This window comes from Dromiciops gliroides, chromosome 2 (genome assembly GCF_019393635.1).
Source record: "Dromiciops gliroides isolate mDroGli1 chromosome 2, mDroGli1.pri, whole genome shotgun sequence".
In the NCBI taxonomy this organism is placed as follows: Eukaryota; Metazoa; Chordata; class Mammalia; order Microbiotheria; family Microbiotheriidae; genus Dromiciops; species Dromiciops gliroides.
Genome location: NC_057862.1, coordinates 24,232,036 through 24,519,345, shown reverse-complemented (window position 1 = coordinate 24,519,345; position 287,310 = coordinate 24,232,036). Strand labels below are relative to the sequence as shown.

Sequence of the window (287,310 nt, the reverse complement as noted above, 5' to 3'; positions counted from 1 at the left end):
TGAAACTTCTTTCCAAAGCTATTGTAATAGAACAGGGACTTTACTGTCTCATCGCTATACCATGACCTAATAAATGTCATCACTCTAGATGCTAAAGTGAAAAGATGTGCCCATAAAATAATATGCTGCGTAGAAACAACTTCTAGGAAATATTCTTGTAAAAGGATTGTGTGTAATATACAGAATATACAAATATTTTAAAAAATATCAAAAACCAGAATAGGAATACATTAGTGACTCCCAGAATCCTTCCTACTTTAAGAACCACTTATTTATCAATTGAGAGGTATTGGTCAGTCAACTAAAGCATTTGCTAATCCAAAGCAAGCCTTTTAATTTAATTAAGTCATTTCTTTATCTTCACAAATTTATAGTTATCATTGGCATATACCAGGAAGATTGCTATTTTTCCCCCTAGACAAACACATTGAATTCAATGTTTTCTCCCTTTTGCCTTCCACGGACACACCCTAGGGAAAGGCGTGCTTATCACACAAAAAGCTCCCAGTCCTCTATTATTCTCCCTTGAAGAGAGTGTTGGAAGGTATTGAGTTAAAACCCATGATGAAGTTCATCAAAGACCTGTTCGTTTTATCTCATTTCCCATAAATGGTGGTGGTTTATGATATAGAGTAATGTATGCTGAGTTGTAAAAAAAAAAAATGCTGGTGCAGCTTCAATGGGCTGTCCTTTCACATTCCTTGTTGCCCTTTTAAAGTGTTTCTTCCCGTAGACAGACGATAAACTTGAAACAAAGCCCTTTTTTACTAGAAACTTGCCCAGTCTTGGTAATGATAGTTTAATTGGTGAAACTTGATCAAGTTAATAGATGTATAGCAATTCTGGGATGATATTCTGATGCTCAGAAGATGACTCTGCTAGTAGATCTGCCTTTTGTGCCCTGCTATGTGAATTGTCCCTATAATAGCATTAATGTATTTTTTTAAGCATTGGCAGTCATCATGTGGTTAAATACAGAAATAATAGAATCACAGAGTGGGGACAGAGATGTCAATCTAGAAGGCATTTGGTTAGCGTATGATTTATACCTCCTAAGGTAAACAGCTTTTCAGAAAATAGCAGACATGCCAATTCTCTGAGTTTTGTGAAATCCATTTTAACTTTCTCAGGTAGCCCCTGACCTATGAGAGGGCCTTTTTAAATGGATTCAAATGTATGTGGAAAGTTAAATCCATTTATAAATGCCTTATCTTTGCCCTTTAGGGTTCTCCTAAATGTATTTTACCTGGTACTATTAAAAATGGAAATTGTCATGATTTAGAGACAACCGATGTAAGGTCAGTTAGACATGTTTGTATTGTATAAGCAGTCAAGTATTTCTTCAGGCATGGATTCAAGCCCCTCAGCCACCTGCTGAGAAGTTAATTAGTTCAGCCCCAAATGGAATTATAGGGCAGTTTGGTACAATTTATGTGAAATGCCATTTTAAAAAGCAATCACCTGTAATGCAGGGGGAGGAGAGGAGAAGAGAGACTGGCAGAGAAATGCCATTGCTCCAAGAATTTTTTTTTTTCCAATATGGTAGGAATTTAGCAAAACACAAATTGTGTTTTTAAGAGTGAAATATTAAAACACTAATTAAACTTTAACTGATGACAGTTTAATTTCCTGGTACGTCTTAAGTGTTCCATTAGTCTTAAACTGTAATGTAGATGGGATGTCTTTTTACACTTACATTTCAAAGGCATTGCCGTAGTTAAATGTTTACATATTTACTTTTAATTGCTTTATGGGTACTAATCATAGGCAAAGGTTTGTTCTGGATGGTCTAACTTTGCAGTTAATGCTTTTTAGCCATAACAACTAGGAAGGAAGCACCACTTTGTCTTTGATCTAAAAAAATAAAAATGTTTTCATCTGACCTGAAATTGTTTAGGGAATGTTATTTTTGCTGAGAAATGTGTATAATTTGTATTCTGTACGGTTCCCCACCCCCCCACACCCCCGCTTAAAATCTGGATGAAACTGAATTTCTAGATTAAAGGGATCTCTTATACCAAGTACTTATATTTCCTAAAGCAAGTAGAAGCCATGAATTCATGGCAAATATAAATTCAAAGAACCAATTCATGAAGGCTTTTTTGCCTCTTCTTCAAGTACTTTCCTCTGGGTTAATACTGACAACAATAAATAGTATAGTGGCCTGAGTTCAGTCAAAAGGACAAACAAACCAGGTGCTTGTGTTCATTGTAAGACTAACGTCCTCATAGCCCTGTCTGGTGTAGCTAACATTTGCCAAGTGCAGAATTGGATTTAGCATCCCACGCTCTTCGCGTATAACCTTTCCTTGAATACTAGGCTTCCTCTTTTCTTAGTCCATACTATCAACAATCCATGAAATGGAAACTCTAAGCTTACTCATAGCTTAATGAGGTGGAATTTCCCCAATGTCGAAGTAACTCTGATAGTAAATTAGGCACATGAGAGAAACTGTCTCCTTGACACTAAGAGACCACTTATTTTAATGTCGCCTCCCTTTGCACCTAATATATTCCCAGGGAACAACTTAAGAGATGGGCATGGGAAGAGAAAAGAGCAATGAAGTCGTCACTCACTCAATCGCTATGTTCGCTCTATGCTTGATTTTCCAAAGCTTGGCATAACAGATGCCAAAAAACCTCTTGCTTGTGGGAATGAACTTGCTTTCTCCATGGAGAAACGTTTATTAACTGAAGGAAAGATGCACTAGGACCGTTAAAGTAGACTGAAGTTCATCGTCTGCCATGCTCCAGGTACTGTGCCAAGGGTACATGTACAAAGAATGAAAAGACCCCTCTTTGCACTGAGCTTACGTTCTAATAGAGACAAGCACACATAAAATATATATAATTAACAGACATTTACAAAGTAGTTGGTGATCTTGGGAAAGGCTTCACGTAAGAGGTCTTACTAAAGCTGCATCTTGAAGTAAGGGCAAGTCCGTAAGCTGGCTGAATTCTCACCATCTTAAAAATAGGGTTTTTTAAGAAGTACCAAATAAATATTGCCAACGTAATATTACAGAAACTGCATTTTCAGAAGTAGTCATAAAGGGGATGTGGTCATGTGTACGTGTTCTCTTTATAATGAAAATTCATTGCTGGCTCCATGTATCATTGAGCGTTTTCAATCAAAATTTGTTCCATATGTTTCTTCATGTAATTTTTAAAAAGGGAAAAAAATAGAACCTACTGAATTACAAATGATCCAGTGGGCAACAGGGAGATAGATTATGGGTTTAAGCAGACCTTGGTATGTTACTAACAATACCTTGTAAATTAGACAGTGTGGAAAAGATACCGAGTGTAGTAAGGCCTCTAAGTGCCATGTTAAGGGAGAGAAAAGTCTGGAATGACCAAGGATGGAAGAAGAGTTGGACATAAGAATAAGAACATAGCAGGGTTCAGCAGGTGCTACATTTATCCATATCATTGTCTCTCCTAAGGGGTAGCCTGACAAAGTGGAAGGTGTGAGCCTCAGAGTCAAGAAGACTCTGCCATATGCTGGCCTTGTGCCCATGCAGTCACAGGCGGCATTCTCTCCATTTTCAGGCCGACTGGACAATCCCCACCCTCTCCAGTCTTGGCGCTGTTGAACTCCAGCCATCCCCATCGTGAACACACTGCATCTTCAATGATTGAAAGCCTTCTTTCTTTGCAAAATGCCTTACAGAAGGCAATACACATCTCATGCCTCAAGCATGGTCTGGTCTTTTCTTTCTTCCCATCTCTTGCAGCCTTCTGTCTGAATTTCTCCTTGGTTACCAGATTCTACCTAATATTGGTATATGTGGCTTCTTCCTCCATTTGATGGAAAATGCCTGAAAACAGGGACTATCTTATCTTATTTCCCATGTTTGTAACTACTCTAGTGAAAGGCCTCAAGACCCAGTGGATGGAAGGGTTGGCCTTAAGAGTGAAGAAGTTCAGGGCAGCTAGGCGGCGCAGTGGATAGAGCACCTCCTGGAGTCAGGAGGACCTGAGTTCAAATCTGGCCTCAGACACTTTGTGACCCTGGACAAGTCACTTAAACCCAACGGCTTCACCAAAAAAAAAAGAGTGGGTTCAAATTCTGCTTCTGACATTTAATAGCTTTATGACCCTGGCCAAGTCATTTAATCGTCTAGTTCCCTTGAACACTCTCTAAGACTAAGTGGTTAAGCAGATGCTGACCTACACTGATGGAGGAAGTTTCCCCACCAGTATTTCCCGACAAGGAAATCACAGGTCCATTTATATATGTATATGTCTATATATACATATATGTGTATATATGTGTGTATGTATATATTTATCAACCATGTGTCTCCCAATAAAAGGTAAGCTTTATAAGGGCTTCATCTTGGAACATAATAGGCAGTTAACATGTTCTAGTTGTACTGAATAAAGGATTATTAGAGATATGCAGGGATATTGGAAAGACCGGGTACTGTACTTTGCCACAAAGCATCTTGGGAGCCATTGGTCAGCTGGACACTGCTTATGTTTCTCATCCATTTATGATTCTTTGGAACACGAGTCTCCAAAGAATGGAAGTTGATCATCCAAAGGGCAGTGGAGAAGCAGCACATTGTGGGTGTGAACTAGCTGTAATTCATGCTGAATGAGGAATTAAAAAGAAAGAGATCAGGAAAAAAATGAAGGATTGGTCGTGTAGGTAGGGGAAGGACTAACCAATGGACAGCTCCGTTGGTATCTTCATGGTGTCACAAGAATATAAGGAAGGCCCCCAGAACACTGAGAGGTGAATTTATAGAGGACACAGAGGAGAGTTGAATGAGATGGGCGGGCAAGGATGGTGTTGTTCAGTCATATCTGACTCTCTGTGACCCCATTTGGGGTTTTCTTGGCAAAGATACTGGACTTGGTTTGCCATTTCCTTCTCCAGGTCATTTGACAGATGAGGAAACTGAGGCAAACAGGGTGAGGTGACTTGCCCAGGGTCACACGGTTAGTGTCTAAGGCCAGATTTAAACTCAAGAAGATGAGTCTTCTTGACTCCAGGCCCCACACTCTATGCACAACACCACTCAGCGGCCTCTTGAATCTGTACCTATATTGAGAACAAATTGATTGGGACATTTCTTGAGTGAGTGGTTTATTCTTCCATAAAAAACCAATATTTAGATCTCTAGCACAAGGCTTCCATTTTTCCAATGAGGAAGCATTAAATTTAAAAAAAAAACAAAACAAAGCACTCTCATTGCCTCCTAGAAGCTGCGTCTTTCTGAAAGTTAATTCCTAACTGTAAATTTGTGACACCCAATCAAGTCAGTCAGTAAGCATTTATTGTTTCCTGTGTGCCAGGCCCTGTGCTAGCTAGCTCTGAGGATACAAAGAAAGTGAAGGCAGGCCTTGCCCAGAGAACTCGGGACCACTGAGGAGAGATTTTTGCCTCTCACTGATGTTTGGTTTTTTCCGTCCAGTATTCAAAACCTGTCACATGCATGAACTTGTCTGTGTTGGTCCTCGAAGGGCAATGTAGCATTTTGCTTGTGTAATTTTCTTAGCCTTGTGGCCCTCCACAAATCAAGATACTGTTTACTTAATGGTCATAAAGCAAGGTAGCCTCCATTAAAGTCTTCCCAATGCTTCTTTATGGTGTTTAATTGACCAGGAGTTCTTGAATCTATGCCAGCAGAATATCAACTCTTGCTTATATTTTTCTTTTCTTGGCAAAGATACAGGAGTGGTTTGCCATTTCCTTCTTTAGCTCATTTGACAGATGAGGAAACTGAGGCAAACAGGGTTAAGTGACTTACCCAGGGTCACACAGCTAGTAAGTATCTGAGGCCAGATTTGAACTCAGGTAGATGAGTCATCCTGACTCCAGGCCCTGCACTATCTAGTTGCCCCAGCATCAGGTCCTACCAAACTGGAAAGACCTTAAAAATGAGCCTGGGAATGAAGTATATTTCTCTTGTCCAAGGACTAGCCACGTAGAGGGGGAAACGTTAGGGCCTGGAGCCAGGAGATTGAATTCAGATCCTACACCTGTCACTTGCTAGCTGTAGAGATGCCAGAGGAACGTAGATTTAGAGCTGGGTCTTGAAAATCCTCTAGGCCTTCCTTATTTTACAGATGGTTCAGGGACTTAGCCAATGCCACTCGGGTAGGAAGAGGCAGAGGCAGGATTCCAACTCAGGTCCTCGGCCGCCAAATCCTGTGTTCTTTCCCCCTGCATTGCAGGGCCACAGACCATTCGGGGCCTCCGTTTTCTCATGTGGACAATGGGGATAATTTCTATCGACCTTCTCCCAAGTCTAGTTGTGAGGGTCTACGGAAAGCTGTCTGCAAAGCCCCTACATCACCAGTTAATGTCAGCCATTTTCACTCTCCAAGGCTACTAAGACATGGAGGGGTCTGTGCTTTGGAGAGGGACCCCCTCTACCTTACAGCACTGGGGAGTCAACAAAGTCCCTTCCAGTTTCGAGAGCAAGCACCTAAGGTGGATTCAGGGATTCTCATTTTCTCTTGCTCCAGTGCTCTCCTCCCCTGCTTTTCCTGCCTCCTCTCTTTCTCCACCCACCACCGGAAACGAGAGGCTGGACACTAGAACGTGTTCAGACATTCTGAGAGGCCCAACGTCACGGCCGGGCTCAAGCTCTCCTGGGGTACTAAAAGGCTGTGTTTAAAAAAAAAAATGTCTCTGCCTTTTGATCGTAGGGCATTTCAAGATGCTTGAACTGTTATTATTCATTTAGTCTGTCAGGGAAGGAGTGTTTCTCCCCGAGCCGTGTGCACTTGGAGCGTTTCTGTTCGTGCCTTCTGTCAAACAAGATTTCTTCAGCCTTTGATTTTTATCAAGATTTACTTCACCGTGCTCTTCAAAGCAGTTAATTCAAAGTTCACTGTCTCTGTGGGTGGATTCGTTGAGTAACTGAAATACCAACGGTGAATGCCATGATAGTTTGTTATAATATTTCTCTTCACAAGATTCACTCTTACCAAAATAAGGGGTCTTGAATAATGGGACAATCGTCCATATATTGGAAATCTTCAAAGGAAAGGTATTGGGGAACACCAACTACAAATTAAAATATTTATGTGTGTGTATGTGTATGTATATATATATATATATAATTTTTTCCTCAATGCCATGTTAAAAATATTTAACATTCAGGTTGTTGGGTTTGTTTTTTTTTTAATTTTGAGTTCCCAATTCTCTCCCTCTTTCTCCTTTTCCCTTTTTGAGAAGGCAAGCAATTTGCTATAGATTATACCTGTGCAATCATGCAAAACCTATTTCTATATTAGCCATGTTGCAAAAGAATGAACTGTAAATTGACATGTTAGTGATAAATCGCCCAGAATGGGCTCTGTTAGATAGAAGATAGCTGCTCCAAGATGATGGGGGGCAGCAGCTAGGTGGTGCCATTGTGTACCAGGCCTAGAGTCCGGAAGATATCTTCCTGGGTTCAAATCTGACCACAGACACTTACTAGCTGTTTGACCTTGGGAAAGTCACTTAACACTGTTTGCCTCAGTTTCTTCATCTGCAAAATGAGCTAGAGAAGGAAATGGCAAACCACTCCAAGAAAATGGGGTCACAGTGCCAGACACAATTGAAATGATTGAACAACAACAAAGCTCCAAGATGATATTTAGAAAGTAAAGTTCTTCACTTGGAATCAAGCAGATGTTTGTTCACATCCTGCTTCTGACATTAGTTATATGATCTCGAACAATCCATTTAAGCTTTCTAAGCCTCAGTTTCCTTATGTGTACAAGTAAGGCATTAGAGTGGTTGACCTCTAGATCTGAACCTGTGATCCTAGTTGGAAAAAGAGATGAGCAATACCCAAAAGAAAGGCAGGACATGATTTTTCTTCCATCATCTCTTTCTGAGTTAGATGGAGCTGGGAGCACAGAGAAGATAGTTTTCCTTTTTAGACCTAGTAGAAATGGTCAAAACTTGAGACCCTTTTGTAAGAGCAATCAGAGGGGCAGCTAGGTGGCGCAGTGAATAAAGTACCGGCCCTGGATTCAGGAGGACCTGAGTTCAAATCCGGCTTCAGACACTTGACACTTGGCACTTACTAACTGTGTGACCCTGGGCAAGTCACTTAACCCCCATTGCCCTGCCAAAAAAAAAAAAAAAAGCAATCAGAAAGAGGAATGAACAACATGGAGGTCTCTCCTACCTTTAAGCTAGAGGCCATTTTTAGTGGAATCTTCAGAGGCAGGACCAGAGGGTCTTGAGCTGGTCAGCCTGCCTGCCTAGCTCTGCCCTGGAACTCCACATAGGAAGGGGAGCAAGAGAAGCTGCTTGCTAGACCTCCAGAGTGTCTAAAGAAGGGGAAAGACAGCTTTTGCCTGTGGGAAAAGCCTACACTTTTACAAGTGGACATTCCTCTTAAATGAAGTAAGGGTCTTAGAGGACAGCATTACAATAGCTAGCATTTATCTAGCCCTTTAAGGCTTGCAAAGCACTTTACAAATATTACCACTGGAAGGTATGTGCTATAATTATCCCCATTTTACATATAAGGAAACTGAGGCAGACAGCTTAAGTAACTCACCCAGGGCACACAGCTAGCTGGTAAATATTCAAGACTAGATTTGAACTCAGATCTTCCTGATTACGGGTCCAATGCTTTAACCACTTAGCCACCTAGCTGTCTCATTATAAGTGGCCCATTGGAAGGTACAAGCCAAGGTACCAAGGCTTTTGGAAACTATGCTACTTAATCTGGGTTCCTTCTTTCAATATTTTTTTATGTGCAATAATTGTTAGAAACAAAAATACCAAGGGGTTTGCATTTCTTTAAATCTTGCTCTAAATTGTACCTTAAGTCAGTTGTCCAGAGGTAGAATATAAAGAGTAAATAAATTACGTATTCCATTGTTTTAGTAAAAAGGTTTTCATATATGAAAGCATAATTGGCTCGATTCTGTGCAAAGTGCCTTTCGCCCCTGGGTCTCACATAGCATTTTTGTTTGCCCTACATTTCAGCACTTACTTAACAGATTATTCCATATTCACAGAATCATGGCCTCTCAGCATTAGTTATGACCTCAGAAGTTATCTAGTCAGGGATCCCTCTGCCACCGGTCTCACAAGCGGAGTCCCAGACCCCTAGTGAGGAATCCACAACTGCCCTGGCCAGAGTTCATTTTAATTTGGGTTCATTTTAATCATTAGGATGTTTTTCCTTCTATCAATCCAGTCTCTCCCTCTCTACAAATTCTACTTGCTGCATCTAGATCTTCCCTCTGGGAAGTCTAGTCCCTCCAGTATGAGAAAACTTGGTACACCCTCCAAATCTCTGACCTCTAAGTATTCTCTTAGTCACGCCTCAAATCTCCATTTCAAGCGGTTGTCATATAGCATGGTCTTAAGGCCCCTGAGATCATGTATAGTTCATGTATTTATGTCTGGAAGGGACTTCAGAGATTATGTCATTCAATTCCCTCAGTGGGGAAACTGAGAACCCAGGAGGGCCAAGCCACTTGCTATGTAAATGGTAGAACCAAGAATAGAGGCTAGGTCCAACAATATCAGATTCAGTGCTCCTTCCACTGGTGCCATTTGATTTTATTTCATAAGCATGCATTAGGCACCTACTATGCGCCAGCTCCCTTACTAGGAACAATAGATATAAAGACAAAAGAAAGTTCCTGCCCTCAAGGAGCTTACATTTTTCCAGGAGAGATAACAATAATATAATAATAGAGCCAGGTTCTGATTAGTACAAATAAGGAATCCCCTAAAGTGGCCACAAGTATTTGAATTTGTATTGTTTGCACTTATAATTAGGTAAAATGTAGTAACTAGCTCCAGACCAATGCAAATGGAAATATGCAGTGCAAATTCAAATAATGGGATTGCTTCAGGTGTATTTGTTTATTTATTTATTACTTCAATATTATTTGCACTAATCAGGTGCAAATATAGCCCTAGAAGGGGTTGGAGATGAAGGAGGAGAACTGGTTACTACCTCTTGGCTGACCCCTACCCTATTGTAGATGACACCACTTTTTCAGCTTAACCCTTCAGGCCTGACACCCCCGTCCTTTAGGTGTATGGGTTTTCTTTCAACCCTGCCTACAAGAAACAATGGAAAGGGAACTTACCTGAAGCAGTGGTCCCAGAAAATCTAACATCAGCCAACTTGTAGACATTATGACCCCTCCAGGACTGCTTCAGGTTTATTGCATCTAGGTATTCATCTAGATTTACATGTTCTCTCTGCTCTTAAGAAGTCATAAAAATGTGAATAACTCTGAGCCACCAAGAACCCATACACAAATGAGTGCAATAATAATGACCATACTCTTTAAACCAAGTAGCAAAATAAAGCCAACCCTTAAGGAATAAGGATTGATAAGATTTGTTTCTAGAGGGGGCAGCTAGGTAGCACAGTCGATAAAGCACTGGCCTTGGATTCAGGAAGACCTGCTAGCTGTGTGACCCTAGGCAAGTCACTTATCCCTCATTGCCCTGAAAAACAAAAACAAAAATATTTGTTTCTAGAGTGAGACACTGGGTGGGGGAAGAGGCAAAAATTAGGAGTGTAAAATGTATAGAATTCTATTTCTATCACATGCCATGTATCACCACTATCTAACCTTGAGAGGTATCATCCTATATCTCTTCTCCCTTTCTTGGCTAAATTCATTATGAAAACCATCTACACTAGGTTCCTCTACTTCTTCTGCTCTCATTCTCCTCTAAACCCTCTGCAGTTTGGATTCTGACCTTATCATTCAACTGAAACTATTCTCTCTAAATCACCAGTGATCTCTTAATTGCCAAATCTAATGGGCTTTTTCCAATCTTCTTTCTGCTTTTCAGCTTTCAATACTGTTGATGACCCTCTTCTGGCTACTTCCTTCCTAGAAAGTTGGACATGACTGAAATGACTCAATAACAACAAAGTCTGACATTGTCACCACCTTGCTCAATACATTCCATTGGTTCCCTGTAACTTTCAGGTTCAAATAGAAAAAAAAAGTTATTTTTAAATGATCTGGTCCCTTCCTACCTTTGCTGGCTTTTCACCCAACTTAGTCCTTCCCACAATTATACCACCACACTTGCTATTCCCAACTTTCATTTTATTTCCCAGCTCCATGTCTTTTCCTGGCTGTCTCCCCTATAATGCTCTGACTCACCTACACCTCACCCACCTGCAACAGAAAGCCTGTTCCCCTCTCCAGTCCAGTCCCAGTACCTTCTCTCTGAGATTGCCCTGTATGTACCTCATGCGGATGTGGTTGTTCATATATTGTCTCCCCCATTAGAGGGTAAGGACTGTGTTTATGCCTTTCTTTGTATCCTATGTACTGACACAGTGCTTGGTATCTAGTAAGTGTTTAATCATTGCTTGTTGACTGACTGAATGAGTGGTGTGATGGGTAAAAGCACTTGTGTTCAGAGGCTGGGTCGGGGCAGATAGTGTCCCTACTTCCCCCTTCCTGCCCCCATCATGACTGCTATCTCTGTTGTCACTCTGCCAGTGACGTACTGCTGGGGTTCCTCAGCTCCTCCCCAGGGACATGTGTTCAATTCTCTCCTCTCCTGAGATTCAGCTCTCTTCCTCCTTTACAAAGAGGGGAGAGACCACCCTTTTCAATGCTGTCACAGCTCCTAAGGACTTGCCTATACAGACACTGGGTAATTTATGACCACCAGTAGACACTGATGTCCAATGTCCTGCTACATAAAGCTTTAAGGTTTGCAAACCCCTTCTATAAAAATCATCTCATTTCTATACAGAGTAAAGTGTTGAGGAATGGGTAGGAACTGGAGACATTAGGAAGGCTTGGGCTAAGTGCTGGAGGGGGCTAGGAACTCCTCAAGGTTGAGGTAAACACGTGGGGACAGACTGAGCAAATCTCAGAGGAAGGACAAGAGAATACTCATTCCACCCAAGATTGTATGTTCTATGAAGGCAGAGTCTGTCTTGTCTTCCAGCCCCAGTCTCATGTTCTTTTTCAAAGCAGACTTTTTATAGAGGCTTGCTGAATTGAATTCAATTTCTGCTTTCTCCCCTGGGAGTTTGACCTTTGCTTGATGTAACCATACCTAGAACCCACTAGTCAGTCAGTCAATAAACATGTATTAAGTGTCTATTGTGTGGTAGGTACTGTGCTAGGTGCTAGAGATACAAATAAGAAAGATGCCCCCGGGGACAGCTAGATGGCGCAGTGGATAAAGCACTGGCCCTGGATTCAGGAGTACCTGAGTTCAAATCCAGCCTTGGACACTTGACACTTACTTAGCTGTGTGACCCTGGGCAAGTCACTTAACCCCCATTGCCCCAGGGAAAAAAAAAAGAAAGAAAGAAAGATGATCCCTGCCCTCAGGGAGCTTACAATCTGACAGGGGAAGATGACACAAAAGGAAGCTACAAAGAGGCAACAGAGGGTGCTCAGGAAGTGCTGAATGTCAAAACTGGACCCATCTCAGTGATGAGATTTCAGGGGATGAGCTTATCCTGGGGAAGGCAGGATGTTCTTGGAGTCAAATCCTAGCAGAGCGCACTGTTCATTTAGGAGGTGGGGGGGGGCATCCTATGTGAATTGAAGGCACAGTGCCTAGGAAGAGTACATCCATCTGTGGAAATTTATTTTGATTTGGGGACCCTACCTTTAGGCTGAGATTAGAAAGCCTTAGGCCCTCAGGGTCTCTCCCCCTCCGCTTCAGCTGAGTCAAAAAACCCCATGGGCTGTACAAGACGCCAGGTCAGACAGCTGGGGGGAAAAAAAGCCCCCAGCTCCCTCCGACCTGAGCGGAGGTATCTGAGAGATGCTGGGCTCTGGCGTAGCCTGTGCTGAGGCAGGTGAAGCTGGAGCGTCCCGTCCCCCCCCCCCCCCCCCCAGCCACAGCTCTGGCTGGTGGATTAGCTTGGTGTGTGGGCGCAGGAAGCCCTGAGATTTGAGTGGAGAGAAGAAAAGGTGTATATATAGACCGGGGAGTTAGCAAGGGGTTCGGTTCGGAAAAGGACAGTGGGGCTGAGAAGGAACGGGGGCAAGGACGCAGGAGAAGGACTAGGAGCAGGGAAAAGAGAGGCCGAAGGGCATACTGACCGAGTAGACAGACAGAAGGAAACAAAATTTACAAAGTGAAAGGGGCTTCGAGTTAGAATAAAGGACCTGAATGCCCTGAGGCGGGGCGCGGCTAAGGCCCTTATTGTATTAAAAAGGTTACAGGTTGGGGCAGCTAGATGGCACAGTGGATAGAGTACCGGCCCTGGAGTCAGGAGTACCTGAGTTCAAATCCGGCCTCAGACACTTAACACTTACTAGCTGTGTGACCCTAGGCAAGTCACTTAACCCCAATTGCCTCACTAAAAAAAAAAACAAAAAACAAAAACAAAAGGTTACAGGCCTTATTACAAACCAGGGAAAGTGTAATGTGCCCTGAGGCCGGAGGCTGCTAAGGCCCTTATTGTATTAAAAAAGTTCCAAGCTCAGCAGGTGGGAAAGAGAGGAGGGGAAAGAGACCGCAGGAAAGCAGTCAGGTTGTACATTTTATTTCCCTGTATTCTTAATTTTAAATAGTATCTCATAAATAAACTCTGTTTTGATTATTTAGTTAAGAGCCTTCTTAATCTTTAGTTTATCAATTTGGGAGTGGAGCAGTGTGGTGGAACTTTATAAATGGCCCACATTAAATTAAACGAAGTCAGATAGCCAGTTAGTCAAAGGTCCCCAGATTAGTTCTCCAGTCAGATTAGCCCCCCAAATTAGCCTAGTCATCAAAAATATTTCACACATCTCAATGGAACTAGCCTTACAAATTAACCTGTTAACATCAAAGCCTCTCCTATTCTATTGGTGAATGATGGAAATGCTAATTGTTGTTATTGTTGTTCAATTGTTTCAGTCATGATTCTTCTTGACCCCATTTGGGGTTTTCTTTTTTTTTTTTTCAGGGCAATGAGGGCTAAGTGACTTGCCCAGGGTCACACAGCTAGTGTCAAGTGTCTGAGGCTGGATTTGAATTCAGGTCCTCCTGAATCCAGGGCTGGTGCTTTTTCCACTGTACCACCTAGATGCCCCCACTTGGGGTTTTCTTGGCAAAGGTACTGGAGTGATTTACCATTTCTTTCTCCAGCTCATTTTACAAATGAGAAAACTGAGGCAAACAGGGTTAAATGACTTGACCAGGGTCACACAGCTAGTGTCTGTGGTCACATTTGATTAGTTTTGTTTTGTTTTGTTTAGTGAGGCAATTGGAGTTAAGTGGCTTGCCCAGGGTCACACAGCTAGTAAGGGTTAAGTGTCTGAGGCCGGATTTGAACACAGGTCTTCCTGACTCCAGTCCCAGAATTCTATCCACTGTGCCACCTAGCTGCCCTCTGGAAATGCTGGTTTACTTTCAGAACTGATGACTTCGTTAATAAGATAATGTTCTAAGTACAATGCTTACTTGGATTATTTGATTATTTACATACTGGCTGAATGATCCTATTTAACCCATTTAAACCCACAGTTCCCTTCAGGCAACTCTTAAAACTGCATCTACTGCAGAACATTTGTTGATCCACCTTGGTGGAGAGAATTTCCTCACTGGGCATTCTCTAAACCAGGGCATCTTAAATTTTTTCCACTCCTAACCCCTTTTTGCCCAAGAATTTTTTACATGACCCAAGGTATATAAGACAGGTATACATAACATTTGACTGTTGCCAAATTTTTCCGGACCGCCACATTCAGTTACATGATCCCACATGGGGTCACAACCTATAGTTTAAGAAGTTTTCCTCAAAACCAATTAAATCACAGATCTGGACCACTAAGTTCTCCCTCAAAACAAAACAAAACAAAAGTTCCAGGCACCATGCAAGATCCTGGACTGCAAATTAAAATAAAGAAAAAAAAAAGCAACTCCTATTCTCAAAGGGGTTATAGTCTATTGATGATGGTTACATGCTATTTCATATGTGCAAGTCACAATTTGTAATATACTTCCACCTACTTATGTTTCTTTCAATTTTGTTCTATTTCATATTCACACTGGAGACTTAAAAAACAAATAATAATTACACACATTTATATGGTCCCGTAAGGTTTACACAGAGCCTTTTTTTTGTCTTTTTGTGGGGGGGGGGGCAATGAGGGTTAAGTGACCTGCCCAGGGTCACACGGCTAGTAAGTGTCAAGTGTCTGAGGCTGGATTTGAACTCAGGTCCTCCTGAATCCAGGGCAGGTGCTTTATCCAGTGCGCCACCTAGCTGCCCCACAGAGCATTTTTTGTACACTCTGAGAATGGTCATATAGACGAGAAAGAAACTAAGCTAAAATGAGTTGCTTCATGATGGAAAATGTTCTCCACATCCAGAAAAAAGAACTGTGAATTCTGAATGGAGATTGAACCATTCTGTTTCTACTTTTGTTTTTGTGTTTTCTTTTTTGAGGTTTTCCCCTTTTGCTCTGATTCTTCTTTCACAACATGACTAATGCAGAAATACATTTAATGTGATTGTACGTATATAACCTATAGCAGATTGCCTTATGTCTTGGGGAAGGGAGAGGGAAGGGAGGGAGAGAGAAAAATTTGGAACTAAAAATCTTATGAAAACAAATGTTAAAAACTATCTTTACATGTAACTGGAAAATAATAAAATACTTTTATGATTTAATTAAAAAATTAAAATAAAATGAGTTGCTGGAGTCACAGCTAGAAAGTGTCAGAACCAAGATTTTAATGCAACATTCCCAATTCTCATTCCAACATTCTTTTTGTGAATCTCCATCATGCTTCAAACTAAGGGGAGCCTGAACTTGAAATTGCTCTAAGGTGATATTTCTACCATAAAGAATGGGCAAGATTTTCTTTCAGAAAAAAAATCTACATTATAACACATTTTAAGGGTACAATAAAGTCTCACGATTTTCTGTTGTTCCAACACTTGGAAGCATTTTATTGTCCTCACTAATTCTAGAGAGAAATGAAGCAAAACCAAAATTAACAAACAAACTCATTAGACACATTTTCATCAAAATAGATAGAATGTTTTGTCTTAAAGACTTGAAATAACTCCATGGCTACAATTCATACTTCTCTAATTGTTCATTCAGAGTGTCACTAAAATTGTATAAGGTTCACAAAATCAACCTTTAAAATGAAACTAAATCTTAAAGCTTTGAGTGGATAGGATGCTATTTAGTTAACAAATCTGTCTTCATTAAGTACTCATGCTCATTCAAGTCATTTTTCTGTTCACCATTGTGAAAGCCATCTATAGTATCTGCAATCTAGAGAGTCATGGCATGCTGGAGATGGAAGTGACCTTAGAGATCATACAGTTCAATTAGTTCAGAAACCAAGGCCAAGAGAGGGGAAATATCACTTGCCCAATATTACACTAATTAGTAAGAGATGTAGGGAGACAATCCAGATTTCTCAATACTGGTTTTGTAATTTCTCTACAATACCACTCTTGCAAGAGACCAAAGAGTTAGGAATAAAGGCTGGTAGGTCCCTGAATTCACCCTCTGCCAAGAGAGGATAGAGTACCCACAGAGACAAATGAGGTCACCCAAAAGTAGACTGTATGGTCCACCAAGGGCAGGGAATGTGTCTTATACGTCTTGGTATCCACCAACACTTGGCATTGGAGCCTCACTGTTGGTCCTGGGAACACAGAGATGAAAATGAAATAATCCCAGCCCTCAAAGACTTTACATTCTACTGAGAGGGAAGATGTCTAAAGATAAGTTTTTCTATGATATATATATATATAGGGCAAGGCAAAATTACCTGGGCAGTAATGTGGAAAACATGGGCCACTAAAGAAATCCTGTTGACTTCTTGTAGGAGGTGACACCTGAGTTGTACTTTTAATGAAATGATGTATCCCACGAGTCAGGGGCAAGGCAAAGATGGAGGCAAGAGATGGAGTATCATGGACAGAGAGCAACAAAAACACCAGTTTGGCTGAATAATAGAAGGTGTGGGGAGGGTGGCATGATATGAAATCAATCCTAGAAATATAGGTTGTTGTTATTGTTTTTGTTTGTCCTTCATTCTCGAAGAGGACCATGGCACTGGGTTAATGTCATGACTTGCACTGAATTGGATTTAAGTGAGGGAGGGCTGTGCAAGATCACCAATCTCACTCCCCCTTTCAGAGTCATCTGGGTCCAGTGGCAAAACATATATCAGGATGACTGGAGATGGCCCTGGATGGTTGGGATTTTTTGTTTGTTTGTTTGTTGTTAAAGGCAATTGCGGGGCGGGGGGGGGGGGGGAACAGCTAGGTGGTGCAGTGGATAAAGCACTGGCCCTAGATTCAGGAGAACCTGAGTTCAAATTCGGCCTCAGACACTTGACACACTTACTAGCTGTGTGACTCTGGGCAAGTCACTTAACCCTCATTGCCCTGCAAAATAAAATAAAAATAAAGGCAATTGGGGTTAAATAACTTGCCCATGGTCACATAGCTAGTAAGTGTCTGAGGTGAGATTCGAACTCAGGTTCTCTTGACTCCAGGACCAGCTCTCTATCCACTGTGCCACCTAACTGCCCTAAAATATAGGTTAGACACCCACTGTGAAGGGCTTAACTACTGAAAAGATCCAGCTAGCCAAATATCATAGCCATCTTCCCATCTGTCTTTCCACTATTTCACTCTTTCCCACCCAGATCAGCACCTCAAGCCAAAAACTAGAAGAAAATGCCTAAATACTTGGAGGTAGAAGGTGGGGAGGGGAGAGTTAATCAAGATTATGTGTTTGTGAATCTAGATAGGTAGAGGAATGACATTTCTCAGCAGAAATGGGGCAGTTTGGATTAGGAAAGGATTCTATTTTTGTGGGGGAATAATCAGTTTTGGTTTAGACCCATTTAAATAGAGAGGTCAATGGGACAGTCAGATGATGTCAGGAAGGTATTTGGCGGTGAGAGCCTGGAGTCATCTACATAAAGATGCTAACTGAATCCATGGGAGCCTATGAATCCCTAAAAGAAGAGAGAGGGAGAAAGGAAAGAGGTCCAGGACAGAGCCTTGGGGAACATCTAAGGCTAGAAGACAGAAGACAGACCATCGATGGTAATCTAGCACAGGTCAGTGAGGAAGTGGTCAGACAGACCAAGAGACAGGAGTGTTGTGAGAATTCAAGGGAGATAGGAATATCTAGGAAGATGGAATGGTCAATGGTGTAAAAGAAAAACTGCACAAAAGTTTAAAAAAAGGAGTCAAATGAGGGCAGAGAGTGTATGTGCAGGGCTGATTAGAGAAAGTTTGGAACAGAACTTGAGTTGGTCAATAAACATTGGTTAATCGTTTTGTTTTTCCAAACATAACATTCGACGCCTTCAAACTTCTGGATTCTGTTTCCTAAGGAGGAAGGCCAATGGGACATTGACCAGCACAACTCTGCTGACAAAATCATCGATCTAGCTCTTTCCTAGGTCTCTACCCATAGTAATCAATGATGATGATTGATGATTGATTTAGTTGAAATCAGTTGAACACTCAAGCGAAGCTGGGAAGTTTCATTGCATTGAATTGTTACTGCTATTTTGATGGCATGATTTCAAAATCTGTGAGCCTTCTTCTTCTCTTTTCCCCATTGTAAATGGAAAAGAGGCCTGGGTCTAGTCAGGAGATCTAGGTTCTCAACTTGGCCCTGCCACTAATTGCCTCTGGAATTATGGACATGTCTCTTCCCCTCTCCAGGCTTCAGCTACTTCATCTTTGAAATCATGGGGGTGGTCTAGATGACCCCTAAAACCCTTTTCAGTTCTAACATTCTCTGATTCTAGGTCAGAAAAATACTTTCCTTCCATCTGCAAGGTCAGCTTCTAAGTCTTCTCTTCACATGGGGGTAGAAGGCTGGGAGGAGATAGGAAGAGAATGGGGGGGGGGGGTTGTGTATTCTTTTCCTGCCCATCTGTCTCCTGCATCTTTGTGCCTGTTTTACTTCCCTCCCTCTCCCCTCTTATTCGAGTTCTCTCCTCAAATTGGATCTCCCTCTTCTCTGTCCCTCAACCTGTGCCTTCCTAGGGGAGCTCTCTGTGATTGTGTGTGTGTGTGTGTGTGTGTGTGTGTGTGTGTGTGTGTGTGTGTGTGTGAAAGACTCGGGTGCACAGAGGATCAGAGAGCAATAGAGTTAGCTACACAAAGAAAGGAAGAAAGTATTGTACAAAAAGGAGAGAGATCAGAGGCATTGAATCATCACTTAGTCCGAGCCCTGGGTGAATTACTAATTGCAAGGATGCTGTAGGGCATGTCCTAATACATCTGTCACGTCAAAGCCTTCACTTCCCAGGCATTAGCTAATAAACCTGTGCACCATTTTCAGGGGCAGCCTTCATGGAAACTTGTGTCACTCTACTCACAAAGTCTCCCTCTGATGCCTTCTCATACTACAGAGGTGACCCTGGGCTCTCAAAGGCTATACCAGAGGAAAGCAAGCTCTGACAGATTTTACCAGGCTGGAAAGACTTCCAATATGGTGCACACAGACTCTGTCTATTTTCTGAAGTATGGAGAAGCTAGCTCATCACTAGCACACCGACTGCTGTTTAATGATGAACTCTCTGGCCATGGCAACCCATGACAGAAAGAAGACTACTAAATTATCCTTGGTCCTGTGTGGCCCCATCTCCTTCTGAAATGACAACAGCAAAGTGACAAAAAAGGGGGCAGAGGGTGCTAAGCGTGACCAAACTTTTAGACAGTTTGGAAACATGAGTTTAGCTTTTGGGTTTCTAAATGTGAGCAAAATTCTTTCTATAAATGAAACTAGAAGAAAAAATGGCAGTTCAGGGGAAGGATGGCTTATAGGTTCTCCTTGGAGAAGTGAACAGATGGAGAAAATTGGTTTTAGCCTGCATCCAAAGGCAACAAGCAGCAACATCATTTCATGGGGCATTTGGACTCATGATGAACTTTTACAAAAGGACTGACATGAAAATAATTTCATCTTCTGCTCCAACATCTGTTGCAGAAGATGAAGAGGTAGTGAAATCCAATGAAAAATTCAATAAAACCATCCAAATTAAATCAATATATACTATGGTACTCAGTGACTTTAATGCAAAGGTTGGCATAGTGAAAATATGTTGGAAAATGTGGTTTACAATGAGAAAGGAATGTGAGAGGCCAAAGATCTGGACACCACATAAAAGCCTTATGCCTTTATATCATTAAAACTTTGAGAAAAGAATTGGGACCCTCCAGACGTGGTGAGCACAAATAGCATTAAAAAAGGAAATTGATTATGGTTGAACAAACAGGAAATGACTTGTTATTGAGGTAGGAGTTCATGATAGGCCACCACAAGTATGAGATTAATACGAAATTAAAAGAAAGAATAAAAATGAGAAAAGGATATGGTGTGCAATTAAAACAATCCACACCTGTCCTACTTAACAAATCATTGACTCTGAAAAATGGAAAATGGACAGAGGAAAAGCACATCAACACCTCATAACATTTGTGAACAGAGGCTTAACTGATATAAACCACTGCCAAAATGAGGAAACTAAAAGACCCTAGAAATTTCCTCAATCAACAAACACTTGTTCTGCTTGTCAAATAGAGATATGGCAGCCTAGGGTACTACCAGTTTAGAATATAAACTCATTTGTAAACTCTTATGAAGGAGTGTGGAAAACTGTAAACAGTATTGCCTCATAAAACAAAGCATTGGGAGGAAAAACCAATTTAAAGAAAGTTTGGCAAGAGATTCAGCCATGCTATGTTATCAGAAGTCTATCTAGGGATGAAACTAAAAGAAAGAAAACAAATAAACAAAAGATAGAAAAAATCTGTGAAGATTTTCATATCATTCTTTTCATCAATTATCACAGTGGAATCACATTTGAATTCTAACGTCTCAGACCAAGTTATAATTCTTGAATAAATGAAAATGGCACTGGAAAAAAGAAAGGCAGACGGACCACACTAAATATAAACAAAAAAGGTGCATGCTTGAGACAACACAATTTTGAGGGCATTAAGGGACTGATTTTCAAAACACCGGAAGGAGGGAAGGTTAGCAAGATGTGTGAAAAATCCCAGACTTTATTGTTACCCAAATGGATCACCTAGACAACATCAATGACTGTCAAAACGTAGGCCTACTTTCCATCTACACAACATTTTTGTTAACAGTCTAATTACAATTTGGGGACATCACTGACAGAAGAATTAGAAGAGAATAGGCAAGGTTTTGTAAGTGATATTCCCACAGACCACGTCTTTACTAGTTGCAAAATTGATTGAAAGATGTAGGTAATAGGAGATCCTGCCGTGCTCATTGTTTGTTTACTGTAGAAAAGCATTTGGTATAAACCAAAACACGGCCTTAACGGCTCTCCTCTGACAAGACATCTCCCGTGTATATGTCAATATCACATCAGTTTCCTTGACAAATGGAACCGCTGAAAAGTGTTCAACAATTCTGTGATTATTAATATCAAGCGAAGCATGAAACAGATAGACATATGCTTGCCAAAGGTATGTTCCTCACTGTCATAGAGGAAATCCAGGAGAGAGTCCAAGATGCAGAGGCCCCTTTTTATCGATGGTGACGTCCCCCAGATGCTCCTGTCCTTGAATGACCTTGTACTGCTGTGTCAAGCCCCAGAACACTGCAGAGTTAGCCCAAAGTATCCACAGGAGGAAAAAACACATAGATGTTAAATGTCTGTCACCATATTTGGACAACAGACAAACACCCCACAGATTTTGGACAGACATTGAAAGCAGACTGTGAACTGGGCCCAAAATTGAACAAAATTAAGAGAACAGGTCCAGTTGCCTTTGAAGAACTGCAGAGTTCTCTAATTTCCCGCTCTCCCGCCCCCCAATCTCTCCCTGAAACAAAGACTCATCTTTCTAACTAACAGCAACAGACTTCAGGTGATGTATGGCTGTGAGTCATGAAACATGACAGTCTCTAAAGAACTGAAGTTTATGATCACTCAAAGGGAAATGGAGAGGCCCACTGTGGGTGTGAGCAGGTAGGAACATACTACAAACAAGGAATGAAGCAAGAGAACTGGAGTAAAGGATGTTTTCTGAGAAATCTATGATTGAAAAAAGATGAGCTGGCCTCATCATTGGAGGGATGGAAGGATAATTAGTGGAGATCCCCTATGTGCTGTTGTTATCCTTATGGACTTCTTCAACGTAAGTCAGTCTGATACACACGAATTAAGCATCTACTATGTGCAAAGCATGGTGCTATGTGAAAGAGTTCTTCGGTCAAGGACCTTCCATTCTACTGAGGGAATACAATGTGTAAAAAGATAAACACGAGGTAATTTAAGAGGGGAGACTTCACTAACAAGGGTAGGGGGAGCAATCAAGGAAGCCTTCATGGAGGCAGAGGAATGGCTCCTTAGAGCTCTATATGCTCCCCAGTGCTTTCTATAATATCCCTGACAGTCATTCAGCCTCTGCTTGAATTCTCCTAGGGATGGGGAATTCACTACCTCATCATCACTCTTCCCATCCTCTCAGCAGTCCATTCCACATGGGGGCTACCCTAAGGTTAGAAAGTCTTATTTGTATTGATCCAAACCTCGACTCACCATAGCTTCCTTCCATTGTTCTTGGTTCTTGGTTCTTCCCTCTGGGGCAAAGCAAAGGAAGTTTCAGTCCTTTTCAACATGAAAATTCTATAAATACTTGAAGACAGTGGTTACAAGCTCCTTAAATCTTCTCTATGATAAATATTCCCAGTTTACTTTTTAATTTACTTTTTATTATTAACAACAATTATTCACAAACATGAACATTTCGATATCCAAAGAAGAGCAAAAAAAGGAACACCGCATGTGAAACTGACCTTTTGATATGGACATTTTTTTTTTAATTCACATGAAATTGACCATGGTAGTAACAAAGTTGCCATTCCTATCATCTTCTGAATAGCTTTTCATTTTCTTTAGTGTATTTTTTAAATGTTTTCTTTCTTTTTTTTTTTTCATCTCTAACCTTACCCACTAATTCACCCACCCCCCCCAAAACCGGAGATCCTCATTGTTACACACGTCCACATTCAAACAGAACAAATCGGCCTATGATCATGTCTAGAAAATGCATGTCTCATTCTTTACCTCAGGTCTATCACTTCTCTGTCAAGAGGGGAAAAACAGGTATCATCATGAATCTTTTGAAGTCACAATTGAGCACAGCACCAATTAGAATTCTGTAGCCTTTCAAAGTGGTCTTCTCCTACGTTCTTGAAGGTCTTCATGTGCATTGTGCTCCTGGCTCAGACCACTTCACTTTGCATCTATTTCTGAGCAGGTTGTTGTTTAGTCTTGCAAGCATTTTGGACGTTATACAACCCCATGTGCATGGGGTTTTCTTGGTAAAGATACTGGAGGGCTTTGCCATTTCCTTCCCTGTTTTACAGATGAGGAACTGAGGCAAATACAGGTTAAGTGACTTGCCCATGGTCACACAGTAAATGTTTAAGGCCAGATTTAAATTCAGCAAATTCACTGCACCATTTATGAGCAAGCGCTACGCTTAGAATGGTGGTTTTCCTGATTTCTTCAGGCATTCCCCCATTACATTGTATATTTTTGCATTCACTTACTTGTTTATTTACCTAAAAGTTTGTTTCATCCTGAATGATGGGAAGATGATTTTTCATTCCCAGATAATAATGAGACCAGGTGGAGTTTGAGGTTCTTACCAGGGTCAACACCATTAGAAAGAGCATTGCTCATAATCTTGAAAATCTCTCTTTTGGTAATACACATTTAGATGGTTTGGACATTTCCAGTTTAGCTGTTGGTTTGTTGATACAGTAGATGTATGTTGTGGGGCAAAGAGGGGCCATTACACATATGCTTTGGCATGGAAAACTCAGGTTTTATTCAGCAAGATAAATTTTTAAAAACTCAAAACTCAAAAACTCTTGTGGTCTCTTGTGTAAATAATATTTAAACTAGAGTGAGATTATTTTCAAGGTAGAAGAGACCTAGCAGGACATCCAGTCCACTTCATCTTATGAACAAGAAAACAAAGGCCCAAAGAGATGAAATTATCAGATGTTCAGGATCATAGATTAAGTTGAAAGGGACCTTAGGAATCATCCAGTTCAGCACCTTCATTTTACACAGGAGTCTAAGGCCCAAAGAGGTTAATTTATACTTAAAGTCACATGATAAGTAATAGAGCTACCATACAAACCCAAAGCTTTTCGGTCCAAATCCAGTGTTCTTACCCACTGAACTGCTGCCTAAAATCTGGACTTTCAGTCAAGCACAAAGCTCCCCTTACTTGCTGTTGGTTTGGTTTCAAATTTCAAAGTAGAGTTGGGAGGATTGGGAGAGGATAGTATTCCTTTCCCCCTCCCCCACCAGCCTCATTGATGAAATTACATAAGGGAACTGGTAACAAAGAGAAGTGTTAATGTACAAACTAGGAAGTGCAAAGGTGTGTCTGTGCCTTACTATCCTTTACAAAGTGTGATGATGTTTCCCATGTGGAATTATAGAAGTCATTTGCCATTGGTGGCCTGAAAATTGACATCCTATCTGATGTCTCTTAAAAAGCAAACTTACCAGCCCTAACAGACAATTTTGTAGAATTATCCCTGTGTCTCTACCAGAGGGGAATGTATGGGGAGAAAAAGATTTCTTTTTCTCTTCCCCTCTCCCCATTGGCCATGGTATTTTACAGTGAAGCTGTTCACCTACTTACTCCATCCTATAGGGACTACAGAGAGAAAGAGAATATGTATTTGCATACGTGCAGAGAGAAAGAGATCACAGACAGAGACAGACAGAGACAGAGATAGAGGAGGGGAAAGAGGGGGAGGGAGAAAAGGAGATGGAAAGATAGAGGGAGAGAAAGGGAGAGAGAGAGAGAAGTTGAGAGAAAGTAGAGAGCAGCATTAAGGATTTTGACTTTTAGCCTTTGGCAGCAGAGAAGACAGCTGACTATGGATTCAAGAGAAAATTAGCTCTGCCAGTCAAGAATCCAGCTGTGGAAAGAAATAAGCACACAGAGCCCTTCTGAGCAGCCCACCATTCTCAAGGGGAAATAGTTTCCTTCTATGAAAAGGGAAAGTCCATCAGGAATCTTTCATACTAGAGGAATAAGTCATCTTGGCCACATTTGCACCTTGTGTGTGCCTGACTCTCAGGGTACTCTACATATGTGCCCCTTCTTCCCATTATTACTATGTGTATTTGTGAGAGAGGTTTATGAAGGAAATATTTTGGAGCTTCTGTTCATATTATTTCATCTTAGAAAATGTCTTTGTTTTGAGCTAATTGTATCTGTTGGTTAGCTATTAAGGGTAAACACACTGATGGGGGCTTGTGAACTATAGTTTTAGGAACATGTACCCAAAGAATACCTTTGAATCTGAAGTAGAAGCCCCCCTTTGGGGAACACAATGTGTAAATATGAGAACAGGTTAAGGGGTAGCTTCTAGAAGGAGTGCTACAGTAGCTAAAGATGTCACAGTGTCCATAGCTTCTAAGGACAATCAGAAAATTCAGTTGAATATGTCATAAAAATCTTATGCTTTAATAACAAGTGTTAACACATGAAAGTATTGGCTCAGCCTAGTAAAAAAATGTAATAAAGCAAAATCAAACATACCAGTGGAAATTCAAACACACTCCTGGGTACTAAAGCCTTTAATTAAGGCAAAGTGTATGGTTTATTTTCCTTTTTAAATAACAGGTGCTTAGCCTGGACAATGAATATGCCATAAGCACTTGATTTATCAATTTTATGATTTTTCCTTCTGTCTTTAAGGCTTCAGGTTTGATTTAGATATAATTATATTTTGTTTTTCTAGAATGCAGGATAATCAATGATAAAAAGGTAGACCTCAAACTCATTTCCTTTCCTACCTCCATCCCACCTGTGTCCCACCTCATCCTTTTGTGTGAAGTGAGAGACAAAGTTGGTTAGATAGTGTGATGTAGCAATTCCAGTGAACCCAGGCCTGGAATCCTCAAAACCTGGGCTTTCACCCTATTTCTGCCTTTAACTCATTATATGACCTTAAGCTGATCACTTCCCCTTTATCTGTCTTGATTTCCTCCTCTATAAATGAGAGTTGAACTACATAACCTTTCCCTTTCCTTCCAGCTCCAATGGTCCATTCCTTTAATTTTTCTATAATAAGGATGCTAAAATTGGCTGCCCCCAGTGAGAACGTGATGCATTTCCCAGACCAACATGGCTTTTGCATTATCCACATCATTCCTCTTTTCTATCAGCATGGACAGACAAGAGTGGTTACTAAGAAGGAATCTTTATCGAACAGAGATCAGTTTGTACTAAGCCCAACTGAAAGTGTAATTCACAACACATGGGCTGTTCGATCAGAAAAGAGCACTTAATTATTCATATCAGATTAAAAAGCCTCTCAGGGCTGGTTTTGGACATTTTTAAGTCGCATACACTTCTAGGAAGAAGTGCAATTTTTAAACTTCTCACATTTTGTTTTTAAGTCTTAACATTACAGAGTAGAGTGGAAAATAATTCACCCTTTCACTAGTCCCAGCAATTCAGAGAAGGGGGTGTAGAGAATGGATGAGGCCACCTTCACCTCATTTCCTTGCTGGCTAGATTTAAGTCACATTCTTGAGCCGAAGTCTCATTTTCCAAAGAAAACATCTATCTCGGAGAACCAATATCTTAAGTGGGAATGTTCCAACTGTCCAAATGGAGATTACCAAAACAAACATTTGTTTCCCTAGCAAGTGTTTTCACACAAAAGCATTTGATTGGAGTGCCGCAGAAAACAAACATTTGCTTTAGGCAGTTAAGGCAGCCAAAAGTTCTTGCAGAAAAATTTTCACAAGCTGGCCGGCATCCCTCCTCTGCCGTGAGCTTTCCCATTGTCCAAGACCACTTGGGAAGCCAGTGGCCAGCTAGTAGAAGGAGCCATTTGCAAAACTCTGAGACTGTTAAGACAGCTCCAACATTTTCAAAATGTGTTCTCAGCAAAAAAATAAAAATAAAAAATAAAGGATGTATTGTGGTTAAGATGCTTCTCTGCTAGGAAATAAGTTCCCCTCTTTCCAAAGCTTTATTTACCAATATAAACTCGGCCTTGGTGTAATTATAAAACCAAAATTCTTATGAAAGTTCACAAAGGCAACTACACATAAATGCATATTTACACAGTTCTGAAGACATTATTTATGCAATGGACCATGAGAGTTCATTATATAAATAGAACTTGAGACTGTATTTAAGGCTGCTATTTACCCGGCCAAACAAAATCTGGCTTTTCTGTGTAAATACATATTTGTAAGGGTGTTATTCTTTCCAAACACTACTGGACAGACATGGCTCCCACACAGAAATCCAGTCATTTTCCATATTGTTTAAATGTCTTTGGAATGAATCGATATTTCTGAGGAAGTCATTTACTTAAATACTTGTTCTCTAAAGCACGAGGAGATTGACCCTGAACTGCCGCTTCAAAGATGGGGTTTCCTAGCAACTGGACCAAGACTGATTCTCTGGCTGGTTCTGAGATGAATGAATGACAACTATGACTGCCCTCACTTTAGAGGAGGCCACTGGAAGTTCTCCTGGTGAATAAACAAAGAGAGGACCTCGGACATATCAGTGGGGGTGCTTGAAAAATTATATTTCTGGATAAGCAACCAATGAGCTAGTCTAGGTGGTCAGGGGAGGGGAGGAAGAGATGCCCTGTCCTCAGAGCGCTTCCAGTCTAGTTGGGGAGAAATTCATCACATCCTAAGTCATTAGTATTTAGAATTAAGGCATAGTGGACCATTGGAGCTGAACTTGTGATAATAATGACATTGGAAATACACATGGGATCTGGAGAGACAAGATTCCAAGCCCAGCACCCTATCCATCACATTAGTGGAAGGGAGTTTAGATGAGGTCTAATGGAGTGAGCCTTAGCTCTGGAGTGAAGTGACTTGGGTTCAAGTCCTGGCTTGCCTCTTACCTGTGTGACCTTGGTAAGTCACTCAACCTCTTTGGGCCTCACTTTCCGCCTCTGTGAAATGGAGAAGCTGGACTAAATATTCCCTAAGATCTTGTCTAGCTTTGGAACTTTGCCTAATTGGCTCATTTTACACTGATGTGTGGTGAAGACTTTGTAAGAAGAGACAGGAAGGCTGCATACAGGAAATAGGATTGATGCTGGCTCCCTGCAGCATGAAGGTTTTGTTAAGTAGAGAGGAGAGAGGAAAGGGCATCAGAGGCAGGAGGAATGGCACAGGCAAAAGCAAGGAAGCAGGAGTGACCATGTTATATATAGGAGACATGTCTTAGAATGTTAGAGCTAGAAGGAATTTAGAGATTCTCCTGTTCAACCCTTTCCCTCATTTATCTAATTCATTTTATTCAGAAAGGCTGTGCAGTACAGTGTCCAAGACCACTCCTCCTAGAGCCAAGGGACCTAGGTTTGGGTCCCACTTCCAAATACTAGCTGTGTGATTTTGTACTGGGGTCTAGGAGGCCTAGATTCTAGTCTGAGTTATACACACACACACACACACACACATGTATGTGTAGGGTGAGCCAAAAGTCATGAATATTTAATAACTCCTTTATTTTTTGTTTTTAATTTAGAGTACCAAAGCATCGTATACAGTATATATAGGAAATGGATTTATATTACATGTGAAAAATCAAATGTCATAAATAGCAAAAATAAAGAAAAAATCATTTTCAAAAAGTTATTAAAACATCAGACTCCTTTGTAACTTTTGGCACTCTGTATATATATACACATACATACATACATATATACATATATATGTATATATAGTTAAATATATACTTATATTTATATTTTGTTAACTTGATGTGTGACTTTAACTAAGTCACTTATGCTGTCTAGTTCTGTTTCCTCATGTATAAAATGAAGGAATTGGACTGGATTTGTACCTTGGACCCCTTTGGCAATGTGGCGACATCTATCGACCCCTTCTCAGTCATGTTTTTAAATGTATAACATAGAACACATAGAATCACAAAGAAAATCAATTATTTTGAAATATAGTTTTCAAAATGCAGTCAGTGCTCAACTTTCATAGGGGTAATGATCCAAGAAAATGGTGCAAAAAGTAAAAAAAATGCAAATGCTGATACATTGAACCTATGAGAAATAGGGGGTTAGGTCCCACAACCACCCAAAACTGTCATATTTTGCTAGATGTTGTTGAAAATATATTTTTCTGCATACAATTCTGCATAATAAAACATTAATTCTGATATTATACACTTTCTGGAGAGGATTCACAAACACTTTTATAAATACTTTTCTCCCTTCTGCGGATGCAAGGAATCATAATTCGTTAACACCAAACTCGACACCAACAGCAGCTAGACATCCAGCACAAAGTTTATCTAGCACCTTCATTTTCTCACTAAGTCACATCACTGACTTTGCATGCTTGGGCTTGGAGCCCAAAGGACTTGCTCTATTCTTTGAGGACATAATTGCAGCATAAAATATGAGTTTTAAAGGAACCAACAAAAATAAGCCACCAATGCATGGGAAGCTCTTTACTCCAAAATGGTAGGGTGAACAAGACCAGGAAAGCACCTAGTAGGATACCACCCTCTCCATAAAACTGTGGGCATTGGGACACCTGCTTTTTTCTCTCTACTGTGCCTAGCCATTGCATGGTTGTCAACCCCAAAGTGAAAATGAGGCTACTAACAAAATCACCGAAAGATGGATGTGCTAAAGTTGAAGCTGTGAATGTTGAAAATTGACTGTATTTAAAAGCCAAGTTCACAGACTGTGGATTAAGAACCTATGGGCTGGGGCAGCTAGGTGGCACAGTGGATAAAGCCGGCCCTGATTAAGGAGGACCTGAGTTCAAATCCAGACTCAAGACACTTGACACTTACTAGCTGTGTGACCTTGGCCAAGTCACTTAACCCTCATTGCCCCACCCCCCCAAAAAAGAAAAAGAACCCATGGGCTAGATAACCTGTAAAGTATTTTCCAGTTCAAGTCTACAAAAGCAGCGGTGGAACTGTGGGAAAGCTCTAGATTTGAAATAACAAAGCCTGAGTTTAATCTCCCACCTCCAAGCCTTTGCAGATGTCATTCCCCACATCTTATCTGTACCCTCCCCAATCCCTTCAGTAGAATGTAGGGTCTTTGAGGACAGGGAGTGTCTTTGCCTCGCTTGCATAAGTACTTACTTAATCATTGATTGCTCTTTCCCATTCAGGAATGATGATGTGTCACCAAAGCCCAGACGAGGTCCAGGTCTAAAATGTCAGTCATCTATCTCATCTCCCTCAATCAATTTGATTCTGCAAACATTTATTTTGTATCAACTGTTTGTAAGACTATACTAATGCTGAAGATTCCAGGATTTAAAAAAATGTTACAATCCCAATCCTTGAGAAACTTATAATCTACCGAGGGGAGGGGAGAAATTTGTGCCCCCAAATGAGTTTAATACAAGGCAAGGAGTCAGACAAAATGCTCTAGTAAAATTTGAGGAAAGAGAGAACCTATTAGAGAGAGAGAATTGGAGAAGACCTTATAATGGGTAAGGGGATATAGGGGGACCCATTCTGGACTTGGGATCAGGAAGACGTGGGTTTACATCTCACCTGGTTCACTTACTATCTGCTCGAGATTGTTTAACCTACTAAGCCTTTCTGTGACTCAGTTTCCTGTCCTATAAAGTGGGGATTTCTATAATACTTCCCTTGATAAGCACAGGAACACTGGGACTACTGGTTCTACTTTCAGCCCAGCCAGTGTCGGGGGAAAGAGGGGCCAGCTATCGCCACCAACTGTGCTTAACACATGAAGGGGGAGAGGAAAATGCATTTATTAAGCACCTACTATGTGCCAGGCACTGTGTTGAGCATTTTGCAAATTTTATCTCATTATCCCTCTTTTACATTTGAGGAAACTGAGACAAGGAGCAAGTAAGTGACTAACCCAGGGTCACATAGCTAGTGGTGTCTGAGGCCAGATTTGAACTCAGGTCTTCCCGACTCCAGGCCAGTGCTCTTGACACTGTACTACCTAACTTCCTTTAAAGGAATGCTTATTGAATTTAATTAAATGTAGCTATGTCCCTCTTAGTGCAAACAAGGAATCCTATAGTATGGTTGCATTATTCAAAGTCACCTTTTCCATTGGGCTGGAACCAATGACCATATCTTTCATAATTATAACTGTGAATAGTGCAAATTCAAATACTTGTGGCCACCTCACAGGATTCATTATTCTCATAAATCAGGACCTAGCTGTGGACTTGTCAATGTTCTCACAGCTCATAAGTGTTAAAGTAGAGATATGAATTCAACTTTCCTGAGTCCCAAACCAATATTGTTTCCACTATACCAAGCTGTCCCTGTGGGTACCAAAATCTTTTGGGATTAACAACAACAACAACCACCATCATTTATAAGGCATTTAAAAGTTTGCAAAGCATTTTACAAACATTAGTTCATTTGAGCTTCCCATTTACCTTTTGAAACGTATGCCACAGGGATAATTTTCCCCACTTTGACACATTTAACCCCAAAGAGTTGCCTGTGCTCATCTAGCTAATAAGTATAAGAGCCTGGATTTACACCCAGATATTTGTAATTCCAGGTCACCCAGGTCTGAGGATTAACATCATCTGTTGTGGTTCAGTCATTTTCAATCATGTCTGACTCTTTGTGACCCTATTTGGGGTTTTCTTGGCAAAGATGCTAACGTGGTTTTCCATTTCCTCTTCTGGCTCATTTTATGATGTAGAAACTGAGGTAAACAGAGTTAAGTGACTTGTCCGGGGTCACACAGCTAGTAAGTATTTGAGGTTAGATTTGAATTCAAGAAGAGGAGTCTTCCTGACTCCAAGCCCAGCACTTTATCCACTGAACCACCTAGCCCAAACATCATCTACCAGACAATTTTTCCCTTCATGGTGATTCCCACCATGAATCTAGGCCCTTAGTCCCCAAATCAAATTGAACAATTAGAGAATCTCAATTTTTCCAAGAGAAATAGGCTTGGGAAGTGGCCAGTGGAAATTTTCGCTTTAATTAGCCCCATTGGGGAGTAGACGTCATTCCCTGATTGTCCCAGGATTCTATAAGGGGCAACACAATGGAAAATTAATAAAAGCTTAGGGTAGCCCTTCCCACTCAAAGAATTCCCAAATAAGGCTAAAATCCACTGCCCTTGGACCAAGGTAGTGGGATATTTATGTCAGTGATGGGGCAAAGCATTTGCTACCACTAACGAGTACTGAATTCTGGAGTCTGAGGACTGAAAGGGTCTTTCAGAGATGGTGCCCAAGATCTTAACATCCACTTAGGGAACCAGCTCCTTGGGTTAACTGGATTTTCTGGCTATCTCAGGCTTTAGCTGAAAATTCTTTTTTCCCCATTAGATAGCTATAGACCATGGGACTTCAAGGGCCGTCTAATCCAATCTCCTCATTTTACAGTTGAGGAAACCGAGGCCTGAGAGGCTACAGGGTATTGACTAAGCACACCCAGGTAGTCAGTGTCACAGGCAGAATATGAATTCAGGAACCCCATCAGGTTCTTCTCTTCTGTGCCTTCTTTTTCACCTTAGTTCTCAAGAGTTCATCAAAATGCCAACCCTCCTGCACTGTGAGCATTGATGTGACCTCGGGCAAGCCTGAACTTCCTGGGTTAGACCAGATAGGCTGGAGGTGAGGTGCTTATAGCTCCAGATCTATTACCCTCTAGTTCCATGGCTAATGATCTTTCCATGACTCTGTCTCTTTTGGTGAGTCTTAAATATGGCATAGAGATTTGTGTCAACATATGGGCCTAGATCAAATCTGAGCAAGTACTGTTCAGCAGAGTTGTAACTAGAGTATGGCAATCTGGGTTTTCCTATAGGGCGTGGAAATTTAGGGGGCACTAGAGTCACTTGAATTTCAGTAACCTAGAAACAACTGAGTTTAGGACCTAGTTGGTTAAAAAAAAAGTCCTGCTCTTCCACTCTATCCCATGGCAGTGGCTGCCCCAACAACAGACTCTCCATGTACTGGGGTCTCCACTCATGAGGACTGAGCTCTCTCCCTAATTGAATTTGTTGTAAAAGCTTGATATGAGTTTGTACTTCATGCCACTAGCCTTAGAAGATAAACATGGCTAGTTACAATTCTATTCCCCAGTTTTCAAATGGGTATGTGATAGCACCAAGTGAGAATTCTCATCGAAGATGTAGAACACAACCCATCAATGCCTGCCCGTTCTGTGTGACTCTTGTCCACGGCCTTCCAGAAGTTTGCCACAGAAGGTCTCTATGATGTCCTTGATTTCTCCTCCCACCTCCCATCTTTAAAAACAATCACCATGCTTTCCACAATCTCTCATGGATAATTTTTGAATCATTCTTCTTCTTAACCCTCTCTCTTCTGTTCCATCTTCCCTCACCACCATTGTCTCTATATGTATGTGTCTCATCACCCCAGCACCACCACCACCACTTCCCTTCCTTCTGTCTCATTTTATGCAGGGTAGGATCATGAATCTGGACAACTCACAACCCTGTTGGTCTCAGTTTCCTCATCTGTAAAATGAGCTGAAGAAGGAAATAGAAAACTACTCCAGTATCTTTGTCAAGAAAATCCCAAATGGGGTCACAAAGATTCATATGTGAATGAACAACAACAACGAAAAGGGTAGTGGTAGATCCAGGGCTGTCCTTGAAATTAGAAAAACATGGGTTCAAATTATGCCTCTGATTCATAAATCCCCTGATGTGACCAAGGGGCCAAGTTACTTGATTTGATTTGTCAATGCCAGAGGCAACTACAACTATGAATTATGAACGAATTGCAAGTTATAGAGACATCTATCTCAATAAAATTTCAGACCCAAACCTTCCCCATCCATACCATTATTGCAACACATGTCCATTTGACTGACACACAAAGAAGACCATTATTGATTTTTCTATTTTACAAATTAAAATATAGTGTGGACTCATAACATTCCTCTGTGGATAGAGTGGATTTCTCCCTCCAGCGTCACCGCCCCAAAATGGCTACTGCCATTTTCTTTCTCTTCTTGTCTGTGGCTGTTCCTGACTTCGGGTCTAGCAGATGTTTTTTTCCCCAGAATAGCAGAGCACAGCCTTCTCTGCCTTTTCTCCTTCCTTCCTCTACCACTTCTGGTGCCTCCCAGAAGATCCTGAGAGCTGACAGTTCTCTTCCTCTGCTTCCTGCTTCTTTGCAATTGCACCAAGGCTTCTCATATGATGGGCTTATCCACTCTACAGATGGACAATGGATAAGCCCTGGATGGGGCAATGATCAGTCACACAGAGGGAACGTGAGATGAGTCTCCAGGTGAATCCATTTGAATCAAGGAATCTTGGGGAGATCTCTTTTCTCACTCTGACAGCTATTAAGACCAAGGATTAAAATAAACTGAACTTTGAACCAGACTTTCAAATCACTGCATCAGGGGGCAGCTAGGTGGCACAGTGGATAAAGTACGGGTCCTAGATTCAGGAGGACCTGAGTTCAAATCCAGCCTCAGACACTTAACACTTACTAGCTATGTGACCCTGGGCATGTCACTTAACCCTCATTGCCCTGCAAAAAAACAAAAACAAAACAAAAACAAAAACAAAAACAAAACACTGCATGTTAAATGTTAAACCGAGACTTAAAAAAAAAATAATAAAGTACATTTAGTCCCATTGTTCAGTAAAACATCATTATTAAAATATCTAATTAACAAATTATTTAATTATAATTTATTATTTAGTTACTACAATTAATTATTAATAAGAATCTTGGCACAAGTAGGTGTGGACTGGGAGCCAGAAGGTCGGGGTTCAGCTCCACCCCTTACTAACCATGAGGCCTTAAGCAAGTCATTTTGTCTCCATTTACCTCAGTTTTCCCATTTATAAAACCAAGGGGGCTGGGGCTGGGCTTGGGGGGGGCTTCTGAGGGAGACTAAGGCTGGTGGATGACTTGAGGGAATTCTATGAGAACAACAAACCTACCAATTAACTTAAAGGGGATGCTAAAGGTCATCTAGCACTAATAATATGGACAGGCCTGCGGGACCATCCCCAAGAGGGGCCCTTCTCTCTGAAATACAGGAAGGTTTGGCCCTAACAACAGCCACTCTGTGTGGACTGTGTGAACCTTCCTGTTCAACTTAATAAATATGTATCGGGCCCCAGACTGTGGGTTAGTGGAAAGAGTTGGGTTTGGCATCACAAGATATGAATTTGGATCAGCCCTTCCCCTTACTGCTAGCTCTGTGACCCTAGACCACTTACTCAGCCTCTCAGTACGATAGGCGATTCTCTAAGACAACATATAAGCTGCATGGAAGGTGGGGCCTTTCTCAGGCCCCCTTCACCTTTCTGTTTTCCCTCTGAGATGATCTCCAATTTATCCTGTATTCATCTTGTTTGTGTGTAGTCTCACTATTGAGAACTAGCTTAGCACAGTGCCTGACGACACCTAGTAGGTTAATAATAATAAATAATAATAAATGCTAATTGACTTGACCTGCACCGGTGGTGGGAATTCATTCCCTCCTTTCCAAGTGCCCTAAGTCAGTGACAGCATAGATCCAGTCTCTACACTCATTCCCATGTTCAAATAGAACTCCAAACTCCTCATGGGTCAAACCCATGTTCTGTGTATCCACCACGACAATACAGAGCTGAGTGCACAATAGGTGCTAAATCTATGCTAAGGGGTTGGCTGCTCTGCTTCCCTCAGCCGGCCTTGCTTCCCCTTGATTAGGAACAACTCAAGGAGGAAATCCTCTTCCCTGATCTGCTGAAGCTCCCAGGGGCAGTCCCGGGCAGCCATAGATGGCCCATAGAGAGGTGAGGGCACCAAGTGCAGTACTGCAGGGATTCCTGATTGGAGACATGGCTCTCACCAATGGATCTCCCAGTGGGAGGTTGACCCAGATTAGTTGAAGTTCAGTGTCATTATCTTCTTCTTCTTCTTTTTTTTTTTTTGTCATTATCATCTAATGATGGGAAGGTGGCCTCAGTGTAAGGGGAGTGGAGGTGAATTTGGTTCCCAGAGGGAGAATCCCACGTTTCACAATTAAGCACTCATGCAGCAGTAAAAAGAGCATCCTTTGGCACTGTCTATGATTATATGTGTGCTACAGCTTGACTTGCAATGGATGTCAGGGCCTGAAATTCAGGCACAGGATGAGGCAATGGAGAGTGTGGGCTGGTAGTCAGATCAGGGTTCAAATCTACCCCTTCCGAGCCCTGAAGCCTTAGGCAAATCACTTCGGCTCCCTGAGCCTCTGTTTCCCCATCTATAAAAACAAGAGGGCTGGGGCTTGGTCATGCTACTGGGGGAGGCTAAAGCTGGTGGGATGGCTAAAGCTCAGATCAGGAGTCTGCTCTAAGTCTGGTGCAAATCTCATGAGCCCCCAGGAGGGGAAGGAAAGTGGGGAGGAATCAGCACACGCCAGCAACAAAGCTTCTGAGCCCATCAGTAATGGAGACTCCAAGGAGCAATGGATGGCCAAGCCTGGGCGAAGATATGGAGACCTGGTATTTGAAAAACAAACAACAACAAACCAAGGGGAGTTTGAGTCACGGTGTAAGGGGGTAGAGAGAGACAGAGAGAGGGAGAGAGAGAGATTTACTTTGGCCCACCCCACTTAAAGTAAGTGATCAGATGCTCGATTGCTCCATTCTTTCCTAAGCCTTAGACTAAATGTGGAAGAGGCGGTGAACTGGATGAGTTGTTGGATAAGCCAGACAATGTGGCCACGCCCGAGAGATCATCTTCCAATCATTAAGCAAGTGCAGAGGGAATTCCTGCCAGAAACTGGAGCCCGCAGCATGGTGGGCTAGTTCAGCCCTGAGGATAAGCAGGGGCAGAGACACTGTTATGCTTCTCAGGCTTTCTACCTGTGTGACCTTGAGCGGGCTGAGGTGACAGGGCAGTAGAGGCAACATTTGAACCCAGATCTGTTGATTCTAAAGCCAGTGCTATTTCAACTTGTCACATGATCAGCTTCTCCTATAGACGATCTCTGTGCTTCCTTGTGGCTCAGACCTTGGATGTGTATATGCCCCAGATCTACACCAATCCCAGGAAGCAGTTTGCTGCCTCTTGCATCAATGTGGACCCTGGCATCAGGGGCCAGATATTGGTTCTAAACTCTGTTCTGTTTGACTTTCTACAACATCTTTTGCATCTAGTCCCTCTTCTAAACTGTCACAGCCACTGTCTGGGTTTGGGTCCTCAATACTTGTCTATGCTTAGCATAGTGCCTGGCACATGGTTGGCTCTTAATACATCTTGTCGACTTAGAGTCCTGATTTCCCATCCTCTAATCTAGCCCCTCTCCAGTGAGACACAACTGAAACAACCGAACAGTGACAACAACTTTATTTGATCCTCATGATCACTCTGGGAGGTAGGTGTCATTATTGTCCCCATTTTACAGAGGAGGAAACTGAGGCTGAGACAAGTTAAGCGAGTTACTCAGGATCACACAGCTAGGAAGTGTCTGAATCAGGATTGAGATTCAGGTTTTCCTGACTCCAAGTGTAAAGTTGTATCCACTGAGCCCCCTAGCTGTGTCCATTCATGGATAATAATTCCCTAATGGACTTTGAGAGGAAATGACATTGGAAGGCTGTTGAGTCCTTCACATTAACCTCTGCTTCCTGTTCCTGATACTGCACTCTAGATTCGAGGGAGGAAATACTTCATTCATAAAGACACTTCTAGTTACACATATGACAGCAAAGCCTGAGGCCACGTAATATCAAGAACAATAGTTATGTCAACCTTAACTAGCCGAGGTCATTGTCTCAGCTCACTGTTACAACCAACCAACTGACAAGACCAGCTAACTCTTCTCTGAAAATTCTCTAACTCATAATATACAACTCCCTGTAGTTCTGCTCATGGGCAGACCCTAGAGAAAGGGGTACAAATCCACCCAAAAGGATAGGAAGGCACTGATACTCCATGGACATAAAAGTGACTCTGAGCCCTCAATTTGTTACCACCTCTTCCATCTAACTGGAGCATGGGTCCTTTCCTGATCCACTCCCACTCTGTGTGCTGATCAGAAGACAGAAGTCAAGGGATGTCTTCTCTGTTCTCATCTTACATCCTAGATATAAACACTTAGACAAGGACACAGAATCCGACATAGATCTAGCCATAGCCATAGTCATAGACAGAGACAGAGATACAGGCATAGACATGGACACAGACACAGACACACACATAGACATGGCCCTAGACACAGACACAGACACCTTAAGAGTTGAAAGGAATCTTCAAGACCATGCAGCTAATAAGTTGGGGACCTAGGACTCAAAACCATGTCTTCTGGTTCCAAATTGAGTGCTATAGCCTTGGTACCGTCAAGCCCTGGTGCCCAATGGGAGTGGCAGGGGCAGGGTGTAATGACAGAGAACCTCAGGAAGATGACTGCATGAAGGAGAAAAGGGGCATAATTAAGTATCTAATAAGGCACAGAGTCCTTCCGTGTACCCCTGCCTACACAGATGACAGTCCCTCTGTAACTTATTTACTAGTTTCTGCAGGAGAAAAAGTCCTCCCTCTGGGTCCAAGCTGCTGGGGAGCCTCGCTGGGCTCATCTTGGACCCCTTCCTAGCTTGGTAGGATCTGCTCGAGGTGATGTTCTACGAGCATAGACTTCAGGAATCCAGGTCTCTGTCACACTACATCGAAGGAGGATGTCTCTGGAGGAGAAAAATCAAAATCAGCAGAAAGACACAAGAAGGACTAGACTGGGGAAAGAGACTCCGGAAAGGTGGTGGGAAATCCAAAACTGGGTCAGGGAGAGAAGCACGGGCAGGCAGGAGGTCTTTCAGACTAACGGTCATAATGAGAATTCTAATCCCCTGAAGTCTCTTGAGAATGGGAAAAAACTGGACACCTCCCCACAGAAGGGTTACTGTGGTCAAACGTTACCTGGTTCTGGATCCAACGACAAAGAAAGGAAATTAGGTTAATGGACGTTTGTTCCGACTTCCTCCTTTGTCCAATGGCATGAAGAGCAGCTTGGCATCTTAGAAGAAACATGAGATTTAGACGCAGACCAACCCTGTCACTTGCTGCTTGTGTCACCTTGGACCAGTCTCTTTCCTTCTTTGAGTCTCAATTTCTTTATTTGGAAAGTGAGGGGGCTGGGCAAGATGATCTTTAAGGATCTCTCTGAGGCAGCTGGTGGCAAAGTGGGTAAGATAGCTGGACTTAGAGTCAGGGAGACCTGAGTTCAAATCCAGCTTCAGACACTTAAAAAAAATCTCTGCCTGCCTTGGTTTCCTTTTCTGTAAAATGGTAAAATAAATACAAAATAGTAGCACCTACCTCACAGGGTTCATGAGAGGAGCAAATAAAACATGTCTACTGTGTTTTGCAAACCCCAAAGGGCTATAGAAATATTAGCTTTTATTACTATTTTAAGGGGCCCTGCTAGCTCTGGATTCTAGGTTTTCTCGCTTTGCATTTTGGTGTGGAGCTCTGACTTGGCGTCCATCTGCTAGTCGCTCTGATATTACTCGCGTGATGTTGGACAGGTCACTTCTCTGAGCCTCAATTCCCTCACCTGTAAAAAGAAGGGGTTGGACTAGATGTCCCTTGATATCCCTTCTACCCCTAAATTTATGACCCAATGATCACATGCACCTGTGACATCAGGTAGACCTATCCTCCCAGCCTCTTCTGCTCCTTGTCCCCAATCCCACTTTATATTCTGGGTTCTGGAAAGAGAACACCCATCGAAGGGCAGCTAGGTAGCAGAGTGGATAAAGCACCACCCCTGGATTCAGTAGGACCTGAGTTCAAATCTGGCCTCAGACACTTGACACTAGCTGTGTGACCCTGGGCAAGTCACTTAACCCTCATTGCCCCCCCCCCCCAAAAAAAAGAACACCCATCCAAATAAGATCTTTACTCTGAAGAATAGGCAGAAATCACTACTGGGAAACTCAACATGGGCCTTGGTTCTGGGTGTAACATTTCCAAACTTGTTTGGACAAAAACCCATCTAATTCCATCTTTGGGATCCTTTCCTGCTAACTGTAAAGGTCCTGGAAGTTAGCATTCTGTCCAACATGGGAGGATTACTTTCATTCCATGCTTCGTTTTTAAAATAAGTGGTAGAGTCTGAAAATTTCTAAAGAACTTAAAAAGCCATTTTTTTCCTGTGATTTCATTTCATACACACATACAAAAATCATTTGTACTTTGGGTTCTAAAAGCTTTGTCTGTAGTGATCTGAATGTTCCAGCTAAACCAAATGGAATTGAGTTTATTTACAAAAGGCCTTCATTTCTCTGGCCCTGCCAAAGGATCAGATTCTCATTCTTTACAAAAAACACTAGATGGAGTACACAACATTTTCTTAAAATAAAAAAAATTCTTTCCATTAGCACAGTCTAAGCAGACAGCCCCAATGGCTTTTAAGAATACAAACATGAAGACTACGCAAGGGCTTCAGAAGGATCGACCTTGGAATTCATTGCTTGAATTAGATTGTTTGCAGTACTTACAAAGCACTGTGGGAAGTGGAACTCTGGGGTAGGGTTTACCCTACACCCTAGCCCTGCCTGGAGACTGGGAATTAGAGATTAACTTCTGTTGTGAGAGGGACACATGATTTAATTAGTCAATCCATTAATCAACCAAGGTCTCCCTGACACCTCTCATTTTTTTTTAATGATTAAATGAAAGCACCTTTAAACAGGTGCAATGTTCCAAATACAGCACCAAGCCCTGGTTCTAGGAATACAAAAAGACAGTCCCTGCCCTCAGGGAGCTTACTTTTTTTGTGTGTGAGACAATTGGGGTTAAGTGACTTGCCTAGGGTCACACAGCTAGTAAGTGTTAAGTGTCAGGCCAGATATGAACTCAGCTCCTCCTGATTCCAGGGCTGGTGCTCTATCCACTGGGCCACCTAGCTGCCCCAAAGAGCTTACTTTCTAATAAGAGATGATAAAATAAAATGTAGCATGGGGGGGGGTGATGGGAAGTGTAATTTTTCCTGAGGAGGAGGGAGTGAAGGAGCGGGCAGAAAGCTCCAGAGGAAACCTGGGATTTTTTGCTTTCCACAGAGAGGAGAGAGGGACGGAGTAGATGAACCCCAACTTTGAGTGGAAGACAAAGAACCCCGGAATGACTATGATAATGACACTTGGAGATCACCTACCCACCCAAGGGGTGTTTCACCTACACAGAATTTGCTATTATCTTCACCACCTGTTTGTCATGATGAAGACCATGCTATCCCATTTTAGATGGTATCCCAAGGAAAGAGTTATCCCATCATCACTCTCTCTCCCCTTCTTTACTGGGGAAAGGGGAAGGGAATAAACATTTACATAGCAGCATCCATGAGCTCCTAGGTGCACCTACACTGTGCTAAGTGCTTCACAAATGTTGTCTCATTTGGTTCTCACGAACAACTTCATGAAGCAGACATTAGTCTTTGTCTAAGTTACTGTTGAGGAAACTGAGACAAACAGAAGTTAAGTGATTTGCCTAGATAGTATCTGGGGTTGGATTTGAACTCTGGGCTTCCTGACTCCAGACCTGGAGCTCTGTCCACTGAGTCACTTGACTGCCCACCATCACTTCTATCAGGAGTTCCCCTCTGTTTCAACCTTGTTTATTTGTTGTCTATACTTTTAAAGAACTTCTGTCTTTGGCCAAAGATAAGCCAGCTTTTGTTACATTTGAGTATTTGTTATAAAGGAGCAGACCATCCAGGGGGCAGATGGTTAGAAGGGAATCTGAGACCCATTACACTAGTCTTGGCCATGAACTTGTATTAACCTCCCTTGCTGACTGCACAAATAGCTACATCTATAAGGCGATGGTGGCCAGGGAGAGATGCTTTGGACTGAGAATTCACAGAGATCCCGAGCAGAGCCATAGGCAATTGGTGAACGTGTTTCCAGGAATGGCAATGTTGCTAGAAATTTTGCTTCCAGAAATTGGGATGGAAAGTGTGTGGGGGCGGGGCCTGTCGTCGACCCAGTCTGAAGTTGCCCAGAGAGCAGTGGGGGGGAGGGGGGAGGGGGCTGATTCTGGCTGGCTACTGCGGAAGGAAGGCTCTCACCAGTCACAACGCAGAGGATGGAGCCTGACGCTGGCCTCTGCTTTTGACCTGATCCAATTAGTTTTTTAAAATATATCAGTCAGGGGGGCAGCTAGGTGGCACAGTGGATAGAGCACTGGCCCTGGAGTCAGGAGTACCTGAGTTCAAATCCGGCCTCAGACACTTAACACTTACTAGCTGTGTGACCCTGGGCAAGTCACTTAACCCCAATTGCCTCGGTGGGAATATATATATATATATATATATCAGTCAGAGTTCTCTTTCTCATACATAGGTCTGTCATGTTATTCCCCCATGAAGCTTTAGTGGTTCCCCTTTGCTTCCAGGCAGGGTTCAAATTCCATTGCCATGCATCCAAGGACACCATCTTAATCCCACATTTACAGCTTATCTCATGCTACCAAGCTCACACCATCCTCCAGACTCACTGAGCTACTCCTTCCCTCAAATAAGCCTATGCTCTTTGTCCTTTGTGCCCTTTCTGCCTGCTGAATTCCCGCCCCTCCTTTAAAGTCCATTTCACAGAACAGTCAAAGCAACTAGGGCCTGGGCGTGATAGCTGCTCTCAAGTATTTGAAGGGGCGTCCAATTGGACTTGTGCAACCTGGCCCCAGAGGAGAGAACCAGGAGCTAAGAGTCACAGTTAAGTCTGACGTCTTGTAGCAGCTTCCAGACCCCGTCCCCCAAGGTGGAACTGGCTGTCCTGGGAGGCTGTGGATTTCCTCTTACTAGAGGTCTTTGAGCAGAGGTGGGATGACGGTGGTATAACATGGCTGCCCAGGGCCCTTCCAATTGTCCAATTTTATGGATTCCATCATTACCTCTTGCAGGAAGCCTTCCCTGATCTGGTACAATAAAAAGAGAACTGTCTCCGGAGTCAAGAGAGAAGTTCATCCCAACTCTGACATTTAATACCTGCGCAATCTTGGGCATCCCCACCTGTAAAACAGGGGGGTTGGATTCGATGATCTCTGAGGCTCCTTCTAGGACTGGATCTACGGTCCTCTAATCTTCCTTCAATGATCTTCCTGAGACCTCCCCTATCATTTTGTTTCATATTACCCCTTTTACAGCAGAACCTTCTAATTAATCGTGTCTCTGTCTCATGCCCTTATTACACTGTAGGTTCCATGTTGTATCTCCCCATTGCCTAGCATAGTTCTTGGTTCGAAGGTTTGTTGAATGAATGAATGTTGAGCCCTACTATGTGTCCAACACTGTGCTATGTATTGTGAGGAACAGAAACAAATATAATTCAACAAATGTTTGTTAAGCATCTACTACATGCCAGGCACTGTTGGTAGGTGTTAGGGATACTCATCTGGCTGCAGACTCTATGTAAGATCCTTGAGGGCAGAGATGGTTTCACTCTTGCTTTTATCACAGTACCTGCTCCAATGATTTGGTTTTTCTTGTTGTTTTGTTTGTTTGTTTGTTTTGGGTTTTTTGCAGGGTAATGAGGGTTAAGTGACTTGCCCAGGATCACACAGCTAGTTAAGTGTCAAGTGTCTGAGGCCAGATTTAAACTCAGGTTCTCCTGAATCCAGGGTCAGTGCTTTATCTACTACACCACCCAGCTGCCCCTGTTCCAATGATTTGTAGAGAACAGGCACCCAATTTAATTGAAAAATAGGAAATGAGCAAGAATATCCATTGGCCCCAACTGTCAGAATTAGAGGCGTAAAACCGTAACCACAGTGGGGAGGTCAGAGAGCCCAGAAACTGTCTCAGCCAAAAAATATGATTTCCTTGCCAGATGCAAAGACATGGCAAATTTGGCACGTATCACTCCCCTGTTCTAGGACCTTGAGTGACTCCCTATTGTCTCTAGGGATAAAGCAAAACTCCTCTGTTGGGCATTGAATGCCCTGGCTGCAGCTTACTTTTCTGGGCTTCTTCCACATCTCCACCTTTGACAGGGGTTACATTCTAGCCAGCCTAGACTGTTTGTTGTTCCTCAAACATGATGTGACTGATTGGTCCCCACACTTGGACTGGACTTTTTCCTCCCCAACTCTCAGCATCCACAGTTTCCTGGAAACAACTCCAGTCTCTTCTCCTACATGAGCTGCTCATGTGTCCTCCCGGCTGCTGATGTCCCCCACCCCAAATGACTTCTCATAGACTTTTAGTAAGCTCCTTGAGGGCAAGGACCATTCTTGAAAAACAATTTGAAAGATTATAATGGAAATCTATGAGCAGTCTCCTCTAACAAAAGGATAGAAAGCAGAGGAAGGAGAAGTTAGTGTATAGAAAACTTGACTTGAGATCCTACTAAGACAAATCATCCTGAAAACATTTACATGAAACCTAAAGGAAAGTATATGGGAGATGGAGCAGATTTTCTGGTGTTTCTAGAATCATCTGTTTTCACTAATAATGGCAGGAAGGGACTGGTGGTGAGAGAGCTTTGGATTTGCACTCAGAGAACCTAAGTTAATGACAGAGTTGCTGGACAATATGATGTCAAAGGTCTCTTTCCCCTTCAGCTCTAAATCTAGGAGCCTGTGACAGGGGAATTACTGGTTGTCCTGATTCTGACTTGCCTTCCCATCTTTTTCTGAATTCTCTATACTTATCATTTCTTATGACGCACTGACATGCCATTGCTGTCATATATCAAAATGTGTTCAGCCGGATTTGAACCCAGACCTCTAATTCCAGATTTCATTCCACTGTACCATCAGTCAGTCAATAACCATTTAATTAAGAGCCTACTATGTACCAGGCACTGTGCTTGGGAAACAGAAAGAAGTAAAATACTGGCTCCACTCCCGAGGAGCTTCCAATCTACTGAGGGAGACAAAAAAGCAAACTAATATGTAGAAGCCAGTTGCGTCCCCAATATCAACTATGTGAAGCACTTTCTTTTCCTTAATGTACCACTTGAGACCAGCTGGTCTTGTTTTTGTCTTTGTTACTATTATGATATTTGGAGGCCTGTTCTAACCCTGGTCGGATCCTGCCTCCAACCAAGCCACAAGGAATGTGTGTGTGTGTGTGTGTGTGTGTGTGTGTGTGTGTGTGTGTGTGTGTGTGTGTAACTGCTGGCGTAGGCATGACATACTTTTCAATTTAATCGGCATTGTTAATATTTTCTCCACCACTATCTTATCTTAGGTCTAGACAATTAACAGAACAATAAATCGAGCCTTGATCTATTGATAGCATTTGCCCATTTCTGAGGTGGAAATGCTGGCTCCAGCACATCCTTGGTTCTATCTATTGATATTTACTGTAATAGAAAGGAAAACATCTTAGTATTGTGGTGAAAATAGTTCTGACCTTGAGGATCCCCTGGAAGGGTTTTGGTGACCCACAGGCTTCCCCAGACCATACTTTGAAAACTGATATCCTAGACCTTTCTGAGACTCGATTTCCTCCTCTGTAAAATAGGAATTAGGACACTTGCACTACCTACCTCAGAGCAAGGAGAGTTGCTCATAGAGGACAGAGTGCTGGGCTTGGAGCCAATAATACTCAGGTTCAAATCCCACCTGGGAGCAAGCCCCTACCCTCCCTGATTTATCAAATGGAGGTGATAATAATAGAGGCCGCCTCACCGGGTTATTGTGAGGATCAAATGAGATAATCTGTGTAAATGACCGCAAATTCTAAAGGGCTCTGTAAATGGGAGCTATTGCTCTTATTACCCATTTGGCTATGATTACGTTCTACACTGAATGGTTCTCCTCTGCACATTGTTGGCTGGCTAGCTAAGAGGATAGAGAGATAGATTGGAGGTGGGGATGGGGAGAGGGAGAAATAGCTATAGGGACAGGGAGATAAAGAGAATGATAGACAGATGTAGATGGGCAGATTGATGGATTGATTGATGGGTTGATTGATGGAGATAAATACATGGAATGATAGAGAGAATTAGATACATACGCAGGCAGAGAGGTAGATAGAATTAGATTGATAGAGGTAGATGGATGCATGGATGGATGGATGGATAGAAATAGACAGATAGACAGATGGACAATAGATGGATGGATGTTTGATTAGTGCTCACTCTGTGCCAGATACTGTCTCCTTGACTAGACCAGAAGTTCCTTAAGGTTTGGATCTATGTTTTATATTCCTGTTGTCTTCTCTCTACCTTTTCACCCCTGCACATACACACACACACACACACACACACACACACACACACACACACACACACACTTCCTCCTGCCAGACTTCATACTGTGCTAGGTCACAAACCATAGGACTTAGAGCTGGAAGGGACCAGAGAGCATCTAGAACTTGAGTCCTAGAGAAGTTAAGTGACCTGTCCAAGGTTATACGGGTAATATGAGGCAGGATTCAAACCCAGGTCCACTGACTTATAACACAGTTCTCTTTCCATTAGACCACAGTGCTTCCCTTGGCGCCCATTCAGTGAATACTAGCCAAACAGAATTGAATTCTCATTTCTTGGTCAGCCCCTTGATATGAGGGGCATCTGTCAGGTGAAGGGGTGGCCCAAGGAGGAAATAGGCAGAGAATACCCTTCAGAGTAACTTCCCAAACTGTGGTCCTGCCCCCCTAGTCACATGGTCACATGCTTGGAGTCTATAAAATGGGTATACTGATATACAGATTGGTTTAGAGGCTGAATTGACACGAAGTGGGTCTGAGTTAAGCCTCCATGCCCCAAGATTGGGTATACCTCAGTAAGGAGACAAAAGGTAAATGCCTGCCCTCAGTCTGTTTTTGTAATCTCTTTTATCTAGACAGAGGAAATGCTTTCAGAAAATAATAACTATGTTCCTGAAGCCCCATTTCCTTCTCTGCTTTTTTTTTTTTTTTTTTTTTTTTAGTGAGGCAATTGGGGTTAAGTGACTTGCCCAGGGTCACACAGCTAGCAAGTGTCAAGTGTCTGAGGCCGGATTTGAACTCTGGTACTCCTGAATTCAGGGCCGGTGCTTTATCCACTGTGCCACCTAGCTGCCCAACCTTCTCTGCTTTTTAACCCTTTAGCTCCTGAGGCCAAGCTTCCAGAAGGTTTATTCTTATTCAGGTCCAGGCTTGGGCCTAGGAAGAGCAACTCACCCATGTGCTAGCTGGGTAACTATATGTAGGTAAGACAGCTAGGCTCCTAGGTGGAGCAGTGAATAGAGCACTGGGCCTGGAGTCAGGAAGACCTGAGTTAAAATCTGACCTGAGACACTTACCATCCATCTGATCCTGGGCAGGTCTCTTAACCTCTGTATGCCCCTGTTCCCTTATCTGTAAAGTGAGGGTAATAATAGGGTCAATTTGAGGATCGAATGAGATAATATTTGTAAAGTTCTTAGCACAGTGCCTGGCATATAGTAGGTCCTTATAAAAAAAGCCTGTTTTCTTTCTTTTGTCTTTGAACCTCAGTTTCATCATCTGAAAAATGGGAATAATCCGACTTGTGATACCTATGTTACAGAAGTGCTATGAAGACAGTGGTTTGGAACCCTTCCAAAGCAGTATAAAAATGTGAGTTATTATGATTTCTTATTGTCCAGGGCTTCAGGGTGCAGTGATGGTACAGAAACCATACCCCTACAGAGCCAGACCCCAGGAAGGGCTGTAAAAGCACAGTTCACTCTCATTCTATTTCTGAGCCCTTTGTCCTTAAGCCTCATGCTTTTTCTCTCCGAAGTGCTTTATGGTGGTTTACTTCCAAGTGGGATTTGGGAGATGCTGGAAAAGTCTCCCCCCTCCCTAATATGGCTACAACAATAACAGTGGTCATAATAATAGGAATTTAAGGTTTGCAAAATATGTAACAACAATTATCTGGGGAAGGAAGTATGGTATAGTGGTAAGCTCATTGGCTCTGGAATCAGAGTCCTTGGGTTCAGATCCCATCTCTGACACTTACTATATGACCTTCAGCCATTCCCTTTTCCTCTGTGGGCCTGTTTCCTCATCTGTAAAATGAGGGGGGTTGCGCTTGATGGTCTCTGAGGTCCCTTCTGGCTGTAGGCTCATGATCCTGTAGAACTTTCTATTTATTACTCAAAGCAGCCCCAGGGGTGGGTCCATCAGATTCCCCACTGGCTAGGTGAGAAAAGTGAGGGGACTCGTGCAAGGACTCAAAATTCAACAATTTGGGGCCCTGGAATTCAGGCATCCGCACTTCCAGTCCCCAGCAGTACTTGTTATGTCATATCACCTCGATGAAAAACGATAATCCCCAATATTTTGAATCCTTCATACAGGGATTAAGTGGCCTGCCCAAGGTCACATCCTGAACTATAGTAGAATACATAAAAATACTACCTGACCTTTCTATAGTGCTTTATACCATTTGAGAATTCTAGCAATCCTGTGAGATGAGTGATAGAAGCATCATTATCCCCATTTTATAGAAAGGGAAACTGAGGTCCAGAAAAATGAACTGACTAGCCTATGGTCACACAGTGACAAGGCCTCAAAGGCAAGATTTGAACCTATCTATTGCTTCCTGACTTTAAGGCTGATAATCTTTATGGCCTCTTCCCAATGACATCTATCATAGTGAAACACTACCATTTGAAATCTTTTCTTCTGGCTAAGACATTGGCCCCTACTGGCATCCCTTTTTCCAATGGAGATTATTCTGTGAAGGGTAACATAATAGTTAGTCACATATTCACTTTACCATCTTAGAATTCTTAACCTCTTAATCAAAAGTCTCTTTTCTGTCAGTTTATTGTTGTTTTTCCTTCATTCTCAAAGAGGAGCAATGACATCCAGAAGGGTGATATCTTCACTTGCAAGTGAATTGAATTCAAGTGAGGAAGAGCTTTGAAAAGTCATCACTCTCTCCCCCAGAGTCATCAGAGTTCAGTGGCAAGACACAGATCAAGACGACTGGTGATGACACCTTTTCTGTCACAATTAGCTAGCAAAAGGACCCTGAGGTAGGGGTATCCTAAGAAGGGGGAGGAGGGACTATTTTTAAGTCGTTAGGGATGGCAAGATTTAATATGAAGCATACTTTAGAGCTTTCACATCTCACATAACAGAGAAGGGAACCAAGGGCCAGAGAGTTGAAGTGACTTCCAAGGGGACAGAATAAAGATTGGAACCCCAGTGCTCTCTTTCCCTTAGCATGTGCTATCCCTACTCTTTTTCATCCTTCTTTGTACTTGAATTGACTGCCTAAGGAAATAGATTCCCTCTCACTAAAAAGAACTCTGTTGGGTGTGTCATTGGGGGAAAATCTTATTCAAGTATGGGTTGAACAAGCTGGTTGAACGTCCTACCATGGGTGTACCTGTAAAAGGTTAGCAACCAGATCTCTGAGGAAATGAAATATATACACAAATACTTAATTTGCATTATTGACATTTCCTTCATCAATTTCTTAAGTCTGACCAACTGAGAAATAAATAAAGCAGGGGCAGGGCATGGGGAGCCCCCTCCAGTGCAAGCCAGCAGTTAGGCCCTGAAGTGCAGTTCAAGAAGCTTGAGACAGTGACTTCTCCACTTCAGGAATAGAGCCCAACTTTTATATAAAGTAAAAAGTCCTGGAATAAGCAGAAAAATGAACAGAAACAATTTTAAAAGAACCTGACTATAGAAAGTTACTACATTGACAGGATCAAGGCAAAAACTTAGAAGAGAACAACAATGCCAAAATGGCTACATGTGAAGCCTCAAAAAAAATGCAAATTGATCTCAGGCCTAAAAAATGAACTCCTGGAAGAGCTCAAAAAGGATTTTAAATATCAGAGGAAAAGAGGCAGAAGAAAATTTGGAAAAAAGAAATAGGAATAATGCAAGAGAAGAATGAAAAAAGTCAACAGCTTGGTAAAGGAAACACCAAAAATAGGGGAAGATGTGCAAAAATTCACCAAAGAACACAACTCCTTCAAAAATAGAATTGGTCAAATGGAAAAAGAGATACAAAAATTCATTAAAGATAACAATTCCATAAAAAGTAGAACATGCCAAATGGAAAAAGAGATACAAAAGCTCACTGAATCAATTCCTTAAAAAGTAGAATTGGTCAAATAAAAGCTAACGACTCCATATACCATCCAGAAACAATAAAATCAAATTAAAAGAACAAAAACATAGAAGAAAATATTAAATTCCCCATTGGAAAAACAACTAACTGGAAAATAGATTCAGGAGAGATAATTTAAGAATTATTGGACTTGGGGCAGCTAGGTGGCACAGTGGATAGAGCACTGGCCCTGGAGTCAGGAGTACCTGAGTTCAAATCTGGCCTCAGACACTTAACACTTACTAGCTGTGTGACCCTGGGCAAGTCACTTAACCCCAATTGCCTCACTAAAAAATAAAATAAAATAAAATAATTTTTAAAAAGAATTATTGGACTAACTGAAAGTTATGATAAAAAAAAATGCCCAAACATAATTTTCCAAGAAATTATCAAGGAAAACTGCCCTGATATCCCAGAACCAAAGAGTAGAATAGAAATTGAAAAGATCCACTGATCACCTTCTGAAAGAGTTTCCAAAATGCAATTCCCAGGAATATTATAGCCAAATTCCAGAGCTCCCAGGCCAAGGAGAAAATACTTTAAGCAGCCAGAAAAAATCTATTCAAATATAATGGAGCCACAGTCAGTATTACACAGGACTTAGCAACTTTTATATTAAAGAACCAGAGGGCTTGGGATATGATCTTTTGGAAGTTAAAGGAACTAGGATTACAACTTAGAATCACCTATCCAGCAAAACTGAACATAATCCTTAAGGGCAAATGAATGAAATAGAGGACTTTCAACCATTCATATTAAAAAGGCCAGAGCTGTACCAAAAAAAAAAAATTATCTTCAAATACAAGACTCAAGAGAAGCATAAAAAGGTAAACAGGAAAGAGAAAACACAAGAGATCCCATAAGGTTAAACTATTTATATTCCTGCATGGCAATATGTAACTCATAAGAACTTTATTACTATTAGGGAAATTAGGAGTATATATAGACAGATAGTGAGGGCATATTTACTATGATGGGATGATATCCAAAAAAAAAAAAAATTAAGAGGTGAAAGAGAATTGCATTTGGAGACGATGGAAGGGAGAGATAGAATGGGGTAAATTATCTTACATAAAATAAGGAAGAAAGAGCTATTACAGTGGAAGAGAAATGGAATGGGTGGGCAACATTTGAACCTTACTCTCATCAGACTTGGCTCAAAGAGCACATGTGCACTCAATTGGATATGGAAACCTACCTTACCCTATAGGGAAATAAGAAGGGATAGGGATAAGTGAAGGAAGGGTGCTGCTAAAATGGAGGATAGATTGGGGGAGGCAGAGATCAGAAGTAAAATACTTGTGAGGAGGGAGAGGGTAAAAGAGAGGATAAAGAGGGGGTTAGTTATCATAACTGTGAATAGGATAAACTCATCCATAAAATGAAAGCAGAGGGGGCAGCTAGGTGGTGCAGTGGATAAAGCACCAGCCCTGGATTCAGGAGGACCTGAGTTCAAATTTAGCCTCAGACACTTGACGCTTACTAGCTGTGTGACCCTGGGCAAGTCACTTAACCCTCATTGCCTGACCAAAAAAAAAAAAAAGAAAGCAGATAGCTAAATGGCTTAAAACTAGAATCCTACACTGTGCTATTTACAAGAAATACATTTAAAGCAGAGACACAGAATAAAAGTAAGGGGCAGGAGCAAAATCTATTTTCCGCCAAAAACAAACAAACAAACAAACAAAAAGAGATAAGGAAGGAAATCAAATCTTGCTAAAAGGTACCATAGATAATGAAGTAATATCAATATTAAACCTATATGCACCAAATGGTATAGCATCTAAATTTTTAAAGTTAAATGAGTTACAGAGCAAAGAGACAGTAAAACTACACTAGTGGGAGACCTCAGCTTTCCCCTCTCAAAACCAGATAAATCTAACTAAAAATTAAACAAGAAAGAAGTTAAGGAAGTAAATAGAATTTTAGAAAAGTTAGATATGATAGACCTCTGGAGAAAACTGAATAGGAATAAAAAGGAATATATCTTTTTTCAGTGGTACATTGCCTCTACACAAAAATTGATCATGCGCTAGGGAATAAAAACCTCACAACCCAATGCAGATAAGGAGAAATATTAGATGCATCCTTTTCATATCATGATGCAATAAAAATTACATCCAATAAAGGGCAATAGAAATATAGATGAAAAATTAATTGGAAATTAAATGATCTAATACTAAAGAATGGATGGGTCAAAGAAAAAATCATGGGAACAATAATTTTATTCAAGAGAATGACAAAAATGACACAACATACTAAAATTTATGGGATGCAGCCAATTCAGTACTAAGGAAAAATTTTATATCTCTAAGCACTTACATCAGTAAAATAGAGAAAGAGCAGATCAATGAATTGGACATGCAACTAAAAAAAAAACAACCCAATTAAACACCAAATTGGAAATTCTGAAAATCAAAGGAGAGATGAATAGAATTATAAGTAAGAAAACCATTGAACTAATAAAACTAGAAGCTGGTTTTATGGGGGGGGGGAACAATAAAATAGATAAACCATTGGTTGATTTATAAAGTGAGGCAATTGGGGTTAAGTGACTTGCCCAGGGTCACACAGCTAGTAAGTATTAAGTGTCTGAGGTCAGATTTGAACTCAGGTACTCCTGACCCCAGGGCTGGTGCTCTATCCATTGTGCCACCTAGCTGCTCCTGCTTGATTTGATTTTTAAAAGGAAAAAAGAAAACCAAATTATCGGTATCAAAAACAAAAGGGGTGAAGTCACTACCAATAGAGAGGAAATTAAAGCAATTATTAGGAGCTATTTTGCCCAAGTGTATGCCAATAAATCTGACAATCTAAGCAAAATGGATGAATATTTACAAAAATATAAATTGTCCAGATTAACAGAAAAGATAATAGAATATTTAAATAACCTCATCTTAGAAAAGGAAATTAAACAAGCCATTAATGAACTTCCTAAGAAAAGAATCTCCAGGGCCAGATGAATTCACAAGTGAATTCTACCAAATATTTAAGGAACAATTAATCCCAATATCATGAAAACTATTTGGAAAAGTAGATGCAGAATATATGGTGCTGATACCTAAACCAGGAAAAGCAGAAACACAGAAAGAAAACTATAGACCAATTTCCTTAATGAATATTGGTACAAAACTTTAAATAAAATACTAGTGAGAAAAGTACAGCAAAATATCACAAGGATCATGCAATAACACCAGCTAGGATTTATACCAAGAATGCAGAAATGGTTCAATAATAGGAAAACTATCAGCATAATCGGCTACATTAATAACAAACCCAGCAGAAATCATGTGATTACCTCAATAGATTAAAAAAAAAGTCTTTCACTAAATACAATACCCATTCCTATTAAAAACACTAAAGAGGGGGCAGCTAGGTGGCACAGTGGATAAAGCACTGGCCCTGGATTCAGGAGGACCTAAGTTCAAATCTGGCCTCAGACACTTGACACTTAGTAGCTGTGTGACCCTGGGCAAGTCACTTAACCCTTAATGCCCTGCAAAAACAAAAACAAAACACACTAAAGAGCATAGGAATAAATAGAGCTTGCCTTAAAATGATAAGTGATAGTTTCTTAAAACCATAGATAAGGTAGAAGCCTTTCCAACAATATCAGAGGTGAAGCAAGGATGCCTGTTATCACTACTATTATTCAATATTGTACTTGAAATGCTAGCTGTACCAATAAAAGAAGAAAAATAAATTGAAAGAATTAGAATAGGCAATGAAGAAACATAGTTACCATTTTTTGCAGATGATATAACAGTAAGCTTAGAGAATCCTAGAGAGTCAACTAAAAAAAAAAGCTGGTTGAAATAATTAACAGTTTTAGCAAAGTTTCAGGATATAAAATAAACACATCTAAATTATCAGCATTTTTATATTTTACCAACAAAGTCGAGCAGCAAGAGATAAAAATAGAAATTCCATTTAAAATAACTGCAGACAATATGAAATATTTGGGAGTCTACCGGCCAAGAGAAACCCAGGAACTATATGAACACAATTACAAAACATTTTCCACACAATTAAGGTCAGATCCAAACAATTGGAAAAATGTCATTTGCTCATGGGTAGGCTGAGCCAATATATATCAACCAATATCTCTCTCCAGAGCTCGAGTCCTTTTCTCCAACTGATTACATATCTTTACTTAGGTGACTGATAGGTCCATCAACTCCGACATGTTTCAAAATGGACTCTTCATCTTCTCCTGAAACCTCCTCTCCCAACTTTTTAATTTCTGTTGATAGCACCCAATCACCCAGGCATGGGCTCATCTTTGATGCGTTCTTCCATTTGACCACACAAATCTAAGCAATTGTCAAGTTCTGTCTCTTCTCCATCTCTAATATCTCTTACAGTCCCCCCCCTCCCCAGATATTTTCAATACAATATATCTTGATCAGATCCTGGTCTTTTTTTCACTTGGATTATTGTTAATAGTTTCCTGACCTCTCTTCATATTGCCAATCTTTTCCCTCTCCAATCATCTCTCACACTAATGATCTTCTTTTTCTCTTCCTCCTCCTCCTCCATCATCATCACCACCACTACCATCATCGGACTTCCACACTCTGACTCCAACCACTATGGTATTATCTTATGTTATTCTAATTCAGTCACCAAACATTTCATCCAAACTGGACCACTTCCTGTTCTGCATTCCTATCTTGACCTCTCCCACCACCATACCTTTGCTCAGACTCTTCCTCATGCTTCAAATGAAATCCTTTGCCATCATTAGGTATTGAGCAATATGATTTTTTTTTTTTTTAGTGAGGCAATTGGGGTTAAGTGACTTGCCCAGGATCACACAGCTAGTAAGTGTTAAGTGTCTGAGGTCAGCTTTGAACTCAGGTCCTCCTGACTCCAGGGCCGGTGCTCTATCCACTGCGCCACCTAGCTGCCCCGGTATTGAGCAATATGATCATAATAATAATATCAATTGATAATAACAACCACCATACCTACTTCTACTTATAACCTCCCAACTACATGGAACAAAGAGTTTTTAAACTATAGAGAGTGCTCAGGTGAGAGGAAAATCATGCAGGGAGATTAGGAAGTGTATTTCTGAACCCTGGTGTCATGTCCACTACTGGATTTGTACCATGGCTGCTTCCAAACAGCCTCTAACACATGAGCTGACATGCTAATGCTTTTTTTTTTCCTGATAAAAGGATTTTATTATTTTCCAGTTACATGTAGAGATCGTTTTCAACATTTGTTTATATAAGATTTCCAATGTCCAATTTTTCTCCCTCCCTTCCCTCCTCCCCTAGACAGCAGGTGATCTGATATAGGTTATATATAATGACATTAAACATATTTCTGCATTATGCTAATGCTTTTTCTTTATTACCCCCCCCCCAATGGTATTTTTAAAATCAACCCGTGCTATTTACTGCCTGTGGAACAGTGACTAGGAGTTATGGGGAGAAAGAATGGGTCAGAACGGTTCTATTTCCACACTCCATTGAAGAAAATGAGAATGAGATGATCTTCACAAGTGATGGGTGTCTGTCTCTTTTGTGAAGCCCTTTGCTTAGTTCATTGAAGTCACAGATCCGCCCCACTATTTGGCTAGGGAGAGGCTCTGGACTTGGGATTCCATGTGAAAGAACTCCCTTTATCAAAGTAGTACTTTGCAATTTGTAGTTTCAGGAAGTCACACCGACAGGTTAAAGTCAGGATCATCCAGTCAGTAGCCATCAGAGGCAGGATTTGAATCCAGTTATTCCCACCTTTGAGTAGAGCTCTCCATCCTATCACCTAGAAATGCTGATGCTCCCGTTTCCTAGGTGAATCTCAGAGGGGCAGATGACTTGCCCAGGGTCACTCAGCTTGGGAGTTTCTGGGGGCAGACTTCAAGGCCAGGTCTTCCTGACTCCAGGTTCTCCTGTATGCCCCACTGCTAGTCCATTGAAATCCCTCCCTTCCTTCAGCTTGAGGTAATTTCCTCTTGTGAAACCCTCCCTGATACTTCCAGGTGAAAGGGGTCTTCCTTCCCATCTCAGATTTCTCATAGGAGGTCACCTGAACCTACTTATTTAGGGAATGTTTCCCTTGTTATTTAGTTTATTTACATTCCCCCCCTCTCATTTCCCTCCTTCCCAACTAGATTGTGGATTCTTAGAGAGCAACACCTGTGTTAGATCTTTCTCTTAAAGGATGCACACCATCTCACACATAAAAGGAGCTCAGGAAATGTGTGTTGAATTAAATAGCTTTCCCTTTAAATTCTCTTCCACCGCTCCACCGCTCCCCCGCTCCCCCGCTCCCCCACCCCCACCAATGCCTCTGGCTCACAACCTAGGAGTTATCCTGAATTCTTTTCTCTACCTCCTCCCCCATATCCAAATTGTTGCTCTTACTGGATATGTCCATTTCACCTTGGCAGATTTCATCTCCAATATGCCCATTTCTCTCCTTTGGCAAGGCCCCAAGCCTGCCACAGATTCTTATCACCTCATACCTGGACTATCGTAACAGGGGCTGGTGGGTCTGCCTGTGTAATCTTTCCCCACTCCATTCCATGCTCCATTCAGTCACAAAAGTGATTTCCTTAAAGCACAGGTCTGATCTTTTCATCCCCTACTCAATAAACTTCAGTGGCTCCCTATCACCTTCAGGAACAAATATAAAATGTTCTGTTGGGTACTCAAAGCCCTTCATCACCTACCCCCTCCTACCTTTGCAAGCTTCTTACACCTTACCCTTCGATCCCGTAACACCGGCCTCCTGGCTGTCCCATTGTATGAGGTCCTCCATCTCTCTACTTTGGGCCTTTTCTCTGGTTGTCCTTCCCTGGAACATCCTCCCTCCTCAACTCTGCCTAGTGGCTTCCTTTAACTCCAAACGAAAATCCCACCTTCTCCAACCCTTCTTAATTCTAGTGCCTTCTCTCTTTTATTTCTTTTTGTCCTGCCTAGAGTTGGTATATATTTGTTTGCATAGTCTCCCCCATTAGATTGTAAGCTCCTTCAGTGTAGGGACCATCTTTTGCCACTTTTTGTATCCCTAGCTCTTAGCACAGGACCTGACACATAGTAGGTGCTTAATAAATTTAATTTTTTTCCAGGGCAATGAGGGTTAAGTGACTTGCCCAGGGTCACACAGCTAGTAAGTGTCAAGTGTCTGAGGCCGGATTTGAACTCAGGTCCTCCTGAATCTAGGGCCGGTGCTTTATCCACTGTGCCACCTAGCTGCCCCCTTAATAAATGTTTATTGATTGGTTGGTTGAAATGATTAATCCAGCTAGGAGTCTTTCCCCTTAATAGCCTGACTCCACTTGAGCAAATCATACAGATTGTATCCATATGTGAGAAATATCTTGGACTGAAAATCACAGGATGAAGCTCCCTGGCATTTGGACACTGACATTTCAACCTTGCTGATTCTCACAAATTCAGCGACATTTATTAAACGTGTCCGTAGTACAGGGTACTGTGGTTAGCTCCAAGGATAGAAAGACAGAAACAAGATCATCCTTCCTTTCAAGGTGTTTACTCTTGAACTGCAGTTTTGGTGCTAGAAACATCTAAATTGTGACTTTTAAAAAGAAAATAAATGAAATCTATTTAAAAAAGAGCATAGCTTTATTAGCTTTAAACCCTTATAATCACCCACAAAAGGCAAAGCCAGTGTCATGTAGAAATCCAATCAAGCTTGTTTTAATAACGATAATGATAAAAATATATATGTAGTGACAGAGTTTAGAAAGCACTTTATACATATTATATCACTTGATTCTCGCAATAACTTGTGAGGGAGGGCTATGATTACCCTCATTTTACAGATAAGGAAACTGAGGCCAACACCATTCACAAGTATATTTCCACTACAGATGTTAACATTTGCATTTTATCAAACTATGAATTGACTTGTGCCTCATGCCTCTGAGCAATTAGGTATGCAACTTGGGTCTTCGTGACTTCAAGTCTTGGGATTTACCTGCTTCTTTATCTGGCTACCTCATTAAGATCTGCACGCAATATTAAGGCTTTTAGGAAAAGACTAGCCCTTTTAAAAACAGGTTCATTCATATACAAATGATGGTACAAGTCTCACCCAATGTAAATTTTAAAAAATTCTTTGATGTTTCAATACTGCAGCAGATGTTTGCGCTAATCAGTTTAGGAGTTCCCTCCAAGTCGACGAGCCATCGGTGCCTGCTCTTCCTGTGTCATTCTTGCCCATGTCTTCCAAAGAATTCTCTACAGAGGATCTACCCAAAGTGCTGAAGGCTTCCTAGCTCGTTCGATGTATGATCTTATTGGAGCCTAATTTTTAAAAGATTATCACGACCTAGGCTTGTTAATTTGTAGATGGGTTGGTCCATTTGCAAAAGGGCTGGTCTTTTGGGGGAGCTAAGTGGCGTAGTGGATATAGAGCACTGGGCCTGGTATTAGGAAGACGAGTTCAAATCCGGCCTCAGACACTCACTAGCTGTGTGACCCTGGGCAAGTCATTTCACCCTGTTTGCCTCAGTTTCCTCATCTGTCAAATGAGCTGGAGAAAGAAATGGCAAAATATTCCATTGTCTTTGCAGAGAAAGCCCCAAATGGGGTCATGGAGAGTCAGACACAGTGACTGAAAATGACTAAACAACAAGTGATGTGGTGGATATCATTCTGGGCAGAGTTAAGCTGGATAGCAGTGTGACTCTAGGTAAGTCATTGAACCTTTGTCTGCCCTAGTTTCTTCATCTATAAAATGGAGATGATAGTTAACATCATTCTCCCAGGGATTACTGTATCAAATGAGGTATTCATAAAGCAATGTTGCAAATCTTGAAGTACTGCACCAGTGACATCTATTTGAAATGAACAAAATATTCTTATTGAATCCCCAAATTCACAAGACTCATTATCAATTCTTTAGTCCTCTTTCTACCACTTCCTCACTTCATTTTATTTAGCTTCTCTTGATTTTGTCCCCAGGTGTTCAGGTCCTTTGAGTTAGAGATGGGCCAAACCATTAGCAAACAGACCAGGCTCTCTGGCAAAGCCTCACCACAAAGACAAATCATTTGTGATTCCTGTGTTGTTTGAATGCCAGGAGGCTTCTGACATGAATTTACTTAGGATTCCCTTTCTCACGTTGGGCACCAATATGAACTTCAGGCCTAACCAGGAGTGCTTGCTGTGGGTTCTCAAAGAGCAGCTTTTGAACTCACTTTTTACTAACTTTCTTCAAAGGGAACTTAAGATCACTGACCATGAATTACTCCCCATTTGGGAATTACCTCTGGCCAAGCCAAGCCTTGTACCTCGAAGCAAGTGAGCTAATTCTGGGCCTCAGTTTCTTCACCTGTAAAATGAATGCTTGAACTAGTTGATCTCTGAAGCCCCTTCCAGCTGCAAATTCATGATCAGGTGAAGGATGGAAATCTTATTCTCTTTTTTCTTGCCAGGTGTAGGATCTCCTAAATGTTGATCACGAACTAAAGTCTGGGTTGTTCTCTTTGGAAAAGGGCTTCAAATAACCACAATTTACTGAAGAGGGGCATCAGTAACTCCTAAGAAGTATGGCACATGGTTAAAGCACCAGCCCTGAATTCAGGAGGACCTGATTTCAAATCTGACCTCAGACACTTTATACTTTTTAGCTGTGTGACCTTGGGCAAGTCACTTAACCCCCATTGTCCCGCCCCCCCCCCAAAAAAAAACTAAAAAAAAAAAGTATTGCACAATAAAGCACATGGGGAGGAATCAAGAAAACCCGAATTCAAATCCTACCTTGAACACTCACTGGCTCTGACCTTGGGCAAGCCACTTAACCTGTTTGCCTCAGTTGTAGAAAGGGGAAACAAATAAGGCAGCTGGGGTTGTTGTGAGAATATAATGAAATGTTTGCAGAGCACTTTGTGAACCTTAGAGCACTATGCAATTGTGAGCTATAGCATGCTATAAACAGATGGGAATTACTGGAGAGCTAGGAAGGCTTTGGCTGGGTTTGCCCAGGAAGTGCTATGGTCATAAATTTGCAGAGATGACATGGACTGGGAAGGTGTGATTGATGGTGATGGATGTAGTTCTGGGGGACCCTCTGGAAAACTCCAATCTTCCCCAAAGGGTCAGTGCACAAGCACACTGCTGAAATGTGGTTTTCTGAGAGCTCAAGTACATGGTCAGGGCAGCTTCCTGTCCATCCCCCTTATCCGCCTGCCTGACAAGACTGTCCACAGTCAGCAACCTTGCATCTCTAGCACAAGGAAGAAGACAGCTCACAGAGGGGTGTCCTAGAGCTAGTGAATGGGACCAGAGGCTCAGCAGCCCTGGGAGAGAGCCCCGGGTGGATCAGGAAGAAACGCTTACAGTCCTGGTTTGGGGAGGTACATTCAGGTCAATACTGACCAGAAATGGTCTGGGGGCATTTTTTTTTTAATTTAGTGAGGCAATTGGAGTTAAGTGACTTGCCCAGGGTCACACAGCTAGTAAGTGTTAAGTGTCTGAGGCCGGATTTGAACTCAGGTACTCCTGATTCCAGGGCCGGTGCTCTATCCACTGTGCCACCTAGCTGCCCCAGGGGGCATTTTTTAATTGCCTGCTATAGGACTAGACAATGCAGCCTAGTGGAAAGATGGTCTCATTTGGATTCAGAGGACCTGCATTTGAAAGTAACTTCACCTCTCTGCAAATTGAGGTTTTTGGACTAGATTTCAAAGGCCCCTTCTAGCTCTAGGTAGATGCTCCTATTGTCCCCTAGGGAAGTAGCATCTTTTTATTGGCATAAGAGAAGGGAAAGTGATGGGGGGGGGCGCAGGGCCCGCTGGGGCAGAGCATCCTTCAAAGTTCAGTGACTTCTCAACAGGAAAAACAGGAGATGGAATTACTACTCAGGCACCAAAGGGAACAGATAGTAACATTTTTTATTAAATATGACAGTGGATCAAAAAGTACAAAATATCTCTTGCCTGCTATGTGATTGGGAAACTATTGGCACGTGATACAGTATCAAAAGCATTAATAAGTACAATTTGGAAAACATACAAAATCGAGTGTTTATAGTTGGCTCAGCTTTATTTCTGGTAGTGTTCAGACTAATGCAGAGGTTACTCAATAACCTCCTCCATGGGAAAGTCTCTAATATCACTGGGCCACTTTACTATATACAAATAACCACCTTACAGAGCATAGAGGTTACATAACTCGAATCACCAAAAGTATACAATATTTACAACAAAGGAAAAGTTTAAAAAAGTATAAACAGCCAAGAGATTATGCTGCCTTTTCTTCAAACATATTTCAACCATAGGGAGACAAGCAGAATATCAAATACATTTACAGCCAACACTGGAGTTAAGTGCTTATGATGATCATTTCAATGGTGTGGGTCTCGCCAGAGTGAAATCATTCCCATTCCTCGTTAAGATCAGGACAATTGGAAAATCGGACCAGATGGGACTTGGCTGACCACCACAAAATGTGACCGTATGGAACAATCAGTGAAGAGAAAAATGAACTGCTCTCTTTGAAGGCACACTACATAAAAGATTTTTGTAGGACCAACTCAAAACTTCCATGAGACACAGCAACATAGTAAGATACAGTACTTAAGAACTCATGCACCAGTTCAGTAAATTGTAAAGTCAATATTGGGCTTGAACAAACCACTCTTTATGCTCCGATAAACATGAACTGAGAGTCTCCAATAACTAACTAAATAAAACAGTCTTGTTGCAAATATTCCACATTCTAATCATTTACTAGGAGGACACTGAATTCTGAAACTCAACTGGGCTCTATTTTTAAAATTGAATTTGTTAAAGCCAAGAGTTGTTTTTGTGTTTTCCTTTCTTTCTTTCTTTCTTTCTTTCTTTCTTTCTTTTTTTGGTGGTGGGGGAGGGTTGTTATTTAAATCTTATAACCTCCAAAATATCCAATGAATCATGAACTTAGTGCATTTGGAATTGCAACATTTCTTGGAAGCTGTTCTCAGTAAATAGATTTATGACTCTGTTGCCCATTAGATTCCACAGTTTCCTTTACAAAACTACCAATAACAATGGTTTGGTTGCACAACAAAAGGCTTGCACAACTCCATTCAATAATAAGGCCCCTTGGACTCAAACAATACAAACAAAGCCCCGTGTAAGACTTTTAAAAAAAAAAAAAAGGCCTTTCTCAGCCAATGAGGAATTCAATGGTCTTTTGAGAGAAAGAATTCCAAGATTCTGGTTGAGATTAAAACAACAACAACAACAACAACAACAACAAATAATAATAATAATAATAATAATAATAATAATAATAATAATAATAATAATAATGCTGCTCCTGGAGGGAGTTCCACCATTTCTCCTTAGTGGTCCTGAGGTTTTACTTAGCATTATGATCTCCCTCAGAGAGAAACAGTGAGTCTCCTCTTGCAACAAACGAGAAAAATGAATGCTGGCTTTTATGAACGCGATTTGAAAATGGCATGACCCAATTCCAACCTGATGGAACCAAAGTGAGATCAGTGCATTGCGGAAAACAAATACCCCCAGGTCCACAATTTATAGGCAACCCCCCAAAAAGGGAAGCTCCCATTTTTTAAAAAAACAAGCTCGTTGACTATGGAATGGCCATGGGATTGTTTTTCTTTCATATTCTCTAGTTCTGTCACGATTCATATCTAGTGCAACTTCCTTATGCGTCCCTGCTGGAAGGAAACCAGCTGGGATTGCGATGTTCTCTCTCTCTCTCTCTCTCACTCTCTTGTGCAACAGCAGGATAATATGCACTCACACATGTCTAACCTAAAGTCTATTAGTTTATTTAATATTCTCTCCTATATATGTATATATGGGCATATATACATATATACACATACACCCACACACGTGTTTGTTTTTTTTCCACAGGAAGGTAAGTAATTAATTGAAGCAAATGGAACTTTGACCACTGGATGACTACATTCCTCTGTTTTTACCTTTGGATATTAAGTATGTTACATTAGATATTTGGCTTTATGTCGCGGTGACGTTTCAATACAAATAAATGCATTGCATGCATGGCTTTGTTCTAGAGCCTTTACCAGTTCTGAAAAGTCTGCAGGCGAGTTGCTTATTTAGAAGTTGAAAATTGTCATCAATTTTCATACAACAAAACATCTCAGAGGGAAAAAAAACCCCAAATGAAAAACAACAACAACAAAAAACCTCAGTTATCTAGGGGACTAATGTCTACGGGAAACCATGGGGGAGAGGGGAGGGGAGGGCTTTAACAAAATGATCATCAATGGATATAGGAGGATGAACTCTCAGGGGAGGCCGAAAGGAAACCCACCATTTTCTTTGACTGACAAAACATCCTGAAAACAAAATGCATCCGTGGTTACATCTCAGTAGCCCACGTAACACAGAGGCAAAACAAATCATCCACATCTTTCCACGGCTTGACCAGAGTGAGCATTTATTTCGGACGACAGAAGCAAACATCAAGCAAAATCTGTTGCCAGATAGGCCATTGGTTAGAATGACCACCATGACAACACTGCCTTTGCAACCAAAGATGAGTTTCTTTTTTATGTGCGTAATTAAACAATTCAATTGAAATCAATAGCCATGATGACATGGTGGCAGTGGGCTCTTCTTTGCATCTGTAAGAGGTCAACTGGACCAGGCCAGTGATGACACTACGGACAGCTCAGCTGGGAGAAGGTGTCTGATGTCTAGTCATTCTCTTCAGTTAAGTCAGTCCCATTCGGCCTCCCCCCAACCCCCGCCCCCAGCCCTCCTTTCTCCAGACTCTTAAAGGGTTTCGACCCCAAATCAGTTGAGATCATCTTGGCTCCTGTTTTAATTTCTGGAATTCCTAAAATATCTGTACAGGCCACAAATATGTCCTCTGGATTTGGTTGTTATTCTGTAGTTTCTGTTTTGATGATTCCTCTGGTATGTAGGACAGCTTCACAGCCTAGAGAAGGTAAGTACAACGCTGAACATTTTCACAAAACCCAACACTTCAAAGCAAAGCCTTTGGCTGGGTACACAGTGGAGAAGCTCTTTCGGCCCTGCCGTGGAGGAGGAACAAAATCCTTAAATTGCAGATTGAAAAATGAACTTGGTTTGCACCATCGTGTGATCTGACCTCTCTCTCTCTCTCTCTCTCTCTCTCTCTCAATCTCTCTCTCTCTCTCTTTCTCTCCATTTGTTCCACTTGAATTGGTTGCTTCAATTTGTAAACAATAACTTTACCACCCAAAGCTGCTCCAAATGATAAGATGTGGAAAAATATATATATATTTACACATCGACAACTAGGACAGCCTTTTAAAAACAAAACAAAACAAAACAAAAAAATCAGGAAACAGAAACAAAAAGACCTGCCAACAAAATGATACTGTTTAATTAAAAAAAAAATAGGACAGAATAAACTGGGGAGGAAGAAGGAAAAGGAATTACCTGTATATAAATTATGTGAACAAACAAATACAGGTACCTTTTAAGAAGCAAGTCTATACAGTTAGTTGAACAGTGTTTACTTTTCCGGCTTAATAGTGTCAAAAGGAAAGATCGATTGCAGATTCACTATACATTGCATTGATTTAACCTTGAAAAGTCAAGCAAGTTACCCAAAGATGGGCATCCCTTGATGGTGTGGATTCACCAGTCTTCCTTTTCCCCTCCTCTGAAATGCCACCTTTCTAGCTCAGGCCCAACAATCTGAGGGCAGATAGATGAGGGTCTCTTTTAGCAATTTTTGGACGTTGTAAATCCCTTCACAAAACTCGTGTGCAAAGTGAAATGATTTGGAGGCTGGGGAGGTCATTGATATGGGAAAGGGGTCTAGACTGACCTAGCCAAAGCAAAGCCTCACCCCAATCAAAGAGACCTATCCTTTCGATTCCCAGGGTGGTTCCTGAGCCCTAGTTCAGAAGGAATACGGACTTCTCCTTCTTCAAGATGTCATCATGGGGTAAGGAGAGAAGCTACGAGATTGACATTTTCATTTAGATGCTTTGGAAGGCTAAGTTTACAGTTTTGTACTGGGGTGTACAGATGATAGTTGGGAAGATGGGAAGGCCGCCTGAGGGTTTATAGCAGCTAAAGGGTAGATGCTGTTGTGCAAAATCTCCCCGTAGGAGCTTCCTACAGGTGTGGTCGCAGCTAAGTGTCTATAGAGCTGCTGAGAATTTGCTGGGGATGTGAAGATTCCACGTTGCATCACAAGCGAATGGAAAGCCAAGGGTTGCATGAGCGGAGAGAGCACAGTCTGGTTTTTCAAGTACTGCAAAGGGTGAGAATATCCAGCCGGGACGCGGGAATTGAGACCTGAACACAGGGTTCCCGGATACAAGCCCGTGAAGATAGGAGAAGAGAGGGGGAGCTTGTGGCTCTCCAACGTGCTGCTGGCATGGCTGCCGTGAGCCGGCTTCACACTTTCGCCGTCCTGCTCTGAGGCCTTGTCCTTGGAGGGATCCAGGGGAGACACCGCACGGATCTTCTTCCCCGAGATCACGACATCCAAACCCTCCAGGTTCCTCTTTAAAGGCCGTGCTGCGCCGACATTCTGGGGGCTTGTTTTGCGGTGTATCATTGGATGAACCATCCCCTCCATCTTCCTTAAATTTTCCAGTCTCACATGGTGAGGCTTTCCAGACCTAGGAAGCGATTCAGCATATTTTCTGGGGGCCGACATGGTCATGGGGGACACTCGGCAGGCTTTGGGGTTACAGTCTCGATTTGTCTGGCTGCTCATAATCTGAAACTGGGAGACAGTTTTGCCTTCCTGTTGTCCCACTGATGAATGAGCCAGGCCCAGGGCCTTTCCAGTCTGCTTATGCGCGCTCTTTGGAAGACTCAAATCTGTGGGCTGATCATCAGAAGAGGCTTCCAATGCTGTCTTTTTGTCCTGCAGATGCAAAGACGTGTGGTAATTCACATTGAGTTTTTCTTGGTGTTTATGTGAAGGGAAAGTAGAAATATTTTCTGACTCTCTATACATATCTCGGGAGGGATATTTAGACGTCTGTTCGTTATTGAGGTGGTGTTCCGTGTGTCGGTAAAGGTTGTGTAGATGAGGAGAGGAATAGAAATCTGCCAGAAAGCTGGGCACATGGGAATGCTGGAGTGTCCTTTTGTCCATCAGTTTGTCTTTGCTCTCCTCGAGATCTGACTTCAGTACATAGGACTCCGTGAGTGGATTAAGGTGATGTTTGGAGAAACTGCAGCGGTGGGGATCTGGTTTACTTAATTTGTCATGCTTAAAGACTTCATTAATGACTTTCCTTTCTTCAGAAGTCTTGCTTTTGAAACTCTGCACGTGCTGAATGACCGATGGCCGGCTGACTACCATGTGGTCTGCACTGGGACCGTGATGGGCCTGGGACAAACCGGAACACAGCTCATCTCTGCTAGTCAGTTTCTTTTTGCTGATCAAAGGGGGAGGGGAGCCATAGGGGTAGCTGCTGGACAGACTGGCCCCGCTCACCTGCGACAGAAGCTTTTTCTTCGCCAGTGGAGACATGATGCCTGGATTACCCCGGGAGTAAAGCAAGGGGGTGTAGTTAAATGCGGGGTCATCATGGGGCACCGTCAACTCCTTCTCTTTGAACATGTCAAACGACTGGACCACGAGGACCTTTGGGTTCTGTTTCAGAGCATCATGGATATCATCATGGCCGAGCTGGTCCACTTTCACGGTACAGTTAGCGATGTAATCGGCCATCACGGGCAGCTTGTCGTCTTCCATTTCATTCTGGCCCGCCAAAGGCATGGTGGGGAAACTTCCGAAGGGGGTTTCCTGAAGCTCGTTTTCAGGGCTCTCTGTAAAACTGCAGGTTTGGGGCTCTTGCTTCATGTCAACAAGGATGTCCGGAGACGGGTGGAGCTCTTGGCCCCCCATTGGGATCTGGGTTGGCTCCTCCTCGGGGATCACTGAAACATTTAGGGAGGAGGGAGTGCCCTCTTTCTCCTTGGCCTCCTCTGCTTTCTCCTTGTTTGAACCTTGGTCCTTCAAGTCTCCTTTTTCTGGGTCTGCTCCAGACGCGAGCACCTCTGCCGGGATTCCTTCCATCTGTTTCTTCAATTCTCCAGCAGCGAGGGGTGCGGTCAGACTTCTCTGATCTGGCATCTCCTTCTCTTGCTCTGATGAGACCTAATGAAATATTTCAATAGTCAGAGGAAAGCAAAGAATGTTGACAGATCCCACTATGAAATACAGTATTACACCCAGCAGCCTTCCTTAAAAAACAGGCTTGTCAATCACCTCCGAGAGTTTTGAAAGGCTTTATTACTCCCCAATCACATCTCTAAACAAAGAAATCTAAATTACAGAAACATTAAGGGAAATACGCATATCGACTCTGGTTTCTTATGAGACACCTATCAAAATAGCAAAGCCGTGTATACTGATGGTATACAATCATATCATCTCTTGATTCCAACATATAGTTTAATTCTGAGGTTGTCTTCTTGTCAAATCAGTCAATTATCCAAATGGGTTTTAAATTACATGTTGTAGTTTTATGACACCATTGAGAAAGATTAAAAAAAAAATAGTTGCTCTCTTCCCAGAAGGCAGACAACCCCATTAAAAGAACCACACAACAACAACGTGCATTCTCACCTCTTGCTATTACTCGAGATGGCCAGATTCACTCTAATTTCTGCAATTTGGTGAATTTAAAATTAGCGACTGCTTATGTGTTAATAATTTCTCCTCGGTGCCACACAACACACAAATAATGCTAAAATATTTAAAAATTATGCAGATGCCGCGGCAGCCTGCCTGCCAAGGAGAAAAGAAACTCCCAGTCTCCCTTTCAGCATTGTGGAAAGCTACATTTTTATTAAAGCTAAAAATGAAGTTGTCAACATTCAGGCAGTGTGCGCCATTACAAATATAGCTTTTCTCTTCCCTTGAAATAAGTTATCGTCAATGAGACAGCCCCTCTTTGTGCTGCCCCATTGACAAAGCTTGTGGGCACAATCCATTCCATTCATTCCATTATGGAGTCAGATGAACTGTGACCTCCAAAGGTCATTCTAACTTTCCATCTGTGACCCCGGCTGACTGACAAGCCCTTTCATAACAGCTGTCATCTCATCCTGACATGCCTTGGTGGAAGACAGTCACAAAACCATGCTTTGTGTTTGTCTTTTATGGTATTTGTCTCACCCTCCAACTTTGTTCTCAGTTGTTAAGATAAGAAGCATCAAGAAAATGATTATCTAAATGTTGCATGAAGGTATTCGCATGAGACTTGGTGGTGGGGGTGGCAAAGAAAGTATTTAATAAATTACACCCACACCCATTTATTAAAAGATGTTTCTCCACAAGATCCCACTGTGCATGGGGATGCACAATTCGTTATAATCTATGGTCACCTACCTCATCTTTGCACATAGCTTTTTTTTTTTTTAAATGTCCAAATATCAACATGTCCTCTGTAAAGTCAAATTTAAGAAACTTGTAGCTAGTAGCATCCTTAGAGATCATCTAATCCAATTCACTAATCACAGCCAGTATGACCTTGGACAAATCACTTAACTGCTTTGGGCCTCAGTTTCCTTTTCTGTAAAACGAAAGGGGGGTTAGACTAGATCTCTTAGGCTCCTCAGCTCTAAGTCCTATGATCTCTCATTTTACAGAGGAGGAGACTGAGGCCCAGTCACTTGCCCAAGGTGACAGGCTATTTAGCTAGTGAGAGCACTTCCAACTCCTCTGGTGACCACACCAGGCAGGCTTCCTTCTGCATAAACACTGGTCTCTTGAGCTCATATTACATGACAATAGCAGAAAAATGTGTGAGTCAAAGGGGAAAAAGGCAATTCATATTTAGTATTTTACCCTCTTATCTGCTGAAGCTGCAAGATTAAGGCTTAGTTGTCTGGGAGCAGCAGAATCATATGATGATTTCTGGAGAAACTCAAGAATCCTAGAGTCCGTCCCCAGTTAACTTCAGTGGGGGTATACATGCCCCTTAATTAGCATAAACTTGGCAATCCAAGACAATGAGAAGCAATCAAAATGAGAGGAGGGCCTGCCACCCCCAAATTTTCTATGATAATCTGATTTAGTATTGGAAGTAATCAACAAAAGTCAAATGAGGCCAAACAGCAATAGTGAAGTGACTTGTCCAAGGGCACATTGATAAGAAGCATCAACGGTGGGACTGGTCTTAACTTCTGAGTTAATGTTCCTGAATGTTGTATTCAGACAGGGGCTATACCAGGTGGTTTTAGGCTTCCTTATTACACTAAGTCAGTGGGTTGGCTACAACCAACAAGCAAGCAATATTTGGGGACAAAAGCTTTGTTGGGTTGGGTACTGACATCCAATCATAAGAAGAGACATTCAAAGGTCAGCTTTGGCCCCAGTTTCCATAGCCCTATCTGTTGGATATATAGGCAACAGTTGTGTATAAAGCATACAACGTTTCTCAGTGATCTGAGGCTCAAGAGATGAACTTAGGAACTTCTTTGATTTTGGCCATGTCTGTGGCCAATTCAAAGGGGAGAGAGAGAGAGAGAGAGAGAGAGAGAGAGAGAGAGTGTGTGTGTGTGTAAGTAAATTACTGGGGCTTAAAATGTTCATGAAATGAAAAAAAATTTTTTTCCCTTCTGCTAGCTATATAATCTATTCCTATGACATCCAACTGAACGGCTTAATTTTTCAGTTTGGAATGTTTTTTTAAAAATTTTTATTATTTTTTAAGAAGCTACTGTTTAATTAGAGAGTCTCTTCTGGGTTCATTACAGACCTGATTTTTAGGGGTGTTTAAAAGAAGTATCAAAATTCCCCCTGGGGTTTAATCCTAAAACATGTTGCCTTTGAATGTGGCTGCTAAGTTGTTGTTGTTTAATAGGGAGCAAGGTTTTTAAAAATTTATTCATGTTCTAACAGATTTCAAAACCAGTCTCTGTGTCTAGCTTCTGAGAGGGCTTCCATAAGAGCAGCTGGGGTCTGCTGATGGTTGGTGCTAGTTTTAAATTGGTCAGAAACTACCTAATAACAGAAAAGATAATAATGGTTTCTGAGGAGCCATTTCAAAACTACCCAATAAATCATGCGTATTGAAAATGTTTTCCACACAACACATCTGGGCTTCATGGCCAGATCAGTTATATCGGGCAGGGACAACTCAAAGTTACTCTGGCACTGAATGACCGAGATACACCCATGATTAAGGCCTGACTTGTCTGGCTTCAAACCTCAACTGCTTTTTAAAATTATTTCCAAATTCTTTGAATGCCTGGTGTGCTTCTGAGATTCTAAAGCAGCTCCCTCTCTGAGAGGCCCTTTCCTAGCCCTCAGCAGAAGCCACCTGTTTTATTGGCCATCAGACCCCCTGCCCAAGAAGGGCTCATGATGGGTGCTGATTAAAGCCTCCCCCAATCAGAGCACCCAGAAAGAAGCCTGGCAGAACTTTTCAGCCCTTGAGCAAACTACGAGAGGAAACCCTTTGGTCACACGCATAAATTCCACCCTTAAGACTAAAAGCCGGACAGCTCTAATGGTAACGTTTCAGCAGAGGAACATGGTGGTTAACTAACCTCTGGTGTGTCCTGGGGTTTTGCAGCGTGATCTTTTTCTTTTTTGTTCTTTGGGTTTTCACTTTTGATGCGTTTGGTTCCGGGCAGTTTTGTTTTGTTTTCCCCCTCCTGGGAACTGTTGTCCTGTTTTCGAGGTTTTACGGGAGGCAGGGGCTTATCTTCCTCTCCTTTAATAAATCTTTCATACGGTAGTATTAATCTACAGGATTAAAGAACAAACAATTGATCAGCCCTTACAATTTCAGCCGAGAACACTGCATGGCGGCTTACTTTCTTCTCGTTTAATATGGGCAACCTATTACCAAATCACGAAGAGTTAGAGAGAGGAAGGACCTTGGAGATCATCTTCATTTACAAATGAGAAAACCGAGGCTGAGAGGAAGCTTTCCCAAGGTCCCAAAGGCAGGAGCCAGGACTAGAACCTGGGTCTGTTTCCTTCAAATCGAGTCATCTTTCCATGAATCATGTCCTTCCCTTCCCACCATCGGCATAAAGAAAGTTCTAGAAATTCCCTCTAAAAGAGCATACACCTGTGGAGTGCTATTCCTTCGTAATCAGAATCAACAGTTACTATCTTAATCTTCTACAAAGAGCATTCCTCTTGACTCAGCTTTAGACAACTTAACAGTTACAAAGCACTTTATATCCATTTGGACTCACAACAACTCTAAGACGTAGGTAGTGTTTCATCATTATTGTCATTTTCCAGCTCAGTAAACTGAGGTTCAGATGCTCAAGTGACCTGCATGGCAGTTAAACAACAGAATCATACATAACACCTGAATTTGAACCTGGGTCCCAAGACCACTTTATCACACCGTCTACTGTATCAATGGTCCTCTTCTAGAATGAAGGAAAGAGGGCAACTAGGTGGCGCAGTGGATAAAGCCCTGGATTCAGGAGGATCTGAGTTCAAATCTGGCATCAGACACTTGATACTAACTAGCTGTGTGACTCTGGGCAAGTCACTTAACCCTCACTGTCCCACACACACACAAAAAAAAGAGAATGAAGGATAGGCAACAACTCTACCCAAAGATGCCAGGGGAGACATACCATACTGAAAGCACAGCAGACAAATATAGCACCCAGGTTACGTAAGGGTAATATTTCCACAAACTGAAGACTTGGCATGGTAGTTAAAGGGCAGCCCCACCAAGCAACAGGCACCTTATTGAGCATTTCCAAGGAGCAAAACTTTTTATAGTGTCTCCAGCAGTAAGGAAGGAGTTTACTAAGACTCCAGTTAGAACAAAATCATAACGGCAGCAAAGAGAAGAAAGACAATCAGCCCACAAAAATCAGAGGACTAAAAAAATTCAAGAATTTTAATTATGTAACTTTCTTTAACAAAATCCATAAAATTGCTTTTAAAAAAGAAAAAAAAACATCAAACAGCTCTCATTTTAATCTGTTTTCCCTTTGAGACGTAGCTCTTGATCTGAACGGGAAAAATAGCTGATGTAATTAAAAGGGATGGATTGCATTACAATCTCAGTTTCAACTTCAGTGATTAAAGTTTTTATAATGCATTTGGTGTGATTAATGACTCACTGTGGGATTAATACAAGACTCAGCCTTAAAAAGATGAACTTTAATACAGCAAACATAATTTGTTTTAAAGAAGACAAGTTGACTCAATGAAGAAAATGCACTCTACTTATAAACAACATAAATCTGTTCAAAGATTGGGAATCCTAATTATCTTTAATCTAAGACTCCCAGGCAGAAAACCCTTTTGCCTGGGATGTTCGTTTGTTATCCTACAATTGGTTTCTAACCATGCAATTTGGATCTCTACCCCTTGACTGTACTAACAGTTTTGGCTTTAAGAGTGCAGAAATGGAGCTTCCTGTGATCATAAAATTTTGTTCTTTAATAAAATACTACATAAATTATGGTAAAATCAAATCCCAATTTATGCCATATTAGAAACGAAATTCATTAACTGAGCATGCTCTGACAAGGTATGTGCAAGGAGGCGTGAATAATACTTTCGAGCCCTAAATTTGGCAGCGGGCCAGTAACAAAGCTAAGGAGAGCCCATGGGGAATATTCATCTTCAGATCCCATTACAAACTGAGTTTAAACATGTTACAGCTGCTAAAACTGGAAAGTACTCCCTCTATGCAGACTTACTAAAATAATATATAGCTGCCAAATACCTGCTTCCCACTGTAATATTACAGCTAATGTTTATATAATAAAAAGCATAACTAAGCAGAATAAGAGAGAAAAAAAACAATCTTGTTCATACTTGAATTTATTCGACTTCATTTGTAAAGTCCCCTAACATTCCCTCAAACATCTAATAATCTCGCCTGGGCCTAGTCAAGAGCCCCTCACTTCACAGCAATGGAAAGTTGGGGTTCAAGCAAGGACAATATTTATATCCTTTCCCTCCATGTGTTAAATATTTAAAACTAACTTTAATGAAAACACTTTATTGCAATAATTGTTATCACAGAGATAGGATTGTTTGATTTTTGTTTGGTTGCCGTGGCAACTGGAGGTGCATTTGAAACTTACATGTTCCAATGGTAACCATTCCTCCTTTCATCAATACCTCCATCCCCAGTTGTCCTCATCTTCAAATGAGATGGTGATTCCATGGACAGAAATCCCATGAGAACCCTTTGGGGATGAGTGGGGGGGGGGGAGGGAGGCAGCCAGGTGCCTCAATCACCACTGAAATACCTTTTCTGGAATCTCATATAATATTCTCAGGCAGCAACCCTTTTTTAGTCTTGGTTCTGATACCAAGGGCAAGAACTGAACCCTTGCTCATTAGATAGGTGCTAATTTGTAACCCGGGCTTAAATGTCCTCTTATATTCCTGTGAGTTCAAGTAGGAGAATGACATTTTCATTTTTTGGTCTTTTTTCCCCCCTCTTTCCACTCAACTCAGCAGCTGGGCTGGCCAAGAACAGTGAAAACACATTTCACTTTGCTGGTCAAAGGCTGAGAGCCAGAAGCAGGAAATCTGGAATTAAATGTTTCTTGTATCTGGAAAGAGGCATGACTAAGGTAAAACTGAATCCAAACATAAGCATAACTTGTTCAAGGCTCAGAGGGTGTCTTATGTGTGTTGCTCTGCACCGTGTGTGTGTGTGTGTGTGTGTGTGTGTGTGTGTGTGTATTTAAAGGATAGGGTCATGGGCTGGGCTGAGTCTCTGAGTAGTAGAAGGATAATTATAGTAAGGAAGAAAAGGAAGGAAGAAAGAAGAAGGATGGAAGAAAAGAAAGAGAAGAAGAGAGGGAGGAGAGAAGGAACAAAAAAAGGAAGAAAGAAGGAAAAAGAAAAAATAGAAATTAAGAAAGGAAGGAAAGAAGGAAGACAAAGAAAGGGAGAGGAATGCATTTGGCGGGTGGGGGGGGGCTGAGAAAGTGAAGTGAGCAGGGCTACAGGCACTGCAGCTCTGGAGGGCAGGACAACATCTCCCACCACAAACAATTACAGACAGCTTCATATGGCGATTTCCGTTTGGTGCAGTTTTCACTGAATGTTTTTTCAGTTTTCCTCTAAGGTACAACACAATCACCCCACAGGATATGATCTTATCGTTTGATTATTAGAAGTTTTTACAGTCCCTGAGCACTAAAATTACTACAGATTTCTGAACATTTGAACATTCAACGAACACGCGGTACCCTTAAAACAGGTTAGCCAATTGAAGGTCGATATTGCCCAACACAGGAAGAACGCGGTTTGGATTATACAAATAGTTTAGCAGAATGCAACATGCCTGAAACCAGCAGATAATTATTTTCAAATATTTGTAGTACAACAAAGATTTAATCAGTTTCTAAACAGTGCAGATAAAAGCAAAAATGTCCCTCTCCCCCCTATTCCAACCCTCTAAAATTCATTAATCTGGAGAAATCACTCAGATGGGCTTGCAAGCTTTTAAGGCCACGGTCAGGTTTCAGGTGGGTGGAAGTAATGGGGGCCAAAGGGGGGAGGGTGCAGAGCAATGTATTCATTAGAGAAACCAGAGAGCATTTTCTCCCCTCCCTGATCTTCATCAGGTCTGGGGATTGGAAGCAGTGCAAATACATGGACCTTTTATAATCCAGATTTCAAATTCCAGATTAGCCAAATGCTTATTTATGATGCCATTAATGGACCTCAAATAGGTAAGCTATCCATGTATTGAAAAAATAACATCTTTCCATAGGCGAATGAGAGCAGCGTGAGGTTCCCCCTCTCTCTTTCCTCTTCCAGGAATAATACAAGAATAGCATTTTCCACCCCAAAGCAGAAACAGTAGGGGAGCCCTTTGCTATCACAAAGATTCTTATTAAATTCAGTCACTGTGAAAGGCAAGACTTTTATTTTTTTAAATAAAGACAACTTAAAATCAACTCAAGTTAGATGAACAAATCAGTGACATGCTAACCCTGATTTATTGGGGTCTGGGCCAATAAATTATAATCATATAGAAATTGCTGGTTTGAAAAGATTCCTGCTTTAGTAAATCTCAAGTGAAATAATGGAGCTCAGTGTAACCTGAGTTTTTAGATCTGCCTCATCTGATATTATGAAAAATTCAATGTATTTCTCTGCAGCACAAGTCAGAGGTCAGCAAATCTATTACAGTAATGTAAGTAATCTGGCTACCTGCCAACTCCCTTTATATATTTTTTTTAAACACGAAGGCAGATAATTTTATATTTACAAATTCTAAAATCCTCTAGGGATCTGAGTTTCTTTCTCAACAAAAACCAGAAACTTCACATTAGAGAAATGTATTTCACAGCATATCACACATGTCTCTGTCATTAGCATTTCATAAAAAAAGAGAAAAGGCTCTTAATCTTTATTAGTCAACTGCCCCGCACCCCCAACCCCAGCAGAATGTACAGTATAACTACCAGTGTCTCCTGTCCTGATTAATGCCTGCATGGAATAACTGAACTGAGAGGCCAAAACATTTAGCAAACAGTGCTGAAGAAGAGATGGGAATTCATCTATTTATAGAGATTTGAAAAATGGGGTATAGGCATACATGGCCTGATTCAAAGTCAGGAGAAGAAAGAAACAGGCTAGGGAGACTTTAGGACCTCAGGCTTACCAATAAGGGATGAATGTTTCATGCGGCTAGACCAATGGGAAGTACCAAATATTTCTGTAAGTCATGCTACCCCCAGAAGCAAAATGGTTTCGGGGCAGGCGTCGCAGGGAGGAATATCGGCCTACTCAGGTTAAAAACTCTGGCACTCTCTCTGTAGCTATTAAATTGTGTGCTCAATTAGTTCTTTTCTTTTTCAACGGTAACACAAAGACAGACTTGCTATATATTGCCTCCACTGGGGCTCTAGACTTGATCTGATGTAAAGCGGAGTTGTTACACTTCTTAGTAGAGATGCTAGCGTCTCGGCATTCAAGGTTTGGCCAGACGTTTCCCTTCTGGACCAGAAATAGAAAATATAGCTTCACTGTGAAGTGTGAAAAACAATCTCTCGCTAAGCATTCAGCCAAAGGAAGGTAGAGTTTTCCTCTTCCAGTTAAAAAATTACCAACAAAACAAACCATCCAGTCTTCCAAGGATTAGGAAAAGATTCCAATACCATCCACACTTGTTCAGCTCACAGGGCACCATCTTGATGACAAACATGGCAGAAAAGCACTTGTAGACACATGCCGGTGCTTTGGAGATGTAGAGAGGTGTGTCCAAAAGAGGCTGTTTCTACACTGGGTGCAGAGCTGTGAAGACAATAGCAAATGCGCTTCTCTGCTTCAGCTGTGGTAGATGCCAAACCCCACTCCGCAAAGATGCACGCTCCAGATAACGATCTCAGCTCTGCAGTGCTCTCCAACAGGGGGCCTGATGTGTAGAGTGAATCAGTGGGAAGAAACACAGTCGGCAGGATCGGGGACAAGAGAGAGCTGTGAGCTGGTGGGCACGCACCACCACACGCCGAAGCCACAAGCTTGCCACGGGTTTGTCTGTCTGCACGGTTCAGCCGTATGAGAGGAAGAGACTGAGAAGCAAGCCTCTGCGGATGGCCTGAGGTTGGCAATGGACCGCGAGGAAGTCGCTTCATTTTGTTGGGCCTGTTTCCTCACATGTAAACTGAGTCGGACTTGAAGATCTCAGAGGTTTCTTGCAGCATTAAATCTAGATCCTATGAGTCTTCCACACAGATAATGAAAAAAGATAGTATGGGTGGAGATTTCATTCACACACACACATACACACACAATGAAATCTCCATCCATACTATTTTTTTATATAAACACACACATATACATATATAAATACACACATTCTATATATGTATATACCTACACATGCACATATATTGTATAAAATAGGTATAGATTATGTATACACATACATGAACACATGTACATACATATACATAGATGTGCATGTCTATCTACTTATTCATACACACACATATATTTGTGGTTGAATGGTGGTTCAGCCTCCCTCTGCCTTCAACCAGACCCTAAGTTTCTTGAGGTCAGCACCAACCTCACTTTTCATCTTTCTATACCCAGTGCCCAGTATAGGGCCTGGCATCTCACAGACACTTAATAAAAATGTGTTTTGTCTCATTGCACTTTTAAGTGTTAGAGGGGTGATATTAATAGTGAAGCCTGATGTTGGCAAATTACTCCAGAGTTTTCAAAGCATTTCCACAAATAGTATCTCGTGCGAGATGGGAAAAAGTGACACTACAGAAAATATAGGTCCCTGAGGCTTTGATAGCTTAAGAATGGATGCAGGATGTCCTTTATCTACAAGCGGCCCCTGGACAAAATATATGGAGTCATGGGGCTTGGGACCAAGTCTCAGCTCAACTACCTCCTGTAAGACCCTGGGCGGGTCCCTTGAGTTGTCTGGGACTTTGTTTTATCAAGTATAAAATAAGGTTGAGCATGATCGCTTCCAAGGTCCTGTGTCTATAAAAACAATCGATCAATACTCTCCAGGGGAGAATGGCACCCTCTCGCAGCCCTGGTTTTATTTCTAATGAGAAGACTGCTAGGTTGGTCGGTGGTGTGGTGGAGGGTTTGAGGTCAGAGACCACAATTTGAATTCTTTTTTTTTTTCTTTTTTTGGGTGAGGCAATTGGGGTTAAATGACTTGCCCAGGGTCACACAGCTAGTAATTAAATGTCTGAGGCCGGATTTGAACTCAGGTCCTCCTGAATTCAGAGCTGGTGCTCTATCCACTGCACCCACAATTTGAATTCTAACACTGTTACTCAATACCCAAATGACCTTGGACCAGTCACTTTCATCTGTGGGCCTTAGTTTCTCCCATCTGTAAAATGAATATGCACTAAATTATCCCAGGTCCCCTCCAGCTCTCATATTAATCCTATTAATAACTACCCTATTATCCTCATGTCCAAATAATTCCTAGCAATTCTCCAAAACATTTATCCCTCCAACTCAAGTCCTGAATAACTTTTGTAAAAAACAAAATGTTCTGAGAGCATTTGAATGAAAGAGCTAAGGATATGTTTTAATGGTAAACAATTACATTCTTCTGTCATCTGATACTTTCTTTCTTTCTTTTTTTTTGAAACATGCTTTCTGAATTTTCAATAGTTCCTTTGTTAAAGCATCTGTTACTCACATAATTGAAAAGATGTTTGTGCAGTGGCATGCTTGAGAGTACAGTTATTTAATCTTAATGATAAAGCCCCGAGGACAGAAAATCATAAGTAGAAACCTCTTGTTATTTATCAAAAAGAAAAGGGAGTAAGGCACCTAATCTATTCTTGAATTTGAACGCATGCTTGATGAGAAATATCAAGAAAACATGGGACCTGTAAAGTTTTCTTAAGTCCTGGAGTTGGCTTCAAGAGAAGGAAGACAAAAGTTTGGAAGAAAACACGAAGTACAACTATGTCTTCGACCCAAAGAGAGCTGAATGAGTCTGAGGGTGAGACAAAGAAGGAAAGAGAGTTTAAAGTATGACACAAACACACTTGGGATTAGTCTGGGCCTAAGGGTGTTTTCTCACCCACCAGTGTAAAGGAAAACCTTTTGTTAATCACAACTTGTGTTAAAGGCAAATCTAAAAAAAAAATCTTGAAATCAAGATTTTTATTGGCTCTTATTTATTTATTTTAAAAACTGGTTTTTCTTCTTCAGGGATGGTCTGTTTGTGTTTTAAATAGAGTTTCTTGAAAGGTCCAGGTAATAGAAAATTATTTGAACTGGTAAAGAATACCCAGTGGCCTTAGTGAGAGGATGGATATTAAATTATCTTCCAAAAGCCTTTGAGTAGAAAATCTTTAGGAGTGCGAAAAAGAGACCAGTCAGGAGTCTTCCCTTGGTGTACCCAATGGAGAGTCAAGCTTTACAAGGAGTATTCAGGAAAAAGGGAGAATATGCCTCTTCTGGCTAACTTTCAGAAACTAGAATTGGATTGCTTGAATAGGGGGTCCCAGATAAGGACACAGAGCCTTTCTGTGGGTTTTGAGACAAAATGAAGGGAGGAGAAAGACTGGAAGATGGCAGAACTTCAGTTGACAGAAGGAGAAGAGGGGATATGATGAAAAGATATGGGATGGGATCAAAGAACAGAGGGGAGGAGAAGCTAGGGGAACAGAGGTGATAATATCTGTCTGCCAAGTGCCAGGCACTATGCTAAGTGCTTTACAAATGTGATCTCATTTGATCGTCCAAATGACACAGGGAGGCAGGTGCTATTATTACCCCATTTTACATGTGAGGAAACTGAGGCAACTAAAGTGACTTGTCTAGGGTCACACAGCTAATAAGTGTATGAGGCCATATTTGAAGTCAAGTCTCCCTGACTTTAGGCCAGAGCTCTATCCACTGTGCCACCTAGCTGGGAGTGAATGGCCATCTGTTAAGGATCCTAGAGATAAGATTCCTCCTTGAGTGGGAGGTCAATTTAGATGGTTTTTAAGATCCCTTTCAACTCTAAAATTCCATGATTCAGTGACCTTCTGATCCACCAACTTTACAGCCTCTAGGGTGGCAGAAATGTACAAGAATAGACCAGATTTCTATCTGAGCTGAGCAAGAACAGAGCCATAGATCACCTTGGTTTTCCTTGGCCCCTGTCCACATAATTCGCAAAGCTGCCTTGGAATCTGGGGTATTTTTAGTATTGACACAGGGGCATATTTTTATCTTACTCGAAATATGTAGCCTGCCACGCCCTGCCCTGAACTTCCATGCCTAGCTGGGTGTCGTTCAGTTGATGAACCCAAGCACACCTGGCCTAGGTACAGACCCCCTATGTTCCCCATGGGGAGACTTTCCTGATTTCTTGGCATAGTATTGGCCCCATAGAACACGCAAGGAAGGGAATCGGGGCTAGTGGGGAGCAGGTCATTTGGTGCAATGCAAACATGGCGTCACGGGATCTCAGTTCAAATCCCAGCCCTGCCATTGATGAGCTGTGTGACCACCGAAGTCACTTAACATTAGTTTCCTCATCTGTAAAATTAAAGGGGTCAAGGGGCAGCTAGGTAGCGCAGTGGATAGAGCACTGGCCCTAGAGTCAGGAAGACCTGAGTTCAAATGCGGCCTCAGACACTTGACACTTACTAGCTGTGTGACCCTGGGCAAGTCACTTAACCCCAATTGCCTCACCAAAAAAAAAAAAAAAGAAAGAAAGAAAGAAAGAAAAAAATTAAAGGGGTCAGGCTTGAGGGCCACTAAGGTCCCTTCTGGCTCCAAAGATATTGTCACTTTAACCTCCTCAGGTCTCAGTTTCCTCATCTGTAAAAAAAGAGGCTTGGGTTTGATGGCATCTCAGGTATCTCCCAGCTCTGGATCTATGCTCCTATGATCTCAGTCTGTGTACCAGGAAGCGGCCCCATCGCCCATTCTCCCCTACCCCCAAAGACATTTGTTTATGATTTTGAGTTTCTGAATACTCAGAAAAGCACATCCTAAGGAACTTTTGTCTTAAAGCTTTTTCAAATCCCTAATAACAACTTCATGCACTCCACAGAAAGAGACCATGTAATTTATTCAGGAAAATTAAAACCAGTAATCTGGTATTTTGTGTGAAGTTTTTCTTCTTTCCTTTTTTTTTTTTTAAAGAGAAGAAAAGAAACCCGCATGTGAAAGCAGAGCCATTTAAGCTGCATTACCCTCCTAAAAAACAAAGTAAGAGAGTGACATCCAAAAGAAGCCAGAGTCCATTTGCTTTGCTATTGATAGAAGAAAGAGACTCAGGATCCCAGAGCAAAATAGAAGCATCTCAGAAACAGAAAACTGGGCGGGAGCCCACGGAGGGCAAAACATGAAGCTCTTAGATTCAGCAGCAAAGAAAGATATTCCTTTCCACTAATACCCCATGCAATTCTAAGTCTGCATCGAAAGCCAAAGATGTCTAAAATAACATGCTTGGGGCAGCTACTTGACCAGTAGATAAAGCCCAGGCCTGAAGTTAGGAACACTGGAGCTCAAATACAGTGTCAGCTACTTAGGAGCTGCATAACCCATGGCAAATCAAACCTCTGTCTGCCTCCGTTTCGACATCTATAGAATAACAGAATCCACCTCCAAGGGCTGTGAGGATCAAATGAGATAACTGTAAAGCAACTGGCACACTGCCTGGCACATAGAAAGCACTATGTAAATATTAGTTATTATTATATTATTATTGTTATTATGATTCACAGACTCGCCTGAGTTTGCATCATCTACATAGCAACAGTGTCACTATGGGAAAACACGAATGCTTTTTATATTGGTAATCATCTGTAACACGAGCAATTAAATATATACTATTGGACCTATAGCCAAGAACTGGTACTAATAGTAAAAAACCGACAGAGATGAATAGGTTTGAAGTAAAACTAGCTGACAAAAGCCATTTTTCTGAAGTGCTTGGACCCATTTGATTTAAACCAATCAGAGGCAGGTTTAGGGCAGTCAGACCCTCAGCAACAACAATGCATTCATTGGCACGGTGGTGATTCCTGCTACGCTTTAAATAAAAACATCCATTGATTCTATTCAATAACCTGGGCTTTTATTACTATCTCATTAATGAACCCAAAGTAGCCCAACAGCATATGCGATACAAGTAACACTTACTGAGCTATTGGCTACTTTTTCCCCCGATTGTAAAACAAAAGCATTTACTGGAACAAGAAACACGTGACCTGAAAAATGAATCAGTGGGGAATGTACAGTAAATCACTCTTCTTCCTCCTCTTCCTGAAAAGAAAAGTGGATGTTGGGTAAAAATAAAAGCCAGTCGCTACTGTCATGGTGGAAAAAGCCAGAAAAAGTAACATCTGCCTGGAAACAAATGAGTTTAGAAGACATTTCTAAGTTCCCAAAGGCAGGGAAACCAGATGATCATCCATGAGAAATTTCTGCTCCTCCTTATTTTTTCGGGTCATTTGGAACACCTTAATCCTTTTGCTGATTTGGTGAATTTTATATGACATCTGTCAACACCGGATGTACCCATCAGGAATACATGATTTTGATGCTAATCTCCAATCACAGTGGTCAGGGCAATTGTCTTGGAGTCTGGAGATAGATGTTCAAATCTTGCCTCTGACATTTGAAATTAATGACAAATATTTATTAAGCACCTACTATATGCAAGTCAATTGGGATACAGAGAGGTCAGGAATGAAACAGTCCCTGTTCTACAGAAGTTTTCATGTTAATAAGCTTGTGGATGGTCAATGACTAACTTTCTATTAGGTTTCAGACCCTGACTTTAAGCACCTCCAAGAAAGCTCCTCTCCTTGAAATTGATGGTTAAGGCAATCCTGCAGCCCCATGTGATGCAATTATGTCCCTGTCCCTTTGACCCCTTTTATCAAGTGAGAATCGTGACCCTTCATGAAATCACTAGACTTCCTCCCTCCCCAAAAGCATTCCACCATTCCGAGTCATTTCCTTCAAACTCCTTCAGTCTTCAGTTTCCTTGCTAGGACCACACAAAGAGACCTGAATGAAACAGCTTGGGGTATCTGCTGCTTGTGGGAGAGACAAATCATCTGGCTGGGGGTGTCCATCATCTTCAAAGGCACCAGTGGGTATAACCTTCCACATTACGCCTTTTCTACCCAGAAAACAAATTTGACTGAATTTTGTACAGAAATTAAATTGGCTTCCCCAAACCACATGACTCTGGTTCACATGGTTTCCAATGCCCAGGCTGCCTGAATTTTAAACGCTTCCACCAGGTGTGCTGGAGTGTAGAGAATGTCGCAATGATGTTCTTAGAAATGGTCTGCAAAGAGTCTGACTGTCATGTTTTTGAGGAATTTACACACCTAACAAAGAGGATGTGTAGGGTCTTGTAAGCTAGGACAGGAGCTTCTTGAAGACAGGATGGAGGCATGAAGACACTGGACCAACCAGGATCAGTCAGGAATGAACAGTCATTGGATTCGATGCCATTACCAGAGCCCTTCTCTCAGACGGCAACATCGGAACCATGGAAACGCATCGATGATAGTAGAGACAATGGAGGCAGGTAGAAAGGGTGCTGTCGCAAAGTCAGGAGCACATCCTGACTGGGCAAGACCCTGATGCTCCAGGAGCCTCTGATGTCTCATCTGTTCATGAAAATCCTGTCTCCATCTACCTCTTGGGGAAGTTCTCTGTAAACCTTCAAGTGCTGAAAAATGGTCATTTCTACGATTTTTGGTGGGGGGGGTGGGGAGGGGAGAGGAAGGGAACCAGAGCTAAGATTCCATTGTCACAGGGAACTTCAAGTGAGGAAACTTCTTCTAGCCATGACGACTGGGCACTCATTTATGGTTTAAAGTTATAGAACAGTGTCTAGAACTCAAAGGGTAAGTGACTCGTCTAGGGCCACACTGGCAGTATGTATTACAGACAAGACTTGAACCTTGGTCTTCCCCATACTCTCTATATACCATGCCACACTGCCTCTTATTAACAAGGATGAATATTGTAGGGAATGAGAGTTTTGGCTTTTTTTCAAGATACAAAGAATTGTCATAAGGAATTTTAAAAGTCAACAGAAGGCTTTATATGTTTTAAAAAAAGGGAATCAGCAGGTAAACATTTCAACATGTCACCAATTAAAAAAATAGACTGGGGGGGGGGCTAAAAACAAATTAAAAACACCTTTTCCTAGGAATCTCTCATAGGGATACATTCACAGGGACAAAAGATGTTTAGAGAGGGCTACAATTAAACCCAACCCCATTCATTATAATTGTGCCCCAAACGTGGAATGATAATAATTTTTCTTGTTCAGTTATTTTTCAGTCATGTCTGACTCTTTGTGATGCCGTATGGGATTTTCTTGGCAAAGATCCTGGAGTGGTTTGCCATTTCTTTCTCTGGCTCATTTTACAGCTGAGGAAACTGAGGCAAACAGGGTGAAATGACTTGCCCAAGGTCGCACAGCTAGTAAGTGTCTGAGGACAGAATTGAACTCAGAAAGCTGTCTTTCTGACACCAGGCCTGGCACTCTATCCATTGTCACCTAGCTGCTGCTGCTAATAATAATCATGATGATGATGCAAGTTATATATGTGTTAAAACTAGCCAGGTACTTAAATACATTGGGAGCCTCTCAACAGCTCTATAAGGAAGAGACTATAGGCATTACCACCCCCGTTTTATAGAAGAAAATAGGGCTCAGAGTCAGACAACAAGTACTTATTAAGTACCTCCTAATGTGTCCAAGAAGCTAAATGATTTGCTGAACTATACAGCCAATAAAAGCCAGAGGCAGGATTTGAACCTGGTCTCTCTCCCTGCCTCCAACTCTTGTACTCTCTCCACTCTATTTTGCTGCCTCCTCTCTCTGTAGATATTAAGTATTTTTGGAGTGTCCACACTGCAAGCGTATCTTGTAAATAGCAGCAGACATGACAGGGCGTAGAGCCAGTGGACCCAGGTTTGTAGTGTAGCACATTACATTACACAAATACACCCCACCCCCATGCACCCACGCATGTAGGCACGCACCCACGCATGCCTCGCCCCCTATGTCTTCACTTGCACAATGTGGGGGGATGGCCTGGAATGCTTCTAATTTCCCCTCTGAGTGTAAAATCTTACGGAGTTCACTATTTCACAAAGGAAATACAGGACAAGTAGAAAAAACAACAACAACGAACCAACCCAGAAGCAAAACCAGCATCGTCCTTTCTATTTTGCAAATGGTTAGTTTGTGATCTGTTCACGGGCATCCTGGACACTTCACACATGTCTTTGTTTGGATAGGCCCTGGGAGGGGCACGTGCTATGGCCCTGTTGTAGCCAAAGCTGGAATGGCAACTATTCTATGAGGAAAGGACAATTAGCAAATGTATGAACGAGCTTGTCTAACCTCCAAACAAACAATTGAACTGTCTGTTTGTTCAGCTGACTGCCTGTGTCCAGAGTCTGGGCCATTAATAAAGGAAGCGGTGCCTAGATTTTCCAAGTCCTGCATTTGACACCAGGAGGCTGAGCTCAGTAGGCATCTTCCTGTTGGATCACCTGTAATCATGGCCGAGTGTGACCTAAACAAACTACCATTTAGCTTCAGGAACCAAAGCATGAACCAAAGACAAATGGTGACTCTGTTAACTGTTCTTTCTTGACATGAGTAAGCAGGGTGTTACCCTCGTGAAAAAGCAGGCAGTAGGATACTCTTGACTGTGGGCTATGCTGGTAAGGTTCCATCTTGTTTGGACTGTCATAGCCTCCATCACAGAGGATGAAGCTTGTTAAAATGGGGCTACGACGAATGGGATTTCATGTGTCATATATGTCTTTGTAGATAAAAACATCAAGCAATGGAAGAGAAACCATGGGGCATTTACAAGGGCTAAAGAAATGTTGACTTTCCAGATAAGGGGGGCCGGGAGAGTCTCTCCTTGGAGTACAACTTATGGTTCCCCTGGAGACCTGAGAATAAAGCCCCAGATTCTGTTTTTCTGAAGGTGAAGGTCTCTCTATGATGAATGGACCAGCACTCAACCTATAGAGGATTCTAGGGGGGGAGAGATAACAATGCTTATCAAAGTAGGGACCCACCCTATGGGTGCTAACACCACATCAACCCAAACGAAAACATCTTTGAGCATCTGTAACCCTTCAAATATAAGCTCGGATTTTCATCACAGAGTGGTAGGTTAATTTAAGTGGCAGAGGGGTGTTTTCCATATCTTTTGAAAAGTCCCCTGACCTCCTCCTCTCGCTTATCCTTGACCAAGTATCTCTGAAGTAGCATGCTTTTAATTAAACAAGGATTGAGAATAAGTGTTCTCTTACCTTTCATAATGTCTGCGTGTACACGTAGCTGCACTTGTGCTCCCTGGATTACCCCCTAATTCATCATAAATATGCTTCCATTGTCGGCGGGCTGTTATCTGTAAAAACGGCAATGGCAAATTCAAACGTGCATCTTTAGAGATTCAACAGCATCTGAGCACACAGCCTTCAATGCATATGCAACAGTGCAAGAGAACAGTATGTTCTAGAAACCCAAGAGCAGAGAAGCTATGGAATGCACAATAAGCTTATGGCTTTGCACCCTAACCTGATATTCATCCCTTTTCTTGACTGGGAGGAAATGGAATTCGACTGTTGGTTCAATTATCATGTCACTCCATTTAGTTTCACCAGAAGCTGCCCCCCTCCCCCACAATAGCTTGACATTCACGTCACGCCCAATCAAGTTCTCCAACTTATACCTCGTTCCATCATATCCCACAGTTAGCCATCAGAATGAAACCAGAACTCAGCAAAATTATTGATTAGCTCATTAGTCAAATGGAATCCAGAAATCAAACAGACCATGGAAGTTCACAGCCCGTCCCGTTTGTATTTTTATCCCAGCTTGCTATGTCCGCCAAAACAAAACTCAAATCTGTAGCTTTATATGTCACAAGCTGTTTATTTTTAGTCACTTGGGGTCAGCAAAAGAGTATATAGATCAAATGCTAACAAAATCTAAACACACTCCCAAGCTAATATGTGAGCTACGTGTTTTATTGGGCTGGGTGAATGAAAATAAACATCTTACAATGTATTGAATTGCCTACCATGTTCTTGTTTTCTTTTTCCTTTTCTGTAAAGAAATTAGGAATCTACAAAATAACAGATGGGAGATCTGGCAAAAGAATAATTTGGGGAAACCACGTCATTACTCTATCCCGGCAAAGCTGGTGGGTGTGTTCTTGAAACTAGGGAGAAAAAGGGCAAATTTCTACTCTCTACACAAACACTCCAAAGCAGAGTCCAAAGAAGACAGAGGTACCCAGGCAAGGGGGAGTGAATGGCCAAGGGGCCACTTTTGGGGGGGTTTTCAACACAATCCAGAGCCTAAGGGGTCTGCTTAAAGATACCCACAGGGCTACCAGCAGAGTTCACTAAGGGGCCACAAGCAGCAATCAAATGAAAAACAAATCTCACAACTTGCAATCTGGGCTCTGTAATTGTAATACTAAAGAGGAGAGATGGGTGGTTAAATATTATAGGGTAAATGGCGCCTTCTTGCTTTACATAAAAAGAAACCCTTCTATTTCGTAAAACCTTCTCAACAAGCCAAAGTAGGGCCTTGAGACAATATGTTATTTAGTATAGTTCAATTCCCTGTGAAGTAGTCTCGAAACCTTTGTTTGGTGATTCTTATTAGAAAGAACCACCTCTCACGTCTACCAGCAGGTAAAATGGGAAATTAAAATCCTGTCCCTATTCACAGGATGGGTTTAGATTCAAATAAATGGTTACAGAACCTTTTCAGCAAGACTCAAAATACATATTTTGATAAGGATTTTATATTTAATGACAATCTTCCCCCAACCTTCTTAAAGGTACAATCATGAGCCTAATTTTCTTCAAGAGGCCAGTTTTTCCTCCAGAGACTTTGTAGGGAAAAAAGAGGAGGAAGGGACCGTCAAAACATGCCACTCCTAGGGTGTACCACTGCTCTTGGAGCCTCCCTGGACAGAGGGAAACTAGAGGTGTGTCTGTTGTATTAAACCAACTGTCCGAGGTCCATCAACCCATTGCCATCTACCATACCACCCAAGGCAACCTGCCTCATGTGGCCACTCAAGTGCAAATGATAAAAATGGGCTTGGGAGAAAGGTCTCCTGAGATGAACATCACTTCTTGGCTTTGGGTGTTTTGTCAAATGTTGAATGGTTGGCATGGGGCTAATGGCTAGATTCTCACAGATTTGCATACCCTGTGTTTCCCCAATGTCTCATCACCCTCCATCCTAGGTCCCTATACATGATCTGATCTAAATTACCTCCCTCCCAAGACTAACACATCTTCTTCACCACCAGACCCCACCTCCACCTCTGGTGAACACTTCTGTAAAACATAACTTGTGAGACTGAAAAGACACGGTATGAGAAGAAGCAATGAATTATCAAAGGAGAAGAATTCTGCTTAGTACTCGGGCTGAAATGGAGTCATCTGCCAGTGTGTAGGGCCCAGTTCTGTATTAATAAGCCATGTCCCACACTTGTTAGAAATGCTGTTTGTTAGTCCCCACTAGTAGGAACTGTCACTCAATACCTCTGCTAATATGTGGTGTCATCATGAATGAAGACAGGATCCTAGACAAGCTTATCTCTGTTTTGACTGTATTTAACTCAACCCGTGGATGGTCGAGGTTTTTAAGATAAAATGCCTTTTCTCTTTACGCTGGAAAAAAAACCACAACACCATGAAATGTGTTCTCAGAGACCGACAAAAGGCTTTAAATGCTGGGATCTCCTTGACACAAAATCCTCTTTGCTTTATTTTTTCCAGCCTCACCTCATTTACTTTTCATATAAATGTGACCATGAGTCCTACAATAAGAAATCACCAAAACCCACGTCATTAGAGGGTATCTAAGAGTTCTCCGGACTGCCAAAAGGCAAAGTAATGATGTTTGCCTTGTCCCAAGTCTCTCTGGGGAGGAGGCACCCATGGCAACCACTCAAAAGGAAGATTCCCCTTCATATTAATATTAATAATTGGGCAGCGATGTGGCACAGTGGATAAAGCACCTGCCCTGGATTCAGAAGGACCTGAGTTCAAATCCGGCCTCAGACATGCGACACACTTACTAGCTGTGTGACCCTGAGCAAGTCACTTAACCCTCATTGCCCACCAAAAAAAAAAAGGAAAAAATATTAATAATAATGATATAATAAGATAGAGCCTGGACCTGTGGTTTCACTGATATAAAGAACTCCCACATGAAGGAATCCCTTCTGCCAAAGTGCATCAACAACATCTTTGCAATTCACAGTCCTAGAGAGTTACCTGTGGCAAGAAGTGACAAAGCCAGGTGTGTCAGAATGGGAATTAAATTGCAGGACTCTCTAGCTCTGAGGTCAGCTCTCTGCCCACAAATCATTCCATCTCTCTTAACTGACATCCATAAATCAAGACTTGCACTTGTCTCTGTTTTCTTTGCTGGCTATGGTACCTGGATGTCCACACGAGAGTTGCCTGTTGGCACTTGCATTCATGCCTAAAGCTCTGGGCTTTCTGAGGTTCTACTGTAAGCATTCCAGTGGAATAAGGTTCAATTCCTGCAGAATCCCTCAAAAACGATGTTCTCTCTTCATACTCCCAGCACCTCTAGCTTCTTTAGAACTTTACTAGATGTGTAATTTAACTGTGTGAGCTTGGTTACTGATCAAAGTAAACATGCTGAAAAATATCACGGGGCAGGGGGGGGGCAGCTAGGATAAAGCACTGGCCCTGGATTCAGGAGGACCTGAGTTCAAATCTGACCTCAGACACCTGACACTTACTAGCTGTGTGACCCTGGGCAAGTCACTTAACCCTCATTGCCCGGCCCCACCCCAATCACTCAGGAGGGCTCATGAGAGAGAGAGAATTCGCCTCTCCCCATCTTCAAGCCCACTCCCCCCCCCAGCCATTTTAACTTTAAGAGATATATTCAAATGCCACAGGGACTATCTTTAATATAGACTCAGGACAAAAGAGAATCTATCCACCATCTTCACGATATACTCCCGACAAAGCTAAGCCTGGGCCTTCAAAGTGAGTTATAAGTCTCTGAAGGTAAAGACCCTGCAATAAAGACCTATTCCAGTACCTTATCTTGGTGTGAAGATTGGCTACGGATCTCCATAGGCTATGGCAATGGAAAACAAGCCCTGGCAAGGTCTGCTGAACCAGAAAGGTCTTGACCATGGGCTCAGAGATGGATGCTGTCATCTGAGAACTAGAGCAGATAAATTTGGCGGGATTCATCATCAGAAGGTTGGCCACCCAAAGAATTGGAAATCGAGGGGATGCCCATCAATTGGGGAATGGCTGAACAAGCTGTGGTAGATGAATGTAATGGAATACTATTGTGCTGTAAGAAACAATGAGCAGGAGGAGTTCAGAGAAACCTGGAAAAACTTGAGTGGACTGATGCTGAGTGAGAGGAGCAGAACCAGAAGAACATTGCACACGGTAACAGCAATATTGTGTGGTGATCAAATGTGATAGACTTAGGTCTTCTCAGCAATACAATGATCCAAGACAGTTCCAAAAGACTCATGATGGAAAACGTTCTCCACATCCAGAAAAAAGAACCGTGGATTCTGAATGTAGATTGAACCAGACTCTTTCTACTTTTTTTCCTTTTTCAGGTTTTTCCTTGTGTTTTGATTCTTCTTTCACAACATGACTAATGCAGAAATATGTTTAATGTGATTGTACATATATAACCTATATCGGATTGCTTTCTATCTTGGGGAGGGGGGAAGAAAGGGAGGAAGAAAAAAATTGGAACTAAAAATCTCATGAAAACAAATGTTGAAAACTATCTTTACATGTAACTGGAAAACAATAAAATACTTTTATGATAAAAAAAGAAAGCTGGCCACCTTTTCTGGGGTGGTGGTGGTAGTGGCACTAGAGACTTAGAGCCGAAAGGGACTTTAAAGGGCACTTAACGGAATCTCTTTATTTTAAAGAAAACTGAGGTCCAGAGAGCTAATCATACTAATAGCTAACATTTGTAAGTGTCTTATTAAAGTTTGCAAAGAATTTTACAAATATCATCTGATTTGATCCTCCAACAACCTTGTGAGTTAGGTGCTATTTTTATTCCCATTTCACAGATGGGAAAGTGGAATCTGAGAGAATTGAAGTAGGCCCAGGGTGGAGCACCTGGCAGAAGCAGGTGTGACCCACGTCCTCACTCCAAATCCACTGTGCTGTCTTCTCATGTCATAAGACCATCTACCAAGTAGTGGAAGGGTTCCGATCTCTGCTGGTGCAAGAATGACCTTCACCAATGAAATCAAAGAGCTTTCAGAATAAGAAGAGGGGGATGCTGAGATCAAATAACCCTCCGATCTCCCTGCCCTAGTGAGAAGAGAGATTCCTATGGTCTGCTCCACAGTGGCCAGAGCAGGTCCATTTGCTCGCAAGATTTCCCTGGCTCTTTCTGTGAATATCTCTTCTGCAGGAGGTCTGAAGGCTAGCTGAATTCAAGGAATATGCCTTTTTTTTTTCCTGGTAGCAATCCAGGAACTCAAGTCTTTCAAAATTATATGACATCATCCTTGGCCCGGCTGGTTTCAAATTAAGCAAGAAGCTTTGTCTGCCCAGAGAACTGAGGTCAGATTCAGAGGATGTCATGAGAATGATGTCAAACTCTGTCTAACCCACACATCATGAAGATAACAGGCATTTGCCAAAATGAAAAAGAAAACAAAATCACGGCTTTGTCGCTTAAGGGGAGGGGAGAGGGAAGCAATTAATCGACAGGCTTAGCAAGTACTGTTGTGGTTCGTCCTCCCAAGCCCCAGAATAGGAATCCTTTAAGATCTTTCTGTTCCTCCTGTGACCTTCTCCCCTGCTCTGGGCTGTTCTTAGCCAGTGAAGCAGCAAGCCAACAGGGGATGCCTCTCAGACCAACATAGGTGTCGTGAGCCTTGCAAAGGCCCCGGTTGCCTCCATCAATTCTAAACCCTCAGCTCTCTGTAGGAATGAAGGAAATTTAAGAGGTCACCCACCCGCCATCTGTCTAGTCAATGGGGGTAAGGAAAGGAGTGGCCCTTCAGAGCACATATCTGGAAGGGGAAGTTGGGAGTGACCGAACAACCATAGGCTTGTCACTGTACATCAACATAGACTTTTGTAGAAAATCAAATCCATCCCAGTAGACCGATGGGCTCTAAACATTGGGATCTACAGACACTGCATCCATTTCCGTATCTGCCAGCTGGTCAGGAGGAGAGAAAGAACTACTTTTGACATACCACAGAGACCTGAAGAACAAACTCTGCCCTGGTTTTTTTTTTTTTAATTTGTTGTACAATTTGAGGGCTGTGAAGGGCTGAGACCAAAGGATCCCACCATCTGAAGCAGCATTCAGAAGTTTTGAAATAGCTTATGACCACAAACAAAAACAAGCCAATTAAAAGAGTCTGTTCCGTAACCACCATGGATTCCAGCAAGATGTCTTTATCATGCCATGAGTCAGAAGCTGAATAGATAAAACTTCAAGTTTTACACTTGTGACTGACCGACTACGGCCATATAGGAACCCTCATCTTGATTCTCTCATCTCTCAAGCGCACTTGTTCTCTCAACCAGAATACTATGGTGGTGTAAAGGGTGAGAATATGGGCCTGGGGAATAGCTAGGTGGCGCAGTGGATAAAGCACTGGCCTTGGATTCAGGAGGACCTGAATTCAAACCCAGCCTCAAATACTTGATCCTAACTAGCTGTGTGACCCTGGGCAAGTCACTTAACCCTCATTACCCTCCGCCCCCTCCCCCCCAAAAAAGAGAATATGGGCCTGGTTTGGAATTCCATCTCTGTCATTGAACCCAATGAAAATAGATGGGGCTTCTGACCTCTCTGGGCCTCACTCCTTCACTTATAAATAATGAGCCTGGCCTGGATCAAATGTTGTTGTTGGGTTTTTTGGCTTGTTTTTTTGGTGAGGCAATTGGGGTTAAGTGACTTGCCCAGGGTCACACAGATAATAAGTGTTAAGTGTCTGAGGCCGAATTAGAAATCAGGTCCTCTTGAATCCAGGGCTGGTGCTCTATCTACTGCGACACCTAGCTGCCCGGATCAAGTGTTGTTAACTCTGTGTGTGTGTGTGTGTGTGTGTGTGTGTGTGTGTGTGTGATTTATCTCTTTAGCAGTCTAGTAAAATCTCATGTCAGAACGTATACACATATATGTACACATGTGTGTACACATGTATGTAATGAGTATGCACATATATACACATATATGTAGAAAACGATATACAAAGTATTAGAAGGGAAACCAATTCTACTGAAATACAATGATCAAAATATGTATTTTAAATTTTTCATATACTCTGGAACCCTGGAGTAGATGGTCTCTTAGGTTCTCATCTGGCTCAATATCCTTTGTTCCTAAAACCTCAGCCAATGATTTAGATGATTGCAAATTAATATCTTCCTTCAGGCAACATTAGCTGCATGGTAGAATAAAGTGATTATAAAGATTGTGAGAATCAAAGAGTGTAAATCACTGAATCCAACTCCCTTTCTACACCATAGATTGTTTGTCATTAGAAAAGTTTCAAAGTTAGTAAGACCCATCCTTGCACATCAGACATACAAACATGGGATTACTAGATCCAAATTGAGGTCAGTTATGGAATCTACTTATATAGATATCTTGAAAAGGGTAAGTCAGATGCTAGGAATAGGCTCAGAGAGAGCAAATGAGTTTCTCCAGCTTACATGGACAGTTTAGGAAAGGATACCTCTGGCAGTTGGGTATTTGGGAGAAAACAAACTCATGGGACAAATGACTCCTATTGAACTCTTCTGACCTAAGATTCTAATGTAGGAGTATACTTAATTGCTTTTACAATTGACTAGAATCTGTATGAAAATACCTAATTCAAGAAGACATTTGAAGAGAAAAGTAGATCTTACTCCGTGGTGTTGATTTTGCATGTTTCATCTGCCATGCTTAATTTCAAAGGAATGTCCCCATAATACCAGCACACATTTTCTCCTAGACAAAGTGGGTCAGCTGCCCAAGTGAACCAGCACTTTGTATTTAATAGGTCAGTAAATTTATAAGTAGACCCTTAAATCCTTAAGATTTTCCAGTCAGTGGCTAACAAGAAAACAACAATCGAAAAGGAAAGAAATTGGGATTGTTGTAAAAGAACAGGGTCCTCTCCCTCTACCCAAGCAGAAGATGAAGGAGATGAAGGGCAACGAGAAGGAGGCGACAGTCACAGACCAGCCTGGTTTCAGTTTTCTTCAGAGGTCTACCTCCAAGTACAAGTCAACATTAGCTATCCAAATGGAAGTTCAACTTTAACTTGGCTTCCAATATTCTATGTCCATTTAACATCCCAAACACAGGGATATAATAATAATAATCTTTTTTTTTTTTTTTTTTTTTTTTTAGTGAGGCACTTGGGGTTAAGTGACTTGCCCAGGGTCACACAGCTAGTAAGTGTTAAGTGTCTGAGGCCGGATTTGAACTCAGGTACTCCTGACTCCAGGGCCGGTGCTCTATCCACTGCGCCATCTAGCTGCCCCTAATAATAATCTTCTACACATGGACAATCTATGCTGTCATGCTACTGCATGAAAAAGTACCTCAGAGGAGAATGATATGAGAACATGAAAATTTATCAGTACTCTCCTCAAAAGTGAATGGTATTCAGAGTTGTTGGGCGTAAAGAATATATTTGACAACAGCAGTGTTCAATATAGTTTGAATATTTCTTTTCTTCTGCTTTGATATTTCAAGGATCAGCCACTGAGGGTTGTTTTGAGGCCCCACTAAGATAACAGATGCAAAGTGCTTCAGAACATTAAAACTCTCTAAAAATGTCAGCTCTTGGTACTATCATCACTGCAAATTATTATTTCCTTGGTGTGGGTGATCCCTCTGCTCATCAGACTTCAACTTTTCCAAGACTTAGCAGGTACTTCGACAAATGAAGGTGGCCAAAATAATTTACCACTTGCTGGTCAACATTCAGATGATGAACCACTCCAACAGAGCAAGACCCATCCTTGGACACCAATCACACACAGAGGTGATCACCAGACCCATATCCGAGACCTCCACTGGCACAGCTTTTAAGAACCCAGGACTACCTCCAAGCCGTGATGAGGGATCATGGTAAGACTGCTGTGGAAGCTTGCTTTCTCAGTTCACAGAAAACATATCCCTATCCTTCACAATATAGGTTGGGTCACAGGACCAACTTCTACATCTATGAGATCCACTCTGAACAAGTTACCCTCTTTCTCACACAGATGAAGGCTATAATTAACCCAGTATCTTACTAAGGCAGCAGCTGTGGAGTTAAGGTTGGAGCCCATCTACCACTCCTATCAACAGAGCCATCCATGTGCGATAATTACATTGTTTATTTTTATTCAGGGCCCTTGAAAAAATAAACATTGTGAGTCACTCATGCCTGTGAAATGCACATTTTATATGCAGTTCATATATCGATTATATTTCCTTAGAAACATGCATACGCCATATGCAAAATGAATTTCTACATGGGTAGACACACGCAAATCTATCAAAGAATCCCAAGTCAGGATACACAGCAGATGTCTGTCCTCCAAACACAAGATCATCTGTGTCACATAGAGCTTGTCACCTTCTCCCCACCCCACCCCTAGCTCCTTGAATCAAAACATGATATTAGTTTGTGGAACAATATGCTTTATCTGACAAAAAAACACTGGTTATTACATTTGGGCTAAAATGAATTTCATTTTCTTGATTTTGTGTCTCTTATTGTCATTTTACTAGCAAACAGAGATAACCCAGATTACTTCTTTTAAAAATTTCTTATTCAATTTCTGAAGAAACTGCACAACTTAATCTGATCACTGTGTGCAAAAGAAAGCATTTCCAGTGACGACATCTTCCTGTGTCAATTGGTTTTATTGCAGATGTCATCTCTGTGGGCTGTATTAATGCAGCTCTTTCTTCTTATTTCAAGATTTTAATCTAGGTTTGTTGCTTTAACATTTTATAGGTTCAAAAAAATATGCTGCAAAATCCGTGGCCATCACATTTTCCTGTGGGCTAAAAATAAACTGTTCCTGTCAGATAGAATTAGCCGATAAAAAGTGTCAGAGCCTTTTCTGAATTAGGTTGATCACTTCCTGTTTATGTGGCATTGACCCTCGTCTAATAAAGCCTTTTTGTGTGTGTGCTAGCAATAAGAGAAGATTCTGCTGCATATTATTCCTGAATGGCCAATACTGATTACTTCTGAAAGCCTTTAATACATTTCCCATATTAGACATGAACAGATGTCAGGTATGTTGCCAAGTGGAATTTCTTTTATTCCATCTTGGCCTCTTGTACAATAATAAGCCTTTCTCAACATGGGGAAAAATCACAGATCCAACTGATTTCCTAGACAAGGAAGAAGTCCATATGTTTTCCACTTGTCGTTTTTTTATGACAAGTTTACAATTTTGCCAAACCTGGGACTAATTGGGACCGTTTCCAAGAGTGGCCCAAGAAACCCCCAAAGGGTAGAGCTATTTGCAAAGCCAGCCTATGGTTGCTGCCTTTTGTTTCTTTCCCATTTTGGTCAAAGAAGGGAAAGTGAGATTGCACAATTATTTCATTTAAGTTATTTAAACACTTACTGTTTCATATCCTCCCAGGTTTTGAGCAGCTTGAAACATAGTCCAAAGGTTGACTGTTAGAGGGACAATAAGTATTTAGATAAGCATTGCATTAATGTACTTCCAAGAAATTTCAATTAAACATTAAAAAAAAATAAACTCAGAAGGAGAAATAGGCGTGCTAATCCACCCCAGAGAGAGAGAGAGAGAGAGAGAGAGAGAGAGACAGACAGACAGACAGACAGACAGACTTACTTGGGAAATAGTTTACCAAAGGGCATTCATTCATTCAACAACAGGATATGGGATGACTTACAATATTTCTTAAGAAACATTAATACACAGTTACGGAAATGGTTCTACTTTTAGGATCAGGAAAAGGACAATTTGAGTCCTGTTTCCATCAGTCTGACAGCATAATCCTATTGCTCAATTGTCTTGGAAAAAGTGTGTGATTTTAAAAGCGGAGTTACTCACTGGGCTTCTGTGAAGAAGCCATTGATATAATAGTAATATATTATGTCTCTCTGGGAGAAAACCCAGCATAATCAATAGACCGCAGCTATTTTCATATTTACTGCGTTCATAATAGGATAACGGATGGTGGCACATGTTAAAGGTCCATCCTGTACTCCAGACATGCGTGGGGACTCTCAATGACTGGAGGCACCAATATTCCCAACCAGTCAGCAGCCATGCAGACATCAGAGGGGGCAAGGAGGAATTCCAAGGTGAGCATGCTGGCGCTGCACGGACTCGCTCAGCCTCTGGCCATCTGTGTGCTGGGTATTGCTTTTTTAACAGGCCCTCTCTGTGGTGTGTTAGACCACGTCCATGATGCTCAGCAACTCCAGCAATAGCTAACAACTGTGTCCATCTGAGTAGACTATCAGGAATGGGGGCCTGCTATGCACTGAGTATATAGCCCCCCCCTTCTTCCCCAAATCTGAATTCGAGTGATTCTGTGGCAGCAGAAATGAGGAATACAATAAATAAATAAAACAAGGCTCTTTGACACATCACGTTCTCAAAGCCTCATTGAACCTTGTACTTTTTTTCAGTGCAATCAAGAGCTTTGCTTAGGCCTTGATTTAATCTGAGGTCAATGCATTATGCAGCCAAGCTGTTCATAGTACATTAATTTCACTTCTATTTTCAGAAAACCAGTTTTCAAGACAAACATTGTAATCATTGGTAGTTATATAAGTTTATAATGGCTGTGAGAGTTAGGTTGCAATCAGTGCCAATTGCTATTAGGTATGGTAAAGTTGTTATGTAAACACACAGGTTTGACATTCGTCATCAAAATGACACATGGTTTTAATCTAGGAAGATATGTTTGGAGAAAGGGAGATTTCAGGCAGGGATCTCTCTCTCTTTTGTGTAGCACTGAATCTATAGGCAACTAAGATATTCATACACACAGTTGTGAACTTGGGAGATGTATTCTCTCCTCCTAGGTGGAATTCTGCCCAGCTAGGATTTTCTCCTCAGTTGAAAATAAGCTTTGACACTTAAAATTTTAACATTAAAGTCATTTAAAATAGGGCCCTCATTTATACTCTGTCTCTTTATTTCTCCAGAAGCCTGCCACTTATTTGTTATCGCCTAACAGATGGGGGTGGGGGGGAGAGGGGGTTTGCTGGAAAACATGTCTCCTCTTTCTTTGTGGCTGGTCTGAGCATCTTTCAATGCCCTGGCTTAATATCTGCCTTTTCACAGGCAACATCTGTGCATGATAAAGCTACGTCATCTTATTATCTCAGGAGAAAGGCATTACAGGCACTACGGTTGACAAACAGAAAATGAGAACTTTCAACATGTCTATTTCCAAGTCATAATTAGTGGTTGAAGCCTATAAATATCCCTTTGCAACTGGCCGGAAGGAGCTCTTGAGAGGGAAGAGGCCGAGGAATGCCGGCTGGACGCAAGGGGCAGGGTCCAGTATAGACGGACATTGCCAGCCCCAAATTAGGCCCTTAGCCTCATCTCTGGGAAATACTTTTTTTTTGTAACCCCCCCACCCCCAAACTCACAAGCAATCTGAACAGTTTTGAAATACAGTAAGAAAAAAGAGAAGTACACAAAATTTGTACTTACTCTGTTTAAATCCTAAGTAGGGGATGCGCTCTATAGGCGGGTCCTTCCTTTCTTTCATGTACTTGTAAAGGGCCACTAGGAAGGCCTGCTCTTCTGCCCGGCAGTCTCCCAATGGCAACCTTTGATTTCTCCTCATTGGGCCCTTTTTACAGCTGCTGTGGTTATTCTTGGGCTTGGCCAAGGCTGATCTGGCCTCACATTTCACCTGGAAAAAGGAAAACACACCACATCAAACCTAGCAGAGGCCTGGAGAATTTATTCAAAGCCATGCTGGAGCCCAAGCTTTCCCAGGGCAGGGAGGGGGAACCAATCAAAATCTATCAGAGGCCAGTTAACCATCCAAACAGGGAATGCATCCAGCTCTTGGAGTCATCTCTACATGGGAACTGTTTTCAATGGCATAAGTACTTTTCTTTTCTTTCTTTTTATGGGAATATCAACCTAAAACATCATTGCATCTGGTGGAAAGTTCTCCAGGTGCCGGAGTACTTCTTTCATTTTTCAAAGCAGCTCTATCCCTCATGCTACTGGGCAATTTATCCTTCCCCATCAACAGCCCCCATTTTGATGGTTGTCTCCAACACACAACACACACAAAATTAAGAACTTCTGTTCCTTCCAACCCCTCTATTCTTCAGTTGAAGAAACTGAGGCATAGACATGAAATGATCTGTTCCAAGGTCACACAGAGAATTACAGCCTTTAGAGATGGTCGGCAGAGAGCCTCTCTTCCAACCCTGCCATTTCTAGATGAGACTAAGGAAGAAGGCTAAAACCTTGGTAGATAGTAAGTATCACGGAGGGATTCGAACCCATTTCCCATCTACAAGATGAGGGATTTGGACCATGTGATCTCATAGTCCTTCTAGCTTTATGAATCTGTCTCTCCGTCCAATCTCTGTCCATCTCCTTGACTATTGAAAGCTGGCTTGGAGCTGACTTAGTCCAAGCCTCTTATTTGAATAAGTGCCTTGTTGAGTAAATCTGAATCCCATCACTGGTAACAGAGACCTAGAAAACAAGTCTCCATACTCTTTAGAATTTGTGTAGTACAGTGGAAAGAAAACCGTAATCAGAAGATCTGGGTTCAAATTCAGACTCTGCTCCTTACTAAATAACTGTATGCCTGGCCAAGACATTCATCGCATCCAGACCGCAGTTCTACATCTATAAACTGAAAGGTTTGGACAGAGAGCCCCTATCATCTCCTTCTACCTCTGATTCTGTAATGCTAAACAGACAAAAATCCAGGCTGGTCACCATATGGAGGTAGCCAAAGCACCTCCCTGGTCAGTCCCCAAATGTGAGGCCTGGATTGCTCTCGCCGGCAGAGTAAAGAAAGGTAATATATTTTTATGACTGCTTTTGCTTTCCAGTGAGTTCTGAGGGTATCTTAAGTGATGTTAACTTCCAATAAAGAAGACTCCAGGTCACCCAAGAGCCGGAAAAAGGGGTTCATGAAAAGTTCTATAATGGGGGGGGGGGGGGGGAATTTTGCCTACTGGTCAGATCATCCCTCCCTGTACCATTACATGAGAACATGGAGCTTAGCATTGTGTGGAGCTGACCTGATGTTCTAGCTTCCCTGCCTTGGATGAACTGACTGTTCAATACAACATTAGGCTGGCTGAGCTATTTTAATTGTAAAGGGGTCAGATTTTCAGCCACATGTGAGTCTAGGAGGAATTTCTGTGTTCCAAATATTCTCATATGTCTATGGCCCCAGATCTAATACAGACAGAGGCCTGGAAGAAGGGGATGGGGAAATGTTATGAAATAAAATATCCACGTTTTCTTCTATATGTTTCATCTCCGGTTCTGGACTGTTCTCATCCTTTCTAAGTATGAAGAATGTAAAAAGGCCATGATTATTTATTAAATGGAAACATATCTCCTGTAAGAGTTTTCTTCATCATTTATTCCCTAGAGTGGCCGAGCAAATTTAATATCTTTAGCCTGGTACTGGAAAAAATAATACTGCTCACACTACAGTTATTGAGCTGGGCTTTTAGGGCGCGTTTTAATTTTTTAAGAGTCTGTGGTAATGAGATTAAACTTTTCTTTTCCAAAAGAAATCTATCACTTGCATTCTTTCTAAACTTTCAATTCCTTGTTATATTATACAGAGACTTATGCCATGTGAAATTTTACCTTGCCATCATTTCCCATCGCTGTAACTAGGGCTGGGTATGAACCTCTGATGAAATCTGTAATTTTAAAGGCTTTATTTAAATCATAAAATCACTCTAGTCTATAATCGACATCACGCGCCAGCCTGGGAGTGATTTTTCAAAATATTAAGTTGGTAGTCAAAACTTGCAATTTGGAGAGATGTTTTAATTAAATTCAAGGCAATAAGAGAGCCTGCAGTTTAAAATGGTGATGTATATACTGGAGAAATTTAAAATACAGCCTCCCCCTGCCCCCCACAAAAAACCCAAACCAAAAAAACAAACAAACAAAAAACAAAAAAAACCCAAACCAAAACAAAAACCCCAACCAACAAATCTTAGGTTATTTCCCCAATGTAAAAGATAATAATTCTTCTTACAAATATTCAAGCAGCTGAATCAAAGGCAAGATGAAACAATATCAGGATAAATCAGGGAAAAGGTTTATTTGAGCTCCCTACCCTTGATTTTGTAGCACTGTATTATTAAGTAACATTGTACATACTTAATAGCTTAGTATATATTGTTTCTTGGATAGAATGTAAACCCCTTGAGGGGAAGGCTGGGTCTTTTGTATTTCCTTATCTTTATTGCCTGGGCAGCTATGGTGGTGCAGTGGACAGAGCACTGCCTTGAAGCTAGAGGACCCAAGTTCAAATATGACCTCAGACACTTAATAGCTGTGTGACCCTGGGCAAGTCACTTAACCCTAATTGTCTTAAACATCCAGGGCCTCCTCCAGTTGTCCTGAGATATGGATAGATGGATAAGATGGATAGATAGATAGAAATATATCTTGCCACTGGACCCAGATGGCTCTGGAGGAGAGAGTGAGGTTGGTGACCTCATACACCCTCCCTCATTTAAATCCAATTCAGTCAAAGTCATGACATCACCCCAATGCCAGTGGTCCTCTTTGAATACAAAGGACAAACAACAACAATTTTATTGCTTAGCACAGTGCCTGGGACACAATAGGCTTCCTGATTCAGATGATAGATTTTTGTCTATCATCTAGTCTAGTCCTCTCATTTTACAGATAATAATCACAATAATGATATGATATCATTTCTGCAGTACTTTATAGATGTTGTATAATTGATTCCCATAGAGGTTATGTGACTTGTCCATGGCCACACAGCTAGCAAAGGACAGAGGTAGGGATTGTGCCCTTATTCACAGTCTGTCACTTTATTTATGGCTCCTTCCCTGGGTAAGAGCTCTCTACACAATGTCTGAGAATACATGGACCAGAAGGCAGCTAGGGTGAAAGAGTATAGAGGGGTTGTACTCTCCACTGGTGAAGGACCCAATCATACAGATGAGATTACTCAATCCATCCAAGTGACCTGATCAAACATGGGTGGATAACAGCTCAGCCAAGACCAGAGCACCCCAAATACTCTTGGGTTCCTGGGAAAGACCCCTGGATCAGCTTGGTGTTAACTGCTTTAAGCATTATTCCACTTCATAGTCTTCTCAGTAAGTGATACTCTTGACTAGCCCCTATCCATGGCAATGAGAAAACACTGTTTACTTTCTAATTCATTTATTATGCACCTACTCCATGCATAGCACCATGCAAAGAACTAGGGATAGGAAGACAAGAAACCAAACAGCCTTCACCCAACTCAAGGAGTTTACATTCTCCTCAGGGAATATAGCAGGCAAAAAACCCAACAAAGCACAAGGTAATGTTAATTGGGAGAAATCCATAAAAACCAGGGAGGGATAAGCTGCAGGCTTCACAAAGGGGGTTGAACCTACACTGAATCTTAAATGAAAAATGGGGATTTTGAGAGTTACAGCTGAGGAGGGAGGGCAGGTCAGTGATAGAGGGAATTCTGTATAAAGGTATAGAAGTTGGTGATAGGATGCCAAGTCCTAAGCCATCTCATTAGGATAAAATGTAGACTGCATGAAGGGTAAGGTGAAATCAATCTGGAAGGAGAGATTGGAACTAGACCAAGCTGAGGAGTATGCATTTTATACCAAAAGTAATAGGGAGGGGGTGGCTAGGTGGCACAGTGGATAAAGCACCGGCCCTGGATTCAGGAGTACCTGAGTTCAAATCTGGCCTCAGACAACTTGACACTTACTAGCTATGTGACCCTGGGCAAGTCACTTAACCCCATTGCCCCGCAAAAAAAAAAAAAAAAAAGTAATAGGGAGCATAGAAGGTTGCATTTAAATAAAATTCCCTGCTTTATCACAAAACAAGAGAGATAGCAGGCTTAGTGTAGCAGTTGCCAAACTTTTTGGACTCAGCACTTCTCAGATACTAAAACTATTGAGGACTCCCCCCCCCGCCAGAACCTCTGTTTATGTGGTTATTTATCCTATGAGAAATTGAAATGTCTTAATATATTTAAGAAAATAGTTTTGGGGCAACTAGGTGGCGAAGTGGATAAAGCACCAGCCCTGGATTCCAGGAGGACCTGGGTTCAAATCTGGCCTCAGACACTTGACACTTACTAGCTGTGTGACCCTGGGAAAGTCACTTAACCTCTACGGCCCCACAAAATAAAATAAAAATAGTTTTGACCTCATGATCCCCTGAAGGTCTCCAGGCCCTTCCCTCCCCAGGGTCCCCAGTATACTTTAAGATCCACTGGCTTAGTGGGCACATAGTTACCCTCAATCTGCACCTGACTCATACAGGCTGTGTGATCCTGGACAAATCACCGTCCTCAGCATTCTAGCCAACTGCCACCAAAGGTTGCAAAGAGGTCAATGTGCACTGGTAGAAGGAATTTCTTCACTCCAATGAACTAACACGTCTATTCCCTCTCCACACCATGAATGAACTCATTCTGTTATTTCTTCTGGTTAGGGACAGAACCTCCTTTTTTCTATGTTTGCCCATATGGGCCTTGAGACAAAAGGCTTTCTTTTCTTGGTGATGTTTAAGGTGTGCCTTAATGGAATGGGAGAGTCAGTTTTCCTAAATTCAGGTGTTAGCCCCTCCCTCCTACTAGCCTGAAATAGCTTCGTGGCGTCTGATGATGGCTTCTAAATGAGAAGCCTGTTCCTTGCTACCACAAATAGAGGACACCTGGTGATGTCAAAAGCAAACCTTCACTGTGCCAAACTGTACTGAGTAAGTCTGACATCAAAGCAAGTGTGGAAGGAAGGAAGGGATGGAGTTTCTATGAAGCCTGGGATGCTGTGATCTTTGAGCAAACCAACACCAGTACTCACAGATCGCAGGATTCAGGGCTAGAACTCAGACATCAGCTAGTTTAGGGCGACCTCCTTTTCAATTGGGATTTAGAGATCTAGTCATTATTGAGTCATTTTCAGTCATGTTCCATTTGGGGTTTTCTTGACAAAGAAGACAGAGCGGTTTATCCGTTTCCTTCTCCAGCTACTTTATAGATAAGGAAACTGAGCAAACTGAACTTAAATGACTTGTCCAGGGTCTCACAACTAGTAAGTGTATGAGGCCAGATTTGAACTCAGGAAGATGAGTCTCCTGACTCTGGGCACCAGAGTTTAGCCATCATGCCACCCAGCTACCCCACAGAGGGATCTAGTGTTGTGATCCAGGTCACCCAGGTACGATGAGAGCCTTTCTCTGAGATTATCTTTCATTGGCACAGCTTGTTCATCCATAGTTGTTTGCTGTCTCTCCCATTAGATTTCAAGCTCCTTGAGGGCAGGAATGTCTTTTGTCATTCTTTGTATCCCCTGAACTCAGCACAGTGCCTGACACTAGTGAGCCCTTAAGAAACCCTTTTAGTTATTATTGTTATTATTCTTTTTTTTTTGCTGGGTTAATGAGGGTTACGTGACGTGCCCAGGGTCACACAGCTACTAAGTGTCAAGTGTCTGAGGCCGGGTTTGAACTCAGGTCCTCCTGAATCCAGGGCTGGTGCTTTATCCACTGCGCCACCTAGCTGCCCATTGTTATTATTCTTACATTTCAGTCGTATGCAGCCCTTGGAATGGAGTCTAGGTCTTTTTTCACAAAGTTAAGTCTAACGGTCCTGAGGCCTACAAGTTGTTTGTCCTTCATTCTCAAAGAGGGCCATGATATAGGAGGTGATGTCATGACTTGAAGTGAATGGGACTGAAGTGAGGCAGGGCTGTGCAAGGTCACCAGCCTCCTTCTCTCCTCCAGAGCCATCTGTTGCAGTGGCAACATATGGATCAGGATGACTGGAGATGGCCCTGGATGCTTTAAGGCAATTGGGGGTGAAGTGACTTGCCCAGGGTCACACAGCTAGTAAATGTCTGAGATCACATTTGAACTCAGGTCCTCCCAACTTTTAAAAGCACTGGATTAAGGGCCAGAAGCTAGCCTTGTGTAATCACTAGCTTTGAGAACACAGGAAAGTCATCCTGCTTTTCTAAACTTCAGTTTCTTCATTGGCAAGACCTAGATGATCCCTAAGGTCTTTTCTGACCCTAATATTCTGTGATTAATGGAAACAGCACAAAAATCCAAGATGGTGGTGGAGCCCTTACCTTCTGTGGGTGGCCTCTCCTCCCCTAAAGGCAGACATCCTGTCCTGCTTTTGAAAAGGGCCACTGACACAGGTCTTGGCCAGAAGGTGGAGTGAAGCGTTTTCATCAAAATGCTTCTTGCATTTGGAGTCAGGGATCATGTCACCACTCCGCTCCATAAAACTCCAGGGGCAGATACCAAATGCCCTGCTGGGCATTCAAAGCCCTTCATCACTGGCCCTCCTACCTTTCCAGGCTTTCTTCCAACCTTACTCCCTACTACCTTTCTCTTTGATCCAGTGACACAGGCCTCCTGGCTGTTCCATGAACAAGAAGCCCTCACTCTATCTCTCAGCTCCCGGCATTCTCTCTGGTTGCCTCTCATGCCTGGAGGCTCCCCTCCTTTGCTCTGATGACCAACCTCCCTGGCTTCCTTTGAATCACAACTATAATCCCACCTTCTAGAGGTAGCCTTATGCGATTTCTCTTTAATATCAGTATTGTCCATCTGTTAATTATCTTCTATTTAGTCCTCTATAGCTTGTCTGAATATATGTGTTTGGCCTGTTGTCTCCCCATTCGACCTGTAAATTCTTGGAGGTTTTTTTTTTGGTGTGTGTGTGTGTGTGTATCCTCCAGCACTTAGCAGAGTGCCTAGCATATAGTAGGTACCTAATAATTCCCATAATTAAGTGACTTGCTCGGGATCACGCAACTAATAAATGTCTGTAGGCTGGATTGAATTCTGGTCTTCTTGACTCCAGACTCCATTACACCACCCACTCTCTGCTACTTCCTAGCGGTGTGATCATAAGAAAAATATCTAACTTCTTTTCTGAGCCTCAGCTTTCTCAACTGTACTTCCACGAACACCATCACAAGGATTATATCAGGAAAATCCTCTGTAAAATCATTACTGTGACAGAATGTGAGTTATGTAAGCTCCCCAAGGGCAGGAATAGTTTCATTTTTGTCTTCATGTCTCCAGTGCCTGGAACAGACATTTAGTAAAGGCTTGTTGATTGATGGGTTCTATCATGGAATAGAAAACAGTCTGGCACGCCGGAAGTCAGGAGTGACTTCGTTTCAAATCCTCCCTCTGACACTCCCTGACTATGTGACCTTGGGTGGGTCACTTCATTTCTAAATTGCAATATGGGAATAATGATAACACCAACCACAATGAGGATCAAGTGAGAGAATGTAGATGAGAGTACTTTGTGAGCCATATGTAAATTTGAGTTATTATGATTACATCCTAATTGTTGGTGCTTCCCAAGCAGGCAGCCCTTGAAAAAGAGGCTTGATCTTTAGGTGTCACAGTTTCTGACACTAGAAACTTGGCCTCAATGTGTTAACACAAAATCTCCACATGAGGAAAAAGCCCACATTCCAAATCCAAGCAAGTGAATCAGAATCCAAGATGAGCTGACCACCAGTACAGGTCAGTTAAACTGATGTGCTTCTAAGAGGCAGCATTTGGGTGAGCAGTTCGACAAATAGAATCTTGTGCCCCCCTTGTCCACGACCATTTGTCCCGGTGCTCAGGCACTGGGAGAGGATTGGCTGGCTGAGAACGAGACACGGGAGGGATCTGCCAATTTTCATGGTTTTGCAAGACTCTCAGGCAGCATATTTTGGTAGTGACTGTCAATGACACAGGAGGGAGGGATCCTGTCGGGCTCAGGTACAGAACATGCTGCCTTACACCTGTGATGTCACACCAAAGGTATGGGGCAGGCTGCCAAAATGGGGAATTGGCAGTGCCAGGCCTCGCCGAGGGCTCGTGGATTGAAACTGCCTGGCCCCACTCAGTAGTATCTTGTCAGAGCCTGCAAACCACATCACAGGGAACCAACCTGCTCTAATTGATGGCTCTCTCAATCACCTTATGCTGATTCTTTTGGGAACCCCACTCGATCCCCTAAGAAGGAAAGTGTTAAGTTTGAGCTGCATGGAGGCAAAGACAAAGGTACCCAACGCACTGAGAGACAGCTTCCTCCATTCTGTCGTCAGTCATAACACAAGGAGAAGACACAGACCCCTATTTCCAGTGAGTCCCTTTGGGAAAGTCATAGAACATTTACAATAGATAACCACTAAGGACCAGCCGTCTGAGCTCAACAAGTCAGTCTGGCGCTGTAAGGAAAAACATGGATGACGGATTCAGGATGGGCACTCAGATCCTGGTTCTTTCCTCAACCATCCATGGGATCTGGGGCCAGTTGCGCCCTCTCTCTTGACCTCAGTCTCTTCATTTGTTCAAATGAGAGAATGATTTCTGAGGCACCTTCCTGCTCACCCTGGCAATGCCTCTGCCCCTACGCCCCCCTCCTCTGACTGGCGAGTTTTGCCTGAGATTATCATCTCCAGAAAGGTCCAGGACATTCCTGTTCACTTTTCTCCTGGATCCACTCCTCACTTACTAGGCTGCTCCACTTTGTCTCCTCTTCTTCCTACCCCACCCCTACTTTCCCTCTTATGTGTTATCTCCCCTCCCCCATTAGAATGTAAGCTCACTGAGGACAGGTACTACAGGGGGTGGGGGGGTGGGGCTTGTGTTTGGATTCTCAGCATTTAGCTAAATTCCTGGTACATATTCTCTCTCTGTCTCTCCAATAAAGAATTCCTTTGAGGGAACAGCTAGGTGGGGCAGTGGATAAAGCATTGGCCCTGAATTCAGAAGGACCTGAGTTCAAATCCAGCCTCAGACACTTGACACTTACTAGCTGTGTTGACCCTGGGCAAGTCACTTAACCCTCACTGCCCCGCAAAAACAAACAAATAAAGAATTCCTTTGGGCTTTCTGGTCAAACAATCATGCCAGAGTGAGTCAATATCGATTACTTGGGCTGTGAGGGAAGCACTTTATAAATCCCAACATGCTACATAATCATGGGCTATGATTAGAAATTCTGGGAGGAGACGGTCACCCATGGGGATGTGTCACAGGGGCCAAGCTCTTAATTCCCTATACCAGGGCCTGCCCAGGTTCCCACTGCAAGCTTCGAGGATTCAGAATCTAGCTTTAGAAATACAGTTTACTGAAATCTGGCCCTTGATTCTAATCTTACAGAGCTGATTACCATGGCTGGTTTTGTTTTTAAGGGGAAAAAGCATAACAGTCTTTGGCATAAAAATGTCACCCAATCCAAATACCTGGAACAAATGCCTGGCAAAGTGAGCTATAGAAGCTGACCCAAACCAGCAAAACCTGAAGAGGGAAGTCTACAAAAACAAACTGACCCCTTTACCCTTCATGTCAAGAGAGAAGAAAACACTTCAAACATCTCTTTTCAAGATTCTTTGTGATTCATGTCCAAGGAACAAGGCCTAGCTGGGGATTTTGGCCTTCATTCCATATTCCTTTCTCTTGGTCAGACCCTTAATATGACTCTAGTGTAATCTGGGAGTGACCTAGGGGGAAACACAATTACAATGACTAAATTTAGATACTTCTAATTTCATCCTCTGTTAATCTCTGAGAGAGATTTAAGAGTGCAGGGGTGGGGAGGGCAAGAATGGCTCAGCCGGTTTATTTTTGATATGGCAAGAGTAAACCATGTCATTGTGTCCCCAACCATGAAATCTCAGCCTTAATGACGTGGCTGCTAATCACGGTCCCTTTACTCAACAGCCAAAGCTGGAGGTGGGAAGCCTTTCTGTTGACTAATCAGAATGTCAAGTTTTTCTCTTTCCCTCCCTCCCTCCCTCTCTCTCTCTCTCTCTCTCACACACACACACACACACACACACACACACACACACACACACACACACACACACACACACGCTTCAATGGCCTAGGATGCCAAAAGTCAGGATTCTGAATGAAAAACTGCATCAAGAAACAAGATGGAAAGATTTTCAAAAAGAGAGACAGAAAGATTAGTAAAATGAATAGCTCTGAATGAGTGACTGTACCTTGGCAATTGTTTTGCCATCTGAATTACTGCTGGAATCCTTAAGGCCATTTACCGAATCTCTTCTCTGAGGGCACGGTTTCTTTTTGCGAGGCCTTCCTTTAAGATTTGGCGCTGAAAACAAATGGAGAACAATTTATAGTCATTTTCATTTACATGGGTTTGTTTTCTTAAACAACCGAGCCAGGCTCAAAATCAATCCCCTGTAATTGTTCATAGAAATGTACACATCTGTACCCAGCCACCTCTCATTAGGAGTCACTCACTCTGATGGGCTGTATTGGCGTAGACTATAAACCACCGTCCCCCATTTCCCAAGACTAATCTATTATACTTTAACATATCTAATTAATATAAAAGCAAGCCCTTTGTCTCTAAAGGACGTTGACAGAAAGAAAATGCGTTTTCCCCACAGATGGAAAAGATATCTTCGTAGAAGCATCCAGGGTTGGGAATCATCTCTGAACCAGGCTGTAACACACTCTGTTCTGGATCTCCCAAACCTAAGTGATCAAGCAGCCTGTTTGTGAGGTCACGGCAGCATAAGCCTTTGAAAACATCTGCCTTAGAAAGTTCCTCAAAGTACCCAGTCTATTAAACATCAAAGTAAAATATATAGGTATATAAAACAGAAAATAATGATATATAACAATTGATAAAACCTCAAATATAAAAAAACTATATGTAAATAAATGTATATATCCACACATGAGTGTATACGTATACACATATACACACACAACTATAGACACATACACATATATCTACATATATGCTTACATACAACAAATACACACAATAACACACACTTACACATATACACAAATGCACACACATATACACAAACATATATACACATAGACGTACAAGAAATTCACTAAAACGGCCCAAACAATATTAAGTTCATTTTACTAATCTGTGGTCAGCACGATCAATATCTTTAACATATGTGACAGAGCTATATGAACCAGCACGTTCGACTTTCTTTTCAGGACCAGTTTTATGGAAATCCTGTGGTTTGTTTCACGTCCCTCACCCCCCCCACCCCCACCCCGCTCATGCCGAGGCTCGTCCGGCTCTTCTGGGGCTTTCTGGAAAAGGGCTGTAGCCAGGATTCAAATCAAAGTCATGTTTCATCCCTCATGTCAAACTTAATTCCTTTTCAGAGCCACAAAGAGGGAGGAAGAGAAGGCAGATGTTGAGTTAGCATCGCCCCTGTCCGGTATAAGCTTCGACATTCAACTCCCATCGGTCAACGGAGTTAAGCAGCATCAGGCTCGCTTAGGAGGCACAAAGTGATAAGCACACTAAAAACCAACTGGTTTTTCTACGGAGCTGTGCTATGCCTTCCTTGGAGAGAGGCTCAGCCAAACACCACAAACCTCTCCCTCCAGTGTTTCCTAGCTGTTGTTAATCTAACTTTTTTGCCACACAGTTACCCAGTGGGATTTAGGGCATCTTACATCCTAAGCATTTGGCAAAAACAATTAAAACTGCTAATCTGATTTTTCCAATTTGTGGTAGAAACGGCCTTAACTCTGGGGATAATAATAAAAATGATGATGACACAAAAGGAACAAACAAAAGGTCATTGGGGTTTTGGTTGTTGCTGTTCACTGGCCCCCTGATTCCTCCTTCCGCCCCAAACTTGAAATTCTTTCAGCCTCCTCGCCTGGATTTATGATCAGAAGAAAACATGCCCCAGAATGAAGCAAAGAGAAAGTAATGATTTACCCATTCCCATCGACAAGCATCGGCCTGATTTCTATCTGTGCTCATGAATGCCAGACGCACGCAGCATGTGACTGCCCACTACTACATCCCTGGACGTCTCGGGCTGACTCGGTGTGGATGTCAGCTTTCCTCCAAATGAGCCTCACAGTCTTTGCTCTCTGCTTACAACTCCCCTCCCCCCGAGGCTCCATTACTCATGTAAACACGGAGCCGTGACTAGCCCCGAGTGTGGGAGTGTGGGATGAGCCCCTGGAGTTGTCAGACTGGCAGAGAGGCCGCTCTGTGCATTCCACCTTCTTAATGGGGCTGCTGATTTCATCCTAATTGTTTTGTTGACTCTGACCTCTTGCACCAAGCCTGGCTAGGACTCTATGCCACGTTCAATGAATCTGACACCCCAGGCAGCCCTGAGCCAGGGCGGTTCATATCTTGTGTAGGCGACACCGGAGAGGAACAGAAGTGTTCCCACACTTTATTGCCCTTGGCCCGAGAGCTAAAGCTGTAATGCCTGTGATGCACTAGGTACACGCGGGTCTCAGTCACCAAAATAAAGTCAAAGCAGAATGTAACAGAAAACTTGTCCTGGGCCTGAAGAGTTTCTTTAGAAACACACAGGACAAAACCTAAACCAAACAAGCCACTGTTGCCTCCTGGTCTAAGACCTTCTACCATTCTAACAAATAACCTGTGCCTGCATCCCAGGAGAGAGCCCACCTGTTTGCAAACCAGTCCCAAGAGACCAGTCAGAACTCCTCAGAAGAATAAGCCCTTTGCTGCATTCCCTGAGCTGCTGAAACATTTAGAAAAGCAGAGGAAGTTACAAACTCATCAAGCAAATAGGAGCCTGCATACAATTCCAAGAATTCAAACAAGCAACAAATTAAAAAAACCACTTTTAAGTGGGGCGCAAGATGACTCGGAGAGAAACTCGTCATTTTTAGGAAGTTGGGGAGGGTGGGGGATAGAGCGATGGACACGGAGTCGAATGATGCCCTCAGACACTTTCCAGTGGTACGGCACTTACCCGCTGCCTGCCTCAGTTTCCTCATCTGTAAAACTGGATAAAAATTGTAGCCATCTCCCAGGATTGTTGCATGGATAAAATGAGGTATTTGCAAAGTCCCTTGAAAATCTTAGAAATTCTAGATATTGAATAATCAATCCTTTAACAAGTGGTACTGTTTCTTATTATATTATACTAGAATTACTGAGCCCCAGAAGATCAGCTACAGAAACCCAGACTTTGACTGGGAAAAACTTTCTAAAATTAGAATGGGCCACCTCAATAGGTAGTGAGTTCCCCATCATTGGAAGTCTTCAAAAAGAGACTGAATGACTACTTGTTGGGGATGTTGTAAAAAGTCATCAACCCAGGGGGCAGCTAGATGGCTCAGTGGATAAAGCACCAGCCCTGGATTCAGGAGGACCTGAGTTCAAATCCGGCCTCAGAAACTTGACACTTACTAGCTGTGTGACCCTGGGCAAGTCACTTAACCTTCATTGTCTTGAAAAAAAAAAGTCATCAACCCAGGTATGGGTTGGAGCCAGCGGATGCTGAGACCATGATTGTAAAATAGCTCTCAGTTACTGGCTGGTTGTTCAAAAAAAGTCCAAAAGGTGGTTGTTCAAGGTTCTGCTCATCTGCTGGCTACCTGAAGATTCATCTCAAGCCTGGTGCCACACTGGGTTCTAAATGAATTTCTGAATGTCAGGTTTATCCACATCCCCCCAAAATACTACCTTGTGTGGCAATGGGCTAAAGACCATTCAGGCTTCAGTGGTAGCTTTGAGATCTGAGGAAACCATCTTTGGATTTAAAAAAAAACCAAAACTTCAGGATGTCATGGAAACAGCATGTCCATGCAAGGTGAGCCAGGTCTTTCTTTTCCAGATATGTAAGTTGTGTGTGCATGTGTAGGGGGAAGTTACTGGGGGTAAAGGGGAGGAATTTCAGCCTTTAATTATTCTATATCAAATGAACACCCCCTTATCAGCTAGGTGACACAGTGGACAGAGTCCTGGTCCTGGAGTCATGAAGAGACATGTTCAAATCCTGCCTCAGACACTCACTAGCCATGTGACCCTAGGCAAGTCATTTAACCTCTGTTTGCCTCAGTTTCCTCAACTGTAATATGGGGGTAATAATAATAATAACAATAATATAATAATGATAAAATGGAGGTAAGCACCTACCTCACAGGGTTATTGTGAGGGACAAATGAGATAATTTTGGAACAGTACTTAGCACAGGGTCTGACACAGAATAAGTCTCCCCTCCCCGCTTCCAGGGCAATGAGGGTTAAGTGACTTGCCCAGGGTCACACAGCTAGTAAGTGGCAAGTGTGTGAGGCCAGATTTGAACTCAGGTCCTCCTGAATCCAGGACCAGTGCTTTATCCACTGTGCCACCTAGCTGCCCCCCAGAATAATATTAATAAGTGCTTGTTCACCCCCACCCCTACTGCCATCACTATCCCAAAGCAAGCCACCCCAGAGCTCTAACACACATAACCTCCTCACTAATAACAGCTGGAAATTCCATGAAACGGGAGCTTTCAACCATTTGTGTGTGATGGGCCCCTCGGCAGTCTGCTGAAACCTAGGAACTGATTTTCAAAATAATATTATTGGATGCATAAAATAAGATACACTGGGTTACAGAGAAAGTTGATTCTATCAAACTACAGTAGCATATATATATATATACATATATATATATATATATATATATATATATAGAGAGAGAGAGAGAGAGAGAGAGAGAGAGAGAGAGAGAGAGAGAGAGGGAGAGAGAGAGAGAGTCAGAGTCCATGGACCCTAATTTAAGAATCTAGGCAATAGAGCTTTAAGGTTTAAAAAGCACTCTATATACCTTATGTCATTTGATCTTCCTTGAAGACAAAAGTTGGCCACCATTTTGCTACAGAGAATAGCATTTTTAAGAGGTCCAGACTTAAGGGGGTGGGGGCATATCAGTGCTCCTGAGGAAAGGAAGGCACAAAAGGAAATCACGGCAGTGCTTACTTAATTCATGCCTAGCTCAAGCTAGTTTTATTAATCTCTCCCTTCTTAGAGACCATTAAGTCTGGCCACAAATTTACAAAACACACACACACTAAGAATATGCACATTTTTGCCTATAGAGGGCGCATGTGTATATGTATGTGTATGTGTATATGTGTAATTCCTATCGAGCCACCCACCCTCATGTAAGGAGATACTTTTTAAAATAACCCTGCCTGGAGCAGCCAACAGAGAACTTTCCACGGGTGAAAGAAACTGTCACATCCACATCACTATGGGACGACGGCCAATCTCTGTGGGTTCAGTAAAATGCAGATTTGACCAAACAGAGAGAGCCTGTAAAGGGCTAGAAACCAAGGGGTTAGAAGTCTTCATTCCCTCCTGCTGACTCCCTTAGATTAGTCACATTTGCTCTTCTGGCTAATCATTCAAAAATCTCTGTGGTTTGAACAAGGATTTCCTGTACCAATGGCCGGCTTTTCTTCTAACTTACTTGGTGCTGTGAAATGAACAAATATTCACCTTTATGAAGTCCTAGGCATTGGGAAGACCAATAAATAGCCCGGGTGTTAATCCCAGGAGAATTCAGGGAGCCCCAACCGTCCCATGTGGCCCGACACCCTTTGTGGGCATCATCTGGGCATTGTCCTCCACTGTGCTAATGAGCTTCTTGCCAACTCTCCTTACCAAATAAACCATGTCACATCCCAGATCACTGGGGCATGAATACAAATTCACTTAGGTCCATTACAGAACGGGGCAAGTCCAGGTGTGGGGAATGGATTCAAACAGAAACACTCAACAATAAATAATCCCAATAAGAATAACAATTCATAATAACAAAACAACGGAAATGGACTCAGCTACTGGCCAAGTAAATTGCTTTTGGTCTAAACGTTCCTGTTTTTCAATTTGTCCCTTCCTTCCTGTGGTAACCCTCTCTTTTTTAACATTCATGTTCTTGGAAACACCATAAAGATAAACACCTCTAAATTTGGATCCACTCATCATTGAACAAGCCCTCCTCATGTTGTAGAGAGAAGGCTTCTGCCTACAAGCAAAGAAAGCTCTGTACTCTCTCAAGACATGCCTGGTGGCCCTCCGCCCCAGAGCTAGGAGAGTCTCTCTGGTGGGCACTGGCTCCAACAGTCCCTTGAACAATCCTAGGCATAAGTTTTCCAAAGAGCATTTGACAAAGTCTGACACCAGAGATCAATATTGAGAGGGAAGCAGTGGAAACTTAACTCGTTTGATTGCAAATTACCAGAGGGCAGCCACAGCAGCCAAAAGGCCAGTGACTCAAATATTGGAGGCTGCCATGCATTTTGGTGTGTGGTGTGTGCAAGCACACGCTGTGAATAATAGCCTGCATTTCTGCGATGCCATTCCTTTGAGGATCTCAAAGCTCTGTTTCCAGAGACAGGAATCTTAAAAATACTCTGATGAGTTGCAGGGTGGGACATGCTCTTTCTGGAAAAACTAATTTAATTGTCATTGCTGGGTTCTATTTTAAATGTTTCCCTTTTGACTTTTTAGAGACTTCCTCTTTCACCGTGGCAAAAAATAGTTCGGGTGTTTTTAAGTTATTAATTGAAAAGGTTAAGACTTAGAGGCTTCTACCAGGCTTGGTTTCTATTGAAACCACATTTGACATTGAGAGCATAAAAAAAAGCAAAAAAGCGTTTTGCAGATTGTCCCTTATAGGATTTCTCTTCTTTCAGAAACTTAAAACCAACAGCAGCAAACTAAAAACTAGAGGACTCTAAATTTGGTTTGAACACAGGGCTTTAAAAAAGTATAAATACAGAAAGGTTTCCCAGAAATTGCATTTGATTTCTATATTTACTGTTTTCAAGCACATCTGCCTGCACAGAGGCCCTCACACAGTAGGGCTACCTCAGTGTGGTTAATTCACTACACCCGACAACTGGTACATATACATATATATATATATAGCCATCCGCTGAATACAACTTGGTGTTTAGAAGTTACCTACCGGGGCAGCTAGATGGCGCAGTGGATAGAGCACCGGCCCTGGAGTCAGGAGTACCTGAGTTCAAATCCGGCCTCAAACACTTAACACTTACTAGCTGTGTGACCCTGGGCAAGTCACTTAACCCCAATTGCCTCACTAAAAAAAAAAAAAAAAAAAAAAAAAGAAGTTACCTACCCCATGGGGTTGGTTACAAGCCCCAAGTTTTGAAGCTGCTAGCTGGCTTTTACTGAGTTTTTTTCTCGTAGACTTTGAAAATCAGCACAAATGCTTCAAGGGGAGTTGTGCAGTCCACTGAGAGATGAACACATGAGTGGTGTCACCAAGGATGACAATGACACTTGGTCCTAACCAACATTCTAGAATAGACGGCCATCTCTACATGGTACTTGCTTACCATGCTGGAAAAATATTGGTCCATCAGCATGGGAGATGGATTCAGTGTCTATTATCAAAGGACTAGTTTAGTTACAATTAAAAAATTTTTATCTCCAGGATGAGCATCACAAAATGATGATGGGGCTCAGGGGAATACAACAACTCATGAATTAGTCTCCTAAGGTACAGACAGAAAGGTTATGTGGGATCTGGATGGGTAGGGGAAAAAAATCACAGATCGTTCCAGTATCAGTGAATAAAGATATAGCAGACTATAGGACTCATTATTTTCTAATTGTTCTGAAAATTTCTGTTGAACAATTTCCTTCTTTTCCAAATAAAGATACTAGAGACTTCCAAGACTCTTCCTTCTTTGTAAGTAGATAACTTGGCCCCAGGTCACCCCAACAGATGAGACTACAAACCCTCGTGAGGAGATCATGAGCCCAAGCTGACCATACAGTCCTAAGTTATCATGGGCAGGCCCCTTAGATATCACATGATCCAGGATGAATAAGCGAATGTGATGGAGAAGGTTTCATGAAGAAGAATGTGGTTGGGAATAGTGAGTGACAAGCCCGGGCCCTGAGTTTCCTGGCTTGGATCCCTTTCTGTTACAAGGTCTCCTGGCCAGGATCCCTGTGCCCAGCAACTACAACTTTCGTTGAAATCAGGTCTAGGGACTGGGGAATGAGAAGTCATTTTGTTACAAGGAGGATGACGAAATGAAGCTGGAGGAAGTGGACAGCTCACCTTGATGGCATTTTGTCAGAATGAGTGAGGTAGTCCAATGGAATGGATGACCTCATTTGTCATACCCCTATCTCTCCTTGGCAGCTCATGTCCAAAACAGCCAAGCACTCTTTGACTGTTCAACAAACCATGTAAGTAAATAAATCCTCCTGTATCCCTTCCCAGAGCACACCCCCCAACTTTTACTCACTCCCTCTCATACTTGTGAAGGCTAGAGCAATTCTTAATGGTCCTGATGGAAGTTTTAGTGATTTCAAAGGCATTTGATTTGCATATCTACTTCCTGATTTGCTTTTTCTTTCTCTGCCTTGGAGGGCTTCATTTCTCAGAAACACTTAAAAACACAAATTATTATATTTTCCCCCTCATAAACTAAACAAATCATGCTGCTTCATCTGTATTACTAATTGGTTTGAAAGCATGTGACTCCACGAATTCTTGCTATCAAAATGGATGTAAGCCACTGATGGCATCTTTAGCTTTGTCAACATTGATGAATTTCCAAGGGAGAATAGTGAGGAGAAACATCAATCAAACAATTCAGACATCTCCCACTGACCAGCAAAAGCAGTGGTCCGTGGGTTATTCTGCCATCATATGGGGTTGGGGGGGCGGGGGGGGGGGGAGGCATTTCAGTGATTACAGAAAAATATTTAGGAAGTCTGAAATGGTTTTTGACCCAAGGGATGATAACTGGAGTACAGTTTGTGGATCTTTACAGGCTTAGAATCTTAGAGCTAGAAGGATAACAAAATCAGCAGCATCTAGTGGATAAAAACGCTAAACTTGGTGCCAGGGAGATGTGGGTTCAATTCTTGTCTCAGATATTTGCCTCAGTGGTTCCTTCTGTAAAACATGCTTCCCTCAATAGGGTCGCTTCAGGCAGAAGTTCTTAATCTGGGGTTCCATAAAAAATTGATATGTATATTTCAATATAAATGGTTTCCTTTGAAATCCTATGGCATTAAAAAAAAATTTTATGCATCTGAAAACATTCTTCTGAGGAGGGGTTCAAAGGCTTCACCAGACCACAAAGGAGTCCATGACACAAAATAGGTTATAAGGCTCAACGAGATAATGTATGAAAAGTGCTGTGTACATTTTAATAGGTTATATGTGAATTTCAGTTATTATTTAAATCCAATCCTCTCTTTTAATAGTTAAGGAAACTGAGGAAATAACTTACCCCAAGCCACACACCTCCCAATCACTTAACTCCCAGTCTCTGTGATGGGTCAACTATGCCCTTGAAATTCTATCACTGATGCTGAGAATTGAGGGCAGGAGTAAAACAAGAGGGGAAATAGAATTTGTTATGGTACATGGTTTTTTTAAAAAGCCTCCTATGAGAAGGAGATCAGGACCCATATGAGAACTGTCAAAGTACACCTCTCCTCGCCCTCCCTTCAGTCAATGGCTCCTTCATCAGAACATCTCATCTGAACAAGGGGAAGGTGTCCCCAGGACAGTGAGAAGCAAGGGGAGGAAGGCAAAACACCACCTTGAAGCCATTTTGTGTCCAGGACTGCTTTGCCGGACTCCTGCTCTGGGGCACAAGGGCATTTGGATAACTGTGCCCTGTGGAGCCTGAGGATCAGAAGGGTTGGGAGAACATCTTGGCATGGGTTCCCAAACACCCATGTGGTGGTGTCAAAACATGAAAGTCAAACAAAAGACAGGGTGATTCTCCCTGGTGTTCTTACTATCCACAAATTATCTGTGGCTACCTTCAGATGGCAAATATTGAACAGGACCTACCAATTATGAAAGCTAGGTGGCACAGTCCTGGACTTGGGAGTCAGAAAGATATGAATTCAAATCCTGCCGCGGACCATTCCCAGCTGTGTGACCCTGGGCAAACCATTAACTTCCCGTGGCTTCAGTTTCCTCACCTATAAAATGGGGATAATAACAGCACCTACCTCACAGGGTAGTTATGAGGACCAAATCTGATAACACATACAGTGCTTTATAAACCTTAAAAAACTATATAAATGCTATGACTAATATCATTATTATATACTCTAAAACTAGCTTGGGCCGATTTCAACTTTTGTTCTCTCTACTCTCTGTCTACTTTTCCCTAACTCACTATCTTCTATGGATCAACTTGTGAAGAACCAAAGCCAGCCAATGGATTGGGGGGTGGGGGGGTGGGGGGGCTCTCAGTGGATAGAGGGTGGGGGTAAGGAGGAGGGGAACCCTTCAAGTGGCTCATTAAAACTAGGACAAAAGAATATTGTTCAAATGTTAAACTAGATGGGCCTCTGAAAAAGACTTAAGCCTCAATTTAGAAAAATCTCAAATTTCCATTTTTGGAAGAAATCTCTGTAAACACAGATATACATTCTTTCTCAGGATGGTATCACATAATAAAAAATTAATGTTAACCCCTCAGATACTTGACATTTTTTCAGTGTTTCAGGATTTGTGTTGGAAATGTTTCTACCACTAACAAAAATTTAGATTTCCTCAGTCTCCAAAGGATTTAATGCCAAGAGTAACCTTGTAAATATAGAGGATGATTTTTTTTGTCATTAAAAAAAAAATTATCAAGAGACCTACTCCTTCTTATCTGTAATTGAAATGTTCTGTGGAGTTAGAATAGAACACGACAGAAGAGATTTGAAAGCTACATTTTGTATTGAATATCCTTGAAAGGAGCCGTAAATATCAGAACAATTTTCTAACTCATACGTACACAGTGCATTCTTGTTCAACCATTTCTCCTGGTTTGGGTTTGGAAACGAGATATTCTATTCTTGACATTGAGGATAATCGATTTGCTACATCTCTTAAGAAAACATTCCCCATTTGAAAGTAACTGAAATGGACACTTTTTTGGGGTGGCATGAATTAGTATGGAGACATTCAACTGAGTGCAGACTCGAGACTGAAAAATTATGAGGGTGATTTTTATTTTGAATCCTAGACTTTCTCATTAAAAAGAAAGTGGGGGGGGGAGCAACACAAAGGAAGGAGTTCAATGTCACCAAGGGGAGACTTTGGTTTTAAAAGGCTCTATTATTTCAGGCAATGAAAGAAGTTTTAGAAGAAAAATAAAGCACTCCATAAAATGAGGATTTTCTCTCTCTGATTTTTCTGCCACCATCAGAATGGAAAATTGAAATCCCAAGTCACTCATATTTGGAAGAGGCCCTGAGGGCAGAATCAGTCCCTCCTTAAATGGGAGAGGTTGCTAGATAAGAACTTAGAATTGAAAGGGACTGGATCAATCCTTGAGATAGCTGGGTAGCCCAGGGGGTAAAAGGCTGGTCTTGGAGTCAGGAAGACCTAGGTTCACATCCTGCCTCAAGTATTTCCTAGCCAGGTAATGCTGGACAAGTCCCCTAAACCTTAGTTTCCCTATTTGAAAAATGGCAATGAGAAAAGTACCTACCCTCCTGGGGCTGATAGGAGAATAAAAAAAAAAAAAACCCAACACTTTACAAAACCTGAGAGAGGTATGTAATTGATGGCTGTTTATTATTATTATTATTATTATTCATCACCATCACCACCACCACCACCATCATCATCTTGTCTAATCCCTCCTTTTATAGATGAAGAAACCAAGACCCAGAGACGTGAAGTGACTTGCTTGAGGTCACAAAGGAAGCAAAGATTGGAATTCAAATCTTCTGACCACACCCACACCCCCCAATTCAAGGCTTTTCCCATTAAACCATATTGCATTTAGCTACCTATGATCTTTGTGATCAGCGATTCATCACACCCTCAGTCACAGGTAAAATAAACCCTTCCTCTTCCATTATCCACACACACAAAAAAATCTGTTGTAAGATGGTCCCTGGTCTTGGTGACAATATATAGGTAATGACAGCACAAAAATTATTATTAAAAGTATATTCTTGGGGACAGCTAGGTGGCGCAGTGGATAAAACACCTCCCCTGGATTCAGGAGGACTTGAGTTCAAATCCAACCTCAGATACTTGACACTTACTAGCAGTGTGACCCTGGGCAAGTCACTTAACTCTCACTGCCCAGCCAAAAAAAAAAAAGTATATTCTTGAACACTGGAAATGAATATAATGTGTGGGAAGTGGGAGACAGGGTAGATGGAGTCCTCTGGGAGAGAAGAGGAAAGTGGGTTGATGGGGCACCTACAACATGAAGTGGGCTAGATTTGGAGCTGGGTTCAAATCTTGGTTCTGACACAATACCAAGTGGGCAGTTCATTTGTAACCTTTGTGGGTGTCAGTTTTCTCAATGGTAAAATAAGGGGGTTGGAATGGATGACTTCTAAACCCCCCTCCTGCTAAAATTCTAGGACCCTAAGGAAGGGAAGCTAAGTAAAAGTCAATGATATATTAACAAAAGGTAAAGAGAAGTACCAACCAGCAGATAGAACACAGGGATTTCAGGTAGAGAAAGCTTGACTTAGAGCAATGGGTGGTTTCTAGACACACAGCCTAGCTTAAAGGCTGGGGGTGGGGTTTGGACCTCCCATTCTTGACTGATAAACATTGTGTTTTCTGGGTAGCTTTTAAAATGGCACAGATTTCCCTTCAATTCTTTTAATATTTTGTGGTAACTTTCCAAGGTTATCTTCCATTGGCTGTGTCTATTTTTATGTGCCCCCATTAAAATGGACGTTCCGTGAGGGCAGGGACATGTGTTCAATATTCTCTGTAAGCCTATGCTTGGTACAATGCCTGGTACTTAGCAAGCTCTTAAATGCTGATTGACCAACTGCCTGCCTGCCTGCCTGCCTCTCATTCCTGGGCATCACACCAGCTCTAAGATGCCATCAGAATGTACAGGGAAAAGGGCAAGAATTCCAACAAGGGCGCGAGGGGGGAAGATGGTACAGAGCTTTGGTTTTCCGTGGCATACCCACCTAGACAGCACGAGCGCTAACAAAGCCACAGAGAAAACTGCTGCAAGACACTGACTGAGTCAGCTCTTCCTGTGGTCTAAGGCCTGGAACTCAACAATAACGGAGTCACAGCCCCCAACCCCAGTCCCCTTCTTCGGCGTCATGTTTCAGTCCCTTTGGCTCAGCCAGAAGGTAGCAGTTCCCCAATCTCAACATGCCAATTAAAGAGACTCGAGCCAGCCTGAATTCAATTCATTTGGGGCACACCCTGAAGGCTCTGATTGTGAAAATAAAAAGGAAATGTCTTTATCAACCTTAACTCGAGGACAGGTTTTCCTTTCTTAGAAGGCAAGACCCTTGCTACCTGGGGGTGATAGGGCAGCACCAATAAACTGAGAACAAGAGGTGGGTGCATCATGGAGTCGGAAGACTAGTGTTCCAACCCAGCTTTTGCTGCTTGCTACTTCTGTGGCTTGGGAGAAACCACTTATTTCTTTGAACCTCAGTTTCCACATTTATAAAATGGAGGAGTCAGATTAAATCTGACATTTGTGACCTCTTTTATCTTGGCTAATCACTGGGCCTCAGTTTCCCCATCTGTAAAATGAAGGGGTCAGATCAATCCTCTGACCTTTTATACCTTGGAAAATCACAAGACCTTCTTGGGCCTCAGTTTCCCCATCTGCCAAACAAAGAGGCTGAGGTCCCTTCCAGCTTTGGAGCTATGATCCTGAACAGAAGATCAATAAATTCTCTCCCTGCTCTAAAATCTCGAGAGCCCCATGGCACCCAATGGCCAAGCCTCCAGATAAAGATGAAACCCCCTTCTCGGGACCCCTTCCATTTCCATTAAGTTCCTGGACTGGTTCAACCCAGATACAACTGCACATTCTGCTACGGTTCTGATGTGTTTCTCTTTGTCCACATGGTTTGCATATTTCAGCACGCAACATTATTAACTCATGACCAACTGTCAGCTGATTATTATCTAACCCATGGGGGTCTCCTCCCCCAAAGAATCCTTATTTGGGCAAAAGCTCTCGTCTGCTCCACTCTCGATTTCCCTCCAAAGAGCTTTATTTGGACTATTGTTCGCTGTCAATGGAAACTCCAAGGTTACATATGTGGCAATCTGAAGCCGGGGAAACAAATCCTTAGCAAGTTTAAACACTGAAATGATATTAAAACCATCTCAAAGCTTTGTTAGCTGAAAGCAAACTCTTTGTTGCCCTCTAGTGTTAAATCTCTGCTCTGCATAAGAGAGACCAGAGAAAACCAGGAGGTGGAAAGAGAATATTCAGTGGCTTCAATCTGATGCAGAAAAAGACATCATTCTCGCTGGTAACAGTTCCAAAATACCGGCCATTTTAATTTTTTTTGCTTTTTAAAAAATATACTCTGAGGTAGATGAGGTGGCCTGGGTCTATAGAAATGACGATCCTTTGTTTTTCCCACGTACAATGGCTTCATTATATTTACAACCATAACTGTTGTGTGTGGCCAATTGATTTTTTCCAAGGTTTAGGATCCTTCGAAATCACTGCCCCCTGCATTAAAGGTTCCCTCACAACCAAAAATAGACTGCTATAAGAACCAGTTCAGTATTAAAGGAACTGAGAAAGGAAGCTGGTAGAATTCCCTAATATGGAAGAGTAACCAAGAAATTTTTTTTTTTAAGAAGAGCAGTTTATTTTTCTTCTGAAAATGGGCAACATATGGAAAGCTTTGGCCCTATCAAAACAAATGTAGGTATAGTATTTTTCCTTTTGGTGGAATAGAAAGAATGTGATTTTAAAATAAGACCACTTGGATTTGAAATCTCTTTCTGCTCCTATCAGTGTGACCTTAGACAAGTCACTTAACCCTTCGGGGTGCGGCTCAGTTTCCTCACTTGTCAGAGAAGGCAGAAGTGGGGTTAGATGATTTGGAGATACTCTGACTTTCCTTCTCTTTAGAGAGATTCTCTAATTTTTTCCCCTCAACACAGATTTGAACGAGCCCGCACTCCCTATTTAAGGATGGCCAAACTAAGCATGCACACTTTATTAAAAAAAAAAAAAATTCATTTTCAACTTTGGCTGGAAGACTTTGGATAATTTCCCGTATAACAGGCCCATCCCTGAAAAGTAAACAGACCTGGTATTAAAACAAACCAATCAGTGTATCTGCAAGTACATGGAAGATTAATGGAAAGATGGGAGAAGCCAAAAGAAAGTGTATGAAAATATGAACCTTTCCTCCCTCTTCTCCCAACACTAAGCAAAGGTACTGAGGTTTGCTTAGATTTGACTTCTAGTCTGATTAATCGTGACTACCCCCAATCAGTATTAAAAAAAATGCCCTGTATTTTTAATATGATCTTAGGGGCTGATTAAATCTTAACTTGGTTTTGCAAATCACATATGGCAGGCCAGTTTTGCAACAAAAGCCATTTGGTTTTGTCTTTGAATTAGCAAAGTTATTAAAGTAATTTTACTATAAAATTAAACAGCTGTGAGCTCTTTAGAAAAACATGATGATTCTTGTTCTCCTTTGTACTATTGTGCAAGTCAAAAATACCCTTTCTTTCATGCTTTTTTATTCCAACATGAATTCCCCAGTTAGCCCGTTGAGCTTTTAAAAATAATAAAGAAAACACAACAAAACAAAAACTATTTGATGACCTCTGAGATCCAATGTTTAAGTAGTAGGTAATTTACAAGAGGGCTTACAAAGAGTGGGAACTCAAAGGGGCTTTTGTTTGGTTCCCATCACTGAATAAGTAATGATACTCTGTTCTAATGCTGTACCTTTCACTGAGAAATACAAAGCTTCTCACAAATATTTTGGGGAAACAAGAATTATACAGCCATTGTATGGATGGACAAACTCGAACATATCAGGATATTGGCCCAGGGTAAGTAAGCTACCAAATGGGGAAAGGCAGGGACAGGGGTCATATACAGAATCTGTCTCCTTGCCAAGATTTTCAACTACTTGTGGGATTTTTTTATTTTCTGGAATAAAAAAAAATGGTAAAGTTGAAAATATCCTTTTCTCATGATTGACAACAGCCTTGAGGCCTGGGCTTGCTACTACTTTAGAAATGAGGGATAAACAGACAACACAATGATCGGTTGTTTGTAATCTCTTTGACATATTGCCAAGAGCCCAGATAATTTGGCTTGATGGAGCTAGATATTCTAGGTCTAGTGGATAAACCTTTTGATGCTACTCAAGTCTCTTGACTTGGCAAACATTTTAAAACAAAATTCTCTTGGCCCTCCCATAGATCTTCATTTCACATTTTTTTGAATGTATTTCTCAACCACCCAAATAAAACCCACCCAATCAAAAAGATTTATTAAGCATTGTGCTAGGCTATGGGGATCCAAGTACAAAGAATAAAATAATCCCTGTTTACAATGGGATCATATTTTCATGGGAGAGACAATTACATATAAAAAATATGTACAGCATAAGCATAAAGTCAATAAATACATACTTAAATATTCACAAAGCTATTAAACGTAAGGCTTAGGAGGAAGGAAGCTAGAGGTGTACATATGTAATTCTTGTACACAACTGTTTGCCTGTTACTCCCCTACTGAAACTAATATCAGTGAGGGTAGGGACCATGTCAATCAGTCAATAGTCAATAAACATTTATTCAACATCTGATGTCTTCCAGGTACTGTGCTAAGCCATATCTTATCTAAATGGTGTATCTCCATATTACCTAACAGTGTTCTCCTGGAAACAGTGGGTGCACAATAAATGTTTATTTAATACTGAAGTTTTATTGGTGCCTTCTGTTTTTCACATCACACTAATTTCCAGATATATTGCCCCAGCCCTATCTCTGATGGGTCTTCCATTGTAACAAAGAAAACTGGTTAAGCAAACCAACCAACAAGCTACATTTGATATGGATACAAGATTCTATAACTGTAGTTTCTCACCTCTCCAATGCAAGGAGGGAGGCCCGGCTTTCCATTCAACCAGCTCTCCACTGAAGTCATCCTGTTATCATCCCTACTGTCCTGTATATTATCCTCACTCCTCTCCCCACCTTCCCCACCTTCCATCTCTTGCTCTGAGCACTGAAATCAAATCAATGCTACAACACTGGTTTTGGAAAGGGCTTGTTAATTGCCTGCCCCATCAACTCACCATCCATGTGACCCTGCATCCTCTGTCCACCATTTCCCTATATGTATTGTTTCCCTTTATTGGTAAATGAATCCCTTCAGGGCCAGGAAACTAGGTACTGTCTTTGCTGCTGTATTTTTATCACCAGCATTTACCAGAGCTCTTGGTAATCATTTAGTAAATGCTTTTTATTCATTCATTCATTAATTCATTGACATATACATTTGTTTTTAAGAGCGCAATGACAGATCATTATGGTTTACACATTTGGCTTCCTTCTAGTGCCCTTCTGTTTACATTATGATAGTTCCTGTGCATATTGTTTTTCTGGTTTTGCTTGCTTCACTCTGAATCAATTCATACCAGTCTCGCCAAGTTCTCTGAATACCTCATATTTGTCATGTCTTAAAGGTATAATTTACATAATATTCCATTACACTTATATACCACCATTTGTTCAGTCATTCCCTAATTGATGGGCATCCATTTTATTTCCAGTTCTTTGCTACCCAGAAAAGTATTGTTTTGACTATTCTGGTATGGAGAAGCCTTTCTCTGTCTTTGACCTCACTTGGGCAAATATTAGCACTGAAATCTTTAGCTCCAAGGGTGTGAATGACTTATTGACACTTTCTTCATATAATTCCAAATTCCTTCTGGAATTTATGGATAAGCCAATTCACAAGTCCAATAAAAGTGGACGATTGCCCTTATTCCAAATTGTTAACTATGGGGTGGCCACAAATTGCTTCTTCCAGTCTACTCCAATTTGAAAATTTTGTGACCTTTTATATTCTGATCATGTATCCATTTGGAACTTATTGTAGTATATAACATAAGAACTCGGGTGAAACTTTTTTTTTCCCAAGTGTTTTTTAGAGATATAATTTTCCTCTAAGGATTGCTTTTGCTGCATCCCCCAAATTTTATTATGTTGTTTCATTGCTGTCATTTTCTGTGAGGAAATTATCTTTTGCTTTCTAAGATTTGTTCTTTGACCCACCAATTCTCTAGACTGAGTTATTCTCTATTTTCGAATGACGCCTTTAAAAGTCCTTTATTATTGCACTGTGGTCAGTAAAGGATGTGTTTAACATTTCTACATTTTCTGTGAAGTTTTTAACCCCTAATTTATGGTCAGGTTTTTTAAAGGTATCAGGCAGTTATGAGAAATAGGCATGTTCTTTTTTTATAACTATTTAGTAATCATTAGAGTTAATCATATTTAACCATATTTAACCTTTTAAAAAATTCTACTCAAGCCCTTAAATTCTTTCTTGTTTACCTTTTTGTTAGATTTGTCCAAGTCTCAAATGGATTTATTGAGTTTCCCAACTATTGTAGTTTTACTATTTCTTCCTGTAAATAATATAATTATTCCTTTAAGTATTTATATTCTATGCCATTGGTGAATATATGTTGTTATTGATTCATTGTCTATGGTGTCCTTACGCATAATGCCCTTTTCCTGTTTATCTCTTTAGTCAAGTTTATTTTTACTATTGTCTCATTTGAGATCATGATTGCTTCCTCTGCTTTTTTAGGTTTATCTGAAGTATAATAGATTTTGCGCTGGCCCCTAATTTTAACTGTGTGAATTTCCTGTTTCAAATGTTCTTGTCAACAATTCACTGTTTGAGTTTTGCTTTCTAATCATTCTGTTATCCTCCTCTGTTTTTATGGGTGAGTTCATCCCATTCACATTCATGGTTATGATTGTTAATTGCATATTTCTGTGCATGTTGCCCTCTTATAAGCTTTCTTCTTGGCTCCTCCCCCTCTTTACCAAGATGAAGAGTGATAAGAGAGAAAGTGTTCAGCATTAGCAATCTGCTCCTACTCCCCCCGACCTTCTTTTCCTCTTTCCTAGACCCTAAACTCAGGCTCCCACCCTTCTTTTCTTCCAAAAGGCTTTTCAGCTGAACCCTTTTTCCAGAAGCTCTTGTGATACAGTGAGTGTTCTCCCCAAAGAGTCTTTCCATGCTTGGCTTTATTAAACACTGGAGTGCTGAATATTACTGTTTCTGTTTATTACTTATCTTGTCTGTAACACCGATGTACTTTTCTGCTTTTCTGTTTATTGGATACTAAAAGAATGGATGAATGATGTCAAGAAGATCAACTTGGATTTGGGGGCCAGTAAAGACATTGAAAAGAATTTATTTCCAGGAGTACTGGAGTTTTCATGTTGACAACACTGTTATTCCATTAGAAATACACACAGAGTTTGTTGCTAGGGACAAAATGAAGAGGAAAGGGAAAAACATTTGTTAAGAGCCTGTACGGGGCAGGTAGGTGGCACAGTGATGGAGTTTCAATACCTGGAGTCAGGATGACTCATCTTTTGAGTTCAAGTCTGGCCTGAGGACACTTACTAGCTGTGTGACCCTGGGCAAGTCACTTAACCTTGTTTGCCCTCAGTTTCCTCATTGCAAATGAGCTGGAGAAGGAAATGGCAAATTACTGCCATAATCTTTGCCAGAAAACTTCAAATGGGGTCATGAAGAGTCGGACATGATGAAAAACAACTGGACGATGATCAAAATATTCCAGGCACTGCGCTAAGCATTTAATAGGATATTGTTTTTACTGAAAAATTCTATACTTCTGGAGTTGTCAGTCAACTTAATAATGACCCAAATTCAATTCCCTCCTTTTCCAGATGAGGAAGTTGAGGTACAGGATGGCAACAGGACTTGCTCCCTATCACACGGAGGGTCAATGGCCGAGCTGGGCTTAGAGTTCAGGTCGGCCATAGCGCAGTCCTGACCACTGGTTTCTGAAAGGCCTTTGAATACCTCTACTGTGTCTATGATAGAAGAGCCGGCACCATTCTCCTGGATGTATGTTACTAAAACACAAATTCTGAGGAACTATAATTAATAAAGCCAATAAAAGTCGATGAGAGTACATTCCCACTGTGTTCACGTGCCAAAAAATACAAACAGAAAAGCTAAGTGGAGCCCTCTGCCCGCGCTGTGGGTCACTCTGGCAGGCCCTTCAGAGCACAATTCACCCAGCTTGTTTGCTTAGGCCTAAATTAAGGGACCAAATGTTGGCAACGGCCCTGGGGCAACCCTCCCCCCCACCCTGTATCTGGCACTGACCACTGCCTCCTGCCTGCTCTTGTCAGACTAGGTTGGAAAATCAAAGCGACTCATATCTCTCCTCCCAGATTTTCAGAATCCTGAGCCTCCAACATCCAGGAGAAATCGGGCACCAGCCCATGGAGACCATTAACAGCCAAAGGGCAAAGTGAACAAGCTAGGGTAGCCTGAGTCCTGGCTTTTAGCATTTCCCTCTCCTGCCTGTATTGTCGTGATGGAGAGGAAGACACTCAAGAAGCTCCTGCCACCCATGTGATTCTGAAATAAAGCCAATGGCAACTACTCCTACACAGAGGGCATGGACACTGTGTCGTCCCAGACCTCCTCTCTGTCAAGATACCACTTCTGAACATCTTCAAGTCTTGTTTGGCATGCCAAGATCACCTTCAACAAAAGCACTGGTGGTCAGAGGGCCTGGGTCTGAACCATCAGATCTGGTCACATATCACCCACATGACCTTGGGTAAATCACTGGACCTCAGTAAAATGAACAGAGGAAGTGAAGATCCAGTGTAAAGATCCCTGGAATCAGGTGACTTTCAAATCTTACCTCTGACACTTACTACCTGCTGATTGAAAGTTGCTTTGTGTCCTACATGACCCTCGGTTTCTTCATCTGTAAAATGATAGGGTTGGACTAGATGATCTCTGGGGGCCCCTTCCAACTCTGAATCTTGATTAAATAGCTGCTAAGGAATGCTAAACCCAGGGGCACCTGGTGGCGAAGTGGATAGAATACCAGCCTGGATTCGGGTACCTGAGTTCAAATCCGGCCTCAGACACTAATACTTACTAGCTGTGTGACCATGGGGAAGTCACTTAACCCAACTGCCTCACCAAAAAAAAAAAAAAAATAAAAGAATGCTAAACCCTATCATGTAATGAAGAAAAAAAAATCAACACTTAAAAAAAATTCCCCACTAGATGGGGTTGATTGGTGAAGATTATTTTTTAAGAGAATTTCATCTATGCAATTGCTAACTAAAAATAAATTAAAAAAGAAAAACCAACCTGTACCTGCTGATGCAATTCTGGGAAAATCCATAACCCAGAGATTAAATAAATTCCAATAAGATTATTAACAAAGATCCATAAAAAGAGATTGATCTGCGGCTGAAGTTCCCAGTAATAGGATAGTCTAGAAATTTCATAAAATAATGCTTTTACTCTTGATTGCAAAATAATACCCTGCCACAACTACAGGGAGAATCAAGGTAGGAAATTGTTCAGTGGGAATTAAAATGTCACACTTTACACAGAATAAAGCATTGCAATCGCCAGGGAACACACACATTGCAAATGTGTTAACACAAAATTGCATACATCACTTAATTATATAAGGGCAGAGCTTCTGACTAACCCATTAGCTAACCATGTCGGGCTGGGCTTAATATATCCATACAATATTCTAGCACAGAGGGACGTAACTATGTCAGAGGCTGGCACCGTAAACCTTGGGATGGCAAGTACTATTAAACCTGAGATGTAATCATGTTGAAAGTGAAACATTAGCAAACAGCAGACAATTGAGAAGAAAATACAGTGTGTGCTTGTGTCCTACATGAGGCTCCAAAGTCTTATAATAACTATTCACTGTCTATTTTGCCTGGCTTGAGTCCCGGTATGTTCTATGCAATACTAATTTTATAATAATAAACTGCTATACAAGCTTTATGCAGTCATGCATACGGAGAGCTTGTGCATGACATTATATCTGATTATCTTTCCAGCAAAAGACACCATCCTGAAACTAAATGCAGCCCTCTACAAAACACCCTCTTCATGGAAAATGGCCTCCGCCGTCTGCTACAGGAAAACAGCCCATCTACCTGGGGGCCCCAGCCCCCAAATAAAAAAGTGCCCAGGCCATGAAAGATGGTGGCACACCTCTGCCTTTTGAAACGGAATCTCTTGCTTGATTTCTAGAGGAGAAAATGAAGCAGGCGTAAGGACTCTGAAGTGGCCAATGGGACTCCAAGAGAGCCCGCTAGCTTGTGGCACCTTGGAAAAGCCGCTCCTTCGTCATGGAGGTGAACCCCTTTGGCAGGCCCAAAGGAGGAGGAATTTCTTGTAAACTGTGGGATCAACTGACACAAGACCTCTGGCACATCTCTATGGAGTTTAACTGTTGCCTGTCCTGACACATTCTTGTGTTACGGAAACACAGCCAACAGTTGGAGAGCGAAAAAAAAGATCCCTTTGATCTCAAGTTTCCCCCCAGCACTCCCCTGGACTCTACTTTGGCCCAGCACAGTCAATCCCTGCCTCATATTCAGGTGTGTACAAGTCATACCACACTCCCTACCCCCAGTAGATAGAAGATTCTTGAGGACAGGCACCATTAAAAAAACAAAACCACCAAAAATCTTTGTAACCCCAGTGTCTACTATGTAGTCCTCTCACACAAGCAGGTCCTAAATAACTGTTCAATCGAATTGAAGAAAAGCCATATATTGGAAATGATTGTTTGTGTGGATTACTTATAGGAGATGGGACTAGATCTGTTGATATTCACACAATAAGGCTTTCCCAAGTGAGAAATTCCACTTACCGATACAGCCTGGTACCTTCCTTTGCAACAGGCAGAGTTAGAGAATTTCTAGGGCACTGAGAATGCTAGAAAAGTTATGGTCACATAGAGGAATGTTGTTCAGAGGTGGTGGGATTTCAAACCCATGTCATTCTGGCTTCTAGTCTGGCTCTTGATTTCTTACATCATACTGTGTCTCCAAGACTACTTACACTCCATCGCGGTGAGCCAAGAGGAACTTTAAATTTGGCCATTAAGGAAAATGGTTATTAATTTGCCTTTCCACCACTAAAAACCAAAAAAGAGAGGTTAAGTCATGAGTTCTGTTATTTAAACTCCTCTAAAAAAGGTTTGAACAACTGAAGAAACCCAAGATTCAGGGGCCCTTGAAGAAGATCAATGTTGAAAGCTACTCTTTCAACTGTGCCCCATTGAAGGGGAATTTGTGGGTGGGGTGGGGCCTGTAGTTTAAATGTAGCTTAATATTGAATGCATCCTGATCCTGGAAGGATCAAGAACCTCGGGAGACCTGATTATTTTCCACTTCTGGATTAATAAGATTCCCGCACTTAACCAACCTCTCAGTAAAAACAAGGAGTTGGGAAGGCAATGAGGGGCAAATACACTGTAGAAAGTGAGTATGCAGAGCCCACAACCTGCCCCCCCACACACACACCCCAGTGCCCCCAGGCAGATTACAATGATTGCAGGAAAGGTTTGACAAAATAAATAAAAATACAATACAAGACAGATGATGTGAATTTTGTGGTTTTCTAAGTCCTGATTAGAAATCATTTGGTAACCTGGAAAGACCTACATGAATTGAAGCAGAGTGGAATGTACTCTATACAAAATAACAGCAATAGTGTATGATAATCTGCTGGGAAGCACGTGGTTATTTTCAGCGATGCAGTGATCTAATATAGCTCTGAAGGACTTATGAAGATTGCAATCCATCTACAGAGAAAGAACTGATGGTATCTGAAAACAGATTGAAGCATTTTTTTGACAGTTCCTTAATCTGAAGTTTTCTTTTTGTCTGTTTTCTCTCACAACCTAGCTAATGTGGAGATGTTTTTCCATGACTGCTTGTGTATCGTTTATATTGAATTGCTTTGAGTTCTTAGGGATGGGGGGTGGGAAGGGAGGGAGGGGGAAAGGATGGAACACAAAGTTTTTAAAAATCGATATCAAAATTTGTTTTTACATGTAATTTGGAAAATAAAATTCTAAACCAAAAAAAAAAAAATCAGTTTTGTGTACCTGGCCTCTCTGAATTTGACACCACTGGTCTAGTTGCCTGAAGGACCATAGCACCATATCTGAACAGAGATTGACTCTGTGACCCTGGGCAAGTCACTTAACCTCTGGTACTCAGGGCAATTCTCCAAGATTTTACATTTCAGAGAAGGTGCTGGTCTGTAATGATAGAGGGAGTCTCCCCACTGGAAGTTCCATAGACCCATGAAATCACAGGTTCAGTAAAAAAAAAAAAAAAAAAGAATCAAGGAGAATTTTATGACAGGACAGCAACTGACTTGACCTTGGGATGGCCGTAGTTGGGAACTGTTGATTAGAACACCCGAGAAGCACTCAGGGAGACACAGGGAGCACAGGACAATAGAGCATCTCAGGTTCAAATTAACCTGTGATCACGGTTAAAAGTCACCTTCTTTCTCTGAACCTCAGGTTCCACTTCTGTGAAGTGATGACCCTGCCCTAGGGCTCAGAAAGATCCCTTCCAGCTACAAAACAAGCCTTTGAGAAGACCTATCCAAGACCCTTGGCCGATCAGAATAAGGGAGGGGTGCTCCCATCCTGAATGAAGCACTGTGTCATTCCTCGGGCACACTCTCTATCCAAGGGTGAAGGATGTTCCCAGATGCCTGGGATTAGGGACAGGTAGTCAATGGTGCCTGATGAGATTAATTGCATGCCCAGGTTTAGTACACTGCCTGGCACATAGTAAGCACTTAATGTTTACGACATTGGAAAGAAATTGAACAAATGTCCTTGTATAGGGGATAGGGTACTGGACTTGAGAGTCATCGATTCATATCTTTATCTCTGATACAGTTATGTGACCTTAAGCAAGTCACTTAATCTCTCTAGGTTTTACCTTCCTCATCTATAAAGTAAAGAGCAGAAGAGGGTTATGAACTGATTGCTTTAAGGATATCCTTCAGTTTTTAATTTTAATTTTTTTTATCCTTCCAGTTTTAAATCTGTGATCTCCAATCATTTAACCTCTCTGTGCCTCAGTTTCCTCCTCTGTAAAATGAGGTTCAATGCCTTCCAGGGTCCCCACCAGATTTAAATCTATGATTCTATGTTCATAAGTCACTTACACTCTCCATGCCTCAGTTTCCTTCTCTGTAAGATGAGGAAGGGGGAGGGAACTCAATGGTCCTTCAGATCTTTTCCAGTTTTTAATGCTAAGATGCTCTGAGCCTCTAGAGGTCTTTCTTCCAGAGGCCTACTCCCTGTACTAATTTGACTACATGACCGAAGGCAAAAAGTATATTCCTACGGGGTCTTAGACACACTGGGATGGGTGGTTACAGTCATAGTAATATCTGGAAGAGCAAATCCAATTCCTTGGGCATCTGGGTTGGGACCCACAGCAGAATCCCAATCCCTTCCCCAACAATGCAAACTACGGTTGCTATTCATTCATTTTCGGCCCTTTGCTCTCCAAAAATGCTTCTGGGTGGTTGCTAGGCAACTATTGTTGAATACATGCATGAGGCATTAATTGTCTGAACACTTTCAAAAACAGAAGAAAAAAAAATATTGAAAAGCAAGGCTATTACCACAAGTAAAATAAGACCTTTTTTGCTCAGATGGACAGCGAGCAAGCCAGGCAGCTGCAGGCCGAAGGATATGTCAGGGGCAAGATGACTCACCAAATTACTTATTGACACATCTTTCCTGCCCCCATCACCAAGAATTCAAAGGTAGCTTCATCCTGTGACAAAGCCTCAGCTGAAAGATAACGGGCGTTTTTGTCTGGTTAATTTCCCTGCCTTTATTGTTAGGGGGGTTCCTCATTTGCCATATTTATACCTGACACATGCACTTCAGTATCTGGGGACCTTAGGGCTCCATCTCTAGAGGCTTCTCAATGACAACCCTCAGCTTCGGACGCGCTGAACAGATCACCAAGCTGTCTTCTCCTTTCCTAACCCCAAAATGGAAACAGTAAGAACTCTCCTCTTCACATCAAAGAGCCAGTCTCCGGACGGATGGCCAAGTGCTTTGTGCTTCTTACCAGTAAATGCAGACTGCATTTTATACTGCGTTTTCAGTGCCTTTGCCCCCACCCCACCCCACCCCCTGTTGGAACATTCCAATGGGATGATCGAGCTACAGAAGTCAGTAAACACAGACTTCCATAAATTGAGTCAAACTCCTAAATTAAACAACTTGTAGGAACTCTTGCAAGGTATTCTTTCTTTGTTGAGGGGGAAAAAAAATCCCAGCCCTCCCATGATCAGACATGGACCCCAAGATACTATAGACACTATAAACACCTCCTGGGAATAGATGGACCTGGGAGCCACAACTTTTTGGGGTCCTGGAGTCACCCATTCTCCCTACCTGTAGCCATATGGACTCTTATTTAGGGAGTAATTCCATTAAGGATTATGCCTTTCCTACAAAATCAGTCTGAGATAATCTAACGAGGATAATTGGGCACTGTGATTCCCTATTCCTGACCACCAAAAGGTCTACTGAGAAATAAGAAAGTATTAAAACAGATATGTTTCTTGCTTTTCAGACACTGAGTATCTCAGTTTGTGACATTCTGTAATAGGTCATGTTCTTAATCTGGGGAAGAAACAAACCAGCCATGCCAAGAGGGGAGGCAGCTCCCAAAATGCCTGATATTTTATGTGGTTTCAGTCTGGAGGCCTGATTTTCAGGATGGGGAAGTTCTTGAGTCTGGGGTTACTGGGTTCTAGGATTGACAGGGTCTTGTGAGCAGATTTTGTAAAGTTACAACTTGGGCAGCTACCATCATGCTTCTGGGACTTGGGAACCTGTCCAGTCTGGCGCATTTCCTGGATCTAATCCCTCAAAACCAGCTGTTTCATAGACCACAAACTCCACAGGTTAACAGTGACACAGCAACCAAGAAGGGAGTGATGCTCTCTTGCTCTCTCTTTAGGGGGGACACAAGGTCTCTGCTGTAATCAGACTCAGTGAGAACACGGCTGCATCCAGTTCCACATTTTAGAAGGTCAGCAATGTCCGGAGGAGGGCAAGCCAGATGGTCAAGGCCCTTGAGATCATCATGCTATGAGAATATGCCTTAGAAGAACTGAGGTGGGGCAGCTAGGTGGCACAGTGGATAGAGCACTGGCCCTGGAGTCAGGAGGACCTGAGTTCAAATCTGGCCTCAGACACTTGACACTTACTAGCTGTGTGACTCTGGGTGAGTCACTTAACCCCAATTGCCTCGCCAAAAAAAAAAAAAAAGAATTGAGGAAATTTACAAGATGAGCTGTAGAAGAAGACAAAGGAGTTATGTGATGGCCTAATGCAAGATTCTGAGGGCCATGAGGTCGAAATGGGGTCGCCTTGCTCTGCTTGGCCCAAGAGGCAGAACGAGGCATGGAAGAGTTAGACTTGATGTCAGGAAACATTTTCATTACAAAGAGCCTTCTCCAAGTGGACAGGGCAGCCTCAAGAGCTAGTGGGCCCCTCAGTCTTAGGCAGCCTTAAGCAGAAGCCAGAGGACCCTATCTGAGGAATGTTGGAGAAGGGATCTTTGGCCTGGTAAGTCACGTCCAAGTCACAGCTTCCAGGAGGAGCGGGGTGAGGGGAATGGGATGGTGGTCAACCATGTGGCGTCATCCCAGATGACTCTTTGGGTAGTAAACCTGAAGGCAGGGGACCAGTACTCTAAATATCCATCCCGAGGGCCAGGAGCTCAGGAGGATCATGTCCTCTCACCACAATGAGCAACAATCAGGACTAAGTCCTCGGAGGCCTGGGGGACTGCACCCATATGTGTATGGAGGGGAATGGGGGCAGAGAAGATGATTTTTCTACTTACTTCTTATGTTGTTTCATATTAAATGCTTTTGCTATTGAAAAAATAAATAAAGGGAAGGAGAAGGACTGGAAATCTCTCAGGTTCCTCCTAACCCTAAATCTGTGATGTTATTGTTATACTGTGAAAAGCCCTGTTTGACTGACTAATGTCAGCAAAAGGGAGTGGCGGGTCCTTCCCCTAAGACTCAGCTCAATCATTATAATAATTAGCATCTGTACCTGCATTAAGGTTCGCAAAGTATTTTACGTATGTTATCTCAATGGATGCCTGCAACAACCCTGAGAAGTAGATGCTTCATCTGTTCCCATTTCACAGATGAGCAACTGAAGCTTAGAGAAGTTAAAGTGATTTGTCCGGAGTCACGTGGCTTTCATCCATCTGAGATAGGATTCCAACTCAGGCAGCTCCAATGCTTCTTTCTTCTGCCAGAAGACTTTCCTGGGAGTCCCACTTGCCACTTGACCCTCAACCACTGAACTTGCCTTCCTCATCTACTCAGTTTTGTAGGTACCTTGAAGGCCCTGGTTATTTATGTCATTTCTACTGTTAAAATGTGAGCTCCTTGGAGGAAGGAACTGGTTTGGCGTCCTCTTGTTACTGACTGATTCCCTCCCCCTTGATTACCCATCCCGCAGCTATACTCTTCCTTGTGTAGAGGAAGAGTCTGAGCCAGGGGTCCTTTGGCTGGGCAGGCAGCCCTAAATCATAAGGACAACAGGGGCTACAAGCAGAAATGACTGTAACATTGGGCCAGTCCCTAGGCTTAGGAAGCCGAGCCCAAAGTGGTCTGATGCTCTGCTAACTAACAGTCACGCTTTCTAATGGATTCAGCTCTAAACTTAATCAAATCATAAAGCCTCAACATCTGGGGGTGAGGAGCTCTTCCTTACTTCAAAGAAAGTGTCCATTCTAGAATTTCTGCATAATTCTAGAGTGAGGATTCTTCAACTTTCCACTCACAAACCCCTTTTCACCAGAGAAATTTTACATGACCCCTGTATACAGGTAAATAAATCAAACATCTTCTGCCAAATGACCTGACATTCAGTTATATGACCCCCTATGGCATTCACAACCCACAGTTTAAGAAGCTTTGCTCTAGAGCAGGATTCTATAACCTATTTGTAAAACAATATTTATAGGAAGTCTCTTTGTGTTGGCAAAGAATTGGAAAATTGAAGGGATGCTCATCAATTGGGGAATGGCTGAACAAGCTGTGGTATATGAATGTAATGGGATATTATTGTGTTATAACAAATGATGAGCAGGATGGTTTCAGAAAAAACCTGGAAAGACTTACATGAATCGACACAAGTGAAGCAAGTAGCACCAGGCAAACATTGTCCACAGTAACAGCAATACTGTACAGTGAAGAACTGTGAGTGACTAGCTATTCTCAGCAATTCAACAATCCAAGACTATGATGAAAGATGCTATGTGCCTCCAGGGAAAGAACTCATGGTGTCTGAATACAGACCAAGGCATACTATTTTTCACTTTCTTTCTTTTCTTTTTCTGTTTTGTTTGAGTTTTTTTCCATGAAATGACTAATATGGAAATGTTTTACATGGACTGCACATGTCTAACCTATATCAGATTGCTTACCATCTAAGGGAGGAGGGAAGGGACAGATAGAATTTGGAATTCTAAAACTTAACAATCCATGTTTAAAATTGTTTTTACATGTAAATGGGGAAAAATAAAATATTTTTTAAAATGTTGCCATTCATTCATGTCCAACTCTTTGTGACCCCATTTGGGGATTTCTTGGCAAAGATCCTACAGTGATTTGCCATTTGCTTTTCTAGCTCATTTAAAGATGGTAGGAAACTGAGGCAAACAGGGTTTAGTGACTTGCCTGGGTCACACAGCTAGTAAGTATCTAAAGCCAGATTTGAATTCAGGAAGAAGAGTCTTCTTGACTCCAGGCCTGATGCTCTATCTACTCTGCCAACTAGCTGCCCCAGTATTTTAAACACATCAACAAAATACATAGAATCACAAAGAAAACCACTATATTGAAATACAATTGTTCGGGCAGCTAGGTGGTGCAGTGGATAGAGCACTGGCCCTGGAGTCAGGAGGACCTGAGTTCAAATCCGGCCTCAGACACTTAACACTTACTAGCTGTGTGACCCTGGGCAAGTCACTTAACCCCAATTGCCCCCCCACACACACACAAAAGAAAAAAGAAATACAGTTGTCAAAATACTAAAATCCAAGTTCACAGACTCCAGGTCAAGGCCTCCTGGTACTAGAATTTACAAAGCATTTTCCTCATAATACCCCGTAAGAAAAACGAAGCAAACAAACAAACAAAAGCCTTTTAATTTATGGAGAAACCAAGGCTTGGGAACTTCAGTGACCTTCCCACGGTCAGGTGGCTAGTCAGTGTCAGAGCTTGACCTTGAACCTAAGTCAGGAACGACCTAAGTCATTCCTGTTGCCATCCTATCAGGGCCGCCTGCTACTAACTTCTATTAATGTCACTCCAGTGGTTTGTCCTTATAATGAGAATTGTTGTACAGGATGATGCAAGATTCTGAAATGCTTCCTGGATCCAAGAGAGAAAGGCTCAATGGCATTGAGTCTAGTGTGGCCATTCAGTGAGTTTTGTTACATTTGAATTTAATTCTATCATATATTATGTTACATTTAACCCTAACCCTAATGGTACTATATCCACATATAGTCTACACATACATACTTTTTTCCCCTTTTTGGGGGGCGGGGCGGGGCAATGAGGGTTAAGTGACTTGCCCAGGGTCACACAGCTAGTAAGTGTCAAGTGTCTGAGGCCGAATTTGAACTCAGGTCCTTCTGAATCCAGGGCCAGTACTTTATCCACTGTGCCACCTAGCTCCCTCCCCCAGACTTTCTTTTAGAAAGAATAACTGATTGGCCAGAAGAAAACCCCGCTCCTTGACCAAAAGGAGAACTTACTGCCTAAGACACAGGGGTTGTGAAAGACAGAGGTGCTGGATCCCAGAATCTGGTGGCCATTGGCCCCTGCTTTGCACCCCCCTCCACCCCCTGCCCTCTGCAATACTGTTACCTAACACTTAACAGACCTCTTAAGAAAAAAAAGAAACAAGCACATACTAAATTTTAATATTGACTAATGTCTGTCTTGGAACATGTAACCACTTAATAAATGTTTGCTGAATGGAATTAAATATTTTCCCCATAGCAGCAACATCAAGGGAGAATAGAATCATAAGATGTTAGAGGTGGCAAAGGAATGTTAGAATTCAGGTAGTCCAGGCATTCTTAATTGTGGGTCTGTGAACTTTTAAACAAATCATACATACATACATATGGGTAAATATATGTAACCAAGTATACTGAAATTAAACTATTAATCTATCAATTAATTGACAACTATATTTCAATACAATTGATTTCCCTTAGACTTTCCGGTCTTTCATGTACTTAAGAACATCATTTTTGAGAAGGGATCCCTGATACAAAACAAGGGCTAAGAACCCTTGATCTAGCCCAAGTCCTTCATAGGAAGCTAAGACCCAGGAAAGTTAAATGACTTGCCAAAGTTCAAATAGCTATTTATGACTAGATCCCCGGTCTCTTAACTCCTAAGCATTTGTTCCTTTTCTTCTAATATCAGATCCAACAAGAGTTAATGTAGTCACGGTGCCATGAGGAAACATGCAATTCATGGGTTAATCCCTACTGTGTAGATTGAAGAAATGTAACATTAACCAAATGAACATCGATCCTGATAATCCAGGACTTCGGGGAGAAGGCAGGCATGAGGAAAAATGAATAAAATTATAAAAAGATGATTCTAGATTAGGAAATCAAGGAATACAAAGATTTGTAGATTACTTAAAAGCCTTACACTTGTATCTATGATGGCTGGAAGGCTCTGGACATAGTGAGCAGTGAGCAATATGACACAAAAAATGAAATGAATTCCTAAAAATAAATACCTTAATAGAAAGGAAATTACAGGTTGTTAGGAAGGGAGTAATTTCATAATTAGCCATCTGTGTGCATTCAGGTCATAGGCTAGTTAAGGCAAATGTAAAAATTAATACCCAATTAAAGAAAGGATAAGGATGAGAAGATCCTGTGTACAATTATAACCGTTCCTACCCAACTTGTTTAAACAAACTACTGATCTTAAAAAAGAGAGAAACCGATAAAACTAAAGATATTGAATCTAACATAATTTCTTAAAGAAAGTTAAGCACTGTTAAGCAGTCCATATGGTCTAGGAGCAGATTTCACACTGGAAAGGACCTAAGAAGGTACCACATCCAGCTCCACTTAATAATCACCACGAAAAGAAAGCCCAAATGGCTTGGAACCCAGCAACCACCTTGCCCAGTAAACACCTGACTATCCTGCAAGACAGGGACATTCCAGCTAAAAGTGACACCAGTTTAGAGCCCAAACCCAAAAGTAAAACATCGAACAGATCATGAACAACATTACCTCAGAAAAACAGTGAAAATCAGAAGGGTAAAGCATTCGTAAAAAGCTTGGCATGAGACCCAACTATACCAAATTGCTCCAAGACCATTTATAGATGAAACTGGAAAGAGGACAACAAATAAATGGAAATTGGAACAGATTTGCCAGCATTTCTGTAGTGATCTATTGGAATCACAAATACAGGGAAACTTCAACATTTAGACTCTAACACCTCAGATTCCAATGTGCTACATGAGGAGGTGGAAATGGCATTTAGGAAGATGAAGTCAGGAAGAGTGGCTAGACGTGACAAAATACAGACAAAATAAATCTGTGTGAGGAGTGACACCAATGTTAACAACACTCTGGGAGTGATATTCAAAATATCTGAAAGGAGAACATGAAGAAGGGGACAGAAAATCTCAAATGTAGTATTATTATCTCCCTCCCACCACCCAAAACTAAAAGTGACCATAAAGAAACCTGCATCTCCTCACCTTGACTTCTTATCTTTATAAAACCTTTATGAAGATGGTCTTATGACCACCTGGAGAATGTCACTGAAGAAAATATGGGAATGGGTGAAACAGACTTTCATAAATGATGTGTATCTTCTCTGGGACACAATTGATTGAAAGGGGTCAAGAATACAAGATTTAATTCAATCCAATTCGACAAACACTCATTGAGCAGCTATTATGTGCAAAGCGTTGTTCTAGTCCTGCAGAACACGAGGAACAAAATGAAACAGCTGCGTCCTAGGAGCTTTTGGACTCTATATAAGGGCTATAATATTTACACGGGTAAGTCAGAACAAAGTATGTACAAGGAGATTTTAAGAGGGACACTAAATATTGAGGAAGTTAGAAAAGAGTGTCTATGCAGTGGTATATGGGCTATGATCGGAAAGAAGACTGACCACTGCCAAGTTTATAAAATAGAGTCGGATGGACTGCCCACAGAGTTATTCTATCAGCATACGGCGATCATGGACAACTGATAAAGGACAATGATAGAAGCAGTCCAGATTGCATTGGGGAAATCCCAACATTCTTTCAATAATCTCAAGCAAATCCTATGCCCTGAAAGCCCTTCCTTGCAAGACCAATATTCCCGCACTGAGTCTATTTAGTACACCATGATGTCCAAGGATACAAAACTGTAAGTGACCCACAGAACAATAGGGAGATGTGTGGTGGTGATGAATAAAGCTATAGAACATAATCAATGATGAAGTATGTGTAATAAATACGGTGAAAGCCCTTAACAAAGACACCTATGACTAGAAAAATGGGTGGGCTGGTCAAGTGCCGAGAGTGAAGGATGCCATGTGGACAATCACCAAAATTCTACTGTTATCCTGCCAGTCAACAGGTATTTCCAAATACTTCTTATTCACCAGGTACTGTGCTAAGCAATGGGGATGCAACTAAGGCAAAAACTAGTCCCTGCCCTAAAGAGCTCACATTCAATGGGGAAACATTGTGCAAATAAACAAGTCTGTAAAAGATACAAACTGAGTAAGTGGAAGACAATTGTAGAGGGTTACCCAAAAGTACTGAATGAATTGGAGGGCAGGAATTGGGAACACTGGGTTTATAGAAGATTTAAAGAATGATATAGACAAGAGCTGCACATAATGAGACAACATGGATGGCCTGTGATCTGAATACACTTGGAGTCAGGAAGATCTGAATTCAAATCCTGCTTCAGAAACGATCCATGTGATCCTGAGAAAGTCACTTCACCAATCTCTGGCTCGATTTCACCACTGAAAAAGTAAGGGATTTGGATTTGATGGCTACGAAGGTCCCTCTCCGTTATAAATCTAAGATCTTATGATCTATTCTAGCTGAGGAAGTACACCCATAGTTGCAATCCCTGATCCAACCAATTATTATAGTCTAATGAAATACTACAATGTTAGAGTGCTTTGTGAGTTCATGGAGGGTTCATGGAGGCTTCCTGGAGGAGTTGGCACTTGAGTTAAGCCTTGCAGTAGAGACTGACTGGATCTGGACAGGCAGAGCTAGGACAGAAACACAAAAACTCTCATTGTCCTCTGCTATCCCTTTCCATCTGCACTATGACAATAACAGCAGTGGCTTCAGTGGGCTCTCAGTTCAGCAGCTCCATGGCCCTGGGACACCAACCCTTCATTTGTGCAAGTTGTTCTCATTGACAAAAGGGAGCATATTCACTCCTTTTATTTTCCCCACCCCCAGCCAGGGTCCTCTGTGGGCTGAAGTTGCCTCTGTAATGTATGAGTCTTCTCTTACTCACTTTCTGCTAACAAATAATTTTTAATTAGCATGTTCTTTATAGATATGGAGTAGGTTATTAACTAGGTGCATCTTTAGGGAAAAAAAGGAAAAAAGTCAATTTGTATGTACATGGGTGGAAAAAGGATGGGAAGAAAAAAAGGAAGGAGGGAAGGAGGGAGAAAAAAGAGGAGAGAAGGAGAGAGAAAGAAAAAATACAGAGAGAGAAGGAGGGAGGGAAGGAAGGAGAGACAGAAGGAAAGAGAGGGAGGAGGGAGAGGGAAGGAAAGAAAGAGAATGAAAGAGAGGGAGATGAGAAAAGAGAAAAGGAGAAGGAAAGAAGGATGGAGAGAGAGAGAGAGAGAGAGAGAGAGAGAGAGAGAGAGAGAGAGAGAGAGAGACTGATTGAAATTTGGGGGCTTAATTGGCATTAGTCAACATTTAAACCAAATCCCATCAAGCTACATTTTTAAGCCCTGACTCAACTAAAGATACCACAGGGCAGAAAGAAAGGAGTGGGACTGATCTATTAGTCACTTATGAAACTTACCAGCTCTTTGCCTGCATTAGTTCCCGTAAAATATTCAAGGGAATATTCAAAGTCAAAAATAGAATGGCATATTCTATCTCTGTGCATTATCAGTGTGATGCAATGGAAAGAAATATGGCTATATGTGTAGGAGCAGATACATGGAAATAGACAGAGAGATAGGTAGATGGCTAGATAGATGGATGGATGAACAGAGAGGACAGATAGATAATCACTTCTGGTCACAAGCACTGTCCTGCTGGTGAGATGAGCAGGACATTTACAGAAGAAGAATCGAGTTTCAGAACAGTGAAGTAACTTCTCCAAGGGCACCTGCATGGCTGGGGAAGCCACATTTTCTGGCTTTAAATCCAATGCTCTTTTCAATATATTCCTCATGAGATCTTAGTGTCCTCATCTATAGAATGAGGGGCTTGGACTGGATAGCATTTGAGCCCATCACTTATGGCCCACAACAATGATGGGCTTGACAGCTTGCTCCTGTCGCTCCCTTGCTGTGTGCTTCTGGGTAACCCTGACCTTTCAATTCCTTAATTTATAAAAGGGGGAATAATAAAATCTGCTATGCTGACCTCAGGGGGTAATTGTGAAGAATTAACCAGAAAATATGTACTAGCTGGGGACTGTGTAAACTGTGCTGCTCTAGTTAAGATGGTGGAAAGAGTAATGACACTCAGAAGCAGTGGGTTGAGATCCTGGCAATGCCACTAACTGCTCTTCTGAACTGGGGCAAGCTGTCTGTCTGCCCAGCCTTGGTTTCAATTTGCTCAACTGTGACATGGGAATAGTACTAACAACCACTACCATTCACATAGCGCTCATGGCAACTTCCATATGTACAGAGTACTGTGTCCATGTAAATCTTGGTTGATCCTCACCCTTCAGCCCTGTGAAGAACACTTAAGATCCTAGAATGGGAGCTAGAAGGGACCTTAGACAACATCTAGTACAACATTTTCATCTGACAGATGAGGGCTAATGACTTCCCCAAGGTCACACAGATAGTATATGACAGGGGTGGGATATGAGCCTGGTTCTCTGACCCTGGATCCAGGACTCTTCCCATTGCCCTAGTCCAGCCATTTAGCCATTTAATAAATTTAATAATAAATAATCAAATTCACATTGGTGACAAGAGGGACTAGGAGCAGGGATGGAAGGGAAAGTGAAAGCAATCCAGCACTACTCCTGGAAAAACAGATCCCAAGCATGTGCCCGACTGGTGGTCCGTCAGCCTCATCATCTCTGCATCTAAAAGTCTGGCAGTCATCTCTCCGCCTGCGAGACCAACGCACAAGAAATCTCAAAGCTAGATGCTGGGAGAGAAGAGGATCACCTATGATAACCTACCCTAGTGACCTCAAATTAATTAGTTCAGCTCTTGGGGCCTCAGTTTCTTCATCTCTAAAATGGAGTAGTGGGACCATCCAGGGACTCTTCCATGAGTCCAGATTTTCTAGGGAGAATTCACTCTGAGCAAGCATTCTGTATGCAAAACAAAGCACTTTATATACACACACATACACATATATACACAAATATATATATATGTATATATATGTACATATGTGTATATGTCTGTATGCATGTATATACATATATCTATGTGTGTATATGTGTATGTGTGTGTGTGTGTATATATATATATATATATATACATATACATACACATATATACCTATGTATATATAATGGTTTAAAGTTGGTGACTGTGGTCATTTCTACAGAAAGCTGGGTGTCATCCTCTTGGTCAGGAACCTAATCCCCTATTTTAACATTCTTTTTTTCTTTCTTTTTTGGTGAGGCAATTGGGGTTAAGTGACTTGCCCAGGGTCACACAGCTAGTAAGTGTCAAGTGTCTGAGGCCGGATTTGAACTCAGGTCCTCCTGACTCCAGGGCCGGTGCTCTATCCACTGTGCCACCTAGATGCCCCTAACATTCTTTCTAAATGAAAATCTCAGTTCACCTCCCTTTACTTACAGTATCTTGACCTAGAAGCGGCTCAGGTGGCACAGTGGATAGAGAGCTGGACCCGGAGTGAGGAAGATGTGAGTTCAAATCTGGTCTCAAACACTTACCAGCTGTGTGTCTTGGGGCAAGTCACTTAACCTTAATTGTCCCAATTGTACAATAAGGGGAATAGCAACCCCACCCTTGGGGTGGGGTGAGATTCAAATGAAATACTATTTTTCAAGTGTGCAGCAGCACAGCGTATAGTCCTTGATAAACACTTAGTCCCTTCCTCTCCACTTGACCCACCATAAGTGACTAGATATCATGTGAGCCAGGTACACAGATGACAGTGTTCTAGGTCTCTCTTCCCTTTCTCAGCCAAACTCCTAGAACAAGGGCTTTCCATTCACTGCCCCCACTTCCTCTTCTCTCAAGTCCATCCTACACACTGTTGCCAAAGTAGTTTTCCCTCAGCAGAACTGACCACGTGAGTCTCCTACTCAAGTGATTTCCTATTGTTTCCAGGATCCAATATAAACTTATAAAGCCATCCACCCCGAGGTGGCCCCGACTTCTCCTTCCGGCCTCTGATGGCCACTGCTGGTCCTCCCGTTTTGGGAAGCAGCCGAATGACCTTTCCTCTATTCCCGACACCCAAAGCCCAACTCCCAACTTGGTGCCTTTGAAGTCATCTTGTTGAGGCTTCCACACTCTGGTTCTTTCCTACCTTTCTTATCTTCTTCCTCCACACTCTCCTCTACCACCTTGGTGATAGAGAGACTCTGGCCGCCCCGCTAATTTCTTAAATGTGACCCTCCATCTCTTGCCCCACATCCCTGTCTGTCCTCCATGCCTGGCCTGCTCACCGCCTCATCTCCCCCTTCTGTCTTCCTCAGCTTCAAGTCTCACTAAGGCCTTTCCTAGCCCCCTCTATTCTCAGCACCTTCCCTCCCAGAAAACCCCTAACTTATGATACATATCTCTCCTTTTCATACCATTTTCCCATTAGTGTGAGCTCCCCGAGAGCAGGGATGGTCCGTCTTTTGCCAGTCTTTGTATTACCAGCACTTGGCACAGAACTTGGCACACAGCAAGTGCTTAATAAATACAGATTAATGGAATGGTACATAATAAACATGACTATTTTTTTTCTTGGGACTTTTAAGAGCTTTCACCTAGCTAGTTTGAAGGCAGGGGCCTTAGTATTTCATATAACTCCTTTCAAATATAATTTCAGAATACCTTTTCAGAGTAAAAAAAAAACAACCATCTAAACATGGTTGCTTACCATATCTTTCTAGTTACAGGGTTAGCTTAGGGGAGATTTCTTGGAGAAGGGGGCTCAGTGCCACCAAATACAGCCTCTTCCAATACAAGGAAGGCACAGGGCACCTTGTCATCCACAGAAAACCCTTCTTTTATCGGACTTTGTGGGACATTTTCTAACCAAGGAAAACACCTTAGGGGATCAGGTCTCCATGTTTTGCCCATGGTACGTTAAGTGGAGAGGAAGGCTGTAGATTGATATTCAGTGTATCCTAAAACAAAGCTCTCTCCACAAAATGCATGGCGCATAGAACCATTTAGAATTTTATATTCTTGATGTATATATGGCAGAACAGCTTTTGGAGGTGTTTGCAAGGCTGCTTCTGTCCCCCACTCAAAGTAGCAAATTATCTGTCTGTCTGTCTATCAATCATCTATCTTCATCCATCCAGCCATTTGTCCATCTCATTTCAATAAAATCCCTAGGAAAGGGGTCTATGAACATTCCAAAGGCATCCTTGATGGGAATCTGAACTGGCTTTCCCTGATGATTCAACTATCCATGGTCTTCAATTCTTGAGGAATTCTTTAATGATCCCAAACTACTTGCTGATGTAAAAGTCTATCCCTTCAACACCAGTGTTCTTCTATTATTACTACTAGGACAGACTTATGAATCGTGGATGATTACAGTCTGAAAAGTATCAAAATCACAGAGTACCCCGAGGGCAATGAAAAGGATCCTGGTAAACATCAAGAAGAGGCATCACTTGATCGAAAATGATTTGCTCATGAAAAGAGGTACCAGAGATATCCCTGGGGAAATGTATGACCAGTAAAAGAGACCAGCTTGCCATGGAACCCAGTCATGTCTGGTGGGAATCCCTTAATGTGAAAATAACTAATGGAAAATTCTAGCACCTTTAGAGGATTCCTTAAGGAGAACTTCTGCACAAGAATTACAAAGAATGAGAAGGTGGGAAGGGGTTGCAGGCTTCATCCCAGATATCCCACAGGATCATAGGTTTAAAGCCACAGGGGTCTTTAGAGGCCTCTACCCCCCCCCCCCATTTTAGAGACAAGAAAACTGAGGCACAAAGAGGATAGGTGATTTAACTCCAATTCTAGGGCTCCATTCACCCTGCCATCCAGTTGGGAACATCAATGAAAGCACAGCTCTATCATAGGGTGGGAAAGTATACAGTCAATTCCACTCCTCCCTCTCCCCATTCAAAGGACAAGTTTGTCTGACTGCTTTATGAAGGAATGTATGTTCTTGTTCCTCCTCACTGTAGGCTGTTTATGATTTGGTAGAGAATGTATCAGTCAGGAAACATTTGACTGTGATAAAGTTGTGTTTTGCAAGAATTTGATGAATAACAGGGCCTTATCAGCTAGTAATTGCTACCATAAATTCAACAGAAAATTTGCCTCCCCTCCCCCTTTCTACAGGACAGGTCCCAAAGAGGAAGAAGTTCAGTGTTCAACCCATGGATAGTTATCGTTAGCTATCTATGACAGAATGGGATTGGGGGATGTTTGGACAGAACCCTCCATTCGCTTCTCTCTTTCTTGCTTTGATCAAAGAATACTCTGGTTGTATAGGGCAACACTGGGCTTTCCCTCCATGAGTGCACAGGCATAAAATCAGAGAACTACAAGAGACAGGAGTATTTGGGTAACCCAAGTGACGAGTAATTTGAACAAGGGTGACCCTATTATCTGACTCCATTAGAATGTGAATTTCATGAGAGTAGAGACTTTTTTCCCTCTATATCGCTGGTGCTTAGCACAGTATCTGGTACATAGAATACACTTTTAAAATGTTTACTGACTCAATCCCAAGTGAGCTACCACATGTAAAGCACGTTACAAACCTTTAAATGCCAAAGAAATCCTACCTCTTCTAATGCTAGCTATTAGCCTGTAATAGCTTTAAGATTCACCACATCCAATCCATTTTCTACCTAGCAGCCAAAATAGTACTTTGATAACACAGGTCTGACACCTTACTCCCCTCCTCAAAATCCATCACTGGCTCCCCTTTGCTTCTAGCACAAATATTATCAAACAGGACAATATCTGTAATGAACTTAGTATGGTGCTTGGCACATTGTAGGTGCTTAATTAATGCTTAATGTCTTCCCTTCCTTTCTAGCATGGGTTCTTATGGGGTCTGAACTTAAAAAATATTTTTTATTGTAGTTAAATATAACTAGCTTCCTTTACATACCAATGTATTTTTGTGCATTTAAAAACATTCTGAAAGAGGAGGGCGGTCCAGAGTCTTCTCCAGATCCCCAAAGGGGTCTATGACCAAAAAAAAAAAAAAAAAGAAGGTGACATCCCCCTGATCTAGCATAAAATACAAACCCCCTCAACTTGGCATTTAAGGCTTGCCACAATCTGGTTCCAACCTACCTTTCCAGTCTTATTCCACGTTCTTTCCTTTCATAAAAATCACATTCTGGCCAAATTTGATGACTATTTGTCTCCAACTCCCACTTACGGACATTTGCACAGGCTGTGCCCCATGCCTAAAATACACCTCTTTCTCCTTCTGCCTTTTGGGAACCTTTTGTTCTTCCACAGCTTAGCTCAGGTGTTACCATAGATACAAGAATTAGGACAACACAACTGAAAAGGGAATTACGCAATGTGCACACAATTGCAAGACCCTCTTAGTGGCTGGTCATTCAAATATTATGAAGTTCAGAAAGATATGAGTCATAAAGCTAAGAAAATGAAGTTTACATGAACCTTACTAATTCAGATGGATTGAGGGGAGGGGGTCAGGAAGTCTGATATACACATACATATATATGTGTGTATATATATATCATTCTATGATATATCATCATTACATTATGACCTATGCTGTTTAACAAAATAAATTTTTATTCCTTCTTTGTACCTCTACTAACTACTAACCAAATATTTCTTTAAAAAACATATGGCTTTCATCAACAGATAAGAATCATTTACAATTAGCAGCATGCTTTTAAAAACAAGCAATTGATGGGCTAACATCCTCAAAAACAATTTACTTCTTTTGAGAACCCTATCAGACTATCCAAAAAAAAAATATTTCCTAGGTACCTATTGTCCGAGCCCAGGGCTGGGTAGGAGCCATTGTCTTTGTCCTCAGGGAGCTTACAATCTAATTGGGAAGATAAAAATAAAATACGTCCGGGCCCTAGGGAGTTGAGTTGGGAAGAAAGGGACTAAGATACACAAAACTCTCTGACCCAAGCTTCTTGTTTACATCATTCTTTTGCTTGACAAAGAAAATCTGGCTCTGGACCCATTTATTATTATTACAAGTTCTGATTTGGAGGTGGCTAAATGAATGAGGCTTCACTGTCCTCTTATTGATGGGATTTGACATTTACACTCCAGTTACAGAAAATACACAACTAGTGGCCTATGCTCTCTCCTGGCTGGATTATTTCTCTCTCTCCCTATCTCCCTGGGTTTCTCCCTTCAGTTCAATCATTCACAATGCCCAGTTAACATGTTTAGGGGAATTCAATTTCATTTGAACATCATTTTAATAATGAAACCCCCATCATGTAAAGTGTACCCTAGTCAAACTTCTCAATCATTGGCTCTTGCAGACTTTCCAGTCAGCTGTGTCCCTCCTCCATTAGTGTAGTGGATGGTACACATTTACGCGATCCCAAAGCCTCACTCACTAGTAGTTCTCTCAGGAGGGACACGTTGAAATAGGCCAGAATGGGCATTTTAGGGTCAGACATTTGGACTAGGAGGGAAGAGAAAAAAAAACCAAAACACCTTTTTTTTTTTTTTTTGGCAACTATTGCTTACCTTCCTCTGGTATTACCTCCCTCCCCAGCCCTTCTTCTTTGTTGAGGAAACTCGACTTTTTGATAAATGCTAATATTTCTAGAAATCTGAATCTGGGTTGCCAATTATGCAAACTTTCTCTTTCTCATTCCTGTCACATACGTTTTGAACTATGTTTACAGAACTCCCCCCATCTTTCTAAATAAATACACAAGAAGTTCTGAAACATACACATTTTCAAGATTACTTTGTGCACACCAAGTCTGCCCCAGATGTTTTACATTTCGAATTTCTCAATAAATGAATAACATACTAAAAAAGCAAACACGAGCTGACAGTATTTAGTCTATGTTTTTTAAATGGCATAACATCTGTAGCTAAAAACAATTTTCAATAACTAAGTTTAACTATCAGCAGTATTAAGGAATTCCAAACTAGCTTTCGCGGGATCCAGCTGTGAGGTTTGACAATGTGGTCTTTAGGTTTCTTTTTAATTGTTTGCTGTTTCTACCAGCCACACTGCAGCAACAACTCTTTTCTCGTCCCTTCTGAGTTTTATATATATTCATGTGACAAACCCATGATCTCAGTTAACTGCCACAAGAGCTCATTAACAGTCACACAGTCAGATCGGCAGGCTTTGAAATGGTGCCAGAATGGGGGTGGGGGTGGGAGTGAGGTGGGGGGAGAGTGATTTCAGCAAATGGCTCTCTGGCCTTTCTACTTCTAACTTGGGTTTCCAAAAATAAAATAAAATAAAATAAATAAAGTAAAACCAACCCAAAACACCACCAACCAATCTCTGAAACCCACCCCCCCCATCCCAACTCTGCTTCTCCCTTCAAAATCTCTGATCTGCTTTATAAATGCCTAATGTTCACTCATTAAGCCCCAAACTATGCCACATTCTTATGTAATACTCCATCCCCTTCTCCTGGTGTTGGCTTGTGAAATCTCTTTAATTAAAAAAGCTAAAAGAACTCTAAATCTGGATGGCAGACTCATTTCCAGGGCATTCAGCCTTGTCGGCTAATTTTAAAACTCTGACAGGATACATGTAAATTTATGCAAGTTTCATAAAAGTCACAATTTCCTCCTTGAATTCAAGCTAAAGAAAATGCCTTCAAGCTTTGTGTGTGTGCCCTGCTGTTTGTTTTCCTAGGAAACTCATTCTGCCCATTGTGCTGGTGAGAGGGTTTCTACAGGATATCCAATGTCGGCTCCCATCAGCTCACTGAGCACGAAGGAGTTAAATTTCACCACTATTGATCTAGGGACCCTTTGATCACTATTTATGACTCTTAAACCCAGATGGGGGGAGGGCTAGAGAAGGGAAATATTATCATGCAAATTATTTAGCTTGACAGTAATTAAGAAATTATATGTTAAGAAAATCAGTAATTGTTCACATGAGTCATTAATGTGTTTTCATTCTTTGTAAAACTTTCTGGCCCGCCCTTCCTTTTTTTGCTTTAAACAAGCAAGCACTGGAAAATATGCATAGTATTTGGAACAAGGGGAATGACAGATTAATTCAGAGTTTGCTGCTCAACACTTGGAAGGGTAACTTATGGAAAGTCAAGCCTGCTTCCTCCACTTCCATTGTTACCATGCTTGCTTGCCCCAATGGCCAGCTCTAGTATGGCTGATGGCCTTCTCCAGGCAGATCCAGGAAGAGGTGTACGGGGCTCCGGAGCCTCCCACTTTGGAAGGAAATCAGAAACAAGCCCACAAAATGGTGAATTTCATTTCCAACTCCTTGGAAGCTGTGATTATCTCATCTGAGCTAACACTGGCCATAGTTATGACAATACTGGAACGATGATCCACTGGGAAAGACTTGGCTCCTCTGCTCAAGACAATGACCCAACACAATTCCAAAGGCCCCATGATGAAAAATGCCATCCACCTCCAGAGAGGGGCAACTGATGAACTCTGAATGCGGAGCAAAGCCGATTTAAAAAAAAAAAAAACACACACCTTTATTTTTCTTGGTTTTTTTTTGTCTGTGTTTTCTTTCACAACACAGCTAATACAGAAATATGCTGTGCATGACTTCACATCTATAATCAATATCAAAGTGCTTGCGTTCTCAAGGAAGGGGGGAGAGGGAGAGAATCAGGAATTCACAATTTTAAAAAAATTCCTATTTAATTGGGAAATATTTAATGAGATAAAATATATTGAAAACACTTTTTTCACCTGTAATTGGGAACTATTTAAAGAGATAAATAAAAAAATATATTAAAAAACAAAAAACTGGGGTTCCTCAGATCCAGCCACTGAATCCAACATTTGCCAAGGGGGTGGTAGTAGCTGCTGATTTTGTGGGGGAGAAGACTGTTTTAAATGAACAGTAAAAGGCATAAAAGTGAGTGTGTGTGCCTGTGACAGCCTCCCAGCTAACTAGTGCACTTAATGAACCCAGGTAAGCTTACAAACAGCCTGCCTAGAAATGAGCATGAACCAAAATTACATTTATTTGTATAGCAAGAAAGTTTCAAGTGCTGACATGTACTGTATGACATGTGATACATAATAATACTCTTAAAGCAGTTCTGACATAATATCTCCCGAGGCCTAATAACCACAAATGATTGCGTTAGCTAGGAACTAGCCAGGAGCAAAAGACATGTGTGTAAAAGTAGCCTTCACCATAAATACCTCGACAATATTTTATGTCACTCTGTAAAAGTTAAAGGAGTCCCCTAATCATTAACAACCCAAACTCCATGTTTGTTACCATTGGAGGCTGCTTGGACAAGGTGCTTTCAGGGTCCCACAGCTGCCAATGCTGTAAATTATTCAGGCACCAAGAAGCATTAAGGAGAATTAATAATAGCAATTGAAACGAAAGCTGACGTAATTCGTGATAAACAGTCATTGGAAAATATTACAATGTTGTCCTTTTTGGAGTGGCTTTAATCAGAAGAACGTGGCCAAATTCTAACATCCACTGTTCCTTGAGATTTCCACTGTACTGACACTGGGAATGTGGGTACTTCAGCTGGCTATTCACAATCAGTGCTGATGCTGACACCTCCAGGAAACGCAACAATGTCAATTTGGGATTCTGATTGATGGAGAACGCTCCCAACACCACAAAGCTCCCCAGCCCGGGCAAGCCTGGTGGTCCAGGCTGGGACTGAAATGTGAGCCCCATGTAGCCAGGATGCCTTCAAGAATACATACCACAAAGATGGCTTCAAGAAAACCTCCCCAAATTACTTCTGTGTCACATCTCACGGGAACCTTGAAATTCAGCAGAAATTGGACAGCTGTCCTGCCGACGATTGTGAACCCTGTTGTTGATTGCTCTGGGTGAAAAATGCCCATCCAGCCACGTGTCAGAAAGCAAATATTTGGGGATGGAGAAGAGAGAACTTGCTGTCTCTCCTTAATGAAAAGCATCGGGAATTCAATTAGATTCAATGACATGCATTTATTAAGAGGTTGCTGGGGTGCATAAAGCATCAGACTAGGAGTCGGGAAGCTCCGGGTGCAAACCTTGATACTAGTCGATGACCATAGGCAAAGCCATTTAATTTCCATTGGTCTCAGTTTCTTCATCTACAAAATGGAGCTAAGAGAAGCATCTACCTACCGCCCAGGGTTATTGTGAGCTTATAAACACAAAATGGTAAATGGTAGCTAAAATATTACTAAGGGCCCTTTTAAATGTGAGCTCCTTGAGATTAGGAACTGTCTTCCTTTGTATCCCTAGCATTTAGTACGGTGCTTTGGCATAAAGTAGGTGCTTGGCACACAGTAGGTGCTTACTAAATGCTTGTTGACTTGTCAGACTTGCTGGGAATGGACCTGAGATTTCAGTGATATTTCAGTGATAAAAGGAAAACTGTGGTGAGGCAACTCCTTCAACAGAAGCCAATCTGCATCACCTTGATGATCTGTAGTTTTAGAGAGCTGATGTGGGCAACTGGGAAGTTAGGTGACTGGCCCAGCATCACTCAGCTAGTAGATGTGTCAGAGGCAGGACCTGAACCCAGCTTCAGGCTCCTGGTTCAAGAGCCCAATCTTTTCCCCCTATGTCTTGCAAAGACACAAATGTCCCTGTACTCACGGAGCTTACCTTCTATGGGGAAAGAACATGTACAAAAGCAGTTCCTCTACAAGAACTGATTAAGCATTATGTTCCAGACGTTGTTAAAGCACAGAACTCAGAGGACACGATCACTTATTATTATTATTACTATTATTATAGCAGTTAATATTTACATAGGGCTTCTTTAAAATTTATTTTAATTTTTTTTGTGAGGCAATTGGGGTTAAGTAACTTGCCCAGGGTCACACAACTAGTGTTAAGTGTCTGAGGCAGGATTTGAACTCAGGTCCTCCTGACTCCAGGGCCATTGCTCTATCCACTGTGCCACCTAGCTGCCCCAACATAGGGCTTTAAGATTTGCAAAGTGCTTTACATGTATTATCTCTTTTGAGCCTCACAATAACGCCAGGAGGAAGGTGCTATTTTGATCTTCATTTAACAGATGAAGAAACTGAGGATGAGAGGAGTATAGTGACTCACCCAGCTCACATAGCTAAGTGTCTGAAGCAGGATTTGAACTCAAGTCTTCCTTCTCCAGTGGATTAAGGCAGACAGAGGTTGAGTGACTTGCCCAGGGTCACACAGCTAGGAAGCATCTGAAGCTGGATTTGAACTCAGGTTTTCCTGATTCCAATCCTAGCGTTCTATCCTCTGATTCACCTAACTGGTTCTTTCCCATTTTACAAATGAGGAAATCAAGTTTCACAGAGGGCGAGTGACCTGCCACAACAATAATTTATATTTCTATAGCACTTTAAGGTTCATAACAAACGAGGGAGGAAGTATAACATCCCCCCTATTTTATTTTATTTTGGTTTGGTTTTTTGGTGAGGCAATTGGGGTTAAGTGACTTGCCCAGGGTCACACAGCTAGTAAGTGTCAAGCATCTGAGGTCGGATTTGAACTCAGGTCCTCCAGAATCCAGGGCAGGTGCTCTATCCACTGCGCCACCTAGCTGCCCCATCTCCCCTATTTTAAGTGCCAGTTACAAGGCTAGTCAGTGTCAAGAGTTGCAATGGGACCCCAGAAAGCTTCTCTCTTGGCCTCAAAAGTCCAGTATTCTTTGCGTTCCCTCACACTATGTGAGATTCCAAACCAGACCCATGGACCTAAACTCTTTATGACTGGTGACCATTGCCGGGCCTAAAATTTTCGATGAATAAACTAAGGAGAAGCCGACTAAAGAGGGTAGGAAACCAGCCTGGACCACTATGGAGGCCAGAGAGTTGGGTCCTTTGGAGACAGGGGCAGCGTGGGCAGGAAGTGAATATTAAAAAAGGTTGGTTCCGGGCAGCTAGGTTGCAAAGTGGATAGAGCACTGGCCCTGGATTCAGGAGGACCTGGGTTCAAATCTAGCCTCAGACCCTTGACACTAGCTGTGTGACCCTGGGAAAGTCACTTAACCCCAATTGCCTCACCAAAAAAAAAAAAAAAAAAAAAAAAGTTGGTTGGATTTGATGTTGCCATTATATGACTTCCTGGCCTTCAATCCAATCCCAAAGTTAATTTTAAAGTCAACGATTGATTATCTGTACCAAGAGAAAGAAGATGAGGATAAGAGAAAAACGCAGACAATCCAGTATCTTATTTTTCCCCATTGGCTCTTACTTCATTCGTGATAGGTTCTTTCCAAGGGCCTTCTGAAGAGCAGGAGAATGGGTTTCATTTCTCCTTCTCTTTTCTTCAAGGCCGATCCTTTGGTGGAGGTGTTAAGGAGCTGGAATATAGCCCTAGGAAAGGGTATAGGTTGGAGGGGAAGGAGTGGGGGGAGTCCAGAGGAAGTTTAGAGGCCTAGATCGTCTGCATGTGGGGCCCCTCTCCCCTGGCTAATCTACATTTTGTGCCCCTTTTGCCTGGATTGTAAGAAACTGATGGGACTCTGGTAAAAATGAACTCGAATACTTCTTGTACAACAACAAGATTATTTTTAGCTTTAAGAATTCTTCCACAAAATGAATTTACCTAAATTACCTCCAGGGGTTAACTATCCGGCCACTCCTCTAAAGTAGTCTTTCGCAATAAGATAAATGGCTTTCTTTGGCATTTTTACTGATACAAATGTATTTTATCTCAGTTTGCCACACACAACTTGCTTTCTCTAAATAGCCTGTTGTGAACATTATCAGTGAATTTTGCTCAGTGTACAAATATTTTATGTATTACAATGAGTGACAGAATGCAAAACTTGCAAATATTTATTTTTAGACGTATGGGAAAAGAAGCAATTAGAGCCAAAAATGTGAAGAATGAAGAATTCACTTAACAGAAGTGATTACATTGGGCATGCAAACGGTTCTAATATCAAACTTTTATTCTGATGTTATAAAGACTATTAGGAAATATCACTTGCATTAAAAAAAAGAAAAGAAAATATTATTTCCCAACTGAAATAATTCAATCACTATAAACAACATCTGGGGGTCATTAATAACTTACTCGGCAGTTGGATTAGTCAAATTATAAAAAAGATCTGACTCAGAATTCCAAATATTTCCATTTCTAAAAAAAAAGCCAACCCCAAGACTTATATTTAGATTTGTGAATACAGTATGTACTACTCAAGTGAGTATATAACTGTGAGTTTGTGTATGATGCACACACACACATACACACTATTACATATTAATCATAACTTCCCCTTTAGCAATGTCCTGTTTTTGTTTTGAGGAAGTTTAAAATCGTAATACTGAGCTAAGTCTCTATACCGGGCGCCTTGTATACAATTTGCATATTTTTCAGACTAGTGAGGGTACAACCATAAGCAGCATGTGAGAAGGTTCCAGATTCCACGCTACTACAAAGCCTTTCATGGCCTCATAACACATTTTGAGAACATGCATAATGCTCACATATTCCAGACTCAAGATGAAAGCAATAACAAATATCTCTGCTGCAAAACCCACCACATTGAAACACCCTAAATATTTATACTAATGGAGGCTAGAAATAGTATCAAAGAACAATGCCAAAATATTCCTTGGACTCCCTATTAGTCTTTGGGAAAAAATGATGCCAAAAATCCCAGGGAAAGATCTGTATGGTGGCTGGTCAGGGTAGGTCTAAGGAAGACTACACAGTGACAACAATCAAAAGACATGTGTGTGTGTGTGTGTGTGTGTGTGCGCGCGCGTGCTTGCCAGGGAAGAGTGCTCCCTCAGTCCAAGTTGTATTTAGAATACGTCTGACCACCCAAAAAAGAAACCCATCTCAGAAGTGAAACATTCAAATCATCTTCATGCTATAGTTTCAGCTACACAAACCAGATTGTGAGCTTTCAAAAGGCAGGGGGACTGCACCTGACATCTTTTGTATTCCAGGGCTCAGTGTGCTATCCTGTTCACCGTAGGCACTCAATAAATGTCTGTTGTTAGCAAGAGCTTGAGGTTTTCACTAAATTTTTGTGGAAAACGTTATTTATCATATATGTATAACAGAGAGACAGTACTGTATAACGGAGAGAGAGCTGGTCTTGGAGGGTTAAAGCCTTCTTTGACACAAGCCCTGCTGTGTGACCGTCTTTCTTTGCCTCAGTTTCCTCATCTGAAAAATGGGGATAAGAACAGAACCTACCTTTTTGAGGATCAAATGATATAATAATTGTCGATTGGTTAGCACAGTGCCTAGCATATAGTGCTCCCTATATCAATGCTAGCTATCACTTAACCTCTCAGAACTTTAGGCGACTCTAAGTGAAGGTATCAACCTTTAATTAATTGGAGCAGGGAATTAACTCACTGGGGAGTCACCTTAGCACCTTTCTCATTATATTTGCAAGTCCTATTTTTTATTCTAGCTATTTGTAAACATCTCATCTGGTAAGATGATAAGCAACTTGAGGACATAGCCTTTCTAACCTTTGCTGGGCTGCACACACTGTGGACTGTCCAGGAAATATTTGTGGAATGGATGGATGTATGTGTGAATATGGTGAATTCATTCAATAGTCTAGTTGTTATAGCCAGAAAACTGAGCCTTAATGAATGATTGTAGCCACTCCCAGCTGACATGACGGGGACTGGCCCAAGCTATCTGAGGTTATGTCCCGTGTGTACCTGGCTACATGCATTAAAGAGGTTCTTGGAAAAGCTACACAAAATTGGGTTTTTGTAAGTTGAATCATTTTAAATGCACTAGGGAAACTCAATATGTAAAGTAAATCTATGGCAGGCCACTTCTTTTGAAATGCAAAAAAATCACTGTTTAATTTATTATTCTTTGTAGCTCTAGACTTTAAAATATCGCAAAGCTGGGTATATTATTTGACACAGACTTCAATTAATCAGAATAACCAAGGAATGTTGTTCCAGGTAGCTTAACCTTCATGTTGACTGTGGATTAACTAAATGATTCCTTTATTTTAAGACCAGATTCTGAAATTCCTAAAAAGCAAGGTCTATCAGGGCTGGAAAGGACCTATGAGAGCAATTTTAATCCAATCTCTTCATTTATAAATGAGGAGATGGAGACCCAGAGAGGGTCAAAGGTTTGCTCCAGGCCCATTGGGAGCAGAGCTGCTGTGGTCCATCCAGTAGTACTGGAGTTCATGAGGAAAACCTCATCACCTACTTGGGTTATTATTGATTATGTTAACTAATCCACAGACATATGAAAGTCTACTCATCAGAGCACATCAATTCTTTATAAACTCAATCATAAAACACTCAAACATCCAGGCAAAAACAAAACAAAGCAAAGAACCATACCAATGCGCCGACACATGACTAAACACCTCGATGTTGCCCAATATGTATAGACAGAGCCAAAATTTCCTTTTTCAAATTATCATTAAACAAAGCAGGTCCCCAATGATCACTTTTTTTCCTATCCAAAGCTAGGTCAATACCTTCATCGTATTAACTAAACAAATGTTGGAGATATAAAGAAAAAAAAATGATGCAACCCAGAGTTCCATCACATTCCATGGTTTTAGATTTTGGAAGGGCTTTGTCAGTGGCAGCCGAAGCTCTTAACTCTGCGTGGGCAAGGAGACCTTGGAAAGGAAGGCTCTTGCCAATCCCCAAATAAACAGACTTCTCTTACATGGCTATCTCTGCCTAGGCTGCAACTTGAGGTGCTCCTTGATGTTGTCCTCAAAGATCTGGTTTTAAACTGAGATTCTTTGCTCTTATAGATGTTTTGTTCCCCTTCTCTATGATGGACCCTGCTGGGACCTGGTAACAGCCTGAGCTTGCTTCCCCCCTGGCCTTGCCCTCCTTGTCCAAGCTGAGATTTAGTCTTGAATTCAAGACATCCTGTCCATCTTATGGTCAAGAGCAATGTTTTGGCTGGGTTATGAAAAGCATCCTTGTATGGTATGACACAATGGAAAATGAATTCAGTTCAATACAACAAACCCTGATTAAGTACCTGCTACATGCAAGGTACTGTGTTTGCACAGAATTAGCATAATTTCATGTTTTCATAAGACTTTACAGTATTAGAATAAATTGTTCTAAATCACAATAACATGACTAGCCTCATAAGCGAGGCCAAAATAACCCCAGGTCAGTCCAAGGTACATCCTCTACCTTAAACCACCAATCCAATAACGTTGGATCCCCAAGTTCACTATGTAATGCTTATCAACAAAACCTCTGCATCCCTTATCTCGAGGGAGTTGGCCTAAGAAGAGAGCTAGTATAAAAGGTTGTTCTCATTCTCTCTCTTTCTCTCTCTCTCTCCCTCTCCTATCAGTCCAATAACTCTTACAACCAAGCTCTAACCCTTCCCTAAATCATGGCCATAATGGTGAAATGGAGACTATGAAAATTTAATCACAATGCCATTTTGGTTCTAGATTCTAGATTGAATACAACCTAAATCTCTCCTGCATGATATAAGACCTTGTAAGACTTCCAGAACATTATTATTTGTAGGTACCATAGGATTTTGAACTGGAAGGAACCCGAAAGACTAGTTTAGCCACCACATTTCTTAGGTGCACAAATGCAGAATGTAATTGTTTAATAACTGGCTCTCTGAAAGAATATGAGCCCCGGACTTTCTTTTAAGATTAGAACGCCCTATTAAAATTTTCCCCATTACTTTCTTAAGTCTAGACAATCAAAATGTCAAACTGATCCATATTTGTAGCATTTGCTCATATCCAAGGTAAAAATGTTGAGGCTGAAGAGTAAATGAGTGGTTTTTGATGATTCAAGTTGGCTCCATCTTGTCCTTGAGCAAAGAGGTATGAAGAGTGGAGAAGGCAAGAGAACAAGCAATAAAAGCGGCAATAATCCATGGCCAAAAGTCATTCCTGGGATGAAAAACCACTTGCTCTTGCCAACAAGTAATCCCATGTGAGTAAGGGGACCACCAAAAATCCTTGAAGTATATAGAATTCATACATCCATAGAATGTTAGTATGGAGATGATCTAGTTTAACTCCTTCATTTTACATGAGGCTCAGAAAAAGGTTAAATAATTTGCTCAAAGTCAAACAAGTAATAAGCAGTAGTCACTCCAAAATTGGTGGCCTTGTTCTGTGTCACTGTTTGTTGGGGGGTGGTGTGTGAGGTAATCAAGTATTCTTTATCAACCTCATTTCAAATTTCATTGGCTGAGGGCAGCTAGGTGGCGCAGTGGAAAGAGCACCGGTCCTGGATTCAGGAGGACCTGAGTTCAAATCTAACCTCAGACACTTGACACTAGCTGTGTGACCCTGGGCAAGTCACTTAACCCCCATTGCCTCGCAAAAAAAAAAAAAAATTGATTGACTGGTTGATTTAGAGTTATCAGGTATAAGGTCACTAAATCAGAAACCCTGGAATAACTGGTGGCCTACAAACAACCTACCCTGGAGTTTAATTGGATTTATTTCCGATCCATAAGAACCACTGTTGATTGGGAGGTAAAGGACGACAGCTCGATGCCCTGTCTTCTAACAGCCCTGTTTGGGGGACTTCTTTTCCAAACAGAATCCCAAAGCCTACAGAGAAACTCAAGGATGATTCCGTCCAACTTGTATGCCATTCCCCCTTCTTAGTTGGAAATAACTCAGTCCTGGGCTAAATGAAGAATGGATCTATTGAATATCTTCACCATTTTCCTTATCAATCTAAAGGAAAGAAACCGTGCTCCCTTGAGGAAGACATTTCCTTTTCTGTAAGAGTCAGCTCAACGGGAACTAAGACAACATATTCCTTTGACTAGAACAGAACAAAAATTTATCTCAGGAAAACATTTATTAATCAGTGACAGTATGAAAGCACAGCAAAGCAAAGTGAAAGGTAACTGGGCATCAGCAAAGTGTTGGAAGGAGCCACAAGGCCTATGACTTGTTTCAATGCTGGTTCGATTTTACTTTGCTAAAATGGGTACTGTCATATCCATTTTGCCCTGCTATATCTAAAATAAAGGTTGACATTTCAGAGAGTTTGGTTGGAGATTTGCCCCATGCTTGGTTCAGCTGCTGGTTAATTGGGCTTTACTATAGACGCTGAGTTTATAATAATGACAGTAAATTTAATAAAAGAATAATTAAGTCAGCAGGGAAACAGTGAAAATATCAGACTCTAGTAAAGGGAGTGCAGACCCTAGGGAAGGAAGGTGGAGAGACCAAAAACAAAAAAAAATGAAACCCTCCAGAGCTCTTCCCCAAAGGTGATTGTGATGGCTTTGTCACTTGTTGAAAGCCCAGCTGACTTTGCTCTCTCACCTTCTCGCCCCCAGGCGGCCTCCATTGACTCTCTGTATCCCCCAAAGGCAGCCACTGCACCTTAGAAGGGTCAAATGCTTACTATTTTTTCAAAGCTTCCAGCCTCATGTTTTGGCTGCTGATGAAAGTCCCTTGACCCTCTTGGAGAAGTTGCTCACTCCATATTAGAAGTCTGTGGTCCTCATGTGGACTTAAGTTTAGCCTCTGGAGGAATGAGGATCCTTATTCCAGAGAGAGCCTCAGTGTGGGTACTCATTCATCCTGGATGAAGTCAAAAGACATTCTTGCTATCGCCTCCAATACCACTTTCTTCAGGAAGCCTATCCTGGTACCTCAAGCTACAAATATCTCTCTTTTTCAGACTGTCTTCAACTACCCTGCATGTATCTTGTGGGTATCTAATGATTTCTAGGTTGTCTTTCCCCATTAGAATATAAGCTTGGGGCAGCTAGGTGGCGCAGTGGATAGAGCACTGGCCCTGGAGTCAGGAGGACCTGAGTTCAAATCTGGCCTCAGACACTTAACACTTACTAGCTGTGTGACCCTGGGCAAGTCACTTAACCCCAATTGCCTCACTAAAAAAAAAAAAAAAGAATATAAGCTCATTGAGGGCAGGAACTGTGTTTTACCCGGCTTTGAATCCTCAACACTTAGCACAATGGCGGGGCATGTGCCAAGGATGTAATAAACGCTTGTTGATTAACAACATTGATCCTTCCATGTGAAACGAGTTCCCTTTTTAGGGCCCCAGACGCATAGGCCTGGTTAGTTTTCCCCTAAAAGACCAGGGAACTGTTCTTGAGACAATCTTGTATAGACTTTTACCTGAACTTCTTGGAATGAAAGCTCATTGAAGTAGGGTGTTTCATTACATGCAGTTACATCCCTAGTGCCTAGCACAGTACCTTGTATATAAATTCTTGGTGAAATCATCTCCCCAAAGAAGAGCTATGAAGACGCCATTGTCCTTCTCCTTCCCTGAAAGGTCAAGGGTGTGGAATACTGTCTGTATTTCTAGTTTTTTTTGGATGCATTGGTTGGTTTTGCTCATTGTTTTCTCTCTTCCTCTTTTTTTCCTCAAAAATATTCTTTTTTAAAAAAATATGGGATGGTTACTTGGGGAAAGGAAAAGGGAAGGATACAGGAGGAAATTGAAGCAATGTAAAAATGAAAGGTATCTATAAAAATTATTTTAAGAAACAAATCCTTTTTGATTGATTGATTGCCTAGGGCTCAAGTCATTAACCCAGCTTCTTGGTCACCTAAGATAGAAAAAGCCCAGTCCAGGAGGGTGCTGGGATCTCTCAGACTTGATGGATGTCCCAGTGCTGTGCAATTTGATGCACCTTTCCCCATCCAGCAACAGCAGTGCTATGTCCTTGCTGTATATTCTTCCATGCTACTGTTAAGTAAAATCTCCTTTTGTGTTAAATGTTCGATAGTACTACTTTGCTCTAATGCCAAGCCCATATGACCAGAGTAGCCTGAGACAGGTCTGGACCAGAGTACCATGGCATAAATTAGATTGCTCAGAGAAACTAGTGATATTTTGCCTGAAGAAAACAAGCCTTAATGAAGACATAACAGCTCTCTTCAAATAAGTGAAAAGCTAGCTTTGGGGAGAGGAATTAAACTGGTTCCAATTGGCCTTGAAGATTAGGAACGATGGGTTTAGTTGCAGAAATATATAGTTGGGTTCTATGGAAAGGAAAATCTTCCTGACAATTAAAACTGCCCTACAGAGGAATGGGTGCGTGGAGAGACAAGAGATCAAACTTTGTTGGAGGGCATCAAACCAAGGCTGTTGCAGAGTGGGCTGGATCCAGGTGGTTCCTCTTTCCACTATGTCACATTGTATCCTTGCACAGATAGGTATATGATAAGTGTGTGATAATTCATTTAGAATAGTGTTTTTGTTATTATTAGTGGCATGAATACTGTGCATATTGCACCTTTTTCTAATCCCTCTCCTTGCAAGGGAAGCTGGAAGACCAGAACTAGAGTAGATTGAAAAATTTCTAGCAAGAGGACTTTGTATCCATGACCCAAGTGAGCATAAAGCCCACCTGATGGGATGAAGGGCAATGCCAGCTAGCAGTGAGATTTCCTCAGCAAGCGACACAGTCTTTTTTCATGCCAAGAACTTGGCTACTTGGCCTCCTTTGAAAACCCATTACCAAATCATGGCAAGCAAAATTTAATTTAAAAAAGGGAAATGATTTATATATTACAGGAATACAAATGTGACAGAAGCAGGAAAGCTTGCATACATTTCAGTTTTTGAAATCAGACCTATAATTTTTTCATTTAAAAAAAGATGCCAAGTTGGGCATGCCAATGCCTTCTAAGCAGAAAATTGTAGCAAGGTATAGAAAGGAAGCATTGTCAGTCACCCAGCTCCAACTCACCCAAGGTTATGAGAGATGTGGGGCCTTCTATTTTCCTTCACAGAGTTATCTTCAGCACTTAAAATACCAAGCTTAAAGCGTTACACATTTTTCTTTGTAGCTAGCCCTCAATCATAGCCGAACTATCTCGGGATTGATAATCCTCATAATTTTTTTTTGTAATTTCTTAAATTCTTCCACAGCCAGAAAAAACCACTCATCCTCCCCCACCCATTCCACCATCTGGACTATTCCTGGTTGACTTTGTCACATACTACCCTACACACATTGAGTTCCTTGGGCACTTTGGCTCCTAAAGTCTCTGCCAAAAGAGGGGTATTTTCTGGCTTTGTTGGCCAAACAAGTTCTTAAAGTCAAGTCAATGTATGTTCATACATGTGAGTTTGTTATTTCCCATGAGTGAGTCTTTTCTCCTCCAAAGAAATTATCTGACCTTGAAGGTAGTGGCTGGCATCTTCTACATGATTGCAGTGATTATGAGACAAGGGAGCCGTATTTGGCTTCAGAAAACATGGTTTCTCATTATAACTTTGTAATTTATAAGCTGTGTGAGTTTGGATAATTCATTCTTTCCAGGTCTCAGGATTACTCATCTATAAAGTACAGGTTTAGATTAGACAATCTCTAAATTCCTTTTAAATGCCAGCTCTTAGAGATACTGTAATCCCTAAGATCCTTTTCAACCCTAAATCTACGATGTTACAATTTTATTTCTGTATCTAGCATAGTGCTTCAGATGATACTAAGTATTTAGTGGAAATGCTATCAATCAATATTGAATAAAACAGAGATGTTCCTCAGTGGGACAAAGAGGCTGCAGCTACCCCCAATGAAGACCATTTCTGACTGCAAACATTTAGACAAGCTTTGCTCCCTAAAGCCCAGGTTACAAAATACAGCCTTAAAAGGGGGTTAAAGGTGAATGTTAGTATGAGAGTGAGTCTTCTTGTTTATCAAAGGGCTTTCTTATTAAAAAGAATAATGAATATCTTTCTCCATCATGTGACTTCCCCCAGCTTTCATAATTCTGCGTGTTAATTTTTTAAAGAATCAGCTTCTTCCTGTGTGCTTTTTTATTGATAAAAATGTCCATTTCATTCAGCAGAAGACTATGTTGATCTTCCTAATGTAATGGGATATAACTTTCCTACTTTTCTAGATGAAATGTTTGGTGAAAGATTAGCTAATATAGGCACAAATCCCTTTTTCTGGGGTGAACAAGAGTTTATTGTACCAAAGAGTCCACATAGCTTTTTAATAAGCTATCGAGTCCATTCTGCTCTTAAAAAAGTAGTCTGAAATAATTTTAAAATGTTCTTTTGTTTAAAAAAAATACAGGTCAAATATATGTCTCCACCCTCCCTCTCACCATACTATGTCTATGTATAGGCTGGAATAATTAACAATGATAATAACAAAATTATCTCTATTAGCCTCTACTAGATGTGATATGTTTTTACCTGTCATAACCCTTTGTCTTGGTACCTTGGCTTCTAAGTCTCTGCCAAAATAGAGACATTTTTCTGGTTTTCTTGGCCTAAGCATATTCTTAAAGCCAAGGCAATAAATCACCAGTTACATATAAGAAAGAAGGCATCTGACGGCCTTTGACAGGTCGTGTTTCTCAAGTAGTAAGTTTGCTGTACTGCCTGGTGAAAACCAACCAGTCCCCTACTTTCCCTACTGAGCTCTTTGGGCGGCATATTTAAAAGATAGCATAGAGTGAGACATGCAAAGTCACAGGAGCTTGTGATGACGCTGCATCCGCAAACACATGCATGTCTAGGACTTCAGAGAAAAAAAACAAGTTGTATGCCCCGGCCTGGTTCTTTGTAACCAGTCTATAACATGCAAGAAGAATTTCTTTAGTGCTTATCTTTAATTAAAGATAATTTTGAGGGTTTTCATTATCTGAGAGATCAGTAAGATATCAACTAGCATGGGTACATTTGCAGTGGCTGCATTCCTGTGAACAGGGGCCAGGAGTTTGTGATCAAAGAAATCTACAGAGACCAAAAAGTATAATAACTGCTTATAAATTCTCAATGTCCTTAACAAAATATCCACCTTTCATTTTTAGCAAAAATAGGGAATATCTGGAGCAGAAGAGGCTTGGGATAGCTGGCCCACTATTTTCCATTTTTTCTTTTCATAAAAATTAAAGGTTTTCTCCCCTGCCTTTTTGTCTCAATATATATTTTCTCCCAATAGGAAAATGAAAAAGAAGAATTAAGCAAACATCTTTAAAATGAATTAGAAAAAGTGGGGGAAAATATGTTCCCCCCCAATTAATATTTTGTTAACAAATGCGAGAGTTCACAGTTCTTAGGCTCCATGAGTTCTTCTATCCAATGGCTGCTGATAATTGCCTTTGTAGAAGCTACCTTATGGTGCTTAGGGCTTTAGAGATGGTGTATACATGCAAACATGGGAGTGTATAACTCTGTGCGTGTATAAACAAACTCTGAAATGACTATGACCCTTACCTGAAGAACAATGCTTATAATGTGGATACATGGACTAAAAAGAGTAAGACTAGGTTACCTTCTATAAAGCTCAAACTTCTTTAAGGTGGAAAGTCTTCCCTTTGGTCCAATCCTAGTCTTGGTCAGAAATAACCACGCATGCAACTCTGACCTACTTAGTAGACAGAGGTAGGACCTGGAGTCAGGAAAACACAAGTTTGAACCCTGCCTTACACCCTTACTAGATGTGTATCCCTGGGCAGATGTTTAATTATTTCTTTTTTTTTCTTTATCTTTCTTTCTTTCTTTTTTTTTGGGTAGGGCAATGAGGGTTAAGTGACTTGCCCAGGGTCACACAGCTAGTAAGGGTCAAGTGTCTGAGGCCGGATTTGAACTCAGGTCCTCTAAATCCAGGGCCGGTGCTTTATCCACTGCGTCATCTAGCTACCCCGGTCTTTAATGATTGCAGCCTCAAGTTCCTCATATGAAAAATGAGAGTGATAAGAGCATCTAACATACAGGGGAATTATGGGGTTCAAATAAAATAACATGTGGAAAACACTTTCCAAACCTTAGAATGCTACATAAATGTTGTTGTTATTAGCTTTGGAACACAACTTTCTATGCATCTTTTTAATTCAGAAAGACCAAGGAGTGCAAAACCAATTACATCTTGTTCCTTTCCAGGCATCCGTAAGAAATGGTCTTGGTGGCATTTATGCAAGTTGGGTTCTCGGTTAGATCTCACTGACAGAAGCCAGTACCTTAGAGCAAGCTATTTTTCTACTGTAACCCCGCCCCCCCCCGCCCCATACCTTTGTGTATATTGAACTGCCATCACTTACACAAGTGACATCAATCTACATGATATTAACATAAAGCCTATGCATTAGAAGGTGTTGTACATTTTATTGTTCTAGTAGAAAAAAGAGATAAAAGGCTTTGGGGGGCATTTTCCTCTGCCATCACATGTTCAGAATTCAATATAAATGACAAGGTATATTTCATGATGGAGAAAGTGGCTAAATACCTGGGCCGGGGGCAGGGAGGGGGTGTCCCATTCTCTGAGATTCTACTAGGATGGTGAGGGTAAGGACTGTGAACTGTATTACAGTTTTTCTAAAAATATTAGCTAAAGGAAGGGGACTAATGTTTTTTTTTCCATTTTGGCCATCTCTGGTGAAGCCTATAGGCCCCATCTCTGGATGTTTGTAAATGAATAAAATAAAATACATAAGATCACAAAGGAAGACGGCTGTATTAAAATATAATTATCAACTTTTTTTTAGAGTTCCCAAACCCCCGGGTTAAGACCTCTTGCCTTCAGTTTTCACTTTTGCCAACTGTTATATGATCTCATTTCCTAATCACAAATTCATCATAACCACTTTTTTTTTTCTTTTTGGCAGGGGGAAGAAGGGGTGGCCTATTTCCTTAGCTTTAAGATAAGCCAATTCTCCACACTAGGAAGAGAACACATGACTTTTAAGAGTAGAGTTTCTGAGAGGGCCAAGGAATACAATTGATATCCAGATGTTGAGACATTTCAGTCACCTATTATTAATACTACTCAATTTAGGCTTTAGACCCCAGTCAGTCCTAGAGTTTGAACAAAGCCATAACCAAGGAATGAACTCGAATAAAATGGAGTCAAGAAAGCAGATGGTCCGCTATCAAAACCTTTCAAGCCTAAAATAACCTTTCCAAAGGAAGGAGGACAGTTAATTAAAACCAAGTTATATTTACTTGATTCTGAATATCTCAATGTAAATAAAAATCTCGATGGTGCTCCTGTGATGTTGGACTAAAATAAACCACGGCATTTCATTGATCTTCTTTTCCCATTTAAAGTTTCTAATCAAACTTTTCATTAAATCACTTCAGAAAAATCCGTGGTGTTTTGTAATAGCCACTGAAATAAATGAATCACATTTGCTATCCTATGAAGCTCTTTCACTCTGTGGAATACTCTGAAAAGGGGGGAATACTCTGACAGATATCTTGCATCCACCCACGAGAGCTTGATTCCTGGAGTAAATAAACAAAGATGATCAAGGGCATGGAGCCAATGAGGTTTGAACCAGCTAGGGCAGTTAGATTAGAGAAGAGAAAGAAAATCCTGTTCAGAAACCATAGACTATACTTTTTACCATGCCTCCCCCAATTCATAAATCTATCCCTACTGTTAAAGAGAGGAACCAGGTAAGAGAAGACAATTTGTCACTATTCATAGAAACAAATCCAATTGTCTATCTTGGAGATGATGTATAGTAATGTCTTCCTAAAAAAAAAAAAGTGAAAAAAACAAAATATACCACTCAAAACACTGGCAAACGCAACCATAATAGGTTAGTAGCAACAATAGGAGACAACATGGCGAAGAATGTTGGATTTCCTGCCAGAGACCTAGGTTCAACTTGACCATGACCTTGGGCATATCAAGTAACCACCAAGGAGCTTCAGTTCCCTGATCTGTAAGATGCTAGGGCTGAACTAGAGAGTGGTCAAGGTCCCTTCCAACTCTCAATCTATGAGGACTTTGAGAATGCTGGGCAGAATTAGGAAGAGTTGGGCTGTGGGCCTGGCTTTACCATGAACTAACCTGTCATAGGAACTTTCTGAGCTTCAGTTTCTTTATTTCTAAAATTAGTATAACACTCCTATTCCTCTCTATTGTTCTTTTTTAAATAACACATGGGGAAAAGTATGTGAAAGCAATTGGCAGAGTACAACGCTCTGTAAGATGTTATGTACCAAGAAGCTAAGTTATTTTAAGGAATGTAAGGAAATACATATTTATGATACATGGTATTATGTATATATGTAACATTATATATTTTAATTTAATAGATAAAATATAAAACAATTTTATATCTTATGTAAATATAGCTGGGTGTGTTGGCAAATGCCAACAATGTAATTCTAGCTCCTGAGGCTGGTGGGTTCCCTGGATCTTGGGAATTCTGAGCCATGGGCTAAGTGATCAGGTATCCGTACCAAGTCCATCAACTGATACAAGGAGCTCCGAGATGGGGTGGACCGCTGGTTGTCAGAGGAGGAGTGAAGCGGTCCAAGGCCAGAAATAGAGTAGGACAAAGCACCTAAGCCAATGTGTAAGAGTGGGACTGGGTTTGTGAGTAGCCCCTGCCCTTCCAGCCCAGGTGAAATAGGGAGACCTAGTCTTTCAAAACATTCTCTCTCTCTCTCTCTCTCTCTCTCTCTCTCTCTCTCTCTCTCTCCATATACATTTATTATATATTTATATAATACATAACATATTCAAATATTTAATATATTCAAATATATAAATAACACACACATAATATAAACACACAAGTATATACATTATCCCCTAAAGAAAATTCTATACTTTGGTTCATTTTTCATGACCAATTCATGTCCTATCATACGACCATTCTGGCTTATCCCCTAACTATTTCTCCCTCCTCTAAGTCCCCATGGCACCTTTTGTCTGTATTTTTTCATTTGATTCTTAATTATGTACTTCTCTGTATGCACAATGTCAATTAGCCTTTGGGTCAGCATGTGTGCGTGTGCGTGTGTGTGTGTGTGTGTGAGAGAGAGAGAAAGAGACAGAGAGACAGAGACAGAGAAACAGAGAGAGTTCTTGTCTTCCCAACCAGACTAAGAGCTCCTCAGAGGCAGGGCACTGGCCTTAGATTTCTCCCCACAACCCCCAGCGCCTAATAGAGTGCTCAGTCCAGTGCACGGACTCAGGAAATATTGGTTGATAAATAAACATTTGTAAGAACTACGAAAACAGACACTGTCCTCACAAGGGGCAACTGAGAGGTATTCTACAAGCACTTAGACATTTCACATGTCAAAGGTGTAGCTACTAAGAGTCATATACTTTTTGCCATGAGGTATCCTATTCATCCACCTGGTGATATGGCCAATAAAATTTGATTTTCACAGCACAGGCAAACTGTTACCTAAATTACATCTGACCAATTACTGAAGCAACCAGACGTGTGGTACAGAATATATATACTGTGCAACAAATTCATCTGTGAACCCCCTGGCACTCTGGGTAATCAAACAGAAGTGTTTCAGTCATCTGGCAGTGTTTAATATTAGTAACATTTGTTTAATGCTAGTCACTAATTAAATTTATGTCCTTCTACCAACTGCTAGTTGTGGGGAGAAATCCTAGCCATACATTTTAACAAACTCCTTCAGCCCATGGCTCCCCAGCAAGACCAGATGATTTAAAAGTATACTCTTTGGGGAACTTAACGTGCATTCCATAGGGGGAAGGGGGGGGGGGAGGGAAGACAGGTAATATCAAAGTTTCCAAAATTAAGAATTGGGTTGAAAAAAAAAAGTTCCTCAATTTGGCTAGTTTGCCTTATAGCATGCTATGGGAATTTCAAAGGCATTCCATTCCAGAAACATCTACCACCCTAATTATTATGGCCACATATCCCAGAAGCTCTTTAAAGGCACCTTCAATAAAGAAGGTTCGCGTTGCAAAAGACAGCTTCCACTTTAAGAGGCCGGGGAAGAAAAACAGCATTAAAATAAGCAATGTCACCAGGAGATTCAGGAAATCATGGCTTCAGAAAGTCAGATGCAAAGGTTTAGAAGAAACATTTTAAATGGATTTAGTAACTTGAACGGCCATCTTGTTCACTGCTGAATTGTTAAATTCTCAAATTACAGAAGAATCTTAATGGTAAGAGCTTTGAAACTCAATGACTAATAACTCTTAAATTAGCCCCAAAGGTTAAAACCTTTTTTTTTTTTCATTGCATTACATTGTGAAATTCTAATTTCGAATGCTCTCAAACAAGAGGGAAGGAATTCTTTCGGTTTTATTTTGTGTCAGTAAATTAGAGGCCTCACTAGAGTAGCAGGGGGTAGAGGGGGTGGTTTGAGGGGCCAAAGAAGGGAAGCTCAGGGTAGACCTGAAAAATAGGGAAATACACACACACACACACACACACACACACATACACACACACACACTTTTATCTAACTGAATAAAAATTTTATTTCAAAGACATTCCAGAAATATCCACCACCCTAATTATTATGGCCAGATGTATTTATACTAAAATATTCACATGTCTTGAGTGGGGAAGGGGGTGTGGAAGTGGTAAAGTCTTCTTTCTTTTTCTAATCAGTTATTGCCTTTTGAGGACTGGTAGAGATCTAATGGACCAGTGGATTCAACAGCTGAAATGACCTTGAACAACACGGCCTCAGGCCTTTTAGAGGCTTTAGGATCCAATGAACCATGAGCTAACCATGGCCCTTCCTTTTCTCCCCTCAACTTCCTCCCTATACCAATACTCGCCCAGGGCAGGGATACTGAGGTAGGGAGAACCTTAATGAAGCCTCTCCATGGGCATTACAAGAAGAATAACTAACTGGTGGATACTACAATGGACCACTCTATAACCAGGGACACATCTGTAAGAGAGACAAGTTAAGGAGCTAGATTATGTCACAGGATAGTGTAAGCAAGAATTTAGAACTCTACAGTGTTTGGGGCCCTGGATGACAGAGGGGTGTGAGTGTGTGTGTGTGTGTGTGTGTGTGTGTGTGTGTGTGTGTGTATGAAGCACGTCACAATCTGAAAAGGCAGTGGAAATTTTTAGTCAAAAATTTGAGTTCAAAATTCTCCTTTTGTTACTTTTGGGGGAGGGGCTTGCCCAGGGTCACACAACTACTGTCAAGTGTCCGAGGCCAGATTTGAACTCAGGTCCTCCTGAATCCAGGGCTGGTGCTTTATCTACTGCGCCACCTAGCTGCTCCTGCTTGGACACTCTGTGTGGCCTTAGCCAAATGATTTACCGGGCTCAAGCCCCTGCTATTAAATGAAGGGGAAAAGGGCTGGTTGGACTTCAAAGTCTCCAAATCTAAGATTCTAAGCACAGCCGAGAGATTCACAAAATGATGCTCTGAAACGTCAACAGTAGATGTCTACTCCAATCTGAACACTGACAATGAAGTGCACACACCGGTTCATGTTTGCTGAGTGACTTTTTAGGGAAAACCCAAGATGCCCCTTGGTCCACAATAGGGCCCGTATAGAGTGCTGCACCACAATGAGAGGTGAGTGACCATCAAGTAAAAACAATAGCTCAACAACTCAAGTTCATTGTAACAGGAAGCTTTATGCCTTTCGGTTTTTTCCCTAAGTCCAATTTCAAGGTCTAACAAGCAGCTTCATGCCATATGTGCTGAACAACTTGTCTGTAGACTCAAAATAATAACCCCTTTGCCTATAGTAAACAGAGGTTGTGAGAGAGACCTGAACATGGTAAAGAATCCAGAGCCAACCACCATCAGCCACAGAAATTGGCTGGAAACATCAGACATGTGAAAATGAGCGCGGTTCACCATCCTTACTCTTTTTAAGAGCTGTAAACAATCAGGAAAAAAAAAAAAAAGAAGGGAAATGTTTCACATGGGAAACAAAAGAAGTGAGAGACTTACCAAATTCATCACATATACTCTCATTTTCTATAAGAGTTGGGTGCTCAAAAGTGTCCCGACAGTAAAGAATTTGTGGATTCTTACTGACCACGGCAATTCCACCCAGCGCTAACACAAACTGGTCTGTCAGCACTGATGATGGCTTGTCTTGAATACGCTTCAGCATGGAGCGGTAGCGACAGTACTGGGGATAGCTGAGAACGATCACATTGGAATCTTCATCGTCCTCACCTGGAAAAAAGCAAAGACCTCGATTATACTCTTTTTTCACGTGAAGGCCTTGAATGCAACAATCAACACGTGAGCGCATCATAATTTCAATCTCCATATTCTGTTTTCTAGGTGATATGTCATACAGCCATAAGACATCTTGTGTCAGTTTTCATTCACCACAGCCATGGCTCATGCCTCTTCCCTCCCTCCACTGATCCACCAGGCATATGGGCTTCACACAGTATGCTCTGTTTGGAAAAAGTCATATACAAGTGTCATCATCGTTACAATCCCCTCTCTCCCATGCCAGTCACCCCCAGCTAGTCACACTTTTCCTTCCCCTATTCCAACATTTCCCAAACCTTCAAAATCCATCTGGCAACTTGGCAAATCGAAGGGAACCCCGCAGAGAAGTACATCCCAAGAGCCCTTGTTAAAGGACTCAATCAGAACCAACTTAAGTCTGATGAAAATGCTTCAGCAACTTTAATGAAGCCTTTTCTTGATGTTCTTGATGCCTGTTTACACCTTGCTATATTTAGCACCCATTCACCAATCGGAGCTCTCCATGGATAGGTCTCTCCATCATCTTAAGCTTTACAAATGACAAATAATCTGTCCCTTCTGTGACTCCAAGTCTATGTAATACGAAGCTAGATTCAGCATCCCAGAGCACTCAACAAGCCCACCATCGGGACAGTCGTAACCAATTCCCAAACATGTCACTTACTTATCCAAAGGGAAAACACTCGACATTCGATGGCCTTACCATGCAGTAGGGATTTGTACAAGACAGTTGTTAAGGATACTGACACTATTACAGCCATCTGGTAACCAGTGGGAAACGTATTAGGAAGGAGAGGATAGAACGACAGAACATCTTCTGTACCAAGAGAAGGTATGGATGTGACCTTTTCAGATAGGAGGCTGATACCCAGATGTATTTCTACTTATGTTCATTTGGTTCCTCGGGCTGCCTGTTTCTCCTCGGATGGAGATGTTTTGCGGCTTACAAGATGACATCTTTTTACAGTTTACATTTCTTAGCCTCCTGCTTAGTTTGTGGGTAGCCACTTCTTCAGCTGGCACACTTAATTAAAAGGAAATATGTTTACATTGAAGTAAAGTTCCAAAATTAGAAGCCATTTTTAAAGACGATAGAATGTGTCTCCCAAGACATGCTAATTTGAGATTTTTAAAGCAGACCCAAAAATAGTTCATGCTTTTGGTTAAAGTAGGTACTTTTGATAGAGTTAAAGCACTTACTAAATATTAAGTGTTAACATCCACCAGTCTTTGTCAAAACTCAAGAATACCTAAGTACCACCTGAAGAAGCAACCACAGAGTGACAATTGTACCATTATAATCTTCCACAGGAGAAGAAATGGCAAATGAGAGAAGGGCTGGCTGAGGTCTGATGGTCAGCCTGGAAGCCAGGAAACTCCAGAACCCTAACTGAGGGTCCGGCAATGGCTTTCATTGGTGCTGAGCAAGTCATATTGTGGCTGCATCAGTTTCTCTACGAGCATAGATTTCCAGGGAGAAAGGTCCTTAGGGTAACTGATTCCAACCCTGTCATTTTACAGCTGAGGCAACTGGGGATGAGAGTTGTAAAATAAAGAGAGGGGCACTTATCGACCTAACAAGAGGAAGAGAAACCTTGGGTGTCATTCCTTAATGGAAAAATTCACATGGCTCCTTTGGATCATGTCACTTTCTTGCCCATGGTCATTCCCCAGACCTTACTCCTCCATTCATCAATGATACTTTCCCCTGATATTGGGCTCTCCCCCCAAAATACCTAAAATCCCCCCCTCTTCATTCCCTCCCCACTTTGGACTCAATGGGACTCTTGCATACACCTTTTTTGTCTCATTCCATAACATTTCCTCATTCTAATTTAGGGAAATGATCATAGTAAGTTTGGGAATGGGAAAAATAAATGAAGACATCTCTAGTTCTCTCCCCCAACCCATTTTATAGATGAGGACATTGAGGCTCAGAAAGACAAAGTGATTTGTCCAAAGTCACCCAGTAGCAGTGCCAAGATGAAAATCTGGGCTTTCTTTCCCCTTTATTTGTGCACATATCTGATCTCTTCACTAATGTGTCTGCCCTTTGGGTTTAGAGATTAGGTCATTTTATATCTTTGTAGCTCCTGTGCTTGGCATAGTGCCTTGAATACCGTAAATTCTCTCTCTCTCTCTCTCTCTCTCTCTCTCTCTCTCTTTGTGGCTGGCAATGAGGGTTAAGTGACTTTCCCAGGGTCACACAAGCTAGTAAGTGTCAAGCATCTGAGGTCTGATTTGAACTCAGGTCCTCCTGAATCCAGGGCTGGTGCTTTAGCCCTGCGCCACCCAGCTGCCCCCAATACAGTAAATTCTTGAACAATGTTCATTCTAGTTGAATTGCCTTCCTTCGTTTGAGCAGTTCCTGAAACCTCACCTCTTCGATGAAGTCATTCTTGATTAACTGAAAGCTAGTCAATGCCCTTTTCACCAAAACAAGCAGCTCCTCCTTCTCTGTTCACCCAGCAATCTAGAACGGCTGCTTATGCAATGCTTTGTAAATTTATGAATTTAACCTATTTTCATTTACTCCAAGTGCTTATTCAGTCACCAAACTGCAGTCTTGGCACTGAAAGAGACCTGAGAGATCACCTAAAGCAATCTTTGCCTGAAGGTAGCCTCTCTATAACACACCAGATGAGGGGCTTGGAGACCTCCGTCAAGGGGAGCCTACCCTCTCCTTAGCAGCTCTAGTTGTGAGAAAGCTTCTCCCTGCTTAGTCAGTTGTCTCTTTGTCTTTCCACCATCATGGCTCTTAGACCATGAGCTCCTGCCAACAGGAGATAGATAGCACAGATGTGAATGAATGTTCATGAGCGTTTCATGATGTTAGCAACAAGGACAGTGGTCCCTGATTAGTTAGGCTAAGAACAACTCATTTCATGGAAAAGCTGCAGAGAACAAACCAGCTGTGGACCAGAATTGCCCATGTGTTTTTGTAATGGCTCCCTATTACCTCTCGGATCAAATAGAAATCCTCTGCTTGGTATCTGAAACTTCTCCTATTCTTACTTTCTAACCTTCTTACACTCTCCTTCAACATGCTCCAAAATCCATCTACACTGGACCACTTACAGTTCTTCCCTGCTTCCCATCTCTATGCCTTTGCACTGGCTGTCTCTGTGTGTACAATGCTCTGCCTCCTCTTCTCCACCTCTCAGTTTCTTTCAAGACTCAGCTCCAATTCCACCTTCTGCAGGTTCCCCTCTGGGATTACATTCCATCTATTCCATTCCATTCTCCATTTGTACATATCTTGGATGTACCTACTTACTCACATGCTATCTCCTCCATTAGAATATAAGCTTTCTGAGGGCAGGGCTTATTTTAGTCCTCTTTTGTATCACCAGAAAATAGCACAGTGCTTGGAACAGAGAAAGCACTTAATAAACACTTGCTGACAGAGCAAGTTATATCTCTTGACCAAGACCTTCCCAACCTCAAACAAATCAAATGGTCCCTTTCCATCTTTAGAGGTGAAATTCAACAAGTCTACAAAATGGGTGACAATCATTGATCTGAATTAGTCTCCATTTTGAAAAAAGTCATGTGATGCCAAAACAACTGGTTCACAGATGGAAAGAATTAAATCAACTGGCTGTTTTGTCAACAAGATTTCATCAACAACCTTGTCGGACTGATTTCTGAACCGAGAGAACTGATCAGAGTGTTGGCACAATGTGGACAAAGCAAAGTTCAAGTCTGACAAGCCTTCTTTCTAATGAGTCCTTCCCCAAAGGGGGTTCCCATGAACTTCTCAAACCATTGGACCAGGATGCCAAACCTCACTGGCTCCTCAGAAAGTTGAAAAGTTGGCCCTCTGGGTAGACATGGGGCCCAGAAACAGCAGCCAATCGGGGCCCAGAAGCAGGAGCCAATCCCACAGAGTCACTTCACTGAGGGCTGGCACTTGGTAGCCTATCTGTGAACCAAGCAGACGCATTTGTTTGACCAAGAGGGGAAAAAAAAAAAAACTACTTAGGACCACGTGTGGTCATCTTGCTATTAAGGATTCTATCAATTTTTATGTAAAACTGATTTGGGGGTCAGGGTAGAACAGGAGGCAGGGGGGATGGATAATCTCAAAGCTCTCATCCAGTTCTAAAAATTCCATGACTCCATGATTTTACCATAAGCCTTTGCATTAAACTCACTTCCTCCTGACTTGATCCTAAGAACCTTTAATATCCAGATTTTGACTGGGCACAGAGGGAAAAAAAGAAAACTAGGTTAACCTTGAAAAAAGTTCTTATATAAATTCCAAGTTACTTGTTTTCCAAATTATTTTTTCTTACTTATGTGGCTCATATACGGTTGTGTCTGTGTACATATACATAATAAACAAACACTTCAATGCAAAGTTAGCCATGCAACAAGGCCTGCCAACAAATGCTCTGCCGTGCATTTTCCCCCTTTCCAATTCATAATGGGGCCAACAGATAAATCTAAGAATGAATAAAGAATGGATAAATTGCACATTTGTTTAGTGAAAGACAAACAAAGTGTTCCTGGAACAAAGATTTTCTTTCAACCACACCCACATATGAAAAGAAATCAAAGCAATGCTTTAACAAAATACAGGCCTGAGAAAAAGAAGTTTTCTTCTCCCAACTCCAGTAGGTTGCTTTTAGTTGGACTGTGTGTATTATTCTACTTTTTAGTCAACAGAAAATGATCAGTGAGGAGCTGCTGGCCCTGGTTAAAATTTTAAATTAATATCATTATGAGTTTCGAGTAAGATAACAATCTACTCCCTAGTTACAATCTGTTTTCTTCCATGTCCACTTCCCCCCTACCCCATCTATATGTCTATTTTTAAAAAGGAATTACTGCTTGTGACTGGGAGATACAAAATTGCTAAACGTCATTTTAACTTCAATAAAAAGAATTTTACCTATTAAAAGTTAATACCTAAAGTACACTACTTGTAAATGCTCAACCAAAATTACTCTAATCCAGGGCTTATATCATAATTACACGTTTTGTTAACCTCTCTCAATGTCAATTTTTCATTTATTTATATATTTTGAAAGTTCCAAACAGAATTCCATAGAGAAACTGTAATTACATTGGGAGACTCCACCCATGCTTTTCAAACAGTAACTGTATACCACTGCTTAATTCACATCACTGGGCTAGGGGAGTGGGAGGTGGGGAGGGTGGGGGGAACAGGGTAAGAGCAGGCATTCAGGCTGAATAGCGTGTTGCTCAAGTTGTCTTTGTGCTAGGGGAGATGCATGAAATAGCAAACACAATGACTTAATGGGGCACTGACTTCCAAACATCCATAATGCTATTTTTTTTAATAGCAAATGCTGGCCAAATGCACAGAGTGGCTGAAAACATGATTTCCTGAGGAGAAATCTGCTTCCATACCTTCCAAAACGATTCAGAAATGCAACTTTCTTTTTCATTCTTGGGGCTGGGGAGTGGGGGTGGGGGGACTGAAGGAAGGCTGCTTGTTTCGGAAACATTAGACTATTATAGTTACAGCTAACCACCATAATCTACCTCGAACATCAGTAAGCTTTTTTTTAACTTGAAAAAAAACAAAAACCTTCACGCCAGGATTTTATAGAGCCTGATGGAAAAAGTATGCATGTTCCTTCCTGCACCTAATTACCTCAACTGAGAAATCTGCCAAGAATCCGACCCTTTAGTTCTCTTAATCGTATTAGGGTGAAGGCATTTGGATGCCAATAGAAACAAACATTTACGGATTTTTCACTTAAAAGATTCCAAATATGTATTAAAGCTATGCTTGAAACACAACTTCACTGCTTCAAAGACAACGGAGAGTGGTTTTTAAAAGAGCAAACCCGAATTTGCTCGTGTTATAAAACTTAATGTCTAGTTTCAGGCCAATTGAAGTAAAATTGTGTTGATATGAACTCCTCTCTCCATGATTTATGCTGCCTTCTGTTAGTTTATTACATTAGACATTCCTTTCTCAACGCTTTATACTTTTTCCTGTGCTCCTAGCAACCAGCTAGAAGAAGAGGCATTAACTTTATATACCTGGCTCCATTCCAGTTTTTTGCTGCTATTGATAATTATATTGAAGTTTCCATTTAATTGCTGCTCTGTTGTGACACTGAATATTTGTCATAATTAGGCGTTTCCTATTTTCTGTCCATTCATTTCTGATATTACTGAAAATGAAGTCTGAATCCAGAAAACAAAAAGCAGAACAATAACACAGATAAGAGTAGCTACAGCTGTTACCATCATTACCAACACAGTAACGTGTGGCAGGGAAAAAAAAAATTCTGAATATAATTTCTCGGAAGGTAATTTTCCTTTCAGTCTAAGTACTCTTATTCATCTTACAGTTACTCAATGATTTCCTGTTCTAATTACAAGACATTATACAGAAAGACGTTTGTAAAAGGAAAATACACCAGAGCAACACAGCTAAATAGCCTGAATTGGTTGGAAGTGCTTAAAATTCCAAATTTGTTCATCAACTTTATCAATTCTTGGTTACAGTTCTGTGTAATGTGTCCTACCACATGTCTAAACCTCTCTCAAGGCAGTCAAGTTAGTGCCCAAGTCTACATCAAAGGGGAAAATACACTTGCAGTTAAACTGTTAAGAGAGAAGGGGAAAAAAAAAAGATCAGTTATTTTTTCTCACCAAAGCTGTTAAATTGGAGGCATGCCAAGACAAGGAGTGGAAAATATTTTTTTTTTATAAAAGCAAAATGCTTGATTAAAAGAGAGAAAGAGCAAGATTCCATCCAGAATCTAAATGAATACAGCACAAACGATTTCATAAAAACATGCTGTGACGTAAATTACACATCAGCATTGGACTGTTGTGGTTATTTTGAGAAATGGTTTGTACTGTAAGTCAGCTGGTTCTGCCCCACCCTTAATAGTTTTGTAATTCTCTACACAGCAAGTGAGTGGAGCAGTCCTGAAATTGCTAAGAAGGAAAACAGACATAGCCATATAGAGTTGGCAATAAAAAGATAATGTACTTTTAACATAACAGAACAAGAAGATTGGTTTTATTAACTAAAAAACTACTTTAAATGGTCCCCAGTTTGCCATCTGTTTTGATAAATGGGAACACAGATCTTCCTAAGATAAGCAACAGAAACAACACTGGGGAACTTTAAAAAGTGGGAAAACGGATTAGTGTAAGGACAGCAAATTAAGCAAGAAAAATTCCAAATGCATAGTAAAAATAAATTAAGATTCAAGGACTCTGAATAGACGTATTCTTAAAGTAGGCCTCTTTAGAAAAATATATACTCAAATTTAAAAAAAAAAATTTTTTTTTAGCCTACACCAAGGCAAACAGCTGGGCCCAGGGGGATGGCTGGAAATAGTGTCCTATTTGTAACACGTGGGCCCATTTTAGAAATCCTGAAAGAAAGGGAAAAAAGGAAGGTGACAAAAGAGTGACAACTATGACATCATCTCTCAGAATCCACTGAGAGTATAAACATGGGCTTTCAGATGGTCTTTCTAAAGTATCTAGGATCTAGTTTTCTCTATAGCTCACCTCTATGAAATCTCAAATCTATATCAAAGAAATACACCCGTATCAGAGGGGTCCAATAATGAGACTACATGGGCATATATAAAAATAAATATAAAAATATAAATATATTTCTAAATATATATATATAAAGCACACAGATCAGAGATCTAGAACTGGAAGAGATTTTTAAAGCCACCCAGTCCAATCCCCTCCGTTTACACATTATCTCCCATGGGGATTATTTCAGCCCTCCCTTGAACCCCCCCCAAAAAACCCTTTCCCACCTGTTCATATCTTAATCCCTAAAAAATATATATACACACACACAGCCATACATACACACATGTATATATATTTTCATACACATATATAATACGTATATATATGTGTTTGTGTGTATGTATACACACACAAACCAATCTCACTTAATTCACCTCATTTCTATACATTTCTTTCACATTTCTGGAGGAGATATTACTTTTATCTGCCATTTATTCCTTCGTTTGAATAAATTTTGGATTTTTCTCAGTAGGTTTGATAATTAAAGAGAAATAGGACACAAGGGAATGGAAGAGACAAGAAAACAGTAAAACCAACAACCAGATCATACAACTAAGAAACTTGGGCTGCAGTGGAGGGAGGAGGGAAGATTTTTCATTTACTTCACAAAGATAATGCATGCACTGGAAACCATGAAACTTGACTTTCCTTTTTAATGATCCACAAATCAAGTCTATAATATGTTTCAGGTAACCTAGCCTGCCCTCCGGATGACGTTGATAGAATGGGCATTCCTGCATTTTTATCCCCAACCTGCTCAGCACAGTGCCTGGTATACATTAGGTGTTTAATAAATGCTTCCTGATTGATTGAAGGCATGGGCTGCTTCATTTTATTTTTGTGTCTTTGTATCCCTATACCCTAACAGAGTGCCTGGAACATGGTAAATGACTGATGATAAATTGCTCATCAAGGGGCAGCATCCATGCCAAGAAGATAAGGCACTGTGCATTTAATTTGATCTGCTGTCAGGAGCATAACCTGGCTGACCTGAGCAATATAAGGCAGAGTGGCTATCTTTACAGAAAGTCCTCACTGCTATCCTGATGATCCAGTGTTCCGATATTCCTTCCCTTCTGTGTTATGTCTGTGTTTCACTCCAGGGGTTAATATGACTTAGAGCTGGAAGAGAAGAGGTCTTTGTGTATGGGGGAGAAGGGGAGGTGGGAAGGGTGAGTTGTCCCTTGTGTGAGTATCCACAGATGGTGTGGCTTTTATGCCAATAGGTGGCACAGTGGCCTGAAATCGCCAAGGCCTAAGTCTGAACTCCCATGACTCTCAGATGCTCACCGCCTAGGAGACCCTGGCCAAATCACTGAACCCTTCTCAACCTGTTTTCTCATTTGCAAAATGGGTATCATAAAAGTATCTAGTCACAGCATCAATGGAAATGAAATGGATGGCATGTGTCAAATATTTTGCAAACCTTATAGCACCCCATAATGAAATGCTGACACATAAATGGAGATGATGGTGCTGCTGGGTGTTCAGGGTCTCAAAAACTCAGGGATTCGGGCAGGGCATATATCAGATAAACATATTATTCACAGGTCTGCCTAAAGCCACTTATGAAGGACATTGTCCTTGTCCCAAGCATGCTCCCACTTCAGTCCAGATGCCATCACCTCCAGCAATGAACAGGGTAACAAGGCAACTAGACACTAATCACTGCCTGAGAGTCTCCTTAGAAAGAGAGACCTCAAGAGAATCAATTCCCCTTTCTAGGCATTGGTTCCCTCATCTCTGAAGTCCCTTCTGATTCTGAAATACAGAAGTCCTTCTCACACCCCACATTCCAGCCAAACCAGGCTACTTGCTGCTCCCCAACAAGGCATCCCAGCTCCCATGTCTGCACAAGTTAATAGGTTATTCCCCATTTCTGCAATGCACTCCTATTCCCTTCCCCACTCATGGCATCTCTTGGCATCCTTCAAGGTCCAGCTCAGGGACCACTTCCTAGAGGGACGACTGTTCTCATCCACCCATTGCTTTGTACCCTGTTCCCTCCCTCCCACTTCTTTGTATCTACTTTGTATCTTTGCCAGTAACATACATGCTCCCCTAGCCCCTCAATTTGCTTTTGTGTTATCTTCCCCTATGTGACTGTAAGTCCCATGAGGGCAAGGACTGTAGTTTTTTTCCTATTTGTACCTCCACCATTTAGCACAGTGCCTGGCACATCGTAAGTGCTTAATGCATATTTATTAGCTATTTAAAATGATTAATTTATTAACAAAAGATATGTGTTTTGTTTTTAATCATTTAATGCATCCATATTTTGTGTTATTATAATTTTTTCATATATTATATTCAATAACCTCATGTGTCCATTCATCTATTTCTTGTCTCCCCCATTAAAATGTGAGCCCCATAAGGAGAGGGAAGCAGGGGGTTTTGTTTGTTTTTGTTTTTTGCCTGCTTTGTATCCCCAGTGCCTGACACATAGTAAACATTTAATAAATGCTGTTGACCAACATATTGTTTTTCCCAAAGGGAATCTGAGCTCTTTGAGGGCATGAATTGTTACATTTTTGTCTTTTGACTTCTAGCACCCGGCACCATGCCTGGCATGTATAGGTAGCAGCCACTTAATCAATGCTTACTTCCTAGAAGATGATACGGCAAGCATGTCTAAGGATGCCTTTTAATTTCATGTTTAAAAATAAGTATTAGTGTATATCTTTTGTTTTCCCTTTGTTCCTCTCTCATGCAAGAGGGCCATCCCTTATCACAACATGAATCCCATTTTTATAGGACTGCACAACAGAGATATGGCACACAACAAAATATTCAGTAAATTTGCAGGGAACTAAGGAATGTGCTGGACACATTTTGCTGGCAATGGCCAATCACTTGTCCAGGATTTAGTAAGTCAGAGTATTCCCAAAGTAAGTAGGTTCCCTACTTGATACAAGATCACAACCCAAGAAGACAAAGTGGAAATAAAGGATACACAATTTTGAAAACAGGCTTTTCCTCTCTATTTTTGTCATCTGGCTGCTGGGGTGAATTAGTTGCGATATATGGAAAAGAGGGAAGATCTTCATGACCTATCAGATAATTAAGGTGAGTCACATTCAGAACCCAAAGGGCTAATGTGGTGGACATGAAGAGGGAGGCAGTTCCAAAGTGAAGAGGATGACAGATAAGAAGCAGCATGACTTAGCAGTGAAACTCCTGGATATGGGCTCAAAGCACCTGCATTTCGTGTCCATAAAACACTTTGGTACTATATTAATATCTGAATCATTACCTAAGTGAGTGCCTGGCACATAGTAGGTTCTATATAAATGTTGGCTATTAATGTTGTTATTATTCTTGCCTAGTAGAGCATCTCCCTTTAGAGAGGAGGAAATGGAGATCAAGCAGCTAAGTGGTCCAATGGATGAAGTCTCAGACTCGGAGCCAGGAAGACCCAAATTCCTACCTCAGACAGTTATTAGCTATGTGAACCATGGGAAATCACTTAACTTCTTAGCCTTAGTATCATCATTTGTAAACATGGAGATAATAATAGTACCCATCTCATAGGGTTATTATTAGGATCAGATGAGATAACATACTAAAGTGCTTTGTAAACCTTAATGCTCTGTATAGCAATCAATCAAAAACAATGGTGTTAAGACAATGACGAATCAATTCAAAGAGCTTACCTTCTATTGGGGACAGCACATTCATATACCAAACTCCCTCACCCAACATACTTTTCTCTACTTCACCCCACTTTGATGAGGCTAGACAATCTTTAAGGGCCCTTCCAGCTCTAAATCTTATGAAGCAAGAAGAGAGGGAAAGCTATCTATGCCATGTACGAGGACTGATAGAGTGATCTGGTGACTGAGAGCTCTGACCCCCACAGCTCTGTGGAGAGGCCATGGGTCAAGCCTTTCCATGTGACTCTTTATGGAGTGACCCCTGCTCACCATATTTTGCTTTTGGTGAGTGGTAAAAATACATTCAAAGTAAAACAAACTACAACTTAAGTATGTGACCAGGCAAAGGAAGTCCTCCTCAATGGGTTAATGCATATGCTCACCACACCTCCTGCCATTTCCACAAACCAACAACTACTCTTTCTGTCATGATTTTAGAGGAACAGTCATCACTCAAAAAGGTCTGTGCTGCGCTCTGTGTGCGTGCGTGTTTTTTCCAGTGTGCACAATCCTAAAATTAGTTTAACATCTGAAAGAAAGAGATACTTATAAATCAACTGGAGACTGAAACTGTTCCTCAATCTCCTGAAAATGCAGTCATGTAAAAACTCCAACACCTTCTAATGTGCACTCAGCGCACCCGTGGAAGAACATTATTTTGGAGCTAATGCTCTGAATAGGTTCTATTTGAGATCCTTTTAAGAGAGCTGGGAGGGAGGGAGTTGATGACAGACAGATAGAAGGACAATGGCTCCGTGTTCTCATAGGAACTCTCACCTCTTCTATGTCACCCACCCTCCCTGTTGCAACCCATCCACCAACATAAAAGATATGAAAAATAATGTTGGGAAATTATTCAAATGCTCTTTTTATTAAAAAAAAAACCACAACAACACAAATAGGCTTTTATATGCCACGATTTATCTAATTCTGCAGTTCCCATATCAGGGTTTTTGTCCTAGAGATTTCTAAGTGCCTATGAATGGAGAAAAGAGAAAAAGGTACCTCCCCAAAGGCCCCTGTGTGATCGCAGGTGAACTGTATAACCTTTGTGTCTCAGTTTCCTCATCTGTAAAATTAGAGGAGGCGTAGGGGTGAGCAAGATGCTTTCTAAGATCCCTGCCTTAAATCTGATCATTCCACAGAGAAGATCTTCAAGAGCAGACACTTACCAGCTGGCTTCCTGGATGCTCCTCACAGTTAGTGGCTGAACCAAATTAACTCAGTACCATTTTGGGCTTTCCCTTCAACGTTCAATTGCTGCTAACCCTTCCACAACACACACCTCTCATCTTTGTGGATGTGACTACATAAAAGGGTCCCTGCTTACTCTAAAAATGCCGCCTAGTGACAACTGTTAAAAAAAAGGGGGGACCCCCACCAAAATGTGACATTGACTTGGGAGCCCATCTGGGTAGTCTCATACTCAATCATTGAGAGATAGAAGCATAAGTAGATATTAATAGCCAGCAAAAGTGGATTAACAGTATGAGCTGAAAACGGCAAATAAATAAGTATCTGGAAGCAACTAGAGTAGCCCTGGATCGTTCTCTACTCAAAAGTGTCTATAGAGAAGGACTGAGTGGAGACCAAGAGAACAGATGGTACAATCATCCACCATCATTTGAGTGTACAGTTGAAAAGGAAAACAAATCCCTCTTTTCCTTGGATACAGTGGATACTGAACATAGTAAACACTATAAATAAGCCCTGGACATCTAGGATGGCCAGTGGGAAAGATCATTGGTGCTCTAGAATCAGGGTTTTTTAACTCCTATATCTAACCTCTAAAACCTGTTTGACCTTGGAAAAGTCACTTCATTTCTCTTGGCCAGAGTTACCTCATCTGTAAAATGGGGGCAGGAAGGTGTTTGCTAGATGACCTGTGAAGTCCCTTCCAGCTCTAAATGTAGGATCCTATGGTAATCAATGGACATTCCCATTGGGACAGCAGGAGGACCTCTGGCAAGAATCTGAGAAGCGCTTATGGAGGAAACCATTGGCAGTTTCATGAGTTCCCCTAACAACTGCCAGAGACTCCATGGTGCGTTGGTAAGTTACAAGAAACCCCAAGGGCCTGGTTCAATAGGTAATTGTGAAAACCAAATTTCTGGTTTCAAGTTGCACTCCCTAAAGTTTCTGTTCAAGTTGTAGACTTGAAATACCACCCCCTCCCCCAACTTAAGCTAACATCTGCCAAATGCTTGCTTTTTACCTTATTTGGAGATGCTCCCAAATAATATAATATGAGGCTATCATATATTGTAATATAACATGTGAAGTAATAACACTCCTTTATCCTATACGCTCCCATCCCTACTCCCACTCTTAAAACTCTTTGGAATTGAGTTTCAGAATCAGAATAAAACCAGAGGGTTTTTCCCCAACTAGAGTCAGATCTAACAGCAAGAATGTATTTCACCCATTTGAACTGTGGCCCATCACACACACAATGTATGTGTGTATGCACACATATACATGCATATATAATATGATATATATGTATGTATGTGTGTGTGTATATATATATATATATATAAAATTTTCTGTTAAAATTATACTAGGAATGATTTTCATTCCTCAAAATCATTATGTCTAAAATAAAGCCCAACAGTTAACACTGTCTCTAAACCCCACCAACCCCACTTAAAATCTGCTTCCATTCCTGTCTTCTGCGGATGGTATATTTCACTTCTGGGGGCGGGGCATTAAACATGCCCTTGAATTCTCCTTCAAATTCAAATCCCGTACCAATATGTCACCTTTTTGGGCCTCTATCTCATTAGCATAATGAGAAAGCTGTGAATTAGGTCAGTGATTATCAAACTTCATGATCTCAGGACCCTTTTACACTTAAAAATTGGGGGCCCCAAAGAGCTTTTGTTTATGTGGGCTTACATCTATTGATATTTACTATGTTAGAAATTAAAATATCTTAGTTTCATTATGAAAGGTCATATGGTCACCAAACATTTATCTGCTGTTGAGCTGTTTCACCTGTGACCCCATCTGGGGTCTTCTTGGCAAAGATACTGTAGTGGTTTGCCATTTTGTTCTCCAGCTCATTTGACAGATGGGGAAACTGAGGCAATGAAGTGCCTTGCCCAGGGTCACCCAGCTAGGAAGTATCCGAGGCCAGATTTGAACTTAGGAAGATGAGTCTTTCTGACTCGAGGCCTGGGGCTCTATCCATTCCACTATCCAGTATTTATTAGTCATATACTATGTGCCAAGCTCTCTGCCAAGTACTAGATGAGTTTCAACCCCATGTATCTCCATGAAAGTTTCAGGGGAATTCCCAGGAGTTTGAGAAATGCTAAATTAGGAATCTTTAAGGTCCCTTCAGTTCTAAATAATAGTAAGGGGAGCATTTACATCACACACATCATTTGATCTTCACAACAACCACATGTAGGTAGGTACTATTATTATTATTCCCATTGTTCAAGGCTGTGAGGGTTTAGAGTGACCAAGGCAGGCTTTGAACTCAGGTCTTCCTGACTCCAAGTTCAGAGGTCTAGCTTCCTCCATAATATTCCGTGATTCCATGGTAGAATCCTGTGACAGCTTCCATGTGGTCATTTATTGGCCATTTCAGTCCACACCACTACTAACCACTTATTCCCATTCTTACCTTCCATTGTGTTAGCTCAGTTTCCACTTCTATTTCTATCTCTCTGTTCTTGAGTGTGAGATAATCCTGGGGTTCTTTCAGCATGACACTCAGTTTTAATTATGACATCTTCTGCCAGGTATATTTGGTGGCATTCATAATAATACCACCACCACCACCACAATAATAATAGCTAGCACTTATATAACACTTTAAGGTTTGAAAAGTGCTTTACAAATATTAACTCATTTGATGCTCACAACACCACTAGAAGGAAACTGGGGCAAAAAGAATAATTAAGCACCAAGGTCACAGAGCTAGCAAGTTTCTGAGGTCACATTTGAACTCGGGTGTTCCTGATTCCAACCCTAGAGCTCTGACCCCTGCACCCATCTCAGGGCTACAGAATTTAATTGGTGGATGTTCACTTTTATTGGCAGTTATTGAATGGAATTTAGTGCTACAGATAAGGACTGCTAAAATATCCACATAGAAAAGAGGCAGGAAATACTCACCCTAGGGAGGGAAAGACTAGGAATCTCCACAGAGTAAAATGCAGCTTAGGAGACCTCCGCACATGTGGTAAGCAGCTCTCTCGGCAGATATAGCTATTGTGGTATGGGATCAGGCTTCCATTCTGTCTCTTGAACAAGGCTTTGCTTTCAGGTCTCATTGTCATCACCTGATTCACACCTAGGTTACTTTCTGTGTCTAGAACTTCCCTTATCCTCGAGTTTGTCCCCACTTTAGTCCCACCAGCCCACTGATGAGCCAGTGGTGAACTCATCTCTACTTCTATCTCCACTCACATCTACAACTATATGGCAAGACTAAATGATGTTGATGATAAAGAATTGAGATTAAGACAGATAACCATAATTCACATTTACACAGTACATGGAAGTTTACAAAGCATTTTGTGTGCATCATCTCATTTGGTGTTCCCCAAACCCTACAAGGGCATAAATGAATAACAAGTTACATTTCTACAGTGACTGAAAGGTTCCCAAAGCACTTTCCTACACATAGCCCCATAAAGTAGGGTATATGACCATTACTTTCTCCATTTTATATTTGAAGAAAATGAGGGACGTTACAGGACTTTCCCACAGGCAAATGGCTCATTATAGGTCAGAGATGACCTGGAACCCAGGTCTGCTTGAGCCAAGAAGAATGCCCTTTCTCCTACATTGTAATATATCAATAATATGAGCCAGGAGCCTCCAGGAGGCACATAGGCCAGAATGAATACTTTATTTTGAACACAGAGCATTCCAGAGGCCAACGTGCAATGAAGGAGTTTATGCCCCAGCTCTGAAAGAGATGTTTATTCTGCTGTCTTGGATACTGAAGTTACACATACTATGGCAGACAAAAGAATTGTATGCAATAAGAGGGACCTTAGAGATGCAATCTGGGAACTCGATCAGGCCTGTGTGCAAGAATCAGGCCCCGTTACACAGGCCCCCTACAATTCATTCTCATCCTTCATTTCAAATAACCTAGAGTTTCAACAGGCTAACTGCTTTTGACTCCAGGACTACCAAGAAGTTACCTCTTTTCTTAACAATGCAATAAACACTCATCCAAAACTCAAATCCATTTTAATTTTTCTTTTTCTAAAGTATTGGGAGTTCTCTCTCAGTAAGACATGACCGAAATAATGCTTGGTGGGAAGACAGAACTTGTGCAGCACAATTTAACGGTTTCATTTAGACTCTTCACAATCAAGATGATTTCAACAGGCTCTGAATGCCATCCAAGATACCACCAAAGTCTACTTAAATACCAGCAAACATTACACATTTTTTAAAAATTCCATATTTGTTTCCTTTGCCAGCTTAAGAAAATAACTTCTCTTCCCTTACCGTCACATAGAGAAAGCCATCTTAATTCTGTAGAAGTACAAATGGGGCAGAGAAGCAGGCTTCACTGAATTTTCCTGTTTCCTCCAACAACCAACTCATTTTGTCCACAGCACCTCCCCTTTCCCTTTTAGGGAAGTAGGATGATTGCATGCACCTCCCAGGGTTAAATTTGAGAAGCAAATGAGATAATGTAAAACAATGGGGTCATGAAGAGTTGGAGGGTACTGAAAAGCTGCTGCCGCCACCGCCGCCACCATCACCACCACCACCACCACCACCACCACTCCTATCTTTTTTGTTTACCTAATTAGTTTACAAAGAGAAATCACTGGATTGTTTAACAGCTGAAATGCTTCTTCCATGATGTGATGTAAAGAGTCTTGGTTCTGCAGTCCAAACCAGACCTTAGCTGCAAGCCAGTCTCCTGAATTTCTCTTTGCTTGACTCTGAGAAACAGACTTCACTTTTCAAAGTGTTCATTTCTTCACCCCAAGTCCACAGCACTGGGCATCCCTTCCTCAGTGGTCATGGTTAGAATCCCATAGTTCTTATATCCAACCCAGGGAGCCTTCAAGACCAACCTTTGTTTTTTTTCCTTCTCTCTTTTCCTTCCTTTGTTCCTTCTTTTCTTCCTCCCTCCCTTCTTCTCTCTTTCCTTATTTTCCTTCCTTCCTTCCTCTTTCCCCCTCTCCATGCCTTCAAAGGCACTGGGTTTGAGGTTTCTTTATTTCTATTCTCATGTTAAGATCATCTAAGACATTATCTCATTAGAATGCACCTCATACTACTACTACTACTACTACTACTACTACTACTACTACTACTAGTAAAACACTTTCCTTATCTTGAGCCTCATGTGCTTGGGGAAGGATATTTAATCAACAAACACTTCCCCACTCCTCACTCCCAGGAAAATGCTATGAGACATATGGGTCCAGCCTTGCTTTTTCTCCTCCTTAAGGATCCCAAGGTCTTACAGCTATTAAGTGTCTGAAGCAGGACTCAGATCCAGATCTCCCAATTCACAAACCACTGATACTATGCCAAGCAACGAGTCATTTTGCTTCTTTAGGCATTAGCCCCCTAAACTGCAGAATAAGGGGGCTTGGCTAAATGATCCCAGGTCCTTGTGGATCCTAACCTTCTGTGAGGCCAGAAAACCAGTGGGTCTGAACACACAAACTATTGCAGTCCTACAGTGAAATGGTTGCCCTGTTCACTCTTTTTTTTTTCTTTTTTGGCGGGGCAATGGGGGTTAAGTGACTTGCCCAGGGTCACACAGCTAGTAAGTGTCAAGTGTCTGAGGCTGGATTTGAACTCAGGTCCTCCTGAATCCAGGGCCAGTGCTTTATCCACTGCACCGCCTAGCTGCTCCTGTCCTGTTCGCTCTTATTGGGTATAACTTACTTAGGACAGAAACAACATCTATTTTCCATATGGTGTGCCATTTATCTACAAGTTCAAACACATAGGCAAGTTTCTAGGTCTGTGTCAAAAAATAACCGGCCCATTCTAACCTCGACTCCTCAACTGTGACACACCAAGGAGTGAGAATGATTACATTTTGCTAAGAGTGGCTTATGATGTTGATTTAAATAAGATTTCCCAACCTGAAAAAGATTTGTTTCCAAGCAAGAATCTTCGTAGACAGTGAAACCCTTTAGAAACCAACCTTGGTGTGGATGCAAAAGATGGCCTTTCCCTATGGACATGTGACAAAAAGGATACTAGCATTTGGTGCTACCAGTCAGGTGGGCCACTTCCACTCATGTCTCCTGTCCATAATGCAACAGACACCCAGCAAGGTGCAAGAGTTGAGGACTTTCCGGAGATATTATACTATGCAGGTAGTTTTGCTTAATCTCCCACAGTATTCAACAGCAATTTACATGCCACACTTTCCTTTGAAGACCTTTCACACCCACGCAGGTAAGATACTGTCCAGTTTGCAGAATGCCAAGTGAATCTAAGATTCTGGGCGTACACACGTCAACACTGTTTATTAACACTGTAGATAAAGAGATGCTGGAAGCCAGGCAGAAAAAAACACTAACATCCCAAACTACCAGGTTGTCAAATTACAATCCTACCAGGATGCGGAAGAATGGTGTAAGAGAGAACTTCTGACGTTTTATCTAATAATAAAAATAACCTTTGGATAATGCTTTGAGGTTTACAAAACATTTTTACATCTATTATCTTATTTAATCCTCACAGTAATCCTTTGAGGTAAGTGCTATTAATATCACCATTTTACATACAAGGAAATGGAGGCTAAGAGACATGGAGTGAATTGCCCAGAGTCACCCAAGTAGTCAGTGTCTGGAATGGATTTGAATTCAGATCTTCCTGATCCAAGCTCTAGCATTCTATCCATTAAGCCACCTACTTGTGCTATTCATCTATCTAGAGCACAGTGTCTGTGGACAGATTTCAAGAGTCTTTGCACTTGGACAGAAATATGAGAGAGAGAGAGAGAGAGAGAGAGAGAGAGAGAGAGAGAGAGAGAGAGAATATTTTCCTTTTCACTAACCTCTAACTGAAATTTTGCATTTCCTTCTACTATGAATGTCAGCCCCAAACCACAATTGTGTTACCAATTACTTGTGGCTTTGTCATCAACAGAAGTCACAGATATTTTCATATCACATTATATTTATTGCAGATATCTTGAGATATCATTTATGCTCATAACTACTTCAAAATTAGTGTAATTATTAAACCTGCCAATAAAATGCATGTGATCAACCAGGCTTCTTGCCTACAGCCTCTATTTCAATATGACTGATTTCTACTGTAATCCAACATAGTTTATTTTATGCATTTTAAAATATTCTCAGGTCCATAAGAATCATCAGATGGTCAAAGTGGTCCACAACAGGAAAAAAAAAAGTTAAGAATCCCCTATCTAGTAATGTATTAGGCACCCACAGTATGAAAACACATAGAGCTTCTCATCTTTGTGATATAAATTAACATCCTGATACATCTCCCCCTTCCCACCTCTCACCCTACAAACCACTGTCTCAGATGTCACTTAAAATATAACTTTAAAAAAATGACTATTTTTAACAGCCAGCTTCATCCTGTCCCCTTCCCTCCCCCGCCCCCCTTTCTGCCCATCACTGGATCTGTAGCACAAAGAATCTTTCCCATCCAACTTCCTCATTTTGTAGCTGATGGAAGTGAAATCCAGAGAGCTTCAGTTCCTGACCAGGGTCACACAGGTATCAAGTGGCAGAGCCCAGATTTGAACCCAATTCATCCCAACCCAGATCCAGCTCTTCTTTCCTACTTGGAATCCTCCCTGCAAGTGTTGTCCTGCCAGAATCCCCCTTCTCTCTGGAGTGTGGAGAGGCTCACATTAGAGTCCAAGTAGTCTCTGCTGGGTAGAATTGACCATTTGTATCAGTTATATGATAAAGCCATTGATGGCATACTTATCCAATTGGCAGATGATGCTAAGCTGGGAGGAAGAACTAACACGATACACATCTGAGTCAAGATTGGCCAAATTCAATAAGATGACATTTAATGGGGATAAATGTAAAGTCTTATATTTGGGTTCCAAGAAATCAATTACACAAGTACAAGACTGGGCTGGGGGCTGGGGGTGGAGAGGCAGCTTGTCTGAAAAAGTCTTTGGAGTTTGGGAGGACTGTAATCTCTATACATATGATGTGGTGTCCAAGAAGACTAATGAAGTCTTAGGCTACATTAGAGGCAGGGTTGAGAAATAAAGAAGCAATTATATTACTATTTTCTGCCCAGATAAGACCATATTTGGAGTCCTGGACTGAATTCTAAGATGAGAAACCTGGTTGACCAGAAGGATTGTGGTTACCCCAATAGAAATGGGGACTTAGGAAGGAGGGGTGGGATTTGTTGGGGAAAAGATAAAGACTATCTCTTGGGACAGAAATAAGGCAAAGAAAAGGCATGCCTGGCAAGGACTGGGATCCAGGATTTCTTTTGGTATAGTGAAGTCTCAGGTGAAAAAACTCCCTCCACTAAGGCAGGTTAGCACCTTGTTTGTAACTTATGGCCTTAGAGAGTTGTGTAGACTACTAAGGAGTTAATGATTTTTCCCAGGGTAACAGCCAATATGTGTCAGAGACAGTCCTTGCACAGAAGTCTTTCTGGCTCTCAGCTCAACTCTACGGAACCACAACCACACACTACTCTGTGCCTCCCAGATGGAGAGGGCTCACACAACAATAACAACCAACAAAACAACTAGAGAAGATGACAATGATCTCTATTCTTCAAGGAGGTTATGATTTATTTCATCAATGTGGGCACTCATTCCACTATTGCGATTGCCAGCCATCTCTCTTTATCCTACACAATTCTTGTCTATGTCTGTCCATAATCCTCCAACAGAGTCTCTATGTTCTGGGAACCTTTCTCTTGGACTTCCAGTAATTTGCAGCCACCACTGCAACATTCAGAGATTATCTCTTTGTTACCCCTCTCTCCCGCAACCTGGTAGTATAATGGGGAGAGAGCACTTGATGAGGTCAGGACAATCTGAGTTCGAATCTTGAACCAACAACTTAAGAGCTGTATAACAGTGACCAAGATCCATAGACTGCTTCAGCCTCTGTTTCCCCATCTGGAAAATGGGGATAACAACAGCCTGGCATTTGGATGTGGATTTTTTAATGTGGATTCCTACAAAATGTGATAACATTTATAAAGTACTATGCAAACCTTAAAGTGATTCACTGATACTGCAGCTAACACTTAGGAAGCCCTTTGCTCCTAGGAACAAACACTTTAGAGATGAAGATATTGAGACTCAATGAGGCTGTCACTTGCTCAAGGTTATCTCACACCTGGAATGCTCTCTCTCTCTTTCCTTCCCACATTTCCTTCACGAGCCACATCAAATCTCCCTTTCTGTGGGAGACTTTTCCCAGGCTCCCCCACCACCATGGTTCCTTCCCTCTGAGATTCCCTATCAAATACACTGCGTATTTCTTGTCTGTGACTAGTTGGCACATTGCTTACTCCATTAGAGCATAAACTCCTTGAGGGCAGGAATGATGGCTTTTGCCTTTTTCCGTATCCTCTGTGCTTAGCTCAGCTCCTGGCACACGCACTTCAGGAAAGATGCTTGTTGATGTAGCAAGTATTAAATGAATGCTTGTTGACTGATTTACAGCTTGTAGGTAGAAGAGAGAGAGTGTGAATCCAAGTCTGGTGGCTCTAAAACCAACTCTCTGACCCCAATCGCAAACAAGACAAGAGGGGTGGGAGGAAATAGGCTGAAAGGTGGTAGGGAAGGTGGCTCATGCGTATGCTAGGAAGGAGGGGCTATCATCGCTACCACTCACTGAGTGACTCTACAATCATAGGCTTTGGGCAGAGGCAGACCAGAACCCTGCCCCTTATCTTTAGGACTCAGAATCCCCCACGGAGATGTCATGTCTGGTAAAAGCACATGGCTCGGTGATCCCCAGCAGAGGATGGTGGGAGCCTCTACTGGCTTTGCAATTATAATGCCTTCATTATCCACTAAGTGGTGGTAGGTACTTTGTTTTGCTTATTATCATTTTAAGAGAGGCCTTTGAAAGGAGGCCCAGAACCAGAAACCTAGATGAATTTATGAGATCGGTAGCTATTTCCCCCCAGTTATAATGCCATCCATTTCATTTGCAACTGATTTAACATGAAGCCTTGTTTAAGAGAGACAAATAAAGACAACCCACATTCGCTGAGCTTCCCCTCTTTACTCTCCAGTTGTACTACAGGAAATTTTTCATTGATTATTCTACAATTACATTAGAGCCAGGACAAACCTACCCAGGCAAAAACAGTTTGGAGAAGAAATTCACCTTGCCTAGCCTGCTCTGGCCACTCTCTTTTCAAGAGAAGCAACATAATATAGGGAGGGAGAAAAAATGGAGACTCAATAAGAAGAACTGTGTTCAAATTGCCCTTTCTATGTAACTATCTATGTGACCTTGGGTAGGTCCTCTCAGATCCTCAGTTTTCTCATCTGTAAAATTAATAGGGGCAGTCTGGGTTCAAATCCCATCTCTTAGACTTACATGTTGTGTAACCTTGGGCAAGTGCATTTTAACCTCCCTAAGGCTCATCTGTAAAACAAGGAAACCAAACTCAATGACTTCTAAGGTCTCTTCTGGTTCTAAAACTACATTCTGATTCCCTGCCCTCACCACCAACTCACTTGGTGCCCCTAGAACGTTACTTGGGTTCCACGTGAAAAAAGGATGAGAATTGTCTTTCTTGGCCTCAGAAGACCCAACCAAGTGGAAAAGATGGAGTCCCAAAGATGTAAGTTTTGGCTTGCTGTCAAGAAAAAATTCCCCAATAATAGGAGATGATCAAAAGTAGAACGGGTGGACTAGAGAGGTAATGTATTCCCTCTATCCTTGGAGCTCTCCAAGCTGAGAATAAATGAACACTTGGTGAGTAAGAATTCATTTCTTGGGGCAGCTAGGTGGCGCAGTGGATAGAGCACCAGCCCTGGATTCAGGAGGACCTGAGTTCAAATCCGGCCTCAGACACTTAACACTTACTAGCTGTGTGACCCTGGGCAAGTCACTTAACCCCAACTGCCTCACTTAAAAAAAAAAATAATTCATTTCTCACATGGGTTGGATTGAATGGCGTCTGAGGTCCCTTCCAATTCTCAGATTCTGTTATCCTATTATTCTCTGAGCCTCGGTGTCTTCATCTGTAAAGTAAGGTGATTAGTCCTGATGACCAAGGTGCTTTCTGATTATATCAATTTGTGACCAGTCTCTGTGCCTCTTCTACTTGGCTGCAGTCCCCCCAAACGTGCCTCACTTTGGATGAAAACCCAAATCTGGGTAAAAACACTAATAGTCTAGGAAGCAAAGATGGAGTCTGAAGAAACAAAGATGTGACCAGAAGGTCACTGTGCAGCACTTCAGGTAATTCTCCAAAATGACATTACCCTGAACAAGAACTGAAGCGCTCTAAGAAGTGAGACAGAGCTTTGGTTTAAGAGATTTAAATCTCAATTTCATTGTTGTTTTAGAAACTTGAGAACTTGTTTCCCAAGAAAACACTTTGAAAGAACTAATTTTTACATCCCAAGTGAAATAACGTGTGTGAAAACGACATTTTCTACCATTTTGAGAATAAAGATTTCCTCAATCATTCTGTCAATGACATAAAAAAAACCCGCAACCCTTTAAATATCTTAAAGTTTGAATATTGCCTCCTCAGGTACAAAGATAGAGCAGGGGCAAATCCAAATTTTCTGTAAATTTTTTCCCCTTTTCTGATAACCACTTAAGACTCCCCTTTCCAGTAAACACATTCCCCATTTCCAGTGAACTCTTAAGCTGTGGATGCTTGAGAGTTTATTCATCATCCTCTTGAAATTTAGATTATTTGTGGTCTTATCCGTATGGGTATACTGCCTACTGGTGCATAGTGCCAATCTTCCTGTCTTTGTACACCATGTGATCACTAAAAGTGCTGAGTAATTTCCAAAAGCAATCCAGCCTGATCGTCTCAAATAGCTGTTTTAAATATCAATCGTTGTTCAAATGTAGCTCCTGTCCATGTTATGTGTGCTGATGAACTAACATAAGGAGTTATTTCTCTGACTCAAATATAGGCAAGGCAATATTCCTTTTTCATCCACTTTGTTTTTAAGTATGAATGGTTATACAGATCTTTTTCAAGTTGATTATGGATTTTGTAAGGATTTGTGAAGGATTGTGGCGTTCTGGGACTTCATGAAATTCATGTTATATCCTAAATAGTTAAATGTAACTAGGAGCATTGAAATAACTTTGTTATGAGTGGGAAATCTTTTACTCAGACTCTGCACAGTATATTTTTCCAGGGCACTGAAGAACCTCTAGTCCCCCTGGTCCATGCCTCACTTGATGCTAATACTCAGATCATTAAAATAAGTCATCTTCATAATTGTATCTGTCATGCAGCCTTCAGATAATTTAACAAATGCTAAGGGACACCCTGTTTGAAGACAGACTTTAGAGTTTTATTTTGTTCCACTCATTCAAAAAACATACACAAAGGAACCGTATATTTCCTATTTCTCTAAGCTAACTATAGGGACTGGGGCTGTATTAGTGATTTTATTGGCACAGGAGACTTCTATGTGAAGAAACTCCCCCTACAAATGCAGGTCAGCCACCTTCTCTTCTCAGCACCTTAAAGATTTTAAAGGGTACCTAGAGTTAGGTTAGGTGACTTTCCTGGAGTCACAGAGCTACTTTATATATCAGAGACCAGGCTTGACCCAGGTCTTTCTGGCTCTGAGACTAGTTCTAATTATGCCCCACTGACTCTCTATGAGTCAGATATAGAATTATAATAATGTCATCTGTAGGAGAAAATTGTTTGTGTAAACCTGCCAGCAGCCTTCTCCTGTTTTCATCAAGGATATCTTTAATGTGTATAGAGACCATTCTCGTTAAAAAAAAAAATTACAGAGCTAAGAAAATAGGCACAAAGGTCAGCTGCTGTTAAAATCTTCACTGCCCTTTCTTTAGCAGCAATGTAGCAGAGTGACTAGCTTGAAGTCAGGGCAACTTGGGTATATACTCCTCCTCTGACATGCTTTAGCTATGCAAACACAGGCAAGTCACTGAACCACTCTGAGCTTCAGTTTTCTCATCTATAAAATGGGGATAAAAATATTCGCAGCACCTATCGCACAATGAGGTCATTAAACCAAAAAGAGATGATTTACATGCAACTCTTTGTAAAATCTAAACATATTGTTATTGCTATTTTATTGGTAAAATAACTACTTGTGACATTTGCACTCATTTCTTTGAGATAACATTAAATCAATCCATGAATACCTTTAAAAGCATGTTACTTCTTTCAGGTTTCTTTGGTATACATTCAACCAGGTTGAGAGGCTTTCCCCAGTTTGATCAACTTAATTGCTATAACTTTACAAAACATATTTATTCCTGAGGTGAGAAGACGTGAAATGTGGTGGTTCCCTTATCATCACCTAGGAAAAAGAGCATTCTAAGAACACTGGCTGGTCTGTGTTTCTTTGTTCATACTTGATGTCCTTCCAGATGCACCTACAAATGCTTTCAGAGTGACCTGGAATAACCAGCTCTTAGACCAAACATTCCACAGCTCGCTCTCTCTCTCTCTTTTTCTCAAGTGTTTTTTGTTTTGTGAAGTGATATTGTTTGAAATAGACAAATCACCTCCTCCCTAAAGTTTAGTTTACAAGCTTGCTCACTAGGTAAGTGCTGCCCATGGCTTCCACATTTCTCTGGAAGAAGACTGAGTGACTAGTTACTGAAACAAATTTATGGGCCTGGTCAGCTTTTGCCTTGGGGCAACCTGTTTGCTTCTTTAAGATTTCCCTCAGAAATAGTTATCATTAGAATCAGTGACTTTCCTTCTCTCCATTTTACAATATTTTAGAGATGAAAGCTTGTTTAAAGAGGTTGAGCTGCAGCTGCTGTAACCAATACGTGGAACTAGTAGACTGTAAGCTCTAAGAGAGCAGGACTACACCTTATCCAAACTTTGATTTATGCCAAAACTTAGCACTGGGTTTTGCAAACATTAGGTATTTAATATACCCGTAATGAACTAAAATACACTGCTTATCCGTAACACCATTAATGATTGTCCAGACAGTAAGTTATCAAAACTCCCTACGGGATAATTTCCTCATCTGTGATATGGGGCTTCAATGCCTATTTCCTGGGGGAAGGTCGAATAGGGAACTTTGGCTTCCAAGATAAGACTCAAAAATTGGGCTTCCATGGCCAAACGAACTGCAGAACATGAATGTAATAAATTATTAAGCAGTAAAGAATGACAGATGGATGGATACAGAGAAGTACAGACTCACATGAACTGATACAAAGTAAAGTAAGCCCAGAAAACCATATATGCATGACAATGTGAATGAAAAGAACAAACACCACAAAATAATAACAACTGAAGGGTGTAAAATTACAACAAACATGCATGCATATTGGGACGGCCTCTTCTTGGAGAAGTTCAAATCATATTAGATTTTTCTGACTTTTTTATGGTTTTATTTGTTAATTAATTTGTATCTTTTTGTCTTATTGTAAATAAATATGCCACTGTCCTATTTTTAAAAGGGGGTGCAGCTAGGTGGTACAGTGGATAGAGCAGTGGCCCTGGAATCTGGAAGACCTGGGTTCAAATCCAGCCTCAGGCAGGCACTTGACAATTACTAGCTGGGCAAGTCACAACCCTGATTACCTCTCCATATGGAGAGAGAGAGAGAGAGAGAAATATGAAAGCAGAAAATATGAGAAGAGAAGACAGCTCCCCCTACTCCTTTTCAGAGGTGGAGGGTCCAAGGGTATGAAACATTTCATAAAATATTTTTCTTTTGATACATGAATGAATTTTGCTTTTTTTTATCTTCTATTTTTGTTATTGTTGTTATAAAGGACAGCTCTTGGGAGGGAAGGGGGAAGAATACAGGGGGAAATCATGCTGATATAAAAACAAAAGATATCAATAAAATCTCTCATTTAAAAATTCTGCTTCCCTATAATTGGAAAATATGCCCATTTCATGTTATTATCTACATCAGGTTTCAAGGCTTTGCTGCAAACATCCATCAATCAAGTGCCAGACATTTATTAAATACTTAGTACATGCTAGGCACCGTACTCAGCACCAAGGATGCAAAATCAAAAGGGCTCTTTCCAAGATATTTACATTTTATTGGGAAAGATAATATATAAATACATAGCCATGGGGGGGAGATCACTAGTAACTAGGGGAGGACCTGGCAAGCTTTCATGTGGATGGTAGCCTCTGAGCTGAGTCATGAGTAAAACTGGAGAGTGGGAGGAAATGGCAGTTAGTGGGGAGTGCATTCCTGGCATGGGGGGGGGGGGCAGTTGGTGTAAATGTGCAGAGATGGGACAGTGATTTGATTTTCCCACAAATAAATACCTGCTCTCCATGAAAAACGTAAATTTCTACCAATAAAAATGTGCATCTATTAAAAGTTGTATTAAAAGTGTCCCTCATGGTATTTTTTTTGTTGGGATTTTTTTTCTCCTGGTGTTCTAGATGGCTGCCTATCTTGCCTACTCCCTGAGTCCTAGCTCTGCACAGAGGCACTGTGAGAATGATTATTTAAAAAGTAGAAAAGACTAACCAGTAATAATGAAAACTATGCTCTGTAGCGCCCGTTTCCCTGCGGCAAAAAATATTTCTGGTATCAATACAAGATATCTTTCTGTATGCAAAGAATGGGGAAGACTGCATAAACTCGGCAGCCAAATGAGTCATTCAGAAAATTCAGGACCAAGGTTCATAGGGAAACCTGGAGGACAGAATTATGTATATTGCCTTGAAAATGACCAGTGGTCTATTTCTCATTTTTCTCTGTGCTGTTTGGTGACCTGAGATTCTTGATAAAGCCAGCCCTACTACGTCAGTCCCCACCCCAAGCCCCAACCCCTGGAAGATCAACAATCACTTGGCTGAAAGGAGCCATAATTTTTTTTTGCTCCTATAATATTCAAGGACTAATCTTCGGTAACTACAGGCTACACAAAACATTATTAATTTATCACCAAAGAAACTATTTGTACTGTGGGTGATCAATCTCCAATAGCCATCCTGTACTCTGTATAATACAGCTGCTTTGCATTTTGAATTTTTTATTTATAGAACAAGCCAAATTAATAACTCAAAAATGTTGTTTCAGGCAAAGTAATAGACACACAATAAAACTATTCATTTCCTAAAAGGTCACTCTAGGAGATGCATACATTGTTTAAAAAGCCTACCAACAATGCTATTATTCCCCAGAAAAGGGAAAATGTATAATAAGCAGTTCGGGCACATATCTGCACTGGAGACCTTAGGCTAATTTAAAGTAGAATCACAAGGCAATCAATCATACTCTAAAATTACTTCATTTTCCAAACTGTTTACACTTTTTAAGTTACAAATCCACTTTCTGCTATTTCAACTCACGATTTACAACTACAGATTTAGCCTGCTTGGCTGCCAGCCAAGCCCAAGTCATGAGGGAGCTAATGATATGAACAGATCAGTGTTTTATAATGGAGAAAAGCGCATGTAAATTTCCAGTATGTCTGCAAGTAATCAAGGCATTGCTGACTATAAATGAGGCCGTCTCAAATTTATTTTAGGAGAAATATCTTAAAGCCGTACTTCTTCTCCAGGCCAAAAAAAAAAAAAAAAACCCTTTCAGAGGAACTCTGAGATTACTCAAATTATTGTAAATAAACTGTTATGCAAACAATATGTAAAGAATAGTACAATAGGTGACTTATTTCAACATTCCCTTCTCACATGCCCTTATCATGCTTTCTGGAATGCTGGAGTAATGGATAGGAACAAAGAAAAGATTTTGCCTGCCTCTTTCTCTCTCCCTCTCTCTCTCTTCCCCCTCCCTTTCCCTCCCTTCCTGTCCTCTCCTTTCCCCACCCCCCAAATGCTGTTAACTGTAGCAGCAAATTAAGTTTATTTTAGCAGCCCCAAAAAATGCCTAAATTTTTAAAAAAAGGGGACCTTGGGGGATACTGTTTTAAATTAAATATGATCTTTATTATTTTATTACAATGGCGTGGCCAAATAATGGCTCAATGCTATTTGTACAAATAATGTAGGGTGTTCATTTTGGGGCAGAAAAAATTACTCTCGTCTTATCATATTCCCCTTGCCACCAAATGCTATCCCTCTGCTGTCACCAGGCATGTGCCTTGTCCATATTAGAAGCTGAGGGCTAAATTTAGCCAAGTTTCATGGGTTTTTACATGTTTCAGAGCAAAGGTAACTAAGCATATTCAGATGTGGCCGTGCCTTTAAGAGCACAGCTCAAACCAGCCTCCACATATATATCACAAAATTCCATTCACCATGATTGATATTTCAGTTGGAACATCATTACATGACTAAACTCAATTTTATAATTGGATAAGGCCAGAAACAATAAACCGGCACTGTATTGTTATAGCATCCTACATCTTAAAAGTATCTGTAATCATAAATCAACCTAATTATTTGAAATACTGTCATGAAGTGGAAAAGAAGAGGAATTAACAGAACTAGCTGCATGAATATCTCATTTTGTTTTCTAAGGCCCAAAGCATTTTATGGGCACTTAATCCCAGCACCACAATGGCTGGTAAACCATACTCTTTAGATAAAATCATGCACACATCGAATCAATAAGTTGAAGGATTAAAAGCCTTTCCCTCCCGCCCCTCCCCCAAACAGCAATGGCTGATTCTTCTGGTCCTTCATAAAGTAATGGTACCAAGAAGTCCAAAGGTCAGCTAGAAGAATAACAGCTCATTTTATTAAGAGCTAAATTCATCTGCATTTTCATGGCAAACTCAAGAGCTACTGGAAGTGGAAAATCCAATTTCTGGGTAATTTCATGATAATAGCTTGCATTCATATGGTGCTTTAAAGTTTACAAAACACTCTCTCCACAAAGAACTCATTTCCTAAAGAACTTCCATGATAGATATGAGCTCCTTGAAAGGAAGAGATGTTCCGTTCTTTGTCCCAGTATCCCCTGGGACAGACATAGGACCTAGGACACAGTAGGAGTTTTAAAAATTAACCAACTCATTCACTGACATGTTTATGGAGTTGTCATCAGGATAGATTTTCACTGATCCAAAGCAAGTTACAATAGCTTAACCCTTTCAAGAGTGTCAGAGCCAAATAACTAGACTCTATTCTGTAATTTGGGAGCAGTGTCTGCTTCTGTCTGAACAATAACAGTAATAATAGCTAGTATACACGTACGTACACACACACACACACACACACACACACACACACACACACACACACACGTCTAATTCCCATTTACCAGGTCAAGAAACTGAGATCAGATTACTTCTAACGTCCACATAAATATTATATATCAGAGAATAGGATTCGAACCTAGTTGCCTCCTGACTCTAAGAGTGGCATTCTGTCCCCTACACCATGGAAAGAGCTTAAAGGAATGGAGACATGCTCCTCAATATACCTGGTAACCAGAAAAAAATATATATAAAAGAATGAAAAACAAAACAATAAACCCAAAATACCAGTAATAAGAACAACTAACATTTACATCGTATTTATGATGACTCGGGGAACTGTGCTAAACACTTAACAATTATTCTCTCTTTTGATCCTCACAACTACCTTGGGAGGTAGATACTATTATCATTCCCATTTTACAAATGAGGAAGCTGAGACAAACAGAGGTTAAGTGACTTGCCCAGGGTCACACAGCTAGTAAATATCTAAGCTGGATTTGAACTAGGGTCTTTCTGACTTTATTCTCAACACTCTATCCATTATGCCCCCTAGCAATTGGCATTATGGTATCATAGGGAAAGAGATCACACACATGCTTTCATTCATACATGGGAACTCAAGGATGAGGAACATCCCTCCACCAATCCAGGTCTTTGCCTTCTTTGCAACTTCCAGACTTAGTTAAGCACTATCTTCTTCATGAAGCCTTTCTGATCTCTACCACCTCCCCCAACTGCTAGCCCCCTACTGCCCAAACTCTTTTATATTCATTTATATACATTCTCTTTTGTATATTTATACTTATTAACTTTGTGTTTAGGCTGTACAGTATATAGTTATATGTACAGTACTGTTTCCTCTACCAGAATGTAGGTTCTTGTATTAGAGATTATTGGATCCTTTGTATCTGTAGCCCCTTTCAATAAAGATTGATTAATTTGTAAAGACTGGAATGTTGACAAGGGAAAAGAAGTATCCAGGGTCACACAGCCAATCTGGGTCAGAAGTGAGCTTTGAACCCTGCTTGTCCTGACCCAGAGGCTGCTGGGTGCTCTGGCTCCTGGGAAATACTGCCTCAGTGTGATTAAATAGATCAAGAATTAGCATGGATCTTTCAATCTAACTTCCTTATATTATGTGGGGGGGAAAAAAAGCAAAGACAAAAGAGATTAAATGATTTGTCTGGAAGAGCAGGATTGGAACCCAGATCTCCTGACTCTAAGCCCAGGCCTTTTCTTAGCCTTGTTATTTACCATCATGCAGTGAGTGACCTTTGGAATGAGCCCTGGTTCAAGCAAGGGGAATCATGGGACTGAGTAGGGGGGATATAAGCACAGAATGTTTTCTCTTGGTGTCTGCCTTCAATCCCATCTCTTCCCTCAAATCCAAAGTCAGGGCTGGAAAGGCATCTTCCAAGGATCTACCCATCACACAGATCATAAAATTTAAGAAGTGGAAAAGGTGTGGGGGGGACTTTCTATTTATGCTGTATCTATCAATCAATAAACATTTATCAAGTACCTACAAAAAGAGTCAAGAGCCAGCCCCTCCCCTCAGGGAACTTGTCATCCAGTGGGGGAGGCAACAAGCAAACAAATATATACAAAGCAAGCAGCATACAGGAAAAAATGAGACCACTAACAGAGGGAATATGTACTTGTCTTCCTTATTAGACTATAAGTTCCTTGAAAGCAGGAATGGTTTTGTTTTTTTGTACTTGTATGACGCCAAGTAACTTCCTCCCATTGGAGGATTCAGCCAAAAATTAAGTTAGAATGACTTGAAGGTAGGGACTCTGTATGCCAGTTTAGGGTTGAGCACAGAACCGTCAGGCCCTCAATATACATTCATTAAGCACCTAGAACGTTCCAGGAACTGTGCTAAGTGCTGGACAGAGTAGACAATTAATAAATGTTTACAGGACTTCAATGAATCTTGAAAAAAATAACCAAATGAATGAAGAAGCACTTTTGAAGTTTAGTATGTGCCGCTAACTTACAAACTTTAGTAGGTGCCACTAACTTATAAACAAAAGTGAGATATATTCCCTGCTCTCAAGGAGCCTATTTCCTAAAAGGGGACATAACACATATCGGGGTCAGGCTAGGGAGAAGCCACAGGAATGGGGAGTCGAATTGAGCCTTCCAGAAAAAATGGTGGAATGGATATTTTCTCAATTCTACTCCAGACACACAGTGGGGGGGGGGGGGAGAGTAGATGATGAGGCAAGCAAAATTGGGCATGCATGGGAGTAAGAGGACATCTCTACATATTTGGTTCTTTTATTGAAGTTGAAATCTCCCCTTCCACAGGGTCCACAGTGAATTTTTGAAGCTTGGCACTACTAGCAGGGATAGACAAGGCCCCACCAGCCCAGGCCTGTGACTGTCAAGGCTTCTAGAAAAACTTAACCAATGACTGTTAAAATTTCATTTTCAGTATTTTTTTTCCCCCTTGCAGGACACAAAAGTACAGGACCTTGGGACCTTGCGCAAGAAAAAGAAGAAGAGTTTGAACTGAAGCCTCCATCTTCTTCCTCCCTCCTAAATCAGAACTGCTTTGCAAGGGTAAGATGACACAGAATGTCATAATGTAAAAAAAAAAAAAACCAAGCTGGAAAAGGGAAAAGAAAGCTTGTTCTTTTTTTTTTCCAAATGAAGTTCAGTGCTTTTGCCTATTAAAGTAAACCAAATATGTTTCTCTCAAAAAATTAATGCCAAAAGGCAAGATGCCAACCACAGTTAACAGATAAATCACTGTTCAAGGGTATTTTTTCCTTTTCTTTTTCCCCCTTATTTTTATTTTTTCCCTCTTCTGACAACAAACTTATAACAAATAAACACAACACTCACTCCCGACCTTTTGATTTTAATTCCAAACCATCAACTGAGGGGGACAAATCCTTAAAAAGAAGAAAGTATTGTGGGAATTTTTTTTGGGGGGGGGAGGGAAGAAAACAACATGATGAAACCAATTCTAACCTCTTCATCAAAAATCAGAATCAAACTATTATACCACAAACCGCACATAACTTCTAATTGTAATTCATTTATTACTAAGGTCACTGTAAACTAGCTGGGAATGTGTAAACAGAAATGAATCACTGGTTTCATTTGTGTGTCCTTTTCAAACTGGAAGACCTAACAGTTTCATGTTCCAACATACGAAAGAGCATTACTCCTATAAACCTACTCGGTGCTCTTGCCAACAGTTTCCATTTAATTAAACTGACAGCAAAACAGGGTTCTTACTAATGTGATCCAGACCAGTTTTTCTTCAATGTAAATTCTCAGGCATGAAATTACATCTGAAACAGACACAATAATCCTTCTATATCTTAGACATATGTTTAATCTGTAATAACAATTCCTTTGTCTATTCTACAGTTTCCTTTGGAATCCAACGATCCTTGTTTTAAGTTGGAAATCTCAAGAATTACTCGACTTGACCTCGTGCATTATTTGTTGTGACTTTAATATTAGGTTTCCTCCAGTGCCCTCCCTACATGCATTCAGAGATCCTAAAGGGGAAAAAAGAGGCCTGATGCTAAAGAAAAACACCCACACAACAGGAAAGAATGATTAGGAAATTAGCAAATTATGGTGCTGTTGGCCCAATGATCCCCGATTATCAGTATCAAGAAAGGCATGAGGAGTCAGGTTGATTAAAGACGTTTGCCACTGTTCATAACTGTCTTCCTGTGCAAAGTCCAAATGGAAGGGAGATTCCCTACAGATGATAAGGTTTTCCACAGGCTTCTCTCTGTGGATAACTTTGCATTAGGCCCCACAGGAATCTAGGGTTTCCTCAATGACATTTGGGACCACTCAGAAGAGATGAGTTTGGCCATTCACAGAGTACAAAAAAAGTCAAGGCTATAAAATACATACATACACACATACATGCAAATGTATGTATGTATACATTCTCCAGATTAGGAGACATAATTGCATAGACCATCCACTGGGTTAGTCCATCAGTAGGGGAAGGGAAGAGACATATGTACTCCACTTATCTGTATTTATATCTTGGATGAACAATGAGCTAAGCCCAGGACTGAAGAAGGGTAGGGGAATGGGATGGTCTCCAAAGAACCAAAACTTCAGGTGATGCAAAGCTCAACAGAAGGACATATTGTGTGTGTCTATGTGAGGGACTAAGACTTATGCTCAACAATGACTTACATTAAATAAGCAAATGACCCAAAAAAGAGATGGGAGGCTGGTCGTGCAGTCAGGGCAAGGGCTAAGAGAAGGAGAGCCTGAGTATTGTTCTGATATCCACCAGACCTATAGAGAATTTCTGGGGAAATATGGCTAAGAATCATCTACCCCAAGGCGGTGAGATAATGGAGTCATCACCAGACTAAAATACATTTCTGACTGCATACTGCTCCCCAAATCACTTATTTCAGTAAGATCATCTTTACTGATTATTTTCTTCCTATAAAATAATGGGATGGAGCTGGACTAGACCAGAGGTTATTAATCATGACATTTTTTTTACAAACTCTATTTTAACATAGTTAGTTGGCTCCCTTTAGAATCCTGAGTATTTATTTTATTTAAAGCCATCATTCTGAGAAGGCATCCTATTCCCCCATGCCTAGAATGACCCCTCCCCTTATTGTCATCTGCTAAAATCCTTCTCTTCCTGGCACAAAGTAAGTGCTGAGTCAAATACCAGTTGACTGGCCGGATTCCTTCGAGATTATTCCCAGAGATCATTTTCTCTATGAATCTTTCCCCCTTTTCCCCAAATGAAATTCTTCACTGCCCTTGACTCAGAGTTCTCTTCTGAATTTATATGAACTGACATCATTCATCTGTGTATCATCCAAACTTGGGTATACCTTCACCAGCGTCTCCCTCCACCCCCTCACTAGATTGTTATCTCAAAACTAATGATGAAAGCTTTAGGGCTGGAAGGGCCTTAGACTTTTATCCATACTTCTGGGAAGGTCTACTTGTATTTCATAATCACATCTGATGTTCACAAGTTTTGTATTTCATAATCATATCTGATGTTCACAAGTTTTGTATTTCATATCAGGAAGTCTGGTTATTAATTGTTTTCATTCCCTACCAGTCCTGATAGAGTTAACCTTAATTAAGTCCCTAGTCTAGAAAAAAAAAAGTATATAAAACCCCCACCCTCTGCAATATTAGTAAGTTGTTTCATTAGTTGTCCATTAGCCAGGTCTGGTCTGGGTCCCATGCACAGGCAAACTGCATTGCTCTCCATACCTAATATCTCATTAATGTAGTGACTCTTTCCAGTGGCACAGATTTAATCATTTAGGCCTTCTCACTTTGTGGATGCCCAGAGGGTCTCCCTAACTGCCAGAGATCTTCTTGCCAGTCTTTAGCCAATACGTAGATCCCAACACAACACTTGGGTTATGCATCTGTCACCGGGACTCTCCTTATGTGAATGAGTCACCATTTCTTCTTAGTTATACATTTCCTCAATGATATTTTTTCCTTCTCTTCCTCACTCCTTAGGTACAAGCTGTCATTGGTAAAATGCTATAGCCTCCTGATACCCACTCTTCATCTTCCCACCACCCTTTGGATCAACAACCATTTTTGTTATTATGAGATCAAGAAGTTCTATGATTTATAGCTTGATAGTTTCACTCAATGCTGCTTCAAATAAAGAGTATTCCACATATGAAAAACTTCCCATTATTTGGTGAGAGAGACCAATGTGGTGGAAAAAGCATTGGTCTAAAAGGGAGGAAACCTGGTTTTGAACCCAGCTCTTTCCTTTACTTATCCGGGTGACTTTGTAAAAATTACTTTGCTTCTCTGTCCCTGAGTTCCATCATCTGCAGAAAGAAGAAGTCTGCTCTAAATAACCTATGACCTATGATCCTATGATCTGGCAATCTCCTAATGTATCTTCTAAGTCTTGTAGCCTATGCTTCTACCTTTGTCAGGAATCTGGACATACAAGAGGTCAAGGAGAAAATCTCTCACTTAAGGATGAGAAAAATCCAAGGTATCTTTGAGGCTCTAACTCTATCAAAGTCTTGTTGATTCAGTGGTCATCAAATCATACATTTAAAACTTAAAGCCAGTTCAATCTTGTCAGCTGGCAATAAATATAGATTGTGTGTATGTGTGAATACACACACACATAAAAATTTATAGAGAAATATATGTAGATATAGTGTGTGTGTGTGTGTATAATATAGACTAAAATATAGACCACAGATTAAGAGTTTCAATCATATGCTGTTTACCAGTTAGTATCACAAATCCATTGGCATTCCTACTATCTAAATTTTCTCTTCATAAAGACTTGTTAACCTGATTATTTATTCATCTGAACAAAAAGATAGGGGGTTATATGCTACATCTTGAGTGTCTGCACACAGCCTGAAGCAGATTTGATAACCTCACAGAGACACAAAAAACCAAATAATTACATTCTTCACATTACAAACTGCTGGCCTTGTGTCCCATAAAACATGCTCTCACACAGGCAACCAAGTCATGAGAACTAGATTTCAGGATGAGTTAGGTGGGCTCCAAGGCTCATCTTTCCTGCTTTTGGCCAATCTATTCCTCATCAAGAGCCCTGAAGGACTGACAAGGGCCATAAAATTTCTACTTATACCCACATCAGAAAAGAAAATGGCTCCCTAGATCATCCAAGAAGATTCTCACAGTCATTTTCTTCACTTGATTCTGGGGAAGGACAATAGTTGACATAAGGATCAACATTTCAGTGAGTGGAGGGTTTCCAATTCCACACCTTCCTCCCGCTTCCAGGTCTATTCTGAAAACATCTTCTTGGGGTCACTCCTCTCATATTGGCAATCAAACTCAACCAGCAGTGAAGATACCATCTGGCATGTCAAAATAAGTCATCTTTCAAGTCCAATCAAGTCAACAAACATTGAAGTACCTACTATGCACCAGGCGCTGTGCTATGGACTAAGGATACGTTTTCTAAGCAGCTAATGCAGAGGTACCTGGAGAAAACAAGCCTTGGATGAGTTACTGCAATTTTTATCTGCAAAGATGAAAATGAATGCCACTGTTTTCTTAGAAAGTAGAAAGCAAAGCATTTTATTAAAAAAAAAAAAGAGGAGGGGTGTGGGGGTGGGACAGAACATCTACTAAATATCCTGACAGTCTCTTTGAAAATGAAACATTTCATATATACAGCAGAAGATGACAGTTGTGGCAAGATTAGAAATCATTTCAAATCTCATAGGTAATCAAAATCCAGCCTTTTCATGGGTATGGAAGGTCTCTTGTTTTATAGAAAATGCTAAATAAACAATTCTATGGGCAGAAATGTGAAACCAATTTATTATTGTTCTATTCACTTTGGCTAAAGACTTTAGAAAGCCACCCAAAGCCTAAAAATAGAAACCTTTGTGGGGGGGAGGAGAGTACAGGGGAGGGAAAGATATTAAAGAACTGTTTCTTATAGGTCCAAAGACAACTGGCATGAAATTGATACCCCTTCTCATTGGCTGGGGGCACTGCCCTAATTCAGACTGATGCCCCAACAGTCTATTGTTATATCTGTAAATGAGCAAGGCAGAAAACCTGCCCATGATTTCTTTAGAAAAGAAAATTCAAGGTCATCATATCACAAATGAGTTTGGTTTTTGTTTTTTGGCAGGAGTGGATTTTTTTTTTGGGGGGGGGGTTGTCCTTCGTATTAAATGTGGACTTCTTAACCATTTAAACCAATAATTTTAATTATGCCATGAAGTCATAACAATTCATGTTTCTGTAACATTTTAAAGCTATAAAGTGTTTTCTTCACAACGATCCAATAAACCAGGTGATGCTCATGCTACTGGCCCATTTCACAGATGAGTAACCAACTCAGAGATGAAGCAACCTGGCCACGGTCACACAGCGAGCAAGCGTACAGCCAACATTTAAACTTGGTCTTCTGGGTCTAAGATCTGGGTGCTTTCCACCACCCCTAACAGAGAAAGCACAGTACTTATAGGAGCAACAATTTGGAAATATGATGCCTTTCAATGACATTCTATTAGCAAGTCTTTCATGGGTAATGGGAGAAACACAATAAGTTCTTCAGGGATCATTACAGGGTTTGGGCAGGACTAAATTAACCATTAGCTGAATCTAGTTACTTAAGATTGGGACAAAGTAGAGCATATCCTGAAGAGGGTTATGAAGATGGTGAAGCATTTGGAAATCTCATCTAATGGGGAATAACTGAAAGAGGTGGGTCACTCAGTGAGAGAGACAGAGGGAGAGGGGAAAGGGGAAACAGGAGAGGGGGAAGAGAGGAGAAGAGAGGAGAGGGGGGAAAAGAGAGGAGATGAGAAGAGAGAAGAGAGAAGAAGAGGGGAGGGGAGGGGAGGAGAGGAGAAGAGAGGGGAGGAGGGGAGAGGGGAGGGGGGAGGAGGGGAGGGGAGGGGAGGAGAGGAGAGGAGAGGGGAGGAGGGGAGAGGGGAGGGGGGAGGAGGGGAGGGGAGGGAAGGGGAGGGGAGGGGAGAGGAGGGGAGAGGAGGGGAGGGGAGAGGTTTAGGGATGTCTGGTCTCTGTCCTCAAATATCTGAAAGAAATGAGGAATAAAGATAAAACTTTTCAGTAGAGCCCCAGAAAGCTGACCTGGGCCTCCACAGTAGAAGTTACAAGAAGTTCTAGAAGGAAGATGGAGAAAGCTGCTGATCATTCTAGCTTTCCAGCAACGGAAATGGCTGTTGTGGGAAGTCACATCCCAGGAAATGACTTCATTGAAATAGGTCAGCAATGCTATAGGGGAGGAGGTCAGACTTGTAAAGTCCGTAGTAGCTCTAGAGTCGATGAGTCAGGGGAGGTGGAGATCACTATAGGCCAGGAGAAGCTGAGCTTCACAAAAAAGATGCAAATTGAACTGGGTTGAACAGAAATTAAGACCAGGAAATCCAAGACTGGAGATGGAAAACTGCTGTCACACTGAGATACTGCAGTATGGACCAAAGCCGGGCTCCGAGGTCATTCCCTAACAAATGTTTGCGCAGATATGTGGAGAGTCTGCCACGGCCACAATGCACCATGTGGGGCTTCCTGATGGGAAAGAATCAACCCTCCTCCTCCCAAGTTTCCTAAACTCGCTGGGAAGAACTGAAGTCAGAAAAACTCGGCTGTTCCAATGGGCTAAGTTTCCAATTTTGGCAAGAAATGCTGATTGAAAGACTTCCTTAGAGGCACCTCCATATTTGAACACTTCAAAGATCCAAGATATTTCAGTGTAGGCATTCTCTCTGCCGATGTAGAGCCTTTCTGATCACTCCACACACTGGTGGGCAGTTTCATGAGTTGGCTGTGGCAACGAATGAATGAGTGAGTAAGTGAATGAATACAAGTCATCTGGAAGTCAACCCTGAAGAGACAAAACTCTCTGAACTGAGTGAGTTCATTTGGGACAGACCAAAACTCAAATCCTATCTAGCTTAAAAGGGCCTTCCTCCTACCACTGACGTGGCCTTGGTGAACCCAAGCCAGCTTTAACCTTCATGTGACACGCATGTATCACATATATGTACACATCTGCACCCATACAATCACATGTATATATACACACCAATGTGTGTGTACACTTAAAGCATGTGTACGCATATACATATTTATATGTATGTATTCACATATACAAAGAGAAGCTAATTCTGTGACTTTGGGGTATACAGAATGCCTAGATGAAGAAACCCCCTCTATCAATGCAGGGTGCTTTCTTTGCAATTTAGAGTCTTAAAAAGACTACAGAGGGGGTTAAAGGACCTGCCCAGGGTTACACCCCCCAATATGTATCAAAGGCATGATTTGAGCCCAGGTCTGTTTGGTTCGAAGGCTGGCTCAACCCATTCTACAATACTGCCTCTCATACTAACAAGATTTGGAATTAAAAAATACCTTAGAGACCTACTAGTTCCATCCCCTTATTTTACAGACGAAGAAACTGAGGCCTAGAGAGATTAAATGATTGGCCCATGGTTGCCCGCGTGTGAGTGTCAGGTCTCTATCCATTATGTCATATTGCCTGCCTCTACATGAATAAAACTGGCACATGGGATGGTCAAAGGAGCTGGTGGCCTGAAATGTGTCATTTTACATGTATCATCTGCCTGGAATAAAGTCTGGGCAAGGGTCATAAAACTATTAAAAATGTTCTGCCCCTTTGGACTGGTTGGAGCTAATCATTAGCTACCCATGTGGAATGTTTACCTGTAGAGGACATTACTTTCACATGCTTCCCCGTGGAGACCCCCCCCCCTCACCCCCCACCCTCTGCCCAACTATAGTCCATCCATCCACTGCTTACTGGCCAGTGATTTCAGGGCCCAGGACACTGGGTGCCTGAGGAAGGCCAAGTGCCTCCTGCCTCATAGTTCTAGTCTTCCTGCCCTTTGGCACTAGCGTAAACTACCTCTGAAGTCCTCTTTGGCTGCCTTCCATGGGCCGTACATACCCCTAGCTTGTGCAAACCATTTATCCCTCTGTGGGCCAAATCTAGGAGAAGATAGAATGAAAACAAAAGTGGGCGTCCCAGAAATCCTTTATTAAGCTCTGATGTTTCAGAATGATGCTCACTCCCTCCTCCCTTTAAAAAAAAAAAAAAAAAAACCAAAACACCACCCACCCCCAAAGCACCATCATGGCTCAAAATAATATATTTTTCCCCCTGCATCTTCAAGTACGCTTGTTTGCATTTAAATATGCTTGTGTAAACAAGGTGTTTGACTGTGGGGAGATTTTCTAGTCTCCAAGTATTCGAGAGCTGGAGTGAAGCTATTCAAAGAACGAAGTATTCAATTCCTTAGGCCAGATGCTAGTATAAATATGAAACTGTGTTCACACTGCAGATGAAACTATTTTTAGACAGTACATTTGAGCATAATGTGACTTCAATGGTTCTTGAAGCTGTATTCTGCTAAATGTCCTAAGGAACGCTGGCTGGACGCTACCAAGGCCTCCGAAGTCCCCACGCTCAGGAGATCCGGGACCCCCGGGAGCTGGGCCACAGCCCCAGATCCGGACGGGATCCGCCTCTTTCCCCTGCCCATCCCAGAGCTGGGATTTGTCTTTGACAGCAGCTATTCAAAATATATTAGCTGTCATCTAAAGAGCATTTTAAGGTTAATAATGCCTACAATTCATCAGTCATCGGGAACATGGCTGCTTACAATCCGGCGCTAATAACGGAAAGGTGTACAATCCGATTCCACTGTACATTGATTCTTTTCTAGTATCTAGAAAAGGGGGCAGAGCTGGAGTTTAAGAACAATAACAGTATTTACACAGCACTTTGAGGTTTGTGAAGGTTGTCACAAATAGGTCCTCCTCCTGTTGACCCAGTGAGGCAGGTGCTATTAACATTTTATGGATTATGAAACTGAGGCTGAAAAGAGGGAGACTGACCTGTTCAAGGTCATACAGTTAGAAAGGATCTGAAGAAGCATTGGAATTCAGGGCTCCCTGACTCCCAGAAGAGGAAAGGTGCCTGAAGGCACCAGACAGGCACAGAACATGGCAGTCAAGAATATGGCAGAGGCTCCAACAGGTGCTCCTTGGGCTCTATATACTTGGGGTTAGTCTTTGTCTCAGAGGAAAAGAGGCCGAGGACCTGGAGTTAGAAGGGATCTCAGAGGTGATCGCCTCTAACAAATCTCCTCATTTCACAGATGAGAAAACAGAGGCCCAGAGGAGAGAAATGGTTAGGCCAAAGTCACAGGATTTGAACCCAGGTCTTTTGATGCCAGTCAGTGCTTTCTCTACTGTACCTTGAGCCTCTCCTTAAAAACCACCTGTTAGGCTGATATTGTACCGTCCAACACTGGCCTTGAGGTTAGCCAGGTCAGTATCCCCAACAGAGATAAGAGTTGTGGTTTGAGGGGCACATACCTTAATCTGAATAGTCTTTTCACTGGGTCAAAAAAAGGGTCCTCCTTTCTATGAATCAAGGCCCAACTACTCACATACCTTTAAATTTCTTCATCTTGCATCAAACCGGGCGGGAGGCGGAGCTATGGAAACAATGGGCTATGATTGACTATAGCTTCACCCCCCCCCATCAGAAATAGCATTTCTCTTCTCTCTCTCTCTCTCTCTCTCACACACACACACACACACACACACACACACACACACACACACACACACACACACACAAGTGGCCTAGTCATTGTCTGCCTCTTCTCCCTTTTAGAAACATCCTTCAAAGGAGGGGAACAGAACACAAAGACACTGAGAGAAGGAGAAGAGAGAACATTTTCTTTCTCTTTAATTGTATTTGGACCTGTTAAGAGATCCGTGTGTTATCCAGACCGAGGGGCTGTTCTCCCCTAGACAGACATGCCTAACTCCCACTGGCTCTAATGGGAATGAGAAGCACGTCTCACCCAAAGAATAGGGCCCTAAAACTGTAGCACTGTGAACAAGGCTGTAAATATTTCTCAAGGTTCTGGTAACATTAGAAACCACTCTGCTTCTGCTTGGGCTTTATTATGATATCACCAAATCCCCACCATGTATTTATCACCCTGTAAGACACAATTACCGATCATTTGCTCTGTGTCCGTAGAAATGCTTTTTTGGCATCTTAAACACAGAACTGATACTGTTAGTGCCCGGATTAAGGGACTGTCCGTGAATGGGGAAAATTTATTCTAGCAGAGATTCCAGGAGTTCATTCGTCAGATATTTTATGCCACTGTTCTTTTAATGATTCATTTACCTTCAGGAATATTTGTATTCTGAAATGCAGTGTCTCTAGTCCACAGTGCAATGCTCGGCTGAATTATCTTTCTCTTTCACGGCATAACGAAGTCGAACAGTCAAAAAAAGATGGCCTTTCGTACTCTCCCGGAATAATATTGCCTGCCAAGCGTATCCAGACCCATTTCTCAAACCACATGGAATGCTCTGACTACCAACGTGTTCATAAACTCATTAACGAGCATCTTAAAGGAAGCATGTTCTCCATATTTCAATGTTTGGACCAGCCCATTCCCAGATGCACTTGGGCTCCTGTGGCTTAGCAATGGGACCCAGATGGGAGTGTCCACCTTTATTTCCCGTGTACTCACTCCTTTTATATAATATTCATTTACCTTCACCCACTTCAAACCTGAGCAAACCCAGGCAAAGCGTCTGTCCCACATAGGCCCTTCCAAGATTTTAGAAAGAGCAAGCTGAGAGACTCTCTGCTTCCCAAAAGATTTCATGCTAGAAAATCATCTCTGGCCATAAATTTTTTAAGGGAACTAATTTTATATGGTTCTGAGTTTTACAAAGTGATGGAAATGAAGTCGACATCATGGGAGTTACTGCCACAGCTGCGCCCATGGCCCTTCCTACCCCAGGTGGTGGGAAAGAATATCAGAATGTCACCAGATACAAAAAGCGTCCAAGTTTGATCTGACGATCCTTTCAATTTCATGTACCATCAAACAAGTAACCAAATATATATAATCTGAGTTAACAACAGGAGAGGTAACGAGTACACTGCAGAATGAAAAGCACCTCAAGATTGCCTTGAAGCCCTTCCATAGGCTTGCGCTCTCAAGAGTCAGAAGGTCATAGGTCTGGAAAGATCAGAGGATTCAGGCCAAAAGGGAATTCAGAGACCATCTCATTTTAAAGATAAAAAACCACCACAGTCCAGAAAGGTTCATTAACCTTAGCCCAAGGTCACACAGGACTTGGGACGTCTTCTAGCCCAATCTCTCCTTCATTTTACAGATAAGGAAACTGAGACCCAGGGAAGTTAAGTGATTTGCCCAGAGAATATGAGCCAAAGCTGGGATTCACTAACTCAAGGGCCAGTGATCTTCCCTCCTTCCATCCTGCTGTGCTGTTCTCTTTTGGGCAGCAATCCTCTGTGCCAAGGCTGCACAACCCAGGCCCTAGTTCTGTCCACTCACATGTCCGCAGTCCTGCTTCCCAGCTCAGAATATCCTTTCCTCTCCCTGAAGGCTTTCGTCAAAGCTTGACCTTCCCCCTGGCTGCTGCCCCTCTGCCTGCAGACATGGGGAGGTACCCCCAGGCTAAAGGAAGTACCCCCAAGTCCATGGCTGGGATCACAAAAGGGTGTAGGGATGGGGGAAATGTTAGGGGGAGGGATAACAGTTGTGAGCATGAATGGGGAGAGGAGTGGACTTCCAGAGAGAGAGATATTTTGTGTGTGTGTGTGTGTGTGTGTGTGTGTGTTTGGGGCAGGGAGGAGAGCCCTTGCAGGAATGGGGAGATGCCTCACATCCATCTCTGAAATTCACCTTCCTTATTCATTCTTAGCAACTTATCACTTGTGATATTATATTGATTCTCACTCTCTATTACCTCTTGAATCAGTCCCCTCCTTCCATCCCCACTATCTCCACCCAAATCCAGGCCCTCTCACCTAGGGTCCTACAATAGCCCCTTGAGTGGTCTCCCCAACTCCATTCTCTTCCTCCATATCTCAGTGACCTTTCTATATCACCAATAGATTATTCTCCTTAATGCATTACTCCGATTATGCTGTTTTCTTGCCAACAGCCATCAGTGGCTCCCCGCTGTCTGCCCAACTAAATCCAGACTTTCCAGAATGCCATTCAAAGACCCACCCCACCCCAAATCCAGCACCATGTACCTTTTCCAGTCTCACCTTACTCTTCCCCTTCAGATATTTTAGTCCATCAACCCGGACAACCCACAGACAATTTTCCCTTCTTCTAGTCTCTGTTCCCTAGACCGTGACTGACTTCCCAGCCTGTTGCCACCCTCTGAAAAGCTCTCCCATCTCAAACAGCCCTGATTCCCCAGGCCCGTGCAACTGTGATGGGCCATGTCAGAGCCAACCACTCACTACCTGACCCATTCCCAGGACTTGAAGTGCTTCACTTCTACCGATGTAATCTCCCACATTTCATGTTTTTATTTATCAGCCTTGGAACATAACCCCCCTGAGGGCAAGGAACACGCTGAGGCAGCTAGGCAGTGCAATGGATATGGTGTTGGACTTGTGGTCAAGAAAACCTGGTCAAATCCTGCCTCGGACACTTACTAGCCACATATGTACTACTGGGCAATCACTTAGCCGCTCTGCACTTTTGTTTCTTCATCTGCAAAATGGGATAATAATAGCATCCACCTCATATTGTGAGGATCAAATGAGATAATACATATAAAGGGACTTGCAAATTTTAGAGAGCTATATAAACATAAGCTATTATTATTATTATTATCTATTATTTATTAATAGCTAGCATTTATCATGTATTATTTCTCTCTCCCATGGTGCCTTGCACAGTCCTTTACACCTGAGTTTTTGTTGAATTGAATTAAAAATGTTAAGCTTTGGTAAAATTATATTACAAGATAATCAAAGATTGGGAAGGGGTCTCAGGGACCTTTTAACCCAAGCATCTCCTTTTACTGAAGAAGCCGCTGAGACCCAGGAATGTCAAGGGACTTGCCCAAGGTCACACCTTAGTAAGCCGCAGGGGCAGAACCCAACTCCAAGTTCCCTGACTCCATAGTCAAACCTCTTTCCATCACACCCAGCTGCCTCCTTACAAAATGCATTTTCACAGTTCCTTGAAGTAGCAAGCTTTCCTCCGATATTTAAAAGAGGAAACCATTAATAAAAAATGTAATTTATCAATTTTTTTTAGGAACACATCCCCACTGCCAAATGTAAACCCTGCCACTGATGCGTAATGCCTAAATTTAAAAGAGAAATGAGGGAGACACAAAAGAGCCTGGGGGCCTTCCTGACCAGATGCCAGAACACAAATCAGATACCACCCTTTTCACCACCTGAAAGAGCCATGCCCCATGTGAAAGGTCAGGAGGTGGCCCCCTTTCCTTAGCACTCTTTATTCTTTCAAACCTTCTTCCTCATGAAGAGGAATGAGTGAATTAGATCATCTGTCTTCCCCGTCATGAGAAGGAAAACACGGTCAAATCTCAATTAACCGAAAGGATTCTTCTTGCTTTGCTGATGGTTAACTAGAAACTCCTTTTTATTTCGACTCTTGCTGAAAACCCACTTTAATAAGTAAAGGATAATGAACATTTCTGATGCTTTTTTTTACTGAATTGAGTCCTCAAAATCATTAATGTAAACACCAGTTCTCACCGTGCAGTCTTATAAATACAGAGAGCAGAAGACACTTGGTGGAATGTGATCTGATCCCAGGATATTGTTTTTGACCAAAGTCCTTGAGAGCAACATGTTTTCCTAAGAGAAAGAGACACCTAACGAAAACTAAAAGATGCCCAAGAAATCCAACAAAATGGGGTTCCCAGTGAAAAACAATTCTGACGGGGACTTTTACTATATTCTATTTCATCATTGTCAACCACAGAAAAGAAACCTATCTTGTGTGCTGTCTTGCACTGGGTTATGGGAGTGAACATGTGAGTCAACCCAATAACTTGGCTGAGTGCCTATTATGGGAGTAGCAGTTAGGTTAGGACTAACCCTCATAAGGAAATAAGGAATGTGTCTGAAGGCAGAAATGACCGAAATCAGTTGACACTTATATAGTGAGGTTTACAAAGAACTTTAAATAGATTATCTCATGTCATCCTCACAAAAACCCATGGTAGCTGCAATTATTATTTGCATTTTACGGAGCGGGTATCTGAAACTGAGAGGCGTTCAATAACTTGCCCAAAATCACGCAGCTGCTAAGTTTTTTTGTTTTGTTTTTAGTGAGGCAATTGGGGTTAAGTGACTTGCCCAGGGTCACACAGCTAGTAAATGTTAAGTGTCTGAGGCCAGATTTGAACTCAAGTCCTCCTGAATCCAGGGCTGGTGCTTTATCCAATGCACCACCTAGCTGCCCCTAGTTGCTAAGTTTTTGAGACAGGATTCAAACTCAGTCCTCCTGACTCCAAGCCCTATGTTCTATCTCTGTGCCACCTAGTTGCCACATGAAATGATACTACATGGAAAAATCCCGGTCATCAGAAAGAGGCAGTAATAGAAACGGGACAAGTAGTCATCTACCTCTTAACTGGCAAAGAGCAAACTGCGGTACGTTTTGGTATTCATTAGTTAAATGTTACTGCCCCGTAAGAAATGACAAATATGAAGAATTCAGGGAAACATAGGAAGATTTATATGAACGGATGCAAAATCAGGTGAGGGGAGTCAGGAAAATAATATACGAATGACTTAATAGCACTATCAATGGAGGCAATATTAATAACAAAGATTAAACTGAACCCGACAGAAATTAAATGATCAAGATTGGTGGTAAAGGAGATGAAAGGAAACACATCTCTCTCCTTTCTATGGTGGTGATCTATGGCTATTGAATATTCCATGTACTGTCAGTCTCATGTGATATGTTGGTTAGTTTTTGTTTTGTTTTTTTAATTATTTTCCATGCATCTTTTTTTTTTGGGGGGGGGGAGGCAATTGGGGTTAAGTGACTTGCCCAGGGTCACACAGCTAGTAAGTGTCAAGGGTCTGAGGCTGCATTTGAACTCAGGTCCTCCTGAATCCAGGGCTGGTACTCTATCCACTATGCCACCTAGCTGCCCCACTCCCTGTATCTTTTAAAAATTCTTTGTTATGAGGGATGACTCTCTGGGCATGGAAATAAAGGTAATATAAAAGGAAAAAATGGAAATAATTTTTTTTGTTGTTTTTAAAGAAATGTTCTTCTAATTTAAGGAGATTAGCTTGACAGGGCCTGATGAATAAAATGAATATGGTGAAAACTGTTACTAGGCCGAAAGCCAGGATTTTCAAAGACTGACTCAATCTATCTTTGCCTTTGGGATGTCTCATTGCCTCTCTTTGCCTACAGGTTAAACCTCATGCTCTATGTATAAAAATAGTGTCTCTGGGCATACTCAGAACAGTTAAACTTTAAGATTCATAAGCCAAATCCCAAAATATTTATTTTTAGGGCATAATTCATATCTTTTTAATCCTTTATCAGTGGGTATGAAAAATTCTCCCGTTGAGCAGTATTTCAAAGTTAGAAGCAGCAGCTCCACCGTCATCTAACTTTAACTGTGCTGGCAGAATCTCCCAAGGTGGGAGATGTGTAGCCTCAGTTTTGTCATCTGCAGAATGGAAATAATAACAACACCTAGCTCCTAGGTTTCTGGTGGGGAAGAAACAAGGGAGCATATGCACAAATGCTATCTCTTGTTGCAGCTGTCACCTCCATCTTCCTATTGTCTCCTCTGCTCTGGATGCAAAGCTTCTCAATGCAGCCTATGAGCTCATCTGCTTTTTGACTGATTGGAGCACAGAGACAGGACTGTGAAAGTGCTCGAGTCACTGTCGTCAGTGAACAGGAACGGGACCTGGGATTTCCCTGCTATGGGGAACTCCCAGGTGAGGAAATTCGCTCTACCAATAAAGATCAATACCCCCTCTACAGCTTAGAGGAGAGGGAGCTGCCTGGAGCAGAAACGTCTGACACAGGCCACCTGCAGCCCACAACACTCTGAGTGTGGCCCAAACCTGATTTTAATGTGTTGGTGCATTAATTAAAAATGAAATCTATAAACATGGCGTGACTTTCTAAGTCAGTACTCAATCTGCAGGGATCCGTATAGGTACAGTTTAGTGGCCTAGAGAACTCAGTGGCTAATTGGAGGCCCCGCACTGAAAAGTTATTACTGAACTGCCAGTCGGTCAGAATGTAAACATTCAAATTAACATAGCGCTTTAAAATTTTGTTGGTGTTTAGTTAGGTCTGACTCTCCATGACCCCATCTGGGGTTTTCTTGGCAAAGACATGGAAGTGATTTGCCATTTCCTTCTTGAGCTCTTTTTACAGATGAGAAAACAGAGGCAAACCGGGTAAAGTGACTTGCCCGGATTTTACACAGCTAGTAAGTGTCTGAGGCCAAATTTGAACTCAGGTCTTTCTGATCCAGGCTCAGTGTTCTATCCACTGCACTACCTAGTTCCCCAGAGTTTCTAACTCTGAATAAAGTCCTTTATACATAACACTTATATGAGGTAGGCTAAGAAAGAATTCAACAAACTTGGAGAGTGCGGGTCAGCAGAAGGAGCGTTGGGGTCATTGTCAGAGTACCTGAGCTTAGATTCGGGCTCTGTTATTTCCTCCCCGTGTGACCTTGGCCAAGTCATTCACAGAAGCCCCATAAAATGAGAAGGCCTAATTGAATGATCTTATGGGTCCCTTCCAGATCTAAGTCGATAATCCTAACATAGCAGGAAGATATTTTGAAATGGAACTACCTTCCCATGGAAGGCCCAAGATCCTTCCAAAGAAGGTGTCCTAGGACGCTGTCACTCATTGGCTGGAGCTTCCACAATGAAAGCAATTGGGGTGTTAAGATAACAAGCAGGTAATAAGTATCTGGTGACCTAGGGGCTCGTCCAATGGGATTTCAACCCTTAAAACACTCTCTGACAGGATCTGGCCACAGAGGTATCGAGGCCAATGCAAGAGGCAACATTTTAGTATGACCCATATGCTTTCCTAGCTGGAAAAATTTACAAACTCGAATTATGATCATTTTTTAGGCATATGATCACCATGGCTATAAATTCAATTCGATTCAGCAAATACTTATGAAGGGGGGGAAGGGGCAGCTAGGTGGCACAGTAGATAAAGCACCAGCTCTGGATTCAGGAGGACCTGAGTTCAAATTTGACCTCAGACGCTTGACACTTACTACCTGTGTGACCCTAGGCAAGTCACTTAAGCCTCATTGTCTCACCAAAAACAAAAAAACAAAAAAACAAAAAAAACAAAAAAAACCAAACACTTATAAAGCTACTACCTACCATCTGCAGGGCACTTCACAACTACAGAAGGTGGGTGCTATCATGACCCCCATCTTAAAGATAAGAAAACTGATGCTAAGAGAAATTAAGTGACTTGTCTAGGGTCGTGTAGATATTATACAGGTGACAGTACTCAGTGGTGATAATATGTAAAAAATAAAGCATGGCGGATTGAAAATGATACTGGATTAGGAGAAGCTAGGTGGCTTAGTGGATATAGCATCGGCCCTGGGTTCAGGAGGACCTGAGTTCAAATCTGGCCTCAGACACTTGACACTTACTAGCTGTGTGACCCTGGGCAAGTCACTTAACCCCCATTGCCCTGCCAAAAAAGAAAAAAAAGAAAAAAAAGAAAAAGAAATGAAAAACAAGGGGCAGCTAGGTGGTGCAGTGGATAGACCATTGGCCCTGGAGTCAGGAGTACCTGAGTTCAAATCCGGCCTCAGACACTTAACACTTACTGGCCGTGTGACCCTGGGCAAGTCACTTAACCCCAATTGCCTCACCAAAAAAAAAAAAAAAAAAAAAAAGATATTGGATTGGGTATCAAATGATCCAGCTACATTTTAGCCGCATAAGCATGGGCAGATGGTGGTTTCTCTGGACCTTAGTTTCCCCATCTGTAAAATGAGATGGACTATATGAACTCTCATGTCCCTTAAGTGCTAACTATATATGTATGCATGTATATGTGTTTATGTATACACACATGTGCATAGGTATGTACGTATACACACATATTCGTATGTGTATATATTAATACATGCATACATATATCTATGCATACATATCTACGTCTACATATATGTGTAGTTTGCTTAAGACGATGGTTGACCAAGTGATACATTTTCTTTAAAAGAAAGCAAATGCAGACAGTGAAGGCCATGTGTGTTAAGAGAGTAAGGTGAGTGAAGGTGACACAGGGAGACCCAGAGAGGGACCTCAGAGTCCAATCTCTTCATTTTAAAGTTGAGAAAACTGAGGCCAAGGGGGGAAGTGACTTGCCCTGGGTCACACAGGCAGGACTGGAACCCAGGACCTTTGGATTCAGAACTTCAGGGCTCTTCCTGCTGTGCCACACTTAACATTCATTGGAGTCTTTCCCGACCATGCAAAACTCTGCTTCCGTAAGGAGGAAACTTTAAGAAAGAGAAGGCAGCAGAGGGAAGAAGGTAGGAACCATGTTCAGTAACGGCATCGGCCTCTGTCCTGCTGTGCACAAGGCACTAAGAAGCAGAGAGGTTCTAGTGTCATCTTTGCCGCTAAGTGGCCTTGTGATGTTGGCCAATTCCCACAGAGAGGCCTTCTGTAAAATGAAGGGATGACCCTCAATTCAACGAACCCTCAATGTTTGGAGAACATAAGCTCAAAGGCCTCTTTCTAGGTCTACAATTCTCTCCGCCACCCACCCTCGGCACACGCGTAATCTCTCTCACTTTAAATCTATGCGTTGTTGAAGAAAAGGAAAGATATAAGCAATCGCCACATCGAGGCTATTTCCTAAGCTCCCACTATGTGCTGTGCGCTGTAACTCTGGGGATACAAGGGAAGACAAAGGCAGGAGATGATGTTCTAAGGGAGAAGACAACACCTAAATAATTCGATCCTGTCAGTTACACAGAGGAGATGAAAGGTCCTCTCAGAGGCACTACCAGCATTGGGGGGATGGGGAGAAGTGGGGGGTGAGCTGAGACCCGAAGGAACAAGAGGCAAGGGTGAAGAGCAAGAGTCAGGGGCCCCTGAAGGACGAGGGGCATCCTGTGCCTTGACAACCCCAAAACGTAGGCACAGACCCCCACCAAGGCCCGAGCCTGAGAAACTTGTCACTTGTCACCAGTAAGCAAAGGCCACACATCTGACATCCCAAATCTCCTAGTCAAGCGGGATCAAACGTCCGCCATGATTTCTGAGTGACCACAAAAGGGAGGGGGAGGAGCTGCTGGGGACAGATGGCCCATAGGGCACTACGGGTTTAGGAAGGTGCCTTCTTGCCCAAGAAAACAGGGTCAGAGAAGCTCAGATACGTCCTTTGAAGCTTAATCATTTTTAAATGCCCTGACTGTTGACTTGACTTGGTTAAGGAAGTTTCAGAGCCTGTAGTCTTTTCTATATGACTAATCAGATTTTATCCAATGTTTTTAATGACACTCATGTGAAACGGCTGACTTGATTCATTTGAAGTAATGCTTCTGTGCATGATCTTCATTCCAAATCTCTGGTGCTATCGGAGGTGGGGAGAGGGAAAGGGTTGGGTGTCCTGGCCCTCTTGCAGCGAGCACTGTCACCGGCCCTTCAGCTTGAACAAGGGCAATGCCAGCCCTCTCTCTCTCAATAGGCCTCTAGGTAGCATTATTGTAAAATCAACCAGATCCAAAATAGCTATGCCCCAATTTTAAAAACAGGCCTGCACAGATGCCAATGGAATTTCTAAAAACCCAGATTTGGCACACAAGACCATCATGGGAGAGATAGGCTTCTATGCAAGATTTATCCAGTCCCTCAGTATCCATCAGGTCATAAAAGGCTGAGACTAAATCGGCTTGTGGGCTGAGGATCCCTGAAGAGTGTTGGTGCCATTGTGAGGGAACCCTGAATCCACGGAAATCCACCAAACACTGTCTTCCTTATCTGAATTTAGCTTCAAAGCAAGAGGCATGCTTAGGCAACTAGTTTTCAAATGTGTGTCAATGCTGTTGGGATTGGCACAAATTAATTTTAAACCATTGCTGAAATCACAGTAGCTTTTATTTTTAGGTAGCTAAATATTTTAAAGTCAATGCATACTAATAATGCAACTCCCATCACGTGAGAATCTGCAAGAGGTTTTTTTTGACATTAAAAAAAATGAACAGCATAGGACAGAATGCTGGGAGTCACTTCTTGTTATCCAGTCATTTCCAACCCTTCATGACCCTATTTGGGGTTTTCTTACTGGTATGGTTTGTCATTTCCTTCTTCAGATCATTTTTACAGATGAGGAAACTAAGGCAAACAGGATGAAGTGACTTGCCCAAGGTCACTCAGCTAATAAGTGTCTGAGGGTGGTTTTGAACTCAAGTCTTCCTGATGCCCGCCCTCATGCTCTATCCTCTGTGCTGTCCTTGGGAGCCACAGGAATCAATAATCTTCCATTTCTCCTCTACCTCTACAATACTGTAATTTTAAATAGAGCTCAGGGAAGGAGAGGTCACTGTGGGCTCAAGTTGTCCAGGAAGTCTTTGTGCGAGAAGTGGCATTTAGCCGGAAGAGTACGAACAGGAAAACTGAGAAAGGCAAAGGGGACTGCATGCTAGAAGTAGGCAAAGGCTTGGAGAGGAGAAACATTCAGGATAACTGAACAATAGAGGAGTGCAACACAAAGCTGGGAAGGCAAACTGGGATTAGATTGTGGCAGGCGAAGCACAGGACGAGGCATCAGGACAGCTGAGTTTGCTACCTCATTCTATTCCTAACTAGCTGTGTGACCCTGGGAAAGTCACCTCCATGTTATTGTCTGTCATATGGGAGTGGGGGTGGGGATCTAACTCTAACCTGATAACTTTATCTCCTACACAATGCCACCTCACTGGAGGCTTCTGAGAAATAAGCCAATCAATTAACCAATCAATCAATCAATCAATAGTAACATCAATTTACATCAATAACATTTACAGTGAAATGAAGACAATGTTATTTTTAGAAAATTAAATGTCCCCAGGGCTAGAACTGAGAAGCCATTAATCAAGCAATCAGTAAACAGGCAGTGTGTTAAGGGCAGGGGACAATCCTCAAGAAGCTTACAATCTAAGGAGGACACAACATACAAGTATAGACAAAGCAAGCTATAGACAGGATAACTCGGAGAGCATTAACAGAGGGAAGGCACTGGGATTAAGAGGGGTAGGGGAAGGCTTCCTTAGTAAGTGGGATTTCAGATGGCTGAAAGAAAGCCTGGGGACAACTAGGTGGCACAGTGAATAAAGCATCGGCCCTGGAGTCAGGGGGACCTGAATTCAAACCTGGCCTCAGACACTTGACACTTACTAGCTGTGTGACCCTGGGCAAGTCACTTAACCCCAATCGACTCACCAAAAAAAAAAGAAAAGAAAGATAAGAAAGCCTGAGGAGAGGAGGGAGAACAAACAAAGGAAATGGGACACTAGCCTGTTGGCAGAGTTCTTTAAGGACGGATAGGGGTATGGGAAATACAGCAGAGCCTTTGATTCAAGAAGACCTCAGTTCAAATTCTGCCTTGGAGATATTATATATGTATGCATGTATATGATATTTATATTATTTATGATTATTATATTGTGTTAATTTTATCCATATCACCATTTTCTTTATATATTTATGTTTTATTTATTTATATTATGTTTTAAGTATTTTTGTATTATTATTTATTGTTTTATTTATTTACACATATATATGCACATGTGTAAACACACACACACACACACACACACACACACACACACACATATATATAAGCTATATGATCCTGGACAAGTCACTTAACCTCTTAGTGCTGCAAGCACTCCCCAACACCTGTAGGTTGGGAAGAAGACACCAGTCTGCATGGACAGAAGCAATTCTTTATACTGATGAAATCAAAGATCCAGTTGTTTTGGTTTTTTTTTTTTTTTTAAGGCTGTGGGCTAGAGCCTCCTATCTTTCCACACTGAGCAGACTCACAGAGAACAAGGCCATGGAAGAGAGGAACACAGAACCAGCAGCAACATTTACTCAGTACCTGCTGAGAACAGGGCATTTTATGAAACCTTTCTGAGCCTCAGCTGCTTTTTCAGAGGTAGCTTGTCCTAAGTAAACATATTTATAGAAAGGAAAGGGGAAAAGAACACTAATCCCCACCCCCTCACCCTCTTCCCCATCTCCAGCAAGCCTAAAATATACCAACCCAACTCCCCACTGGACAGATGATCTCTGACATTCTGGAAAATGCCTATTTGGGGTAAACCAGACAAATTAAAGTGCTCTTAAAAAAATGAATGAGCTATTTGGAAGGATCGGGGTCAATACTAAAGATATCAAGAATGATTAATTGAGTCCAATATCAGTGTGTAAAGCCCTTCTGGAAATTGAGCCCCATAAATTATAAATGTGTTCTACACATTTATACTGAATAGACATCATCCGAGATGATGCCACAGGCTGGGGGTCTTTAACTTTTCTGGTGTCACGGCCTTCTTTAGCAGTCTGGGGAAATCAATGGGCCCTCACTCAGAAGAATGTTTTTAAATACTAAAATAAAATACATCGAATTTCAATGGAAACCAATTCTATTGAAATACAATTATTAAAAAAGAAAAAATTTTAAAGCTCACAGATCCCAGGTTAAGAACCTTTGCTATAGACCCACAGTCAGTGACATCAACAAGATAAAGGCAAAAGACAAATATTTTCTGATCGTGATAAGTAAGAGAAGAAAAATAAGGAAGCTGACATCATGCTTCACTCCACCTCCACCTTCAGGAAGGGAAGTGTTACCCAATCACATCTCACTTTTCAAAGTATTTGAAACACTGAGTCAATTTTCAGGGCAGGAATGATGTTACAGTTTTCCATGGAAATCATATAGATTTGGCAACGCCCAAACAAATCTGGACTGGAAATAACTATTGACAGAACCCATAAATGATGGCCCAGGGGGAACCAAGAAAATGTTGGCACAAAAGAGAGAAAATTAAGCTCATTTTCACATGGAAAATTGCCACACAAGTATTTCTGACAGATATATAACTTCATAGTGAATATTTCAGGGGGGAGGGGGGAAAATGCTGGCATCAAAATTTTTAGCAGAAGAGCCCTACCCACATTCTCGAGAACATCCGGATTGTGCAAAATAGGGTAAGCAATGCTGTTAAAAATAATCAGGAACCAAAGCAATGATGTATTAATGTCAAGTCCAGGTTTCCTCATCACAACAGATAGATCTATTTTCAGATGTGGAGGTCACCCCCCTCCCCCAGGGATACGGTTAAAGCAGGCTTAATTGTTTATTGTGTCCTGTACCTTTTGGGCAGTCGAGTAAGACCTATGGACCCTTCTCAGAATAATGTTCTTTAAGTGCATAAAATAAAATACACAGCATTGCAAGGAAAACCAATTATAATGAAATATAATGATCGATTTAAAAAAAATTCATGAACCACAGTTGAAGATCCCCGGTGGTTTAAGGTTTTAAAAAAAAGATATTAAAAACTTAAAGAGGACATGCTAAATAATAGCGGCCTATGAAAACCATTCCAACTGAACAGACCCCAAAGGTCTCTAGCAAATGTCTCTTTGCTGTATCTCCCCAAAGCTGAGGAAGGTGGTCTCATGGTGTGGTCTTCTCATTTATTTGGGTCTTGTCCACATCAGATCTACTATTCATCACAGGGGCTGAAACAAGCCATCTGGATGGGTTCTAGGCTGTGGTTTGTTAATTTTCTATCTCTAAAGATGATCTGAAGATATCTCTAAGATAGGGCTTCAAGAACAGCTAGATTACAACAGGAAGTCAATGAAGGAAAAGGTCAGGGTACATGGAGGTGACATCTTGTGGAAGATGTGCCAACCACTTATTATAGTTTCTGGGTGGAGCAGGAATATGAAAAATCAGAGCACATTTATCTTTCTTTTTGTTCCTCCTTCCTTTCTCTCTTCCCTCCACTATTCCTTCCTTCTTTTCTTCCTTCCTAAGCTGTGCAAGCCTTAGAAATAAAAATTTAACCCAGAGAATCCCTCCCTAAGACTGAATTCAACCATGCCCACATCAACTGCCACCATCTTGGTCTCTTTGCTCAATTTCAGCTCAGACTCTTCTATCTTTTATTTCTCTTTCTAAAGACACATTTAGAGATGAAACCATCCATAACTGCCTATCCACAGACAGTTTGTGGCAGCATAATTGACAATGAGTCTGCTGCAAAAAAAATGAAAATGCTGTTTTAATAACCTTAGCCTAAAATACATTCTCTTGTATGCCTCAAAGGGTTTCAATAAAAAGTCAACCTGTAGAGACATATTTTCTTGGCTTAAACAACAATCCAAAGCATATAAATGTAGTCCAACTATAATGACATATTTATAGGCCAATAAAGCTTACACTGAAGCTCTCAGACCTCACTTAAAGGTACTCTGTAAGAAACAGTATTATAGAAAATAATTTGAATTTATTTTCAAACTACAGCCGAAAGAACACAAAAATACAAGTTTTCCATGTTTCACTGATTGTGTTTCTACAGTTTAGTTGCTAAAATTTTGGAAAATGAAATAATTCCTCATTCGCCACTACCCTACCAAATATGGGTATCAAGTCCACTTTATTACAAAAGCTAAGTACTGTAATTCTAACGACAAAAATAAATAACTAGAGGCCTGTGTAGTGAACGATTTAATCAGCCCAATTCTTCTAGAAAAACAGGTTCTTGTATTCATTATGCTTATGAATAATACATTCCTCAGCCATTCTATTTTTACATATTGTTATTTTCTTTATTTTTTTAAAAGAAACTCTGAATGAAAGAGTCAGAAAGAAGGGAGGGAAAAGCAACTCATCGTGTCAAACCTCAGTCTGGTTTTGTGCTGGACTCTGGGAAAAGGAAGCCAGAGGAGGCAGCAATGGGGACAAGGGAGACCTACACTCCTTCTCTCTAAAAGAACTTGGCTCAACTCTTGGCTCTGTTCTTTCCCTTGCTTAAGTCTGTTGTTCTTTTCACCAATCACGATAGGATTTTAAATGAAAACTCCAGAGATCTAAAGCACTCCAATACATACACAGGCAAATATTACCCAAAAGGAATAGCAGGAAGGAAGGAGGGAGGAGGTGAGAAGAATACCTGTTGTCATTTGAATGAAGACTGTCAATGGGAGCTAGCTGAGTTTCTCTTTGCACAGTAGAAACTGGTTGGCAGACACATTTGTAAGAACCCTCTTGTTTTTCGGATTCAGAAAGAGGCAGGAAGTGAGACACACTAGGATTAAAGGGAACTTGTTCTACCTAAGTGAACAGTCTGGGTTCTTTAATTAGATTTGTATGCTTTTAAAAAAAAATCCATTCCTTAAAGGGCCATGTATTTATTTATTTATTTATTTAAAAAACAAAAAACAAAAAACAGGATGAAATGACTTGGTCATTAAAAAAAAAAACAACACTCTGGAGTTTTCCTTTATCCCCAGAAAGGTGAGAAGTTTCCATTTTTGCTTCCTTCCACCAGAAGGAAAAAGAAAGGGTCTTAAGCAATCACACAGTTCATCTCCTTTCTTTGGGAAGAACAATGGGGAGAAGGAAAGGCTTTACCAAGGAAAGGCCTAGTAAGTATGTGAAGTACCATTAACAATGTGGGATTGGAGGTGCTTTCAATGAGACCAGGAGAAAGGTAGATAAGAAAATCATTGTATGCAAAGAAAAGAGCAGACAGCAAATATTTTGAAGTTGCATTCAGAGAAGGGACAAAGAAACTGGGGAAAAAAGGGGCATTCTAAAAGTGTGGGGACAGGAATGGGTGACTAGTAGGTGACACCAGCGATCTCCCCAAGAGAAATCCAGACAACACAGACTTGTAAACCACAGATCAGGGAGATAAAAGGAAACATCACATTAAGGGAAGTTTTTGTTTCTCTTTGCATGTTATTACGACACAGTGTGCATTCCAATTACAAAAGCAATGTCTTGAATTCCCCACAGCTCATATCAACTGAGTGGAATTTCAAGGCCCCAAATCCTATCCTTAAAGGGCATTCTGCTCAAAAATAATTAGTTTCAGTTATAGTGATTTGCCACCCACCAGAGGACAGATTCCTAACCAGCTCTCCAGGTCTTTGTTTTATCTTTCTTTGGCCTGAACTGCAGATCAAGTCAACTGCAGATATTCTAGATTAATCCAGGGTCCAGATTCCTAAAGAATTATTAAATTCAACTCGATGTTCGATACTATACCTTAATTAATAGTACCTTAAATCAAAAGAGTTAAGTAAGGCCCTTTGAAAAATGATCCAAAAAAAGAAAAGAAAAAAAAAAAAAGAAAGAAAAATGATCCAAATAGCAAAAGAACGAACCTTTTTTTAAAATGGAAATTGAAGAATAAAAGCACTAAATTATCTGCTGCCGTGGCAGGATTGAATTTGTTTGTTTGTTTCCATTCGTAATGCCTCGATTAAGAATCAACCCTGGTATAAAAATGCATCAGCTTCCTTGTGAAGTACCAGCTACAATATCCTCCTGTCTCCCAGGGGTTTCCTGCTGGTCTGTTTGTTAGTAACAGTATATTCCATCACACGGGAAAAAGGAAAAAAAAAAACCAACCAAAAAGATAAAAAAGGTTCTTAGATTTAAGGGAAACACAGAACAATAGTAGCTAGACTGAGCCGTTGAGTCAAAATCTCGGTGTAATTTTCAAGTCACCCCAAGTGAGGAGGAAAATGAGCCACAATGTCCTTGGAAGTTTTAAAGTTAAAAATTGGAATCTAGGGATGCCCAGTCAAGAGACATACCCTGTGACTATGGAGGGGAAATACAGGTTTGGAAACTTCTCTTAACAGTGTGTATACACATTTGTGCACATGTTGGGCTTTCCATGTGGGCACTGCCCCTGAAAAATGAGGAATCCAGGGGGCAGCTAAGGTGGCACACTGGATAGAGCCCCGGCCCTAGATTCAGGAGGACCTGGGTTCAAATCTGGCCTCAGACACTTGACACTTACTAGCTGTGTGACCCTGGGCAAGTTACTTGCCCCGCAAAAAAAAAAAAAAAAAAAAAAGAATCCAATGCCTTCCAGCAAACACAGGGGATCATTCAACCCCTATAGTAATCAACTATAAAGAAGCCTGCAATAACAGAGCTGATAGCAAATTAACTGGAAAAACATCTAGTTCCAAATGAATAAGGTATCTCTTCAAAAAATAAAGACCATTATCGAGACAAAGAGATTATTACTATAACACGCTTTTTAAAAAATGTAGGCAATGTCTTATTGAGAGACAGCATAGTCTAGTGGCTAAAGCACCAGCCCTGGAGTCTGGAAGACTTGGGGTCAAGTCCTATCTCTTCCATGTACTGGCTCTGGTGCCCAGGGCAAATCATTCAACTTCCAAGTTCTAAATTGATGGAACTAGGTTTGAATTCTCTCTTGCCAACTTACTAGCTACATGAGATCGGATAAGTTGTATAACCTTACTGGTCCTTAAAAAGGATAAGATCAGACTAGATTAAAGGAGGGATCACACTACATCAGGAGTCCACAGAAAGATTTTGGGGTGAGGGGGAGGGTCTGTGACTTTGGATAGAAAACTAAGTTATCTTTATTTTCCTTTACCTTTAACTGAAATTCAATTATGAATTTTAAAAACCCAAAACATTATTCTGAGAAGGGATCCATGGGTGTCATTAGACTGCCATGGGTTACATAACCAAAAAAAGTTAAGACGTCCTGGACTATAAATGATCTTCAAAATTCCCCTCCCGGTTTACAATCAAAGATTCTCTGGCCAGATTCTTAATTTTTAGTAACCTCCATGGCAAGGCGGAAACAACTTCACATTGTAGGCACTCACTATGTATTTGTTTCAAATGTTAGCGATGTGTTCCTATGCCCATCTGTGTTCACGATCAACATCCAGACCTTGGGTCAAACACATGTCCCAGTGGAGCAGGGGGTTTGAGACCCTCAAGTCTTTCTGGACAGTCCCTTAAAAGAAAGTTAGCCCCCACAAACATGCAAACATGGACACACAGACCACCACCACCTCCCACAGACATACACCAGATTTTAAGGAATGGAAGCTCTATTTACCAAGGTCTGCCTTTTCCTTTAGAACGTCTTTGAAGTTGAGTCCGCTGTTCAAGGTCGACTGCCTGTATTTGAGCAAAGCTTCCTTCGGTCCATTCTTGCTCAGTTCTTCAAGTTTCACTGGTCCAGCCCGGAGACCACACTTCCATTTGGAGAAGTCTGAATGTGCCCATTTGACCAGGTCTTCAAGTTTCACAATTACCTTTTCGGAAACTGCAATAACTTCATCCTGAAAACGGTTATCAAAGAAGAAACCAAAATGTAATTTTCAAGTCCAAAGTGAAAAGTACAGCACGGTCTTAGTTGACATACCACTTGAATTGGGTAAGCTTTGAAGGGGGAGACCATAATTTGTGTGTGTGTGTGTGTGTGTGTGTGTGTGTGTGTGTGATTGTGGTTTTTCCTTCTTTACCAAAGAACATTCAATAACTCATTTTATTTTTATGGCCTTTCAATATCACTATTAGCTGCTGACTTAGAGGAAAATGTATACGATCAAAAATACCCGAAAATATCAAGGCAGTAACCCTAAAAACAATTCTCAGTGTCAATTATTCAGTGGATCCAAAGCCTTGGGTGAAAGCTAGCTTTTTAGGTGCAATTAACTAGAAATGTAAAAAAGGAGGGCTAGATGACTAATGGTTAGCCAGTCCTCATATAAATGGACTAAGTAAATCTGGGATTCTTGGAACTCTGACTCACCAGAAAATTCCTATGTTTATGGTACATTTTCCCTTGGCTTATACACAAATATTGAATTTAACTTTTGTCCTAAAAATTAAATAAAACTGTGATGTAATCCCAAAAGAAATACTCCATAAATGTTATGTTTTTCCCACCGAACAAAACTTACACGTTCTCATGTTTCTTAAAATCTTTGTAAGTTGAGAAATGAACTGATTTTTTTTAAGGGGGGAGGGGAAGCCCACAGTTCTAAGAAAAGCAATTTAAACTTAGTCTCTCCTATGGAACATGCATTTGAATTTTAAGTATATCTAATTGCTTCCAGGAAACAATCAACTCTTCTCGCTCAGAATGTATAAAGTAAGTTAATAAATTTCTCTGCATGTAACAGACCCCCCTCCTAGAAAGATGAGTTGGGAAGGGCATCAGAAGATAAACTCGCTGGTCTTAACTTAAATATTTGAAACATGTGACATTTCAACTTGAACTGACTTCTCTAACTTCTTTCCATTTCCCATTACAGAAGAAAGCTTGAGCTATGAAACCCTTTAGAGCCTGTAATATCTGTACTATCAACATTTTTTTCCACACAACAGAAAGATGTCTCTAGGTTGTTAAACAAAAGGCAGAGTTGATTCTGCCTTCCCCACCCTTCAAACACATTTACACACATATATTACTCCATAGGAAACAAACAAACAAAAGGTTATGGAGATAAGCTTACCACAATATGGAGTCCTAGTTTTAGAAAAAAAGATGTAAAATTTTATTTTTCCTCATCCAATTCCAAACTGCTTTCTGAGCACAGTGTCTATCTATTACACTGCAGCAAAACAATAAATATTTCATCAGAAATGAAATGTACGTTTGTGGGCTTGAAAAAAAAATAAACTTTTGTAATGGAATCCCTTTCCTTATCGCTATTAAATATGAACTTCCGCTAAATGGGAGACAATGGAAACGGTGTTTTTATCTTCTGTTTATGAACATTTTTCAATACTTTGTAAACAATGGGGCATACTATAAAGGAGAATTTCAACGGATGATTTCATCCAATTTCATTACACCATCCTCTTGAAATAAAAGATCTGTAGTTGCCGTGCATTTCATCGCTATTACATGGTGATTATTAAATGCCAGAATAAAAATTCAGGCTGGGTGGTGCATCAAAGCCGACTTCACAGTTCCTGGCCAGAACACTGTGGAAGCCTTGTTTAGAATGCACGAGCAGATAATGAAGTCTCACAATATATCACCCTCAACATTAGAAAAATATTTTGTAGCATCAGTGGCCATAAAATATAGCTCCCCAAATCAGACATGTTTGGGGATAAGTGTTATTCTCAAATAGCCCTGGTATGATCAAATGATTATCATTTCAATTACCAGTTGCTTCAGATACTTTCCAAGAAATGGTATGACTGGTTCTGGCTGGTATACAAAGCAAGTCAAACAAATCATTTATTAACCAAGAAAAAATGTAGCTCTTCTTCTGTCATTGGTGAATAAGCTCATTTTTCAAGATTCAATCCAGAGATCTGTGTCTCATTCTCACACATACAGGCACACAAATCGACACAAAAATACCCAACTGCAGGCAACTCATCAACCCAAGTATGGTTAAATTTCGAAACCACTAGTCTATTTCACTGTGGATTCACAGAAACTGACCCTACCACATTATCTAATGCCAGAATTTAAAAGGAAAGAAAGGACTCTAATAAAGAAAACAAAGCGGAAAAAAATGAAAGCTGTCCACACGCACACATATACATGCATACACAAACGTGTACATGCATGTGTGTATACATGAATGAAGAGGTCCCAGGAATTATTACTTTTCAGACCCAAACTGCATGTTCATTTTTATTATTCTGATAACCAACCACAAAGGCAAGCGCTGACTCAGGTTCTTAATACTCTTCCAGTCCCTGGGTGAGTATGAACCTCCAAGAAAGGAATCTTAGCACACTCATCATGCAATTACATTAGCCCTCAGCAAACCAGGTATTAACCCTAGACAAATATTGCTGATGTACCTGAGTTAATACAAAGGGGACACAAGGAAGTCCACATTGCCCTTCTAATGGGACACACTACAGTTTCTTCAACCTGAACTGAATTCAATAAGCATCTATAAAACATGATATATAAATTATATGTATACACATATATGCATGTGCACATATATACATGTGTGTGCATGTATTTCTATATTACAGAGAGAGAAGAAGAGAAGAAGAGAAGAAAATGTAATAGTGCATAGTGACAGAAAGTTAGTCCCTCAAAGTCAAGAAGACCTGGGTTCAAATCTTGCCTGTAATACATACCAGACTGTTTTTGCTTTTTAAAAATATTACCAAAGTTTAGCACAGCACATGCAAATATTAGGCACTAAAATTGTCTGTTGACTGACACTTGGCAAGTCAGTTAACCTGTCAGTGACCCAAGCAAACGTCTAAAACTAAAAATTGACCAAAAGGGGCCAACTTGAATTAGTAAGGGGCATTCCTTCATCTGAGTATTCCCTATGGGACTAGTCCTACAACCCCTCTCCAGATCGACAGAACACTCTTTACTGACTGTAGAGTCAGAGGATCTGGATTCAAATTTGGGGTCACAGTTTCCTCATCTGCAAAATGAAAGAATTGAATTTGATATCGAGAGCTTTATTTCAATCAATCAGTCAGTCAGTAAATATTAAGTGTCTAGCACGTGCCAGGCACTGTGCTAGATGCTAAGGATACAAAAAGAGGCAAAAGACAGTCTCTGATCTCAAGGGACTTACAATCTAATGGAGCAGACAATATGCAAACAAATTTATACAAAGTGAGCTATAGATGATAAACACAAAATAATTAAAAGAAGGAAGACACAGGAATTAAGAGAAGTTGGGGACGACTTCATATAAAAGATGGGATTTCTGTATATATTTCTCACAAAAACAATGTAAAGTAGATAATGCAGGCATTATTCTCATATTTCTAGGAAGGAAGAAAGGAAGGAAGGAAGGAAGGAAGGAAGGAAGTGAAGGAGGGAGGGAGAGAGGTCTCCCTGTGGGCAACATGAGACAAAAATTTGCTTATGAGCACCCAGCATCCCAGGGGCAGAGTCTAAATTTCTGGTAGGGAAAAGATGAAGATGAACACTTGAACCCCAGTCCTGATGATGTGGAGACCAACTCTCTATTCAATATACCATGCTGACTCTTGCCTTAACCAGCAATCAATCAATCAATGAACATTATTAAGCACTTACTATGTGGCAGGTACTAGGGATACAAAGACAAAATGCAGAACAGTGCCTGCCCTCAAGGAGCTTATGTTTTAGCTGAAGAGTATATATATATATATATATATACATATAGAAGTATATGCCAAACACATAGAAGGTGTTACAGAGATGAGGGGAACTAGCAGCTAAGGAACCTAGGGAAGGAAACCAGGGCTTTCAAGAGGCAGAAGTAAGGAGGTAAAGCATTCGAGGCATTGGGGACAGACCTCTTACATTCCTTAACCTCTCATCAATAACTACAGCCTGAGGCAAATCACAGAATCAGAACCTTAAGAGCTAGGAGGACACTTAAAGATCACCTGTCTATTCCAATGTCTTCCTCTCGGAGATGAGAAGACCAAGATCCCTTGCCCAAAGTCACCTAAACAGTCAGTGGCAGAACTGGGACCAGAACCCACCGCCCTGCTTCCTAGTTCAATGCTCCTCTCAGTGTAGCATGCTGTATCCAACAGGCCCTTTTTTGGCCCCTCAGCAGCAATGTTGAGCATCATGGCTTTCCTGAAACTTTTTAGCCCAGTCAGTCATCCTTCACTAGACCATTTCTCACTTCTCAGTGCCCTGCAATCATCTCCCAACACTCAACTGAAGTTGCTCTCTCCAAGGTGCACAACAATCTCAATGGCTGAACCCCACTGGCCCCTTCCTCTGCCTTCATTCTACCTGACCATTCCTTAACATCTGACAGTCAGTACGTCCCTCCTCCTACACATCTACCTTCCCTTGGCTGCCCCCTCTTGGTTTTTCTTCTACCTGGCTGACCATTTCTTCTTAGTCCCCTTTTGTCAAGTTCATCATACTTATGTCCCTCAGTGGCGGACCTCTTATTCAATTCTAAGCCCTGTTCTCTTTTTTCTTCCTCCCCCTACAAACAGGTATTCTTTTTTTTTCCTTTGGGTGGGGCAATGAGGGTTAAGTGACTTGCCCAGGGTCACACAGCTAGTAAGTGTCAAGTGTTTGAGGCTGGGTTTGAACTCAGGTCCTCCTGAATCCAGGGCCACTGCTTTAGCCACTGCACAACCTAGATGCCCCCTGCACCAGATATTTTTGACCTTTTATTGTATCATGGACCCCCCCCACCCCATCTGCACCAGCAGACTGATTAAACTTACCAGCAAGAAAATATGATTTTTAAATTCATTTTTTAAAATACATAGGATTATAAAGGAAATAAAACATTAAAATATAGTCATCAAAATATTTTTAATGAGACAACAGCTCCCAGGTTATGAACTCATACCCTTCAGGTTCTTCCTTGGTGAGCTCATCAAAGACATCCCTCCCCTCCCCTCCCCCCATCATTATCTCATCATCAACTACATATTGCATATCTTCCAAGGGATGGCCTATAGACATCACAAATGGAACACATCCAAAATGGTACTCATCATATTTCCCTTCTCTAAATTTTTCTGTTTCTATTGAGGTCCCCTGCCATCCTTCTAGTGACCCAAGTTCACAGCCTTAGAGTTAATTCTTGACTCTTCCCTCTCCCCTACCTCTCAGAGCCAATCAGTCATCGAATCTTACCTTCATAACATCTGTCCCATCCACCTCCTTCCCCAAGTCAGAATGGTGAGTTTTATGTCTTTGGGGTTTTTTTTTTGTTCGTTTGTTTTGTTTTGTTTTGAGTTTAGGCCTTCGGCAATTCACTTGGCCTACTGACAGAGCCTCCTAATTGGTCTCGCTATTATTATTTTGGCCCTGTCTCCAATCCATCCTCCATACAGTTGCCAAATTGACACTTCTAAAACACGGATATGACCATACCTCTCCCCTGTTTACAAATCTTCCATGATCCCTGCTGTCTCTGGAATAGAATGCAAAAGGCTGAGTCTAGCACATAAAGCCTTCCACACAAAATATGGCGCTCACTGCTTTTCCATTCTTACTTCTCATTACTCTCCAACACATACTCTCCATTCTGGTCAAAGTGGCCTCTTGCTAGCTTTTACTTTAACATAACATTCCATTTCCCACCGCAACGCCTTTGCAGAGGTGGTCCCCAACATGTGAAATGCCCAAACTCTTAATTGAGTCTCACAAAATCCCATGAAATTCCTTTAAAGTACAGCACAGATAGATTGTCCTAGAGTTCAGATATCTGCTCCCTAACATCCAGCTTAGTGCTCTTCCTCCCTTCTGAAATTTTTTGTATTACTTTTTTATAATTTATAACTCTGTTTCTATTTAGTTGGGTACTTGCTGTATCTACTGACCCTCCCTCTCATTCCCTCCGTTATCAGAAACACTTTCATTTTTGTCTTTCTATCTATCCTCAGGGGCCAACATGGTAGTCATTTAATTTTTTAATTCAAATGAAATTCTCCCATTTCCCTGTTCATTCCTTGTCTCATTTCTTTGATCTTCTTTTTCTTCCTTTATTCATTCTTGGTACGTTCCTTGACCCTCTGCTTTTTCCTCCCTATGCTCATCTCTTCAAAAAAAAGAGATATTTTTTTTTGTTTCTTTGACCACCACAGTCATCACACCTGTGATTGATTCCCAAAGCTCCATCTCTATGTGAGTGAGATTTTCCCCATCCCTTAGTTATAAGAGATTCACCATAGTTATAAGTGATTTGATTAAGATAATAATCAATATATTAACTGAAAAATTTTGATTTATTATATTTAGATATTATTTTGTTACAATTACATAAGGTCAAAAGGTTAAGTCTCTCTTCTGTTTAACTTTCTAATGTCAAGCATTAAGTAATCTCACAAGATATAGTAGTCAGCAATGCTGTATTTTAGTAACCATGAGTGACATACTTTTCTTAAAAGAGTTCACGCTGCTGACCAGTGGCCTGACAATGACACACCCTATTGTCATCATAATGTTGACATTCATGGTCATTTAGGTAGTTCCTCATATTTCCTAAGAATATGTTTTAATTTTAGAAGTACAACTAATAAAGATTAATAAAATGTTGTATAAGTGTAACTTTTGGAAGGGTATATAAACCCATGGATTTTGTAATCCTGGGTCTTTCAGATCCAACGTCATCTTTTCAGATGACTGGCTTTATTGGGAGACTAAAACTCTCTCGATAAACCTATTGGCTTTGTTGGGGGACTAACCCTCTCTCAATAAACCTATTTGCTTCAGCCTGGAAACTTTGTTGTTTTTGTTCTTCCATAGGACTTAAAAATTTCCCTGACATCTAATTCCCATAACTCCCCTCAAATCTTGCCTACAGCCCAGATCATATTTCCAATGACCTACAAGAATATAATGTGGAATGGTTACATTCATTTTGGTCTCCTGGAGGAGGTAAAAACTTAATGGCAGTAATGGGCCAAGGATGTTACTATGGAGAATTTAGATAGCTCAACTCTCTTGTTTTAGCCCAGGAAGAAAAAAGATGGAGAAACTTTCTGGGGAACAGTGAAGTGTTCACGTAGGGATGCTACTGGGGAGATATATGCTGATAAATTCACAGGAATGACAAAAGGAAAAAATAAAAAGTTGGAAGGGACTTGAGAGTCTACCAAGTCAAGAAGCATTTAGTAAGTGCCTACTGTGTTCCAGGAACCATGATAAGTGTTGAGTGGAGGTGCAAAGAAGGACAAAATAAAACCATAAACCCAAAACCTCTGCTCTCAAGTAGTTCACAGCCCAATGGGTAAAGAGGCATGGAAGCAACTACGAACAAACAAGATGCAGACAAGAAAATTGGAGATAATCAGCAGAGGGGAAAGAATGGTATTAAGATGGCTCAGAAAAGGCTTCTTGTGGAAAGTCGAATTTTAGCTGGGATTCAGAGGAAACTCAGAAGTGGAGGTGAGGAGGGAGAGAGTTTCAGGGATGTGGGATGGCTAGCCAGTGAAAATGCACGGTTCAGAAATGGAGGAACAGCCAGGAAGCCAACATTAACCCCCTCCTTTTCTAGAATGAAGAAACTACGGGACTGGGAGGTTGATCAACCTGCAGAGCATCTCCCAGCTATAAGAAATGTCTAAGGCTGGATTTGGACTGGGAATTCCCAACTGCAAGCCCAACACGGCTCCACCTTGTGTCTCTGAGTTATCATACCTTTTGGCATCTGGTTGCCCTCACCACCCTGGCTGGCTTTCACCCTCCCTTATTTCATCAGCCTCTGGATTTTCTCTTTCTTTCAGGCCTCAGTAACTTAGAGGGTTTTGTTTGGTCTTTCACATTCTCTCTCAATCAGCATTCACTCTCCCTTCCCATTCTTTCATTGTTATTGTATGAACATTATGTATCATCAGGGGAACTATAATAACAAAAGGTTTCACTCCCCGTAGAACACTACCCAGGTGCTGGATACACGTGGTAAATGGACCAGGCAGGTCAGGCACAGAGCCATATTTGTGTCCTGGAGGGTGACAGAGTTAATTGTTCAAAGAATCCCTGGGCTGACCTAAAACACAGAGTCCCCTGGGGACACCCCGCAGGGGAGCAGTGTGGTCCTTTAGCAGGTTAAAGGACAGAGTGTTTATTAACATTCAACACATCAAAAACCAAACTCATCTTTCCTCCATAAACAATCCTCACTTTTCCCCATATGCAATGGTACCATTCTCCATATCCAGGCTCAGAACTTTGGGGATATCTCTGACTCCTTTTCTTTGCCCCTCTAGGCCATCAATAATTAAGTACTGTTGATCAGAGGTTTCCTGAGATGGCTCCCTTTTCCTTTATGTCCAAACCAAGTTCACACTACTGGATATCTGGGTAACTGCATTTTTTTCTAAGATGACACTCTATACTCTAATCTATCCTGCCCAGCGCTGACAGATTAAGTTTAAAACACTTTATGTCCCCATTAAAGAATTGGAAGATTTCTTTTAGTGACTACCATATCCAGTCAACACTTCACTGCCTGGTATCCAAGGCCCTCCACCCTATACAGAGACCCCCTGACCCTGTCTTTTTATGCAGTTTTATTTCCTGCCACTCTCTACCATGAGTCCTCTACTTGAGAAACGCTGCTCTCTTTAGGCAACAAAATTCTCTCTCCTCCAAAAGAGACAGACTAATCTAGGGAAAAGATACTTGAATGAGACTCAGAAGAACCAAACTCAATTCCTCTTTCCACTTACTGATGGTCTGCATAATACTTGATGCATCTGTGATGTCTTTGATATGAGCACTCCCCCTTTCAACACAAACTGTAATCCACCTAAGCCAGTTCTCATCTTCTGTGATTCTTGTCCATATCTTCCTGTTAAGTGGGGAGGGTCACCCAACCTTCTGGGGACTTCCTGTATCCTGAGAGTTCTTCTTCCTATTTGTGTCATGTATCTTTTTCAAAGTGTCATAAAATCTAAGAGCCCCTTCTCCGAATAATGTTTTTAAATGCATAAAGTAAAACACAGAGGATTACAAAGGAACCCAGGTTAAGAGCCTGTGTTCTAGACCAGGGCTTCTTAAACATTTTCCACTCGCAACCCTTTTTCACCAAGAAACTTTTATATGACCCTGGGTATATAGGTCTATGAAACAAGTACACATAACTTTTTAATGTTGTCCACATTCAGTTATGTGACCCCATATGGGGGCGTGACTCACAGTTTAAGAAACTAGATTGCAGTGGATAGAGCACTGACCCTGGAGTTAGGAAGACCTGAGTTCAAATCAGGCCTCAGACACCTGACACGTACTGGCTGTGTGACCCTGGGCAAGTCACGTAGCTCCATTTGCCTCACAAAAACCAACAACAACAACTGTCAAGCACTGTGCTACACACTGGGTATAGAAAGACAAAAATGTCCCCTGCCTTCAAGAAACTCACAATCTATTGGGGGAAACTGTGTAAACTACTAGTTATTTACAAGATACATGCAGAGTAGATGGGGAGTATTCTTGGGACAGTGGGGGTTGGGGGGTGTAGGGTGGGGAATCAGCAGTTGCTTCCTCTGTTTCTCCAGCAAAACTAATTGGTAAAATGTGGTATTCCTGCCTACCATTTGTCTCTCCATTGTCCTTTGGTTGACTGGCTATGTGGCTTTGGATGAATCATTTAACCTCAGTTACAGGGAACATCTATCCTACACACAACAACACAGAGCTAGGTGCTGCAGTAGGGATAGCATTGAGCCTTGAGTCAGGAAGACCTGAGTTCAAATCCAGCCTCAAACACTTAATAGCTGTGTGATTGTAGGCAAGTTACTTAACCTGGTTTGCCTCAGTTTCCTCATCTGTAAAATGAGCTGGAAAAGGAAATGGTAAACCACTCTAGGATCTTTGCCAAGAAAATCCTAAATGGGGCCATGAAGTGTTGGACACAAATGAAACAACAAACATAGGGAACACCTAATGGGGTTTAGTCCCTTAAACTTACAAAATTTAATCTGTGATAGAGATTAACATTATATCTAAGTATTTCTAAGACCACTGGCCACTCTAAATACTATGATCCTTATATGTTTTTGCTATACACCTGAACTACAGTGAGCATGAAAGGAAAAGGAGGAAATTCTTCTGTCCTAACTGACTATCCCACAGTAGCAGTGAACTTACAGTCTACCAGTAACATAGTAAGGACTGAAGCCCACATTTAACCACACCTAACTGTTTCCATAACATTTGAGAGATAAAAGATATCTTCAAGATCATTTCACATGTAGTAAAACTGTGACCAGTCAGTCAATAAACATTTATTACGCACCTAGTACATGTCAGGCACTGTGCTGAGGACTGAAGATACAACAAGAGGCAAAAAATAGTCCCTCCCCCCAAGGAACTCATCATCTAGTGACCAGTGATAACAGATGTAAACCTGAGCAGGGTAGGGTTCAAATCTAGAACAAATTATAACCAGGTCAACAAATAAGGGGGTCAGTAATAAAGGAAGAAGAAGGAGAAGGGGAAAGATAACTAAGAAAGAAGCAGGTTGGGTTTGCAGAGCACCTGCACTGAGTATCATCAGCCAGCAATCAAATACAGAAAAAAAAAAACAAAAACCTACTTCCTAGCTGTATGGCTTTGGGAAAGTCACTTAACTAAGAATAGTCTGTGTGATACTTTGATGAATCTATGATCTCTTCAATATGTGTATTCCTCCTCACAGCACAAATTGCAATCCTTCCAAGCTTTCTTGTCTTCTTTGACTCTTGTCTCTATGTCTTGCTGTAAATCTATAAGTGGAGCTTCATTCAACTATTAGAAAGTCTCAACCCCCAACTGACCTCGAAGTCCCTTCCAATTCTAAATCTAGGATCTGATGACCTTTGGCAAATCCTTTCTCCTCTCTTGGTCAGTTTCCTCATCCATTTGTACTAGATGATCTCTGAGGCAACTTTTACCTCTAAAATTTCACGATCCCATAACCCCATAAATTTCAAACTGGTCAGGAATCCACACACTACCAACCTAGTCAAAGGCACGAATAGGAAAAGCTACAACCTAGTAGAGAACAAGCCAGCTAGACACCTACTGATGTCTCATAGTCATGGACCAAGAGCAAAGTGGCTAGGGTCAACCAGAAGCAGAGCTAACATTTCCCTTTTCCTAGGCTGCCTCCCCACTTTGAAAAGGTCCATCCCCTCAGAGCCATATGCGGTCCAATACCTGTCAACTCCCTGAAAAGTATAACAAGTAGATTTATAAAGGTAACATGTGAGACACTCATCCATGTACATCATCTGATTATACATATAAGCTTGGTGTTGGTTTGTGTGGCAAGCGTATGATAATAATTCACATTATAGCCAACTGCCTTTGCACATCAAAGAAGTAATTCAAAGAATCATAAATATTTTATGTTCCTAAATACATAAAACCATGCTAATGTAAAATAATGCCTAATTTCATCCTGCTCCACTGAACAGCAACTAACGTCACAGGAAAAATACAACTTGCCAACTACCAACACTTAAAAGTGGTCTGATTAACCAACAATCCCATTACTGGACTCTTCCATTTACTCTGTTTCTATTCTTTCAGCCTGTCGAAAACAATTTTTACCAGAAACACTAAAGCAGTATCCTAGGGGCCAAAGCACTGTCCAGCCCAACTGCTAAGGGTCTGATACTAAAGGCAAAAACCTCCAATAAATACAGAAGGTCCTTGGGCTCATCAAGAAAATCAGTGCCAGTTCTGGTCTCTTAGTGAAGATAGCAACAACTGAGTTGTTAGGCTGCCCTGTAAACTCACCTAACCCTGGCATGAACTTCAAAGCTGGGAGTGTGACCGCTCTCTACTTCTTAGAATGAAAACTAGTCTAAATGCCCACACCCAGGATTGTTCATAGAATGTATATATAAATAGACAATGAACCCAGTTGTAGTTTTGACTCTGATTAGACACACCCCTCAAAAATAAACACAACCTCTCTCCCTCTCTCTCAACGCAAACTCACAACCATACACATTTACAACAAAAACAAGCAATAAACCTTCACTAGGCTCTTCTACTACACACTTCAGTAGACTTTAGACAAGGTGATTTTCTTTTTTAAAAAATTACTGGGAATTTTTGGTTTTCATATCACCTTCATTTCCAAATACTTCCCAGGCTTCCTTATATTATTATTTTTTATTTACCATGGAACAGTACTATTCATGTACCACAGTCTGTTTAGTGATCTACCAATCAATGGATGACTGTTGTATTTACAATTCTTGGCTACTACAAAAAGGGCTGTTAAAAATATTTTGCTATATATAGGACCACTTCCAACCCCTATCTTTGACTTTCTTGGGGAATACGCCTACCAGTGAGATTTCTGGGTCAACGGTATGAACTTTTTAGTCATTTTCTACCCATAATTCCAAATGGATTTTCAGAATAATTGAACCAATTCACAACTCCACCAATAATGTATGAGAGTGCCTGTCTTTCCGCAAACACTTCAATATTCACTAGATTTATCTTTTGTTATCTTTGCCAATTTTATCAAAATTTGTTTTGTTTTGTGTTTTTGTTTTGTTTTTAGTGAGGCAATTGGGGTTAAGTGACTTGCCCAGGGTCACACAGCTAGTAAGTGTTAAGTGTCTGAGGCCAGATTTGAACTCAGGTACTCCTGACTCCAGGGCCTGTGCTCTATCCACTGTGCCACCTAGCTGCCCCAAAATTTGTTTTGATTTGCATTTCTCTTTTTAGTGATCTGTAGCATTCTTTCTTTTTTCTTTTTTTGGTAGCTTGTAATTCTTTTGAGAACTTTCTTCTGACATGCTCACTCACTGAGGAATTGACTCAAACAAGGTCATTTTCACAGCTCCCACTCACTCACCAAGACTCTTGGCCTTAGTATGCAAATTAATAGATTCTACACTACACAATGGAAAGACTCCTTGGAAGTTATATATGTTGTTGTGCTATGAAAATCAGAGAGGAATATTTTTGAATATTCTGATGATTTCTTATGCATAGGCATAGGTTCTGTGCTGTCTTTGTGAGTAATCCCTCTGCCAATGCAGATTGCAAATACTCTTTGACTTAGAAGTCAGTCTTTGTGAGTTGCTGTGGCCAAAACAACCATGGTCTTGTGGCCTGGATGGCAGTGAGTCCACTGCACTAGGTTAGGTGATGTCAAAGACCTGGATTCAAGGCCCAGGTCTGTTACTGTGTGACCTTGGGCAAGACACTTAGCCTCTCTGGGCCTCTTTTTTTTTTCCTCTGTAGGTGGGGGGGGGGGTGTGTGTGTCAAATTTTGTCAGTTTATTCATTTTTTTTTTTTAGTTTTCAACATTTATTTTTTATAACATTCTGAATTCCAAATTTTTCTCCCTCCCTTCCCTCCCCCCTCTTCAAGGCAGAAAGCAATCTGATATAGGTTATATATGTACAATCACATTAAACATAGTTCTGCATTAGTCATGTTGTGAAAGAAGAATCAGAACACAAGGGAAAAACCTCAAAAAAGAAAAAAAAGTAGAAACTACGGTTCAATCTACATTACGAATCCACAGTTCTTTTTTCTGGATGTAGAGAACATTTTCCATCACGAGTCCTTTGAACTATCTTGGATCATTGCACTGCTGAGAAGAGACAAGTCTACCACAGCTGATCATCACATAATGTTGCTGTTACTGTGTACAATGTTCTCCTGGTTCTGCTCACTACACTGAGCATCAGTGCACTTAAGTCTTTCCAGGTTTTTCTGAAATCTGCTTGCTCATCCTTTCTTACAGCACAATAGTATTCCATTACATTCATACACCACAACTTGTTGAGTCATTTGGTAGGGAGGTCAATTAAAGGAGTTTCTGGATCATATGTAAAAAGTACCTTTTCTTAGTCTAACCTCTTCATTTTACAGGTAATAAAAATGAGGCCCAGAGATGTTAACTTACAAGTAAGTCACACCAGTAATAAACTACAGAGTTAGAATTTGAACCCAGATTCTCAGACTTGAATCCGGCACCCTTTTCATGACCATACTTGATGAGCTTAGTGTACAGTGTCCAAGAAAAAAAAAAATACTTAAATACTGATACTCTTTGTGTAGGCTAACATCTGTCAGAAACAATATTATTCAGTATAACATTAATCTATATCTACACCATTTCTAGTTTAGAGAGAGAGAGATGTCCAGACTGGTAGAGTCCCCCTTGCACTTCAACATGATTTTGAGCCCCGGTAGTATTTATAAGAATCTTGAACAAACACATCCCAATATGTACCAATACAGTTCTGGGTTAATAATGCTGAAGTTCAGCAACTTGATCACTTTCCCATTCCTCCTGGACTCCTCCCTCCCTCCCAGAGTTAAACAAAGGGCCCTCCTCCCTTCCATTGATATCTTAATCTTTTACAAATTAAAGGCAGGTTCTCACTAAGCCAATTATTTCAGGAAGGTGGGGAGCAATATGTCCAAGACCAGAATTATATGCAGTGATCCCCTTTAATCCATTTCCCTAAGAAAAACCTTTCTGGAGATTTTTCCAGGAGTCTGGAAAGGGCTTTACAGGAAAATATTTTTGAATACTTTTAATATTACTAAAAAAGAGGTTTTAAATATATTTCCACAGAAGCAAGCCTTTGCTTGGATTGATGAAAAATATCTCTATGGACATCTCCACAATATCATTTTGAGAGGACTATGGACTTCTAGGAAGCCAAGTGACACAGTGGACAGAGTGGCATGGTGCTGATTGTCTGTGGGCTTCCATGAGTCCCTTTTGTCTTCTGTATTTGGGGGAGGAATGTGAAATGAAGGTTATCCTCTACCCAATATACATATATGTGCGTGTAGATATGTGTGCATTCATTGTTACCCTGAATGCTTTTATAGGATGTGAGGCCTTTTATTTTTTTTTTCATTTTTTTCATATCTGAGGAAACCGAGGCATATTTTCAGATATATCCCCAGAGTAAATTCTGGGTAGGAGCAATATGAACCAAAGGGAGACGTTCTAGGAGTAGCTGCAAAGACTGGACTCTGTCTGCTCAATCCCAGAACACAGGCGGCTAGAGGACAGGAAATAAAGGAGCTAGACAATGTGACACCATCCTTAAATCGTTGCCAGAGAAAGCCTTGAGTAAAATCCTGCGTCATCTGATTACCTCATGGGGCTGAGGGGCTTTGGCAGACAGGAATCAAAATTTCAATGAGCAGTCCCGGAATCTTTGCTCTGCTAGCTAATGGCAAAGGTATATTAAGGCTCTTTGGGAAGCTTTAATGTAGAAACCAAGTCAATCTTTTGTGTTTTGTGTAACCTCCACTTAAACATAAACATATGATTTAGACATGCTCCCTCTTGTCTTTCATTTGTGCTCTGTTCATTCTGCACAGCTCATGATGTGTTCAATGCCAGGGGAATAATGTGAGACCAACAGCTTTATTTAATAATGTAATTATCCTATATTGGATTACTCAGAAGCGCTTCGTATTTTTAAGTTCTAGTTTTCCCAATACTATTGATATATTCTGCCAGGGTAAATGATTCGGGCTTCAATCAAAAGCTCTAAATAAACTCAGTCTGTGAAAATATCATGGACTAAAAAAACCAAATACTCAGGATTAAAACAAGAGCCAATTTTCAACCACAGTTGGTTACCTTTATACTTCTAGCCAAAGGAGGCAGAGCACATTAAAGTGAGCACTGGATGGAGACAAAGGAAGACCAGTCCTGCCTTGGACATTTACTAGTTTCTTAGTGACCTTAGGTAAGTAACTTAATTTCAAAAATGTGTTTTTTTCATTTGTTAAATGGAGGCAATGATACTTAAACCATCTGCCTCACTGGGTTGTAGTGAATAAAGTACTTTGTGAGTCTTAGAGCATTACAAAAAAATGTCAGCTATTATTAAAAGTCAGGACATCCATGTTTTGTTGCTACCTCTTCCAGCAAAGAGGTGCCTTCGAGGCAAGGGAAGCCAGGATTCACTGCCCTCAAATAGGTCCAAAGTAGTCACATGCAAGAGGGACTGGATATATTCCAAGTGGCTCCAGGAAGCAAAGGTAGGATTAATGGTAGAAGTTGCCAGAAGGCAGATTCTAACTCAGTACAACAAAGATTTATCCAAGTATGGCATGAGCTGGCTTACAAGGTAGGGCGCTTCCTGTCCCTAGAAATATTCGAGCTGAGTATGGATAGCTACCTTTTAATTTTTAAAGGTAGTTGGGGTTAAGTGACTTGCCATGAGGCACACAGCTAGTAAGTGTCTGAGGCGGAATTTGAACTCAGGTCCTCCTGACTCCAGGGCCAGTGCTCTGTCTACTGCCCCACCTTACCTGTCTGTCCCTGAATAGCTACTTTTTAACATTAGGTTGGTGGATGGACAATAGAAACTACAATGTACCTTTTAATTCTAATAGTAAATTAATCCCAAAGCAAAAGACACATGATGGGCTGAATTAGGAGGAAATGGGTTCAAATCCTGTCTCTGATATTTACTTTCTATGTGAACATGGGCAAACCACTTAACCTTTCTTGGCCTCAGTTTCTTCATTCATAAAATGAGGAGGTTGGGTTCAATGACTTAAGGTCTATGACATGAAACATCAACAACAACCACAAAATTACTAGTTTTAGGACTCAAATAGAAAGAAGGTCAACTCCTTGAAGGTAGAGTTGGGAAATTAATCATCTATGCTCCCACAATGCCTAGTGCCACAGGACAAGCTCCCAATAAATGTTTGCTGGAAGTCCCATGGAATGCATGCTTGAATAAATCACATGAGAGAATAATACAGTGGGTCCAATATTTTGGTGCCAGATTCTGGAATGCCAATTTTCATGATTCCTCAAGGAACCTAGATATAGCTGCCCCTACTTTCCCCCTTGAGGAATTCTTCATGAAGTTATCCCTGCCATATGCCTCTATCACCACGCAATTTTGTAAAAAAAAAAAAAAAAAAAAGGGAGGGGGGTTAAAGGGATTTCCAGTTTTTGGCTCCATTCTTCTTCCCGAAAATGTCATTGATCTTCCTCCTCCCACCCATAGTTATTGAGACTTGTCCTGTTCTCATGATAAAACTGGTCAAGTTTATTTTCAGGTGACAGTCACTGACAATGTACATTCACCACAGCAGGAGTCCCTGACTGAATCAACTTTCACCATTAAAAATAGAAACTAGTTTATTTAACAGCGCTTGCCCCACTCTCAAACCCTCAAAAGCACACACAGTTATGTCATCAGCCCTTTGTTGAGAGCCAATCTATGTTTCCTAGAACAGAAATAGGGGGTACACCTTCAGTATGCTGTCAAGGACAGAGGGACCACTGCTCTTAGGACTTAGCTGAGCCCAAGAAATAAGACACAGGCCTTCAAGAGATGCTCGTTTCATGTGGAAGCAATAGTCTCCTTCAGACAGGCAAGGCCAATGTTCAAACCCTCTCTCTCATGCTTACTACTCCCACATAACCTTGGGGAAATCAACCCCCCTGAACCTCAGTTCCTTCATCTGTAGGATTTTGAGCCCAATGGCTTCTGAGGTCCCTTTGAGCTTCAGGTTGATGATCCTATGAACTTCTAAGAGTGAAAAACTGACTTAATATTTTATGCTCTTAGGCCTAGTCTACCCAAACAAGACCAGGTAGGGTAACTACGGTAATTTCTACAGTCATTTAAGCATTCCACAATACTTCTGTTGAGGGGGGGGGGGGGGAAGAGCCATTTTATTTACCAAAATGTGGAGATTAACTAACTTTGTCTGATGCTTTCTGCTCCTCCTTCCTCCTTCACTTGACAAAATCTGCCATCTTGTTATACTTAGCCCCACTCCAGGAAAATGCTCTGAACTCCTGATATTAGGTAAAGAAAAGACCAAGTTGTGTTTGTTGACATATAGTAAGATTAACAAATCTTAAAGAGATTAAAGAAATCTGCCATCTACTATTTATGTCATCCCTAATTATATGCCCATCATCAGAGAAGGAAAAAACCACCCAAGAAGAACACATACTATTTCTTAAAGCCAAGTTGGGAAGAAAGAGGAGGAAGAAAAGAAGGAAGGGAGGAGGGGCAAGAAACAGAATGTGAGCTAGAAAGGGGCTGAAGCGATCCAGAGCCACACCTTCCTTGTATGGAAAGAGAAACTGAAGCCCAGGGAGGTAAAACAGCTTATCCACTAAATGGCAAGTCCAGGATTCAAATCCAGCTTCTGGGATTGTAAATTCAGGTTTCTTGCCACTAGATCTGGCTGCCTTTCAATGCCCAGCAAAGGAGCTGGGCTCTGCCGAAAGGCTTTCAGTGAGAAGCATTTTTACACATTTTTGGTGTTTTTGTCCCCAACAATGAAATTGAGTTTGTGATAAAAAGTGTTTCAGCTGAGCCTGGGAATTCAATTAATCTCCAGCCACTGAGAGTGCTGACCAGCCACAGAAAATGCTCCTAGTTATACGAATTTTGAAATCTTTGAAATATCCAACTATGAAGAGTTCCCATCTGCAGGAGGCCTGGAACATTTGAAATTGCACCCTCTTCCAATTCAATCCTATCTTCCAGAATGGGGAAGAGAATAAAGGCAAGGAGGGTCCTCACAAATTTGGACCACGCCATAACTTTTATCATGGCCAGTGGCATTTATTTGTATAGACATAGGAACCAATGCCCTGTGGTGTCACTGGAGTCAAAAGACCTAGATTTGAATTCTACCCCCACGCATACTGACTGTGTGACCTTGGACAAGTCAAAGCCTCTATGAGATTCAGTCTCATCTATAAAAAGGGGCGTGGGGGTCAAGATGGCCTCTAAGTTGCCTTCCAGCTCCAGAATCCCATTTTCTCGTTCTTTCTCAGATAACAGGCTCCTTGAGGACAGGAGCGATTTACTATTCATAATCGTAGTTGCCACAGCCGTTGGCACAATGCCCTGAGCACACACATTGCTTAGCAGAACCTAGGTGGGATGAATGAACATATAAGGGACGCAAAGGTCAAACTGTTTCCAGAACAACAAAAAAACAAAAACCATTTCTTTATTGGTTTAAAAAAGCAAAAAAGTGTAACGTTAGTCATTTTCAAAAGGAAAGACTGATGGGGGGAAGTGGGGATCTGGGAGGAAAAACCATCACACAGAAATATCCTCTCACTGTTGTCTAAGCAACCATCCCAGCTACCAAAAGAGCCATCATTTGTTACCTGACTCGGCACCCAATGACATCCTCACTCTGAAGGAAAAGTGAAAAGTATCATCTCCTCCTCCTCCTCCTCCTCTTCCTCCCCTTTCAAGAGCCATTTTTTAAAGGGCACTTTGCCCAGCTGACCTGCCGGACCCAGGCTGCCTGTGAGCAAGTTGTGAGTTAACCACACAGCTACTTCTCCAAGCTTTGGTGCTGAGACAAGCTTTCTCTTCCCTTTCGAAAGAGGAATGAGAAAGCCTTCAAAAAAACTGAGCCAACTGAGATATCTGCAAATTATGACATGTTAAGAATGCTTTCACACCATTGCTATGAGGGGTCATTAGCAGAAATCTAGAGGTCATGAATGATTTGAACACCTGCTCGGGGGGTTACTGAAGAAATAATCTGGGGACATCAAAAATGAATATAGATGAGCAGGACTCAGGTTGTAACCAAAATAAATAAATAAAACCAAACAGGAAAACCCCACCACTGTTGATAATTAGAAAAGACACTGTCTGCTATTTATCTCGTCTTCATAATTTACATTTAAAAAACATCTTCAGCCTTGTTATTGAAACCTTTACCAGGGTAGATGGCTGGGGATGCATATTTTATATCCAAGTGCATCATTGTTGAATACACACTCACCCTGAGGAGGACAAAATACAATTAGACTATTATGGACTACATTCACAGAGGATAATATATCTGTATATTTCACTTAGACATAAAGGGCTCCATTATTGTCTGGATTGACGCCCCCCGTATGTTCAATTTGGGTGCAATTTGGTTAGACCAGTGACACGGCCCAGTTCTCATTTGAATTCAGTACAGCAGTTATTCCATGCTGGATTGGCCCAGAGCAGAGAGACGCATGGGGCCAGCCGGTGGCTCTGCTCCTTCTGGAAGGGGGAGGGAGGGAGGCCTAATGCATTTACCGCATAAAGCTCTAACGCTTTATAAAAATATAACGGGGCAGCTAGGTGGCACAGTGGATAGAGCACCAGCCCTGGATTCAGGAGGACCTGAGTTCAAATCTGACCTCAGACACTTAACAATCACTAGCTGTGTGACCCTAGGCAAGTCACTTAACCCCAATTTCCTCACCAAAAAAACCCCAAACCCCTGCCCCCCCAAAATGTAACCTCTCTCTCTTTTGGCCAATGCCCCTTTCCCCTCCATAGCACTTTGTTAATACCCCTCGCTTCTTTAAAAGCCCCAGCCGTGAACCTGAAAAGGCCAGGTTTGGAGAGTATTTCCAAAAAGGAGAAAGAAGAGGAGAAATGCAAGAAGATGAAGCCCATCTTTCATCTCAGGACTTGTTCTGTCCTGGGGCAGGAAGGTTGGAAAAGAAAATAGGTGGGAAGGAGCATGGGACATGGAAAGAAGGTTGGATTCCCAGACAGAGGCCATGGATTCGAATCCCACATCAACTATTTACTGCCTGAGGCAAATCACTTTACAGATCTAGATTTCAGTTTGCTCCTGGGTAAATGAGGGGGTTTATACTGGATGATCTGCTCCTAATGGTATATCATGGATCACCTGGAGGCTTCCTGGTGATTTCAACACAAAAAAGAATGAACCAAGAAATACCAAGGATCCGTTGTGAACTCTTCTAGTGCCAATAGAGGACTTTCTTTGTGGCTGCTAGACAGGATTCCTTTGGAATGGCCCAACCAAAATGGAAACAAACTACAGAATTTATAGGACCATTCCCAGTCTCCACCATATCTTCATAACAACTTTGAGAGAACAAGGTGGTTAACAAGGACCCTCCCAAAGTGACTCTAATTAAAAAAAAAAAAAAGGTGGTGGTTGTTTTGAAGAGGTCTCTGGTAGTATACAGTAAGAGCAATATTGTACAAAGAACAACTGTGAGCGACTAAGTTATTCTGAGCATTATAAATAATAAAATCAACTAGAGAGGACCTATGAAGGAAGATGCTATCTACCTCCAGAGAAAGAACTGATAAAGAGAAGTATGTGTGTATTATGTGTGTATGTATATACACAAATGTGTGTGTACATATACACATATGTGTATGCATATGTGTGTATATATACATTTACACATCTATGTCAAATGGCAGCTTTCTCTAGTTTAGGGTGGGGAGGGAGGAAGAGAGTTCAGAACTTAAAATATAACAAAATATAAATAAAATTTTAAAAAAGAAAAGGTCAGGGGGCAGCAAGGTGGTGCAGTAGATAAAGCACTGGCCCTGAATTCAGAAGGACCTGAGTTCAAATCCAGCCTCAGACACTTGACACGTACTTACTAGCTGTGTGACTCTGGGCAAGTCAAGTCACCTAACCCTCATTGCCCCACAAAAAAAAAAAAAAAAAAGGTCAGTGGGATGAAGGAAAAACTAAAAAAAGCTTTGTATTTCTTCCCAAATCCTGGTTCCACTAGTTAATTAATCAATAAATATTTGAGTGCTTATGACCTGCTTAATTAACACTGTGCTAGGCACTTGGTAGGAGAGGAGATGAGAGGGGCAAAAAAGAAGTATTAGACAGGATCCTTATATCTGATATATATACATATATATATATATATATATAATATCTGATAGAAGGATCTTCACTGAAGAGGTGCTTAATGAATTTGTGTGGCTTGGCTGAGTGCTTAATTGGGAAAGAGAAAACAATGGTCCAGTGAAAGGAATATTGGATTTAAAGCCAAAGGAACTGAGTTTAAATCCTAGCTCCTCTTCCTATTATCTAGGTGACCATGGACAAGTCACTTTCTCTAACCAAGCTTTAAGGATCTCTAAGATCCCCTTCCAGTTGTTAAATTCCACAACTCTAGGACTCGTCATCATTCTCTAAAGATTCTGATTGATAAAAACCTAGTAAGTACCTAGCATGCCAAGCATTGTCCTCAGTGCTGATACAAAGGTAGAAATGAAGTCATTCTTGCCTTGTGGAAGTTATGTTCGATTGGGGGAAAACAACATGTACACAAGACATGAAATACAAAATATTTCCAAAGGAGATACAAAGGAATTCCTCACACACTAGCAGCCCAGGATGGATTTCCTACTGGAGACGTCAGTGAAGCTAATCTCTGAAAGAAGATTGAGATTCTCTGAGAAGCTGCCGGAGTCGTTCCAAGCACGGATAACCCATACCAAGGGACAGAAAGGAGAGAGGAAATGTCCTGTCTGGAGAACAGTCAACAGGCCAGCTGGGCTGGAATGTTGGGAGACTGAAGAAGAGTAAGGTGGAATACACCTGGAGTCAGACTGAAGAGCTTTCAAAGCCAAAGAGAAGAGTTTGGTCTTTTACCCTAAAGGCAAGGGGGAGCTTCAAGAATTTCTTGAACAAGGGAGTAACAAGGTCAAACCTGTCCTTTAGGAGTATTCACACCCGGCCACACCTGTTCCAGTTTTCTTGTCTCCAGGCCTTTCCCTCATTCCTGGAACATCTTCCCGATGCCAACCCCTGTTCTAACCAGCAAGATCCTACCCTTCCATCAAAATCCAATGCAAACGCCATCTGGTCCATTAGGTCTAGAACTCCAAAGTTCTGATGGGTCCCACCAAGAAAGTGCCCAAGGACAGGCACAGTGACAGACTCTACCGATATTTTCCAAGGACTGGGCTCGTTTAGATAGTCATGTCACCAGGCTGGCTAGAGGTTGATAAAACTTTCTGCCAACATAATTCTCCATTCTCCTGAATCATGAGATCCTAATTTAGAGCTGGAAGGGACCCCAAAGGCCATCAAGTTGAACCCCCTTATTTTCTAAGTGAGGACCTGAAGCCAAGAAAGTTTATGTGACATAACTATGACGCATCGGAGGTCAGATTTGAATTCAGGCCTTCTTGTCTCCAGCACTCTATCCACTGAGTTAGTGGAGGGAGAATCCAAATCAATGAAATCATAAGTGGATGAATAATAATTCTTTGGGGGGGGGCAGGGCAATGAGGGTTAAGTGACTTGCCCAGGATCACAGAGCTACTAAGTGTCAAGTGTCTGAGGTTGGATTTGAACTCAGGTCCTCCTGAACCCAGGGCTGGTGCTTTATCCATTGCACCACCTAGCTGCCCCAAATAATAATTCTAATAATATTAAAAGTGCTAAATTGTTGCTATTCATTATCTATACTACACAAGAGTTTCCAATGCTAGGTAATATACAGATATAATGTATGAAGAGACTTGGGTCTCTTTTCTCTTTGAAGAGTCATCCAGATTCTCCCAGAGGACCACACCCTCTGGGGTCACACAGAAAAGACTAACTGTTCCTGCCCAAGATGGCTCTTTGAGTCTGGCAGGAACCATCATGTCCCCCCTAAGTCTTTTCTTCATCAAGCTAAATATCGATTCTGTCCTGTCTTTCCCATTCTGACCATCTAGATATCTGTGAGCTAGTCGATGCCCTTTCTAAAAAGTGGCACCTCAAGAAAAACCAATACTCCAAATGTGGAGACACAACAGATGAGAGTCTTCACCAATAGCTTACTGGAAGAGATAGGCCTTGAGTTAGAATGTGAAAGACGAGCTGAAAATGATTAAGGAGGAGAAGCGGCTTTCTAAGGATGTGGGAGCAAGCATGGCATGTAGAGGAACATCAAGCCAACCAGCAGGATCAGATTCTAGGGTTTGTGTTGTCGGGAGGGGAAAGTAAGGTTGAAAAGTTTCCATTTTAGAGAAGCCTATGAAGACATTTCCCCATTCCCATGCTAATGCCTTCATTCCATCCACATGCTGTGCAGTTACAGAAATAGCAGCTTTGTAGACTATCCAAAATGTTATCTTGGAAAAACCTGACTTGGACCAACACACAATGTACTCATAAAGGCATCAGAGGGGGAGTAGCCACCAGTCGTGAGACAAAGTCTATTAATCATGGTTTCTGGGTCATTATCTCCCTTTGTATGTGTACCATCAGATTTCAGTCCATCTTTCTAGATTCCAGAGAGTAACATCCCCTTGCTGGGTCATCCCAAGAAGCTAAACAGGCTACAGAAACTCAAAACACTCTTCTGACGTGCAAAGGGCATTGGAGGACATCAATACGAAGGCAAGGTTGAAGAAATCCCAATTACATTTTTCTTAGACAAATATGTTGAAAGGGTTCATTGCTACCAACGTCAAGACGTCTTTCTCAGAAGGTGGCCGGTGAACTTCACCAACTAAAATTCAACACCTCTATATCCTCTGTCTTTAGAACTATGTTAGTAGTATAAGAGTCAAGTGGGAGAGGCACTTAGACCATACTTTACTTTTCAGGCTGTCAGGACTCCATCCTAGGAAAGAGATCCTACCATAGAAGAACAACAGATACGAGATTTCTTTCTTCTGTGTCATTTTGCAATTTTCCTCATCTTCCTTTGGATGATACAGTATTTGGAGCAAGAACAAATAGAAATGGTAACTCATGGCTAAAGTAGGGACTTTCAGAAAACAACCACCACCTAACAAGCTCTGACTTGGCAAAGTTTTGAGAAACGGGCACAAACACAAACACTCTGACTTACTGTTGGGTCATCAGTATGGTTGGGTTTGGGTTTTATTTGGAAACAAAAAAATCTGATTTGATCTGAATGCAGTCAGATACGAGAGAATTTCTGACCAAAGGGAACATAGGATTCTGTCAGGAGGTATGCCATTAAGAGAGTCCACAGATCTCAGTGTGGCCCAGCTGATAAGCAGATTGATGGGCTGGGCTGCTAATTTGGCCTATTCGAATTGGAGTGTGCAAAGGCCTGGCCTGTAGATTACATAATGATATTTTTTCTTAACAAGAATACATTGCATTAGCAGGTTTAAATTATGCAAGCCTATTCTTTTGCCTCAAGTTGTATTGTGTTCTTTTGTGCTGGTAAAACAATATGTGCTTTAATTAGCAAATATCTGTAAATAATTTACTTGCTTTTCATACAACAGAACAATGGGGCCAATTTTCACATACATTTACTGAGCCTGTACAGTGGGTTTCTTATGCCAGTGTCTTTCATTGTTTAGTAACTCTATCAAGCTGCCCAACAGTTGCTGCTCAGCTTTAATCAGAAAAGGAAACCCCAGGTCTTAACTAGCCAGTCATAACCAGTCATTGAGAAGTGAAATAATATCAATAGCCGCTCACATTTATATGGCACTTGGGATCATGGGACCATCGATAAAGAGCTAGACTGCAGGAGCTATCTAGTTCTGACCTCCTCATTGGACAAATGAGGAAACAAAGGCCCCAAGGTCACAAGAGAATGAAGTAGCAGAGGACAGAAAGGAAGCCAAGTCGAACCAAGTTATCAGACTTCCAGACCCACTGCTCTTTAAACACAGCACCACATGAATCAGCTCAGGAGAAAGAGAGCACAAATACCATTATCTTTCCATTGTTTTTTTTTTTTTTTTGGTGGTGGGGCAATGGGGGTTAAGTGACTTGCCCAGGGTCACGCAGCTAGTAAGTGTCAAGTGTCTGAGGCCATATTTGAACTCAGGTCCTCCTGAATCCAGGGCCGGTGCTTTATCCACTGCGCCACCTAGCTGCCCCCCTATCTTTCCATTTTACAGAGCAGACAACAGAACCCCTAAGCAGAAGTTCAGAGGAGTTGATGTGATTTGTTCAAGTTCACAAAACTAGGTGAGTTTTTGGAGCCCAGATTTGAACTTGGGTCTTCCAATAGTATATCTGGCTTTCACTCTTCGCTCACAGAGACTGCCAGGCCCAAGTTACGGCTAATTCTTATCTTTTACCCTGGCACCTCTTAATAGGACACAGACATATGCCAAGCAGTAGGATCACTGGAGTGCTGCCACCTGGCATCCCTCTGACCTCCCGAACGTAGGCAAGGGAAGCTCTGTGCTTCAGGAGGATGGCGCGCGCCCCAGACTGGGCTCAGCAGGGTTAACCCTGGGAGCCTACATATTCTCCTCAAAGGAAGCTGTTCAATCAAACAAGAGTGCCGACTCTAGGACTGGAGGCACTATTATTTTGAATAAGATTGGAAAGGCCAGCAAAGGTAATTCAAAAACATTTCAATTATGTATTTCCCAGAACTACATCTTTGAGCAACTAATGCAAATGTTACCATCATAATACAACTTCTTCCCACATAGAAGCATACAAAACAGGTTGAACAGTATATACTTTATGTATCATATGCATATTTTTGATGATTAATAAAAAATTCAAAATCTACGTGTGCTTTCCTCTCCTAAGCAATACAGTAATTATGATTAAGGGACAAGCAACACCAAAAGAAGCCAATTTATCTTACTCGAGCTCAGGAATACTATTGTGTAACTAGGCAACTAAAGACAAAATATGGTCTAATTAATTCACTCCTATGCTTATTTAAAAGACACAATTAGAACATTTTTATTTCCCAGCCTGCACAGTAGTGTAACATGCTGGAGGGCTGCAGGATGTAAAGGCCATTATTCTAAAAGACAAGAGTTTGAACACTCAGTGCCACTGATCGGCCTGGGAATGCCACTGTGGGGAGCAGTGGGTGTGTTTCCCATTCTCCATGCACAGGGAGAAGTCACAAAGAACTGACAGGTAAAGGGGGAAATAGGTGGATGTGACCACAGGTTAGAGACTGCTGGCTAATGACTAGCAACATGTGGCTTAACACTGACTAATGCCTTTGGTCTTGGCTGGGCTGACTTGTGGCTGCTGCCAGAGAAGAGAATATGCTAGGTGTTTGTAACGGACAGCAGGAGTATGCATATACTCAGTCTCTGTCTCTCTCTGTCTCTGTCTCTCTGTCTCTCTGTCTCTCTCTCTCTCTCTCTCTCACACACACACACACACACACACACACAGAGCTATACAGCTGCACAGGTGCTTCTATGGAGAATTGTTAGGCAAGAGATATAATTATCCAAACAGTACTAGTCTGGGTGATAAATGCCAAACGTACATCTCAAACACTGCTAACAGTGGATTTGATTTCAGAAGCAGAATTAATTTACGCCAAGTGCGTGTTGGGGATTGATGGCATTAGCATGATTCGAAAGCACACTTTGATAATCATAATATGCATGTTTGAAATGTGTTGTCATTAGTGATGTTGACAGACCAGAATGGGAGATACACATGCCGTGGGCTAAGGCCTCGATTCTAATCTCCAGCCGGCAGACAAGTATCACAGTGTAGCTTGAAAAATCCATTATTGTACAAGTGCAGGGGAGCAGATTTTTCAAGAAACGCAGGAGCCCATGACCATGTTTCTGAGAGGCGAATGAATCCTCAAGCTAGTGATCAATAAATTTGTTTTAAATTTCTTTAAAAACCAATCCTATTGAGGATCACCAACAATGCTATTATTCTGAGTGAAGAAATGGAAAACATGCAACTGTCCAGAGCATAAAAAATGACAGGCAAATGCTTTTGATTCCAGCAATTGGATTTTGTATATTGGCAAAAATGAGACATTGATAAATGAGCTCTGGGTCATGTATCACTGAGATGCCACTGTGAACAACAGCACTCTTATCAATAATTAATAACAATTTATTTACAAGAGTGGACTCTTGTACATCATTAAAAATAACATTTCCCTACTTCTTGCCTAACAGTTCAAACATCAATGGAGATTTTAATTGCTTATAATTTGGACTTGATGGAAAATGTGTGGCCCAGCTAAAAATGATCATCCTTAAACACATGTGAACAGAATTTGACAACAATCACTCAACACAAAGAGACTGCCATGGTCAAGGTCACCCTCCCCCCGTTTCTCCCCTCAAACTGCTGTACTTTGTGAGTTGGGCCCATGTGGGAAAGCTCTCATTTCCACAATAGAAGCTTCACATATTAACTACAATGGTGTTAAATCAATGCCCTCTTAATCCTCTGGCTAGTCATCAGTTGGCATTTTTGTTGGACCTAAGCACTACACCTACATTATCTTACCTGAGCTTCACAACAATCCTGGGAGGGCCAATAATGTTGATATTATTACCTCCCCCCAACCCATTTTACAGATCAGGAAATTGAGGCTCAGAAAAGTAGTCATTTGTCCATTGAGATACAACTAGTGGGGCAGCTAGGTGGCTCAGGGGCAGCTAGGTGGCTCAGTGGATAAAGCACTGGCCTTGGATTCAGGAGGACCTGAGTTCAAATCCAGCCTCAGACACTTGACACAACTAGCTGTGTGACCCTGGGCAAGTCACTTAACCCTCATTGCCCTACAAAAAAAAAAAAAAAGAGATACAACTAGTAAGGGTCTTTTAGGATTTAGATCCATATCTTCTTGACTCCAAGTCCCTTTATAACTAATTTCTCAATGAAAAACACACACAAGTCACTTAAAATTTATAGTGTCTTAAATTTTCCAACGTGTTTTACACACACCATCGATTTGAGTGATTCACACTCCTCAAAAGCCATCTGAAGATATGGACACCCTTTCAATTAGATGGACCAACATGAAACCTGGTGCCAAGTGTTTGTGTGCAGGTAAATTGTCAGTGGGCAACTAGGGGGTACAGTGGAGAGAATGCTGGCCTAGAGTCAAGAAAACTCATTTTCCTGAATTTAAATCTGACCTCAGACATTTACTAGCTGTTTGACTCAGGCTAAGTCACTTAACCCTGTTTGCCTCAGTTTCCTCATCTGTAAAATGAGAGGTCTAGACTAGAAGGCCTCTCAGGTTTTTTCTAGTTCTAGATCTGTAATTTTGGGATCCTGTTTGGATATAGGAATGTGTCTAGGAATGGCTAATGTTTATATTAAATAAACCCCTCCCTTCCAAAACCCTCCAAACTCCCTATTGGCAAAGAACCAAAAGAGGAAGGGGCCAAGGTGGGTTCTGATCATGAGCCAGAGGACTGGACGTACACAGAAGCTGGACCGTCTAAAAAAACCTACTGGACTTCAATCAATTAGCTTTTCTCTGGATGATTATACTTATTATATATTATCTGGACCACACAACTCAGCACTTCATTAGATAATGTCTTATATTGTTCTCTCTCAAAACAATCAGAATCAAAGTTGACCGAGAAGGCAATGAAATATGTCTTCATGGTGGGTGTAATAAGCATATTACTAAAAATTAGTTGAGTTTGAACAGTGATATCAAAGATGCGGAAAAGGAGGTGGGTCAGTAATGGAAGAAGCCTAAAGAAAGGGCAGCTCAAGGGTTGCCCTGGTATCCATAAAATATGAAAGGAAGCCTTCTAGTTGGGTGGCTCCAGAATGGAGAATTTAGAAAAAGACTTAGGCAAGAATGGAATGGAATAAGAAGGGATGGAAGGGCTCAGATCTAAACCAGAAAACAAATGAAATGGAAAACCAATAAAATCGCAGATCCACTGAAGTGTTGTTCTCTAATTGTTTTATGTCTGTTCATTTAACCTCCTCAAGCACATTATAAAGTCAAGGGCAGAGGGCTATGTTTTGTTCATCTGTGTATCTCCTACAATAACAGTAAAGTGGTGAGTACATACAGAATGTAATACATGTATTTACTCATTAAGTGACTAAATGTCGATGACATAAATATTGCTACAGTTTAAACCTAAGCGACTAAAAAAAAAACCCATACCAAATAGTATGTATTCACTTCACCTATTAATATACAAAGCTATGTTCCTTCAGTGACTTCAAGCAGGTCATAAACTTTTTGAGCCTCAGTTTCCTAATTGTTAAAATAAGAGGGTTTGACTAAATGCCCTCTAAGGTCCCATGTGGATTCAATCTATGAACCTATGATCCACCATTGGGATCTGTGGAGAGAATGCATCACAGGTGTAATTCACAAAGCAAATACCATGGAAGATGACTGCCCTACAGGCTGCTTCAAGTTCTAAATAAGAACAACCAACAGGGGTACACTTAGCATCCTGGAATTTTAGGGACCCTGAAGGCCTGGCCAGTCTGCAAGAAATACCCATCCCATCATATGACCCTACTTTGGCAAGGGTCAAGTTGGTAGATGGAAACGCCTCACCAGTTTATTTAATATAAATTTGATATTTTAGAAATTGTTAAAAAAAATCAGCTAAAACATCTCAAAGAAATGCCCTCCCAAACACTCCATTCATGAATTCTAGAAGCTGAGGAGATAGCTGGAGAGTACAAGCATCTCTTCTTTTTAGAGTTTGGCCCTGTCTAGACAACTCCTATCTCATAGTCAACGTTAGCCATCCCACTGAAAATTTAGTCAATGTAGATATTTAATGTCACAGTTATGTAAATGTAGACCAAACTCTTGGGTAACCAACTGCCTCAATTTTTCCAGAATTGACCAGATATGCTGGCATCATGGGGATGTACCTTTTTTGGAAGGGAAAAGCAGAGGCAAGCCCATTTGGGGTTAGCTGTTAGCTGGGCTGCTTAGAGAGAATCATAGATCAAGAGCTGTAAGGGACCTCAGGTGCACAGTTAGGCATTGCAGTCTTCCTGAGTTCAAATATGGCTCCCCACACTTACTAGCTGTGTGACCCTGGGCAAGTCATTGAACCCTGTTTGTCTCAGTTTCCTCATATGTAAAATGAGCTGGAGAAGGAAATGTCAAAAACATGTCAGTATCTTTGACAAGAAAAGCCCAAATGGGATCACAGAGGTTCAGAGAGGACTGGCCAACAAGAAGGGATCTCAGAGAACATCCAGTCCAAGTCCTTCATTTTACAGAAATTTGTCCAAGATCACATAGGTAGTCACTGGGAGGTATGTGATTTAAACCCAGATTTTATTACTCTCAAGTAAGTGTTCTTCCCATTGTATCATGTTCCCAAATCTGAACCAATCTTGGGTAGATTACTTAATTCCCCAAACCTCAGTTTCCTTCTCAGTAAAACAGGGGGTTGGACTAGATGATAGCTAAACAAACCTATTAATTCTATGCCAAATGATCCTGCATCGCTGGGACACCCAAACTCTAAGCTCTTCAGAAACATGAATTTGCTAATCCTTATCCCAAGAGTCACAGTTCATCAACATGCCTTTTCTTCCCTCCCCGCCCCCCCCCCCCCAACCAGGCAAACTGCTGGCCAGGCTTAAATAGGACCTGGAGAGTTGTCTGCAAGCCTATTTCAAGAGGCTATAAAATTGCCATTAAACTAAGTACTTGGCAACTTGAAAATAAATGTCATCAGAAGTTACCAAGTAACAGAACGGTTGCCTGCCTACTTTGCCATTTTCCTTCTCTGAAGAGCAAATGGCTGAATGTTTCAATTGTGGGAAATTATTGATGAAATTTAACCCCTTCTGGGCCCTGGACTGCCATTCATTCCTTTTGCAAAGATAATAGAGGAAGAAATTATGCGACTGGCTTCACTGAAAGTTCTAAATGTTGGTCATCATTTACAGAAATACCCAGACTGAGCACCAATGAAGCTTTTGGAGGTAACAGGGTGTATACACACATGGTATTACGATAATTACTGCAGTGTTATTGTTGTCAATATCAACCTCTGACTAGCTGTTAGCTGAACTCAGGATAGAGCCAATTGGTCCGCTAACCAACCATGTTACTCATACCCAGCATCGAATGACCTTTGACACAGCACATTGACAATTGTGAAATGTACAAGAGTACAAGCTTCCATAATATAATATATACAATGTGGAGCTCTGGGGAATGGCCTTCTCTCTAACAATTATGAACTGCCAAGTCTTGCAACACATATCTCTATTATTTCCAGAAATCTAAGAAAGATACCAGAGTGTTTCTATTAAGGAAAACAAGAAACAAGCAGACAAACCAAACCTTACCCCAAAACAAGCTCTAAGTGTCCTTTAGGAATAGTAGATGTTGATGTCAGTTACATAAAGGAATTATTACCCTCTACTGAGTTGCTTAAAATAAACTGTGCTCTGCTGATTAAAAGTGCTAAATGTTTTCCTTAAGTAACAAAGTGTAAATCACTAAGAAGCTTTTCATTTTCATTACCCATTTAAACACCAAATTTATCATTCAAAACTATTTAACATCAATAATAAAAATCATTTCAATGTATATAAACAAGTTAATGGAGTAAGTGAAAACAAAGTACATTTGTTAATGGGAGTGTGATGTTGCCCCCTCTAGGTCCTGGCTCTAAGTGCGAGTTTCTGTAGGCTCTTGGCCAAAGAAGTATGAGTGAGCACCAGAGCTTGCTGCTGCTGCTGCTGCTGCTGCTGCTGCTGCTGCCACCCCTAGTCTGCTAATGAATGACTAACTTAGGCCAGGGGGGAAATGACATCACCAGGGTGGAAAACCGATCCGCATTAGGAAACTTTCTACCTGCTCTAACATTTCTCATAATTATTTTACACAATGCAACCCACATTTGCATAATTTTAAGGCGTGTCATTATTTTCGACTGAAAATTGTTTTAATATGGCTGGATAATTCACAATGACATCAGCTGAGGTCCTAATGAAATATACAAGCATAATCATACAGCTAATTACCAGCCATGTTAGCATTAAAAAACAAATCATGCATAATATTAGAGGACGTATATGCAGCTGAGAATTATAAATAGAGTCATCTCCCCTCCTGCCCCCCCCCACCAGTTTTCCTTTAAATGGTAAGATTAATTTTCTCAGGTAAGGTGTCTCACAGTAACAACATGAGCTGATCATTAAAATGGCTCATTTCCCTCTAATAAACAAAGAAAAAGTATGGTGTGGGTTTTTTTTTTAAATAGTCACTGTCAGCACTTTTTTTAAAAGCAAATTCAAACCTTCAGCTGCTCTATTTTTTCACCCGCAAGCTAAGCCTCTCCATTGAATCAGCCAAACAGAAATTAAAACCTGTACCATAGTGGGGTCAACACCAAGTCTTTAAAAAGATCGCAATTCCAATTTCGAAGGTGACCACAAAATATCCCGTAAAACACTGAATAATTTCCTCTTGGGTTTACTCAGAAGTCTATTAGACTCCAGTTCTTTTTTCTGGATATTTAATCCTTCCCTTTTTCCAGATCACAGGCCATGTTGAAGTAATAAATTTGAAAAGCAAATAATAAGGAATCAGGAGGGGGAGGGGGAGGGAAAGGAAGGGAGACAGCTGCACAGCAAAGTTGGACAGGGGGAGGGGACAGAGGGAGATCTTGAGAGGGGAGGGGTCAATCTGTAGGTGGATTTCAAGGTTGGCTCTACGTTCCCAAACATCAATTCTTTAATTGCAGACAGACAACATACAATATGGACAGTAAGGACAAAAAAGTGGACTATGGGGAGGGGAGTAGAAGGGAGGGATTCCTATTTCAGAAGAGGCAGATCGTAGGGCAAACACTGCACAAACTACGGTAATTAACAAACATATAATACTGATGGGTAATTCGATACTGAGGGAAGGGAGGGGGGTGGCGTCTTAGAAAAGTACAATTAACTCCATCAGACTCAGGAATGCTGAAGGGACTCTGACTGCGCTCACTCTAGGAGGAGTTAATGGGGACCCATTAATATCAGAGCCTTACACCTACCTCGCACCTCGGGCGCCTGCCTGCCCCATGGTTAGTTAGTTGCTTTCAGCCACAATATGATTGCCCTGACCTTTCTTTCACTTAAAACAACAGCAGCAGCAGCAGCAGCATCAACTTCCAGGCCGTCAGTCAGTCGTATTGCCCATCGCGCTGCGGGTACACCACCAACACCAAAATAGCTCCCCAGCAGTCACCCGGCGCAGGCAGGCGGGCGGGCGGGTAAGCAGCTGACGCCAGAAGCCCGCAGAACTGCGGTCACCCGTGCAATTACAGCTCGGGAAGGTGGCAGGCTGGGCGGGAGGCGGCCGAGCCCAGAGATCGGGACTAGCCATCTCCCCCCGGGGATCGGGTCAGGCCACCTCCTGGGCCAGGTCAGGCTCCCGGGGTTGGCCCACTCCCGCACCCGAGGAAAAAACGTGAGGAGGAAGACCTTCTCCCTACCTACGGGCACCCCAACTCTTCACCAGGGCGACCGTCTGGGAGAGGAAATGACCGGACTTTCAGGGTTAGTGTGAGAGTCACACACTGCTCCCCCACCTCCTCCTCTTGCCCCCCCCCCAACTCCTTTTTGGAAAAGGGCCACTTTTCGTGGAGTCATTTAAAGGGAGTCCAGGCAATAGCTCTCGGAAGGGGGAGGGAGGAGGGCAGGGGAGGGGGTGGGGTACAGTGCGGGGCGGGGGGCGGGAAGGAGAGGAGAGGAGAGGAGAGGAGAGGAGAGGAGAGGAGAGGAGAGGAGAGGAGAGGAGAGGAGAGGAGAGGAGAGGAGAGGGAGAGATAGTTGTTAATGCTTAACGTGTTTGTGCGGGTTACTCGACTGCTTTGAAATACGCCCAGGCAGACCTGCAAGTTATTTGAATGTATTATCCTAGTACCTGTCATTTATCACTTTATTCAACACGTCTTTGCCAGCTCAATAGCTTTTGATCCCAACTCAGCCCTCCATTTCGTAATTTCCGCCCTCTTAAACATATCAAATACTTTTAAAAAAGAAAGGAAAAGAAAAGAAAGAAAGAAAAAGAAACATGAACAATATCGAAACCCACCAAGAAGAAATCCACCCAGCCCTGGCTGATCCAGACGCCAAGGTAACACATCGAAAGAGAGGCTGGGAGAGAGGAGAGAAGGGGGGGGGGGGACCGGGAGACAGGGAGAGATCTCAGCAAAAATACAAAAAGCATGTGACGTTCAGACAGCAAGCGGCAGCAGCCAGGGCACACACACACACACACACACACACACACACACACACACACACACACACACAAACACTCTCTCTCTCTCTCTCTCTCTCTCTCTCTCTCTCTCTCTCTCTCTCTCCTCCAACAAGTTATTTGATCATTACTGGAAAATCAGCAGTTGGATCTTCTTTGTAAAGCTGACGGCCAAAAAACTCTGACAACGGCAAAAAAAAAAAAAGAAAAAAAGAAAAAAGAAAAAGAAAAAAAATCGCTCCAGCCCCAGAGAGTGGCGCTACCCCTTTAAAAAAAAAGGCTCGACCACGCCGCTCCCTGCAGAAGTGAACACATACAGTATATTTCAAGCTCGCCCTGTAATAAGCATTACTAGAAAAATAACAGAAAAGAGAAACAAGAGATAGGTTTACCACCTCGCCATGGTCGCTATTCCTGCCCTGGGGAGTGTCTTCTGGGAGGAAATAAAGTTTGGAGCTGGATAAAAGTTGTCTGCTAGTCCTCTCTTCCCAAAGCAGCTGCAGCTCGGCTATGCAAATCGGATCCTTTGGCTTACATCTTACAAAGAAAAAGTCGCCAAGGGACAAAATTCTTGGTCTGCCTTCAAGGTGGAACTGAAAAGCCTTGTAGAAAATGTACGGTCCGTGCAAGCCACACGGAGAGCCGACCCACTGCAGGGGAGAAAACAATCGTGTAAATAAGACAATCATCGTTTCGCATACATTCAGAGTTAGACACACACACACACACACACACACACACACACACACACGGTCACACAGAGTCACCCATCAGATATTAGCTGGGTGAAAAAAATATATCGACATTACACACAATATCGACCTCCCTTAAAACACCCCCCCGACCCCCTCCCCCTTTTCCAGCCCCTTTCCACCCCCCCACCCTCATCCCAGAAGGTAAAATTAAATATGTATGTAAGATGTGTGCAGGAATTTTGGGAAAACAATAAAAATGATTTGGGGAGCTGCAGAGGGCAAAAGTTTGGTGGAAAGTTTGTGGGGGGCTCCGGGGGGGTGCAGGGGTGCGGGCGGGCTGCGGGCCGGGGGGCGGCGGGGCTGCCGGGGGCCGGGGGAGCGGAGCCGAGCAAAATACCTGGAGTGAGCTGAGCTCCATCTCGACGTTCTGAATTGATTGAACTCAACATTCTCTCCAAACTTGTTGGCTTGAATGGATTGCATCAGGTCCTGGCAGGGAAAAGCATTCTCGCCCTCCAGCCGGCTCGGTGTCTCAATATAAAATCAAGCCCACCCCTCCCTGTCTCCACCAAAATGACCAAAAAGGGCTCCTAATATTTCTCCTGTCCCCCAACTGTCCCCTCGTGGTCGAAAGACCTAGCTCTGCCCTGAACCTCCGGGGATCAAATTCGCAATCGCGAGAGAGACTGGGTTGAAGACCCGGGACAGAGCGGATGGATCAAGGCAAAATGCACGTCCCGGTCCTAAGAAAAATAAAGGACCCCCAAAATCTGCGTCCGCCTTCCACGGGGTTTCCTGCAGATGCCAATGGGGGCGCGTACCCCGCGGTTTCTCTTTTTCGGGGGGCCGAGTGTGGTGGTGCTCGTTCATGCATCTGCCAGGACCTGCTTATATATGTCTAATATAAAGAACGTTCCCTGCAGAGATTCAGGGGCGCCCGCCGCTCTTTAGCAGATCTGATTTTATTAGACATGTAGATTTGTTTGATAGTTAAATTACGCTTCCTCACTGCCATGTTTTCAAGAACTAATCTGTTAAATTATCTTTTGATGCCTATTTACACGGAAGGGAAAAGTGGGTTATCGATTATATAAACATATAAATATTAATGCATTTGTTCGCTTTGCAAAAAAACACACTCGGGAAAAGCACACACACATACACAGGGAAAGGCGAGTGAACCCAATGTGCACACACAGACACACACATATCCACGGGATTTCTTTTTTTTTAGTGTTTTTTGCCCCCCAAAAAACAATATTGAACGGACACCGACTGCATTTAGGGACTGAAACAATAAACGGTGCAAGATAAATCAATAAACGCGAGCAGTGGGTCTGCTCGGAATAGGAATCCAGGCTCCCGGTTCTGCGTGTGCATTCTTTAATTTTAAAGTATATACACTAGGACGTGTTTACAATGCTGATGGACGCCAAGGGCGCTCTCAAATGATAATGTGTTTATATAACCCAGTGCTACAGCAATAATATACTAACTCTCTCTCTCTCTCTCCCTCACACACACATCCCTCACCCCCTCCCAAAAGAGAGAAGGGAAAGGGAGGGGAGGAGGGAGGGGGAGATGGGGGGGGGTCTTCCTCCCCGTAATAGTTGGAAACTGGGTGGGGGGGAGATCCATTTGCAAACTAGTTAAATACAACTAGAAATTAAGCTGTTTAAAACCGGGGGCATGAACCGTGAGACAATAAAGGCTTTAAATGTGTATATTTATTGTTCTGGAGCCCTGGAGCACTGGTAGGTTTGTATTCAGGGTTATTATGCAAACACAGAGAAACTTAAGAGGGTCGGAACAAGGAACAGGCAGAGAGACTGACTGCATTGCCCAGCCTCCGATCCAGCTGCCGGGGTTCTAAGCGTCTAGATTGCATTTTCGCAGTGTTGATGTAAAATGGTTTATTCTCGCGGCCCCCCCCCGCCCCACTAACCATCTATCCTCACTCCTCCCCCCCCCCCGGCCCCGCCCCCGCTCCTTCCCCCGTTAGCCACACCACCACCCCCCCACACACACACACCCCTCCCCCTGCCAGCTCTCCCCCAGCCCCCTTCCAATTTTATTATATTGGCAACAATCCTACTAAAGTAGGTCTGGCATGTTAAAAAGTAAACATGTAATATATGGGGAATAAGATCTGTATAGTATGACAGTTGAAACTTGATCTGTGATAAAATTACAGGATGTTGAAATTACTAGTAAGCTATTTTTAACGCTTTCGCAACGTTTCACCTCTAGTCTTAGCATCTAGTTGAAACAGGATTACTTTAATAAAAAATTATATTCACATGGCTGAAGTTAATACACTCGGCAGAGAACGAATGCCTGAGACTCCGGGCTGGAGGTGGGGAGAGCCCCTACATGTATTTTGATGCATTTTCATAATGTATGCGTCCACTGCAGTAAGAATTAGGGCACTTAACGTGATCTAAACCACATTTTTGATTCAGAACATGGGGAAGTAATAAAGGCAAGATCTATCTCGTTTCTCTATACCCTGAGATAAACGAGAGAAAATGGCAGATCGTCAAATTACACTAAGTAATAAAAGCCCATGCCAAAGAGAGCCGGGATCCTGAAAGCTGTCGAAAACTATTTTAATAATTTAAATATCACAACTCTGCAGAGTGCAGGGAGACAATGTAGCAATTTGCAGGCTCCCCATCTTCTGCATTAGCCAAATTACGCCTTGCGCCTCACTCTTTAATTATCTTTCTTGAAATTTCATCTGATCTTCCTATTTCATCAACGTGGGTTGCAAAGAGGAATTACAGCTCATTTCCCTCCCCCCAACCCCACTTTATGATACAGTACGTCCTGCGTATGTTTGATTAGACTAACCCATTTTATTATTTTTTTAATATTTTAAAATTTTTTACAGATGATCGGACATGACTGAAGGGCATTTTACACATTTCTGGAACATTAAAGACGCCTGATAGATACATGGGTTAGGCTCTCTGCCCTGCTCGCATAAATATATACGTCCAGTTCAAGAAATCCTGTTTTAAAAAACTGGAGTTGCAGTATTTTGACAAGATCATATTTGAGATGGACTCTGAGTCAGTTTCCTGTAAGACCAAAGCGGCAGCATTTATGCAGGAAGGCTCAGCAGAGTGCCTCAGGGCATCTCTCTATTGTATATTAAACCTCCCTCTTTCTCTCTCTCCCCCTCCTTAAAAAAATACACAGATCTTTTTTTTTTTATAGCAGCTGAGCAACTTGTGTTTTGTTTGATGTTATTCTCCATAAGAGACTTTTAACAGAAACAGTTTGGCCAATTATGTAAAAATAGAAGCTTCAATTTATTTGGAAGCTGTGTAAGGCCCCCCCAACAACCCCCCCCACACACACACACACAAGTTTTTAAGCACCTAATCATTGCAGGGGAGCTTGGTTTGAATGTGCTGAAGAGATGCAGTCCTATAATCAGATGAATACTAGATTCGAAAACTGGGGGTGGGGGGGCAACTCCCTCCCCCTATACACTGCCCCCCATAATAAATATATCAGCCCTTCTAATTCTATAATAGCTCTAAAAATTACAGATCACAAATGTTCCTAAAACACAGAGACAGAGACCCCCCCAAAAATATTTTTTAAACCCACCCTTTATTTTGCCTCTTCTTAACGTGAGGCTTGCCAAGGTACCTGTAAATTATCTGTGCAGCAAATATCCATACAAAGAAAGTTTCAATTAAGATAAGTAGATTGTATTGAAACTGTTCTTTGAAGTAATGTAGTTAATAGTCTGTTTGATTTCTGCTTGTGAGAGAGTAATAACGTGGATTCAAGGCTCTATCAATCACAGAGCAGATGTAAGACTTCAGACAGTGACACCCAGGGGAAAAGAAGCCAACTCCTGCAGTGCGGGGTCTCTCTGCTAATGTAAAGTAAATACTCATAAACAGATTGAATGTTGTAGGAAGACAATCCATTCAGGACAGTTATAATCATGAAAACAACTGCTTTATTTATCTATTTTTTTTAAACAAAAAAAGCTTATAGCGAGGACTTATTGGGTATTAAAAGGAGGGAAATAGACTGTGTATATTTTATCCCCCCTCCTTTCACCCCCCCCACCTCCACCAACCACTATTTCTGGGCTGTTTCCTGTCCTGAAATGCAGTAACCTGTACCCACACGCCTCTATGGGTGCTCTGGCAGCCCAAATTCTTCCTCTCTCTGTTTTAAGTTCTTTGGTTTCTTTAACAACCAAATAAATAAATGGGAAATCATCGTCCCCCTCCCCTACTTCTTGGGGCTGGGGGTGGGGTGGGGGTGGTATTCAGTATCTCTCAGAACCTCTTCATAAAAGGATTAGGCAGATTACTTAGTTACAAAAGCAGCATAGTCATCAAGCAGCTCTGGCTATAATAAACACGATCATAAAATACAAAAAAAAAAAAGTACAGTGTGAGGAAACAGGGCGTTCATTTCGAAAACGCAGACCTTTTCCTCCACCAACTACCCCCCCCCACGCCACCACCACCCCAACCCCCAATTGCAAAAGAACTAAAGTATTTTTTTGACCTTGGCTTCAAAAATACTTCATGTTTTAGTTCTTAAGTCAGCAGTTTATCTACTAATTGCTACACACTACCGCATGTGGCTAGCCTCTGCAATTGCAGCTTTCTCTGGGTGAGCGAATTGCTTGATAAAGACTGGGAATTCAACCTGGCTGTTTTCTTTCTGGCTTTTATTTCTCTTCTTCTCCCCCCGCCCCTCTCTCTCTATTTCTCCTCCCCAACCCCCCAACCCCCCTGCCACCCCCCTTCGCCAACCAAGAGACGCTTGCTTTTTCTAGGGACATATCGTAGATCTGAACAGGGTCGACAAATTGTCTACCTAATATCCATCACTGTGTCAGAGAAGCCGAGAACCCAATGGGGAATTAAGATGGGGTGCAGGGGGAGCAAGCCGCGGTAGAAGACAGGGGTGGGGTGGGAGTAGACATGGGAGCCCGGGAGATGAGCACTGGGTCTGGGGTGCCCCTGATGGGGCTGGTCCCCAGTGCACCAAGGTAGGGGCAGCGCCGCCCACCTGAGGTCCTGGGGATGCGGGATGCAGGATAGGGATGCTGGACCAGGGCCTCTCCCCGGGGGGCGGTCCCCAACTGCGGACTACTTGGAGGGCTGAGCTCCCCAAGCTACACTGTCCGGGGGTCAGGCCCAGCTTGGGCCCCTCCCCCACCAAGCATGGCGGCTCGCGCTATTGATAAGACAGCCCCCCCCCCCTTACCCTCCCCGCCGCCACCCTCCCTCTAGGAGAGGAGGCTCCCAAGTCTTGGAGCAACAAGTCGATTGGTTTAAGAGAAGGATTAACCGGGTTACACGGGTCACTGCTTTTCCGACGACCTCTAGTGGTAAAAGGTTGCGCAGCAGCTTAAATTTGGAGCTCCTATTTGTTTGACTGCAGGGCTGGGCCGGATTGGGGGAGGGGGAAGATCGAGATCTTTGCTTTGGAGCCGAGGATAGAAAGGTTGACTTTCCAGAGCAGGGCATGGAACCCCTGGGGGGAAAGTTAGGGAGGGGGGCGATGAAAGCCACCCCAAGCAAGCAGAAATGTAGGGTTCCTTTCCCTCCTCTCCCCAAAATAAAAGTGTTTAAGGGAGGGTGACTGCATTCAGTTCAACCAAGCCTTTTAGATTTCTTCAGTTTGTGCATTTTAAGTGGAAAGGAGCCTGAGGCCCCAGAGTCAGAGGATTTAGGTTCAAATCCTGCCCCCGATGATTATTATATGAGTTTAGGCAAGGCACAAACTCATTGGGTCTCAGTTTCCCTATCTGTAAATCTGTAAAGGGTTGGAAAAGAAAGCCTTGGAGCCCCTCTGCTTCCCCCAGCTCGGAGACACATACACTCCTGAAATGCTACCCACCCACTAACTGGGAATAGGGACAGGACCTTTGACTTCCTTCACTAGGATAAGGAACTCCCAGATGAAGAAACCTCCCTCCTATTGCAGGTCATCTCTTTCTCTGAAACTTATAGCTTAGAGATTGACACCACCCTGGGAGATCAAAGACCTTGTCTCACAGAGGTAACACTTGGATCCAGCTTTTCCTGACTCCTAGGCCAGCTTTCTATCTACTACCACACTGGCTCGAATTTAAAACCCATAATTTAAAGCCCCACTGAAATGCCACCCCCTCTAGGAGTCACCTTCTTCCCCCAGGTCACTTGGGAATGATCACCCTCCTCAAACTTATCCTGACACTGGGCTTTGTAACAGTAATGCACTTATCATGAACAAACACACACACATATATCTGAAATATATATATGTATCTATTTATATATACATCTCTATTTATTATATCTATATCTAATCTATATCTATATCTATCTGATAGGACTATTGAATTGCAACTGCAAGGGACCTTAGAGGTAACGCAGGCTACCCCCTCATTTTACAGATGAGGAAAACTGAGGTCCAGAGAGAGGAAGATATGTGCCAGAGTCTAACCCAGATCCTCTGGCTTCAGGGATCCTTCCAGTGTCCCACACTAGGAGAATATTGCCTCCAAGACCATAGCCCTCTGGAAAGAAGAATTTCTGTCGTAATTAACTTTGGAAGATCCTCCAGTCTCCAACAGAGTGGCCTGAAGTAGGTGCGTACTTCACTTCACATCATCTGACCATCGGCCCAGATCATCTCCTTGCCATTCCCCTACTCCCTCTGGACCACTGCACTTCCAGAGACCCATGTCCCATATCACTTAATCCACTCAGTTTTGAGACTACCAGTAGGGCCATGCAGTCTGCAATGGTGGGTCAACCAATGCAAAAACACTTGGCTCATTATGTTATCCCTAGTCAGCCTGAGACCAGACATGCTTCACATTCCATGAGATGGTCCACTAATTGGTCAACAAGCATTAGTTTTGGAAGGGCCCTCAAGCTACAACCAGTCCAACCCTCTTATTTTACAATTGAAGAAACTGAGTCTCCAAATTATGGGTAAAAGCAAATTTTGACATCAATTTTTAAAAAAATTTTGTGTTCCAACTTCTCTTCCTCCCTCCCCTTCCACCCCCACCCCAAGCACTCAAACAATTCAACATAAATTATACATGAGTAGTTGAAGAAACTGAGTCTCAGAGCGGTTTCCAGACTTCTTTAATTCATGTTTGTGCTATTGCATTATATTATATTAAGTAGTTGATTGACTCTGAGTACCCTGGACATTTTGTCTAGAAATAGGAGGATGAAGAGTTAGGTATTTGAAAGTCCTGCAACTAGTATGGTCATACTAAGTGACTTTCACCCAGGTAGTGACCTTTTTCTGCCATCCAGGGGAGGCACAGGGCACACATTTCCATCTCAGAAGGCAAGGTGCTGGGAAATTGGGTGGGGATGACTCACCGGGTGTTCCCTGGTCCTCGGCCTCTTTTATACAGAGCATATTCACTAATAACGCATTTGACAAAGTTTTGCCTTGAATTGGACCTTAAAGAAAAGGCTGAGAATGTACGTCTTGAACCAGTCTTAAAAACAGGGTTCCTGTCCCTTGTCACAAGCTCATGCAGTGAACTTCCCAAATGAATGTGAAGCAGAAGGAAAGTAGTCTCGGGGCCTTGCCTACTGCAGGCATCAGAATGTGTTTCTTGAAACCTCCCCTTTGTATATGGTGATTTCATTCTTCAGGTTACTTGATAAACATTAAGCAACTCATTAGTTCCAGGAGGAGAGGACACAGTGGGTAAATAAAAGGTCAGAACATGGTGGGTCCTAGTCCTCTCAGATTTCCTATGATGCGGTCAACTCCACAGCCATAAGCATTTGGACCCCTAGACCTGAGAATTGTTCAGATGAATGGGCAAGGGCAGAAGGGAACACCCTAAAGACAACAACTAGTGGGGATGTGGAGTCAGAATTATGCAGCCTGGCCATCTACATTGTCTGTCAAACACTCTGCTTGCCTTTGTGCAATGCCAGCCTGGCATGTAATTGGCCTCAGCTTCCATTCTGACCAACTGCAAAAAAATAAATAAATAATTGGGTGTTGATATTTGAATACACTCACTGCCTCCTTACTGTTATTGGAATCGCTAACTTCTTGAAGGCTTGGCTCTGATGTTATTTCCTCCCTAAGGCATAACCTCACCTCCCCTTTTACTAGTGTCCTTCCCAGTTACTTTGTATCTACTTTATAGAGATGTGTTATTTCTACGTTTGTGTACTTCCCCCAAATCCTTTGTACTTGTTTTGTACTGATTTATTATTTACATATATGGGAATGTGTTGTTCCCCCCAACAGAATGTAATCTCCTCAAAGTCAGGCACTCTCTCTCTCTCTCTCTCTCTCTCTCTCTCTCTCTCTCTCTCTCTCTCTCTCTCTCTCTCTCCCCCACCCTTTCCTTCAAACTTTGTATTCCTAGCACCTAGCACAGTACCTGGCACATAGTAGGCAATTAATAAATATTTGAAATGAATTGAACACTTGCCTTATTGTTGACTGAGTCTGTGCAAGGAACTCAGAGCACCTTAGAGGAAAAATAACAAGATCTATAACATTGGTGCACCACTGTTGTTTTCTGTTTTTTTTTAAGGATTGGCCAAGAAGAAATAGGCTGAAATTATATCAAAAGAATGATCAAAGAAGAAGGAGAAATGCTAGCCTAGAAGGATTGAGAGATGCCTTATTTTAATGAGTTATTGAATATCATTCTCCGGAGATGGTCTAAGAAAAGATAGTAAGCTTACTGTACCAAATGGTTTAACTCCTGTCAATTCCATTCCATTCCATTCAATTCACCTTATTGGGCAGAAACCCTTGAGATATACATACCTACATACACACATATATGTGCATGTGTATGTATGTATGCATATTATGTATATATATATATATATATAGAGAGAGAGAGAGAGAGAGAGAGAGAGAGAGAAAGAGAGAGAGAGAGAGAAAATAGATAAGTGGTTAGACTGATTGTTAAGTAAATTAGGTAGACCTAAGAGTAAAGGATTGAACCAATGGTTTTCTGGTTATAAGAAATTTCCAGATAACCAAACTCCTACTAATTCTGGAAAAGGGGTTAAACTAGAAGGTATCTAAGGTCTCCTGTCACTTTAAATCCCACCATCCCTGTTACCTCTTGGGGTAATTTATTATCCTCTGCCTAGGAGTCCACCCCTATCCCATTCCCCAAAGAGTATGCTCTCTCTCTGCATTTTGGGGATGTGATAGTAGTCAGAGAACCTTGATTCAAACATTACCTCTGATGTTTACTTCCTATGTGACCTTGGCCAGTTCACTCCTTGAGCCTCAGTTTCCTGATCTGTCCGAGGAGAGTATTGTACTAAATGACTTCTGAAAGCCTTTCAAGCTCTAGCCCTTCCATCCTCTGACCCCAAGGATGGAGCAGTGACTTCAGTTCCTGACTGCAGGTCTGGTTGAGAGCAGAGGCCCTGATAAATGCTAGAATAAGAACCCCAGTAATTAATTCCTAGCTCCTTGCTTCTCCTCTGGACACTGGCTGATGGTGCTTTTCTTTCTGTCTACTTGTCCTAAAGTGCTGTATAATTTTGTTGGGTGCTGTTAAATATTTATTGAGTTGTTCTGTTAAATGCAGTCCCCTTACTGTGCATCTCTGTGTGTGATGGGACCCTTCAGGATTAAAGGTGCCATATAAATATAGGATTATTTTATGGCTTACTCGTGCAGGTTGAAATATGTAAATGTGGCAATTCACTAATGCTATAGCAGAGGTAGAACATCCCCCATACATGGGGGTGCTGGGGATACATTAGTCCATCATTTGACTCTAACATCATTTACATCCTTTTTTTTTAAATGTCCAATCATTTTTTTTTTAAATCAGGGAATGGAATGGAGGAGAAAAAAAACACACCTTCTTTAATGCAATACTTTTCCACTGCAAGTTTAATGACACAAAAGGCAGGCAATTCAAAGTTGCAGTTCCCACAGCAACTGTAAGCCCGCTCTCTTGTACGTTCAGGCCTAGATTTCACAGCATGCACCGCAATACAAAATACGCCACACTGTGCTTGCAAGGGGGCAGAGTTATCGTTGCTATGGGGACCATGACTTTGAATTTCCAGATTTTTTGAGAGTTTAAATTCTCAACCAGAACATCACATTAATAGTTCTTTCTTCTTCTCCCTCTCTTTATTTTGCATCGAAAATAATAAAGGTTGTATCACTATTTCCACTGTCAAGTCCATCTCCAGCCTAGTCCACTGCTTAATATAAATACACACCCAGCCTCACTCCTTCTTCTTGCTAAAATTAAACACATGACCTCAGCCCCAGAGAGTATTTTAGTTTGCAAATTTCTATGGGACTGACTTGAACAAGCTTAACTAAAATTGCTCTCCCCACCCCCGCCTGACTTGGCCTAATGAGATCATCAATAAATTTTGATTAACCCCTACAGGAGATGTGTGTCTTCCATCTGTTGTTCATAGACCGGGAAGCTATGGAATATGTAGTCATTCATTCATTCATTTGTTCATTCATTCATTCTTTCACTCATCCTTTCCCCCATACTGACAATGCTTACCATGTGACTGGCAATGTACTAGACCCCATGGGGATCTTGGAATTATCCTTGACTCTTCTTTCCCCTCCTCCTTCTCCCCCCACCCCATAGCCATATCAGCTATCAAGTCTTGTGGAGAATATCTCCACCATATTGCATATATCATCTTCTCTCCCATCACTATAGTTCAGCCCCTCATCCACTCTCACCTAGATTGTTGCCATAGCCTCCTGCTTGGCTCTTCTGCTTCCACTTTCCCCCCCTCTCCAATCCAATTTCTTTATAGCAAATCCAGAGACAAATTTAAATTTCCTATCAGGAAAAAACCAAACAAGACTTAAAACTGGCACTGCCTAAAAGTGGAACAGACTTCCTGGCGAGGTGTAGGGTTCTATTGTCCTTGGAGGTCTCTAAGCTGAGACTAGATGATTACTTTGGGGGAATATTATAGTGAAGGTTCCTTTCATGTATGGGTAAGACCAGATGGCCCCTGAGGTGCTGTCTGACTCCCAGATTCTATGATTCTGTGATAGAAGCCAAATTGACATTTATGAAACAGATCTGATCATGTCATGCTGTTCCTCAACTATCTTCAGTGGAGCTCTGTTGCCTCTAGAATAAAACAGAAAATCATCAGTTTGGCATTTAAACTTCTCCACATTCCAGCTCCAATCTATTTCTTCAGTCTAATTTCTATTACTTCCCATCACATATTTTAAATTTCACTTAAACTGTCCTGCCCGGTGTTCCCTGAACATAAATCCATCTCTCACCTTGGTGCATTGGGCCACATGGTCCCCAATATCTTTATTGTATTCTTTCCTCCTTAATGCTCCACTCAGGGTCCTGACATCTTAAGGATGTGAGAAGGCCTTTCTTCAGAGCACCAGTTGTTATTGGCCTGTCTATCCTAGAATTGTTTTCTGTTACTCTGTATTTCATTGCACATGCCTTTTTGCATCCATGCTATCTTTCCCCAGGAGAACATAAGCTCACTGAGGTCAGAGACTGTTTCAATGTTGTCTTTGTATCACCAGAGCCTAGTCCAATGCCTTCCTGGAGTAGGCTTTTAAGAAATTATTAGTAGGTTGAACTGGATAATACAAGGAAGAAGAAGGCGTTGTCTCTGGCCCCAAGGAGCTTGTAATCCAGTTGAGGAGACAAGATGGGTGCCTATGGAAAATTCAATAACAGGATAAGGTAAAAATAGAAGATATCACAAGGAGGTACGTGAGTAAGTACCCTGTGAATCACAGAGACAATTACTGCTAGGAATTCTGGGAAGGCTTCCTGCAGGAGACGGCAGTTGAACTGAATCTTGCAGAATGGGTAGGAATATATCCAAAGGCATGGGAGAGTTTATCTTTCAAGCAAAACCACCCTGGATTATATTGACTTTCTCTTCCCTAACCTATGTTTCTGTGGGTTTATGTGACCCTGAGCTCATTTTGTACAGCTTCTATTTGCACAGCTGTTGAACAGCAATATGAAACATAGACTAGATAGATCCCTGAGCATTGGAATCCATCAGGATCAATAAGCATCTCTTATGTATCTACTTGGTGCCTGCTGCTGTGATACAAAGACAAGAGTGAAATCTTCCTTGTTCTCAGAGAGCTTCCATGCTATTTCGAGTCTCTTTAAACTCAGTTTTCAATGACTGTGATAATGAAGCCGACATTCAAGGCCCCACAATCAGGCCCCAGCCTCCCTGTCAAGCTTCAGCTTTTTGCCTTCCATGCTCCAGCTAAACCATATTGCTTACCAGTCCCCATTCTTGTCTTGCCTTTGTTCCTACCATTCTCCCATCCTCCTTCCCCTTATCTCAGTTTCCCCATCTGTAAAATGAAGGGGGTAAACTAGATGTTCTCTGAGGTCCCTCCCAACTCTAAAGATAAGATATGAGGAACCTGGCTTCCTAAAGCATTTTGCTTCAGGAAAGTACTTTCTGGGGATCCCACTGCTTTTTACAATAAGTCAACTGATATAAACTCATTGTAAAGGAAAAAGGGTTTGCACCTGGCAGTTAGTATTTCTGAGTTCAAATCCCAGCTCTGCTCTCTGCTGGGTAACCTTGGACATGCCCTTCCACATCTCTGGGCCTGTTTCCTCATCTGTAAAATGAGAGCATTGAACTAAATGACCCCTCGGTTTAAACATTTTATAGTTTGGTTCTAAGCTAGAGAGAGAAGGCATGACCCCTAAGAGGGTGCACTGGATGGAGACACTGACATTTCTCCCTCACTCCATAACTACCAAGACCTATGTTTCTGTCCTGATCTTAGTGTGGGAAGGTCTCAGTGTAAGGACATGGAAATTCCTTCCACTAATACATATTAATAAGTCATCTGGGGGGGCGGCGCAGTTAGGTGGCACAATGGATAAATCACCAGCTGTGGATTCAGGAGGATCTGAGTTCAAATTTGACCTCAGACACTTGACACTCACTAGCTGTGTGACCCTGGCCAAGTCACTTAACCCTCATTGCGTCGCCAAGAAAAAAAAGTCATCTGCACTTTAGAGACGAGCATTGTGTGTGGAGTGGTGGTGGTGGTGGTGGTAGGGAACTGAGAGATCATGACCTGTCCAAAGTTCCACAGCTAGAATGTGACTCAGGGTAGAACTTGAATCCATGGCCTCCTGTGTGTAAGGCAGATCCTTTCTCCATGCTGCCTCACACACAGACCTTCCAGTTCTTTAAATCTCACCCTTCCTGATATTTAACCAGTTCTCTTCTGAGAGGTTACTTTTCCTGGCGATAGACGAAGTCCTAGAGTTTGGGATCTTCCTTAATGGAAGGAGCAAAGTCATATACAGATCTTGGGAGTATTACTCCGTTCAGACTCCATTCAGAATGGGTGAAATGGTACGGTAGAATCAACTCTGGCTCTGAAGTCAGAGGACCTGGGTTCCCATGCCACTCCTGACACTCACGGGGCTTCAGTTTTGTTCTATGGGAAATGAAAGGGTTGGACCTTGGAAGTTCTTGCTGATTCCAGAACTGTGACCCTATGATCCCCTTGGAGCCACAATTTCCTCATCTACAAAATGAAAGAGTTGGCTTAGCTGGGCTCCATGCTCTGCTCCAACTGTGATCTCCGCTCCTGAATACCAGCCAAGCTTCCTAAGTATTCTGTCTATGGGTGGTTTGAAAATGTGGGCCCAGCACTCATTTAGTTCAGTGTGGTCCATCCTATACTGGAGTATTTTTTTTTTTTTTTTTACATTTTAAATTTCACGACTGAGGAAATGGAGGCAAACAAGGTGAAGTGACTTGCCCAGAGTCACATGGCTAGGAAGTGTCTGAGGCTGGATTTGAACTCAAGAAGATGAGTCCCCCTGATTTCATGGAGGACACTCTATCCACTGTACCACCCAGCTAACTCACAAGTGTGTGATATACTATTAAAATTTGCTTTCAGACAAGGATGCCTTCTGGCCTGGCTCATTAGGTGGTCAGTCCAGAGATCCAGGCCTCCCCTAGGTCAAGCTATGTCCCCTAAAATAATAATGACATACAGTAAAAGTTAGATAGTGTCTGGCTGATCCATGCCAGCTAGTAGCCATGTCTCCTGAAACCTCATTGATACCCACTTTTGCTGACATTTGAGCTTCTCCTACACACTTACTTTCTGTCCTTATTCTCTGGATTTGTTTTTAGGCTTTCCTTGAACAGAGAGCTTGGGATTCCAAAATTCTTTGTTCCACTTTCATTCCTCCACCTTCTGTCTCCTCTGCCCAACGTGAAGCAGACATTTTCATTGGTGATGGTTCATGGTGAAGGAAGTAAGCATCCCAGCCTCTAGCTTCCAGCCCATTCTAACTGGGCCTGGGAAGAATAAGGCAGCATTTGCCAAATGGCCAAACACAGAATTGGTAGGGGGAAGAATTAGATTTTCAAGCGACGCAGAATTTATTACAAACAAAGGAACATTAAATAAAACGGAGCTGACTATGTCTTTTTAAATACCTAGTTTCCTTTCTGGTGCTCTCATTAATGGGAGTGCTTACAGGAGGCATGGCTTGTTCCATTCCCTGGACTGTGGGAGAAGCCCACTGCCCTCCAATGGGGGCCAGGATGGGAGTGAGGACCCTGAAAATTATCTGGGCCCAACTAAAGCCCCATGCTAGTCTTAATTTCAAAACTACCAGGCTTTCCAAGGAGACAACAAAACTGAAATGGGGTTGGAGTATTGTCAGGGAACAGGTCTAATGAGAGATTCCGGAAGAGGGAGGAGGAGGCACTTGTTTCTGTAGACCTTGGTTTTCTCCTTTATAAAATAAGTGGGGAGGTGATTGTTAAGGTTTCTTCCTGCTCTGGCATTCCGTATTCTGTCCTGAGATCCCTTCTAGCTCTGACATTTTCTCTTCTGCATTCTAATCCTTTCTTGGCTGAAGATTCTGCCTTTCTCTGACCTTGTTCTGCTCTATGTTCTAAAATCCTATATTTGCACAGCTTTCTCAACTTGGACCTTCTGTAGTTTGTGTGCTATCATTCTAGGTGTTGAGGTTTCTTCCACATATCATATTTTATGAACCTATGAATGACATGACACCCAACAAGCAAAGAGTCTTAGTGGGTCAGAGGACCTGGCTTTGAAATCCAGCTCTGCTACTGACCTTGGGCAAGTCCCTTCTAGCACCGTTGGGCCTTCATTCCCTCCTTGGTAGCATGGAGGGGTGTAGAGTCAATCATCTTTAAAGCCACAACTCTAGGCCCTGGGTCCTTATTTGCGGCTGATCATGCTTCATTCGTAGAATTATGGAAGTTAGAAGTCACCCAATGCAGCCCGTTGAAGCTCAGATAGGCAAAGTGATTTGCCCAAGGTCACTCAGACTGGTGACCTTGCGGTTGATACCAGCTGCAGTAAGCTTTCCACAGTCTCACTCTGCCTCTGTTGTTCTCCCATGTTGGAACCCCAAGTACACCTTGTCTTGCTCATAGAGGGAGTGGGTATCCTTGGCCAAAAAATAGTTCTTCCCCATTGAGTGTCAGGCTCCGTACCTGTTATTCTCAAAATTAGTGTCTTCCCTTAGGAATTAGGACATTTCAGTGCCTCAGTGGAGAAGAAGAGGTGGTACAAAGTAAAATAAGTCATTGGCCAGATATCAATTTCCATTATCCCATGACTGGCGACTTTCACTGATGCCAAGAGAGGCCTTGGGGGTAAACGGCTCAGGAAGCACAAGAGCTAATGCCTGATGCAACTCAGGAATGGTAAGTTTTGAAATCCTGGGGCAAGGAAGGGTCAGGAGCAGAAGGATATCTGTTCTTTAGTGAGTCACCTCTGTGAAGAGCCATGGACATTGAGGGGTTAGCATAAGGGCACCAAATGCCTTGGAAGCCTGTACCCAAAGGGCAGAGGGAACTGAAAAGAGGGGTGGTACCATGCAGAACATAATTTGTGGGTCACATCTCCCATGTCCATACATACTTCTGTGAGATTTATAAAAGATGCCAGGGAGGTCTCCATTTAACAGTTAATAATACTAACATGTAGCACCTACTATGTGCCAGGCACGTGCTAAGTGCTTTACAATTATTATCTCATCTGATCCTCACAACAGCTCTGGACAGTGGGTGCTATTATTATCCTATCCATTTTACAAATGAGGAAACTAGACTAGAGGCAATCAATCAATAAGCATTTATTAAGCACCCACTATGAGCCAGAAATTTGAAACAGTCTTTGCCATTGAGGAATTTAATTTCTATCTGAAAGTACCCCAGGTTTAGAGTCTGGGGACTTGGGTTTGAATCTTGACTCTGCCCCATAACAACTGAATGACTTTGGGTAAGTTATTTCCCTTCTCTGGGACCTTTAAAGTGAGGGGTTTTAGTAGAGAACCTCTAAGTTTTCCTTCAGCTTCAAGCCCTTTCATCTCATGATTGAGAGAAAGGTCCTGACTTGTTTATGATCCCATGACTTGTAAGTGTCAGAGCCAGAATTCAAACTCAGCTCCCCTGGTTTTAGTCTCATTTTTCTTTCTCATACTCCACACTACCCTCTACCCCCCACATCCCCATACAAACAGCAAAGATAATGAGGAACTAACAAAGTGAGAAGAGAAAAACTTACAATGACTGATCCTTGTGAAATAAACATTCATGATGCCCCTTTCTCTTGTCCGCTTGTGCAGAAGTGTATAAAGGAGGCTGTTGAAGAAATATGGGATGAAAAAGAAGGTGGGTCAGGTCACGTTGGA

General features: G+C 41.6%; 1 protein-coding gene across 6 annotated transcripts; it reads right to left on the bottom strand.

The window, feature by feature from the left end:
- Window positions 1–60,828: 60,828 nt before the first annotated feature.
- ARID5B (AT-rich interaction domain 5B) lies at window positions 60,829–271,371 on the bottom strand. Of its 6 annotated transcripts, none has more exons than XM_043984027.1 (10): window positions 270,985–271,371; window positions 270,288–270,542; window positions 234,845–235,070; window positions 173,545–173,775; window positions 108,655–108,767; window positions 98,111–98,315; window positions 96,032–96,084; window positions 85,682–85,779; window positions 70,462–70,660; window positions 60,829–67,060 (listed from the first exon to the last, which is right to left on the bottom strand). In XM_043984027.1, the coding sequence occupies exons 1-10, from the start codon at window positions 271,003–271,005 to the stop codon at window positions 64,937–64,939; spliced, it is 3,525 nt and encodes a 1,174-aa protein (XP_043839962.1). In that variant the 5' UTR covers window positions 271,006–271,371; the 3' UTR covers window positions 60,829–64,936. The 6 variants fall into 6 exon arrangements, with proteins under 6 accessions (XP_043839962.1, XP_043839963.1, XP_043839961.1 ...); XM_043984028.1 differs by having other exon boundaries at window positions 96,032–96,060; XM_043984026.1 differs by lacking the exon at window positions 270,985–271,371 and having other exon boundaries at window positions 270,288–270,596.
- Window positions 271,372–287,310: the final 15,939 nt, after the last annotated feature.

Bases quoted from the DNA above. Each gene is read 5' to 3' on its own strand.
- ARID5B (XM_043984026.1), bottom strand. From the start codon at position 270,581: ATGATTGTCTTATTTACACGATTGTTTTCTCCCCTGCAGTGGGTCGGC. The intron at 98,316-108,654 runs GTACAGTCACTC...TCCTTTTTCCAG, and splicing joins ATGGCAAAACAATTGCCAAG to GTGAAATGTGAGGCCAGATC. The intron at 70,661-85,681 runs GTAAGAGAACAC...TTAATCCTGTAG, and splicing joins ACACGCAGACATTATGAAAG to ATTAATACTACCGTATGAAA.